Source organism: Episyrphus balteatus, chromosome 3 (assembly GCF_945859705.1).
Source record: "Episyrphus balteatus chromosome 3, idEpiBalt1.1, whole genome shotgun sequence".
NCBI lineage: Eukaryota > Metazoa > Arthropoda > Insecta > Diptera > Syrphidae > Episyrphus > Episyrphus balteatus.
Window position 1 is genome coordinate 118,114,566 of NC_079136.1, and position 288,358 is coordinate 118,402,923.

General features: G+C 29.7%; 1 protein-coding gene across 2 annotated transcripts; it reads left to right on the forward strand.

Annotated features, from left to right (window-relative positions):
- Positions 1-13,121: 13,121 nt before the first annotated feature.
- LOC129913608 (hemicentin-1) lies at positions 13,122-164,288 on the forward strand. Of its 2 annotated transcripts, none has more exons than XM_055992369.1 (19): positions 13,122-13,397; positions 87,530-87,656; positions 96,421-96,538; positions 106,757-106,850; positions 107,613-107,726; positions 117,233-117,436; positions 117,550-117,695; positions 121,809-121,953; positions 136,750-136,880; positions 140,308-140,467; positions 145,999-146,101; positions 149,669-149,780; positions 149,972-150,053; positions 150,261-150,402; positions 158,047-158,228; positions 158,666-158,850; positions 159,041-159,155; positions 161,372-161,463; positions 163,085-164,288. In XM_055992369.1, exons 1-19 carry the CDS (start codon positions 13,259-13,261, stop codon positions 163,892-163,894), a joined length of 3,201 nt encoding a protein of 1,066 aa, XP_055848344.1. In that variant the 5' UTR covers positions 13,122-13,258; the 3' UTR covers positions 163,895-164,288. The 2 variants fall into 2 exon arrangements, with proteins under 2 accessions (XP_055848344.1, XP_055848345.1); XM_055992370.1 differs by having other exon boundaries at positions 158,669-158,850.
- The last annotated feature ends 124,070 nt before the right edge of the window (positions 164,289-288,358 follow it).

Sequence of the window (288,358 nt, forward strand, 5' to 3'; positions counted from 1 at the left end):
AAAATTAGTTTTAAAATTTATGCATCAACCTTAAAGTCTCTTTTTTAAATTAGTACATTAGCTTAAGAACATTCATTCACATAAATTTCTTACAATCATCATTATTTTAACTTAAAACTTTTCCAATTTTACTGTTATACATCTCAAGAATACGTGACTAGCTAAAGGATAATATTCTTTAAAATAAAAAAAAAATGCTCCTCCTTACTGCCACAAAAATACCAGTCTGTCACCCATCTCAGGAAAAAAAAAACTTACATCAACAAAAAGGAAAAAAGTTTTACGAAAAGGACATCACTCCTGCTGTTGAGTGGTTTTTTTTTTTTGTGAAAAAAAAAAAAACTGTCACAGAAATTTCAATGACGGATCTCTCGGACAATGTTGTTCATCTAAATGCAAATAAATTTATCACTTTCATCATAGGCATTTCAAATATCCTGGAAAATGGGGTTTTCTATATATCAAGTTTTCAACATCCGTAAAATTCTTTCGTAGTAGATTTTTTTTTATTTTGTTTTTCTCTATTTTTTTTTTCTCTCTTTCTGTTTTTTTTTATTTTGTTTTGATGTTTACATTGTTTTTTTTTCAAACTTGTTTTTAAGAGAGAACTTTTCCCAATGAAACAATTTTTTAATTAAAATTGTTTCAAGAACTTCTAAATTGTGTCCTTTTAAAATTCACTTTGGGTTTGTTTGTTTATTTCTTTTTCATTTTTAATTTTATTTTGTTTTGTTTATTTTTTTTTAAGAAAAAGAAAATACCAAAATAATTAAAATAACATCAATTCTGACAGTGAGTTATTTATGGTTTGCTATTTATGTTTCTTAAAAAAAAAAATGTAAATAATTTTTGGAAGAAAAATAAGTGTAAGTTTAAAACTCCCGAAAGTAAAAATGTATAAATGTGGATAATAGGCTTAAATCAGTAAAATTGTTCAGTGTGAAATAAAAAAATCACCTTGGTTTACTTTGTTCATTAAATTCTTTAAAAAAAAAATAAACGAAAGAACTATAAATAAATCTTAATTTCTGGTAATGAATAATTAAAGATCAACAATTCTAACAAATTTCATCTTATTTTAGAATCTTGTTTGGAATATGAATATTTCATTTGATTGTATCAGAAAGTCTTAAAACTTTGAGAAATGAAGATTTTTAAAAACATAATTGTAATCAACTTTAAAATTTTGAAGTAGAACCTTATTGAAGAACTAAATTAACGATATTTTACATTTTTTTGTTCTTCTTTTTTCTTAACTAAATATAAAAATATAGAATAAAAATGGGTTGTTAATATTAAACTGATTATTATAAAAAGATAATTTGTTTTCGAGTGTTAAAAAAAAAATAATAATAATAAAATGCATGACCAAATCGCACAGTATTTCTATGATTTTAACTTTTTTATAAAAATTTATAAAAAATAAAACAAATAATTTTAATTTAAAAAAAAAATTATGAAATGTGCTTTTAAAATTAAGGAAGCATTTTTAAGAAAGTTTGACTTTCAAACGAATCATACCATTTGATTTCTTGTATAAGGAAATTATTTTGGAAAAATATTGAAAAAAAGTGTTAGAGTCGTTTTTTTTTTATAAGAAAAATCATTTCTGTATACATGTAGGTATAAAAATTAAAAAAAATTGCTATGCAAATTTTAATCGATACATAAAAAAATTTCAAAAATATTATCGACTCGTTTTAAACTAAATTTGATAAGAACTCAGAATACGATTTTCAACAATAATTTTTTTATATTAAAATAAAAAAAAAAAATAGTATTTTAAAAATTTTTTAACTTTAAAACTTCATAAAGGTTTCTTTCTAAATCGGTTCAAAATTGTAGACGATAGAATTATTGTTTCAATGGCTGAAGGTTGAATAATGCCCTTGTTGCTCCTAAATCCAGATTTTTATCAGTTGCTTAGCATACGTAAGGGGCCCCGAGGCAGAAACAACTTTTGAACTTTTGTAGCCCGTGGTATTTTTAGAATACAGTAAAAATAAATCAAAAAATTTAGTTTGGGTGAGGAAATCAAATTTTGTTTCCAAATTTCGTAGTTGTTGAAATCGATGCTGCCTTTCAGCACTGAAAATATTTTCATTGGAAAAATCGAAATAATATTAACGTTGCCAAAAAAGTGTTTGCTTTTACTTACCTGGGGTTCCATTAAAATTACAAGTTTTTAAGAATGAATCACATAATATATCGTAAATAAATTAGATTTAAAGAGATTAGAGATGAGTAGAGACGAAACTTTGGTGTAAATGGAAAACCTTCTAAAACATCGAGTTCTATAGTTTTTTTTAGTCTAAAAATATTATTTAGTGCCTTCAGATGACATTTGGAACAGAAGAAGTCGAACATTTTGATATTTTTTTACAAAAAAAAAAAAAATTTTAGTTTTTCAGTCTTTGCTGCACTTCTCTATGACTGCTTCGTTGACCTCTGCAAGGTATTACATCAAGAACAGCTTTGAGCTTACTTAAAATCATGTCATAGTTTCATGTCCAGGGGGGTTAGTGTGAGGATACGATTTTGATTTCATGGTTGAAGTTTTTGAGTTTTTGTTTTTAAAGATTATGAATAAAAGTTGGATTTTTAAAATGTTTAATTGAACTATATATCTTATAAGTATGTATTTGTTTTTGAAAAAAACTTTGACGCATCTTCTACCAACAGAACTTAAATTAAGTGAATTCTAATATTGCTTGGATAGTAGGTATAACAATAATGTATTTAAATTATTTTTCATGTTTTTTTTAAGTAAGAAAATTTTCATTTTCACTTTAGAAACTCACTCAATTAATTTTTCAACAAAAATTAAAATGATTTTAAAAAACATAAAGTTTGTTGCTCAGCTCTTTTGTTTAGACTTTGCCTGTTTAGCCTGCTTAGAAGCACTTATTTATCTATTTTTGAGTTTAATATTACAAAACGATTAATAGTTGTTTCATTTATTTTAACACAAGATATTATTATAAATGCCGTTTTTCTTATACATTTGTGCCACTTGTGTGCACAACAAGTAGAAACAAAAAGTGCCTATTAATATTGATGCTATATATAATTATAAAATAAGTCACTTTTTCTATTTTGGGTATACAATATTGTAATAGAATATGTTTCTGAAATATACATAAAACCCAGATTGTTTTACTGGTGTTTCAATTTTAACATAACTTAATGGTACATTTCGGAAATGAGGCTGAATAATTGACTACACTTTTTGCTTTGTTGACGTGATAACGTCTTATAAATCGATGAACCATGGCAGCCACCACAAAAAAGTGACGCCATTTTCTAACGTTCCACTCTCGCACTTTTCAATTCAAAATTAAGAATAAACTATTAGAGATACAAAAATCTTCTATAGCTTATTTGAAAGATAATAAATTACAGTTGAATATATTTGAAGGATTTTAAAAAATCCATCTTTTAATAGGGTAAATAGGGGCAAACCAAAATTGCAAAAAATTGGCTATTTTCTAAACACGACAATGTAAAGAAATGAATTTTTTTTTTATCGATAGATAAATTTATAACAAGGCTGGCAATGGTATTGAAAAAAATTCTTAAAAAATTCAAAATAAAGTTATAAATGGTTTTCTAAAACTAAAACATGAGATAGACCTTTGACAAAGTAGTGATAGGTAGGGGAAATTTTTTTTGACAATTTAAAAAACGTCATTCGAAAGATATTAAAAATAAACTGCACGACTGGGGTCGCACGTACTTGCTCTTATGCTTAAAGTAACTATAATGTTAAAGCTTTTTATTCAAGAAATTTAAAATTCGATATTTTGAAGAAATTTCATAAGTAGTATAAAAAAATTAAATCTGTTTTTATAATTAATAAAACTCCGTTTGCCATTTTATTTTATTTCTCGTATAAAAAGGTATTTTTAGAAAAAAAATTTTGAAAATTGTAGGAGCCGTTTTTAAAAAAAATAATTTTTTATATATAAAATTTTTTTAACATTTTTCAAAAAAAAAGTTGGTATGCCATTTTGAAGAAATAATTAATTTACACATAAAAACTAAATTTCAAAATTTTTCATTGATCCGTTTTCAAAAAATTGATTTTTCAAAAAAAAATTTTGAAATAGCTATTTTTTAAAAAACCAAAAATGCGTTTTTTGAAAATTTTCGAAAATTTTAATATTATCTTTACTAACACACTTTTGTATAAAAATTTTCATTTAAATCGGGTTAATTTTGTACGAGATATTCAGAAACGAAAAAACCGTTCTATGACAGGTACCGTTAATAACGGTACAAAAAATATTTTTTTTATTTAAAAAGTTGGCCCTTATGTGTAGTATTACACACAAAAATTTTAATCAAAATCGTTAGAGCCGTTTTTGAAAAAAATTAACTTTTCTATTTCCGTTATATGGCAGGTACCGTTAGTTTTGGTCATAAAAAAAAAATTTCAATTTCCCCTCTATGGAATCACCAAAAACTGCTAACTACCAAGTTTGAAGAAAATCACTTCACTCGTTTAGGCTGCAGCTCCAGATAGAGACAGACGGACAGACAGACAGTCAGACAGACAGACAGAATTGCCGGACCCACTTTTTTGGCATTCTCCATCATCGTAATGTCATGTAAAATTGTTATCTCGAGTTCGATTTTTTTTACGAATCCTAAACTTGCCCTATAGTACCTATATCGCAAGTAAAAATAGTTAGGGGTCCGATACGGATTTTTTCTTAAGTCTCTGCGTTACGAAATATGAATTTTTGAAAAACACCAACTTATTTTGGGGTATTTTTGGGTGAGTTTTTATTTTTTTTAAATTTTTTGTAGCATTCAAAAAATCTCAAGCTTATAGAATATGTAGTATAGAACTGTGCGCACACATGTGCAAAAAATTGATATTTCAAAATGGTTTTTTTGTCCCAAGTTTTTTTTACCTTTTTTAACTGTTTTTTATTTTTATATTTTTTTCTTCAACAGATAAATAAATGAAATTTATATTGTAGATAGATAATAGAGAAGACTATATCTGTGCCATTTCAATCAATTTTGTAGTTACAATTTCAAGATAACGGTAAAATAAAGTTCTACTTTTTAACAGATTATATCTTTTGATCCAGAGCAAATACAAATTTGATTTAACGTTATTGAGCATCCCGATGATGTTACCTCTCATTTGGTATATCACACATAACTGTACATTCACTAGACGCTACATAATGTTAAATTAAAAAACTTGCGAAATACCTCAAAACACCTGTGGAGATCTGTTGATCATGAACAGCCACCAGTGTGGGAAGTACCGTAATCTCAGTTTGGAATTTCGACATGGTTGGCATTAAAAAATTCTTAATTTTTTTCTAGGCATCACAGAAATAAGATTGAAACGTCATATGAAAGGTGAAATTATAAGCTTTTACATGATATAAGATTTTTTATAGGTTGTCTAAAAAATTGATTGATAACATAAAATTATATGTTTTTTTTGCTTTTTTTGATGAAAATTGATCGAGTTCAAAAAATTCTAGCTCTTTTTGTAGACGCCTAATAGAGCTAAAGCAATAAGCTTTCAGGTGGTTTAAAATTTATTATAGGTTGTTATATCAAAAAATGGATTTTTGGGTGATGGAAGTGATTTTTTCACTTATTTCATAAGAAATAATTGTTTTTAATAAATTATTTTAATACTTTTTGCGCATTGTAAAAATTTAAAAATGGTTTTATTATTTAGAAGAAATATTTGGCTTTTTAATGGTATTTCTTTTTTTGTAAGCTTTTAAAATAAAAAAATTAATACAATAAGGAAAGAAAAAAGGTAATTTTGGCTTTTTCTTGTAAATTATGATTGTTTGAAATAAATAAACGCTTCAATTGACTCATTTTAAACAAAAGCACACAACCTGTTCTCTTATGACGTTATCACGTAAAATAATCGTCCTTTTTTTACAGACAACCTCTTTTTACTTGCGATATAGGTACTATATATCAAGTTATGCATTCGTACAAAAAAAAAAAGTTGAGATAACATTTTTCCATGACATTACGATGGTAGACAATGCCAAAAAAGTGGGTCCCGGAAGTCCGTCTGTCTGTCTGTCTGTCTGTCTGTCTGTCTGTCGGTCTGTCTGTCAGTCAGTCTGTCTGTCAGTCTGTCTGTCTGTCTGTCTGTCTGTATAAGGAGCTACAGCCTAAACGGATGGACCGATTAATGTCAAACTTGGTATGTAGCGTTATTTGGCGACTCTCCAGAGGGGTTTTTGGAATTAATTTTTTTGGACCAAAAATAACGGTACTTGTCATATACCGATTTTAGTAAAATTGAAATATCTCAAAAACGGCTCTAACGATTTTGTTTAAAAAATTCAAATATTAGTTTTAAGCTAAGGTCTATCTTTCAATGAAAAAAATTTTTTTTTGAGAATCATTATTAACGGTACCTGCCATAGAACCGTTTTTTTTAAATCCGATTATCTCCGAAACTGCTTATTCGATTTCAACGAAACTTTTTGTGAAGAAGCATTTATATAATTTAAATATAAGCCAAAAATAAGATTTTGAAAAAATTTTTTTTTTTTTTTAAATCAAATTTTCGAAAACGGGACATTGAATTTTTTTGAAATTTTGTTTTTAGATGTTGATTAGTGATTTCTAAAGAATGGCATACCAATTTTATTTTAAAACTTTTTCTCCAAAAAATTATTTATAAAAAATTAGTTTTTTAAAAAACGGCTCTAACGATTTTGAAATTTTTTTTCTAAAAATGCATCTTAATATATCAATCAAAACTGCATACTTGTTTTGGAGGGCAATTTAATTTCAGATTTTATTAAATTTTTTTTTTTAAACGAATATTATTTTTTTTTTCCAAATTTCTATATAAAAAGTCTTAAAAATTTAAGCAACTTTAACTCTTAGAGCAAGTTCGTGCGACCCAGTCGTGCATTTTATTTTTTTTATTTTACTTGTTAATTTAAAATATTTAAAACGTTCCTCCTAAATTTTGCATGAAATACTGCACAACTTATTTTTATTTCATTGTTACTAATTTTTTGTTTAACTATTACCAGTAACGACTACTCATTACGAAAAATAATGTGTTCTCTGAAACGTGTACAAAAAAAATCAAATATACTTACTAAAAAATTACTCACTTAGCTGATTTCCGTTAATATCTCTTTGAAAACATTTCCAAGAAAACATAATTGGCTGTACTCAATTATTATTCGGTTGAAATTAGCAATCAGCAATCCAGATACTTGAAAAAAAAAAACAATTTTAAAAGCTTCCAGATAAATTATTTGAACTCAATATTTCTTCATTTCAGCAGAAGAGGTTAAGTAATTAGCGTAAAATGATTAAATTTTTGTAATAATTCAAACTCATTCAAGTTTGTATGAAGTGCTACTATTAAAACGTTGTTAACGACGTCAATTATATTGAAATGTTTTAAAATACAAAAAAATAACTCAGTAAAAGGATTCTATTTTATCTCATATAATAAAAACCTACACATTTTTTGGAAAAAAAATTCAAATAAAACTTTTTAGCTTTACAAGCGTATCACTATATTTGTTTACTCATGAATTTAATTCAAGTTTTGTTTTAAACTTATATGATACCAATGCTAACGCACACTTTTAAACAAAAAAAAAAAAAGAACAAAATAAACAACAATTTTATGTATGTATACACTTAACCCTTGCAAAAAAATGTTTTTCCTCCAACTTCGTTGTTATTTTGACCGAAAAAGTTTTCCACTTTCTCATTTTGAAAACAACATTTTGTGTTCAACCATCTCATCTCTCTCAGGCCATCATCTGCCACAGCTTGTCTGTCTAAAATGGAGACAGCAAAAATAACAGGAAGTAGGAATTCTCGAAAAAAAGGATATCCGTTTTCTCTACCAATTTTTCTTCCAAAAAAAAAAAAGAAAAAAAAAAACCAACATGACTCAGTCTTTTCTGAAAAAAAAAAAAAAATATATATATATATTGCAACCGACCGCACATTCTGAATGAACAACAACAAAAACAAAATTTATTCTATTCTCCAGCAAGATTATGAAAAAAAAAACTGCAATTTAACCCTGGCCTAGACTCATTTATATTTATAAAGACCTAATAGAGACCAAGGCCGGCCACTACCACCACCATCAACAACATCGGTAGTGATGGTATCAAATTTTTTTTTTCCTCTTCATTCATCCTTTTAGGACAGGAACCAACAACAAAAATGAAGAAAAATAACCAAAAGAAATGAGAATTTTTGTTCGTTCTTCCTCTCTCACCATTACGAAAAAAGGATTCATTATTTTGTTATTATATTTTGCAATGCTTATTCAACTTTTGAACAAAAAAAAAAAAATTGCTTTATATTAAATGAACAAGAGCATTTAAGGATCTCTCCTCTTTACTCTTCAAAGGAATAAGTATAACACAATAAACAAAAGGATTTTATTTATAATCCTTTTTTGATTCTTCCTTTTTTAAAGTTCAAGAGCTTCTTAATTTTCTCAAGTCACATGTCATAGGCATCAAAACAATGTCCTGGAAGGCATTTCTCATGAATTTTATATTTTTGTTTGATGGAATTCAAGAAATAGAGATATTTAAGGATGTTTCTTAGAAAGGATACTTTTTTCAAGGATATCCCAAGTTGAAATTACGTGATAATTTGGGAAGAAAATGGCCTAAAAGTTGAAAGGATCCTCATCCTGATCAATTACATTACAACAAACAAAAGGTTTCTGGGAAAATATTGTCTATGACAGACATGTTTTTGTGTAGGTATTCCACACCGGAAGAAGAGTGTAGGTATATATTTTATTTCCGGTGTGGAATATAATTTGCCATTAGAAATGAAGTCGAAGTAAGTTTATGGCAGTGAGACGACAAATGATACCGTGGAATGGTATATTCCCATTACTCTTGAAGGAAATGGTTTTTTTTTGTGTTTAACAAAATAAATAATAATATCCTTCTTGAAGAACTATACACCATCAGGATATTTTTTGTTTGCTATATAAACTTGTGGTGTATATGTATATTTTATTGGCAGTTTTTGTTGAAAGGAATGGGTGCGCCAGAAGAGAACATAAACAAGAAGTGAAGATTACTCGAATAACAAAAGAAACACGGGTGATAACTTATTTCTAGATTAGGAGTGTAATTTTCGGTGTGTGCATGTGTTTTGTAGTTTATTGTCTTTATTTCAGTTCACCAAAAGTATGATGTATATGTATGAACTGAACACACATGCGAGAATTAATAAATTTATTGTTTATTTTCTAAGTCACGTATAATATAATTTATCATGTAGAATAAATAAATATTTATTATGGACATAAACATGCCTTTTGGATATATGAAACCTGCGAGAGGTTATTAAATAAATACCACATACAAAAACAGAAAAACACATCATGTTATCCTTTTTTCATATTCATATATATATATAAGAAGAAAAAGGTCCTTTTGATATAATGATACATTTTCTGTACATTTGTGTTGAAATATTATCAACATTTTTGTTTGGTGGACTGGTGGGTGATGGTTCCATATGTGACACAGATGGTGATGTGTTAACATTTCTATTTCTGCAGATAAGTGGATGTTATATAGACTTAAGGAGAAATATCATCATTTTATAGGAATTGGTTGTTTTGCTTATAACAAGCATCAATTTGTAAAGATCATTATTCAAAGTGGTTATTTTTTCTTATCTCACTATAACATTGCTATAGGTATAATTTAATAATCAATCAGTTATCACTGAATGATCAACAATTTTTTTATTTTTTTTTTATTATAAATTGAACAAAATTATTAAATTTTATTTTTTTAAATTATCTACTAAAAAATCTTAAAAAATATTTAAAAAAAATCGTAAAAATGTTTTTTTTTTTGAATATTTTTTTCTAAAAAAAAGTTTTTAATTGACAAAATTAATCATACTGTTGAATTAATTTTTAAAATTAATATTTTAAAATTTTTTTTTATTAAAAAATTCAAATAAATTCTTCTCAAAAAGTCAGAAATAAATCTCGACTGAAAAGGTAAAGTATCTTTTGTCAATTTTGATAATTTTTCAGGAGAGCAAAAAAAAAAAACACATCAAAGCTGAATTTATTTCAAAAAGATATTTTTAATAGTTTTCCCCTCATAAGAAAAAATATGACTTAAGATAATTTGGCTTTCTATAAATTGTATTTTATATTAATTTCCAAAATCTTAAGTTGACATAAGATGATTTGTCTTTTCACACTCTTTCGGAATTTTTTTTAAATATTTTATCTAGTCATCTTAAGGATGAATTTTTGTTTCTGCTTGCACCCGCGAAAATATCTTAAGTCAACATAAGATAACACTGGTCGGCAAAAAAACAAAAAAAAAGTCGGGAGCAAGAACTCTGTAAGGTGATTACAATTAACCGATTTTTTTCATCACGTCCAGTTTTCGAACTCTGCTCATCACAATTTTAGCTATAAAGTCCCAAAAACTAATTTTAAATGAAATGTTTTTTGACATTTGATCTAAAAATATTATTTTTCTGTAATATTTTGCTATTTTTTCAACCGAATCAGGAGTCGGAAACTGAAATTTTCTTCAAATCTGCTCCAAAAACCATAAGTTACCTTAACCACCAAGATTTTGTGATATCATACCTTTCTATACCAAATATCTTTTAGAAAAAAATAATTTCGAAAATAAAAATAAACGTATTTAAGAGGATAAAATATGGCTTTTGAATATTGCATATGTAGTTTTGCGAAAAAAAATTTAACGGTGATGAAATTCAATGCCAAAAGTACCATAAAAACGCGTTTTTGACCTGTTAATATTTAAATACTTCGAAAACTTGAAGTGCCAGTAAAATTTTGACTTCAGATTCGGAATTAGCACACAAAAGTTCTTTAGAAAAGTATGGTTTGGTTCAAGCTCCATTTTCGTTGCCGACCAGTGTAATTAAAGACTTCACAATAATTAAAAAAGTCTTAACCCAATATAATCTTAAGTCTACTTAAGGTTTTGAATATGTGTCTTTTGAATATAAGATGAAATTGTTTTTGTGCATGAAAAAGCAAAGGGGTGAGATTGAAGGATGATACTGCGGTTCAACAAAAAAACGCGAAACATCTTAAGTCGTCTTAAGATACTTTACCTTTTCAGTGGAGAAATATTAGAAGTCCTAAAATAAGGTTTAAAATTATTCCACAATAAAATTTGGATCAGGATCAAAATTGCTTGACCCGTTTATGAGAAAAGTATAACTTTTCTAGTAATTGATGATATGGCAGGTTATGTCTTCAAAGTAGGTACCCACACCACAAATAAAAAGATAAGAAGAAAAAAAACGACAAAATTTCTACTTAAACAGTTCTAAAATAAATTTTCTACGTAAAGTTACAAAACAAATTATAAACATTAAATTATTCTCTATGGTTGAACGGAGTGTTACCATTGTCACCCTAGGGCAATTTATCCATTAATGGTTTTTCGATGAAAAAAAAATCGCTGAAAAAAACTTATAGGTTACTAAGTTACCAAAACTATAATAACGAATTTTCTCTTAGATTTCAAGTATTTTTTATATAAAAATTTGGTTAAAGTAGGTTTAGGTAAAAAAAATTAAAAAAAAAAAAACATCCATTTTTTTAAAGGAATAAAACAACAATTGAGATTGAGCTCCAAAAGAAGTATGCATTTTTAGAAAAAAAAAAATTTCAAAATCGTTACAGCCGTTTTTTTAATCAATTTTTTTTATAAATAATAATTTTTTGATAAGAAGTTTATAGATAAAACTGGTAGATATAACATCTTTTAGAAATCACAAATCAATATCAAACATGAAAATTTCAAAAAACTTTCAATATCCCATTTTCGAAAATTTGATTTTTTAAAAAAGGCCAACAATTATTTTTGTTTTTTAATTTTACTTGTAATTTTGTATAAAAAGTTTCGTTGAAATTGAATTATAAGTTTGGCAGAAAAACGGTTTTATGGCAGATAGCATTAACAAATTTATCGAAAACAATAAAATTAATAAAAAGATAGACCTTGCCTATACTAACTTTTGGATTTTTAACAAAGCCGTTTTCGAAAGAACTAAACTTTTCCAATATTTGTGTATGACATTTAGGTACCGTTATTTTTTTTTAATATTAATTCCAAAAACCCTACTGGGAATGTCAATCGGTCCATCCGTTTCGGCTGTAGCTCCTTATACAGACAAACTGATAGACCAGACGGACTTCCGGGACACACTTTTTTGTTTTCTTTTTTTATAGTAATATCATGTCTGATTGTTATCTCAACTTTTTTTTTTGTACGAATGCATTACTTGATATTATATAGTACCTTTATCGCAAGTAAAAATCGTATTTATAATTTGTTTATTTGTATTGGTGTTAGGTTTGTATTTGTATGCTTTTTGTTTTTCTTATATTTTTATAATAAGCAGCATTTACGTGGCTGATGAAATATTTTTAAATTTTCGATTCTTATTTGAAAGGATATTGTATTTCTGCTTATTGATTAGCACTGATGACAAGAAGTTGAACATTTTGTTCAGTTATTGTGTGCATGTGTTTATTTAATTGTAGTTAGGGTGTGATAGCATTTAGGCCAAAGTTGCAATGTACATTATTTGCACGTTATCGACATAAATGCACACTGTGGCGTATACGTGATCTTTTTTACTGTTTTTTTTTTTTTTTTTTTTTTTTAACATTATATACAAGAGTAGAGGAGGAGAATAAAACTAGAAAAAAATTTCGGTTAATGCGATTTGGCAATATTTTTAAATATTTATAATGCTAAATAGAATGAGGCCCGAAATGACGAAACGAAAATTAATAATAAATTTTATTATTTTTTTTTTGTATGTTTACTTACAAATTATTAATTTTTTAAATAACAGAATAAATAAAATTAAACTATTTTTATTATTATTCTAAATTGTTTTTATCTCATTTCAGATCTTATAAATACAAATAAAATAATAATCAAGATGTAATAATAAAAGGACATAAAAAAAACTTGAATATCACATATCTTCTTGCATTTTCTTGCAATATATCATCAAAATCAATACAAACAAACAAAAAATATCCATATCTAAAAAAAAAAAAAATAATATCAAAAATTGTGTTCAATATTTTTTTAATTTTAAAAATTATCTAATAGTGTTTTACCAATTAAAAAAAATATCTATAAAGTGTAAAAAAATATAAATTGAAAAAGTGAAAAGAAAAAAAAAAAGAAATTTACTCCCCATAATGAAATCTGATAAAATGCAATTCATCCTTTTCACAATGTGGGAAATATTAATGGCGCTTCTAGTCGTTCCATCGCTTGGTCGTCAACATTCATCATCTTTAGTTCATGGAGGAACTGTTGGTGGCAAGGATTCGCATGGTAAGTGATTTTTCTTAAACAAAAAAACAAAAAAAAAATTCTTCTTTATTTCTTCAAAGTTTCCTTTTTTTATATTTTTAATAAAAAAGAACTAAAACAGAAAAAAAAAACAACTCAGAATATCCTTTTAAGATACCTTTGACATGTATATCCATCTTTTCACAAGGAAATTGCATACATTGCCTGCCATTTGGCAACAATTCATCATCATCTGATTTTTTTTTTTTTTTATTACACTGTCTTTCTCTTAAACTAGAACATGAGAAATAAAAAAAAAAAAACTTCCCCTTGCTGTTTGCCAATTTAACAAAAAAAAAAAAAAGATATAAATTACAAGGAAGCAGAAGAAGGATGCACCAGCTTGTTGCTACTTTAGCAATTTTATGACAAGAAATTTTTATTAAACGCCATCAACGTCGAAATCATGTCGCGCGCGTTCATAGCTAGCAAAAAAAAAAACTTTTACAAAACTCTTTCTCACTCTTCTTATCCGTGGATAAGGATATTCTCATTTTTTTTTTTTTGTATTTTTCTGTCACTGTAGCAAAAACTTTATTCAGTGTTTTACATCAGGACTCGTAAGGATACAAAAAAAAAAAAAGAAAAATAAAACTAAATTTATGCCATCGTCCAAGAGAAAAAACGAGAAACCTTTTCATAATTTTTGCTCTAGATTTCATCATTTTTTTTTCTTACAAACTAAACCAACCCTGTGTTACAGAAAATAGCTCCTCAATTGAGAATTCTTGAAGTTTTCACTACAAAATATCAAAAAAAAAAAAAATTAAAAACAAGGAAGAAAATTTAGCTCCATATCTCAACTCAGAGTCTTTTCTTGTTTCTCTCGCGCAAGGATGCTTCGACATATATTTTTGGTGTTTCAGCGCGAAATATCCATCCGCATAGCTATTTTTTTTTTTTTTTTTGTATTTTTCCTATACTCTTCTACTTCTCAGCTCACAAAAAGCTGGTGTCCTTTTTTGGTGAAAAGGCGTCGGAATAGTTGCACAAGTAGGATAGATACTTTTCTATGCATTAAACTTGGCAGATGGTTTTTTTTTGCTTGTTCTATATCGTCTATCCTACATTTTAGTTGCATTATTGAGGACGAGGAGGGTCCTGTTTTTTTTTGTTCTCTTCCAAACCACTTTTCTTCGTTAAAGATATCCTTGAGAAAAAGAAGAATGAAGATGAAAATTGAGAGAAAACTCAAAAGGATACATTACAAAAATGTCTAAACAAGTTTGTCTTCCTGCAATCTTTTGTTAAAATCAACAACAACAACAAAAATACAACAAAAAAAAAATTAAACAGGAGAAAAAAAATCTATTGAATAAAGTTTTCAGCTGGCGTTGTTATCTTAAAGTCTCATTAAGGTCCTTGACAGTAAAAAAAAAAAAAATATATACACACTCCCTCGAACACGCACACAAAAAAAAAATACACAAAGGGTCTCAAGATAAGCCCCCAAACTTGTGTGCTAGCCAGCTACTTTAAACAATAAGTTAGTCCCCGACTGAAAAGTCTGTTGGAAATGTCAAAGCAATTATGCAAGTAGAACCCTCTAAAAAGATATCCTCTAAAAGGGCCGATATCCTTATATCCTTGGATAGCAAAAACTTTAGATTCAATAGTACGTAGTTGTTTTTCTCATTGTGCTGCAGCATCCTTTTCAACTAGGTTCAAATCTATACAGAAAACTTCGAACACGGATTCAAGCAATTTCTTCTAACCAAAGCGAGATTTTAAATCCTAGATAGATTCTGGCGGAAGAAAGAAAAAGGATTTTCTCCCTTAACGCTTTTGTTTTGAAGATCCCTTTTGAGTAGATGAAACACAAAAGACCATCATCATCAGTATTATAGCGCCAGTAGTAGTAGTATCTTTGCCTTTAGCTTTAGTGCTGGTTGTAGTTTTTTTTTGTATTTTATTTTGTTGGAGATAGAGAGATATCTATGGCGCGGTTTGGTTTAGTTTTTGGTTTGGGGTCAGTGTTTGAAATGGACTTTTCCTTTGCCACCATTAAGCTTAAGTGGAGCTTCTTTTAGCCTCTAGGGATGATGATGATGATGACAATCTGATATCCTTGTATATGTTTTTTTTTTTTTTTTCAAAAGCTTATACTGCAACTTCCGCTTTAGGGCTTTTGGGATTTGTTTTTTGTTGTTTTTTATATGAATGTTTTAAAGACCCTTTTGTTCTTTTGATATTGCTATATCGAAATAATTTTCTCTCAATGGGGGATATACCTTTATTATATTAAAGAAATAGGCTTTCGGGTATTATATAGCTCCTGTTTTCCCTCTCTCTTTCACTCTCTAGTTGATGATTGTTAAGAGTAATTTAATTTCAATTTATTTCATTTTATCATGAATGAAGAATCTATTCTCTTGTCAACGTGATGGGTTTTTTTTTTGAGGGGGTATAGATCTCGATGGGATTAAAATTTAACCTTTCTTGTGATTGAGTGGGTTGAAAATCGTCCTGGATGGTAGTTATTTGTTTTTTTTTTTTTTTTTTTTGTTGAAAGATTCAAATCTCTTTGATGACAATTTAAGTATGATGTAGAAATTGAAGGGTTTTCAAGTTAAATACAGTTTTGCTGTCTATTTAGAAAGGTCAAAGACAATTTTAATTTAATTTAAAATGCTGATAATTTTTGTCATTTTCAAAGTTTTAGAGTCGAATTTAGTCGGAAGAATGATCAAGTTAAATTTACATGTCAATCTGGTTAAATTATAAAATTTTTAAAACTCACTCCTGTAAAACATTAAATTTAACTGGGTTTAATCGACGAATAATTAAACTTAATAATTGTTTGAATGTGTTAAATATTCAACTAACTCAGTTGCCAGAATGTTTCAGTTCAATTTACAGGTTAATCTTGCAAGATAAATGAATTTTTCTAGCTTGATCCTGTAAAATATTTAACAACTTGAGTTAAACAAACTGTTAGATAAAAATAAATAAACAGTCATGTAAATGATTCGGTAAAATTGAGAAGAATTTTAGGCAAGATTCTAAAATTTTGTGTTGCAAAATTCTGATTCTGGCAAATTTTTCACTTAACCGAGTTTATTTGGCGGTAGTTAAAAAACAATTCAACAATTTTTTTAAATTAATTTCTCTAATTAAATGAATGCACATTCTAGATAAATAATGAAAATCATCAAATTATTCTTGTACAAGTAGCACACAGGTAACCATTATTCAATAGTCTTTAAATTAATACTCTTGTAAATTGGTTGATTACTTCAGTATACAAGACTGATTCTTGGTTTCAATCTAAGATTATAAGTGGTAAAATAGCAGATTCATGCAATAAAGATGAATGTTTTGTTAAAATAAACAGATTGCAAGGTTAAATGAACGATTTTCTTGGTTAAATTAACCTGTTGATCTGGTTGAAAGATGATTAACATTGGGGGGCATTTTGCTGATAGCCTTAGGCAAAGTCTTGAAGCATTTTCTTTTAATAAACAAACTGTTTTAGTTATTTTGGTAAAATCAATGGATTGCTCTGGTTAACAATTTATAACTTAATTGGTTAGATAGTGGAAGATAAAGTGACCAATCTTTTTTTCCAGCAAAATTGAATTGCAATCGTTTAACTTATTGACTAACTCATATTGATGGACTAAATATGATGGGTTAAAAAGTAAAATTAACGTGTCTATTAGGGTAGCCTTGTTAAATCAAAAAGTGATCTGATAGAATTAACAAATTACTTTATAATAATTACTGGGATACCCATATTAAATCAACAAATAAGGATTTTAATCTGTTTAAAGCTAATTGATTGATGTGTAAACGATTTCGGTATATTCATATTTTTTCTTATTAAGGTGCACTGAACCCGAATCTATTTTAACTGTACAGGTCCAGCTACTGAGGGAAGTGCAAGAAATTTGTAAAGGTCTTTAACATATTTTGCAATTACAAGTGAAACATTTCTTTTTGAAATTTGAGATTTAAATAATGACGCCCAACGTGGCACAAAATTGCCCAAATTTACAGCTTTTGCTTCTTTGGTAGGCTCTACTTTTACACAGAAAATGATTTTAATTGGTTGGCGCCATTTTTATTGTTTATTATTTCCTTTTTCTAATGGTTATTTATTATAGTTCCTTAAAGTTTGTCAAAAAACTATGAGATAATCTTGAGATCTGAAGCCTTATTATGAATCAGATTAGTAAATAAATTGATTGAAAATATTCATTGGGCGCCATTTTTAAAAGCCAAAAGTTGCTTCTAATACGTTATTGGGCATTTCAAACTCAGTTGATATATCATTGCATTGGTGTATTGAAGTCTTTAAGTTTTCACGATGATTTAAGGAAATTGAAACTTTGATACTTCTAGGTAGTCTACAAAATGGCGCCCAACGTTAAAAAAATAAAATATTTACTCGCTCTTGAATGGATTCCAATGAAACCACTCTCAATGGGATTTGACATTCCACCTAAAGTTCTAAAAGTTCAATCATAGAAATCCAAATCCATCAAATTTCTCTGTCCCCCAAAAAAACCTAAATCCTTCATTGAACACGAATAACAGAAGAAGAAGAAAAAAAAAAAAAAACAAATAAATCGCACTCATACAAAATCCACATGGCATATTCTCAAATAATAGAAAAGCCAAACAAACACCCCGCATAATAATCTGAACCCTAAGAAGTTGAATTGCAATCTGGAAATTGATAATAAAGCCCTACCGCCTCCACCAAACAATTCACACAACATTTTCAAGGCATGTGTTTCTTGTTGTTTCGACTTTGCCTACTTTACTTTTTGTGTTATTTGCAAAAGGCACCCTTCTTTTGTAACACGCATATAACACATGGAGAATTTTTCAAAAAAAAAAACAAAAAAAATCTATCTTATACCGATCTTGACAAAGGGCGTAATATTTTGTTCCTTTCAGAGATTGAAGGACAAAAATAAAACATGGAGGGTGTGATGATGTTGATGATGACGATGATAACACTTATTCCATTTTCAATGCCGAATATTCACCTTTTCAAATAAATACGACGTTGAGATAGAAAAAAAAGAATAAAAATACAAAAATATCTTTCAGATCTTTTATTTTGAAACCAGCCATAGGCCCCATTCAGTTTCACCCCAAAAACTTGTTGTAAAATAAAATAAAAAAAAAAAAATGTAAAAAAACTCAAAGCTATAGGCTTAACGACAGAGGCTCAGGGAGGCATTTAATTTTGCTTTGAAGGGTAACTCAGCATCACACGAGCAAAAGACCAACGCAAAAAAAAAAAATGAGAACGTTTATACTAGAGCACTTCAAGGATATAATATTGTGAAAGAACCTTGTACAGAAGCGAACATCAAGAACAAGAAAGTTGAAGTACCATGCGTTGAAGAAGATAAAAAATGGTGGCAAAAGGCAAAGCTTAAAATGGTCTCTGGGGAACTCTTATTTTACAAAATAAGAAGTGTGGGTGATTATTAAAATGACAACACAAACGTTGATGGCGATGTCTTTGGTTCTTTTCGTTATTTTTTTTTTTTTTCTTGAGATGTACATAGTACATACCTGCCAGTACTTAGTCTCGGTATTTTACTAAGGATCATTTCTATTGCTTTTTATGACTTGAAGAATTTGTTTTTAACTTTGCCCCAGAGAGGAGGGCGGCGGAAATGCTACTTTAGCTACAAAAATCTTCTTCTTTTGGCGCAGTTAAAATGTTTATCTAAAGTTTTATTGCATCCATAACGAGTCCAAAAGGATTGTTCAAATGATGGAAACTCATATTAAACTTTTAAGATCTTATGTTTGGCCTTGAATTTTTGTATTTTTCAAAGTATTATAATGGCAACAAAAAACAGCTTTTTAATATTTTAATGATTTTACAAGTCGTTGAACTGGTTGAACGTTGGGCGCCATTTTAAGTATTTACCATAATCATTTTTGTGGTAACAAAAAATTCCTTTGTGGAAAGCGCCATAATACTTTATGCATATATCGTTAAGCGTGAGATATTTAATTTGAATTTGTGCTTCACGTTGGGCGCCATTTTAAGAAAATAGAATTCTGCCAGAACTATTAGCAACTAGAATATATAAAAATTTTAATTCTTTTTACTTCAAAAAGTTGGAACTTTCAAAAATGACGCACAACATAATGATTCAAATAATGTATTCATTTGATTTAAACTAAAAATATTTTATACATGTTATAAAATCTAGTCTGTACAGAAAAAGGTTTTTTGAATTCCTGGTTCACGTTGGGCGCCATTTTGACAAAAATAGAATTCTATTAGGTAAAAAGCTACCCCTGGTTATGTACAAATACATTTTTTACAGATCTAGACGACGATCAATTATGAATGATGATAGAAGTTACCTATATCGCTTTTTTATGTTTGCCTAGGGTTCTATGCACTTTTGGTTCAATGCAGAGCAAGATTGAAAAAATTGAAGCTTTAAGGCTCGAGTTGGTGACGACTATGAATAAAAAGGGCTAAAGATATATTTCATTTTAATCTGATTACGGCAAAAACCAAAAGGAGGGTCATGTGTTTGACAAGAATGTGTATTATTTGTTCATCTGTTCCATCATAACTTCTAAACTACTTGTCCTACTTAAAATAAAATGCACGACTGGGGTCGCACGTACTTGCTCTTATGGTAAAAGTAACTCTTATGTTGAAGCTTTTTACCAAAAAAAAATTAGAAAAAATCTAAATTTTGTTATATTTAAGGAGTTTCATAAGTAGAGCAAAAAAATAAAATCTGTTTTTATAATTAATTAAACACCGATTTAAAGGAACTTTTACACAAAACCAAGTATGCAGTCTGATTTCTTGCATAAAAAGTAATTTTTAGAAAAAAAAAAATTCGAAAATCGTTAGAGTCGTTCTTTAAAAAAATAATTTTTTATATATAAAAATTTTATAACATTTTTCAAAAAAAAAGTTGGTATGCCATTTTTAAGAAAATATTATTCAACACATAATAACAAAAATTCGATGAAATTCATCAACCCGTTTTCAAAAAAACGATTTTTCAAAAAAAAATTTTGAAATATTTTTAAAAAATCCAAAAATGAGTTTTTTGAAAATTTGTTAAAATTTTTTAATTAAGTTTGTTTTAACGTTTCTGTATTTTGGTTGAAATCTGTTTTGTCGTTTACGAGATATTCATAAATCAAAAAAACCGTTCTATGACAGGTACCGTTAGTAACGGTTCAAAAAATATTTTTTTTATTTCAAAAGTTGGCTCTTATGTGTAATACTACACACAAAAATTTTGATCAAAATCGTTAGAGCCGTTTTTGAAAAATATTAACTTTTCTATTTCCGTTATATGACAGGTACCGTTAGTTTTGGTCCTAAAAAAAAATTTCAATTTCTCCTCTAGGGAATCACCCAAAACTGTTAACTACCAAGTTTGAAGAAAATAGCTCCAGTAGTTTAGGCTGTAGCTCGAGGTTCTTACAGACAGACAGACAGACAGACAGACAGACAGACAGACAGACAGACAGACAGACAGAATTGCCGGACCCACTTTTTTGGCATTCTCCATCATCGCAATGTCATGTAAAATTGTTATCTCGAGTTCGATTTTTTTTACGAATCCTAAACTTGCCCTATAGTACCTATATCGCAAGTAAAAAATGAGGTATTGTTGGAATTGTATTTCTTGTCCGCATGTTATATGACATTGCATAGTTTAGCAGCAATGCGTAAACATACATTCTCAATTCCTTAAATTGATAACAATAGCAATTTGCCTTATTTTCTCAAATACAGATCAAATATCAAACTTTTTAAACACATCATCTTGGTAACTTACCAAATAACCGACACTTCACAAACTTTTAACATTAAAGTGGTGAAAAGTTAATTCAGTTTGTTCTGTATAAAGAAAGGATTCAATATCATGTATATACATATTTTGTCGGAAAAAATTAACAGCTTTCCCCTTTTTAATATTCAAACAAAGGTATATATAATTATTTTTTGTTTCTTTTTTTTTTTTAAACAAATCCGACATTATTTGCACCCGCCTATTAACACGCGTTCTATACATAATTCATTTTTTGAAAGGGTATAAACTTGGTTTTCTATACCCTTACCCAAACTAATACCACTTCTACCAACCAACCTACACCACACCTCCTTTGGAAAAATTAGTCCTTATAAAATAATATAGTTTGAGTTTGAATTTACACCTATAAAAGTTACACACAATGTTCAAAAAGTTTCAACTTGATTTGGAATAATTAGAACAAAGAGGATGAGTGTGGAAATCAGGAGTATAGGAGGGAAGAAGAAGTTTTAGTAAGGAAGAATATTACAACGCTGCCGTCGCGTCGTGTCGATGGTTGCCATAGTGCGTGCTTATAAGTTATTTATACTTTTTTCCCCATCATCAACTTGATGGTTTTTTTTTCGAAAACTTTTTGTTTTTTTGTTGTTGTTGTTGTATTTGGCTTATAAACTTAAGGTAGTCAAACAGTAATAACATTGAAAGTTTATGAAAATTAAGAGTAGGATGGGTTGAAGTCGGATTAATGTGTTTTGTGTGTTAAGCTTTCCATTTAAAAAATTGATATTGGCATTGAAATAATCGAGACTGTCATTGGTTAATCGACTTAGTGAGAGGAAACTTTTTTAATTTAATGAACAGCTCATCACTTAAATTCATTTAGATTTAGTTTTAAGAACAGCTCATGATGAGTTTCCGCTGACATGGATTTGTTTGTGTTTTTGAAAAAACGTTTTAAAAAGACAGACAAAATACGTTCTTATTTCAGAAAAATTGGTTTTTGAAAAAAAAAACCCTAAATGCGAGTGAAAAGTTGAATTTATGAATAAATTTCTATTTGAAAAAATTGAACAATCCGTAAGTCTGCTTGAAACAATGGTTTTGGGTTTAAGACCACAGTTTTTGAATATTCTTCAATTTTTCTCAATAGAATCTTTGAACAATCCAGAAGTGATAACATTGAACATTCTATGTATGTTAAAAACGGATTTGGGATCTTAGACCAATTTTTTTGAATGTTTTTTTTTTTTTTTTTGAAAACTTTGAAAAATTTGAAAAAAATAAGAAAAACAATGCTCATACCCAAATTCAAGGAATCAAACGAGGGGTATACTGTTAATGGTTTTTGTACCCAGAGCACTCATTTTTTTTTTTAGATATAAAAACAGTAACAAACAATGATCATTCCAAAAGTATTTTTTGAAAAACTAAAATACGGGAATTTTCAGAAAAATAATTTTTCATTCCAGGTTTTAAAAGTTTTTAGCAATCTAGAAAAATCAGACACAAAGATTAATTGTTTTTGAAAGTCGATTTTTTAAAAAGCGAGTAAGGAACTGCGTCCAATATCATTTCTCGGGCCTTAGAACCTTGTTTTTGAGTATTTTTCAATAATGTGTTTGAACCAGGGTTTTAAGAAATCATTTGTTTTAATGCATTTGTTTTCCATTACAAGTTAAAAAAATATATTTATTGCAATAAAAATGTTTGCATTAAAAAAAAAAATATTTATTGCAACTGAAAAGAATTTGCATCAAAAATAAAATTTTGATTGCAAATAAAAATATTTTGACATAAAAAAAAATGTTCTGCGTTGAAAAAAATTCAATGCAAATGAATATTCTTTTTTTAATATTCTTCGAATTTCTTACAATTTTGACTATTTGACCATAATTAACTTAACTTTAAGCTATTTTAATATTATAGTATTGAACTTCATGTAAGGCAAAATATTCAAAATTGTAAGAAATTCGACGAATATTAAAACAAAAAAAAATATGTGTGCAATTCAATGAAACCTTAAAAATTATTTTTTTTGCATAAAATAAAAATCGAAAAAATGTACCTTTCATCACTTTTTAATCCATACCTTTTATATGACAACCTAATAAATTAAAAAATAATAAATTTCAAATCATCTAAAAGCTTATTATTTCACTTATTTTCACTGATGGCTGTTCTGATCATCATCGGCAACATATCTCCACAGGTGTTTTGAGGTATTTTTCAATTTTTTCAATTTAAGATTGTGTAACTTGTAGAGCACTTACCGTTATGTGTGATATATCAAATAAAAGGTTATGTAATCAGCATGCGTATTAAAGTTAAATCATACTTGTATGTGCACTAGATCAAAAGATATAACGTTTGTAAGAAAAGAATATCTTTTTACCGTTATCTCAGAATTTTGAATATGAAATTAATTTTAATTTTGTACAATTATAATCTATTTAATAACCTATCTATAGTACAAATTTCATTCATCTATCTATTAAAACAAAAAAATTATAACAAATTGAATGTTCGTGTCGCGTTTTCGTTTCATCTTGTTTCAAATCACTACGATACTAAAGAGGTTTTAACGAAAAAAAAAATAACAAAAATAATGAAAAATTATTAAAATTATTTTTATTTTAAGTGGAGTGATTGAATATAATTCAATATAAGTTCAAGTGACCTCAACTCCAAAAATTTTTTTATAAAGCGTTTCGCCCAGGTACGACAGTGGGCTCATCAGTTAGATCTGTTATTTTTTTTTTTTCGTTATTATATAAGCCTGACCACGGGCATACATTTTCTAAGTGTCTGAATTTAAACATATTCCCTTAGAATATTATAATTCACAGTATATTCATGCTGTGAGTTTTATATAGTGTCGGTAAACATCGACCAAAATAAGGCGTCTTAGTAAGGGTACGACAGATCTAACTGTCGTACCTGGGCGAAACGCTTTATAAAAAAATTTTTGGAGTTGAGGTCACTTGAACTTATATTGAACTAAAGAAGTTTTCACTTTAAAAAAAAAAAATATTTAACGCACACTTTTGCCTTTATTTTTTTCATTGCAGAAAACTTTTCATTTGCAATCCATATTTTTTTTAATGCAATTTTTTTTAAGTTGCAATTAATGTTAGTTTTTAAATTTCACATGCATTTTTTTCAATTGATAAATTACTCTGAACATTCAAAAAACTAGTGAATACCTTCCAAAATTATATACTTTGAAAACGAGGTTGAAATTCCAATTCAAAACAACTTTAAAAATCCTTTTGGTTTTGAAGTGTGAAAAATTCTGAGAAAACTAACATCAAAAACCCCATTTTGTTAATATTTTTTGTCTGAACAACTTTTAAAAAATCTGAAAAAATCGGAATAAGGTTACCAAAGAGCGATCTAAATAACTTTCCATACGTTGAAAAACAGACATCCAAAAATTTCCAATTTCATTTTTTTACAAGGAAAATCTTAAGGGTTTCCGCAATCATTTTAACAAGCTTATTAAAATTAAATTTTTGAAAAACGGATACAAATTTTAAAAGAAAAAAACTTAATGCGGCAGTAATCCCATTTTTGTAAAGATCTTGATCTTCTTAAAAGGGAAAGAACGTGTTACTTCAAAGGTAGCCCTTTTTTTTGGAAAAACCTTCGGTAGATATTTCATATAATTGCCAGGCACCAACTATTTAAATTCATCGTTCAAAGGCAAATTGCATTAAAACCTTAACTGTTTAGAACTGTTTTCTACAAAAAAAAAAATTTCCCTTCGTCTCCTTCGTCAACCAACAACACAAAAAAAAAAAAACATACAAAGCAACCCTCCCCAGCAAAATAACTTAATAAACCTAACAAAAACATAATTCAATTCCTTTTTATAAAACCGACCTTGTGGGGTTGTCTATGCGTTTTGTCATCATCATCATCAACACTTTATATATATATTTTTTTTTTTGTTAGCTTTTTCCAAAACTAAATTATTATTCCATCCACCCTCTCTCGCCGCCGTCTAACGGCCTTAATCTAATTTTTCGAGGATGAATATATCCATTTTTCTTGTTATTTTCCTCACATTGTTATATTCACACTATTTTCCATCCCCCTATCGCACTTCTTCTCCAACGAAGGGAAAAATATAAATTGTATGAACATTTACATAGAGAGAGAGGAGAACAACAAATATTTGCATCAGACCAAACGAAAAAAATTTCCATAAATTCAATTCTGTTCAAGAAAATTAGATTTTCCCCATGAGTGCCGGGGAAAAGGGAGTAAAAAAGAAGCCTGCAGCAAAAAAAAAAAGTCTTTCATCATCATCATCATTTTCCCCCAAATTTACAATTCCTTTTCCTTTTGGGCTGAAAATTAATAGACAAAACTCCTAATAAACTTAATTCAACTTTTCATTTCGATGTTATAGTAGGCAAACAAAAATTTGAGGGTGGTATTGATGGGGGAATAGGGGGTGGGGGGGGCAAAAGTAGAGTGATGGTAAATAGAGGGTTGTTGCTCTGATGGAAGTTTATTATTAAGTTTTTGATGCTTGATTTGGGGGTGCGTGTATGGTACTTTGTTTTATCGTTTTTTGTTTCTGTAAAAGGTTTTCCTTTTTTTTTTTGATGGCACACATACCTTAGCTTCAAGTTTAACAGCGTAGGTTAACGATGTGTATACTACGGTACGGTACGTTTAGGTATATATATTTTTAGAACCATATTATAATTTTTGTGCGTGAATCTACTTAACTCGAACACCGATACACCATCATGGCGGGTGTACACAAAATATGAGATTCGCTATAAAACTATGTGTGAAACATTTCACACACGCACCTGACTCTTGAGCGATCAATAAAGCTGCGAGAGTGGGAAGGAATAGTATTGACAGGGGGAAAAGGGAGGGGATGAATTTATGTGTCATTTCGGAGGATGGATACTAGACGTTTTATTTTATTGAACCTAAATATGTACAGTCGTAGCACTAAGAGATAAAATGTACCAGAAAGAGGAATTGCAGACAAGAGTTATCAGAATTTCGGCAAGGCTTTCCAAAGAAACTCTCATTTCTTAAGATTTTGATTCATAAGTGCAGGAGCTTTTACCCATCAATTTTAGGTCAAAAACTTCCGCCACCGTATTCTGCTTTTAATCATTCTACTCTTCTAGTGAGCAGATAGAAATTTCAATTGCTCTTCAATATACCTGCTCACTGCTCAATACTCAACCATTCATTCAGTTATTCATTCTTCTACTATTAATATTATCTTTGTTTTTCTGTGCTGCATTTGCAAAAAACATAAAAAAAAATCAAAGATGTTAGCTGCTATTTAAAGAGTTCTTAAATAGCAGTTATTAATAGCTGCTTTTTTGCACACCCCTATATTATCGAGATACAAACTGTGATTCAAAATGGCAGTTTTTCCTAATTTAAAATCGTCAAAAACCCAAACGGTTCAAATTATTGGAAAAACTGGAAAGCGTTATTATGTATGTTCTCTTATAACTTCTAAAGTACTAATCATAATTTGAAAAATGATATATCGTTGGAATCGTCTTGTTTTTTTTTTTTTTGCTTGTTATAGGTTATCGACTTTAATATTAATTTAAAAGTTTTTGAAGTGAAAACTTCTCTAGTATCGTAGTGATTTAAAACAAGATGAAACGAAAACGTGACACTTCAACTTGTTATAACTTTTTTGTTTTAATAGATAGATGAATGAAATTTGTACTGTAGATAGGTAATTAAATAAATTATAATTGTACAAAATTTCAAATAATTTCATATTCAAAATTCGGAGATAACGGTAAAAAGATGTTCTTTTCCAACACACGTTATATCTTTTGATCTAGTGCACATACAAATTTGGTTTAACTTTAATACGCATGCTGATAGCATAACCTTTTATTTGATATATCACACATAACGTTACGTGCTCTACAAGTTAATCTTAAATTGAAAAAAAAATTAAAAATACCTCAAAACACCTGTGGAGATCTGTTGGCGATGACCAGCTACCAGTGTAGGAAGTACCGTAATCTCAGTCTATAAATTCGACATGGTTGACTTTAAAAAATTCTAACTTCTCTTGTAGACATCTTTGAAATAAGATTTATGCATCATTATACAAGGTGAAACAATAAGCTTTCACATGGTATAAAATTTTTTATAGGTTGTTAAACAAAAAAATTGATTCAATAGCATGAGAACATAAAAATAAATGTTTTTTTTGCTTTTTGGATGAAATTTCATCGAGTTTAAAAAATTCTAGCTCTTTTTGTAGATGTCTCATAGACTTGATCAATGTATATAAGACAATAAGCTTTCAGATGATATAAAATTTATCTAGGTTGTTATATAAAAAACATGGATTTGAAGGTGATAGAATAAAAATAGGTAGATTTTTTCTATTTTTTTTTTTTTTGCAAGAAAAATGATTTTTTAAGGTTTCACTTCTACCACGTGTGAATTGCACACATGATTTTTTTTATTGTTATCTATTTAATGTTATTTTTGAACTTTTTCACTCTCAAGAGAAAGTGGTCTCTGCCTAGCCAAGGTAGGACATCGTCACATAAAGTGAACGACTGTATCTTTTGCTTGCTAATTTGAAGAATGGAAATGGATTCAATTTTCCCCTTGGCAGTGTTTTTTTTAAACTTGTTTCTGAGCTTAGAATGATTAAGTCAGCAAAAATTTTAGTAAATTTTGTCACATATGAACCTAATGCATTTTTTTCTTTATTGTGATGCAACTCTTGACTCTTTGGAATTGTATATCGGACTTCTAAAATATTGAAGAAATTCATAGATCCCCTTTTTATTCCTTTTTTATGCATATTTCTTTTTCGGAGATGGTCATCTAATAACTATTTATCAACCCTTGAGGCTAGTTGGTAGTTCATAAAAATAACCCCTGTTTGTACGGGGTACCCAATAAGAAAAAACCACAACAAGAGCCCCAAATCGGGGACAAATATTCATTCCCAATTTAAATTCCACACAATTTACAAATTTTTTAATGTTCTAAAAAAAAAAAAACGGGACAGTCGTGACTCCCTCTTTCCGGTTTATGTCACTCTAATTGTGAGGCAAAAAAATGTTGATACCAAAGTGTCACCGAGACACCTTTTACAATTAATTTAAAGCTTAACCACTTCACCCTGACATTATCTCATCATCCAACCATACCACCGTGTGACAAGACTCAAATTAGCAAAAAAGGATCATCGCGAGTCCCTCTGAAATAAATTTCTCACCTCACATTTCTTTTGGCTTTGCTGCCGCCACAATCGTGATGAGCAGCCAAGTTACAGATGCCACATAAAAAGGACAAATTTTCTTCAACATCTAAAATAATATTCTAGTCTAAAGGATGATATGGGGTTGGGGACCCTACCATAAAGTAAGAAAATTAATATAAGACACGCGCTTGTTATTTCATTTGCATGTTGACATTCTGACGTTTACACAAAACGAACGACGACGTGGCAATATCATGTCAAAGTCAAAATGTACATTTTCATGTTCTCAAATTTATTTCACAGTTCAACACTCTTACAACTGCTATCTCTCTCTCTCTCTCCCTCTCTCAAGAAACATAAATAAAATAAAAAACATCATTGAGTATGTATTTTGTCACACAATACAAATCACTTGAATCCTTCATCCTTTTGATATCAAATCAATACCTTACCTACCTCCTCCAGTAGGTACAAGGATTTATTTTGAGGTATGCATGTAGGTATTTTGTTTAATTTAAGGACCCTCATCATACAATCAAGGAGTTATGAAATACGAAATATCCTTTATCCTATCGTTTTATTACCCATCTCAAATTTACACACATACATGCACACATAGAAAATACAGAGGCACATTAATTCCATTCAATTAGACAAATTCCAAAGGAACATTCAAATTGAACGAATTTACCCCTTCCCGTTCTACCAAAAACGAAATAATGTCCTTACATGATATAATCACATAGAGAGCCATCAGTATCGGCATGTGTGTGTGTGGATGGGAAGTATAGTCAAGTGGCCATATCCTTGCTGAGAAGAACAAAATAAAAAAAAAAAATCTATATTGACTTCGACTTCTGAAGATGCCCTGAAAGTGGAAAAAAAAGGGAGCAAGGGACTTAAACGTCCTTCACGATTGATGGAGAAAAATTGGCTACAAAAAGAAATAAACAAAAAAAAAAACAGTCAAGATGCCACAAAAAAAAAAAAAATTGATAAACAAATGAACGAACAACATTCAAGCAAGGATCTTTTAAGGACACAAAAGAAAAAAATGCAAATATCTATCCAATATGCAAGGAGCTTCCATTTGTTGTTACCGAGGACGACTTTTGTGTGTTTTCTGTTCACAGTACCTTCACTGAATGCTTCTATTGTGTTGTGTGCGGTGTCGTATAATCATAGTCAACATCCTCGTCCTTTATTTATTTTTTTTTGTATTTTCTTTTTTTTTTTTATTGAATTTTCCAATTCAAATGCGATATATGGATGGAGGACTTTTACATCCTTTTTCTTCTACATAAATTTCACGCGATTTGAGGTGGCAATTGTGGGTGGGTGGGATTTTCATTTGACGATTTTTCTGTTTCTCTGTTTAACCAGAAGGTGGCATTGTGGTAGTGAGAATTGGTGGCACATAAATTCATGTGAAGTGAAGCAATTTATTTCGATATCCTTTTTATTTCTTTCACTTTTTTGTGTTTACACACCAAATAGAATTTCTTGGAGAATTTTAATAGAAACTCCACTGTGAGTCCTTTTTTTCCAACATCCTTCTGTTGCATTTCTTTTTTTTTTCTCCGTTGTATTTACATATATTATCTGTTTTGAAAAAAAAAAAAATATATATTTTCTCTTTTGTCATTCATCCTTTGGGGGCAGATGACAGGATAACATTGGTTTTGGGTTCTTTTTTTTATTATTTTTTTTTCTTTGTCCTTTTTTTTTTGTTTCTCCTTTTGATACGTCGAAGCAATAAAAATAAAGCTCAAGTCACCTTTTTTTTTTTCTTGCCACCACTTGACAATAGTGATAAGCAAGATGCCAGTCAAGATAATGATAAGCATGATCCTTTTAGTGGAACTTTCTCGCTCTGACACTTTTTGTATCTTTTTCTTTTCTCTTTGTTTGACAGGTGAATTTTTGGGGTATATTCAAAAATAAAGGAAATCTCTTATCAATGCTCTATGGGACGGGATTTGTGTCATTGAAGTAGTTTAAAAAGAGAATAACTGGCTTTAGATATTGATGGAAAGTTCAAGGAAGGGTAAATAGGCGACAAAATTATTTTTTGTTTCTTAGGAAGAATGGGTTATAATTATAAGGAATGCCAAAAACAGGTCACTATAATTCAGCCTGTCTGTCGTTTTACACCTCAAGCTGTTGCCATCACCACTATAGAGCGATTTTTTTTTCAAAGCTAGGACAGTCAACAGTTTTGGGTGATCCTTTAGAGAAGAAATTGAAATTGTATTTTAGGCCCAAAATGAACCGTGTCGTACTTAGTTTCAAAAATGTCTCCATTGGGTTTGATTAAAATTTTTTAAGCGTAATGTTGAACACAGTTTTAAAATTTAAGAAACCGAAAAAGTTTTTACTTAATATTTTATTTGTATGCTTTGAGAAATAATTAGGTATAGGAATTGAACATATGAAGAAGAACAAAAATATTTATGCGACTAAAATTGGATAGAAAAATGGACTTTCAAAATCTCCTGTTTTTTTTGTTTTTATGAACAATATCTTATACTTTTATCAATTCAACATCATTTACAGATTATACTTGTTTTACTTGTCTTTATACATTTTTTACAATTTTTTTTTTTTTTTTTCGAAAAAAATGTGAGTAGTAATTAAGAATAATAAATTAATAAACAAAAATTGAAAATAAAAACTCTGTGTACTACCTGGTGACGAAATGTACTTCTAAGTAGCGCCAGAATTTATTATTTGATTATTTTCTTCGGAATAAGTACAACAACAACAACTTTCAAGCAATTTTTAATTTAAAAAAAAAATACAATTTTAATTTTTTTTTAGTTTTTCAAAAAAAAAAAAATAATTTTTACAATGTCAAATTCAAAGACAGTGTTGCACTATGGCGTATACTTGTTATTAAACAATTTTATACCATGTGAAAGCTTATTATTTCACCTTTCATATGACGTATCAATCTCATTTCAAAGATGCTTACAAGAGAAGTTAGAATTTTTTAAAGCCAACCATGTCGAAATTCCAAATTGAGAATACGGTACTTCCCACACTGGTGGCTGTTCGGGGGGGGGGGCAACAGATCTCCACTGGTGTTTTGAGTTTTTTAGCAAGTTTCTTGAATAAACATTGTGTAGCTTGTAGTTAGTCTATCGTTATTCGTTATGTGTGACATACCAAATGAAAGGTAATTGTATCAGGAAGCTCATAAAAGTTTAATAAAATTTCTATCTGCTCTTGATCAAAAGTTATAATCTGTTGAATTCTAAAATTTTATTTTACCATTATCTCAAAATTGTGTTTACAAAAATTCGCACACATATTGTCGTGGTCATGGTCTATCATTACTCCATATACTTTATTCCTTTATCTATTTAAGAAAAAAGATAAAAATAAAAAACGATGACAATTGGTTAAAAACTGTCAAAAAACGTGTTTTTTAAAAACTTGTTTATTCCGTTTCCAATTGCACATGTATGCATAAGGTAAAAACCTACATGTCCTATTAAGCTAAAAATCAAAAACTATCCAAAAATCCTCCTAAAAAACAAGGTGTTTTTCAAAAATTCATATTTCAAAACGCAAAGTGTTGGAAAAAAATCCGTATCAGACTCCTGGTTTTTTTTGCCCTCATCTTTCACCTGTCACTTTTAAAATTGTCAAAAAAAATTTCCTTTACCCAAAATCATCATTTTGTCATAGCCCCAACACGTGTACAACGTTCAAACAAAACGTTGTAGTTTAGTTTCAAAATTTTTTAGAATTTTTTCTTTGATGCAGTTATTCTTAAATTAGTTTTATCTATCTATATATAATATAATTAACTCTCTACGATTTTGCGTTTAGATTTAAGCCCAAACTTCATCTTTCCGTTTTACCCCTGTTTACCCTATTAAATGACGGAATTTTTAAAAATCCTTCATTTGGATTAAGCTTTAGGTTATTATCATTCAAATAAGATATAGAAGATTTATAGTTTATAGTTTATTTTTAATTTTGAATTGACATTTTTTGCCGCACTGCGAAAGTGCGAGAGTGGAACGGGACAAAATGGCGTCACTTTTTTGTGGTGGCTGCCATGGTTCATCGATTTATAAGACGTTATCACGAAAAAAAAAAATATAATTAATTTGAATAAAAAAAAAAAAATTTATTTGTATTGGAAATAATTTCAATACACTATTTAATGAATGTTTCTAACTTAATTTTATTGATTTAAAAAAAAAAAAAAAAAAAAAAAAAAATAACAAGTTCATATTAAGTTTTGCCTATATACCTCTCAAGTAGCACAAAAGTCTAAGATACACCAAAATATTTGGTGTATTTTTTGCACTTTCGTGATATGCATTTTGAATATAAAAAATACACCATTTTCTCGTATAAAATAAACTCCGGTGGTTAAAAAAATATACCGATTTTGGTGTATAAATGGCACTAGTGGTATATTAAATGATCTGTTTTTGGTGAAAATTATCCCTTTGAAATTGAAAAATACACAATAAATCTATGGATAAAATACACCATTTAAATTATTCTGATTTAAAATTTAAACCAAAGTTTATTTTTTATCTCAAACAGTTTGATGAATTCTAATTCACACCATTTCTTATGAAATAAATGAAAATGAATTTTTATTCACTTTCATAATATAGCCATAAGAAACCAATGGTTAAATATGATTTTGTTTGCCAAATTTTAAAACGAAACACATTCTATCTACTAATTTTAGATGCTACCCCCTCTAAAAATCGAGCGCCTCAAAAATGTCAGTGAATTAATGATTTTTTTTTCGATTTTAAGAATCCATTTTTCAAAAATTATAATTTTTGTGTTGTTTTACATTTTTTTAAGAAAAGTTTTTTTATAATGAATCTAAAAAACTAAGAATGCGGGACTATTAGGTCGATAAATATACTATTTTAATAAAATAATTAATCGCTGTCTTCTATTTTTAAATGGCGTCCATTGAAAAATATGGCGTCTCCCACATATGCATTTTGGTGAATTTTATGTCCACAGGGTGTGCTTCCTACACCAAACAGAGTGTACAAAATAAACCGTTTTGGTTGATTTCAGAATCAAATAATTTTATGCACCATTAATGGTATATTATAAAAACAACTGAAAATCGGTGTATTTTTTGCACGGAATCTTAAAAAAATGTTGAAATTTTGTACAGAAAAGACAGTGGTATAATTTTTATACCACTAATTTTGAGAAATACACCATATTTTTTCAATTTTCTCAATTTTACACCAAAATTAATGAATTTACACCAATTTATACACAAGTGTGCTACTTGAGCTACATTATAACTATTCAAATTGTGTAATTGTGTAAAATTCAAATATCACAATCATAATCACTCAAATAACCAACTAAATACACATTATATTTTATTGTAATTTCATGCAACCTAATTATGTATTAAAAAAGAAAAAATTGATTTTATTTTGTCTGTTTGTGTTGTTGTGTGAGTGGGACTAATTAATGTTCAAAAACTAAAGTATAATTACTGTTGGATTAATTTCATATGAGAATATATTTATTTTTTATTGCTTTACACGCCAATAATTATAATCACATAAAAGTATTATTGTTAAATAATTGAAAATATATATTTATTTTTATAATGCCGTATAAAAACTGACTTTTTGATACGAACCATCGAGGTTTTGGATTTTTTTTTTTTCAAATTTTAAACACTAATTACAAAATTTACTTTTTTGAAGCTGTGAAGTTTAATATTCATTTAATGTTTAAATTATGCATTCATGGGTGAAAAGTTAAAAACATTGGGATTAAGTAGGAAAGTGTCAAAGGTCACCAAACAAAAGTCAAATAATTTGTTTAGGATCAAATGAGAAATTGATCCCTATTTTGTGTTACATTTGGGCCCAGATTTTTACTTGCAATATATGTATATCAAGTTATGCGTTCGTACAAAAAAAAAGTTGAGATAGCATTTTTCCATGACATTACGATGATAGATAATGCCAAAAAAGTGGGTGCCGGAAGTCTGCCTGCCTGTCTGTCTGAAAACGAAGCTACAGCCTAAACGGATGAACCAATTAATGTCAAACTTGGTATGTAGCATTATTTGGCGACTCTCCAGAGGGGTTTTTGGAATTATTTTTTTTTTTACCAAAAATAACGGTACTTGCCATATACCGATTTTAGTAAAATTAAAATTGCTCAAAACCGGCTCCAACGATTTTGTTTAAAAAATTCAAATGTAAGTTTAAAGACAATGTCTAACTTCTAATAAAAAAATTTTGTTTGAAAATCATTATATTTTTAATCCGATTATCTCCGAAAGTGCTTATTCGATTTCAACGAAACTTTTTGTGAAGAAGCATTTATATAATTTTAATATAAGCCAAAAACAAAATTTCAAAAAAAAATAATTTTTGGATTTTTAAAAAAAATTTGAAAATTTTTTTTTGAAAAATCAAATTTTCGAAAACGGTCAATGTCCAGTTTTTTAAAATTTAAAATTTTGATTTTAGATGTTGATTAGTTATTTCTACAAAGTGGCATACCAATTTTATTTTAAAACTTTTTTTTCAAAAAAATTATTTATAAAAAATTAGTTTTTAAAAAAACGGCTCTAACGATTTTGAAAATTTTTTTTTTTCTAAAAATGCATCTTAATATATCAATTAAAACTGCATACTTGTTTTGGAGGGCAATTTGATTTCAGATTTTATTTTACTTAAAAAAAAAACGAATTTTATTTTTTTTTTCCAAATTTCTATATAAAAAGTCTTATAAATTTAAGCAACTTGAACTCTAAGAGCAAGTTCGTGCGACCCAGTCGTGCATTTTATTTCTAACAAACTCATCAAAAAGCTAACACAACCATTGAAAAAAACTGCCTTACATCAAAGAAAGTAAACAACCGTGACTCAACCAACTCAGTTAAATATAAACATCACTTCAAAAGTCTTAAAAATAAATAAAATATACTTTCCTCTAAAAAACAAAGAATTAAATAATAGTTAAGGGCAAAGAACCCCTATCTCATTCTTCTTCCCATTTAAACAAAAAAAAACCCGACTTAAAGGGTGAACTGAGATTTTTTTTTTTAACTTTTCTCCATTTAATAAAGCTGGTACCGGTGGCAGGCGCGGGGAAATCGTATCCTGTTTGTCTTATCATGCTCCAGTTTCGTTTTCACTCATTTGTGAGTTTTTTTCTTTGTATGATTTTCTCATTTTTATATCTGTATGAGTGTTTAATGCAAAAAAAAAAAACAAAAAAAAAAAAGATGAAAAGAAGTTCATATCCCATCCATATGATGGGTTAAAATTTTAATGTTGTATCTTTTTTTCGGAATCTATGAAGCCTCTTTCCTTGCAGTTTTCTTTTTTCCCTCTCTTTGTGGCTTCTATATCAAAAAGGATAACATGACATAATTTGGTTAAAAGAGAACTGTTTTTTTTTTCTTTCTTTTTTTTTTTTGGTGGAAAGAAAGAGGGTATCTTCATTTATATAAATTCAGTGTGAGAACTCAATTAGCTTTTTCATGTTTCGGGGCAACTTTGACTTCACATCACACAAAATGGATCTACATAGTTCAACTCTAAAGGGTAAATAACATAACATAACAAAAAAAAAAAAAAAAACATCGCATGTTTTTTAGATTGAGAGAGAGAAAACAGAAGCCATCAAAAGATACCTACATATTCCTACATTTCACAAAAGACGGTTTAAAAAAAATTCAGATCGTATCTTTTTAATGGTGTGTTGAGAAAAAATGCTCCTTGTTTTAAAGGATATTTTATGTATTGCTTGTTTTTTTTTTTTTTTCTTTTCTTTTTATTTTTTTATATTTTTTGAGAAAATTAAAACATCCAAAGTAAAAATGGTTAACGGTTCATTGTGATTCTGATTTCTCTGACTATGTTTATAGGGTTTTCTTTATTTCCTTTTGATGTATGTATGTTTACATAAAAAGTTAAGAGCAAGTGTGGAAATCGGTGAAATGGAAAATCGTTTGAAAGTGTTTTCTTTTTTTTTTTGAAGTGTGAGAAGGGAAATGGAAATACCCCTATCAAGTCAATGAACCAGGAATGTTATTTCAATATTGAATGCTGTTGTAAAGGTATTTTTCAAGTGTGAATGTAATTTTGAGTGATATTTTTTGTCCAACTTTTATTTATGGTTTTTAAAAAAATAAGTTGTGTGATTTCCGCATTCTTCATAAAATTTAATTTAAAAAAGAAAGGGTTAGATGCTATCTACAAAACTAAAAAAAAAGAACACAAATCAATGAATTGGTATCAGAATTCTAGAAAACAACATCCAGAAATCCCTTAACTCTACAATTTCGCAATCCATTTTTGTGTTGACTTCAAATCGTTTAAAATATACTTTTCAGCCAATTTTGATCCAATTGTCATTTACAGATGGATTTTGGAAATAAAAATTGTTTAAATATATTAAGTAATTAAAAATAAACATTACCCAAATTAACCTACCCGTGACGTTGAAATGCAACTTTGGGTGAATGGCCTAAGGAAGAATTTTGTACTTAAAACTAGCGATGGGAACTATCGATTAAAAACTATCAAACTATCGATAGTTGTAAAATATTCATTCATTCGATAGTTTTAAATCATTCATTCATTCATTCATTCATTCATTCATTCATTCATTCATTCATTCATTCATTCATTCATTCATTCATTCATTCATTCATTCATTCATTCATTCATTCATTCATTCATTCATTCATTCATTCATTCATTCATTCATTCATTCATTCATTCATTCATTCATTCATTCATTCATTCATTCATTCATTCATTCATTCATTCATTCATTCATTCATTCATTCATTCATTCATTCATTCATTCATTCATTCATTCATTCATTCATTCATTCATTCATTCATTCATTCATTCATTCATTCATTCATTCATTCATTCATTCATTCATTCATTCATTCATTCATTCATTGAGTTACTATTTTCATTCGAATAGTTTTTTCATTCGAATAGTTTTTTTATTCGATAGTTTTATCATTCGAATAGTTTTTTCATTCGAATACTTTTTTTATTCGATAGTTTTATCATTCGAATAGTTTTTTTTTAAATAACTGAATATTTAGTAGTTTTTATTCGATAGTTTTCATTCGAATTAATAAATGAATGAATGAATGAAATATTCGATAGTTCAAATCATTCAGTTGCTAACTATCGATAGTTCAAATCATTCGAAAGGTCTCATCACTACTTAAAACGTCAAATACATAGCTATATTGCTTTTCTTAACGCACATTTGAGGCTTCTCTCTTTGTTAAGAATAATTATAAATCGGTAAATGTTGAGTACTCTGTGATCCATTTTCCTCTATATGAAAATTATTTTCTTAAAAAAGTTTGAGTACTTTATTTTGGTAGGTAAAAGAAACCAACTGACCTGCTTCAAACTGCCTTCAAATTAGGTAGTTAAGGGTTTTTGGTGATTCCCTAGAAGTCAAATTGAATTTTTTTTTTTAAACCAAAATTAATGGTTATTAAACATCTCTAACGATTTTGATTTAATAATTTGATTTGAAAATAAGCTCGTACTTTAAAACTAAAAACAAAAATATTTTTTGTGACGTTGCTAAACTTATTTGCCATAGAATCGTTTTCGTGATGCCTACATTTCTCGTCAACGCCACGACCGATTTCAGTAAAAAAAAATTTTTATAAAACCGTTTTATTAATGTTAAAATTAAAAAAAAAAATCAGAAAAAAGAATTTTTGAATTAAAAAAAATTCTTTTTTTTTTAATTAATGTTTAAAAAACAGCTCTAACGATTTTCAAAAAAATTTTTCCAAAAATTCTTTGATATACGAGAAATTAAATGGTATACTTCATTCGAAGCTCAAAACCTTTAAAGGGATGACTTTTTAAGTCTTGAACTTTTAACATAAGAGCAAGTATATGCAACTCAGTCAGGCATTTTATACAAATTCTCTATCGGCCATTTTATTTTCTTGCAAACCTGATTTCAGTTACACACATGTACAAACTAAACAAAAGTTTATACACTAGCTAAAATTTATTGTAATCTTTAAAAAAAATACCAAAAATATTCGTTTCATAACAAAAACATCAAAGTACCTTCAGATCCAATCAGGGCCAGAGAGAAAAAGTCTCCTAGGAAATAAAATAAAATCCGAAAAATATACACTCTTTTTTACTTGTTTATTAAAAGGTACATTGTTCGAAGGGTAAATTTTGATAAAACACAACACGAACATGAACTACAAGACTACCCTAAAACACCCTAGTTTGAACTAACAACAAACAAAAAAAAAATGGAAGTTTATAAATCGAAAACTATTTCTATCAAGTAGAGAGGCAGAAAGTACATTATACAGGGTGTCCCACAGTCACCGCCCCAAACGAAAACCATGGATTCCTGAGGTCATTTTAAGTCGAAAAACTTAAGAGGTAATTTTCTCGTTTTCGTCCCGTTTTCGAGTTACCACGGTTTTTATGATTTTTGTTCTCTTTTCCCTTATCTGGCTTTATCTTTGCCAAACTACGTTTGATTTGAAAATTGTTTTTTACAAGAAATTGAGAATTTATTACAGTTTTAGTTTGTCTCAAAACTGTTTTTTCTGCGGACAACCGTTTCTCCACAATTTTGCATAAAATACAATTTTCTTCGTTTTTAAGTTGTTTTTCACACTTTCATATCATTTAAGTCAAAAAAACACGTTAATGAGTATTAATTTTTTGTGCTTTTCATAAAAAAATAAGTTTTATTTCATAAAAAAGGCTACTAAAAGTAATTAAAAAAAAATAAACAAACTGAGTGAATTAAAAAAAAAAATAATTTTTAAATACAAAATTAATTTAAATGAATTAAAAACTTTTTCTGAGCTATTGTGGTTAAGAAAAGAACAAATAAATAAAGCTCAGAAAAAGTTTTAATTCATTTAAATAAATTTTGTATTTAAAAATTATTTTTTTTTAATTCACTCAGTTTGTTAATTTTTTTTTTAATTACTTTCAGTAGCCTTTTTTATGAAATAAAACTTATTTTTTTTTATGAAAATAAATTGGGCTTTAATAAAAAGCACAAAAAAGCAATACTCATTTCCGTGTTTTTTTGACTTAAATGATATGAAAGTGTAAAAAACAACCTTAAAAACGAAGAAAATTGTGTTTGATGCAAAATTGTGGAGAAACGGTTGTCCGCAGAAAAAAAAGTTTTGAGACAAACTTAAACTGCAATAAATTATTGATTGGTTGCAAAAAAAATCTTTCAAATCAAACGTAGTTTGGAAAAGATAAGGCTAGTTAAAGGACAAAAGAGAAAAAATCATAAAAACCGTGGTAACTCGAAAACGGGACGAAAACGAGAAAATTACCTCTTAAGTTTTTCGACTTAAAATGACCTCAGGAATCCATGGTTTTCGTTTGGGGCGGTGACTGTGGGACACCCTGTATTTGTGCCTTATATGAGGAAAGGATAATCATATCCTCTTCATTTTCCGTATCCTCATGTATTAGCTGTTTTTCTCCAGGGATCTATTTAAAATGTTCACTTGTTTTTGGGTTGGAATATAGGATGTGTTGGTGTTTGTTTAAAGGACATTCTCTAGAAATAATAAACTATATGAGGCTACACAAAAAAAAAAAAATAATAATAATAAAATAAACATCAAAAACGAAGACCGAAAAGTGAAATTTATACCATGAACATGATATTATCCTTTTCCTCGTTATACCGATGGACATGGGATTTGAAATACATACTCAATTCATACAACACACCAGCACAGAACAGGACACCCCAAAAACTATTCATTGTTGGACATCCGTTTTTGGGGTGTTGAAGTTTTCGTGTTTTGTATTCATTTTTTGGTCGTCCTTGTTTGGCATCGTCATCGTTATCGTCGTCATCGTGGTCGTAGTCATAGATCCACTCCGTAGAGGTATGTTGTGTTATAAAGTTCTATTCATGCTTTTGGGAACATTTGAAAATTTTCTTGTTTTCGGGTGTCTCATCCGGTTGGTGTGTAGTCAAAAAACCACTGCAGCATTGGGATAACAAAAACCCGTATATATAGCTCATGTATCATGTCTCTCTATGGATATCAGCTAGAACCGGAAGTTTGCCATAATGAACTCTCCCTTGAGAGAGAGAAAGAGACCTCTACACAAGCTATGTACATCCGAGTGTGGTGCATGTTAGTGATTTGTTATAAAAAAAAAAGTAAACACAAAGTCAACCAAACTGATTTCCTTTCATAAAGATTTAGAAAGGCGTATAAAAAGGGGAAGTGGTTTTTGTTGCAAAAGGCTTTTTTACTTTGGGGTACAATTTTCTATTTCACATTCAAATTGTATTTCTTGTTGAAAATTGAAAATTGCAAGATTTTATCCACAAAATGAGCATTTTATTCATTTGAAAATAATGTAAGATGCTAGTTTTTCTTTCTTTTGTCATTTCGAAGGAGCAAATGAAGAAAAGGATATTTTCTTGTAGATATTGATGTTTGTAATTCGATAGGACATTAGGGCCAAACAGACAAAAAGCCAAAAATCTTTTTTGTTAGACAATTGGGAAAAACAAGTTCATTGCTAATCGAGGGTTACCAATAGAACAGTAGTCAAGTAATTTTAGTTTAAACTTGTTTGACATGAGGTTTTTCAATAACATGGGTCTTAAAAGATTATTTTGAAATTTTGCCAAAAAGAGTTTAATAGGGTGTCCGGTTGATGTTTGGTTATATTATTTTTGATAATTGGCAATAAGTATTTGTTGTTTTGATAGATTTTTTGCTGTCTTAAGTTTTAAAATTAACTGATGAACACGGATTGATAGTGAATACCTTGATAAAAATATTAATTTAAAAAAAATGCATTTGAAACAAAAAAAAAACAAAATTTTATTGCAATTCAAAATTTTTTTATTAAAACAAAACATTAAAAAAAAATATTTATTGCATTAAAAAAAATGTTATTGCAACTAAAATATATTTTTATTGCAAATACAAAACAAAAGAAAAAAAAAATGAATGCAATATGTGTGCATTAACTATGTTTGACGTGATAACGTCTTATAAATCGATGAACCATGACAGCCACCACAAAAAAGTGACGCCATTTTTTCCCATTCCACTCTGGCACTTTCGCAGTGCGGCAAAAATTTCAATTAAAAATTAAAAATAAACTATTAGAGATACAAAAATCTTCTATAACCTATTTGAAAGATAATAACCTAAAGTTAAATACATTTGAAGGATTTAAAAAAAATTCCATCTTTTAATAGGGTAAATAGGGGTAAAACTAAATTTCAAAAAATTGGCTATTTTCTTAACGCGACAAAAGAGTTGAATTTTTTTTTTAATCAATAGATAAATTTATTGCAATACTGACAATTGTATTGAAAAAATTTTCAAAACCAAGCTTTTAATGGTTTGCTAAAACTAAAACATGAAATAGACCTTTGACAATGTAGCAATCATAGGTAGGGGAATTTTTTTTTGACAATTTGAAAAACGTCATTCGAAAGATAATAAAAAAAAAGTTAGTGGTCTGATATGGATTTTTTTTAAGTCTCTGCGTATCGAAATATGAATTTTTGAAAAACACCAACTTATTTTAAGGTATTTTTGGGAGAGTTTTTATTTTTTTAAATTTTTTTTAGCATTCAAAAAATCTCAAGCTTATAGAACATGTAGTATAGAACTGTGCGCATACATGTGCAAAAAAATTATATTTCAAAACGGTTTTTTTGTCCCAAGTTTTTTTGACCTTTTTTAACCGTTTTTTATTTTTATCTTTTTTTCTTTAACAGATAAATAAATGAAATTTTTATTGTAGATAGATAATAGACAGGACTATACCTATCTGTGCAAAATTTCAATCAATTTTGTAGTTACAATTTCAAGATAACGGTAAAATAAAGTTTTATTATTCAACAAGTTCTATCTTTTGATCTAAAGCAAATACAAATTTGATTTAACTTTATTGAGCATCCTAATGATGTTACCTTTCATTTGGTATATCACACATAACTGTACATTTACTACACGCTACACAATGTTAAATTAAAAAACTTGCGAAATACCTCAAAACACCTGTGGAGATCTGTTGATCATGAACAGCCACCAGTGTGGGAAGTACCGTAATCTCAGTTTGGAGTTCCGACATGGTTGGCTTTAAAAAATGCTAACTTTTTTTCTAGGCATCGCAGAAATAAGATTGAAACGTCATATGAAAGGTGAAATTATAAGCTTTTACATTATATAAAATTTTTTGTAGGTTGTCCCAAAAAAAAAAATTGATTGAGAACATAAAATTATATGTTTTTTTTTGCTTTTTTTAATGAAAATTGATCGAGTTCAAAAAATTTTAGCCCGTTTTTGTAGATGTCTAATAGACATAATCGATATATATATATTGAGCTGAAGCAATAAGCTTTCAGGTTTTTTTTTGTAATCTTTTAAAATAAAAAAAATTAATATAATAAAAAAAAAAGGTAATTTTGTTTAGCTTTTTCTTGTAAATTATGATTGTTTGAAATAAATAAACACTGCAATTGACTCATTTTAAACAAAAGCACACAACCTGTTTTCTTACGACGTTATCACGTTAAATCATCGTCCGTAAACCGGCTTTACAGACAACCTCTTTTTTTAGGTAATATTCGTAGGATTTCTTACAATTTTGGCTATTTGAACATTTATAAGCTATTTAAACTTGGTATAATATTTAAGGTATTACAATATTACAAAAAATATTTTTTTTTTAATGCAAAACATTGTTATTTGCTATAAATATTGTTTTAATGCAAATATTTATCAGCTGCAATACATTTTTTTTTTTGTAATGGAATAAAAATTAGATAAATAAATGACTTTTTACAATTCTGTTTGAGATAGATCATTTTTAATAGTGATGGGAACTATCGAATGATTTCAACTATCGAATAACTCATTCATTTATTCATTCGAATAAAAACTATCGAATAAACAATCGAATAAATTATCGGATAAAAACTATCGAATAAACTATAGAATAAAAAAAAAACCATTCGAATGAGAAAACTATCGTAAAAAAAAACTATTCGAATGAAAATAGTAACTAAATGAATGAATGGTTTAAAACTATCGAATGAATGAATATTTTAGAACTATCGATAGTTTAATAGTTTTTATTCGATAGTTCCCATCACTAATTTGTATACATTAAATTGTGAATAAGTTATTGCTTTGATTGCAGAAATTTCTTAAAGTACAGACGTTTTTCAATATTACCTATTTAATTTACAAAAATCCATGTCTATAATCTTTAAGTCTAAACAATTTGGAAAATGAACTCAATCCATATCTATAAACACCATCGATTAAGTAAAACACGCAAAAATAATCTGCATTAAAAGTGCCATTTTTTATGTCGACATTAGCATACATATAGCATCTTAAACATCTAAAAGAGCGAGCTCAAAATAAAAACATTTAACATTCTACGATAATGACCAAGAAAATGAAACACTTTATCCTTTTTAATAAAAAAAAAGAGGAAAAAATTTACCTATACATACACGCTTTTACAAATTTACCTTCTCCATCTTAACCAATCTACTACACACGACTTTATGGCTTTAACAAATAAGCAAATGAGCAAAAATCTAAGCGTTATAATGGTTGACTTTTATGTTTTCTTTTGTTCAACCTTATTTGTTCGTTTTGGTTAGGTATAGTATGAAGTTGGGTGTGATTATATGGGTAGGGTATATGTTGTATAAATTTTTATTTTCTTCTTCTTTGAGTGTAATTTACACGCAGGTTATTATGAATGGTTTTACATATACATAATAATATCCAGTTGTGGTGTGGTATGTAAAATTTGTCTGAAGAACATAATATTCTACTATAAAGCCACCATTTGATTAATTTGAAACAGCAGTAAGTAAATTATTAGAAAGGCAAAAATTAAGTAGAACTGAAAGGAAATGGTCTATGAAACAGTTTTTTTTTTTAGCTTTATTGCTTATTGTCAATTTTTAATGGTAAACATTTTTTTAAAGATTTCTTTTATGAACGAACGAGTTACAGAAAATACAGATACATATTGAATTAAATAGGAGCGTTTATTTTTTTAACTTCTGTAGAACTGTGAAGGAGCCAACACTAGATCCATACGACCATATTAATTTGAAAAAATTCTTTTTTTTGTTAAATGGCGCCCAACGTGAAAATGCTTTGATTTTATTTTAATTTTTTCTGAAGCAATAGAAAATTATTTTATGAAATGTCTTTATTTCAAGTTTATACCCAAAATGCAACCTTATTACCAAATTTCATTAGGTTTTCAAATCCATTTTTTTTAAATAAAAAAAAAACACCCTTTAAACCATGATATTCTTATGGACATTTTAGATTCTTAGTTCCTATCTCAAATTTAATATAATTTCTGATTTTCTGGTCAAAGACAAACCAATAATTTTTTGTTCCAGTTCCAATTTCTCAACGAGAAGTAGCCGAAGCAACGACTTCGAAATAAAACAAAATGGAACTGAATGTTTATGAAAATCAACAAGACAGTCAAAATTTTGCATTTTTCGACCTTCCAACTTTTATTTTTAGCAAGAAAAAATTCATGAAAGGTTTTTTAGCCTTGAAATCATACATTTGACGTTTACAGATACAACCATCCTTTACCTCTGTCTTTAAAACTAAAGAAATTTTAACTATATTGGCTGGCTTAAGGTATATTACATCTAACTTCTCAGCAAAACCTCATCACCATTCACTAATTTTTTACTGATATGAAATGAGTTTCCTGTAAAACAACTCTACAAAAGATATAAAATCCAAACGTTTTTTGAGTTCATAAATGTCACAAAGCCCTACCAGAACATATTGCAGTCATAAGTGCATTCAACTGAAATATCCTGCATGCGTGCATCGAAATAGGTGGGTGGTGTGTAGAAAATCTATACCTACCTACATAAACTGATAGAGGGAGAGAGAAATGGGTAGCGAAATCTAAATGAAACTTGGTATTAGCATATTGGTGGTGGCACAAATTCAAAAAGGACAAACGTTTGAAATTAGTGTTCCTCGATTTTACAAAATTCTATTCCTACCAAAGGGTACCTACATGAGCATTGTAATAGTGCAAGGTTTTGGGTTTAATTAATTAGAAATGAAAATCTTTGCTAGGAATAGGAATTTCATATTTAAAAAAAAAACTATTTGACTGTTCTAATTTTCATCATTTCTATTGAAATTAAAAAAAAAAAAAAAATTGAATTCACTCTGTTATAAAATGATGCCATAATTTGATTTCTACGAATAGTCATTATTAAGAGTTAGTGGAAAATTCAAATTATCATGAAAAATCATAAAAACTATGGTATATTTGAAAATTATCCACATTGATTGATTTATAAATGGCGCCCAACGTGAAATTAAACAATTTTTTCGAAATTTCTATTTTTGCTAAATTTTCTCTTACAAAAATGATAATGAAATATCATCGAAATTAAATTTTTAATTATTTGTTATTGACCAATTTCGAACTTGTCTATTCTGTATGGGTAAATGGCGCCCAAAGTAAAAAGTGGCGCCCAATGAAAAATCGGAGCCCAATATAAAACTAATCTATAAGGTTCAATGTATAATATACCAAGTAAAGTGATTTAATTTAACTATTTTTTGAACTAGTCTGGACAGGTAAATGGCGCCCAACGTAAGACTCTCAAAACTTTACTTACTTGGCTATATCGAACCTATTTTCCTTCCCAATTCGTATTCAAGCTTTAAAGAGATCTTAAATTCCTTCTAAATACTCCAATTTTTGTTCATCTTTCTTCAACACAATTTCGCCTGCAGTGATAGAAAAAACTTCAATTACCCTCTTCCCCATACACACAAAATCTCACTTTTCATAAAATATTCCCCGCAAAAAGCTATTGAATTTTTCACACTACCCAAAATCTGGGTCACCGAATTTTTTTCGCTACACCAACACCATCATAACGCATCAGCACTCATATCCATTTAATCTCTTTATCGAGTCCTGTCACATTCTATATCTCAAAGTTTTGAAGAACTTTCTACATCCTCGTAGTACACACATCAAATCGAATAGAAAAATTTCCGTTTTACAGTAAAAAAAAATAAAAAAGTACCTTCAACATCGTTTTCTTCCTAGCTCGATATTTTTTCATATCAGTTATCCTTTATACATATATATTTTTTTTTTCTTACTATGGATACAAATTTTGATCGTTTTGTATCAAATTTACTGTCACATGCAGTTTCAGTTTATAGGTTTTTTTTTTTCTTGGAATTTTTTTTTCCAATTTCACGCGCTCCTTCTCCCACATCGATGTTCTGCTTCAATTCAGGATCAAGTGAGGGAAAGCGATAGGCAAGAGGTGAAAAGCTTAAACAGGATATTACACAATTTTTATCTTCGATTTGTCTTTTCCTCATCCAGAAGTTGGAATGTGTTGTGTGCCTAAGACTTTCGGTCCAGGACTTATGTTCAGCTTTCTCGCAGCAAATCAGTTTCAAGGGATTTTCTTACTTTTGTATTATTTATATAATACGCAATTCCTTTGTGTTACGTGTGAAGAAAGACAAAAAAGGAAACGAAAATCCTTCAATCACTTTTGTTTTAATTTTCCAAACACGTCATTCGTGTCCTTAGTTTCAGTGTGAGTTACCTATGGGAAAAGAGGGGGGACGACAAAATAATGATGATGATGCGTGTGTGTGTGTGTGTGTGAATGGTGTTGTTTGAGTATAGTTTTGAAAGATGAATGAAGAACTTTTATATCCTTGGTAGAAGAAAAAAAAAAAAACTTTCTTTAACAACACAAATGCGTTTTACTTAAGTAATGATGTAAGACTCACAAAGGACTTGACTTGATAAAAGGACCAAAAACGTTTTGTGGTATAAATAACAAAAAAAAAAAAAAAGAAATACCGAAAACACTCAATCTTTTTGTAAAAAAAAAAAGAAGAAACAAAAAAATTGTAAATGAATTACTTGGGTTTTAGTGGTCAGAAAAAAAAAAAAAAAAAAAATGGAAGTACAAAGGACACACGATACGATACAGGATGATGAAGTGTTAGTTTCTTTAAGAAAAATATTTATTTGATATCGTCTCTCTTGAGAAGGAGAGGAAATTGGTTTTTAAGTTAAATGACTCTAGCACGTGTTTGACGACACACAAGAGTTTATTTTGAAAGAAAATTGGGGTAGAGTTACAAAAAGCTTATTATCATTTAGGTTAAGTTGTAATATGCATTTGAGTTAAGTGCGAGTTAAAATGTAAGAGAATTTCCTATTTGGACGAACAGAGGCAATAAAAGTTTCAAATTCGAAAAAATCAATTTAGGATAAAGTTTTTTTTTTTTGGGGGATTTTACAAGATTATCTTAAGTGAAAAAAAATTTTTTTTTATTTATGTCATCAATATTTTTGAAAACCTAATTTGGAAGAAATTGTTTTGGTCAATTTCACAACGGATTCGAAAGAGCATTTTCATTTATTGTGTCCAACGACGCAAACTAAATGTACAACTATAAAACTTCATTTATTTATTTTCAGTCCTCTTAACATCTTCATCTTGTATTTGACATTGGCATATGTAGACAGTTTGTGTTTATAAAAAAAAGAGGTTGCCTGTAAAGCCGGTTTACGGACGATGATTTTACGTGATAACGTCGTCAGAAAACATGTTGTGTGCAATTGTTTAAAATGAGTCAATTGAAGCGTTTACTTTTTTCAAACAATCATAATTTACAAGAAAAAAGCTAAAAAAAAAACACCTTTTTTTATTTTCCCATTATATTAATTTTTTTATTTTAAAAGCTTACAAAAAAAATTATGCAATTTAAAAGCTAAGTATTTCTTCTTAAGAATAAAACCATTTTTAAATTTTTACAATGTGCAAAAAGTATAAAAATAATTTATTGAAAACAATCATTTTCATAAAAAACATGAATTTTTATATTCTCACGTCATTAATTCAATTTTTTTCGATAACAACCTATACAAAATTTTATAATATCTGAAAGCTTATTGTCTTAGCTCAAAATATCGATCAGGTCTTTGAGACATCTACAAAAAGAGCTAGAATTTTTTGAACTCGATCAAATTTCATTAAAAAAAGCAAAAAAAAAAACATTTATTTTTATGTTCTCACGCTACGGAATCAATTTTTTTGTTTGACAACCTATAAAAAATTGTATAATATCTGAAAGCTTATTATTTCACCTTTCATATGACGTGACAATCTCATTTTAAAGATGCCTACAAGAGAAGTTAGAATTTTTTAAAGTCAACCATCTCGAATTTGGAGACTGAGATTACGGTAATTCCCACACTGGTGGCTGTTCGGGCGGCAACACATCTTCACTTGTGTTTTGAGGTTTTTCGCAAGATTCTTGATTTAACATTGTGTAGCTTGTAGTTAGTCTACCGTTATGTTTGATATACCAAATGAAAGGTAATTGTATTAGGATGCTCATAAAAAATTAATAAAATTTCTATCTGCTCTTGGTCAAAAGTTATAAATTGTTGAATTCTAAAATTTTATTTTACCGTTATCTCAAAATTGTGTTTACGAAAATGATTGAAACTTCGCACACATATAGTCGTAGTGATGGTCTATCATTACTCGATATACTTTATTCCTGTTTCTATTAAAGAAAAAAAGATAAAAATAAAAAACGATGAAAATCGGTTAAAAACGGTAAAAAAACGTGTTTTTAAAAACCTTGTTTCTTGCGTTATTCAGTCAAAACTCACTAAACGATTCCAAGCCCATGTATGCAAAAGGCCAAAAACTACATGTCCTATAAGTTTGAGATTTTTTTAACACTAAAAAAAAGCTAAAAATCAAAAATTACAGAAAAATACCCCTAAAAAACAAGGTGTTTTTCAAAAATTTATATTTCGAAACGCAGAGTGTTGGAAAAAAATCCGAATCAGATGTCTAATTTTTTTCCCCTCATCTTTCACCTGGCATCTTTAGAATTGTCAAGAAAAACTTCCTTCACCCAAAATCATCATTTTGTCATAGCCCCAACACGTGTACAACGTTCAAAGAAAACGTTATAGCTTAGTTTAAAAATTTTTTTTTAGAATTTTTCCTTAAATGCAGTTATTCTTAAATTGATCTCATCTATCTATAGCAAAAAAAATCAATTCTCTAAAACTTTGCGTTTAGATTTTAGCCCAAATTTCATCTTTCCCTTTTTACCCCTGTTTACCCTATTAAATGACGGAATTTTTAAAAATCCTTCATTTGGATTAGGCTTTAGATTATTATCTTTCAAATAAGCTATAGAAGATTTTTGTATCTCTGATAGTTTATTTTTAATTTTTAATTGAAATTTTTTGCCGCACTGCGTCACTTTTTTGTGGTGGCTGCCATGGTTCATCGATTTATAAGACGTTATCACGTCAAAAAAAAATTTGAAATGGCGCCCAACGCGAACATTTTTTTTAAGGAAGTTATCCCCATAATTGGCTGATTCTCACTCATTGATTATATTTTGTTATGTTTGGTGGCATAAAGTATACCATTACCATTCCGTTAAGCCGTTGGATATCTGAAAGTTAGTCTGAGCACAAAATCGCCATCACCTAAAATAATAAATTTCGACTGATCACTACAAAATAAATTGTCACAAAGTAATCCACAATTGTTATCTGATGTATTTAGTTGTTAAACGAATATCAAAAATTAAAAAAACAAAAAAAATATTACACATACACCAGAGTAACGGGATGGTACAAAACGAAATTTTAAAAGCGGGATTTTAAAAAAGCAGGATTTAAAAAACAGCATTTAAAAAAGCGGTAAATTAATGGCAGTAATTTAAAAAAACAGGATTATGAAAAACCGAACCCAACCCCTTCCTTCTTTGTACCTATCATCTATTTTATAACAAAGTCAATCATGTTTATTAGATTAAATAAAAATTAAATCCCAAAAAATCCGCCAAAATTGTGAAGTGATATATTTTTCCCAACTTTATAATTCCCTTTAAAATATATTTTTTTGTATTTTATTTTAAATGAGATGATTTTTAAAAACATTTTTTTCCAAGTAAATATTTTAGGTGCACAGGTTAGCATGACATTTGTGTTTTATTTATTTTATGTTCTTATTTTTTTATATTTTATAGATGTACCTATTTATGTTTTGTGAAAACAAATATAGATTTTCGTCTGTGCGAAAATAAATACTTCCAACTATGTAGATGAACAAAGGTTGTTAGTTAAAAGCAATCAATATTTTTTTGTCAAATAAATAAAAACCTCGCCATTTCACAAAAACTAACATGTGATAAAAATTGAATTTGTTTGTATTTCGTCAAAAATAATAAATTTCAAAATTAAGTTGGATACGAAATCCATTTAGGATTGTAAATATATCCACTTTATTCATTGAAATTGATTTATTAAAAAAAAATAGCGAATTTTATATTTTGAAATTAATAGCTATTTTTGTTTAATTTATTCCAATACGAAATATAAAAAAAAAAACAAGCAATAATTTTTTTGTTATGTTTTCGATTTCATTAAATTCAGTTCTGTAAAGTCATCGTGACGGATTGAAATTCTTGGTTTAAACTTATTCACGATACGACATTTTTATTGCGAGATCAGAGCCGGTTTCAAGACTTTGATATTGTTCCAGAATATGAAATAAATACGTCCAAAACAAAGCTTTCACTTGTTATCAACTTACTGCTAATTTATACCTTTGCTATTTTTTAATCTATCTATTAAAATAAAAAGGTATTCTCATTGTCAAAATGGAAATTTTGATGATATCCAAAAAAATTTAAAGAAAAATGAAGACATTAATTTATTGGTTTGATCAAAAAATGTGGTGATTTATTCAGATTACTTACTTACTTAAGCTAAAAAATTATTGACTTTTGACCCACTACGACTCATGATTTGGAATATTATTATTTATTATTAGAAATACCATAAAAAAAACATTGCCTAATGAATTATGTTTTTTTTTTATACTAAATCAAGTTTGGTGATCAGCTCTTTTGTTTTAAATAGACTTTACGTAAAAATTATTTTAAAATTAAAAAAAAAAATTATTTAGTTAATTTTTACATAGAGGACCTCACTTAATAATGCCATAAGACGATATAAAAATATTATTCAAGATTTCAAAAGTTGTGCACATATAAATTTAAAATAATTTTTGTACTAAAATAAATTAGAATAATATGTATACATAATAAATTTCACTCAAATTTTAACACAATATTTTCTTAGCTAACTTATTTAACACAAGTAAACGTATAATTTTTTAAGTAAACTATATTAACTTATAGAGAACATTTAGTTCCAAATTATTCACGCTCCATTAAATTTAAATTCACCATTTACAAAGGGAAATTTTAAATTTTTTATACGATTTGGAGACTTTACATAAAATGGACAGTGAATAAATTGAGGCTTAGTGAAATTGTTTAATATTAAAAAACATATTTAGTAAATTTAAAACGTTTAGACCTAAATTCATTTTGGTGTGATGTCAATATAATTTATCAGTCAAAAACACAACTCAAAAACGCAGGTCAAGTTGAAGTAAAAAAAAGCACAATAAAATTGAATAAGATAAATTGATATTCAAGTTTAAATAAAAGTTCTACAATGATAATAATATCCTGCAGCTGACAATCAATTTAGTATGAAAAGACATACTAGAACCCTTATCACAAAAAAAAGAGACTAATCCCAAAAACATATCGAAATGTAAAAAACTAAATCTTACATTGGTTATATAACCCACTTACTTTCCCATCCTATTCTAAAAAGAACAAGATAACTAAACCAAAACGAACAAGATGAAAAATAAAACCCTCACACCTACATACAAAATTTTTTTGTTTACACACATTTTTAGTCTCTGTCACATTACATTGCCATTTACATTCCAAAATAAAAAAGAAGAAAAAAAAAAAATGGTTTAACCCAGACAAAAAAAAAAGCAAACCAAACAAAAGAAAAAAAAATAAAACTTTAAAAAACGAGGTCAAAAAGGGACAACATATTAATATTAAAGAGACAGTGTTACACAAAGGTGATAGATCCTTTTTTTTTTTGTAGTCCATGTTTGTAAATTCAATGTGTGTGTCCCCAATTCTTTCTTTTTAAAATATAAATGAAAAAAAAAAATCTTTCCATCAACGTTACTGTTTTTGAGTAGAATTTGGGGGAAAGATCCTTTTTTTTATGTGACAAATAATAATAATTCCCAAAAAAAAAAAAAAACAAAACTCACATCCTTCGACCCATTTATTCTATAGTTTATTGGATGGATTTTTTTGTTGCTTCTTTCGTTCTGGTTCGTTTGTTCTTTCGTCCTTTTTATTCATAAATGAGCATGTTTGTCGCATCGAACAGATAATAAAGTATCTCCAGAAAAATGCTGGGAGGGATGTTCGTTCACGATAGTGAGATGGCGAATGTTGATGATGGCAAACGGGTGTCAGGGTGGGAGAATGTTATATAAAAAAATCCTTTAATAATGTCATGATGCATATGTTAAAGTTTTCGAATTGACTGATATTGCTGATTTTGATGATGGAGCAGAATAATAAAAAAAAAAAAAAAAACTAGAATGATGTGTATAACAACCAACCCCTGCTGCAGGGGTTAATAGTATACTTATATGTGTATACATCCTGTTTTGCTATGATATCAATATTTTTTTTTTTTTTTTATATTTTTGCTAGGAAATCGTTGGGCGGTTTAGCGGTGGTGGTGATATTTTTTTTTATTGTTCTCATAATAAAATCGAAATGATGTGTATGATGTTTTGATTGTGTCAGCGGTATATTTTTTTTTTCTTGAATTTTTGGTTGGGGGTGGATTGTAAAGTTCTTGCTGCTTATGTCTAGCCTGAAGGTATAAAATATAGAGATAACATTTTAGATGGAAGATACATCATTTACTTATTTATCGCCTGATTTTGACTTGACTTCAACAATTTGAAAGTACTCAAAAAAAAAAAAAAATAAATAAATGAAAGCCATCATTTTCTATCCTGAGGCAAAAACATAAAACATGAAACAGAAATAATATTTCCTTTTTAAAAAGTGTCCTTGGGGTTTTGTGTTATGTCGATAAATGGGTTTATCAGCCCTCTGGTGGGTTGTGGGAAAAAAAATAACATATTATTTAATCACCTCATTACCTTTTTTTTTTTGCATTTCTGTAGGATGTAGGTATATTGGAATCAATTTCAAATACCGTCATAAATCAATCAGAAAAAATTTCAAAGGAAGTACCTAAAAAGAGTAAATTTGGTGAAATTCTCCTTATTCGGATAAAAAGTCTACAACTTGGGGCGATCTCGGTAGGTATCTACACCATTTTTAAGTTTTTTTTTAACATAAACAAAATTTTAGATTATGTCAGAAAACAAAACCTTTAAAATACGCCGCCGGTGCACCGCGGTGTTCCAAAATTTCAATTTTATAAGTATTTCTGAAATTTTTGGCCTAAGTTTTTAAATTAAATGAAAAAGGTTATGCTAAACAAAAAATTATATTATATTCAGTTAAAGATGATGTTTTCAAATCTTTAAAACATAATTGGAAACCATATAACGGTAAATAATAAATTTTTACAAACAAAAATAAGTTTGTAAGAAATCTTTCAAAATTGTCCAAAAACTAGCATAAGCATTTTATTGAATATCGAACAGCGCACTTATGTTTAAAAAAAAAATCTAATCAAACACTTATATTGCCCACCATTTTGGAGCTATTTGAATAAAAGAATTTTGGCGGCTTTTTCGTATTCTCAATGCTTTTATCCCTTCAGTACCAAATTAAATGACTACCTATTAGTCAAAAAATGGCCGTGCAAATGATTTTTGACGCCAAAAATCACCACAATGTTGCGGTGTTCCGCCCGAGGTGGTGAGTGTTGCAATGATGTTGCGGGGGTGTTGTGGCCATATACTTACTGGGCTGTGTTGCGGTGGTGTTGCAGGGTGTTTTAAGGACATTGTAGGGATGTTGCGGGGGTGTTGTGGAGGTGTTGTGGCTGTATTTGCTGTCCTCAAAACGGCTGTGATGTGGTGGTTTTGTGGTGGTGTTGCAGGCGTGTTAAACGTTGTTGTAGGGGTGTTGTAGGGGTGTTGCGGGATGTTGTGGCGGTGTTGTGGCGGTGTTGTGACTATATTGATAGTCTTCAAAACGGCTGAGTTTCGGTGATTTTGCGATGGTGTGGCAGGCGTGTTTTACGATGTTGTATGGATGTTGCGGTTTGCGGAGGTGTTGTGGCTGTGTTTTGGCGCTTTGTGTGATGGTGTTTATTGCAGAGGTGTTGTGGCTATATTGGCAGTCTTCAAAGCGACTGTGTTTCGGCGGTTTTGTTATGGTGTTTCAGGGGTGTTGCAATGTGTTCAAGGGGTGTTGTGCCGGTGTTGTGTCTATATTGACAGTGTTCAAAACAGCGGAGTTTCGGTGATTTTGCGATGGTGTGGCAAGCGTGTTGTAGGATGTTGTATGGATGTTGCGGAGGTGTTGTGGCTGTGTTTTGGCGGTTTGTGTGATGGTGTTTATTGCAGAGGTGTTGTGGCTATATTGGCAGTCTTCAAAACGACTGTGTATCGGCGGTTTTGTGATGGTGTTGCAGGGGTGTTGCAATGTGTTCAAGGGGTGTTGTGCCGGTGTTGTGTCTATATTGGCAGTGTTCAAAACAGCGGAGTTTCGGTGATTTTGCGATGGTGTGGCAAGCGGGTTGTAGGATGTTGTATGGATGTTGCGGAGGTGTTGTGGCTGTGTTTTGGCGGTTTGTGTGATGGTGTTTATTGCAGAGGTGTTGTGGCTATATTGGCAGTCTTCAAAACGGCTGAGTTTCAGCGGTTTTGTGATGGTGTTTCAGGGGTGTTGCCATGTGTTCAAGGGGTGTTGTGCCGGTGTTGTGTCTATATTGGTAGTGTTCAAAACAGCTGAGTTTCGGTGATTTTGCGATGGTGTGGCAGGCGTGTTGTAGGATGTTGTATGGATGTTGCGGAGGTGTTGTGGCTGTGTTTTGGTGGTTTGTGTGATGGTGTTTAAGGGGTATTGCAGAGGTGTTGTGGCTATATTGGCAGTCTTCAAAACGACTGTGTTGCATTGCAACGGTCTATAGAATTTAATTTATTTTTTAAATTATCATTATCATTTTTACTAAGATTAGTGGGAGAAAAAAGGTTAGGTGATCTTTTGCCCTGACGCCAATGCTGCTTAACAGCGGCGGCAACAGCATGTGTTGAAGTTAATTTTAAGTGTGTTCTTAATCAAAAGACATTGCAAAATGAAAGTGGTTTCAACATTAAATCAAAGCTGACACCAATAATAAAATTAGCATATTTTGCGTTTTCCTCCTTGCTGGTGGCAACATAAACACAATCATTTTTTATTGATTCTTGTTTAGAGCCACAATGCAATAGAGCTTCATAACATAATGTGAAATAATTTTCAATATTGAAGAATATTTAAAATTCAAATTTACACTTCCTAGACTACGAAATAAAAAAAAAATAAATAAAAAAAAAACAGATTCTCTCTCAGTTTACAGTGTCGACGATTTAATGAGTTTTTGGAAAAGTCAAACCTCTTTTAATACTTAAAACTTTTGTGATGCATATTTTTTTCAGAATATTGTTCAATTCAATCTAATGACAAGCATTAAAATGAAAATTTATCCAAGCACAATTTTAGAATTCTAGCTAAAAAAAAAAAAATTTCATCTAAAAATTCTCTAAAATTTGTCTAAACTAAAAATAAAATTCATAAATAGTTCAAACAAAATATTTAATTAATTATTGTGAATACATAATCCTTCTTTCATCTCAAAATGGAATTTCAATAAATAAAAAAAAAAAAAACAAATCCTCTTTTACCAATATTTTAAATTAAAAAATCTAGTTCTTCAATTTATCAATAAAATTGTCATTTGATTTCAAAAATAAATTCCTTTTCTATGAAATATTTTTTTATCTCATAAATATTGTAAAATTGAATAATAATTATTTTCATGTAAACAAAATCAATATAGAAATACCTAATTCGAACCGAACATGCAGAAGTTTTGATTTAAAATGACATTAGTTAAAGGCAATTTGATTGTTTGAAGTACTGAAAGGACAGATATAGACAAATCTTTTCAAGTGAATATTAAAATTCCATACAAATATTGAATTTTGTATATCCAGAAATGGTATAGTACTTATGTACAATGGAATTCAAATCAAAAATCAAGGACATGGAATTTTGGGATTTGAATGGATTTTATATTTGCTTTTTGACAACTTGAAACTACCATATTTTATGGCTTCTATCGAATATCTAAATTTTTAAATAGAAACAATTTTTGTGTTTACACTAAAAATTTTATTTTAGATATTATTTTAACAAAAAATTATTTTTGTTAGAATATTCAATTTACCTATATGTATTTTTTTATAGAAAATTTAATTATTTTATTTTAATTAAAAACTTTATTTTTATAGCAAGTTTTAAAAGAACACAATAATAAAGTGTTTTCTTTAAGGAACGTTAAAGTAAAAATCTAAAATTCATCTAATCGACCAAAATAAAGGTTGAAATAGCTTCTTAAGTTAAAAATAAACACAAAACCCACTAAATCATTAATTAAATATCTTAACATTTCCAGAATTCTCATTTGTTGTTGTTGAACTTAAATTAATGAAAAAAAAAAAAAATACTTAATGCCTTCTTTTTCTCTAAAATTTCATACTCATAAGCCCAAGTGAGGTCTTTGCTAACGAGTTTTCTGCGGCCTTAATCCACTAATGACCTTCACTATAAATGGTTCAAAATATTTACCGCACAAAACTTTTCATTTTTTTTTTTTATTCTTCTTAAGATTAAAGTTAATTTTTCCCCAGATATAGCGGATACCTATACCACGGTCTTGGCATTAAGCCGGGTAATAGCTATAAAATTAAATCTGTCTCACCATCTGCCGCTTTTAGTGTTTTTTTACTTTTCTTTATTTTTTCTAACAATAAAAATAAACTTTACATTTTTTTTTGTACGTTTCTTTTCGTTACGCCCGGTTCAATTTGCCGTTTTTATTTTTGTTTCTCAAGGCAGTCAGAGTGAATTAAATTTCACCAGATATACCCTTACCCCTACTTACCATCAACCAATGGATAAAAAGTCCTTACAGCAATTAGTGTCGTCTAACCGCTTGCATACCGACTGCAAACTTCGTTGCTTCTTCCTTCGTTCCAGGAGAGTTAGGGGAGAACTCTTGGTGGTAGCCCCTGAAAGTTGCTGTACATAAGCCAATTGCACAATGAAAATTGCAAGAGAAAAGAGAGAAAAAAATAGGATAAAACTGCGACGAAAAAAGAATGCGCCTCCCCACCTCAAGAACTCTACACCAAAGCCAAACGTAATAAAAGTCATTTCTGTAACTTGAGGAGAAAATTAAATAAGAAAGCCCGGCAAATAGTCCTTGGAGCAATAAAAAGTCGTTCCTATTAAAGGTTTCCTAGGCAAATTACATTCTATGTGACTGTGACGTGGTGCAGCCGCCCTAACGTAGCCCCAAAAATGAATAAAAAAAAAAAAAAATAAAAAAAAGTAAAACAGAAGTTAAAGAAGGAATTCATCCATTTTTGTCTTTTGTTTTTTTTTTTTTTTTATTTTGTTGTCTGCTTCTCATGAAAAACTGTGTAAATCGAACAAAGAAAAGGACATGGCATTCCACTAGTTATTCAATTTTCCACCAGTCTACTTTTGCTTCCTTTTCTTTTGTTCCTATTTCATTTAGCCTTATCTCATTAAAGTTTGAAGAAGAAGTCAAGTAAAATGTTTTTTTTTTTTTATTTGTACTTTCTTCATTCATTTTGTAGTTCATGCAATTTGGATTATATTAGTGGAAAAGAAAGTTTTGCAGGACCTTTATATCCTTTTTTTTTTGTACGACCCGGATTGATGAGGGGGTTTCACAAACTAGATTCTAAGTGTGATTTACATACAATTGATTATTTTAACGTTTGTCCTTTTTTGTTTTGCCAGTAATTTTCGTTATTTTTTTTTTTTGTAATGTTAAGTTTAATGGGTAAATTGCGAATCTTCATTAATTTGTAATTCAACAAATCACAATATTGAAGCTTAACATAATCCTTTAAGTTTTTTTTCGTGTTGTTTGAAATTTAACTTGTAAATAAGAAATGGAGCAATTTTTAAATTGGACATAGAAAAAAAAAAGTAGATTGAATTGGATTGTGTTTAAGGATAAGAAGTAGTCTAGTTCTGTACACTGTTTCTAAGCTATTTAAATTGGCAATTTATTATGCATTTTCCTTGGAAGTCAACATTAAGGACAAAACACTAGGTACCTAATTGGTTCTAGAACGCTAGAATAAAAGCAATTCAAGTGAAAAATAGAATTATCAATGGATGTTTTGTTCTACTAATCCATTTTAAAAGACTGTGAACTGAGTAAAACGTTTTAAGATCGAAGGTCAAATAATTAAGTTTAACTTTTGAATGTATGTTATCTATACGAGGCTTTAGGTCGCAAAAAAGAGGTTGTCTGTAAAGCCGGTTTACGGACGATGATTTTACGTGATAAGATCGTAAAAAAACAGGTTGTGTGCTTTTAAAATGAGTCAATTGCAGCGTTTTTTTTTATTTCAAACAATCATAATTTACAAGAAAAAGCTAACAAAAATTACCTTTTTTCTTTTCTCATTATATTAATTTTTTTATTTTAAAAGCTTACAAAAAAAGTACAAAAAGTATTAAAATAATTTATTAAAAACAATCATTTCTTATGAAAAAAGTGAAAAAATCACTTCCATCACCCAAAAATTAATTTTTTTGATAAAACAACCCATAATAAATTTTATACCACCTGAAAGCTTATTGCTTCAGCTCAAAATAATATATCGATCATGTCTATTAGGCATCTACAAAAAGAGCTAGAATTTTTTGAAATCGAACAATTTTCATCAAAAAAGCAAAAAATACCTACATATAATTTTATGTTCTCACGCTATTGAATCAATTTTTTTTTAGACAACCTATAAAAAATTTTATATCATGTAAAAGCTTATAATTTCACCTTTCATATGACGTTTCAATCTTATTTCTGCCAACCATGTCGAAATTCCAAACTGAGATTACGGTACTTCCCACACTGGTGGCTGTTCATGATCAACAGATCTCCACACGTGTTTTGAGGTATTTCGCAAGTTTTTTAATTTAACATTGTGTAGCTAGTAGTAAATGTACAGTTATGTGTGATATACCAAATGAAAGGTAACATCATCAGGATGCTCAATAAAGTTAAATCAAATTTGTATTTGCGTTAGATCAAAAGATAGAACCTGTTGAATTATAAAACTTTATTTTACCGTTATCTCAAAATTGTGACTAAAAAATTGATTGAAATTGCACAGATATAGTCCTGTCTATTATCTATGTACAATATAAATTTCATTTATTTATCTGTTGAAGAAAAAAAGATAAAAATTAAAAACGGTTAAAAAAGGTCAGAAAACTTGGAACAAAAAAACTTGTTTTTCCCGTTCTTCGGTCAAAAACCATTTTGAAATACCAACTTTTTGCAGTCATGTTCTATAAGCTTGAGATTTTTTGAATGCTACAAAAAAATTAAAACTCACCCAAAAATACCCCAAAATAAGTACGTGTTTTTCAAAAATTCATTTTTCGAAACGCAGAGACTTAAAAAAAATCCGTATCAGACCCCTAACCTTTTTTTTATTATCTTTCGAATGACGTTTTTCAAATTGTCAAAAAAAAAATTTTACTACCTATAATCACTACTTTGTCAAAGGTCTACCTCATGCTTTAGTTTTAGAAAACCATTAATGGCTTGGTTGTGAAATTTTTAGAATTTTTTAAATACCATTTTCAGTCTTGCAATAAATGTATCTTTTGATTAAAAGAAAATTCAACTCTTTACATTGTTGCGTTTAGAAAATAGCCAATTTTTTGAAATTCTGTCTTACCCCTATTTACCTTATTAAAAGATGGAATTTTTTAAAATCCTTCAAATGTATTTAACTTTAGGTTATTATCTTTCAAATAAGATATAGAAGATTTTTATATCTCTAATAGTTTATTTTTAATTGAAATTTTTGCAGCACTGCGAAAGTGCGAGAGTGGAACGGGAGAAAATGGCGTCACTTTTTTGTGGTGGCTGCCATGGTTCATCGATTTATAAGACGTTATTACGTCAAAAACTGTAGCAAACTTATAATTTTTTTGTATATTGTTAGGATGCCAGAAGTATAAATTATACCTAATATAATGTAAGTGCAACAACAGTTGCACATAAAGTTGATGAGGAAAAATTATATCACAACAAAAACATTACTGTTAAAAAAGGAGCCAAGTTCTCATATTATGAAATTATGCTGTCACAAAAAGTACTGAGATGTAAAAGTGTACCAAGTTCTAAAGTTTGGGTTCAAATTCGTATCAATAAAATTTTGATTGTTCTCTTGACAATTTTTCTTTTAATTGCCGATTTTTAAAGTTATTTCAAAAATTGCCAAGTAAACAATCAAAATTTTATTGATACGAATTTGAACCCAAACTTTAGAACTTGGTACACTTTTACATCTCAGTACTTTTTGTGACAGCATAATTTCATAATATGAGAACTTGGCTCCTTTTTTAACAGTAATGTTTTTGTTGTGATTTCACTACTTTTTGCAAGGTATGGCTGTAGAATTGAAAATCTCTATATTTAATGAAAATTCAGTGAAAATGGGCGGTTGCCACGCCCCCTGGCTGAAATTCTCAAACTTTAAATTTTTTCCTTTGTATAAACTACCATCTCTACCATTCTACCAAATTTCAAGATTCTACGATAATCAGGAGTGCTCTATTATATTTAATGAAAATTCAGCGGAAATGGGCGGTTGCCACGCCCCCTGGCTGAAATTCTCAAATTTTAAATTTTTTCCTTTGTATAAACTACCAGCTCTACCATTCTACCAAATTTCAAGTTTCTACGATAATCAGAAGTGCTCTATAATATTTGATGATAATTCAGCGGAAATGGGCGGATGCCACGCCCCCTGAATTGAAAATCTCAAATTTTTCCCGTTGTATACACCACAAGCCCTATCACCGTGTAAAATTTCAAGTTTCTACGTTAACGGGAAGTTCTCCATAATTTTGATGATCTGTCAGTGAGTGAGTGAGTGAGTGAGTGAGTGAGTGAGTGAGTGAGTGAGTGAGTGAGTGAGTGAGTGAGTGAGTGAGTGAGTGAGTGAGTGAGTGAGTGAGTGAGTGAGTGAGTGAGTGAGTGAGTGAGTGAGTGAGTGAGTGAGTGAGTGAGTGAGTGAGTGAGTGAGTGAGTGAGTGAGTGAGTGAGTGAGTGAGTGAGTGAGTGAGTGAGTGAGTGAGTGAGTGAGTGAGTGAGTGAGTGAGTGAGTGAGTGAGTGAGTGAGTGAGTGAGTGAGTGAGTGAGTGAGTGAGTGAGTGAGTGAGTGAGTGAGTGAGTGAGTGAGTGAGTGAGTGAGTGAGTGAGTGAGTGAGTGAGTGAGTGAGTGAGTGAGTGAGTGAGTGAGTGAGTGAGTGAGTGAGTGAGTGAGTGAGTGAGTGAGTGAGTGAGTGAGTGAGTGAGTGAGTGAGTGAGTGAGTGAGTGAGTGAGTGAGTGAGTGAGTGAGTGAGTGAGTGAGTGAGTGAGTGAGTGAGTGAGTGAGTGAGTGAGTGAGTGAGTGAGTCAGTCAGTCAGTCAGTCAGTCAGTCAGTTACGGTTTTTGCGATTTTTGAAGCCCTATATCTCAGAAACTACTCATCGTAAAAGGCTGAAATTTTGTGAGGAGTTTGGTTTTGACAAGCTCAATAAATGTAGCGAGTTTGAAATTTCTAGCATCTTTGGTGTGGAAGTTAGAGGGGGGTCGAAAATGGCCTGAGTTGTTTCCTGTAAATAAGGGTGTAGTGCCAAAGTTGCTAGAGAACTTGGCTGGGCACTACCGTGCCCCTTGATATCCATCTGTACACATTTTCCCGTCCGTACAGATGATTTTTATGAAATTCTGAAAGTTGTTTTTTTTATTTATTTTGTTTGTTTTTATATCTCGCTTAGAAAGTGTACCTCCCATAAAAATTGTTCAAGTTATATCAAATTACTTGAAAACGACTCTAACAATTTTGATTAAACTTTGCAAACGTAGTATTCAAAGCAATTGCAATATAACTGCATTTTTAGTTTTTCTCAAAAAAGTCAAATAAGAAAAAAATAAATTTCTCAATTCGCCTGTATTTGTTACCTCAAAAGTTTCATTTGGTTGAACGGATTTCAATGATTTTTTTTTTTTTTTTTGTATTTAAAAATTGGTGCTTCCAGTGTAGCCCTATTTCTGACTATAACATTCACGAGAAAACAATAATGTAAGTTTCGAGACATAGAAGTCGTTTTTTATATATTTAATAAATATATTTTGATTTGTATACTTTTATTTGTATGGATATTGACGTATTAACCCCCAGGCATCCCGAGCTTTATCATAAATTATTCTCTTATTCTCGCATTTAAAACAAAAAACCTGAAATGAGTTTTGAAGTAATCGTTTTTTTTGTTGTCCTTTTTTTTTAAATCAAAAATTTATCTGGAGAAGTTTTAAAGCTGTGTTTTCACTTCACGCAAGTTTTCCATTTAATATCACCGTAAAACACCAAGTCACGCATGTTTGTATAAAGGTTTTCGGCTTAAAATTGTTACCCTCTTCAAATCCACCAAAATAAAGCTGAAATCCTCCAGCACATAACCTCAATTTTAATAAAAACTCTTCCCTAATATTTTCATATACGTTTTTGTTTTCATTCTTAAAAGCATTTTTTAGCATAAGTAAGCAAAATGTGACTTTTTTAAAACTCATCGACAATGCAATAACCCCTAAAAAAAAATTAAAAAGTCATCACAGATTCAGAATACCTACTTAAAAAACAAAAAGAACAGCTTTTAAAAAAATGTTACTTTTACCACCTTTTTCAACCACAAACAACATAACCATCACACTGGAAAAGCTGAATAAACAGCTTAAAGAAAAAGTAAAGAAAAAGACGACAAAAAAAAAAATATCTAAACCCTCTTAGCACATGCAGAACTTTTTCAATTTAACAAAGATTCAAAAATGTAAAAAAAAAAAATCTTTGAGTTTATTAATTCTTTCGATCGGAAACATACAGCCTGGTTATTTCAAAGAGGGTAACGATAAGGATTCTATTATTTACTCAAGTAATAGCGGAACAAATATCAAACCGAACAAAAAAAAAATCAATTTCCACAAAAGTTCTCCAAACTTTTCCTGCTTACGTTGTTGACACCCTCAAATTCATTCATGCCCCTGTTCTATTCCCGCTTACAAACGATTTAGACTTTTATACAGTTTTGAAAGGAAACACCAAAAAAATAGCAAAAAAAAGAGAACAAAATCAATTTGTTCTTTTCTAATCTGCCGGATAGGCAATTTATCATAAAATACATAATGAAGCCTTAATAACGTTGGATTATCCTTTGACCTAATGACTTTCTCCCCTTTTTTTTTTTGTGTGTTTAGTTGAACGTATTCAAAAGAGTAAAATGAAAGGAATATAAATCTCTATGATGAGAGGGTGGTGGGTGGATGTGCGCGCTATTAAAAAATGACGAACAAAACCTTAATAAAGGCTTACCAATACACAATCGAAAGGAAGTTTTTTTTTTTTTTTTTTGTAGGTACCTATTTTATATTTTGTAAAGGAAAAATGAGCGCTGCAGGCAATTATTATCCTTCAGTTCTTTTGATCCTGACCTGAATATTCCACCATTATCAGGCTTACAAAATACAAAAAAAAAAGAACGCAGGAAGAGATATAGTAGAGGTATATTAGTTTTCTGTAGAGGTAGAGATAAAAGAAAATGCTAACAATGGGCTTTCGAATGTACCTTTTTACCTACTTACCCAAAGAGACAGAGAGAGAGAGAGAGAGAGAAAGAGATTGTTGAGAGATATATTGCGAAAATCTAAGCGCGTATACATTGAAAGGACTTGAAAGGTCCTTGCTAATCTAACAATGTTCATTTTACTTTCTTTTTTCTTTATCCTCGACTAAGCAGTACCCGATAAGGTAAATTTGTTTTTAGTAAAATCTTCTATCCTGATTAAAAGTTACAATAAAGACGTAGATGAAGAAAAAGAAAGTAAAAAAAAAAAAAGGATTGACAAGGATCCTTTAATGAAATCAAAGTTAATTTTCTAATTTTGAAAAGGGTGTGTTTCTGGAATAATTGCTTATTCTGATGTAAAGGTGTGTTTCCTTCTGTATTTTATTTTTTTTTTTTTTTTATTTTTAATTTAACAATTTAACACGTTGATGAAATAATGACACTTTCAGTCGGGTTAGATTGTTAGGGTTCAAAGAGTCTTTTGAAAATTGAAGTAAAATAGTGTTGATAAAAAGGACAAAATTAAGTTACTTTGCAAAATAAGGTTTAATTATTATCCTTCCAGAACATCTAATTTAATTTTCGTTTTTCCTATGACATGATCAGTTGTTTGTCAGTTTTTATTAATTAAAATTTATATTCTTGTCTGTTATTTTTTGTAAAATTTTTTTTTTTTAATTTGAAATAGAATTCAAGCGAGCGGGACGTAGAGCTATCGGATTTATAGCCGATTTCGGCCATATTGGGATTCGGGAGTTCAGTAGCGCTTTATTTTAGGAGAGTTTACATCTCCTCAGAAATCAGACAATGATCCCTAATGACTCGATTTGTACTATTGTCGCTCCGAATTTCTGACAGTTTACCACGACGCGGCTGATCGGGGGGTTGGTGTTGGTGTCGAAATCTTGAAACCCGAAATACCGAAATCCCGAAAATCCAAAATTACGAAAACCCAGAATCCCGAAAGCCCAAAATCCCGCATGGGATCCCGTAATCCCTAAAAATGTGAAGTTAAGAAGTAAACACGTAAAAATCAATATAACTGTATAATTCCGTTAATATCACTTTGGATATAATTTCAAGTTATTATTGTGCTTTGATTGGATTAATTGGGAAAAGATCGTTGCACTAAAATCAAATTGTTTTAAGTTTTAATATTTGAGTAACCTATAATTGTATTTTTAAATTTTTATTAAGTTGGTGTTTTATTTTATATTTCAATTAAAGTTTTAGTGAAACACAATTTTGATGAGTTTTTTTTTAATAGTTTTGGTTTATTTTCGGGATTTTGGATTTTCGAGATTTTGGTTTTCCGGGGAATTTTGGGTTTTCGGTATTCTGCATTTTATGGATTCTAGGTTTTCGGAATTTTTGAATTTTCCAGATTCTGGGTTTTAATTATTTTTGGCGACTCTCCCCAGAGTTTTTTAGAATTAATTTCTTTTGACAAAAACTAACGGAGTCTGTCCTATGCCGACCAAAGGTTTTGTTTAGAAAATTCAAATGCTACTTTTTGAACAAGATCTATCTTTTAATATCATTTTTATCGATACTTGCCATAGAACAATTTTTTTAAGTATGATTATTTCCCGAGTAAAAATGGAATTCCACCGCAGCACTTTTTGACCGCCGCACAATGGGGCGAGATACCCCGAAAGCTGGAATTAATTCATCTGCGAAATTTAGTTGGCTGAATTATGTTTGTGACGTGATAAAATGTTATAAATCAATGAACCCGTGCTTTAAATATGAAAATCATGACTCTTCCTCAAGATCCACATGCCTTTAGCTATATGTAGTATAGATTGAAATTTCATCTTATTTCATATGACGCCAAGTCCAACTTAAGACATAATTTACTATAGTTTATTTAAAAGTTTATGTCCTAAAAGTGAATACTGAGAAAGGATATCAAAAAATTCAATCATTTAATAGGGTAAATTGGGGTAAAATGATATGGTAAACGAAAAATTAATTTCTAAACGGTTAGTCGTAGAAAGTTAATTTTTGTTCATCTGTTGGATAAATTTGTTGGAAGAATGGCTGAAGTGTTGAAAAATTTCTTTCAAAATTGAATGCAGAGTTATGAATGTTTTTTTTTTTTACAATCCAAGGAGTAGATTTTTGACAAAATGGTTATTAGAAATAGATGACGGATTTTTTTCACCAAAATTTGAACTTAGTATTCCAATAGAAATATACTAAAAAAATAGTTTCTCATACGGATTTTTTAAGGCCCTAATTTTTTAAATAATGTATTTTTGAAAAACAGCTATTTTATAGGGGTATTTTTGAGTTGTATTTTATTTTAAGAAATTCTTGAAAGCTTGCAATAAATCTGAAACTTATAGTACTTATATGTGCGATAGGTTTACGTACGTGTGCGAAAATTTCTATTTCTAAAATGATTTTTCACCGAATAAAGGTGAAAAATATTTATATTTATTTTGACCGTTTCATCAACGTTTTTTGTTTTTATTTTGATGGATGAAGTGAGATTTGTAGTACTATGCAATAGTTTCGCTAAATTTTAAAGTTTACTATTCAAGGAATAAAATCCCATGCTATTCTCATAAGAAACTACAGTTCCTTTTAAAAACGGGTTAGAATTAAGTCAGGAACTTTAATTAAGGAATATATTTTTATTTTTTTCAACCACATAAGATTATTTGAGCAACAAATTACATATATTTTAAAAATTAGAACCTTTATAATAAACCTGGATCAAAAAGTAAGCCTTTTAAAATATACTGAGGATGTACCTACTTTGAAAAACAAAAACAAAAAATGGAACACATGTGAGCACCCGTTCTTTTTAGAATCCCACAGATAATAAGTCAAGGTATATGAAAATACTAAAATCTCGATGTGGAAGTGTGTGGAAACTAACTTTAAGTTAAAGTTTTTAGAAAATAGCTTAATTTCCAACTAACAATTTTAAACACTTAACTTTTGATACAAAATAGAGCAAAATAATTCATTGATCTATATTTTTTTTTTTAAATAATAAAATATACAACTGACTCTTTCGATTCCATGTTTATTCATAATTATACTGTTATTTAAACAAAAATGGCAGCTAGTAAAATATTAAAGCTTTTTGTTAATTTTTTTACAACTCAACTAAAATACAACCAATGTGGCAACTTCAAGTGCTCGTTTTAGAGTGAGAAGTTATCCAGCAATATAAAATGAGTGTGGTTTTGATGCATCGGAATGTTATATAACGGGAAACTAACAAAAAACACTGATATCTTTTGTTTTATTTTTTGAATTGATTCCAACGTTGCCATATAGGTCGCCCCACTGTGAGCCGCACCTACGCTTCAGCACGTCCGCACTATGATCAAAAATTTCTAAACCGCCGCACCACCGCTGCAGCACGTCCGCACCGTTTCATTAAAAAAAAAGAAAAATATGAAAAAAAATCGCTGTAGTTTTTTTTTATTTTTCAAAATTCCAAAATTATGTATCATGGTGCGGCGAATTTTTCATACAAAATGAAATAGTGCGGACGTGCTGCAGTCGTGGTGCGGCGGTAGGTGCGGCGAATTTTTCATTATAAATGAAATAGTGCGGACGTGCTGCAGTCGTGGTGCGGCGGGAGGTGCAGCGAAAATTCCTGCAAACGGCGGCGGTTATGCGGCGCTCAAGATTTTTTTCTTTAAAAATTCAATTTCTTTGATTTCATCTTATTTCTTATACGTTACATTTTATAGTTTTAATATATGTTCCAACATACCTACATAAAAAAAAACAAAATTTTGAAAAAATTAATTTTTGAAATAAAAATAAAAATCGGAAATTGCTATTTTTTTTTGAAAAATCAAATTTTTGGCTTTTGTTCTATTTAATTTATTTTAAATTTAATTTTAAAATACTTCAACAAAGTAACTGCTTTTCAAGATCAAAGCCTTTCAAATAAACATTAATAGAATTCTTATAAAAGTCTTATAGAAACAATAATCCTTAGAATAATAAAATCTAACCTTGAGAGAATAAAAACCAAATTTGAGGTATCCTTGATATAAAAGGACTTACAAACCATTACTATCCTACAAAAAGAAAATAACAAAAAAAAAAAAAGAAAACAATTTATTCTTTTTCTTTTTACCACCAAAACTTCTCCAAGGATTTAATTTACTTATATTATTCTATTCTCGTTATTGGTTTTTTTTTTGTTTGTTCCTTTTTTTTTATCCATCATGTTTGTACAACAAGACCCATCACCATTGAAACGTCATAGTTCTAAAATAACTTTCACAAAAAGTGTTTTTCAATATATATTTATGTGTATAACTTGCCAATAACTATACCTTACTAGTCGTCCTTCCTTTCTCCAGAACAAATAAAAAAAAGTAAAAAAAAAACAGAAATTTCCTTTTTTACGATGTAGTACATTTTGTTTTTCTTTTTTTTTTGTTGAGGGGGTATTTGAGGTCTTTCGTAGGGTAAAAAGCTATAAATTACTAAAAGAATGAGCAATTGGAATGGGTAATAATCCTTGAGACACAAACCGACAACCTTCTTGCGCCAAAGTGTAAAGATTCAATTGGGAATCGATTATGTTTGGTCGTCGTTTTGCTTCCCTATAACAAAAAAAAAAGAAAATACAAAAAATATATATAAAAAAGAAAAAATAGAAAAAAATAGAGACTAGATAAAAACGAAGAAAACTGATTTCCCTCGTAAAGTTGGAATAAAAAATTACTCTTGTGATGGGAAAGCTTATAAGAATGAGATAGAAGGCGCTGGTTGGTTGTATAAAAGAATCTTTTGGAGGGTGCGAAAGCCAAAAAAAAAAAAGACAATCAATTGGATTTGGTGTAAGACCATTTCCGATGATAGCCACCACATAGCTTCTAAAAATACAACCAACAACAAAATCGTTGATCCTTCTTTTTTTTCTCAATGAAATCAGGAATCCAAAAAAAAAAAACTGAAATGTAATCTCAGTAATGGAGTATCGGGATGAATTGTGTAAAACAGATGTGACTTTCTGTCAATCGATTTGCTATTGGAACTTTATTCCCTCGAGAAAGAAAAAAGGACGAGGGGAAGTTCCATGCCATTGAAATCACATTTTCAAAAAAAAAAAAGTTCCAATTTTGTGTTTGATTTGTAAGACCCAAGAGTGTTTGTGACTTTTGTTCTTGCGTTTCGTGGGTGTTCATAAATTAATTCAATTATTTTTTTTTCTCTTTATTCTACTCTCGTCGATTTTCTTCAAAACACGATAAAGTTCTCTTTGTTTTTTTGCTTTGTGAAAAGTAATGCGCCATTTATTACGAAACCGACACCAATCCACCATTGAATCTTTGATGGTGGTGGCTACAATTTGGTGGTAGTGTTGGGTTCTACCCTATAAATTGCGTGGCAAAAATATTTGACTTACTCTTCCGTTTTGGGCAGTTTATTTTCAGAGAAAAGTTATTTATTTTCTCGTTGTTTTTGACGTTTTTGGAGGAGCTTCCGGTTACGGGTTGTAAATAAGATGTTTTTTTTTTCTCTCTAAGAAATAAATTATACAAGTTTGTTTAGATTTTTGAAAACAATGGATATTAGATGAAGTTGTGCGTGGTTGCGTGGGAATGTTTTTTTGTTTTGTTTTGATTTTTTACCGACTTCCAAAAAGAAGGAGCTATTCAATTCGTCTGTTTTTTTTTTTTTTTTGTTTAATTTCTACTTTGTACCTCTTTAATGTTATTGATTTTGAAATTCATTTTAGTAAAAAAAAAAAGCTTAAAGATTTAATTGTTGATATAAATAATATAGAAAAAAAGTCGGTTTACGGACGGTAATTTTACTTGATAACGTCATAAGAAAACAGGTTGTGTGATTTTGTAAAAAAAAAAAATATTTAAAAATTATTTTTTGTGGACTTTTTTGGAGAAAAAAATGTATAACAGACCAAATAATACCATCTCATAGTTAGAGTTAATTAAGCTAAGAATTTAGGCTTTACATATTAATATCGGTATGTTTTGTAGAAAAACGGAATAATTTTTTGAATCCAATCATAATTGAGGAGGTGATTTCCAAAACCAGCTATCTGACCTGAAGGTAGTTTTGAGTAAAATGCCAAAAACCTTTACTTCGTAATACAGAAGATATAGAGCAAAATAATCTTCTACAAATGTATTCTTTACGAAATTTTAATAAAATTAAAGTTTTCAAAATAAATATATCTTAAGTCTTTATATTGAAAATTTCTTATTAAAAAGTCGGTATATCTGCTTTTGGAAGTATATATTGAATTATATCTTCTTTTGGAAGTAAAACTATTAAAAAAAATCTTCTTTTGCAGGTAAAATCAGGATTTTTTTTTAAATTTTTTGTAAATAAACCTTTATCAATATCAGTATTTTAGTTTATAACAAGAAACAAAAAAAACATTTTTATATATGAAACTGAATTAAAATGCGTTTTTCAAAAAATTTTCAAAAAAAAAACCACAACGCCATTTCCATTATCTAAATTTTTGAGAAAAACTAAAAACACAGATTCTTAATATTATTTACTAAAACCCTTAAATACACAAACACCCGTATTCTGCTATTCGATTCACGTGAATCAAAAGATTTCCTTCCTTTACCACGTCAACATGGCTTTGAAAAAACGCTCAACTTCGAAAGCAAAACGTTGTTTTCGTCTGTTTTAGAAATTTTAAAGAAAAAAAATATTTAAGTTTAATTTTAACCCCCATTTAAACACTTCTTATTTTAGACATTTACGTGAATCGAATATCAGAATACGGGTAAAAATCTAATTAAAATCGTTAGACCGTTTAGGTCCTACCACGGTGTACAGATGGACGGACGGAACTAAGTAATGACGAAAAATACTTTATCATACGCCAAATTGATATTTTTTATACTGAAGAGGCCTTATTGGAAAGAACATTTTGCATAGGCCATTTTAGAAAAAACATTTGGTGTTCAATAGGCTATTTTGGAAATAAAGTCGTTTTTTGACATTCAATAACTATCTCTGTGTGCTGTTTAGAAAAATATTTTTGATTGAATCAGACGCGCTTTGAAAAGACCTAAAAAATGACATGCATATCTCATTTTCCCATTTTTTTCCGATAGCTGGTTTTGGAAATCAGCTCCTCAATTTACAAGAAAAAGCTGAACAAAATTATTTGTTTTTTTTTTTCTTTTCTTATAGTAGAGTAACTAAAGCAAATTATTAGGGAACCCGGTCGAACAGCTCTGATTTTGACGATTTTTTTTTTCAAACGTAGGTAATTAAAAATACTTTAAAGTCTATTTTTTTAAATTGCCGGTGTTGCCGTATTTCTAACATTCTGACCTCAAACACAAAAAAAATATTTTGAAAACAACAGCAACACCTACAATATTTTAAAATACATTTTTAAAAAGCCAGAAGCTCATTCTTATCTCTTAAATTTAAATCCACTAAATTTAATCAAGACTTTTTGAAAAAATGTTCCTCAAACTCAGAATTAAAAAAAAAAATGTTATTAGAAAAATTTAAAATGACTTTTTTCCAAACTTTTTCTAATAAAATATGAATTTATTTTAAAAAAATTTTTGGCCATAAATATTATCAGTTGAATTTCTAAGCAAAAAAGGTAAAATATATCATACTTTTGAAAAAAAAAATGAAAAATTACTTCAGTTTCAATGGTTTTTTTTTATTAAAACTGAATTTTTGCATTGAAATAATTAATTTTCTCAAAGACTGTGGTAAATAGGAACTTTAAATTTTTGCTATTTAACTTTCAACAGTAAGGGTTATTAAATGAATAAAAAATAATTTTATGTTTAGATGTTGAACTTTAAAAAAAAAAAATAAGTTACATTTTTTTTCAAAACTTTTATTAAAAAGAGTTCTTCGAAAATGAAATACTTTTTAATTTTTTTCATAAACCGTAATACATATTGACATTTCCTTTTATAATTTGAAATCATAATAAATGCGGCCAAAAAAATTTGAAAGTAAATACATTTTATATTACGACCAAGTTTAAAAAACGACATGTTAAAATTTTTTCAATAATTTTTTTTTTCAAAAATCTGAGTTCAATTACCATTCTTTCAAAAGCCGTTCATTCAATGAACTTAATTTTAATTTTTTTTTTTTGTGTTTGAAGTCAATTAATAAGAAAATTGCATCTATCACTTGAACTATGGAAGATTGTCCCTCACTCCCATATATTTGTTTTCCTTGAATTTCCTAGACAATCTTTAAGCATCAATTAATTTATGAAATTTAAGAAAAATTTTTGAAAAAAATTTGTTTTTGTTCACAAAAATCTTCAATTAAATTTAAAAAATCAAAACGGCAACACCGGCAATTTTTAATCTATAGACCTTTAACTATTTTTAATTACCGACGTTTGAAAAAAAAGATCATCAAAATCTAACAAAAAAAATATACAATCATATTTCATCAAAAATTAAAAAAAAAACCAAACTTTTTTTTCTTCCATCAACCTTAAATCCATTTTTTTATATGACAACCTTGAATAAATTTTATATTATCTGAAATTTTATTATTTCGGCTTTAATATTATGCCTCAATCATATCTGTACGAAGTCTTAAAACGATCAAAAAATTTGGGGCAAAAAAACTTGTTTTTCCCTTTAATTGGTCAACTATTATTTTAGAAATTAAATTTGGTATTGCCAATACCTTTATGTCCTTTAATTTTTTGAATGCTAAGAAAAATTCATAAAAATAAAAAACACTTTAAAATGAAAGAAAAGAAAAATGAAATAAATAAAATTAAATACATTATTTTTAAACAAGCATAACTTTGATAGCGAGAAACAAGAAAATGACCTTATACCCAAGTCTTTCAATTTAAAATTAGGAAACCAGGACCTCCTGTAGAATTTGCGGCAAGTTCATAATTTTAACTCAGTAAGTAATTAAATTTTAAACTTAAAATTTGAAAAATACAGACTTTTAATGACTTCTCATTAAGTTCGTATATTTTTGTTAAACCCCCTTAAGGCAACAGAAAAACTTTAATTTGATATCCTTTTCTCATTACCTTGTTTTTACGATGCAGCACGATTTTTCATTTTATTGTATTTATTTTTATTTTTTTTGCTTAAAATATTTATTCAACTTGACTGCACTGTGAGACTTGTATTCTGTGCTAAGAGCTTAAATGAGCACACCAGATGTTAACGAAACTCTGCAGTTCCAGAAGGCACACTACTCTTAAAACCCACCACGCCCGCTCTTCTGCTTGTTTTTTTCTTTTTTTAATTTTATCTTTTGATAAAACTTCACGACTTGTAACGAAGTTAAGGCATAGACTGCAGCTGAAAATAATGTCTATGGCAGAAAGTGTACACTCCTTCTATACCATTTTAGAGTGTACACCACATATGCTTCCTCAAGCACGTGCTTAACATTTTAAATGGGTATCAGACTTCCTTAGGTTTCCGCGTAGTGTAGTTATCTTTGTATGTGTAAGTATGTTATTTTTAATCCTTACTTTATATCATTGTGTGAAAGGGACACATGCCAATATAAGTTTACCTAACCACTTGGAAATTGTTTAAGATTTTTTTTTTTTGTTTTAACTAAATGTGTACAACTTTAAACTAACTGAATTACTCTTACGTCGTTACGTCACGCATTTTAACATTATTTAAATATATTTTACATCTTTAGAAGCTATATAATGCATTTATAAACTTAACAAGAAAATAATTCATAATTTTTCTCTCAAAAGAAGCTAAAATCAAGATTCTAGAGTCACTGTGGCGTATACGTAACCTTTATTTCTGTGATTTTTCTTGTATATCGTTTTTGGTGTTTATTTTGCTCGTTTTAAATTGATAAACATCCTGTTTAACAGGAGCTCCTTTTTTTTCAAACAGAATAAAAGCTTAAAGTTGAAAAATCAAGGTAATAGAAGAGTACAGCATTCTTTTATAAAAAAAAATCCTCAAAAAAAAAAAAAAGAAATCTTTTTAAAGCAATGCCAATTATCTTTTATTGCAAGAAATTCCATTTAAAACTTTCAATATGTCTGAAACAAAAACAAGCAAAGTCCTTCAGTAGTAAATACCTTCTTGACCAGCATAAACTTGATAGCAAAAAAAAAAAAAAGAAAGAAAAGAAGAAAAAAATCACATTTAAAATTGACTTTCAATTCTCAAGTGCAATCGATGGAAACCAATAAATCATTCAGCAATTCTAACATTTCCAAGTCTTACTTTGAAGGATTGAACAACAAAAAAACAAAAATTCAAACTGGTTGAAAACTGAAAACGAAAAGTATCTTTGGAATGAGAAAAAAAAAGAGTTTAGCTGTCATCGACGACGTCGTCGGTCTATCCTTGTTTCCAGTGTAGTTTGGTTGGTCTTCTATACAAGTATATAGTTTTAGAAATGAAGATGATGCTGGTTTTTAAGGTTCTCGGACTTGGTTGGTTGGTAGTAAATGATGGTGGCAAAAGATGTATGTAAACTTTGCGTTTAAAGGAGTTTGTCCTTGTTGAAGTCGTTTACACATTTTCAAGAATGCACACAAAACTAAATACATCTAGTTTGGTTGAACGATAGAAATGAATGTGAATACGATAGAGTGACAGAGCGAGAAAGGGAGAGAAAATTTTCATTAATTTTAATGCAAACACTTGAAGTTTAATGGATGGATGGAGAAAGGATAGGAAAGGATTGGACAGACATGGTAAAAGTCTTGTTTAACTTTCACAGTTTTTGGTTAAGTTTGCAGTTTTGCTCTACTTTTGTTTTGTTTTTTTTTTTTTTTTTGTGAGTTAGAACTTGAACACTTTACAGCGATATTTAAACGCCTGCTGGCGGTTGTTGTTTTTTACTTCTTGTAAAACTTATCGATCTTTTGCTTTTTAAATGAATTTGAATAATTATTATGTTTCATCAAAGTGAATTTTATCAATTTTGAAAAAGTTTTCATTTGGGACACTTTAACTTTATAGATTGGAGAGAAATATTCAAGAATTTTCAATGGGTGCATGATTTAATAGTCAATAAATTTTGAATTCCCACATTTTGCTTTAAGATATTTTTGGTACTCAATGAAAAAGTTTACAAAAGTGATTCTCTCATGCCAGTTGGGAATCGGCTCTAACAAAAAAAAAAATAATTTACCTTTTGTGTTCCCATAAAAAAAAATTAAGATTCAGGACTGAATCAGGAGTCACTATGGCGTATACGTAACCTTTTGTCTGTGATTTTAAGTGTTCATTTTTTAGTCCTATTAAACAAACCAATGGCACTTTTGTCAGATAAGTCACCATTATTTATTAGGCATTTTTGATGAAATATAATACAATACACGCTCCTGTGCGGATATAAGTTCAATGAAAGCTAAAATTTGAACAAGTGGTTGTCCATATGTCAATTTTCGCAAAAAAAAAATAATTGCAGCGCCATAATATCCACTATCAAAATATTTTGAATAAAAACAATTTTTGGTAAAATCACCTTGATACGCAGACAAAATTTAAACAAAATTGTTAAAGGCATTTTGAATATAATTGCAACACCTCGAAAATTTTATATAACTACTAAAACAGATTAAAAAAAATAAACCACTTCAACTCATTTCAAGCAAATCCTTTCATCCGTAAAAAACGGCAAAAATTTCAAAAAAAAATTTTAAAAAATTAAAATTTTTGATTTATACACAAATTTTTGAATGCAATATTTGAAAAGAATTAAAAACCAATAAAACTGCATTTAAAATTATGTGATAGGTGAAAGCAAATACTACGAAAACAGCTAATAATTTCAAAAACCGAAATAAAATATAAAAAAAATTATAACGGGAAATTTTGAATGTAATCTTTTAAAGGAACTATTTTCCAACCAGAATCAACAAACATTTTAAAAATAGATGATTTAATTCGAAAGAAAAAAATTTTATGTATGAGTTAAAAATTTCCCATGCAAATTTGTATGGGGAAAGTATGACCTTAGAGGCACGGGTTAATGACCTCCAAAAAATTTTTTTTTGCTAATTTCCCCTTATTTAGGCCCTAATCTTTAGATCTGGGGGGTGTCTCCCCCGAAAACATCACTTTGGGAAATAACGGACACCCTTATACACATGCAAAAACATGACTGAAAAATTCTAACTTCTCTTGTAGGCATCTTTGAAATAAATGATACGTCATATGAAAGGTGAAATAATAAGCTTTCACATTTTATACAATTTTGTATAGGTTGTCAAACAAGAAAATTGATTCCATAGCGTGAGAACATAAAAATAAATGTTTTTTTTGCTTTTTTTAATGAAATTTGATCGAGTTCAAAAAATTCTAGCTCTTTTTGTAGATGTCTCATAGACCTGAGCGAAGACAATAAGCTTTCAGATGGTATACAATTTTTTATAGGTTGTTAGGGGAAAAAATGGAATTAATGACGTGAGAAGATAAAAATTCATATATTTTTTACTTCTTTTGATGAAAATGATTGTTCTCAATAAATTATTTTTATACTTTTTGCGCATTGTAAGAATTGAAAAAAATGGTTCTATTCTTAAGAAGAAATACTTGGCTTTTAAATTGCATAATTTTTTTTGTAAGCTTTTAAAATAAAAAAATTAATATAATGAGAAAATAAAAAAAGTATTTTTTTTTTTAGCTTTTTCTTGTAAATTATGATTGTTTGAAATAAGTAAACGCTACAATTGACTCATTTTAAACAAAAGTACACAACCTGTTTTCTGACGACGGCTTTACAGACAACCTCTTTTTTTTTAATCTAGCAGGTTTTTGTTGGCACGTTAGCAAAAAATTTCTTAAACTCATTTAAAACCACCCATTAAAATCCTTGTCTAAAGTTTGAAATAATAAATTGAATCATCTGCTAAAACTGTTTTCTCTAACGTAGAGGCAAGATTCTTTCTTACCTTAAATATGATTTTTGGTACTAGGTTTATTACTTTCTTAAGTGGCACCCATTTTATTGAAGTAAAACCATATAGAACAAAATGGTACGCATACGACACAGTGTACGTACCAATTTGAAAATATCTTTAATATGTTGAATAAAGGTATCATAGATAAGAAGATACAACGGCTATATATAATTCAATTTTAAAGTTCAAGTAACTTCAACTCCAAAGCTTTTCGCCCAGGTACGACAGTGGGCTCATCAGTTAGATCTGTCGTTGGTTCCCTTACTAAGACGCTTATAAAACTCACAGCATGAATATATACAGGGTGTCCCGGGATGAGATAAGAAGACTTTGAGGGATGATTTTTGGGTATATTCTAAGAAAAAAATTATTTTACAATAACTCTCTATCTGCAAAGTTATACCATTTGGCGATGATTTAAGAAAACGCTTACTTTGGCATACCTATACTCATGTTAATGTTAATAAATCCATTAATACTTATGATAAAAACTTCATTAATATCTTGATTTTTAGAAGAAATGCTATTCTTCATACCTGTTGTATAGAAATATTAAAATCTTTTTTAGTTGCTCAGGTATTAATTTTTAAATAGAATTATTTTTTTTTTACCCATGATAATTTTTGACTTTGGGACTGATTTTCTTCGATAAATGTGTTATAAACATGGTGTTTTATAAATTTATTTTTATGAAGAAAACAATAATGAACAAAAATGTTGTTGACAAGTAGGAAAACCTGCACCAGGTAAAATCTCTAAAAAATGTGTTTTTTTTTTTTGCTTTAGTCAAAAATGGGTACGAATTAAAAATTTATCAATAAATAGTCGATAGAATCTATCAATAAATAGTCGTATCGAGAATTGGAATAAATATCTCCTTACCATATTGGTGAATTAAAAATTTGTCATTTTCGAAGATATTTCATAATCGCACATGTCGCACTAAGATAAAAAACAAACACTTTTATAGCACACGTAGTAATTTTACTTCAAAACCAATTGCCAAATATCCTTCACTTTAATATCCACCTAGATATTCTCATACTCATCAAAAATATTGCAAATAAAAAAGAAAAAAAAATTCCAACTCATTGTCAACGGTGTTAACATTTTGTTGTGTATATCCTTGTGTGGCCTATTGCCATAAATTTCCTTGTCATTCAAGTGAGTAATTGTAGACATTTAATGGAGAACCAGCCAAAAGGGAACGAAAACAAACAAAATACTAAAAAAAAAAAACAAAAAATGAACATGAAAATCGTGCAATTTATGACCTCGTTATGGATTTTCGCAGAAAAAAACGTCCTTGAACCGTTTTATATATATATTTTTTTTCTTTTTCTACTACAAAACGACTGTTTTTTTTTTTTTGTGGGTTTATTACGCAGAATTGTATACAAGCCTAAGAACATAGTTTTTGTTTTCTTCTTCTTTTTTTTTTTTATGAAGAACCAACCTTCTAAAGAGGTGTTGACATTGCTTGTTGCCTTTTACGCTAATACTTGACTTGTACTTAATTCACTTTCTGAGAGACATCCAGAGGTCCTTTTCCTTTTTGTTGTTTTTTTTCTTCTTTGTCAATTACTTTGTCCTTATTTTTTTTTTTTTTTTTTGTTATTTGTTCATCTCATTTATTCAGTCGTGCTTCCCTATATTTCGAAGATGACAATGATGAGTGTGTGTCAAGGGATGAACAACGGCAAAACTTGACCCGAATACACAAGGAGCTCAGGTGATAGAAAAGGTTACAGCGCAGCAGCTACATCAACTTCCTATTTTTTCAACATCATGTCTGTTGTAAATCATGTGTAGGTTATTTATACACACACACAAAAAAAACACCTGAGTGGGATATAAGTAATATGACATGTCCTTAAAAAAAAAAAACAAATATTCGTCCTTTCATTCAGCAAAGCTGACTTTGACCAATTTGAAATTTTTGAGAAAAAAAAAGGAGAATACAAAATTAGTTAAAACGTTGGAAACAAATGTCTTTTACTTCTTTTAAATGACCAACAATTTTTCTTCCTTAAATAACTCATAAGCTTAAAAAAAAAAAAACTCAAAGCTTAAAAGAAGAAAAAAAGTAACACTTAAGAGACCGATAAAATGTTCTGCTGACACTTTATGATATTTAAGAAGGTTTTAAAGAAAACTTCAAAAAAAGAGAGAGAATAAAAATTCTTTAACAGTTTCTTTGTGGCATTTTTACTTTGATTGTTTTAGTTCTTTTCTGCTTTGGTCTTAATTTTCTTCTTCAATTCTTTTGGCACAACTTGAAACAATGTCACAAAGTCAAATCAAAAACCAAACTCAATTGTCAGTATTTTCTTCATCTTTTCTTTTTTTTTTTTGCAAAAATGAACTGTGTCAGAATGTGACTCTTAATTCCACACGTTGCTTGTTGACTAAATGAAGGCAATAAGAAAAAGAACAATTTTCAATAAAAACACTTTCTTTACTTTGTTTTTCTTTCTTTATGTCTATTCATTTGGCACACAGTATCTAATTTAGTCACTCTTCTTGTTTCCATTTCATTTGTTAGACTCTTTCTTTCTCTGTTATAAAGTACATTTTTGGGTCGGTTCTGTAGTCATTGTCATCTTTTCAACAACTCAAAGTATCTATATAAGGAAGAAGGACATTCCTCTATATATGGTTATACTATTACTGCAAATGGTCTTCAACTGAGTATGTTCGTTTTATTTTGGCAACCATTGCCAGCCATTATATCGACTTTGGACAATGGTTCTTATGTATTTTTTTGTGGTATTTACTGGCACTGAAGTTAACCGTCAGTATGTGTAGCATCAAGGACACTATCACGACGACGACGACAATGTATGGCTATAATAGAAGAATTTATAGATTCTTTGTGAATACTTGTAAGTTTTTTTTCAAGGAGTATTAAGTGGGTATACATATCTTTTTCAAGTTGAAAAGCAAAAAAAAAAAAAAAAAAAAACACTTTGTTGTGGTCAGGTGTAACTATTGTTCCTTGAAATATCCAACAAAGAAAAAAGAAAACTCACATTTCTATTGAATAAACTCTCTGAAAATATATTGTAGGATTTTTTTTCTTCATGAATCTTTATCCCTTTTGTTTGTGTTTGCTTTATTTGATGAACAAGAAAAAAAAGTTGAACAAAAAAAATATAGCAATCAAGATGAAAGCATCTCAAGAAACAATAAAAGTAAGTCGAAAAAAATGATGTTTTTAGATAAATTCCGCTTTAGTTCTTCTCCAAAGAGGTGTATCGCAATTTTGAGATGAAATTTTTCATTTGTTTCGATTGTTTCAAAGCATTCCATCAGAATAAAGTAAGTACTTTTGGTTTTATTTACTTTTATTTATTTTTTTTTTTTTTTAATTTTCTCTATGGAAAAAATGTTTGCATTGGAAGTTAGGGACCACTCCTTTTTTCATGGAAATAATATTAATTCATTTTTTGTGCCGAATACCAAATTATTATCAGCTTCTCTACCGAATAATGTATATTATGAAAAATATTCAAAAATGACAAATTTTGAATGCACCGATTTTTTTCCAAGGCAAGGTTTTTCAGTGTGGCGTATGCGTAACATTTTTGTATTATTATTTTTTTTTTCTCGAGGTATTGCAATTATCTCCAAAATTACTGTAAAGATTTGTATATATATATTCGGTCTATATACATAATGGTTAAGGTGCGTTTTTAATTTTTCTCAACAAATTTGGAAAAAAAATATTTTTTTTTTCTTTTTGGCATTTTTTTCTCCAAATGATGTTCCATTTATCTTAAGATGTAGATATAATTTTGAAATGGGTAAATAGGAGTAAATCTCGCAACAATTCTCAAAAAAACAATAATTCGTATGGAACATTTAAGAACCTGAGAAAATGATCTTTTCGATAGGAACTACAAAAAATCTAATGAAGAGAAATAATTATTTTGGTTAGAAGGGTATTTTTTTCAAAATTGTGTTTTTTTTAATTAGAAAAAATCAGAATATCAAACCAATAAACGTTTTACATATAATGTACACTATGGAATAAAACAACTTAAAATCAACGAAAATAACTTTGATTTAACTATTTTTCGAAATAATTATGCGTTGAAGTGAAGACGATATTTTTAAAATTGAAAAAAATTAAATTAATGAATAAATTTTATTGAGGCTTAAATAGGTAACAAAAAATAAAGTGTTTTTTTTTTACAAAAATGGGTTGGGGTCAAAATTCTGCCGGGGTCAAAATTCTTTTGTCAAAATTCTGCTTTCAAAATTCTGCTTTACAAAATTCTGCTTTCAAAATTCTGCTTTTCAAAATTCTGTTTTTCAAAATTCTGTTTTTCAAAATTCTGCTTTTCATAATTCTGTTTTTCAAAATTCTGCAAAAAATTAAAAAAGGGTTTGGAAAATGTTAAAAAGCGCGCGCTTTTGAACATTTTCCAAACCCTTTTTTAATTTTTTGCAAAATTCTGTAAAATCATCTTCTTGAAAAATTATCTGTTTATTTGATTACTTATCTACATAATTTGCATTCTTTGAATGTATATTAATTTTTGTTTTATAAATGAATAAAATTGAAAATATTAAGAAAAGGTTTTGAATACTAAACATTTCAGAAAATAATTCAAAATTTTTTAATTTTTGTCAAATAAAGATGAATATTCAAAAATTTGAATAAGAAAAGGAATATCTTGTATCAAACAACATCGGTTGCAATAAGTTATAGATTTTATTTGAAAGAAAGTCAGTCTATGCATTTTAAAAAATATTTGCGACACTTAAACAAAAAAATTTAGGAAAGTGCCAATGTTGAATTACATTAATGAGGTGTATTTTTCTTTAGTCAGCGCATATGCTATAAAAAAAAAAAAACAGAATTGGCAGAATTTTTTTGTTCAACTATAATGCTGGCAGAATTTTGAAAAGCAGAATTTTAAAAAGCAGAATTTTGAAAAGCAGAATAGAAAAAAAGCAGAATTTTGAAAAACAGAATTTTCTTTAAAAAAGCAGAATTTTGAAAAGCAGAATTTTGAAGCCAGAATTTTGACCCGATCCCTACAAAAATTCTTAAAGTTAATAAAACTACCGACTTAGAATTGGTTTGGTATAATATTCAGGAGATAAAACATGAATGAAAAATTACACCGGCACACAAAAAAAAAAGTGTCATGAACCAGAAACCAGACCTATCTTTCTATATGTTTTTGGACCCGCTGAATCCGAATTTCAAGTCCGTTTGGCCCTGTCACCCTCCAGTTTTGAGTAATATGCAAAAAACTCAAAAAAAGGTACTTTTTGGGGTCTTTTTTACACTTTTCTCAAAACTGGAGGGTGACCGGGCAAAACGGACTTGAAATTCGGATTCAGCGGTCCCAAAAACATATAGAAAGATAGGTCTGGTTTCTGGTTCATACAACTTTTTTTTTTGTGTGCTAGCACTGTCGCGACATGTCGCTGTCATACCCGGCACACAAAAAAAAAAGTTTCATGTACCAGGAAGCAGACCTATCTTTCTATATGTTTTTGGGACCGCTGAATCCGATTTTCAAGTCCGTTTTGCCCGGTCACCCTTCAGTTTTGAGAAAAATGCAAAACAACTCCAAAAAAGTCATAAAAATTCAAACAAAATGCACTCACAGCTCAAAACTGGAGGGTGATGGGGCCAAACGGACTTCAAATTCGGATTCAGCGTGCCCAAAAACATATAGAAAGATAGGTCTGGTTTCTGGTTCATGACACTTTTTTTTTTTGTGTGCCGGTGTTATAGACCGAAAGGTAAATTTTTTCTTTCTTATATCAACGATGCATATTAATATTTTTTTTTATTAAAAGAAACCTACATTTATCATTTATTAAATTCCGCCCTTTAATTTATATAGTCCACCCTCTTCAATAAAAAATATTGAATATTCTGTTCCAAATAATATTTCATATTCACGACAAGAAAAATAATATTAATTTTTTATATCTAATAAAAAGCAAAAAATCCTAGATGAACTTAATTTAAATATTAGTTCTCTCCAATCTTCATTGAAAAATGTCTATTTGCCAAACAAAATCATCCAAATCATTCTTGAATTTCAAAGTCCTTAAAGAAAAAGCAAAAAAAAAAAACATATATAAATCGTTCCAATTAAATTTCACAACAAAACAAAAAGAATGAACAAAAAAATTGCACAAGAAAAACAGAAATCTCGGTTCTGCATCACTTCCACCTAAATGATTCCATTCTTCAACCGAGACACGTTTTTCTCTTTTTCCTATGAGATTTTAAAATAAGACAAAAAAATAAATTCAAAAAAATATGTGTAGAGTATAGAGAGGAGAGAAAAACTTTTCACAGATTTTTTGTTTTATTTCGATTTGTTTGTTGTATTTGTTTTCTATCAATTATTCTCTTCAAGGATTCTCTTTTCCTTCCATTTTTTTCTATTTCCATCCATTTCGGTTCAATTAAATGAATGATCTGCTATTACATAAATCCCAACTCGTAATTACGACGAGGATTGAACAAGACAAAAAAAAAATAAAAAAAAAAAAACAAAAGAAAATTATCCTTCTGCTTGAAGGAAAAAGGTTCCTTGTTAGTAATACGAGATATGTTTCCACTTGTTTCAAAAAAAAGTATCTACCTACACAAAAAAAAAATCGTCCTGGTGTTTTTTTTTTTTTTTTAAGTAGAAAAGATAGATGGCGTTCATAAGAGAAAGGATATCGATATCGATATTGCTATCGATATCAATAACAATAGCAATTTCTATTTTTTCTTTTTTTTTATTTACTTCAGCGCTATCGTTTTCTTTTGTCAATTTAAACAACAGAAGTGGAAAAGCATTTTATGTGGAAGTAATTTTTAAGGCGAAAAACGCGACCAGCCGGAAGGGAAAAGGAAAATCGATAAATTAAATTAAATACGATCTAATTAAGATAAACCAGAAAGTGTGGAAGATAATGGAAATGAACAAAAAAATAAAAGGAGAGACTTCATATATTTTTTTTTTTGTTGGTTTCATTCTGGTACTAAATTTGTCTACGAATATCCTTGCAGGCGTAACAAATTGGAGAAATTAAAATTCTTCTTTAGGCGACTTCAGACTTTTTTTTTCTCTTTCCAAAGGATTTATTTTTTTTTCGTGCATTTTTATTTATATGTATTTTTGTGTGTATTTGTATAATAATAATAATTTTCCAAGAGTGTTTTGCAAAAAGAAATTGTTTTTCTTAAGCAACTCAGTCGTGTGTGAATGAGGTTGTTTTTTTTTTTTTTTTTTTTTTTGTCTAACTTAGTTTCCGAGAACCGTCATGAGTGTCCTTAGCAGACACAACCATTATAATATAAAGGAACAAAAATATGTACGGTTTAATTTTTGAAGGCATCTCGTGAGGACTAAAAGGCTCTCTGTGTGTGTCTATGTTAAGTCGTTAAATAGAAAGGCGAACATGGCATATATTTAGCTAAAATGCTAAAAGGGATTAAATCGACGGTAACAGTTTTACCCATTAAGTCTCTGTGTGTACCTCTGTCTGTGTCATTCCTTCGTCATGGATATCATAAACTAAGAATGTTTAGATTATTATATTTTATGAAGATGAAGCATTTTTTATTCCGTTTTTGCCTCTTTGGTTGGACTTTGGACATAAAAATAATTGATAGACTTACCGGTTAGGAAAGGTTGCTTAAATATTTGATACCATTGAATTTTGTAAAGAGATTTTTTCGAGGCATAAATGTGAGGATTTAAAAAAAAATTAATTCACTTCTGAGGTACCTACATAATTTTCGTAGATACTCTATAATGCAAGTATTGGGCAGAAGGGTGCTTGAATAAAATCATGTGAACTGCATTCACTTTATTATTAATATAAGGTCCACATTTGAGTACAATAGCCACTATCTAATTTGTTTGTTAAAAGTTTTTTTGTAATAAAGTTTTTGTTTGCCAAAAATTCGTAGCTTCAATGTAATTCTAGGGCGATGGAATATAAATTAGCAATACAAATTCTAAACTTATGCATCTTGTGTATATATAAAATTTAATATGACAAATTAATAATTTTTTATTATATTAACCATGGTCCAACTCGTTTGATTGATTGCTCAAAAATATTTAATTACTCAGCAACGTTAAAACTTTTCAATAAAAAAAAAATTACACATACACCATAGTGACCCTTTAAGTTTAAGCTGAAATAATATTGGTCATTCAATTACTATTGTGTTTGAATGACCAATGCATAAATAAAATGCACGACTGCGTTGCACGAACTTGCTGTTATGTTAAAAGTTGCTTGGAATATTAAAGTATAGTAATATAAAATCAGGTATAAAGTTAAAAAAGCATCTCCTTGACCTCAAAACGAAATATGCCATTTATTTTTGTATAACAAAGAATTTCTTTTGAAATCGTTAAAGGCGGTTTTTTTAGTTTTCAATAGTTAAAAAAAATTGGTAGGTATGCTATAAAAATAAAGTTTCAATAAAATTATTTTTTTGAAAATTTTTTGTATAAAAATTTTCATAGAAATCGATCAATGAGAAAGTCAGATATCAAAAGAACGGTTCTATGGCAAGTAACGTCAAAATTAGGGTCAAAAAATATTTTTGTCAGGATGTCTTGGTTGGTCTTTATAAATAGCTATAGCCTAAACGGAACAGACTAAATTTTGGAATAACTTTTTGGTCCGAAAATAACGGTACTTATCATATATACCAATTATGGAAAAGTTTAATTTTCTCAAAAACGGCTCCTACGATTTTGATCAAAAATTCAATTCAAAATTCGGTACCTCCGATAGAACGTTTTTTTTTTTTTAATTTCTGACTATCTCCCATATAACTGCTTCTATTGCAACGATTTTTTTTTTTTTGCTAAGTATAAATCCTTGAGTATAAATCCAAATCAAAATTTTTAGAAATTTAATTTTTATTTAATTGCTACAAAATTGCATATCAAATTTATTTTTATTTTTTTTTTTTTTTAAATCTTAATAAAAGAAATTTAACTGCATTCTTTTTTTGGAGCTCAATTTGATTAAAAAGGTTGTTTTTTTGTTTTCATTTGAAGTACTAATTTTATTTATTTTTTTTTTTTTATATACATTTCAATAATTTTTTACATATATAAAAAGCCTTGAGTTCTTACAGCAAGTTCTTCTGAGCCAGTTTTGCATTTTATTTCTTTTTATATATATAAAATGTCTCAAACATCTTATATAAAATTTGTCTGACATTTTTTTTGAAATACATTTCAAAAGGTAAAACATTTTGCCGAAAGTTACTTACCCTTTGTAATCTTTAAATAATCCTTTAAGAACTGTCGTTTAGATTGTAACTGAAAACCACTTATCAACACTAATATAATCTTCAATCCTTCTTCAAAATTATTTGCCATATTAAATTTAATGAACATCAATTTTCTAAATTATCCCAAATGGAACTGGTTCCGCTCATATATTTCCAACTTAATTTTATCCTTGTACAACTCAACATTTTATAGCATTTAATACTTGGTCATATATAAATACATATGTAAGTGTATTATATATCTTTGATGTCATTCGAATACACATGATATCAAAAGACAATAAGCTTTAATTACTTTTTAAATTTAATGACCGATATGGTCATTGGGACATTTATTATCATCATCATCATTTTATTCCACCCCGCATAATCATCATCATCAAAGCATATAATAAATAATCTCATTATTACAATAGAAATAGATTTAAAGACGATCAATAGCAAAAAAGCCATAAAGTTACCCCCACATAATTAGTTCCATACAAATATAATTGCCTTAAGACAATTATTATATAGCTAAAAGGATATCTTTTATTCTTTTTTTATTTTTTAATGCGAATAAATTTGTATCAACAAAATGAAATAATCGTTATTATAGTAGACAAAAAAATCAACAACAATTACCGTCAAATTGCCATTAGAATAAGCAAAAAAGTGCTTAAATAGCACAGTTCGCAGCACAGGCAATGACAAAAGCAAAAAAAAATCTCATTAGTATGATTCTTCAAGGACCCAACTGGTGCGAACATTCTTAATTACAAACTTAAATGTTAGTTTAATCGGTGTTTTTTTTTTTCCTTCCACTAAACAGATTTTTTTTTTTTCGAAAACAATTTTCCTTCTAATTTGTTGATATTTTCTTTGTATTGATTTTGGATTTTTTCTTTCTTTTTATCTCTTTTCATGTGGTCCTTTGTGCAATCATTAAAATGGATTTACAAAAAAAAATCTACATATAGTCAAGACAAAGGATATTGAAGCAGTTGAAGGTAAATCAGTGACGCTTCCTTGCCCAATCGAGGCACCATTGCAGGATGTTTACATGGTTTTGTGGTTCCGGGACAACGCTGGTATACCACTTTACAGGTAAGTGTGTGTTGTGTTTTTTGTAACCATTATATTTTGTATATGTTGAAAGTTGCTTTGTTTTTTTTTTTTTTTTCATCATCAACAAGAAACCTTTTGTAATCAAAGGCTTTTAAGGTTTTTGTTTTTATTTTTTTTTTTGTTTTTAGACATCCTTATGTGTTTACCCTTTATGTACATGAATAACCTTGAATAAAAAACACAAAGTCAGGGCAGATTTTATTTATGGATATTTTTATTTTTTTTTAGCTTAGGATGAACTTTTTTAACTTCTACTGTATGAGAGTTTTTCCTTTGAGCCCAATCATTAATCGAGAAATATTAAGAAAAATTTTATCTGGAAATCGTGAACTAAACAACAGGTTCTTTTTTCAAATTAACGATTTTTTAACCATGCCTACTATCAAGTTTTGATAGTAGGCATAAACTTGAAAATGTGCTATTTGAATTAAAATTATTAAAGTTCGTTCGTTTTGCATTTCGAATCGAACAGTTCCAAAGAGTTCTAAGAATAACCAAACAAAAACGTTGTGTGATTCGTTTGCTTTTGTTTAGGGTTTATCCTTAAGTTTGACCAATTAAGACCATCATGTCCTTAAAGTACAGTGTAATGTATAGGGATAGGATTTTCATGCACTTGAAAACGAAAAATATGCGCTTAAAATATGCTCTTAAAAATAATAAATATGCACTTTAAATATGGATTTAAGGCCACGTGAATTTGTAAAATATCAATATTTCTTTAAAATAAAAAAAAAGATTTTACGTAACTTTTATGAAATCTGTATACGAAACCATTTCCGAGTTAAAAGATGTAACTTTTTGGAAATATTGGGGTTTTTTTTTTTTAATAAATAAAATTGCAGAAAATTTACTCTTAAATAATCCAATTTATCATTTGATCGTGTTTTTTATGAGTTTGGAATACGTTCGTTGGTTTGTCAGTTTTGCACAGAATTTGCTTACGTTTTCTAATTGACTTTCAGTCACTTTTAGTAAAAAATTTCAAGACTGTAATTTCGTTGTTTTTGCTAATTTTTGGGAAAATATGCACGAGAAACATGCATTCATTTCCAAAATATATCAAAATATGCAAAAAAAAAAAAATGCAAATAAATGCAAAATATCCACTAACAATTGATTGCCATTTTAAATGAAATCTCCTGATTCGTATACATAATTCGTTGCCATGCTTCCAAGGTGTTCCTAAAAAAACATACATTTGCATTTAAACCCGATCCCTAGTAATGTACAAGTCCTTCGATTGAATAATTTGCCCAGAATTATTTTACAAGTTAAAATAAATATCATTTTTATTTAATAACACTAGTAACTTTCAAATTAATTGTCTTCCTAACATCAGGCAATTGCATGTGAAAATGCAATTTTTTTTTTAAATTTTGTTTTAAAATTGTACGCGAATTTGTATTTCCTTTAATACCAGGGGGCTACCGGATTCAAATACCTCTGTCAAAATAGTAAAGACAAAAAAGTATTTTTGGCGTAACAGAAGATATTAAACAAAATTATGCTGGTTTTAGGATAGATATCTTTTCGAAATTTCAATCAGCAATACTAATTAAAGAAATGTTTTAGATCACTTACTAAGGATCTTACAATATTCGGCACTGATTTCGTCAGCTTTCAGGTATTTATCAGCGGTTTAAAATATAAAAAAAAATTCAGTTATATTTATTAGATTTTCTTAAATTGATTTCCGAAAGTTATTTTAAGTGACCTAAGCTTGCTTAAATGTTTTTCTTATCTATTTATCGGTTTAGTGAAAAAATATTTGGATTTTAAATCCATACAAAACTCTACAACACAGCTTAATTTGTAGCCTATCAATGCCTTATACCTATTTATTTTATCGAACGAATCAAAATAATCCTAATCCAGCATAGCGGTCGCTAAAAATATGACCACATCCCCAAATATGGGAAAATAGTTGGTTTGAAACAAAACCAAAACCAAAACATTTTTTCACTTTTCATTTTCGTTCATATTCTAAAACTTCGACATTTTGAAAATCATCTTACTCAAAAGAATTTGGTAGAAATTAATTACACGTATAAAATACGTTCAGGAACTGTATGAGTTTCAATATTAAAGACAGAAAGGTACACTTCTTATACTTTGTACGAGTATAAGAAGTGTACCTTTCTGTCTTTAATTTGGTAGAACATAACAATTTCTTGTTTAAGTTTTGAGTTGTTGGGTTGTAAGTCGTACGAGTTAGAATTTTTTTATCCGTTTGATAAATATATTAGCAGAATGACAAAAGTGTTGACAAAAATTTCAAAACTGAGTTATGAATGGTTTTTTCAAAAACTCTGGATACAAGGGATTGACCTTCAATAAAGTTATCCTAGAAAAAGGAAATTTTATACCTACAGAAATTTAGGTTAAATCAATGGCATATAAAGAAAAATGTTAGGACTCTAATACAGATTTTTCGAAACATAAATTTTTTGAAATTTTTTGATTTTCGAAACATGAATTTTTGAAAAACTACTTTTTATGTTTATTTTGGAATTTTTTTTTTTTTTTACTTTTATCAATTTTCAAAAGCTATCCCAAAAATTACTGGTTATAAAGTGAGATTAATTTACATAATTGTAAAGAACTTGGTTTTCTAAAATGGTTTTTCACGGAATAACATTAAAAATTATTTTGTTTTCTCCCAAATTTTTGACCATTCTCAGCCGTTTATGTATAGTATATCTTTTTATTTTGAGAGTAAAATATACGAAATAATATTGGTAACATAGAAAATAAACAAGTCTTTATTTGTGCAAAATTTCAATTATTTTTACTGTCGCATTTCTGAGATAATCGGAAAAGGATAACAATTTTTTTTTTGGCACATTATAAAATCACTCACAAATTTAACTAAACATGTACATTTTTCATATTTTTAGTTTATTTATAATAAGCTTAAAAGATGATATAAAATGTATATCAGATTGTAATGTAAAAACGTTGACAAAATGTTGTGCGAAGAAAAAAAGTTGATTTTGCTTTTTTTTTCAGGAGAGATTAGTGATTTCAAAACGTCATTAAATGTTTTAGGCAAGGGGTTAACCTTTTCACGAAAATCCAAAAATTATAATTTTTAAATTTTTTTACAGAAAAAGATAAGCATTTTCACTGTGCCTTCGTATCTGTAAACAAAAACTTGTTTCGAGACTTTGATCCGAAAATTAGTGCTTCCGAATGTAAAAAAATATTGTTTCAATTGGAAATATTTCATCAACCAGACCTCCAAGAAACTTTTGGTTTTCTTTCAGCTATGAGAAAGGCTTTAAGAGAACTCTCTTTTGATGTCTCACTCAATGGATTTGGAGGAATTTTTTAAAATATCCTTTTTTAGGAAAGGGGTTAACCTTGATTGCTTGCAGCACATAATTAAACAAAATATCAGACTTTCAGGTGGTATAATTTTTTAGTCAACTTTTGATTTAAAAAAAAATTGAGAAAGTAATAAAAGAGAAAAAAACACGTTATTTTGATTAATTTTTATTTTATTTACTTCAAAAATTGTTATATTCAGTTAAATAATTTTTTTCAATTTAATTCAATTCAGAAAAAAATGCATTTTTTCATCAATTTGAAAAATAAAATGATAATACCTAACGGCTTTACAAACAACCTTTGTTTTTGACTTACGCGAATGTCCTAATAAACTTTTACTGATTTGACTAATATACTGCATAATTTTTCTTACTAATTCTTCTTCAGCTTTCAATTTGTTTCTTGCTACCTAAAAAATGCTTCGATTACCGTAATTTTTTGTTTCTTTCGATTGAAATATTCATTAAATATCTTTAAAAAAAAAACCTCCCTTCAAAAACTCCTTGATTTACACATGCATAAAAATACCTCCCAGTATATTATCATTTGGAATAAATAAATCTTCAAGTTCCTATCTAGAGTACATATCCTGCAAAGAAATTATATGCATTTCATTAAAATCTAAATGCAAATCCTTAAATCTGTTGAATGTCTTTCCATTCATGGAGTATTTTTTTTTTTTTTTTTATAATTTTTGTTACTGTAACTCCTTCCAAACCAAGGATATTATTCTTCTTCGTAATCCAAATGCACTCAGAATTCTCGGTGTGTTACACATTTTCCCTAGAATAGAAATGAATTAATAAAAAAAAAAATAAGAAAAAAACTAAACTTAAACCTAAATCACAAACACACACACAAACAAACAAAGTTTATAGAAGTTCTTACGCATAGTCATTAACCTAGTTTCAAAGTTACTACATTCACCATTATACAGGTAGGGTAGGTAAATAAAAAGTCGTAAAAAACGTATAGAAGAGAGAGTCTAATGTAATCAGATTCACATAATGCAGCAGCATATGTCAAGAAGAATACAAACATGCATTAAAATTGTTGTTTTTTTTTTGCAGTTGTACCTATCATTGTTTATTGTTGTTGATATACACTATAAGCTTGACACACTTTGCATTGTTAATAATTGTTTTCTTAATTTCCCCATGCAAAGGTATGTTGTTTCTAGTTTAATTGTTTGCAAATGTTTTGTTGATCTTTTTTAAATAAAATACAATTGCATATAGGATTCAAGGAATTCTCAGGAAAGGACTTGGCATAATTCTATTTAAATTCTTTTCAATTCCTTTTTCTATTATGAAAGTTAAATTACTTAGAGTAAGATTTTTATAATATTCATTTTAACAATTTGAGAAAGGAATTTAGTATAAAAATAAAGTCAAATTGTGTGTGTTCGTAAAGTTAAGTAGGTTTGTCGTATTTAATGATTTTTTGCACATGGAATCCTTAAAACGTGAAGAAAGAAGATGTGGCAAAATACATAACTTGCTCCATTATATTGGTCTCAAAATGTAACTGATTTGTATATTTTTCAATCCTTATGAAAATGGAAAATTAGGGTATGGATATGGAGATCGTACGTCTCCGAAGTTATATGGAAACTACCTGACCCGGCGGACTTCGTTCCGCAATTTCTTGTATTTATTTCTAATTTTCGAATCTGTAATTGGTTAATTTTCAAATGAAAAAGAAGATCAAAACTTGAAAAGTTCATAAAATGAGTTTAAAAATGTTAACTTTTAAACATTTAGCAAAAGTGGTCTATGCAAAATATTCTTGCATGCGCATGATTAAAACCTATATTTCCTATAAGTTTGAGATTTTTTGCAGACTTTTAAAAATTCCAAAAAAAAAAATAAAAGACTACTCAAAAATGTCCCTAAAAATTAGGTTGTTTTTCAAAAAATTTTATTTCAAAATACAGGGCCTATGAAAAAAATCCGTTTTAGACCCCTAATTTTTTTTTTTAAATATCTTTCTCATAGTGTAACTCAAATTTCTGTGCAAAATTTTGTGTACCTCTAATTAGTCTTTTGTTGGAGGTCTATGACTGCAAAAAAAACCTTCACAACTTGGTTTTGAAATTTTTTAGAATTTTTTCAATACCTTTTTTAACTATTGAATAAATTTGTCTATCATTTAAAAAGAAGTCAACTCTTTACGACTTACCGTTTAGAAAATAGCCTCTTTTTTCAATGTCGTGTTACCCTATTTAACCTATAAAATCTTAAATTTTTTTGCCTTAAACCTTCTCCTCTTATGCCTCTTTGATTTAAAAATAAAATTAAATAAATAAGTCAGCCGGTGTGGCCGGTAAGCGAACGTACACAAAACCAAACTATAATATATAATAGATATCATGAGACCTTATAATGTATTTCAAAAGAGATAGTAGGTATACTACTTCCTATACTTATTTACTTACTTGGCTCCACAATCTATTGTGGATTTTGGCATCAACCTTTTTTTTTTTCAAAGGCTTTTCTAACCATCAGCTCTAGTAACTTTACTAACTCAAAGTAGGTAGTGGCATCCAATTATGCCGGAGTGACATTGAATGGGGAAAAAATAAAATTAAAAATTAAAAAACTTGGAAAAGTTTCAGGGACCAAAAAAGTATTACATTTTTTTTTTTAATTTTTTATATGAAAGAATTTACATTGAAAATTAAAAAAGGACAAAATGAGATTTTTTTTATTTTTATTTATTTATGGATTTATTCTTCTTTAAAATACCTCCGTTTGCTTACCCTCTTTGCAATTGAAACCAAAAAAATAAGCTAGAAAACAAGCTTTAGACCATGTCTTATAGAATATACATTAGGGTGGGTCAAAATATAATTTTTTGCATTTTCAAAAAGGCTCAGCGATCAAAAGGTGCTAAATGGTTCGGTTAGCTTATTAGTAAAATTTCATATCATTATTTTAAGCCTAAGTGCCTCCGGATTGTGGTTTCATTTTTGAAAAAAGCAGATTTTTGCCTAAAAACCACACATGCTTTGCTTAATTTATTATTATCTCATTTCTTATACAAGAAAATTCAGGAGGATGTGCCAAAAAGGTTAAGCGTGAAGTTGGGTCGGGACAAAAAAAAATGATTTAATTAGGAAAAAATATTATTAAAAATCAACGCTTATACCTACAACAATATGTTATACCTTTTAGTCAAGCCCAAAATCTCTTTTTTATTTTGCTTTAAATAAAGCTGTTTTATAAAATAGTTTTTGAAAAATTAATTTTCAAAATCAAAATTTTGAAAATTTTTTTTTTTTTTATTTGCGAACCAATTTTTTTTCAAAATTTTATTTGATTAAATACTATTTAAGTTTTCAAAATTCAATGCTCTTATTTGTTTGTAAGCAAAAACAGAAAACCGGATGCAAAAATGTTTTGTCGATTTTGAGAAATTAAAAAAAAACCAAAACTACATTTTTCTAAGACTTGTCAATTAATTTATGAAACACTATATCTTTCTTTTATTATTTTTAAGGGGATACCACGCCTCCTAGGTAGAAAATCGTTAGTTTGAATATGTTTCCTTTGCACTAACTATAATTCTACCAAGTTTCAAGATTCTAGGGTATTCAGAAGTATACTTTTTAATAATAATTGATATTAAATGTACCAAAATGGGCGGTTACCACGCCCCCTGAATGTAAAATCTCAATTTTTCGATTTTTTTCTTTGTATCTACCTACTTCAAGATCCATGACCATAACAAGTTTCTATGAAAACTAGAAGTTTGCCATAATTTTTATCATATGTTAGTTAGTGTGTGAGTGAGTAAATCAGCTACTCTTTTTGCGATTTTTAAAGGCCTTTTTCTCAGAAACTACTAATCCTACGTAGCTGAAAGTTTTTGAGGAGCTTGATTTGGACTATGTTAACAAATAAAATGAAATGTTTGACATTATTGAAACAAAAGTTAGAATGGTTCGAAAAAGGCCTAAGTTTTTTACTAAGGGTTTAGGACCAAAGTTCATAGAGAACTTGGCTGGGCAACCGGAGGCAGAAGATAAAGTCTGATTATAACCAAACTTTATATTATTGTTCTATTCACAGTTTGGCACCTTTTCATCACTGTGCCCGTAAAAAAATCAGCAAAAAAAATTTCTCCATACATTTGTGACCCAGCCTAATATACATATAACATTACAATTTTTTTTTTTTTCAGTTTAAAACTTTATATATATTTTTTAAGCGGTCCATTGTCTTTAACTAAACAGGTTGACCGCATTCTTTGATTGTGGGGAAAAAGTGAGAGCGTGAGGATAGAGCTGTTGGTTATACCTATTCATTTTTTTAATTAAGGTCTTTATTTTATATTATCTTTTTTAGTGTCAACTACACTGAAAGAAATAAAAATAAAAAACAAATTAGTCGCACACCGTACCACCTGAACCAACCTGCTATAAAAATATTGATCGCGATTTTTGTTCTAAAGCGAAGTTGAAAGAAAAATTAACTTTTCACTCAAATTTTAAGAAGTTTTTAGACGTAATATTCAAAGCAATTTCAATAAAACTGCATTTTTATATTTTCCAAAAAAAATCAAATCAAAAAAAAAGTTTTTTTTCATAAAAAAAAATTTGCACTAAATGTCGGCTCAACAAAATTTTTTTTAAATTTAGATATATAGAGGCAGCTCGTAAAATCTACAAAAACGCTAACATAAAAGTGCTTTGAACTGTAAGAGCAAAAATAAGACTTATTCTCATTATGTAACGGTCAAAATTTTCAAAAAAGTCGTATTTTTCTTTTTTCTTTTCTCGAAATTGTAGCTTTTCAAAACAAAATTTATTGCTTAAAAATTAGTTTTGTAGAGATTGTTTACTAATAATTTTGCCAAAAACCAAAAATGACGCAAGGTCCTTATTTTGTTTTTCGAAAACACATGTTTTTTTTTAAATTTCAATCAATTTCATTTCAATTGAATTTTAAAGTTCTAAATTAAATCTTTTCAAAACCAACAAAACACACCCACCTTTTTTTTCTTAAATTTGTCTTATTGGTCTTCTTTTCACTTATTTATTCATATTTAATTAATGACTGTGTCATTTTTTTAATGCCCATTCTTCTCTACCTAATGACCAAAAAAAAAATACCCATTTTAATGTTTTTGGCACCAAAATATAAATTTAAAAAAAAGACCAAAAAAATTATTACCAACAATTCTCACCTCAGCGCACGTTTCCAGATAAACCACCATTTTAATTCGTTCATCTGCAATAAATTTCGTCCTTTTAATACCTTTTTTTCTGTTGTCATGTACTATCATTATTAGAGATACATTTTTCTTGCAATAAAATACAAGCTTAACAGTAAAAAAAATAAAAACAAAAAAAAAAAAAAAACAAATTACACCTTTTTTTTTGGTATTTCAATTTTATTTTTTACAGTTTTGATGTTCGCGATAAACTCAACACCGAACAGCCACGACATTGGTCAGCGCCCGAGGTATTTGGATCTCGTGCCAAATTCCTTTTTGATACTTCGCCAGCATCGTTGGAAATAAAGGTAAGTCCTTTTTTTTGTTTTTTTTTTTTTTAATTTCCTTTAATGTGATTTCCTATCCCTTTTCTTTTTTATTGTTACAATATTGGTATTGGTATGACTCTGGGTGTACACATTAATGTTACACAAAAAAAAAAAAGACAAATTAGAAGAAAGGTAAATCCTTTTTTTTTTTGGGTGTCCTTTTTTTCGTAATATCCAAAAAGGATAACGATGACTAAGCTGAATATTATTGAAACAAAAAAATAGAAAAAAAAGGGTTGAGATAAAAATTTCACTGCATTAAAAAAAAATCCTTATCCAATATCACACCCCATCCCCCATAAAGGATATCCTCGATAAAGTTCTTCATCCTATTTGGCACGCGAACATTTTATTAAGTTTTCTAATTTACTGATGCAAACTTAATTGGCTTTAAGAGCGTGTGAGAAGTTTTTTTTTTTCTTTTGTCAAAGTGAGGCAAAAGAAAACTCCAGCATTACCTCCTCTCCTCTTGATTAGATAACCATTCACGTAAGGACATTTCGAATTGGTTGCCAAACAAAAGCAGAATGAGAAAAAGGACATTAGTATGCGTGGTGGAATATCAATGCATTTTCCCCAAAGGCTATCTTTCCATTGAAAATATATATTTCAAAACTTTATAGTTAGGTCTTATTGGACTATACCTGAATAAGCTTACACTATAAGCTTGTTACTTTCCTTGTATAGCAGTTATATAGAAAGGAAACCCATAAATATGTATTCTTTCTTGAAAGAAAACGTTTTCGTTTTGGGCTTATCCTTTTCTTCTGCGATGGTGTTTCTTCGTTTTTTGGATTGTTGCCACACAACTGTGTTGTATAGTGACGAGGACTAAAGGGAATAAAAAAAAATATATCTGACCCACCACCTGTGAGATATTGAATCGACCTTTTTCAATTTCCAAACTCTGTCCGTTTTCTCTATATTATCTGCACTGCATATATTCTTGTATCTATAGATATTCCTATATATTTGAGTATGCAGTGTTTTCTTAGAGGGAGAAAGTCTCGTTTTCGGACAGGATGGGATTTGAGAGAGACTTTGTTGTCTTCCCTAGGCGCAGCATCTTTGTTTGTATTTGTATAAGAAGCCTCTCTAAAGGGAATTCGTTATTATTCGTTGACCTAATCGAATTCATACATATTTAAGGAGGAATTTTGTACTATGCCTTGACATGGAAACAAGAGGGTATTTTTGGGGTGAAATATAATCGAGGTTATTTTAGTGACATTAATTTATATAGATACGAAGTTAATTTTGGTTTTTTTGCAGATTTGGGTCAATTTAAATCTGGATAGGCTGAGGACCCTATGGACCTATCTTTCTAAAAAGTTTTTCTTTTTTTTTTCAAGAAGTCTTAAGAATGATTTTAATAAGGTAGGTTTTCCCAAATGAGGGATTTGTGTCTTAATAGTTAATCAATGAGCTATAGAAAATTAAAAGGTAAAAAACTGACTTTGCCAAGTCATTAAACTGGGTGATCATTGCATTTTTTAAAAAAAAAAAAAAAAAAAAAACATAACGCAATATGATCGATATCTTATTTTTGGGGATAATAAAACGCATGATTCGTACACATGAATTTTTTTAAGCCAAATAAATTTTTGGCAAACTTATATTAAAAAATTTGGTAAATGTTAGGTAATTTCTGAAAAAAAAAAAAAATAAAATTTGTCTTTCAAAGACACCTTCACCTTCTTTAATGAATTTGAGCTCCATAAAAAGTATACAAAATATAAATAGAGTTGCATCCCATTTTTAACCCTCCGTCGGCACATGCATTCGAATTTATAAGGTCAAAAATAAAAGTGGTAACAAAAAAGTGTCTTTATAAAGGTGAAAATACATTTTTTTGAAATTGTGAATACAATATTCGAATTCCTCGGAAAATTCTACATCAATTTCATATATGACAATATATAAAATAGTGAGACCGAAAAAAGTTCTAGCGACAGGAAAAAAGTATAAACCAAATTCGCAAAAAAGAGGTGTGCCTACAGAGGGTTAAGTAATTTATTAACAAAAACACCATCAACGAAAATTTAAAAAAAAATCATAATGTTTTTTTTTTTTTTAATCGTTAAAATTGAGAATCATCAAAGATTGAAAAAAAAAAACAAAAAACAATTTTCCATGGGAAGTACCGTTCAAAATGAAATTCGATTAAAAACATTTCATTAAATAACATAGACTTTGTTGTAAAAAAAATACTACAATTTTTGTAGTGCAAATCGTAAGAGCAGAGTTCCATAAAAGTCTGATGTATCCAGTTTAAAAGTAACGAATTGACCTGAGGATCTAGTTGCAGTTTTCTTTAAAACTCGAAAACCTTCTTCAAAAAAAAAAAAAAATGTGGACACAAAAAGAAGTTATGTTTAACTCCTGGGGTCTGTTTGCCTTTTGTCCTAAAACTCGGAAACACATTTTCTTTTTAAGAAGAAGTTATGTAAGGGTATGATTGCATTTTACCTTAAAACTTGCATCTAGATTTTCTTGTAAAGGGAAAGTTTTTTATACGTTTTGAAAAAAAATTTAAATAAAACTAATTTAATTCTTGAATAAATTATAATACATTAAATTATAAAGCATGTCTTGGGCGAATAAAATTGTTCTTAAAACTCAAAATGATTATAATTTTGTATTAATTTTTTTTTTAAATAATCGCTCTGGAATTATAAGGTCTCAAGTAGCACACTGGTATAAATTGGTGTAAATTCATTAATTTTGGTGTAAAATTGAGGAAATTGAAAAAATATGGTGTATTTCTCAAAATTAGTGGTGTACAAATTATACCACTGTCTTTTCTGTACAAAATTTCAACATTTTTTTAAGATTCTGTGCAAAAAATACACCGATATTCAGTTGTTTTTATAATATACCCTTAATGGTGCATAAAATTATTCGATTCTGAAATCAACCAAAACGGTATATTTTGTACACTCTCTTTGGTGTAGGAAGTACACCCTGTGGACATAAAATTCACCAGAATGAATAAGTGGGAGACGCCATATTTTTCAATGGCGGCCGTTTAAAAAAAGAAGACAGCGATTAATTATTTTACTATAATAGTATATTTATCGACCTAATTATCCCGCATTCTTGGTTTTTTCGATTCAGTATATTATATTATAAAAGAACTCTTCAAAAAAAATGTAAAAACAACAAAAAAATTATATTATAAAAAAGTGATTTTTAAAATCGAAAAAAAAAAATCAATAATTCACTGAAATTTTTGAGGCGCTCGATTTTTGTAGGGGGTAGTATCTAAAATTAGTAGACAGAACGTGTTTCGTTTTTAAATTAGGCAAACAAATTCATATTTAAACATTAGTTTCTTATGGCAATATTATGAAAGTGAATAAGAATTCATTTTCATTTATTTCATAAGAAATGGTGTGAATTAGAATTCATCAATCTGTTTGGGGTAAAAAATAAACTTTGGTTCAAATTTTAAATCAGAATAACTTAAATGGTGCATTTTATCCATAGATTTATTGTGTATTTTTCAGTTTCAAAGGGATAGTTTTCACCAAAAACCAGATCATTTAATACACCACTAGTGCCATTTATACACCAAAAATCGGTATATTTTTTTAACCACCGGAGTTTTTTATATACCAGAAAATGGTGTATTTTTTATATTCAAAATGTATATCACGAAAGTGCAAAAAATACACCAAATATTTTGGTGCATTTTAGACTTTTGTGCTACTTGAGGTTGTAACTAAAAAAAATTAAAATTCTGATATTTTGATGGAAATTTGGTGAAATTCCGTACAAAATTGGAATCAAAATTAAATTCGTAGTGACAAAAATTTCAAACATCAAAATAATGCATATGAATATCGAATCCATAAAAGCTTAGGTGTCTTACTTTTGACATACGAAAATATTATTAACGTTATCTGCCATAAAACCATTTTTTTGATGTATGATTTTATCGAAAACGACGTAATTTATCTAGTTTCAACAAATATTTTTGTGCAAAATTGTTTTTTTTTAGCATTAATTTCAAGATTAAAAAAATTTAAAAAAAATATTTTTTGGTTTAAAAAAAAGATTTAAATTTTTTTATTTAAAAAAAAAAAAATATTTTGATCGAAGAGTTTTTTTTTTAACTTTCTTCTTATAATTCAATTAATATTTCCTTAATATCGACATACCCTTTTTTTTAGGGATTTTTAAATTTTTTTCTAAAATTATTTTAAAAAAACAATTTTTAAAAATGGCTCCAAAAAAAAAAAATTAAAATTCTTTGTTAGGTATGCAATTAATTTTTTGAAGGTCAATACCTACTAGTTGATGAATTTTTTTTTTTTTTTTATTTTAAATTTAATATTATTTTCAATTAATACATTTAATTTAAAAAAATTGGTTTAATATAGCTCTTTACGGGCTTGTCCATACAAAAAAAAAAATTTTGGGTTTTGTAGAACAGTTGAAAACTTGCCCAAACTCCCCCATCCTTCCCCTTGTTTGAGAAATCTTTTACTTTTTTTTTTAATTTATAAGGTTTATCAAAATTGAAAACAAAAAAAAAAAATAATAATCCAGTCAAATAAGGGTTTAACCTCGGAATGAATGTTAGTAGAAATTTTTTTTGCTCAATATCTTCCTTTTGCCATTCTATAACATATCTCAAAAGTCTAGAAAAATCTCATGTCCGCTTGTCGCGGTTTCAAGGTCAAATCGCGAAATGGAGATTTTCAAAATAAGCAAAAATAGGCTATGGTATTATATACACATATAATACATGATTTCAAGGTATTTTTTAATGCTGATTCCAAAAAATCTAAAATCAAGACAATCTGACGTCTCTGGAAAAAGTTATACCTGTTTTTCATCTGTCAACTCATATTATTATAACAGTTGCAAACTTACTGCCGAAAAACCCTTAAAAGTTATGCTAGATGAACCAAATTTTGCATGAAGATTTTAGAATCCATCATTATTAAAAATCAAAACAATCCATTACAAAAAATATATATACCTACGAAATAATGGTATTTTTTGAAGGAGGGGCAAATTTTAGGATATGCACTAAAGAAGCTTCTTGTTCATCTTAGGGATAAGTGGTAATAGGCTAATTTTTTCATTTTAATCTTTGTTTGGATATTCTTTAACTACCCTCAAAAATCTAAAAAAATCTCATGTCCGCAAGTCCTAATTTTGGAGGTTAAACTAAGTTAGGTGCAGACTTAAAAAAATTAGCAAGAAAAGTTTAAATTTGTATATGTATACCAACATAAGCGACATGATTTAAGGGTATTTTTTAACACTTATTCAAAAAAACTCACAATAAGTCAACCTGAACATCCCTGAAAAGTAATGCACCTTATTCATGTTGATCTGACACAAATATCTGAAGTGTTGTTTTTCAATTTTTTAAAATCTGCACCTTATCTTCAAACCAGGAAAATTAGGACTTGCGGACATGAGATTTTTTTATATTTTTGAGGGTAGTTAAAGAATATCCAAACAAAGATTAAAATGAAAAAATTAGCCTATTACCACTTATCCCAAAGATGAACAAGAAGCTTCTTTAGTGCATATCCTAAAATTTGCCCCTCCTTCAAAAAATACCATTATTTCGTAGGTATATATATTTTTTGTAATGGATTGTTTTGATTTTTAATAATGATGGATTCTAAAATCTTCATGCAAAATTTGGTTTTTTTTGCTAATTTTGAAAATCTCCATTTCGCGATTTGACCTTGAAATCGCGACAAGCGGACATGAGATTTTTCTAGATTTTTGAGATATGTTATAGAATGGCAAAAGGAAGATATTGAGCAAAAAAAATTTCTACTAACATTAATTCCGAGATTTACCCCTTTTTTCTCCTTATTTGACTGTATTATAAAATTTTCTGCAACAATAAAACAGAAAAAAATTGAATTTGAAATTTAAAAAAAAAATCCCAATAAATTGAAAAAATAATTATTTTTTTTTCGATCGAAAAAGCTTTTCTAACTTTAGGTATCCCAAGCCGTATGCTAAAAATATTTTTTCCTATTAAATTTTATATTGATTTTCTTAGCAAGTGCAGCCGTGCCTTGAAAAAAAAACTCCTTTAAAAAAAAAGATAAGATCGTTGTTTATACTTTTGTTATTTGCTTTTCTGTGTGTTGTTAAGGTTGGATAAGGATACTCTACTCTCTATATACAAATGTTTATTTAGGCTTCTTGTTTTTCTTTTTATTCCTTTTTTTTCTTCTTCTTGGTTAAGGGTTAGAGTTTGAAAGGTCTGCAGCACCTCGTTCATTTCCTCAAAGAAGTTGTTATTCGAAAACTTAATTTATCTCTTTTTTATTGGGTTTTATATTTTGTACATCAAAGAAACCAAACAAAAACATACCAAGAAAAAAAAAAAAAAAAAGATATACATAAGTTTGAAAGCAAAAGAAAAAAAAACAGGTGAAAGCTTATAAAATAAGGATAAATACAAAGAGTATATAGGTATAGAGATAGATAACCTCTGCTTTTCTTTAGGTATAAAACGTTAATCGATACGGAGATAGAGAAGCAACCTTTCAAAGAATTTGAATTGAGTGCAAAAGTTTGTTGTTTTGGATGTTTTTTTTGCTTCTTATTGTTGTTGTTGGCAAATCGAACAAGAAAATAAAGGATCTTTCTTGTTTAGGATGATTGGATTATGTCATTTAGATTAAAAGAGAAGAACAAACAAGAAGAACAACTAAATAATACAAGAAGGTTTTTCAGTTAAAGGAAATAATTTTCTAAGGGAATGAAAAAGTTCATTATTTTAAAAATTATGAAAAGCTTTGAAATTATTTTTATTTTAAAGTCTTATTGTAAACAAATTAAATAAGAAAAATTCTTATCTAAATTTGTCAGACATTGATTTCTATTCGCAATAACTGCATTTAAAAACTCGGATTCAAAACCTAAATTGAGAAGTAAGTACTGATATATATTCCAAATCATAGGTTTTTAACCTGAGAATAGAATAAAAATTAAAAAAAAACTATAATGTTAATTTCTTAAGAACGACACGATACGACTTTTTTTTTTTTAAACATTTTTCAATACATATAAAAAATATTCAAAAATTCGAATAACATATAGAAAATCAAACAAATTACACGTGGAGGTGTCGTCGTATGAAAAATGTTCCTACTAATTTTTTTCGACGTCAATTTTAGCGTCGTCAATTTTCAACTGATTTGAGTATTTTTAACCATTAAAGAAGACATTTTCATGTTTTAACGGATTTATTAAACATGTGATTTTGATAAAAAAAAAATTGAATAAAACAATAACTTTACAAAATCTGTTATTTTGTTATATTTATTATATTTAAACATCGATTTTAATCACATACTTGCACGAGAATATGATTTTTTTGTAAGTTATTGTAAAAAAAATGAAAAACTTCTTTCGGACAAAATCATATAACTGGCTATTCTTTTCTAGTTCGTAAAAATGATTCGAAACTTACTCAAATAATAAGTCAAAAATAATTAATCTCCAACAGCAAAATGAAATAAATAAAATGTATCATTGAGTCCTACGAATTTTCTCTTAAGAGTCCAAGGTGTTTAAAATTTTAAATTTTTAAATTAAAAAAAAAATAATAATAAAATATTTAAACAAAAACTTCGTTTTCCAAATGAATTTGAGCTCCAAGATAAAAATATATGCAATATAATTTCTCTTATTTATAGCATTTTTAGACAAATCAAAAACGTTAGATCATGATTTTTTTTTTTGACAAAAAATTAATATAGTTAGCGTAAATCAACACATGTTCTTAAACCCGAAATATATGTATGTAGGTATAAAAAATATTTCAAAACTTTTTTTAAAAACCAAAAATGAATTTAATGTTTAATAAGTAAAAAATTGAACACAAAATTCATTTTTGGTTAAAAAAAGGATTGAAATAAAAAATAAAATTAAAAAAAAAGGTTCTTTGCCAGGTACTTTTAGTGAAATTCGAAAAAAAAAAATCAAATAAAACGATACCTAGTAGGCCAGTCATTATGTCGGAAAAAAACGGCTTAGAAATGCAAAATGACCGAGAAAGCTAAATTTTGGATATGTTGTAGGGGATGCTTAAAAAAGCTTAACTTGAAGTTTTCGACCAAGATTTCCTATGCGCGATTTTACAAGGAGCTTTTACCATGTTCTACAATTCATGCATGCACATTTTTTGCGTATCATGTACCGTTTTCGAGATATCGATAAAAAAAGTCAAAAATTTACGATATGCGATTTGTTTTTTGACATTATCTATTTTTTTGGTGATGAATATTAAAAAAAAATTAGAATCAAATTTGTAGACCCTGTTCAGACCTACAATTTCGTATTTTTATTTTTTTTTGACAAAAATTACGAACTCCATCCGCCCGTTTAGTCCGCACGCACCGCAAAGCAAGCTGCTCATTCGTTGTGAAAAAAACAATCATTCATGTTTTTTTTTTAATGTAAAAAAAAAAAAAATATGAAATTGTAGGTCTGAACAGGGTCTACAAATTTGATTTCCATTTTTTTTTTTTTGATATTCATCACCAAAAAATAGATAGTGTCAAAAAACAAATCGCATATCGTATATTTTTGACTTTTTTGATCGATATCTCAAAAACGGTACATGATACGCAAAAAATGTGCATGCATGAATTGTAGAACATGGTAAAAGCTACAAAAAAGCTCCTTTCAAAATTTTCGTATCTCGAAGGATAGCCGAGTTATTGTCAAAAAAGTTATTGTGGAAAAAGCGCATATGGAATCTTGGTCGAAAACTTCAAGTTAAGCTTTTTTAAGCATCCCCTACAACATATCCAAAATTTAGCTTTCTCGGTCATTTTGTAATATAAGTAAAAAGTTGAAATAAATCAGAAATTATAATATGACAAGTCCGTCTGTCTGTATATAAGAAGCTACAGCGGAAACGGATGGATCGATTAACATTAAACCTGGTATGTAGCGTTTTTTGGTGATTCTACAGAGAGGTTTTTGGAATTAATATTTTTTTACCAAAAAAAACGATACGGTAGCAATTTTTCATAAGTCTAATTTTCTCAAAAATATAGCTCCAACGATTTTGTTTAAAAAATTCAAATGTAAGTTTCATACCTCCAGGATATATAGACATCTTTCAATGGAAAATTTTTATTTCAAAATCATTATTATTAACATTACCTGCGCTAGAACCCATTTTGTTTTAATCAGATTTTATGCCAAACTACTTATTCGATTTCAGTGGATTTTATACAAAACCATTTGCATTTATAATTTTAGTACCTATAAGCGAAACAAAAATTAAAAATTAAAAAAAAAAAAAATAGTTTTTGGATTTAAAAAAAAAATATTTGATTTTTTTGTTTGGAAAATCGAGTTTTCAAAAACGGGACATTGTTTTTTTTTTTTTATTTTTGGTTTAAGGTGTTAAATAATAATTTCTACTAAATAGCAAACCAACTTTATTTTAAAATCTTTTTTTTTTTCAAAAAATTTAGTTTAAAAAAAAAAAACTAGCTAACTTCTTAAAAAAAAAACGGTTCTGACGATTTTTAAATTTTTTTCTAAAAATGGGTTTTTTAAACGAAATTTTACTTCATTGTTTTTTGTTAGCTCAATTTCATTTAAAAATATGATTTTTTTTCATATTTAATTGCGAAGTTTGTATAAAAAAAGTCTTAAACATTTTATATTTTTCTAATTCTCTACCACCGTTATGTCATGCTTTATTTTTATCTTAACTTCTTTTTCCAACGAATAAATTAATTGATAAATGGTATCTGTATCGCTATATCACATAAAAAATTCGATAAACAAATAATTCCAATTTAATTTTTTCTTGTAGACTTCATAACCATCCACAACAGCAAATGCTGCTCCACGAAAAACATTCATCAAATTAACATTTATATTTTGAAAATCTTATGTTCCTAGGAAACTTGAGAATCTTTCAATTGAATTTTCAAGTACCTACCGAAACCAATTATAATCAGAATTGTTAATAAACATACCAATCGTAGGTACCTTCCAAACAACTCACCCGATAATTCCTTATTCCTTTTATTTTTTTCTTAAAAATTTTTTTACTCGTATATTGACATTTTAAACACGAGTAGGTATTTTTTTTTCAATTTTTATTACATATATTAAAAAAAAAAGTACAAAAAACACATATTCATCTCTTTTCTTTCTCTTATTTTCATGACACAAAAGGACATCAAACGTCACGATCAAGGAATTTACAGATGTCGCATTGATTTTCGTACAAGTCAAACACAGAGCTTCCGATTTAATTTATCCGTTATAAGTAAGTATCCTGATGATGTGCTTTAAATTAAATTCCTTTATATTTTTTTTTTGTTTATTCTCATCGTTGTCGTTGGCTTGAATATTGTCTCAGTGAAAGGATGCCTATGCACAAGAGTAGAAGGCAGTTGTCAGGCAACCGTAGATTTATTTTGTTCCTTGCCTGCTTCATTACTGGAAAATCGTCGTTAAAATCTATGTCCTCTCTCAGTTATTGGATGTTTATATACATTTTTCTCTACCATTCACCTTCATATCCACATCAACATGCCTTTTACCATATCCTTCGTTCCATATTAAAACCTTGTAGGTATAATAAGCTTAGAAAATTCTTAAAAGACCTTAAAAAATAATTCCTCTCTGTCGCTAAGGATACTCTACTCTACAGAATTCCTACCTCTGTAGAACTCGTGCAATCCTAAATCCTGAGACCGAGCCCAATGTAATTTTCTTGTTTTTTCGTCCTTGTTTTTTATTTCACTTTGCATACCTAACTCTACATGTGTAGAGAAACAGATTCATTCCATTTTTTTTTATTTGCACCACCAAAGTAAAGAAAAATCCTTCTCTTGAAATTTTTACCTTCTCATTTTATCCTTTTTTTTCTCCTTTTTTTTCAACTCTCTGCTGGTAACCTCAGTCAATTGACTGTGTAAATCTAGATAGAGTGTTTTAACGAGATTTTCTGTAAAAATAGGAGAATTAGAAAAAATAAAATTACACAAAATAAAAAATGAAAATAATGTTTATCTCTTCTTTTTAGTCCTTCCCGAGCAACCAATAATCCTTGATCGATGGGGTCGACAGCTGAATGGTACTCAGCTTGGGCCTAAACAAGAGGGTGACGATATTGTTATAACCTGCCGTGTTGTTGGAGGTAAGTTTGTTTTACTTTTGTTTCTTTTTTTTTTTTATATCCTTGTTTGTCCTGGGGATTTAATTTTATATACCTATATTTACATTATTTTTGCTGTGTGTTCATTCCTCTTTTTTAACTTTAGTAGAAAGTAATGAGGGTGGTGCTTTATGTTGTTAGAATAGAATTAAATTAAATTATTTGTTAGTTCATGTTAAGAGGGTATAGAAGAAAATTATTTTGTTTTATTTTATTTGTAGGTACACTTTTGTTTGTTTGTCAATTATTAGAGAAAAATTTAAAAAGATGGCGGAATTTTACAAGGAAAGTTTGAAAAAAAAGTAGATAAATGAGAGTATAATTTCGTTGTTGGTTTAGTTAAAAAAAAGAACTTATAAAGAGGTTAAACGTTCTTTGGAGTAAAGAGTGGAGAGTTATTTTTTAATAATTTTATAACAGGTGCTTAAGGAGTATTGTTGTGCTTAAAATTCGAATTAAACAAATTTTCATCAAAACAGACAAACAACCCACCCACCAAGGCAATATGTTAATTTTCTGCAGAAAAATTAAAGTGGGTTAATTGATCAAAAGTCATGAAGTGACTTTTAGATTCTATAGCTCTAAAACTGCATAGTTTATAAAAAAGTTTTCACTTAATTAGCAGATAAATTACACGATGTTACAAAAATATACGCGGGCGGAGACCTATTTTAAAAGTCCCTAACACCCCCAAAATCTGGAGTTAGGGGCAAAAAACGGTTTTTTTTACCTTCACCCATTGAAAAAAATCCAGCTTCGTCAAATTTCAATTTTCTCAAAAACTAAAAGACATAGAAACATTTAGTTTTTACTGTTCGATAAGAAATCAATTGAGGCAGTTTTCTGTGTGAGTAATTTTTTTTTATTAAAATTCACAGTCTGGACAAAAATAGTATAAAATGAGTTTTAAAAAATTTTTGTTTGCCTATTTTTAACTTTGAAATCGATTATTTCAAAAACTATTAGTTATAATGTATTGATTTAAAAATTACAATTAAATGTACAATTTTGCCTTTCGGAAATGGTATCACTTATTACTGTAAGGGTTGCCGTTGTTTTTTAATAATTTTTTTTTTATTTTGATAATTTTTTTTTTAGAAAACTGCCCCTCTCACTTGAACGGGGGGGGATAGACCCCCTCCTAGAGAAAAAAATGTTTGTAGTGAACTCCTCTACAAAAACCCGTTATCAAATCCTGGCGCCCAAGTTATCCTACTACGTGCCAAAACAACATTTTTGTTCTATACCTAAAAGTTCGAATTTCTGTATCTGGGTTGAAATCGTAAATTTTTTTTTCTAAGCCAATTTTGGTCTCGTGTCGAAAAAAATTTGAGGTTTTAATCAAAACCATCATTACGATGGTGGAGAAGTCTGAAAAAGTGGGTCTCGCAATTCTGTCCGTTCATATGTGCGTCTATCTGTACACATTTCCACAGCCTAAACGAGTGGACGGATTTTCTTCAAATTTGGAACAGATGGTTTTTATAGAATTCTGAAAGTTGTTTTTTTTTTTTTTGTTTTTTATATCTCGCTTAGATATAAATTTTCCATACAAATTTTTCAAGTTCTAACTAATTACTGGAAAACGGGTTTAACGATTTGGATTAAACTTTGCAAACGTAATATTCTAAGATCTATGCAATTAAAATAAAATCGCATTTTTATTTTTTCTCGGAAAAGTCAAATAACAAAAAAAATTTTTTCATTTAACAAAATTTTGCCCCAAAATGTCAGCTCTTCCCCAACATTTTTTACATTTAAATAGGGCTAGCTCTTAAAGTCCACATTTTAACTAATATAAAGGTGCTTTGAACTGCAAGAGCAAGCACGTGCGAACCAGTCTTGCATATTATTTCAGATTATTTTTTAAATTTTTTTAATTTCTAACTCCTTACTCAGAAGTATTAAAAATGTAGTTATGGTTTTTACGAGATTTTGGGCAGTAGGTATAGTCTGAACCAGTCTATTTGACACTTAAATGATTTGTCTAGGACAGTTTCAAAAAATTTCAAAGACATAATTGAAACATGAAGGAATTTTACAGTTTTCGTTTCTGAGCTTTGAGTATGTTGTATACATGGATCTTGAAAACAACAACCCATGCTACATAATTTTTTGCACTTACATATTTTTTTTTTTAATTTTCAGCCTTCGTTGAACTGTTTAAGTGGGAGAGAATTTTTTCTAAAATTTTATATTTTATTATAAAGATCTAAAAACTAGAGTATGGGATCTTTTCAATTCACTTTACTTGCTATAATGTAGGCATTACGTAATAAAGGATAGGTTTAGGGTTTATAAAATATTTAATGATAGAGAATGCAAAAAATCTATCTTAAACTATTTTAAACTGCAGCCCAAAACTACTGGAGCAATTTTCGGCGAAATTGAAATTTTATTTGTTTGACGGTAGGTACATACTTGCAAACTATAGCGTTAATAACTCAACCGATTGCAACGTTGTACATTAACCTAATATAAAACAAATATATTTTTTTTCGAAAAACCCATTTCTTGATTTTTTGTCAGATTTTCATTTTTACTTGCTCTATAGGGCAAGTATTGGTTTCGTGTCGAAAAAAAAAATTGAGGTTTTAATCAAAACCAACATTACGATGATGGAGAATTCCGAAAAAGTGGGTCTCGCAATTCCGTCCGTGCGTCTGTGCGTCTGTGCGGTTGTGAGTCCATCTGTACACATTTCCACAGCCTAAACGGGTGGACGGATTTTCTTCAAATTTGGTACAGATGATTTTTATGGAATTCTGAAATTTGTTTTTTTTTTTTTTTTTTATATCTCGTTTAGAACGTATACCACCCATACAAAAAAATACGATATTGCGAATTTCTCGAAAACGGCTCTAACGATTTTGATTAAACTTTGTATACGTAATATTTAAAGCAGTGGCAATAAAACTGCATTTTTATTTTTCTCAAAAAAGTCAAATAACAAAAAAAAATTTTTTTCATTTAACAAAATTTTGCCCTAAATGTCGGCTCTTCCCCAAATATCAATTTTGTTTTATTTTAGTGCCAGCTTTTAAAATCTACAAATAGACTAACATAAAATTGCTTTGAACTGCAAGAGCAAGTACGTGCGACCCCAGTCGTGCATTTTATTTTTTTTTTGCTTTTTGTTCAAAAGTCAGTTTTTTGCATAGTTTTTTTTTAACTTTGTTTTTATGGCAAAAAATTGTTTAACCCTCTACTGCATGAATTAATATTAGCGGACGAAAAAATTAAAAAATGGTTTACATGGGTTCTTTGGGTTATTTCAAAACGGTTTTCATTAAAAAAATTTGTTTAAATTAATTTGTTTAAAAAATTTGTTTATAAGCCAAATTTGGCTTCGTATGCATTAAGGGGTAAGAAATCTTACAAATTTTATTTATTCAGATTATGTAAAAAATACAATTTCCCTGTGCAGGGACGGGTTAGAATATTCCTGCAGCGCCTCCCCGCTTGTCGTAAAAGGCGACTAAAGGAGTAAATTTAACTAGGCCACAAACACCAAGGTGAACCTAGCGACACTTAACACCTGTAAGCTTTCCCAAAAGTGTGCATGCCAGTCCCTGGGTTGGCACGACTGGAGATCACCGGTGCTGTTAAAGATAGATCAAATACAAAACTGTAGCATGCACGCGTCGAAACAAAACAACAACAACAACAACGTTTCGCAAGATTTTGTGAACTGAAGCATTATGGAAGTACTCGTCCAAGGAAATGACACTACCCCGCCAGGCACTACCATTACTAATAGTACTGATCCTGGACCGAGCAGCAATGCTCGGGTCAGAGCTAGACGGATTCCGGGGGCTAGCAAAGTAATGCCACAGATTATAAAAAATCTGAGACTTGCGAGTTGGAACGTTGGGAGTATGACAGGTCGAATCTTCGAGGTGGAAGAGATGATGATAAGAAGGCGAGTAGACATCTTGTGTGTCCAAGAAACGAAATGGTGTAACACGGGAAATAGGGCCCGTTTCTTGGACACAAGGACAAAAAATTACAAGATGTTCTACTATGGAACGGAAAAGGGTAAGAACGGAATCGGAATCATCCTTGCAAAAGACCTCTTAGGCAGCATATTGTCCATTTCGAAATCCAGTGACCGTTTGATGTCCCTTAAATTGGTGATTAAAGGAAAGTTGTGGAATATTGTCACTGCATATGCTCCCCAAATTGGATGTGAGCAGGTGGAAAAAGATGCATTTTGGCTAGATTTTCACAACCTACCTCCCAAAGGAAGAGTTTTTGTTCGTGGGCGGAGATTTAAATGGACATGTCGGGAAAACAAACGAAGACTATGAAGATTGCCATGGAGGCCTCGGATACTTCATCAGGAACTCTCCTGGTGAAGACATCCTGAGCTCGTGCAAAACATATGGTCTTATCGTACTTAATACCATGTTCATCAAACAAAGCCGACACCTGGTCACTTACAGCAGTGGTGGAAATGAGACTCAGATTGATTACCATTTGGTATGTAGTTTCATGAAACCTCGGGTCAAGGATTGTAAAGTGATACTGGGAGAAGCGATCGCCCACCAACACCGTCTCCTACTGACAGAATTTTTTATGGAGACAGTGAACGACAACAAACAGACAAAGACTTTTGGGAAGATCAAATGGTATAATCTGGATAAGGAAAAAGGCGAAGCTTTTATTTCGAATATGCAAAACTATCTGTATAACAACACCAACATTTTTCGAAATGAAGAGAGTACAGCACAAAGTATGTGGGACCTCCTACAGCGAACTTGCATAGAAAAAGCCAAAACACTGTTAGGGGTTTCAAAAGGACACAACCAACAAGGCAAAGAAACATGGTGGTGGAATGATGAAGCTAAAGCAGTTGTAAGTAAAAAGAAAATGGCTTTCAAAGCTTGGTCGAAGTGCCCCTCTAATAATACAGAGCAAAAGTCAAGCCTCGAAGTGGAATACAGAAACTGCAAGAAAGAAGCGAAGAAGATATGTGCCCAAATTCAAGCCAAGAATACGGAAGACCTGTATCGGGAGCTAGATGAAATTTCTTCCCCAACTGCTGGTGCTATTCAAGAGCTACGACAAAACGTGAATAAGGGCGCAACCATCTTCAAAATAGCCGCTCAAAGAAGAAGAAATGCTAAGGAGATCTGTTCGCCAAAGTTTATTAACAATGCTCAAGGCCAACTACTTGTGGAAAATGACGAAATCCTCCACAGGTGGCGACAGTACTGTGACGAACTTCTAAATGAACAATTTCCAAGGCTACACTTTCCAATAGCTTCACCTAACTTAAGCGAAGTATCCGATGTCACAGTCGAAGAAGTTAGTGAGGCTGTAAAATACTCCAAAAAGGGAAAAGCTGTTGGGCCAGACGAAATACCCTCAGAGTTTTGGAAAAAGATGGGAGACATCGGGTCTAGATGGCTCATGGTTCTTGTTTCCAAGCTTATACGAGGTGATCGAATGCCTAATCAATGGAGGGAAAGTTACCTTCTTCCAATATACAAAGGAAAGGGTGATACTCGAAGCTGTGATAGTTACCGTTCGATTAAGCTGATGTCACACACCATGAAGATCGTTGAGCGAGTCTTGGGTAGCCGACTGCGAAAAATAATAAGGCTATCTGATGACCAGTGCGGGTTTGTTGCGGGTAAATCAACCACAGATGCAATCCAGAGTATAAGAATCATTATGGAAAAACATCGAGATTCCTTGGAGGATTTGCATGTGGTATTGGTTGATTTTGAAAAAGCATTCGATCGACAACCACGAGATCTGATATGGGTGGCCCTCAGACAACGAGGAGTTCCGGAAACCTATGTGCGGATAATTATGGACATGTATGATGGAGCAGTAACTAAAGTAAGATGTGCAGCTGGAGTCACCGAAGAATTCGAAATCACAGTAGGTGTACATCAGGGAAGCGTCTTGAGTCCTCTGCTCTTTATTACCGTTCTTGATTACCTGCTTGAAGGCAAAGTGACGGACCCAAAAGTGCATCAGTTATTCTTTGCTGACGATGGAGCCATCATAAGTGAAGACCCGATATCCCTGCAACGAGCACTTGATGTATGGGTGGATGTTCTAGAAGGTAGTGGGTACCGCATAAGCGCGAAAAAGACAGAATACCTATGCTGCCCATTTTCTGATCCACACAGGCCTATTCCTGACATTTATTTGAATGGTGTAGTGCTTCCCAAGTGTGAAAAGTTTAAATATCTGGGGTCTATGATAAATAACGAAGGTACTTGTGATGACGATATCAATCATCGCGTAAGCGTAGGGTGGATGAAGTGGCGGGAAAATTCTGCCATCTTCTGTGATCGAAAAATGCCCCCTAAGCTGAAAGGAAGACTCTACACCGCAGTTGTGCGTCCAACTCACATACGGTTCACAATGTTGGACAATGTACAAAAAGTATGAGAGTAAGTTAACGGCAGCTGAGATGAAGATGCTTCGTATGACAGCAGGAGTAACAAAGCTTGATAGAATTAGAAGTACGAAGATCCGAGGAAGCCTTCATGTTAAAAACACCATCTCCCAAAAAATTGAACACGACCGACTCAGTTGGTATTGCCATGTTCAAAGGAGAGATCCTGAGAACCCCGTCAAAAAAGCAATATCATACAACGTTCCAACACGAAATAGAAAGAAAGGTAGGCCTAAAAACTCCTGGTACAAGCAAATGCAAAACCACCAGCATTTAGTTGGCCTTAGAAATGGAACAATACAAAACCGGGAGGCTTGCCGCCGATTTTTGAGGTCAACCCGGCGAACCCCACAGGCGGATCACTAGTGTGAAGCAGTTACGTGGGATAGTTATGATCCCCTCGACATCGAGATCATAACAGCGCCGAGAAAAAGGAAGAAGAAGATGTAAAAAATACAATTAAAAACATCAAAAGATAAATATTTATCATTTAAAAACAAAATAAAGTAAAAAAAATACATTGTATTACAAAAGGTTACGAATTAATTCAAATTTGGCTCATTTTAAGACATGGAACCGAGAAAAGCAATTTGTTTTCGTCCGTTTTAAACATTTCTTCTGGTTCACATTCTTTCCACTGTCGAAGTTAGTTTTGCTCCAACATTTTCACCCACTCCCAGATCTTACAAAAACTATAAAGTAATAAAATTATTGAAAAATATTATTGGTGGCCCCCCTCCCCCTAAAATTTTAAAGGTTACGCCGCTGGAAATGGGGTTAACATGAGAAAAATGTCTCTAAAGGCGAAGGGGCTCCATTTCTGAAGCAAAACATAACTTCCAAGCAAAATAATGTAAAGAAACAAAATTTTCCAACAAAAAAATTTAACAAATTGTGTAGATTTACAACCCCTTAATGCATACGAAGCCAAATATGGCTTCCGTACTTTTTGCCCTCCCAAGACCAGGCCAATAATTTTTTTTCAACAAAAATTGGTTCATAGCATACACAATTAGACAATCGATCAAAAATAAATTTTTAATTCCACTTTACTTTCCAAACAAACGCAGTAATTAAAACTTAAAGTATGAATATATTCTACATTTTCGATTTCAATGCACACGACTGATCGACTCACCTGTGATCATAAAATACACCTTTATTTTGTGTCGGACACACGAAAAAACTATCTCTATGGGTTCTCAGAAATTTAAAGAAGAGGGTTGTATTTAATCTTTACCATTTTTTTGTGACAGAGAAGAGAAAAGTGCATACAAACAGGCAAAACCATATTTGGCTTCGTATGCAGTAGAGGGTTAAAAACATTTTTTTTTCTACAAAATTTTTGATGTATAATACAGATTAAGACCATTTAAATAAATATTTTTGTTAATTTAAAAATAATTGTTTTAATTTTTTTTTTTTTATTTTTTATGACGTTAAATTAAAACTATTCTTTTTTCATTTTTACGTGAAAAGCTTGAACATTTTAAGCAAGACGTCTGACCCAGTCACTTAAATACCTATAGCCTATTAAAAAAAAAAAACACTAAAAAAAAGTCGAATTGTTATTACATATTTATTTTGTTCGGGTTCTTTCTACAATCAATAAAAAAACACAACAGAAAAGCATATAAGTATTAATACATCATATTTTTTTCAAATTCCTATTCCGTTTTTTTTTTTTTACAATTCCTATATTTTTTTTTATTTAAATCATCCTAAAAAAGGAACCTAAAAATGTTTAATAAGAAAAATTACTTAAGGTCAATTGAAATTTCAAAAAGGGTTTTCTTCATATTTTCAATTATTATTTTTTTTCAGAAAAGTTCTAGGAAAAAAATTTGTTCTTGACCTGGTCAAAATCAATACCTTTGTCCTACTATATTCTGCAAAAGAAACAGCAAAATATTTTGATTAAATAAACAAAAAAAAAAAAAATATATTCAAATTAGGTTAAACGCAAAAACCTTTCATCGTCAATATATTTTGTTTGTCCTTGCCATCAGGACCAGTAACAAAACATCTTTTTTCTCTCAAGTAAAAGATACAAATTATATTCTTTTCTTCATCATCTTTTCTTTTCGTCATCATCGAACACAAAAACCCGACTTCCTCTCATGCATAATATTAAAAATGAAATCATGTAGAAATTATAATGTAAAAAAAAGGATATATCCCTTCCTCCCAAATACACATTTCTATCGACGAACGATTCATGTTCCAACATTATACATAAAGTTTTTCGTTTTTTTTTTTTTATGAAAAAATTTGCCTTCCACATCCTTATATTGTCTGTCGGTGGTGTTCCTTGGGGATATTAAAGAAGCTTCTTATCCCTTTTCATGTCCTTAGACACACTAAAACGTAAAATTTTCTCTTTCTTCTTTTTTTTCATATCGTTTTGTGTATAGTATGCTTAAAAGGATATAAGGAAAAAAAATCCTTATAAAGGCTACTTTGTGTTTGCGTATTTATAACTTTACTCGCCCTCTATATTCTTTTGAGGTTGCATAGGATCCTTTGGTATTGTTCCGACTTCTGGGGTTTATAACTACCCATATAGTGTTGGTTTGTGGGGGGTTCTTATACCTTGGGTGACATTTATTATGGAATTATCCTTCTTTGGTTATGATAATGTTTGCGCAAGGATATTATGAGGACATACAAGTATTGTTTCCTGCTTCTATAGGTCGTTTGGTTTGTAGGTCTTTGAGACAGAGATTCACAGAGAGAGAGAGAGAGAGACAATAGAAAAGACCATCTCTCCCCTTTGCTTATGGTCTTCTTTAAACAGCACACAATTGCTTTTGGCCCCCAACAACAAAAACCCAGAAGAAGAAAAGCGCAAGGCTAATCCGTTTATATCTTTCGGGGTTTTTATTGGAAAATATTATACTACTACATTCCATACAGACATTGTACAGATTTTATCTTCAGTCTGCTCCTTTTATTTTGTTGTTGTAGGTAGAATATCTCTTCTTCTTAGAATAATAATAATATCTAAATATTGTAATATCCTTTTTATATATATAATATCCCTTTTTCTGTGCATTCACATTTTACACAGGTCGACCTCAACCCCAAGTTCGGTGGCTGGTAAATGGTTTGCTGGTAGACAATCAATATGAACACAATTCCGGTGATGTAATAGAAAACCGACTTCTATGGCCATCGGTTCAGAGGACAGATTTAAATTCAGTATTTACATGTCAAGCATTAAATACACAATTGGATAAGCCAAAGGAGAAGAGTTTTCTACTCGATATGCATTGTAAGGATTTTCTTGTATTTATTTCTATGAAAATATTGGAAACAATAGGCTTTTCTAGGAATATGGAAAATGGAATTACCTATCTTATTTATTTTTTTATTTTTTTTTTACAGTAAAACCTTTGACGGTGAAAATTGTAGATCCTCCAGTTTCAATGGTTGCAGATAGACGTTATGAAGTTATGTGCGAAAGTTCGGGCTCAAGACCGAATGCAATAATAACCTGGTACAAAGGGAAGAGACAATTGCGAAGGACTAAGGTAAGTTGGATTTTAATTTTTTTTGGGTTAATTTTTGAAAAAGGTTATTCCCTTGTTTCAATTGTCAGAATTTTTTTTTTGATAACTTATTTGAAGGGTGTTAAAAATTAAAAGAAATAAATGAGAACAATTTTTCGGACGGGAAATTAAAACATTATAGCACGCGATATCCTGATTCGATTGTAATTTTTTTCTTTTAGTGCTTTAATGTTACAACATAATAAACTAACGTTATTGTTGTTGTAATGGTAAAAGTTGAAGTAGCGTGTTTTATGTGGTCTTGGCAGCTATATAAAGCAAATTGTTACAGATGACCTTTTGATAGCTTGTATATTATTTGGTGTAGGTATTAAGTTGTAAGCTAACGTGGCTATCAATTATAGAAAAGTGTTCAAAATTAAGGGATTTTGTTGTTGTTGTTTTTTTTTTCTTAGTAGCAAAGAATAGTGGTTCTATATTAAGCTTATCTATTAGGAAAAATCAGGAAACAAAAAAAAAATTTGGTAAACTATGTTGTTTAACGTTTAAGGTCAATGTACTTAATTAAATTAAATATTTGATATGACATTTGATGATTTAATTTGCAATTTATTATTGTTCCTATGTAGATCTATTTCTATATATCAACATTTTGAACATTTAGTGTTTCTAGTTTTATGTTCTGCAGTTTCAAACTAATAATTAATGTAAGGTTTCAAAAATAAGGGACTATGAACCTCTTGATTTATTTGCCCTTCTTTGAGGTCTGGTTGCTGAATTATTTGCAATCGAAATATTTTTGAAGTGAAAACTTCTTTAGTATCGTAATGTAAAAATTAATTGATTATATCTTTTTTGTTTTAGTAGATAGAAATTTATACTATTGATAGGTACCTATTCACAATCCTGAGATAACGGTTAAAAGATGTTTGTTTTTTTTTTCTAAACACGTTGTATCTTTGAATCTAGAGCACATACAAATTTGATTTAACTTTAATATGCATGCCACAATTATATTACTTTTTGATATATCACACATAACAGTACGTGCTCTACAAGTAACACAATCTTAAATTGAAAACTTATGATGACCAGCCACCAGTGTAGAAAGTACCGTAATATCAGTTTGAAATTTCGACATGGTTGGTTTTAAAAAATGGTAACTTTTTTTTTAGATGTCGTAAAAAAATGATTGGAGAACATTTTTAAAGCTTAAGTAATAACCTTTCATATGGTATAAAATTTACTATAGGTTTTCATTTAAAAAAAGGATTTAAAGGTGATGGAATAAAAACAAGTTAGATTTTTTCGATTTTTTTTTTTTTTTTTTATTTTTAAAGGTTTCACTTCTTCCACGTGTGAATTGCACACATGATTTTTTTTTTGCATTCGGAAGCTGATACTTAAAAGTCTTGAAACAAATTGTTGTTTACCGATACGAGTTCATAATAAACAGGCCTATCTATTTATTGAAAAAAAATTTAAAATTTATTTTCTTCGGATTTTCGTGAAAAAATCAAGGTTAACTCCTTGCCTAAAAAAAGAGCACTCGAATCCATCGAGTGAGACATCAAAAGAAAGGTCTTTTTAAGCTCTATTCATGGCCGAAAACCAAAAGTTTCTTTGAAGTCTGGTTCCTGAGATATTCTCAACCAAACATTTTTTTTTTCTTTCTTTTTCTTACATTCCCAAGCTAACATCTTTTGACCAAAGTCTCGAAACAGGTTTTTTATTTAAGATATTAGTTCATTATGAACAGGCTTATGCATTAACGAATCTTTACGTTAGATTTCATGTTTGCTGAGTTATAACACTTTAAGCTCGTTATTCCAAAAATCTAGGAAGTCTCAGAAAAATTATAACACATAGTGACAACTAAACCAAAAAAGATGAGAAATATAACTAGTATCAATATTTTATATCTGAATAGCTAATTTTTTTTCTGGTGAAATTCACTTTTATAATGTTTTTTTTTTTGGCATGGCTGGATGTGAACTTTATGAGAATTAAAAAAAAAAATTATATTCTTTCGGTTTGTGTAGTGAGTTTCTTTCATTAGAAACAGTGTAGTGCACTTATTGCATATTGGAATTTGGCGAGATTTAACTCTTCAAACATCAAAGTTGTGGGCGAGAATTAAAAATGGTGAGTAGTGATGGGAACTATCGAATGATTTGAACTATCGATAATTAGTAACTGAATGATTTGAACTATCGAATAGTTTATTCTTTCATTCATTTATTCATTAGAATAAAAACTATCGAATAAACTATTGAATAAACTATCGGATAAAAACTATCGAATAAAAAAAATAAAAAAAACTATTCAAATGAAACACTATTCAAATGAAAAAACTATCGAATAAAAAAAACTAGATATTTGAATGAGAAAACTATCGTATAAAAAAAAACTATTCGAAATGAAAAAACTATCGAATAAAAATAACTATCGAATAAAAATAACTATCGAATAAAAAACTATCGAATGAAAAAACTATTCGAATGAAAATAGTAACTAAATGAATGAATGATTTAAAACTATCGAATGAATGAATATTTTACAACTATCTATAGTTTAATAGTTTTTATTCGATAGTTCCCATCACTAATTAAGAGCCATCAATTGTCAGTTGAGAAGCTCTATTTTCCAACATAATTTCGATTGCACAATTCCCCATAACTCGGTCATAGGAGGAATTTTTTTTAAAATTTTGGTTAATTAAAATTTTTTTTTGAATACATCTTAACCCTCTACTGCATACGAAGCCAAATATGGTTTTGTCAGTTTGAAAGCACTTTTCTCTTCTCTGTCACAAAAAATGGTAAAGATTCAATACAATCCTCTTCTTTGTGTTTCTGAGAACCCATAGAGATAGTTTTTTCGTGTGTCCGACACAAAATATAGGTGTATTTTATGATCACAGGTGAGTCGATCAGTCGTGTGCATTGAAATCGAAAGTGTAGAATATATTCATACTTTAAGTGTTAATTACTGCTTTTCCTTGGAAAGTAAAGTGGAACTAAAAATTTATTTAGGATCGATTGTCTAATTGTGTATGCTATGAACCAATTTTTATTGAAAAAAAGTTATTGGCCTGGTCTTGGGAGGGCAAAAAGTAGGGAAGCCATATTTGGCTTCGTATGCATTCAGGGGTTGTAAATCTACACAATACGTAAAACTTTTTTGTTGGAAAATTTTGTTCCTTTACATTGTTATTTTGCTTGGAAGCTATGTTTTATTCAGAAATAGAGTCCCTTCGCTTTTAGAGACATTTTTCACATGTTAACCCCATTTCCGGCGGCGTAACCACACAAATTTCAGGGAAAGGGGGGCTCACCTATAATATTTTTCAATAATTTTATTACTTCTTAGCTTTTGTAAGTTCTGGGAGTGGGTGAAAATGTTGGAGCAAGACTTACTTCGACAGTGGAAAGAATGTGAACCAGAAAAAAATATATTTAACGGAAAAAACAAATTGCTTTTCTCGGTTCCATGGCTTAAAATGAGCCAAATTTGAATTAATTCTTAACTTTTTGTAATGCAATGTATTTATTTTACATTATTTTGTTTTTAAATGATAAATATTTATCTTTTGATATTTTTAATTGTATTCTTTACATAATCTGAATAAATAAAATTAGTAAAATTTCTTACCTCTTAATGCATACGAAGCCAAATTTGGCTTATAAACAAATTTTTTAAACAAATTAATTTAAAAAAAATTTTTTAATGAAAACCGTTTTGAAACAACCCAAAGAACCCATATAAAGCATTTTTTAATTTTTTCGTCCACTAATATTAATTCATGCAGTAGAGGGTTAATACAAGCAATTAAGTGAAGTACTTTATGGGGATTTAATTAAGTTCTTTTAAAAATCCTTAAATAAGTTTATTGAATCAATCAGTACCTACCTACATTGTAATTTTATTGTGGATTGAAAATGCATTTTTTTTTTACATTGTCTATGATGCTATTGAATACCTGGAAAAGTCACAATTTTCACAAATTTCGTTTGTTTTTTTCCATTACGATGCTGAATACATTTTTTTCCAAGAATTTAACCTTCCATAAAGAGATTCTTAAATATTTATTCAATAAGAAAAAAATGTTTGTTTTTTTTTTTTATTTTACAGGATGAAATTCTCAATAATACCACCCATTCTGAATTGAGCTTTGTGCCAACAACAGACGATGATGGAAAGTCTATAACATGTCGTTCCGAGAATCCCAATGTTAATGGATTATTCTTGGAAACTTTATGGAAGCTCAATGTTGTATGTAAGTATCGATTTTTTTTTATTTTCCTCGCATCTTGGTAACCCTTTTTATGATTTCAAAAAAAAAAAAAAAAAAAAAAATTTGTGACTTTTTTTTTAATCATCTAAAAATACAGTTCAGTTAATTTGACTCGACTGTGTATGTGTGTTTTTTTTTATCTCCACTCTATAATATTGTTTCAGCTCTGGATTAAACTGAGTTTTCAATATCAATTATAATTGAAAAAGCTTCGGTTCAAAAAAAATTAATTCATTTTTTTTTTGATATTTTTTTTTTTATATTATTGCAAAAAAGGAATTAAAAACATACCCCAAACATTCGGATTCAGATACAAAGACAACAAAACAAAACAAAAAAACAAAAATATTATTATTTAACTGAGCCTGCACTGTGTGTGATTCAAAACCAATCTCTTAATGAATTCATTTATGAATATTTTTTTTTTTTATTTTATACTGACTCATTTTTTTTTATTAATCTCCCTCTGTGCCATCCCTGCTGATATATAGTAGGTATATGTAGGAGAGCACATAAAATTTCATGCATGACAAAAGAGATAATCACGCACAAAGGACCTCGTCCTGTGTTGTCAACATCCTGCTTCTGCCTTTCATAATCTTTTATTCTCTCATTTATGTATTGATGAAAAAAAAAACTAAAAAAAAATATTCCTTATGGGAATGTTAAAATTGGCAATTTCGAATTGTCCTCACGACACGCAAAACAGGACGTCATAATGCATTTTGATCGTTATTCTTTTGAAAAATTCCAAACAGATAGGTGGGTGGGAGAGAGCTCAACCACGCACAGCAGGAAGGATGGCTTAAAATGGCGCCCGGGTAGAAAAAAAAGAAAATAAATAAAAAAAAGAAAATGTCGGATATGTGAATGCGTGTCATCTGCCTCGGAATTCGATTAAATATTAAAAAAAAAAGTAGAGAAAAAAAATGGGGGTACCTACTGCACCCACTACTCACACACATAAGGTTGTGCCTATGTGAATGTTTGTGTTTGGTGCGGTGCCTGTCATCCTGTCTTATTCTGCCAACATCATTCTGCTTTCTCTTGTACTTGTAATGATGTCCTTTGTACTTGTTGTATATCTTTTTTTTTTTTTAATACCTATAGATGTGGCATTAACAGAATTGAAATGTGTGTTAGTGTGTGTGTGTTTGGGTGAACACAACATTTTCTGCTACAAATATGTGGAACATGGAAACATGTCCCTGTCAGCGTCATGTGGATGCTCACATTTGCTTTATGATGTGATTGGAATTCCTGATGAAGGTTTTGTGAGTGAGTGTGTTTTTTTAATGAGTCCTTTTTGGCATTCAATAAACAAGATGTGTGCTTTGGGTAACAAAATGCTTGTCTGTATAAGATTTGAGGTATTTATTGAGTATTAGGTAGAGGTATTTGAAGTTTAGATTTAAGTTTTGTAATCTTGTATTTATTTATATCAAGAGTTTACCTAATCTTGAAACTATCTAGCTTATAAAAATAGATATTGCAATGTATTTTCATATTTGAACGACTTTTTCTGTGTTCAATTCGTTGACTAGATACTTACAGAGAAGTACTTTAAGATTTGTTTTCGATTAACTTATTATAAGAATCCTAGAGTTTTTGATAGATTTCGAAAAGAGTTCTGCAAATTTGAGAAAGTTAAGATCAAATAATCTTTTCTTTTTTTTAAATATTTCTTAATTTTATGAAATAAAGTTAAATTTAAAAGTTTTAATTAGAGAAGAAAAATAAAAAAAAAAAATCTAAACAAAACTCTACAGCAACTTTTTCGACAACTCCATAATTAAACAGTTATTAACAAATTAGAATTTCAATTTCGTAAAAATATCAAATCTTAAAAATAGAATGCACGTTGGTAAAAGTAGATTTTATCTTAAAAAAAAAAATTAGGTAAAATTATAATTTTATTTTACTAAGGTATTTCTGTTAATGTAAAATAATACATGAAATCTGTTTTTATATTAATGAAACACAGATTTAAATGATTTTGATCACAAAACAAAGTATGCCATCTGATTTTTGTATAAAAAGGAATTAAAAAAAAAAAAAATTAGAAAAAAATTTTGAAAATCGTTGGAGTGTTTTTTTTTTAAATTAATATCTATTACCTATATTATAAATTATTTAAGTTTGATTTTGTGTACGTTCGCTAACCGGCCACACCGGCTGACTTATTTTTTTTTTTTTTTTTAATCAAAGAGGCATAAGAGGAGAACGTTTAAGGCTTTGACTTTTTTTTTAAATGATAGACTTTTTTTTAAATGATAGACAAATTTATTCAATATTTAAAAAAGGTATTGAAAAAATTCAAAAAAATTTCAGAACCAAGTTGTGAAGGTTTTTTTTGCAGTCATAGACCTTCGACAAAAGACTAATTACAGGTACGCAAAATTTTGCACAGAAATGTAACACCATTAGAAAGATATAAAAAAAAATTAGGGGTCTAATACCGATTTTTTTCATAGGCCCTGTATTTTGAAATAAAAATTTTTGAAAAACAACCTTATATTTAGGGACATTTTTGAGTAGTCTTTTATTTTTTTGGAATTTTTAAAAGTCTGCAAAAAATCTCAAACTTATAGGAAATATTTGGCATAGGCCACTTTTGCTAAAAGTGAATATTTTTAAACTCATTTTATGAACTTTTCGAGTTTTGATCCTCTTTATCATTTGAAAATTACCTAACTACAGAGTCGAAAATTAGAAATAAATATAAGAAATGGCGAAACGAAGTCCGCCGGGTCAGCTAGTAAACAAATAAGAATTTCCATTTCGAAAAATATCTCTTATGGTAAAAGTAGCTCTTATCTTATCTCGAAATATGTACGTATTTCACAAATACGTTTTCAAAAATCGATTTTTCAAAACAATTTTTAAATATTTTTTAAAAATTTCAATACGTATAACGATTTATTAAAAGTTTTTGTAGAAAAAATCTCGTTAAAATCGTTAGTCCTGTACGAGATATTCAGAAACCAAAAAACGGTTTTATGGCAGGTTCCATCAAGAGTTTGGTTTTATTGGTAACATTGCACAAAAAAAAAACTTTTTTGGCATTCTCCATCGTTATGTCATGTCTGATTGTTATTTCGAGTTCGCTTGTTTTTCGAATCCTAAACTTGTATCGCTATAAATACAAAAGTTATTAATACTTTTTTTTGTTAAAAAATGCCCTTTTTGTCTATGTTTTTTATCTTTACTTATTTCTTAATATTTTTTTCAACCAAATCTTGAATTTTAAATGATTAGTGAACATTTTATAGCTTTGTCTTATAAGAGAAAATTCAAGATGTGCAATATTTTGTATTTCTAAGTCTCTTAATTTTGTAAAAAAGAATATTTGTTAACAAAAACGTATTAATAAATTTTTGTATTTATAGAAATACAAAAGAAATTTGTTTAGTTGAGTTGTAGAGAATTTTTATATGAAGAATCTTTCCTCGGAAGGTATTTACATACCTAATTTTGATAAAAAGTGCTCAAAACTTATAAACTTTATTTTTTTTTGTAGTTTTTTTTCCTTTTTTTGTTTGTAACTTTTTTAATATTCAGAATATCGAAGAAATGTTCTTAACATAAAAGACACGAACGAAATTTAACTGTCTACGTTTTTTGTATGCACAACTTTTATGTAGGATAAATGGAAATCGAGATATTTAACAAAAACTAAGATCCAAGATGGCGGCCGAAAGGTGAATTTCATGAGAGCGAAAAATCAGGATAAAAATATTCAGCCAATTCTCTATCAAATGAGCAAAAAAAAAATTGGGGTGGTACAAACTGCTGGGTCAAATTATAAATGCACTATATTAAAAGAAATTAAAGTTGAAATTACTTAGGTATCAAATATTTTCTATTACGAATAACCACTGTTTGCAAATTTTTACAGTTTTTCTTAGTTAAAGAAGCACCATCCTCGTGTAACTTTGGTTAAAAAATTTGAACTTTAACCTAAAAATTCATTCACTCGAGATCTAGAATTTATGTTTCAATATCTAGATATACTGAGCTGTGGCTAACTTGTTGAGCTAAATGTAAATGAATTCATCCAAGAATACCTTTAGTAATTATTTTTGTATTCTTAAAAAACAATTACAATATCTACAATAGAAAACATTATACCTAGATAGTTAGTGAAGCATTTTTAAAACCAAGACAACCATCCAGTTGTTGTCTAACAAAGAAAAGGAATTCAATCCTTTTTCATAAGACCCTTCCAGACCTCTAAACATTTACTATTTATCAAGAATTTTTAAAACGAAAGAATGAAAAATAGAAAACAAGAATTCATTTATTCTTTCATTGTCTTAAATTTCTGATTTTAACATTGCCAGCCACATTATTAATGTTTAGATGAAATATTAATTACCCATCTCTACCCAATGACCATTTTGAAGGAGGAGCAAAAAACCTTTCTTGTCGTCTTGCATTCAGTATAAAATTCATTCTCGAAAATATGCAATAGCTTCAGAAAATGCATATATAGAACAATTCCAGCTTTGCATCGTCAACGACTTCTGATTTTATACCGGGACAAGGACAGCATTCAGGAGTTAAAAATAAAAGATAGAAAAAGAACTAGAATACCGGATCGTTGAGACAAAAGACTGCAAACTACCATACCGACGAACGTAGTAGATGATGACGGCACAGGACGAACCGAACCGAACCGACTCCTTAGGCAAATGAAACTTAAATATTTCAGTTCTATTAAAAGCTACTCTCAGATACTTCCTGATGATGCCTTACGTCCTTTTTTACCACCAGTTTTTCATCATACCGCTGCTGCCGCCGCCGTTGCTGATGAAATCCATTAAATTAACAGCCACAATGAAATATACGTTAAAGGGCCTTTTGCCCATCCTCATCCTTTGGCCCTTTTTCCCTATTCTATAAATCATTCTCTAAAAAAATAAAGGAAGGTAGACAAAATCAAAAAAGAGGAGGCAAGTGAGGAAGTAACAGGCAGCAAAGGCTGCAAACTGCTATCCTGCTGTCAGTTGCAAGGCTTTTGTTTTACTCGCTCCCAGAACTGGCCGGCCCTTGGAATATGCAAGTAGAACAATGCGCGTTGTTCCTGCTTGCTTCTATTCATATAACTCTTTCTCTCTCTCTCTTTCAATAGAATTCTCTGCTCGGTTGGTTGGCGTTTGTCGGCTAACTGGTTTGGTAGCTTTTGATGGCATGGAATCTGTCGCTTGTAATTCAAGATTTCCTTTTTTGCATTTTAAAGCATACAGATAGGAATTGAGATAGAAAGAGAGAGAGAGAGAGTTGGGGTGTGTAAATGAGAAAGGGAACTCTATAAATAATAAACATGCTCGACAGGCGAGTCCTTTGTTTTTGAAATGTTTTCTCTTTTCATTGTGATGTCCCCCCATCCTCCAAAATGTAAATATACAACTGGTAAGGGAATTTTTTTGGCATGAACACTGAACAGCACGACATATACCTAGAAGATACATAACCTAGATGTGTATAAAAGCTCATGGGGGTTTTGAAAGGACCCGTCCTCATCCTTTTCGTATTGGACCGTGAAATTGTGCATGACAAGAAAATTTTTTTTAAACAAAATACATTTTTTTTTTCTTCGTTTGTGATTTGTTTGAGTACAAAGTGAATCAGAAAGTGACACATCGTTTGACAGTTTATTTATTTTTTTTTTTTTTTTTATGGAAAAAAATACTCGAAAACACAAATCAATAGAGGCTTAAACTTGTTAAAAGGTTTGGCAAATATTTGACAGATTTTCGAACACATCTTTTGGTGCCTTTGAAAATTTAGACTAACATGAAAAATGACAAACTTATGTGGCCTACCTATCAAAGCATTTTGAAATTATTAGCATTAGAGCTTTGTTGTCAAAGGGAATCGTGTACATAAAGTCTTTGTTTTTTTTTTTTTTTTTTTTTAATTTTATTTATATGAAATTTAACAGTTTCTAGGTATATTTTTATATTTTACCTTTTTTACTTTTCATATAATTTTTAATAATATTTGGCACAAAAGCATTTATATATTTTAATATAAGTAAAAAATAAAACTTTAAAAATTTTTATTTTTTGATAAAAAAAAAAATACCTGTTGAAATTTTTTTTTTTTAAATCCAAATTTCGAAAACAGGACATTGAATTTTTTTGAAATTTTCTTTTTTGATGTTGATTAGTAATTTCTTCAAAAGATTATCCAAATTTTATTTAATATTTTTTTTTTTGTCAAAAAATGATTTATAAAAAAATTAGTTTTTTAAAAATGCTTCTTAATAAAAAAAAATTAAATTGCATTATTTGTTTTGGAGGGCAATTTGATTTCAGATGTTGTGTTTATCCTTTGAAAAAACGAATATTAAGTGTTTATATAAATACCTACATATACCATAGAGTTAAAATTATTAAATTACAGTGTGCAAGTTTTTTCAAAAAAATTTTTGAGACAAGTGCACTGTTGACTGTTCCCCTCTATTTCGGACCTGAGAAATCGATTGGCATCATTAGTTTTTCTTTTTATCGGTAAGAATTCAAACAAATTTTTTTTCTGTAAATAATCTAAGTAATCTTTATACATAGGTACATCATTTTATTAATGAAATTCAAAAAAAAAAGGTCTTGAAAAAATTTTTTTTTTAGTTTAAAAAACAAAACGGCAACATCGGCAATTTTTAATTTTTTTTTTTTGTTTTATTAAGAACAGAAATTATCAAAATTGGATCTGTAATTTGCTTAAGTTACTCCACTAAAACATAATAAATCGATAACAATGCAAAAAAAAAAAAAATAAATTTCTTGAATTTTTTCAAAAAAAACTTGCTAAATTGTTAAATAAATTGCATATAATCCTTTTTATAGTTTTTCTAATAGTTCCTATGGCTATAACTGAACGAAATTGAAATCGGACCACATTGCAGCCACCAGCTTTCCAATACAAAAAAAAAAGTTATGAGGTAACAAACTTAAAAAAAAAAAAAAAAAAATACAGGCGAATTGAATACCTCCTCCTGGAAGTCGGTAAAAATTGTTTATTTGTCTTAAAACTGGTAGCAAATAACGTTTAAGCAGAAAAAAATAGCAATGTAAACAAGAAAAATGACTTTAAACTGGGCAAAATGCTTAAAATTATTGAAAAAAAAAATTCGTTCGAAGTCGTACCGATAAATCGAAAAACTAATGATGCCAATCGATTTCTCAGGTCCGAACTCCGAAGCGCTTTTGAAAAAACTTGCACATATGTAAAATAATTTTAAATTATGTAAAATAATTTTAAACTTCTAAAAGTACCTATACCTAATGTGTATCAAGGATTATTTTAGGAGCTTTGTGCACGTGCACATCCAAAATTAACCCCATTTCGACTTCAACACTGCGTCCAAACTAAGATGACGTCACAACTTTTTGCAGATTTGTCAAAACTGACTGAAATAAAAAAAAAAAAAAAAAAAAAATTTTTTTTGAAAAGTCACTCCTCATAAAATGGTTTTACCAGCAGAAAAAAACATTCACCATCCAGAATCCTTTAAATTATCCTGGTCATCATGTCATGTGTCGCGTTATTAAAATAATTTAACATGCCTACATACAAATCGATACATTTTTCATTTTAATTTGACTTTAATTAATCATTTTCGAATTATTTTACTGAGAAACACTGGTTGGCAATTTGTTCATCCATATTATTCTTGTGCAAGTTAAAATTAATAATTCATATCTGTAAAAAAAAATTATTAATAGAAATTATGTATTTACTCCATTCACATAAATTTGAAATATTTACAAAGACAGACAGACCGAAAATTTAATTACTAAAATACATACATACATTTTGAAAATATTTAAAAATTGTTATTTATAAATTATAATATACAGGGTGTCCCACAGTCACCGCCCCAAACGAAAACCATGGATTCCTGAGGTCATTTTAAGTCGAAAAACTTAAGAGGTAATTTTCTCGTTTTCGTCCCGTTTTCGAGTTACCACGGTTTTTATGATTTTTGTTCTCTTTTCCCTTATCTGGCTTTATCTTTGCCAAACTACGTTTGATTTGAAAAATTTTTTTACAACCAATCAAGAATTTATTACAGTTTTAGTTTGTCTCAAAACTTTTTTTTCTGCGGACAACCGTTTCTCCACAATTTTGCATCAAACACAATTTTCTTCGTTTTTTAAGTTGTTTTTTACACTTTCATATCATTTAAGTCAAAAAAACACGTTAATGAGTATTAATTTTTTGTGCTTTTTATTAAAGCCCAGTTTATTTTCATAAAAAAAATAAGTTTTATTTCATAAAAAAGGCTACTGAAATTAATTAAAAAAAATAAACAAACTGAGTGAATTAAAAAAAAAATAATTTTTAAATACAAAATTTATTTAAATGAATTAAAACTTTTTCTGAGCTTTATTTATTTGTTCTTTTCTTAACCACAATAGCTCAGAAAAAGTTTTAATTCGTTTAAATTAATTTTTTATTTAAAAATTATTTTTTTTTTTTAATTCACTCAGTTTGTTTATTTTTTTTTTAAATTACTTTCAGTAGCCTTTTTTATGAAATAAAACTTATTTTTTTTATAAAAATAAACTGGGCTTTAATAAAAAGCACAAAAAATTAATACTCATTAACGTGTTTTTTTGACTTAAATGATATGAAAGTGTAAAAAACAACTTAAAAAACGAAGAAAATTGGGTTTGATGCAAAATTGTGGAGAAACGGTTGTCAGCAGAAAAAAAGTTTTGAGACAAACTAAAACTGTAATAAATTCTTGATTGGTTGTAAAAAAAATTTTTCAAATCAAACGTAGTTTGGCAAAGATAAAGCTAGATAAGGGAAAAGAGAACAAAAATCATGAAAACCGTGGTAACTCGAAAACGGGACGAAAACGAGAAAATTACCTCTTAAGTTTTTCGACTTAAAATGATCTCAGGAATTCATGGTTTTCGTTTGGGGCGGTGACTGTGGGACACCCTGTATACAACATTTCGGTCAAATAAAATAAATAAAAAAAAATAAAAAAAGTGAAAATATTAAATTAAATAATTTACTTTTCAAAGCAAACCATTCAATCCCTATAAACTCGAAATGGTCTCCCTAATATCCCACTTAACACAATCCAGTTGTTAAACAAAATATGTATATAGGTACGTTATACTATGTATACCATGAAGGAAAGAATCAATCAAACCCAATCGAGATTAAAGCTCACCTTTTTCTTAAAGATCTAATAAAATAAAACAACGATAAGTCACATTTCGATAGAAATCTCAAAAAAAAAAAAAAAAACAAGTAAAAATTGTATGTCTGACAGAAAATCCAAACAATGAATGCCAAAACCAAAAACCATCAATTTGGCACGTAGAAAGTAGAATGTTTCACTCGAAAGGATATCATAAATCATTATCCTTGTTAGCTTAGCCACCACGCACTTTTCATGAAGAAAAAAAGAAAACCAACCAAAAATAATCCACTTTTGAATTTGGCACAGGCAAACCATCTCTCATCTCGATCTTTCAAAAACCTAAAGACACGTCGACGACAGGTTGTTGCTATGCAACAGTTGCCACACAAACCACCAGACCAAAAAAAAAAAAAAAATAATAATAAAAAAACCCTGATTTAGAAAATCTAAGTCATCATATTTAGTTAAGCCACCCTCAATACAAGCATCCTCATTATTGACGTTATATATAGGATATACAATTTCAAGCAAAAAGGATCTCTTATAATATACATCATACTCGTATATTGATGACATAAAAGCTATATTGGCGGCGGAATTATATAGATATAGGATATCAATCTATTAAACGGTGATGAAGATGATGATGGCAAAGAGAGTTGTGGAGGTGGTGAAAGACAAACGACCTTAAACTGAGAGAAGATACAAGGTTTTTTTTTTTCTTTTTTGGGTGTGTTTGTTTGAGATTCACATTGACATCGATTGCCTCGAACAAAATTTCAAATTAAGTGAAATTTAATCCTTGCACTTCCTCGAATATAGATGAAGACCACAGCAAACGATGTTGGCCCACCGAACCACACCGTGCGCCGCCACGCCATCACCACGCGCCGCTGCTGCTGTCAGGACGAAAAAGCCAAAAACAATCTCTCTCTGATGTGATGGTGCTGCTGTTGCTGCTGACTACTCTTGCCACTGCCGTCACCATCAATCTTATCTAAAAGTACACGCTTCACGTAGCATTAGCTAGCAAACGGGCATGTGTCATCCCACATCACGATTCCAAAAAAGAACAAGAATTTCACCAGTAATTTAAGGGATAGGCCTTGGTTCAAATGCAAAATGAAATATTCATTACTTTAATGTTTTTACGATCCACATTTAATCCGTTTTTTTTTTGTCTTTGTTCACATGTGAAATTACAATAGATAATTATTAGGAAACTTCATTCACATTATGGTACTAACACTAAGTCTGGTGTGGAACGTATCTTACTTTCAATTCACATGAGTAGATTACTTCCAAATAGATTTTTAATTACAACTGACTTCCAAAAGAGAGACAGAGAAAATCATTAATAATAAGAGCAATAATTTTCGTTCCACATGTCATCATTAATTGTTTTGAACAAACAACACAACTGGCCACATTACACATTTTTCCATTTGATTTTAATTTAAATTTTTTATAAATTTGTCTCGCTGTGGAACGTAGGTACATCCTTTCATTTCACGAAAGGTTCTTAGTTCTTGCATTCCACAATCCTTTGATCTAATTTTACAGGTTAAACTGGAGCAATTTATATACAAATAGTTATGGAATTCATTTGAATTTACTAAAATAAAAAGATGAAAATGAATTCCACAATTTTTTCATCTTCGTTGTAAAAAACAAAACTATTGTTCAACTATTGTTTTTATAATTAGAATTATAGACTTCAAAATGAGTTCCAGTCGCTAATTTAAATGATTTTTTTTGTGAAAATTTCATCACAATGAATGTGAAATTTATATATTCTTCCATTATATCGTGCATTAAGCATTTAAATATGAAACCACTTTTCACATTTATTTGAATTTCTTCTATTTTTTCATTTCACTTTGTGGAATGCATTTATTTCTTCACCAATACTTCTACCTATTTATTATCTTCAATAAATTAAAAGGGGCTTCTGTCATAACTGCGCTAAGATTTCTATCTTAATCTTAACACATTGTGTATTAAATAACTTTTTTTGTATAAATGAGTAGTTATATTTGGAAGTGGTATGCAGTCACATGTATTGAAAAAATTGATATTTTTTGAAAAGAAAGTGGTATACATTGTATACCACTTTCTTTTCAATAAATATCAATTTTTTCAATCAAAAACAACAATTTAAATGACTTGTATGTACAAATAAAAAAAAAGGAGTAACTAACCCATGACTGAAATTTTTTATTTGGAAAAGGGTTACGTATTGCAATTTAAAAGTCAACTTAATGGCTTTTTATTACATGGAGTTAAACCACTTTCAAATAATAATAACGACTCAAATGTTGGCAACCCTTTTTCACCCAGTGTTAACCCCTCCCCCACTACAAGTTTTTTTTTTTTTCATTTTATAAATATTTTTTAAACACCTTTTCAAAAATTACAGTAACTTTACATTATTACTCACATGCGAAAATAGTAGATAGTAAAATCACTATGGTGTATACGTACTTTTTTTATTACTTGTGATATGCATGGGTGATATATTGAAAGTTAAGGATTCGTAAAAAAAAAATCGAAAAATATCAATCAGACAAGATAATACAAAATGCAAAAAAAAGGTGGGTTTTGATATTCTGTCGGTCAAAAAAAAAAATTGAGTCATAAAAATTGAAGCTAGTTAAATGTAAGTTTCTTGCGAGATTTGTAGCTTGCTTTTTTTGAGTTATTGAAATTTCTGCTAAAATTAGTCTTAAGATAGACTTTGTCACTTTGTCATCAATAACAAATAAGCTTCCAAATTCGATTTAAAGTATTTAAGATTTACATACTTAAAAAATATTTGTGTATGATAAAAGTACTTAATACTTAACACCTAATAACATTAATTTTTTAAATCTAAATTGTAAATGCTTCAAAAACCAAAATTAAATATATCTAATTAAAAAAAACCATTTGAAATGAGATAGTTGTGGAACATGTTTTTAAGTGACTAAGTTTTTGGTAGTTTGAACAGAAGTTTATTATGTTTTTTTTTTATTGTAAAAAAAATTCCTTTGGGTAAATTTTATGTTTCTATAGAAATTTGTCGTTATTTTTAATTAATGTTTTATTTCATTGTAAAATATCAAAAGTGGAACTTTTGTGGAACGTGTTTTTTACAATTTCTTTTGCGGATATGGAAGTTTTTTCAATTTAATCCTAGTGAATACGAAATAAAGCGAAATAATACAAATTTTCAAATTTTTGTTATAGTAAAATAAAAAAAAAATTGTACTTACTCAAGTAGCACACTGGTGTATAAATTGGTGTATTTCCTTAATTTTGGTGTAAAATTGAGGAAATTGAAAAAATATGGTGTATTTCTCAAAATTAGTGGTGTACAAATTATACCACTGTCTTTTCTGTACAAAATTTCAACATTTTTTTAAGATTCTGTGCAAAAAATACACCGATATTCAGTTGTTTTTATAATATACCCTTAATGGTGCATAAAATTATCCGATTCTGAAATCAACCAAAACGGTATATTTTGTACACTCTCTTTGGTGTAGGAAGCACACCCTGTGGACATAAAATTCACCAGAATGAATAAGTGGGAGACGCCATATTTTTCAATGGCCGCCATTTAAAAAAAGGAGACAGCAAATAATTTTTTTACTATAATAGTATATTTATTGACCTAATTATCCCGCATTCTTGGTTTTTTGGATTAGGTATATGTATTATATTATAAAAGAACTCTTCTAAAAAAATGTAAAAACAAAAACAAAATTATAATTTTTGAAAAAAATTGATTTTTAAAATCGAACAAAAAAATCATTAATTCACTGACATTTTTGAGGCGCTTGAATTTTAGAGGGGGAAGTATCTAAAATTAGTAGACAGAATGTGTTTCTTTTTTAAATTAGGCAAACAAATTCATATTTATGGCAATATTATGAAAGTGAACAAAAGTTCATTTTCATTTATTTCATAAGAAATGGTGTGAATCAAACTGTTTGAGGTAAAAAATAAACTTTGGTTCAAATTTTAAATCAGAATAATTTAAATGGTGTATTTTATCCAAAGATTTATTGTGTATTTTTCAATTTCAAAGGGATAGTTTTCACCAAAAACCAGATCATTTAATATACCACTAGCGCCATTTATACACAAAAATCGGTATATTTTTTTAACCACCGGAGTTTATTATATACGAGAAAATGGTGTATTTTTTACATTGAAAATGTATATCACGAAAGTGCAAAAAATACACCAAATATTTTGGTGTATTTTAGACTTTTGTGCTACTTGAGTAGGTAGTTCCAATTTTTAAATTTGGATCGAATGCATTCCACAACATTAATTTACCATGTATCTATTTTGTAAGTACGAAAGAGTCAGATAGAAAATAGTTTATGAGTCATAACTACTACTACCATTCATGCAATAATAAACGAATAAGTTCTACAGTAGATATGTATCAGACTATATTAAATCAGTTAATGCAATATAAAAATTACAAAAATATCCCACTTCTGATTTGTTTATTCTGTCCAATAACTACTCTTTTGGCAATATTCACCTAAGAATCAAATATTTGTGTTAAATGGAGCTCTCCACTCGGTCGCTGATATATTTCCACCATATACCATCGACCGTGGATGTGGTTCTGTGAGATATCAACTGGCTGGCCATGGGATAATCGCTGCCTCCGAAAGTCGTCTGACTTTCAGAGAGAGAGACAGCATATCACCAGTCACTATACCATCACCATTCACCAAACCAAACCATCATCATCCTCATCATAATGTACGTATAGAACTAAACCATCGACTTCCAAAATCGAATCAAATAACCCAAAACGTAGCACACAATCTATATGGTTAAAGCTGAAGGTATTACGTTCGAGGCTATAATTTAGGTCCATATACTTGATTCGTAGTAGTTAAACTTGGGGCTTTTCTGAGGTTTCTGATGGTCCAAACAATATTTTCCCATGCCAATTTGCCAGCGGATAACTTGACCATAAAGGTCCTCTCGCTTCTCGCTGCTGATGCTTGATGCTGCTTGTGCATATTCTGTCTGTCCTTGGGGTTTGAATTTCGGGGGGCGGATGGGTTTCTAATGACAAAATCATTGGCAGCCTTAGTTGCTGCTGCTGCTTTTTGAACACACACACACATTCGATGTCGCTAGCTATTCTGAAAGTCCAGCTGAATAGTTTTAGGTCATGCTCTAAACGTTGCCGCTAATGCTGATGTTGATATCTCCTGATGTCCATTATACCTATATCCTCTTTATATGCTTTGACTTGTGGCTATCTCGTGAATATCTATCTAGGTATCTATCCATAAAGCCTCTGCGGCAAGTCTGCCAAACCCGACACCGGAAGTTATATATATGGCGAATAGCATTTAGAATTTTAATGAGATTTTATTTACGGCCGCCGTCGTCGTTCGCTTTTGCTGTATGTGATATGATGTTGGTGTAATGGATTTTCTCTTTTTTGGAAAGTTTCTGTTTCTCTCGTGTGTCCTTGCAGCAAAATTTTTTTTTTTTCATTTCGACAAAATTTATGACTTAATCGAGAGAAAGATAGAGAGATGACTGTGTTTTTTTTTTCTTCTTTGTTTTTATTTCTTTTGCAGATCCACCGCTTGTAACGCTTAGGTTGGGTTCCACACTATCGCCAGATGATATTAAAGAGGGAGACGATGTGTATTTTGAGTGTCACGTTCAATCGAATCCGCAATGGCGGAAATTGCTGTGGCTGCATAATGTAAGTAATGTTATTTATGTTAATTTATATGACGTGTATCGTTGTTGGCCATGAATATTATTACAAGCGATTAAGTTTTTGTACTAAAACAACAACAACAACAACTATTCATTTACAAATAAGTACTGATTGTTTTATGGTATGAAGAGAGGGAGCAGGGTTAGGAAGTTTTGTTTCCAGAAAATAGCAATATTCGAAGGACATTTAAGGATTGAAGGCTGAACACAAGGACCTAGTCCAATGTTATCAAAACGGTTTTTTGGTATTTTCCATCAATTTAAAACCTACATACAAGAAGAGGGGTTTGAAATTTCAAGAACCTGGAAGACCCAAATATTAAAGATTATTATATTATGGAGCCTATTGTAGGCTGTTTTTTTTTTTTTTTTTTTTATTTTTTAAGAATAGGAAACAATTTACCTGAAGTTTGTAGACCGAAAAAGACCCTAAATGTATAAATTGGTTAAACAAAAATGACCTTGATTTTTAAATAAAAATAATTTTAATTTCCTGAGTCAATGATGATAATGAGTGAATTTTTATCGGAAACGACAACTCCCAGAACAAAAGAAAATGTCTTAAGCATTTTGGACTATGTGTTAATTTGCATTGGGTTTCAATTTTAATACAAAAGAAGACATACATTTTCATATAGAAAAAAGAAGTAACAAATTTAAGGAAACATAAATCAAGACCCAAAAAAAAAAATTAATTATCATACCGAAAAACAACCTTTCTCAACAAGTCAGAGCTTAAATCTTTGAATGAAACTACAAGAATTTTAAAAGATCCAAGAAAAAAATTTATACATTCGAAGACCCTTTGTTATTATAGCAATTGATTCAACAATTAGAAAATGAATGAAAATGAATAATTTTAATTTCATGTGTTAATGAAGACCATGAATTTTTAGGACCTCAAATCGGGAAATTTAATCTAAGATGAAAAAAATTGATTTTAAATGATTGAAAAAATAAGAAACAGTTTTTAAAAAAAATATTTATCACAAACTCCCAGACCCAAAGAAAATGTCTTAAGCATTTTGGACCCTAAGTGAATTTACATTAGGTTTAAATTTTCATACAAAAGAAGACATTATTATTAATATCGAATGATTATTAGCGGATTAAAGGAAATATTTACCAAGATCCAAAAAAAAAAAAAATTATGCATTTTGAGACCCTGACTTGAATTCAAGTGTGGATTAATTTTCATACAAAGAATCAACTTTTCTTAAACACTTTATATCCTTGATAGTTTTAATTACAAGGAGCCTGTTCATTTGAGCTAGGACTTTAAGACACTCAAGAACAACATTAAACATTTTCAGACCCTAACTAAATAGAATTGTAATTAGAAGAAGGCGGGGGCTTAAAATTTAACTTACTTAACTGTTATGGTTTGTTAAAATTTAAGGAAGCTGAAATAAATGATTATAATCACGATTATCACTCTGGAAAATGAATTATTATAATAATTATTGAGACCCCAAATAACAAAATATTAGGTAAATGTTTTAAAAAAAGGCTCTTCGAGAAAAAAATTTTCCATAAATGTTAGATTTAAGAAAAAATATGAAAGGAATTTTTGGGAAATCAAAGATAATTTAACTTTTGAGACCCCACGGTTGAAAAGAAATTATAGATTATTTCATTAATTTTTTCATGAATTCATATTTTGTGACTCAAAACTCAACAAGTAAATTAACAAAACAAATTTAAGACCCTAAATTGGCTTCAATCAAAGAGGAAAAACATTTAATTTCCAACAAAAAAAGGGAAAGAGTGAATGAAGTACCAACACTTTAAAAAAAATGTTAGCATGTATTTCAATTTCAAGACCTTCGAATTATGACCTTGAGACCTTAAAAGCTTGAAACTTTTCCTATTTCTTTTTCCATGTTTTAAATTAAAATAAAATTTTAATAAAATTACTGGAAGGAAAGCTTTCAATTATAAGCAAATTTAAGTCGAGTAACTAATTAAAGGTCACAGGTATTTCGATTGAATACCTACTTTTTAAAACTTTAATGTCAACACTCTAATTGACACTCTAAATGACTAATCTTATCTCTAGACCCAATATTGAATTAACGTTAAGATGAAAAATCTTCAATTGAAATTGGATAAAGAAACGATGTTTATTGAAGTAGGTATTTAAAAGAAATTTAAGTTAAAAAATCCCAAGGAGAAATGGTTTCAGAATTCATGATACATCTATCCTATTACTCTTATCAAGGCAGCTCATTCAAAGCATCCATTATCCCATTATTTCGCTTGAAAGCAGTTTCATAGCAAATTTACTTTTTAATGTCTATTTGTTTTGCGTCGTTATCACCTTTAATAAAAATTTACAGCACAAATTTTTCTTCATTTCTGTTAAAGAACCAAAACCAAAAAAAAAAAAAAAAGAAAAACAAAATCAAAACTGTTTTCCACAGAAATGAGTAAGTAGGAGTTTCCTTAATAAACTTCCTTCAAATTACCATAACCTGCAAAGGACGAATGACGAAGTGCGAGAACAAGGAGTCTGTTTAGGTGTATAGTATAGAGGTAGGAATAGCGGTACCTATATAGAAAGGTGTATAGCCTTACTTTATGTAAATAACCCGTAACCACATAGCAAAACCGTTTCCCGTTGCGTTAACATGCTATGCTCATGTTACATTCATTCAAAGCACATCCGCATTGCCGAGTGTTAATCATAAAAATACCCAAAGAATAAAATGTACATTTTTATGGGACAACATTTTTCTCCTTTTAGTATATCCTTCCGACAACGACGACCGACTACCGACAATGCCAACGACGACGACGAGAATGACGACTTAGTAGGTTACCTCTATCTACTCTATAACTATACAACACTCTCTCTCACTTACAACAAACTTACATTATACACGAAGGGTTGTTGGCTTTGGTTGTTGGTTGTTGGCTTTGGCTTCGTTTTTATTTTATTATGCTGCTTTTCTCGTCCTGTGACTGTGACATAACAAAAAAAAAAAAAAACATACTTTTATTCACATGTCCCTATTATAGCTCATATAAAATGTGTTGGTAGGGTAAGGGTTTTCTACTTACATACCCTGGCTTGTGTCACCAAAACTAAGTGAACCTAGGTATGGAATGAAAGGAGCTTCAAAGCACATATTCCCATTTGTATAACTTTTATAATTAGATGCTATGGGATTGTGTGTTATGTGATTCTTTTAGAATGAACATTGTCACATTCAGGATTTTTATCTCTTTAATTATTAAGAATGTTAGAAAAAAATTAATGGAAAAAAAAAAAGAATCTTACAAAAGATGTGTAATTAATAGGAACAAATTGTGTTTTTTTGTAAAAAAGATTTTGTCCTTTTTGGAGGAAATTAAAAAAAAAGTTTAATAAGCTAATTTTTAAAACTGTTCTTTTTCATACATTTTAGGGTATCCATTTGGAGCACAACACATCAGCTCGAGTCATTCGTTCAAATCAAAGTCTTGTCCTGCAGAAAATTACCAAACATTACGCCGGAAACTATGCTTGCAGTGCGATTAATGATGAAGGTGAAACGGTCAGCAATCATTTACCACTTCGAGTCAAATGTAAGTATATTTATTACAAATAATTGTTTTTACTTTTATAATAACGAAGAAAAAATAATAAAACTAATAAAAATATTATTTTTATTTTATTTTTTAATTTTAAAGACTTATTTTTTAAACTTCATTATTAAAAGTAGGTAATTATGTCCAATTAGCTTCAATTTTAGACATAAGAATGCATACTATGAGTAAAATTTTAGCGGAAAAAAAAAACTGAAACTGATGATACTCAGATAAAATTAAATTTGATATGAGAGATTTATTTAAACAAAAATAAAAGAATCCATAAAGTAGAGCTGGGCTAGGTTGTGATTTTTCAATCACAGGCATAACTGTGACTGTGATTTTAACTAAGCATGGTTTTTCAAGGGAAATCCCATGATTTTCTATAGCCTGAACATACAGGCGCAACCAAATCATTAAGGATTTATCGAAACTATCCTTCACTCAAGTGGCAAACATATTATTTAATCGATGTGAAAACCATTTATTTACATAACTGATAACCCGTGATTTTTTTTTTTTGACGTAATTTTATCACAGTGATCCGGGATCCTATTGAATGACGGATTTAACCGTCGAAACCAGCATTATACCAAAATTTTCTCCAATTTTATTTAGGTAATTCGGATGTTGTTAGTTAGATTCATCCTCTCTGCCAATTTTTGTTACATTTTTTAATATATGGGTTGAGACAAGAAAACGTATGGCCAAGGGTTGTCTATATTTCCCAATTTTTAAAAAAATTGACTTAATTTGAAAAAAAAAAAAAATAAATTGCACGACTGGGGTCGCACGTACTTGCTCTTATGCTTAAAGTAACAATAATGTTAAAGCTTTTTATTCAAGAAATTTAAAATTTCATAAGTAGTATAAAAAAATTAAATTTGTTTTTATAATTAATTAAACTCCGTTTTAAATTATCTTAAAAAAAAAAAAAATAAGCCATTTTATTTCTTGTATAAAAAAATATTTTTAGAAAAAAATTTTCGAAAATTGTAGGAGCCGTTTTTTAAAAAAATAATTTTTTATATATTAAATTTTTTTAACATTTTTTTAAAAAAAAGTTGGTATGCCATTTTGAAGAAATAATTAATTTACACATTAAATCTGAATTTCAAAATTTTTCATTGATCCGTTTTCAAAAAATTGATTTTTCAAAAAAAAATTTTGAAATATTTTTTAAAAAACCAAAAATGCGGTTTTTGAAGATTTTCTAAAATTTTATTATTATCTTTACTTACACACTTTTGTATAAAATTTTTTATTTAAATCGGGTTAATGTTGTACGAGATATTCAGAAACTAAAAAAACCGTTATATGACAGGTACCGTTAATAACGGTACAAAAAATATTTTTTTTATTTGAAAAGTTGGCTCTTATGTGTAGTACTACACACAAAAATTTTAATCAAAATCGTTAGAGCCGTTTTTGAAAAAAATTAACTTTTCTATTTCCGTTATATGGCAGGTACCGTTAGTTTTGGTCATAAAAAAAAATTTCAATTTCCCCTCTAGGGAATCACCAAAAACTGCTAACTACCAAGTTTGAAGAAAATCACTTCACTCGTTTAGGCTGCAGCTCCAGATAGAGACAGACACACAGACAGACAGACAGAATTGCCGGACCCACTTTTTTGGCATTCTCCATCATCGTAATGTCATGTAAAATTGTTATCTCGAGTTCGATTTTTTTTACGAATCCTAAACTTGCTCTATAGTACCTATATCGCAAGTAAAAAACAAATGTTGTTAAAAAATAATGGTAACTTCTTCAATATACCTTTTTACTAAGCCAAAAACCTATTATATTTTGTTCGTTTTTAAATAAACTGTTTTATAAAACAGTTTTTGAAAAACTATTTTTCAAAATCAAAGTTTTGATAAAAAAATTGAAAAAAAAATACGAACTGTATACATTTTTTAAAAACTTTATGTGATTGAGTACTAACTTAGTTTTCGAAATTGAATGCTCTAATTTTTGTATTGCTTCGAAAAACATCTTTATTTAAAAACTACATAAAGGACTAGGTTTTTGACTTAAAAAAAAAGGAACAACAAGTAACTGCAGTACACCTACCTTTGATTTAAAATTTTTTTATCAAATAGCAAGGTATGTCATTTTTTTTTAGACAATCACAAATCCTCGCTAAATGGGGGGGGGGGGGGGGGGGGGTAGAGTGCCTCTTCCATACGATTTTTTTTTTAACTAAACCCAAACTACATGCTCTCTCTTTTCGAAACATTCCTCCTGAATCGCACTGTAGGGTGTATAGTATATATAAGTTCCTAACATAAAAAAAAAAAAAAAATCGAAAAAAATCTTAAACTTGTTTTCAAAAAATTGATTAAAAAAAAATTATACATACTTTTAATAGATCCAACAATATGTTTTCTGAACATTTTGATATTTCGGGTTTTGTGTGCTTTAATCTACCTACCAAATGTTCATTGAAATCTGCTTAGTCGTTTGGGAGAGATTCAGAAATATAAAACGGTTCTATGGCAACTAAAATGAAAAACGATCTTATTTGTATGTAATAATGCCAAATAAAACTCTATTTTTGAATTTTGAAAAAAAATTTAACCGTTATTAAAAGTACTTGCACTTGCCATAGAATCTTTAATTTCTTAATTTCTCCCAACTGATCAACTGCTTTCGTTTTTTTTTTAGAATGAAATAGATAAAATTAAGAAAGTCACTGTGGTGTATGCGTAACTTTTTTGTATGTATGAAATCTTAGCGCAATTTTTTTTTTGTTTATTTTATTTAATTTATTAATTTTATTTCAACTAATATTAAAATGCAAATATAACTAAATCACATTACAAATATTTGTATTAAGATTGTTTCATAAAAAAATTGCTCATACACCACAGTGACTTTTCTCAAATATAAACACTGACTGAATAGTATAACCATCTGATTTTTTTTTGACCATTTACTAACTGAAAATTAAACGTTTGTAAGGTCTTAATTTCGACTATGGGGCTAATACAGAGTTGGATAATTTATTTTCTCTTTCATAAGCAAAAAAAACACCTTAAATCATAAAAAATTTTAAAATTTAAAAAATTGAATTTGATGATTGACGTTGTATTTTGAATATTTTCTAAACAACGTAGGGTGAACAATTTTTAAAACAATTTTTGGGGAATTGGAATTTTTCAGTATAAAATTATTATTTTTTTTTTAATATTCCCGATTGACGATGATTTTTGGTATGTATCTAGAACTCAAGGTGGACAATCGATTAAAAATATATCAAGCTATTTAAAAATTTGACCGTTTTAGACGATTTTTGGTCTGAACAAATTTTGAAGTTTGGACAAAAAAGTTAACAAATTGGATTAGACTAGTGTAGCTTAAAAATTTTGAGTTCGCAGTTTTGGCTTCAGCGGAGCTCCAAAGATCTCCATTTTCTATAAATGCGTAAATAATATCATGGTTTATTTTTTCATTTCATTTGTTTTATTTTCAATGTTAATGATATACAATATACCATACCTACATAACATATCGCTGGCTGAGAATTATAAGGGTGTATTTCATACAAAATAAAAAAAATGAGTTTTATACACCAAAATTTTCGTAATTTCAACGGCTTTTAGATAAAATTTAAAAAAAAATTTAAAAAAAATTTATGGCGACGGCACAGGTAAAAAAGACATACAACTTTCATGATTTCACATACATGTATTAATATAATAAGGTTCTATGTTATTCAAATTGCAACATAGAACCTTTTTACTGATTTTTTCAAACGAAAAAATACATTGATTTAAGTTACATAGAACTTTTTTACGCAAATTTTTCAAATTGAAATCTTATGGAAATGATTTTTTTTCTAACTAAAGTAAAAATAAAAGATCTTTTGATGTTTTTACTGGTATTGAACAACAGGGATGGAGTCGGCTAACTTGATAGTCAATAAACGACAGTCAAAAACGACGTTTTTGCTCCATAATTCATCGTTTTTGACTATCAACCATCGACTATCAAGTTAGCAGACGGGCTTTTGCTTAGCAACAAAGAATTTTTGTATCTCGTTCTGTACTCTTTAAACCAAAAAATTTGTACTATCCAACCTTAACTTTTGCAATAATTCATAACCTAGATATTCTTACATCATACTTAAATTAAAATAATGTTCTTTGTGTGCCAAGAATTGGAAGTGATTTTTTGAAAACTTTTTTTTCATAATCGAGGTTGGGAATTTCATAGTTCGTATTAATAAACCAAAAGTTAAAGAAAAACACTTAGATTCCTTAACTTTAAATAAAAGAAGTCACCTTAGTACCCAAAAAAAAAACAAAAAATTAACTAATTTTTAGTGGTATTTGGAAAATTCAGTATTTTTTTTTTCAAAGGTCAAGATTTTACTCTACTAACCGTAGTGAACTCTTCGTTATTCATCTTTACAATTATATTAGTTTATTTCTATTAAAAGTTTCATCGAATAAAACTTTTTTCTAACTTGAAGCAAATTTACTTACGTTATACATGGAGACAAATAACCAACTTAGAATCAAGATGATACTCCTCTAAAATCCAATCCTCTTAAATTAATAAGATTTCTAAAAAAATAAGTAAAATTTGTTTAACCATTTTTAAAATCAAAGTGAACTTCATTTTAATAAAAATTTTCTTCTTAAGAAAATTTAAGTGTAGATACCTGCTAAGATTGAAATGATTTTTCATTAATTTTATGTACTTATTAAAATAAAAAGATTAAACAAACTTTTTGGCATACATTTTGTACCGTAGATGATTGTTTTAAGACGACTGTCTTTCTGGCAAAAAAGCATGCAAAAATCCGATTGATTTAATACAAATTCTAAATGATTTTAGCATGTCTTTTTTCTGTGTACCTAATTCAACAAAAGTAGGAATTGTTGTTTTCTATAAATGGAACAACGTGATTTGTGGTATTTTGTTCTGTTATTTAAAATAGATTTTGACTGTTTTGTGCAAAACTTGAATAAAATTAAATTAAATCAAAGCATATTTCACGATGAAGTCACTTTTTTCATATAAAATGAATTTATTACATGTAAGCTCTTTATAACTATAAGGTTCTATGTTGAACATAGAACCTTTTTCAAATTTGTTTACAAATTTTTTCATAAAAAGGTTCTATGTCATTTTTTAAAAATGCTCAAAGAATCCTTTTTTGTGGTGAAATTAATGTTTTTTTTCATGGTTTTATGATTTTTTTAGGGTCCTTTATAAGATTGCATCAATACTTTACTGCTATGCAACTATTTTATCCAAAAACCAGCCTTAAAAAACTTTGAGATCGATTTTCTCAAAACTAAGGTGAGTTGACATACAACCCTATAATTCTCAGCCAGCGATATATCTAAAAAGGTATTTAAAAAATAGTTTTTCTCTCACTGTCACAGTGACAAGTGAGTTTTCCCTTATCCCCACTTAAACAAAAAACGTGACACAAAACAAGTTTAACCTTCCGTCAAGCTAATAATAATATAAAATTGTATCTTTTTTTTTCTGTTTTATTTTCATTCCAGACACTCCAATCTGTAAGCACTTAGATCGTGTCGCTCTAATTGGTGCTTCAAAAGACGAGACAGTTGAAGTGATATGTGAGATACAAGCTGATCCACCACCCAGGTAAGAATACACACACACAAACGACTCGCACCAAAAATAGTTTTTGTATCTTTTACCTTTTACCATATATTTCCATTTCAAATGCACAATGTTTTTAGGTATCCTGCATCAAACGTAATATCTATCTATATATAAAACACAAAGAGGCACTTAAATGTCATTAAATTGGAAACAACATGAAGAGTTTTATGTTTGTTAACATTTTGCACAAATCCATTTTATATAGAAAACTGATGTTTCTGTCTGTTCACTCTCGGGTTGAAATTTCAAATCATTAAATATTTATACATATAGATAGGTTTCTTGTCTGGGTTTTCAAAGCCATCAGAAATGAGCTTATTTTCAAATAATTTACGAATAAAGGTATGTGTGTTTGGCGTTGGGCGCCATTTTAATTCCATATGGTTTTATATGTAAAATACCAATTGGAATGGCCAAAAAAGTATCCAAGTGCACACCATTTAACACCTCTCATAGCTCTTCATTTTGTATATGTATCTAAAAATTCCCAAGTTAAGAGTATCAGATAGCAAAAACAACTCAATTCTGTATAAATTACCATCGGAATTGCAAAGCTCGTCGAATCAGTATCTACGGTCGGTCCTTTTGCACAAATTCCACCAATGCATGAGTGCAGAGTATAAGGATGTTATAACAGCATTAACACTTGAGATCATGTACTTCGATTAGGTTCTCCTAGAGAACACAAGTGAACACACAGAGAAAAGCCAGCCATCAAGTTACCTATAGAGTAGAAGAAGACTCAGAGGTATGCTGTGGAGGATATAGGTATTTGCGTATCTATACCTTTTAGAATTTGGAGTGCACTTTGTTAAATTAAAGGAAACAGTTTGCATTAATTTACCTTAAATGAAATTGGCAAATTCTTGTGTGTGTGTGTGTTTCCTCTCGCTCTTTTCTTTGGTCTTTTCGGCCACATATATTCCAAAAAACCTTCTCTTTTAACGTGTGTAAGAATTTTACCTTACCCCTCTCTTGGCTTTGGTCTATCTCCCTTCTCATTGTAATTGAGACAAATGGTACTTTGGAAAATCCTAGACTTTTGAGAACATTTTCCATTTGTAATATCTTCGTATGGTGGGGTTAGAAAAGGATATTATATGGGGAAAAAGGACCTTTTAAGTGCATTAAATCAAGGTATAAATTTAATTTAGATTAAAGTCCTTTATAGTTCCATTTGTGTCTTCTTGTGGTTGAATTAATGTCTTCGATGTGTTTTTTGGGTGAAGACTTTGGCTATAGGTGTAATACTTAAGAAGACATAGAGGAAATATTATTTTGAATAAAGTTTTGCAGAGAATATACATATTTTGAGCAAAGATATAAGGTCCTTAAGGGGTATAAGAATTAATTTTATTACTACTATTCCTTAGTCTCTTTTGGTTAGTTTTGTATGGAATTATTCAAATTCAACTGTTTTTGTGATTATTTTTGATGTTAAATCAACTTTGATTTCAAAGACAAGGCTTTTGGACTTGTTATTAGCTTTGATTGGTTATAATGGTTGTTACACAATTTGTATATTATTATTTTAAGGAATTTAAGGATAGGCTTTTGAATATTCTTGTTAAAGGTGTTTATTTTGAAAATAATTTAATTAAATTAAATTGGATTAGAAAGCAGTAAAACATCAATATGTCTCTCCTATCTTTAATCTTTCCACTGATATACAATTTTGTGGTGTAAGTTCTTATGTTTAAAAGATTTTTTAAGTTTTATTTTGACAATAGAGCTTAAATAGAACTTAAATAGAACTTGAATAGACCTAATTTTATACACACAAATCAATTGCAAACTAGATTTCATCTATTAATAAAGTTTAAATAAACCTCAGTTTAGCAGAATTTAACTCGGATTAAAATCATTTAAAACTTTTTTGGTTTTTTTCTGAAAGACCTTAGTTTTTATTCAAAATTTAATTGGAAACCAGACCTCATAGAGACTTTTGGTTTTCATCTCTTCAATAAATATTGAATTGACCCTATTTTTAGTCTGAATTTTCAGTTGGAAACCAAACCTAAGATCAATCTTCTGTTTTAAACGGTTGCTAACGGTTTCTTGAGTTCACCTTACATTAGATATTAAATTCAGTTGAAAACCACACTTAAAAGAAGATTTTGGTTTCATCTGTTGATTGAGATTGAATAGACCCTACTTTTGATGTGAAATTTAATTAAAAACCAACTCTCAGATAAAATTTCTTTTATGAAAAGTTACCAGATCTTGAGTAGACCTTACTTTCGCTATGAGATTCTGTTGGAAACTAGGCCTTTGGTTTAAATTTATTAATAGAAATCAAATAGACCCTACTTCTTATGTTTAAATTAGTTTAAAATGTTACTAGAACTTGAGTAGACCTTACTTTTGATATAAAATTCTGTTGGAAACCAGACTTTAAAGAGACTTTATGCTTAAATCTGTTAACAGAAATTAAATAGACCCTACTTTATTTAAAAAAAATTAGTTGGAAATCAGACTTTCAGCTTTAAAGTGTTACTGAACTGAAATTCAGTTGAAAACCACACCTTAGAGAGACTTTGGGTTTCCATTTGTAATTAAAAATTGAATAGATTTTGCTTTTAATGTGAAATTTAGTTGAAAACCAAACGTGATATCAACTTTACGTTTTTAACTTTTACAAGAGCTTGAATAGACCTTACTTTTACTATGAAATTTTGTTGGATATCAGACCTCAAAGAGGCTTTTACATCTGTCAATAGAAACTGAATAGACCTTAATTATAATTCAATATTTAGTTGTAAATTAAACCTCAGAACATTTTTCTGATTTAAAGTGTTTCTAGAGCTTTAGTAGACCGTAATGATGATATGAAATTCTATTGGAAACTAGTCTTCAAAGAGAAATTCCTTTGGAAACTTAATCTAAAAGAGACTTTGGGTTTTAATTTTATAATAGAAATTGAATAGACCCTACTTTAAATGAGAAAATTTGTTGGAAACCAATCTTTAGATCAACTTTTTGCTTTGAACTGCTACTAGAGCTTGAGTAGACCTTATTTTTAATATGAAATTTTGTAAGAAATCAGGCTTCAAAGAGACTTTAGCTTTTCATCTAACAATAGAAACTAAATAGACCCTACTTTTAATGTGAAATTTAGTTGGAAAAAATATATCATATCAACTTTTTTTTTAACTTGATACTATAGCTTCAGTAGACCTTACTTTTGCTTTAAAATTTAGTTGCAAACTAGGCCTGAAAGAGAATTTGGGATTAAATCTGTTAATAGAAATTGAATAGACCTTAGTTATGATGTGAAATTTTTTCATCAAATAGAGCTTTTGGATTTATCACTTAAAAGAACTTAAATAGACCTTTGTTTGATGTTGGTTACAAAATTATAGACCACACAGTTCTAGATTTAGTTTTTTGACCAAAAAAATAAAAAATTAAGAAAATCAAACCTTGTCATTTTTCTTAATTGTTCAAGCAACTGATATCGTCCATTTTGAATATCCCAAAATGTCTAAAAAAATTTGAACACTCTTTTAACTTCTAATTAACAATTGAATTTTTTTCTTCTTACAGATCATTCCGATGGAAGTTCAACAATTCAGGTGAAACCCTCGATGTCGGAAGTGAACGTTTCAGTGTCAATGGTAGTCGTAGCATCCTCAAATACACTCCAGTTACAGATCAGGTTCGTTAATATAAAACCCTCAAGCCTAAACATTACACCATCATAATACCCATATATAAAGTCCTAAAGGACCATATATATATAGTCCTTGAAAAACACAAACAAAACAAAACCATACAAACAAGACCAAACCAAACCTAACCAACTCAATTTGCAATCCCTCTCAATTATTATTATTGTTGTTGTTGCAGGACTATGGCACCCTATCCTGCTGGGCAGCCAATGAAGTTGGTACACAGCACCAGCCATGTTTGTTTCAGGTCGTCCTTGCGGGTAAGTTTAATTCATATGACTGACTAAGTCCCCACACAAATATAAATGCTAATTATTCTGTTTTATTGCTTTGTGTGTTTATATATTCTCTTCCTCTTTTTTTTTTTTTTTTTGTATTTCTTGTTCGTTTTATTATTTATCCTGGGTTTGCTGCCCCATCATGATGCTCTCTCGCACTCTCTATTCATTGGGACAAAACGCCAAAAGGTCTACCAAGTGCCGTCAGCAATTGTACTGTGTACAATCGTACCGAACTCAGTGTGGACATCCAATGCTTGCCTGGCTATGATGGTGGTCTACCGCAAATATTTGTCCTGGAAATGTTCTCCAGTCGAACAGGAGGCACAAGGTAAATATGCTGATTTTCATGAGGAGTTTCAATTCAGTGAGAGAGAAAGAGAGAGTGAGGGAACAGAGTCTCAGGATCGCCAGTGTCCCAGTGTCCATTTAGATTGCCGACCGCATGTGCCATGTGCAGCACTTAACCTATGAAAATAGTACAATCGAGACAAAATTGGTCACACAGAGAAAAGACACAGTGTGTTTCTAGAGGATATCTCCATAGGTATACAGAATTGAGGTCTTTTGTGCAAAGAGTGAAAGAGGGGGGCGGGGGGGGGGTCTCTAGGAATATACAATATTCAGTTGTGGCTGCTAAAATGTTATCTATGTAGGTCCAGCAGTCAGTGTCAGTATGTGGTATGGTCAACCATGTTCATTGTATGCAATTCGACCAAAGATCAAAAAAAATAACTCGGAAATGTCCTGAAAGCTGGAAATTTCAAAAACACGAGACAAGAGGAAGAAATAGCATTTACCTCATTTCTCAATTCTCAGGGCGTATTAAAATGCAAATATAACGAAGCGATTAAGGAGTCTTTTCGTCTTATGTGAAATTCCCACCCACACAAATACAAACAAGCTTGCTTCTTATAGAAAAGCAATGCATTTGAATGCAATCAGGCAAACAGTAAATTTGTGTGATTTTCGATATCCTTGTTTTTTTTTTTGCTGTAAAATCTCAAAATCTCTGGCAAAAAAATAAAAATGAATTGAATCCTCTTGAGCCCACAATTGAAAAGTTCATTGAATATTTTTTTTTTTTTTTTTTTATTATTTTCTTCATCTTGATGGGAATTCACTTTTATTTTCTCTCGTATTTTGTTGTGTATGAATGTGTGTGTGTATATTGCTTACAAATTCGTAGTCCTTTGTACGATTGGCAGAGGGATAAAACCTATATAGAAGGATTTCCTAGGTTAGATTTATGCAAATCGAAATGTTTTCATCGCCATTGTGTTGTCAACTTCAGAGAGATGTTTTTGCTGTTGTTGTTGGTTTGGTATAAGATATTGTCAGCTAGATTTTTGTATACCGTAGAAAAGGGTTTGATCAGATTCGGAATGTGAACCGAAATGAAAAAAAAAAAAAAAAAAAAAAAGAATTGGAATTACAATAAAATATAAAATCTGCATAAATTTTTACGACAATAATTTCTACTCTCTGACTTTTGGGAGGAAACTTTTATTTATTTTTTTTTTTTTGTTGGAAAATGTAAAATATTCTAGGATTTTGAAATTCGTTGCATGTTTTTTTTTTATAATGGTATATGGGAGATTGAAAAAGGAATTTTTTTTTTTTTGGAAAATTTTAGAATTCTGGATTTCTATGATTTAAGGATTTTAATATTTTATTGATAATCCAGATGAAAGGTTAAATGGAAGATAAAACCGAATTTTTTTTTTGGTTACATTTTAAATTAATATGTAAAAATGATTTTATAATACATAAATATTTACCAATAAAAACAAGTTTTTTTTAGTTACAATAGATTAAAAAAAAAAAACAAATCTAGCAGCTGATAAGAATGTCAGCAAGGACGGTCTTAGTTATTAAAAATATCGTTTATACGTCTCCAAATATTGCAATCTTGTGTCAAATTTAAATGGCTCGTTTCGGTTTAAAAGTAAGCCATAACAAACAAATTTAAACTGTTTGAAGGATTTTGCAAAAAAAAAAAAGTTACACATACACCACAGTGACCCTCCTAGTTTCCCAATAAAATAAATTTAATCGCTGAAATAAATAGAAAAACAGTTCATTAGTTCACTGTTTTTCTAATTTTTTTTAATTTAACTATAAAATTATTCGTTTTAAAAAAAAATAATATACCTAAGGAAAATATAGCGTGACCTTTTTATGCGAATAATAACATTTTGGTCATCAACGTAGGTATATCTCGCTAAAGTCTCAGTTATAATATTTTTTATCATTTTTAATGATAGGTACCTATGTACATACTTTTTTTTCTGTATATTTTGTGATAACTTAAGCAAAGCCTAATTTTTCAATGGCTAATGTTTCGTCGCCCGAGAATCACAAGATCGCATCTGCTTAATACTTTTGAGCCATAAAAAAAAAAAAAAAAACAAAAACCCTTAAGGGTATTAATGAAGTGAAAGTAATTTTTATTTGGCTGTTTTGGCCATATTTGTATTCCTTCAACTTGAGGAAAGTTTGAATCAGGGTTGTAAAAAATCATTTTAATGCATTTGTTTTCCATTACAAATTAAAAAAAATCTGCAAATAAAAAGAAATTGCGTTAAGAACAAAATATTTATTATAACTAAAAAAATGTTTTGCATTAAAATAAAAATTTATTGCAAATACAAAATTTTCTGAATTTAAAAAAAAAAAAAAAATTCAATGCAAAATGTTTACATTAAATATTTTTTTTTTTATTACTCGTTGAATATCTTACAATTTAGACTATTTGACTACACATTAGTTATTTGAACTATAGCATTGAACCTAATGTAAGGCCATGTAGCAAAATTCGTAAGAAATTCGACGAATATTGAAAAAAAAACAAATATTTAATGCACACATTATGCTTTAATATCATGGACACAACGCCAAAACCACGAATCTGCAAAATTGTAGTTTTGAGAAAAACGGCTTCAAAGTTTTGGAAATGCATGCAATCTTATGGGAACTCGTGCTACGGAAATTGATATTTTAGGCTTTTAGGCAACAAATGGATGATTGGGGCCGAAGCAGTGGATAGAGGGACCGATAACAAGTTAAATGACGCATTAAAGTGAAAATGTCCAAAAATGCAGATTCGAGGTTTTGGCTATGTGCCGACGATATTTACTTGCGATATGCATGGGTACTCGTACTATATTATCAAAATATGCATTCGTACAGAAAAAAAGTTGAGATAGCAATTTTCCATGACATTACGATGATAGAGAATGCCAAAGAAGTGGGTCCCGAAAGTCCGTCTGTCTGTAAACGAAGTTACAGCCTAAACGGATGGACCGACTAATGTCAAACTTGGTATGTAGCGTTATTGGGCGACTCTCCAGATGAGTTTTTGGAATTATTTTTTTTTTACCGATTTTAGAAAAGTTGAAATTTCTTGAAAACGGCTCCAATGATTTTGTTTAAAAATTCAAATGTAAGTTTTAAGACAAGGGGTATCTTCTAATGAACTTTTTTTTTGAAAATCATTATTAACGGTACCTGCCAGAGAACCATTATTTTTTTCGATTTTAACAAAATTGAAAAAAGTTTTGTAAAAAAGCATAAATATGTAAACCAAAAATAAAATTTTGAAGAAATCAATTTATGGATTTTTGTAAAAAAATTTTGAAATTATTTTTTTAAAAACCAAATTTTTGAAAACCGGAGTAAAGTTTTCTTAAAAAAAACTAAGATCTTATATTTTTCTTTTAAAATTTAGTTCAATTTTGATTGTACAAAAAAAAAACAGAAATGTTCATTTTATTTAATCAAAGTAATAGTTTTATTAATTTATATCTTAACTTATTTCTTAACTTATATGTACAAAGTCTTTTATGTTCTTTGATTATTTCATTTTTTGCTTGAAATCTAATTCTTAGATCATGATGCTTTGACTAGTTAAACAAGAGTGCAAACAATAGGCAAAAGCTCTTGTGAATCTCGAAGCAAAAAAAAAAACAATACATGGTTTGAAAAAAACAAAATTTGGCAACGTCACTGCATAGCAACAAAACAAGTTGTCATAGCAACCTTGATCGCTTGAACAATTTGTTTGAAAGGTGCAAACTTATGTTGGCTGGTGTGATGCAGTTGCTTTATATTCACCAACAATTTTACTCAAGAGTACAATTTTCGTACACCCAGAGAAAAAACGCATAGTAATTTTTAGTCCGTTCTACATTGAATCAATGGTGAAAAATATATTCATTAATTTTCTAAAAAATCGTCCTGTGCTTAACTTACAGTTTGTCACATCAATTTTTATAAGTGAGATGGCACAGTGGTAAAGCACAAGCTTGTCAACGCAGGTATAGCAGGTTCGATCCCCAGCGGATGCCAGTTTTACTTTTTTTATTTTTTTAATGTATGAACAACTTTGATTTAATGTGTGAACAACTTTGATTTAATGTGTGAACAACTTTGATTTAAAGTGTGCTACTTTGATTCAATCATTTTCCACTTTAGGCTAAAAATGTAGTGATTTTCCATTGATTCAAAGTGGTTTAGATTGATTTTACGTTGTTTTTTGGCTCAGTGTACTTAAAAGCATGTAAGCATGTTTATAGAGACATGTTGCAGAGTAAGGAGTTTTCAGGCAACATGTATTCGTAACTCCCTGCATTGAATATTTTTTAAATTTTGGTTTTAGATGTGAATTGGTAATTTCTTAAAAATGGAATCCAAATTTGATTTTATTTTTTTTTTCAAAAAACAATTTATAAGAAAATATTAAAAATGAAACAGCTCCAACGATTTTGAAAATTTTTCTTCTAAAAATGCCAAGAAAAAAAAAATTAAAAATTAAGAAAAACATCCAAAAATGGTATAAAAAGCCTTTTTTCAAAATTTAACTTTTTTTGAAAACTTTTAATTTTTGCTTGGTTTATCTTAAATTTAAACGATATTTATCAATAAAATGTTCAAATAAACTCAAAAGAATTTGATTTTGCTCATAAAAAAGTTCAAAGAAGTAAGTCATTTAGACCTGCAGAAATATGGTGTTTTACTTCATCTCAAAAATTCAAACCCTCACAACAGAAAAACTGCTTGATGAATAAGTCTGAAACTTTGCATATTATTTTCAGGTATATTAAACTTCAATAATTAAGCCTCAGTTCAATCTTATCACCCATAGAAATTAAATAGCGGTAAATTTTCTAAAAAACCGTAAAAATGCCTATTTTGATATAGTCTAAGATCCCGCCATAGGACGACCTACCCTCATCGTTATACCAGTTGAGGGTTATATTTTCTGAAAGCTAGTGTCTAAGGAAATAAATTGCACATGGGTTGCCTAGCGATATCCTGTCAAGGCATAGGGTTGCCAGGCCTTAAAGTTCATTTTTGCAAATTTTTGAATACGCGACCCTGCTTATATGGCAAGCCAAAGAGTTATAAAAAAAATATAATGTCATAGGAAATTTAATTTAAAAATTTTAATTTTCAGGATTTTTTAAAATTTGAAGTTTTAGTAGGGTAAACAAAGGTGAATTTAGAAAAAGGGCAAAAATCTATTTTCTAAACAAAACGTGATAGAAATAAAATTGAAATTGGAATCGATAGATATTATAAATATATGAAATATACAAATAAAAAATGTAAAAAATCTACAACTCGAGATATAGCCTTTTTAGAGTCATGACACTCAAATTCGATATTTGAGAAATAATTCACCAAAAATCGGAATGAAAGGTTTTTAAATAATTTTTATTTGATAAGTTAGAAAAAATAAAATAACTTGACACGTATCTGTCAAATTTTTAGTTTAACTTACCGTTTTTGCGGACGGATTTTTTTAAAAAGTACTTGTTTTCGTAATTCAACATATTAAAGGAGAAAATGCCGTCATAGGACGACCTATCCACTTCCTTATACCAGTTGAAAGCTATATTTTCCTAAGGGTAGTGCCTAAAGAAACAGTTTGAACATGGGTTGCCGGGTGACATCCTGTCAAGGCATAGGGTTGCCACGCTTTAAAGTTCATTTTTTGAGTTTTTTCGACAACACCACCCTGCTTATATGGTGTTAGAGGTGTAAAAAAAATTATGTTAGAGAAAATTACATTAAAAAATTTTTATTTTCAGGATTTTTAGAAATTTGACACATAAAAAGGGGAAACTGAGGTAAATTTGAAAAAAGGTCAAAAAGCTATTTCCTTAACAATAAGTGGTAAAAAAAAGATTGATACTGGAATCGATAGATATTGTGAAGTTATAAAAGTCACACATACAAACCAAAAATGTAAAAAATCTGCTACTCGAGATATAGACGTTTTAAAGTCAAAACCGTGAAATTCGATGTTTGAGAAATAATTCACCAAAAATCAGCACGAAAGGTATTTGAAACAATATTTATGTTATTAGAGAGAAAAAACAAAATAACTTGACACGTATCTGCCAAATTTTTCATTTGACCACCTTTTTGGCGCCTGTGTATTTTAGAAGATTTTTACAATTCCATTCACCGAAAGAAGGAGCTGAATTGTTAAATCTGTAATTCTTCTAAAATACACAGGCGCCAAAAAGTTAGTCAAATGAAAAATTTGGCAGATACCTGTCAAGTTATTTCATTTTTTCCCTCTAATAACATAAATATTGTTTCAAATACCTTTCGTGCTGATTTTTGGTGAATTATTTCTCAAATATCGAATTTGAGTGTCATGTCTCTAAAAAGACTATATCTCGAGTTGTAGATTTTCTACATTTTTTATTTGTATGTGTGGCTTACATATATTTATAATATCTATCGATTCCAATTTCAATTTTATTTCTATCACGTTTTGTTTAGAAAATAGATTTTTGCCCTTTTTCTAAATTCACCTTTGTTTACCCTACTAAAACTTCAAATTTTAAAAAATCCTGAAAATTGAAATTTTTAAATTAAATTTCCTATGACATTATATTTTTTTTATAACTCTTTGGCTTGCCATATAAGCAGGGTCGCGTATTCAAAAATTTGCAAAAATGAACTTTAAGGCCTGGCAACCCTATGCCTTGAGAGGATATCGCTAGGCAACCCATGTGCAATTTATTTCCTTAGACACTAGCTTTCAGAAAATATAACCCTCAACTGGTATACGATGAGGGTAGGTCATCCTATGGCGAGATCTCCTACTAATAGCTTTTCTAAATTAATCTATGTAAAAAATAAGAAAACAATTTGTTTAACAAAGCAAACTTAATTTATTTGTAGAAAATTGAATGAAGTTTTTAAATGTGTCCTGGAATATTCTGTCTAGTGATCCGTTTTTGACATATTGATAGTCAAAGTCAAAAGTATGGTTTTTGGTTTGATGACTTATATTGCAGTTAAAAAAAAACGTAGAAGTTTGAAACAAAATGAATCTTAAAGCCAAATAAATAGCCTTTTTAAAAATAATAATCATTTTTTCAGAAAAAATTTTCCCACTTTCTTAAGAGAAAAGTAATAACAAACAAAAATTGGAAAATTCAATTTTAAAGTTCAAGTGACCTCAACTCCAAATTTATAAAGCGTTTCGCCCAGGTACGACAGTGGGCTCATCAGTTAGATCTGTCGTACCTGGGCGAAACGCTTTATAAATTTGGAGTTGAGGTCACTTGAACTTTAAAATTGAATTATATTCAATCGCTCCACTTAAAATAGAAATAATTTAAATAATTTTTATTATTTTTGTTATTTTTTTCTTCGTTAAAAATTGGAAAATTTTTGTTTTTTAACAGTTTCAACGAATAGTTGAATAGAGCTTTTACACGCTTTTTATTTTGTCATGATGCGATCATTTTTTACTGAGATACAGCCTATGCAGTTCTGCATAAATTTTGTAATTCAAAAATAAAACAATAAAATAAAAATATTTATAACCAGGTTATAGTGACAATGCATACAATGGACATAAACATATCATCCACCCATCAGCATGAATATAAAAACTCTTTATTTTCTTAAAAAATTATTTTATTTTTTACTCCTTTTTATTTTGTAGACTAAACCTCACCAATCCCGAAGAGCCACAATTTATATTGGAAAGTCTGGATACCCTTACCACAATGATGACCACAGAAAATAATTCAATGAAAATACGAATATATTCCTTCAATCAAAAAGGTCGATCTCCTGCCTACTATCTTACTGATTTTGTAATTGGCTCAGCAGGACACAAGTCAGGTGAGTTGTTGTAAACTTTTTCGAATATGGAGTATAAAAAATTTAATACCCCACGCATGATGGAATGGCAGGATGATAATTTCATATATCCTCTCTCACGGAAATACAAACAAATAAGTTGATTAAATCATCTTTTCCTTCCTCTGGTGTTTATATTCAAAAGATATACACAAAATGGGATATATTTCCAAAAGGATATATGACTCCATCTCATGTTCAAATTTAATTCAGGATTGAATACCTATAATAAATCCTTACACCTGTTTTTTTTTACTTTCATTCTTAATGATACCAACACCGTCATTGCCACCATCGCAACGTTGACAACAACACCAACAACAACAACGATATGATCTATTTACATGATTTATGAATCCACCTTTCATGAAACATGGGATATATCCACGTATTATTTGAATCCTTGTATTGCATAATAGAAGATGATATATCCTTTTCAATGTCGCCGGTAATTGTTGGTTGTGTGCTCACCTTTATTGTCATCAGTCTGGCTATTGCAATGCGAATATTCCTGGTGACGTTTTTGAATAATCTACGAAGGAATCGACAACATGGAACAAAAGGATCAACATCCGGGGGTGTACAATCGGGTGATGGATATAAGGTAAATTGCATGACAATCAATTTTATTGCTATACTGTGTGTGTGTGTGTGTATGTGTGTGAATTGAAATGATGAAACGTTTTATATTAATTTTTCTTCTTCTTTTGATCCTGTTCTGTTTTTATGTTATTACATATTTTTTTCTTCCTTTTTTTTTTTTCATTTATCCATCATCTATATTTTTTTTTCAGAAGAGTGGTAATTTAGAAAAACCACGTTGGCAGCATACGGATATAAAAACGAAATCCTCGTCAGATGATTTGATTGAGGATGAACGAGATCCCGATGTTATTCCATCACAGTTTGGTAAGTACAAAAATATTGAATGTTATAAGGGTCTGGATACTGTAATAGGTTTTATATAGAGAATCAATGATTTATGTTGTCTTTCAATGACAATAAGGAGGTGTTCAAAGAGATTAATTGAATATTATTGCAAAGCAATTGGTTACTTAGCTCTGATATATCTTGGAAATCACTTTCATTGGGTCGAGGTTAAGTATAGGTAATCGAAAAATAAGTATATTTTTTGATAAATAGGCTTTATATTAAGCTGGAAAGAGGCTTACTAGGTTCAAGAGACTATTTAAAGAGTGGCAGGTAGAGAATTGGTTGAGTAATAGAACGAAAAGTAGCTTAAAAGTGCTATGGATAAAAAACATATTATTCGCTCAGTCAGAACTTGTTTCATTGTTCAAAAGACTAAAAATGCACGTTTTTTAATTTATTGTCGCAATAAGTTCTTAAATTTAAAACAGCAAATCTTACACTTTAGTTTAACATATTTTTTAGAAAAAAAAAAATAAAAATTCCATAGTTTTTTTCAATGTGTTCAATCTTTGTATGAAGAATATTTATATCGGAGTACTGAAAAAGCAATTTGAAACTCAAAATCACCTATCTTAAGACTTTAGACAAAACATTTTTGAAACTGATGTGTACTTGTCAATCCTAAGGAATATTGTTTAAAAAAATTTTGAAATTTTTTGTTTCTTCGTCGAAACGTGAAAAAAAAATTGTCGTTAAAAGTTCCAAAAAGCCAATAAAACGTGAATTATGTCAATGAATTTAAATAAAAAGGTTCAATTTGTTAAGAAAAACAACAATTTTTCGAGTGAAAGGGTATTTTTTTTTTTGACTTATTACAAAAAAAAAAAAACACCCTTTCAACTAAAATTTTTTTATGAAAACTCTTGAAACTAAGTATACACGATTGCAAGATCTTCCAATATTGGCCGATTTTTCCCAACAAATTTTTACCAATTCTCTATCAACCATGTAAACATCCAATTTTTTTTGTCAAAATTGACAGAAACAAAATTGGCAGCCAATATTTTGCTATAAAAAAACTGGCTGACTTCTTGCAATCAATCGACTAATTTGTCATTGGATGGTGTTCCAATTAAAAACATTGTCCAATTTCAAATTGGGAGATAATTTTGTATTCGTTATGAGAAATACAATTAAAAAAGTAATTCTGTTTTTTTTTTTTTCAAGAAATAACTTGAAAACGACAAAATATTTTCGCATCCGGTTTCCTGTTTTTGAATAAGAACTAATGAGAGAATTGAATTATTTGTTGTTTTTTAATTTTTTTTCAAAATTTTGAAGTTGAAAATTAATTTTTCAAGCATTATTTTTTAAAAAAGCCTTCTATAAAAATAATATAGGATAAATATATTGGTAAATAAAATTTTTATAATTTTTTTTCAATCTAAACGGAGAGTGGAATATATACCCTCTTCCATACCATTTTTTCCTGTCACAATTCAACTTCTAAAAAAGTTTCATATTCTCCGTCATCTATCAAGAAAATTGTCTTCCAATGAGTCTACCAAATTTTTGATCTCTCTATAAACAGACAATTTTTAATTGGATGAACAAGAAATCAGCTGATTTTCTTCGAATGCGACGTTTTTTCCAGATTTCATTAGGGTGGCTCATCAATTTTTTTTTTGCAATCAAGAAAACAGCCTTCAATTAGATACCTTACATTATTATAACTTAGTTTTTGCAATTTTCTCTACGAATAAAAACAAAAAAAAAAAAAACACCCTTCAACATGAAAAAAGTGTAGGTATTTATTATAAATAAATTACATAAGGGTAACTTTTATACCATTGATTTTATCGGACTTATAGCGGATTTTCTTTATATCCTAAGAAAAAAACACCCTTTCTAAAATAAAATATTTCTATAGACAGTTTAGATTTGGTTTCTGTTAGGTATAAATGAAAAATTCAATGGGGTACAATTTTTGTCCAGTTTGTGTGGTACTAGTTTTGGATTTCATCTTTTATGCAAAAAAAAAAAAAAAAAAAAAACACCCTATACGTCAAAATAATTTTGAAAGTACCGTGTATTGCATCCTCGAGAAATTTTCTTAAAATTGTACATTTATTTGAACTTCATTAGGTATCTGTTATAAACAACCTAACAACATTAAAATAAAACTATATCTTTTAATGTAAAACAAATAAGGTAATTGACTTAATTTGAGCAATATTTTTTTATTCCATTAGTTGGCAGTGGAGGAGGAGGGAATAGCTCAAATGGACTTACAGATCTGCATTTTACCACACCACCGATGTCAAAATGGTCACCAAATGCAAACGTAAGTATTTATGAATAAATTATGTATATCTATTCTAAGTAGATTTGTGTTTCAAGAGAAAATCTAAAAAATTACAGAGAACTTTCCAAAAATTAAAAACGAAACTTTGGTTCAATTGCTTAAATTGATATGTTCTTGTAGAATTTATACACAAGCCATCAAAATTTGATTTAAAAAGTTTTTCCAAGAAAATGGCAGCAACCAACCATTTTATCTCTAACTACCTTTTCATCATTTAAATTTACTCTCCAATTAACTTATACAAAAATCAAATAAGCAAATAAGCATATATCTCTCCAACTCTCTGTTTGATTTTTTTTTATAATACCTAATAAAAAAAAAAAAAAAACACCATTGTAATCGCTTTGCAATACCATGAATTTTTTTCGGTCTACCGGACTACCAGCTTGTAAGTTAATTTCATCATCAAATCCAATTTTCTAAAAGTCATTTATGGGATCAGCTGTGCTGATAAAATAAACCTTAAAAAATTGATTTGTTTCTTTTTCCTTAAAAAAAAAAAAAAAATAAACACACCTTTCCTAGTAAAAGAGGGTTCACATCAGAATGATGGTTAGAAAATAAACAAAAAAAAAAAAAAGGAAGAGAAAAACCAATTACAAAGTGAAAAACAAAAAAAAAAAAACAAAACGAAATCAATTTGAAATTGTTTTAATAGAGAGAAGTCATAAAAGGGTTGCCATAAAGCCTTTTCATATTTTTTTTTTTTTTCATTTTTGATTTACATTTACACTGAGGGAAAAAACGCAACGTAAAATGTAAAATGTTCAACGTTGATTTAATGTTGAAAAAATTAACATGAAACTTCTTCAAAATAAAATTGAAACAACGTTAGAAATTTTTTTTATTTTTGTCGGACTTCAGCTTTTGTTGCATTTTATCACTCTAATTTTCAACAGTGGTAAAGCATTCGCCTAGTAACCCAAGAGTTGTAGTTCGATCCCCAGCGGCTGCCCATTTTTTCTATTTTTTTAATAAATTGATGCTTTTTTTTAAACTTGTAACAACTTTGATTTAAAGATGTTTTATAACGGTAAATCACTTTAAACTAACGATGTTCGATTTTTGATTTTAAAATTTTCGTCTTCAATGCAAAATCATTCGGAAAAATAGTAGAATCAACGTGTTTTTCGTTGATTTTAAGTTGTTTTTTCCCTCAGTGTACCAAAATTAGTCACTATGGCGTATACGTATCATTTTTTCTTTATACAAAATTTGTACAAGCTTTTTAAATAGTACAACTCTATTGGTAGTTTAAAACTCTTCTTTACTGAACTTGCATCAATATTCCATTTTTACAGAGAAAAAACAATAAAGTCACTACGGTGTATGAGTAACCTCTTTTTCTTCAAAATAAAAAAAAATCAATATTTCGATCTAACTTTTTTTGTGCGAGCTAAAATTCAATATGGCAACTCTTTTCCACTTTACTGATTTTTTTTCACCCACTCCAGCTTATTTACAGAGAAAAAAAGGGAAAAATACAACTTTATTTCCTTTTTTTTTTCTGAAAATCATCATCAATTCAATATGAATTTTTATTTTCATTTTTATTTCTTCCTTTTTCTTTCTCATTTTTGTTTTTTTTTTTTTACTGTAGCATCGTCCCTATGACACACTTTTACACCAGGGAACAACAACAGCATCATCAACATCGACCAATGGCCCACCAGGTGTTCCGGTCACGTATAATCAAATAAACTCACGCCCTCATCTGATGTCCTCATCAGTAATATCACCGACTTCCATTGTTGGCGGCGGTGGATCCGGAGGTGGATTGGGTGTTGGGACAAGCAGCCTTACTGGCGTATCCCCCAACGGTCTTGGAATGATAATAGCGTCACCGACTTCTTCCGCAGCGTCAACAGCCACATTGCCAGCGACAAGCACGAGCTTAACGAATGTTATGCCAAATGTCCTGGCAGCCACTTGTAGTCCTGTAGGAGGTGCAGGAGGAGGAATTTCTGGTGGAAGTACGATGCCGTCCCTAATTGGAGGCACACTCCCCTCATCTGGCAGTGGTCCTGGCTGCGTTGTTGGTAGCGGTGGTAGTTTCCTTTCAAATACGAATAGTCTTAGCCGAGCAATGCTCCATCAACAACAGCAGCAGCATCAGCACCAACAACAACAACAGCACCATCATCATCATAGTTTAGGACGTAATAGTAACCTACAGCCACAGTTCCATCAGTTGACATCGTTGACGGGGGCTTCCTCATCCCTGCAGCAGCAGCCGCCACAACTGTCGGCAAAGATGATGGCAATGCCACCACTGCCTGGAGGGTTAGTCAGCAGCAGTAGTGGAATTGTGAGTGGATGCAGTTCGTCCAGTGATCTGGAGGATAACATCAATATAAATGCGATTAAGGATTGTCTGATGACACAACGAGTTCCGGAAAGCTGTGTCTGAGTAGCTTTTGGCACAGTTAACCAACTACGACGACGACGACGACGACAACAAGGACAACAGCAACGTCTACAACAACAACAACTACCAGAACGGCTACGACGACGACTATGTGAAGCCAGTCTAAAGGGTGATATGCGCATTTTGTGGATTTTGTTTAATTTTTAATGTGTGTCCTTTTTGGGAATTGGAGTGGATTTTAAAAGGATTTTACATTACATAAAAAATGTGCTTTGATCATAAAATGGCATCGTTACCGTTTGTATAAAGGCGTGGTTGGATAAGAGTTTGTTATTGTTTTGATTGATGTTGGGATTCAGTCAGTATGTAGATAGATTTTTTGTTTTGGTTATTTTTTAGCTTCTTTTTTTTAATGAAAATTGTGTTTTATATTGAAATTCCAATGTGTTCGTTTTTTTTTTTTGTATACTTTATTGGAAATTAATTAAAAAAAAAAAAAAAAAAACAAATTGTAATTGGTATTATGAGAATTAGCGAAAAGGTGATTATTTGTAAAACGTATTTTGTGATTTGAATATCTTGAAAGGTCATCGACTTTAAATTTAACTATTTTTTCTGAAAATCCATTTCTCTTTTTTAAAAACTAATAACAAATTGTTAAAATAAACTTTTAAAGGCCCAATTTTATTCACTCTCCATTCAATTTAAAGTCGTTGTTTTAAAATTTGTATATTTTTAATGCCGATTTTAAAAATATAATGGAAAGTGAATAAATGGAGCCTAAGTGAAATTTGTTGTGGAACTTATCATTTATTTAGTCGTGCTGTTAGGATTAGACCATTTGACCATTAATTTTTGTTCGGAATAATATTATGTCAATCATTTTCTGAGTTAAATTTAGTTTTAACTTAGCTTTCGAATCATCTTGGTAGAATTAGATTCATTTTAACTTAAATTAGTAAATTAGGTACATGTGGTACACTTGGGTAATGTGGTATAGGCAGGTTTCTTAAAAAACTAAGCATGCCATCACTTTAATTTTTGAACCAGTGAGTGAAGTGACAGTGTAAAGAGAAGCAGGCGTGTTTAAAAAATGTCAAATATATCAAATTAACTGGACGAAAAATGGAAAGTTCAAAATTGTATGCAGTCGAGTTCTTTTTTCAGTTGAAAAGAAAATGCTTGTGCCTGGGCAATTTTTGTGTTTTTTCGGCGAGATTTAATTTTTTCGAAACAAAGTATAAAGTTATAATTGCAATAATTAAAATTTTTGTTCATCTACCTATTAAGTTTTGGCTAATGTGGTATATTTGTCTAAGGCTATTGTGGTATAGTATACCAAATTGCCCTACTAGCAATTTTGCTTCTTTAATGCTTTACAGAAGCAAAATTAGCATCTGTTAAGCTTTATAAAACCAAAATAGACATTACCCACATATAAAATTTATATCTGTTCTTTTGCCATAGTTTCATTTTGAAAAATGCACAAGAGGGAATTCCGATAATGACGAGGAACAATTTAATGATTTTCCACCTTTAATTGGTGCTATTTTGCATTGACGCTTCAACTTTCACAATAAATAGTGGAAGGATGATGAAACTGTTAGTTAAACAGTTTTATTATGCTATTCGATTCACTTGAATTGAAAGATTCTTTTCATTTATCAAGTTTAACTGGCTTTGAAAAACCTCTTTCTTTCAATTGAAAGTGTGCAATATTTGTTTTTTTTTTTTTTCTTCATTCAAATAAGTAAAAATTATTATTTCGTCACTCAATGCCAAGAACGTTCTTTAGTCCATTATTTATTATTTTATTTATTTTACTATATAATTACTTATTTCAAATAAAAATTAATTTAAAGATTTATTTTTTTGTTCATTCAAAATAATGTAAAAAATATTATATTGGTAAAGTGGTATAGTATACCACATTAGTCGACAGGGTGTACCATTTTAAACAATTACAATTAGCTGAAAAGGGGGAATGTTTACGTAGACATCAACAAAATCTGGGAGCTAATCGTTCACTAAATTTCTGGTGAGGTAAAAAAAAAAACAAACATGTATACTAGGGTGGGTCAAAAAAATCGAAATATTTTTTTTTTTTAATTTGGTACTCCGAGTTAGTAATGGTTAGATTAATTAAAAAGTTATCAAGACCTTTTTTGTGGAGCAATAAATTTCCTAAAAGAAAAGGTCTTGCGCATTTGATTATTATAATTTTTCAATTTGTTACAAAATTAAGGACAAAAAACGAATTCTTAAAGATTTTCTCGATTTTTTGGCCTCAAATATCTATTAAACGGTTAGATAAACGAAAAAAGTGTATAAGGCCTTTTTTGTAGAGCGTTCAATTTCTTACAAGAATATGAAAAGAAATTTGCTAAAAAGTCAATTAATAAGAAAATGATTTTTTTTTTTAGTAGAAGCTTGATGTAAAAATGGAAAATTGAAAAGCGGAGGACCTTCCCATTAATATAAAGAGCTCATTTTTGGTGTGTATATTCTAGAGGTGTTTAGCAATCAATTTTTAGAAGTACCAAATCAAAAAAAAGAATTTCGATTTTTTTGACCCACCCTAACTTAATCTAAAACTATTGATTTTCATAAAAATAAAATAACTACCATTGTTTTTATCGAGAATCAAAAACCTGATTTATAATATTCTTCTGAAATTCACTTTTTGTCCTCCATCTAGGATTAAAAGCTTTAGTCATGAGTCATTGCTCCATCAGTGTTGATCTACATATCTGTTTTAATGAGAAAAATGGTTTCTTTAAAGAAATATCCACAACCACTAACCTTGTTGACTTTGTTTAAAAGTCATTATTTGCTTTAGAACAAGTTCAAGAGATAGACGTTAACGCTTTCGATTTTATTAAAGTATTTGACAAAATTTTTCATACTATAATTCGGTTCAAACTCATGTTATGTACCATGCTTCATTTATCGATTTCTTTTAGGAGATTATTTGTCCAAGTCTATTCCAAGTCGCATTCCACAAGGTAGTCACATAGGTCCTCTTTTGTTTTTTTTTTTTTATGTTTATTTTTAGTCATATTGTTGATTTTAATGTAATATTTTCTTAAAAGCTATGACTAAGAAATTTGTGCCGAATGATTTTAGAAATTCAGAAGTAATTTCCTCACCTGAGGTCTGCCTTAATGGGATGTTCATCGTAGGACATGTGCCACAATATTATTTGTTTAACTGGTGAAATAATTCCAATTCTAATCAAAATCAAGAACTTCCAAAAATGATACATAAAAAAGCTCTTCAAAATCGCCCGAATTTAAGGTATCGAAGTTATAACCACGCACAATGTAAATATTTATTTGAGGATTATATTAAAATCAAGTCGTCAAATATCTGAAGGCAATAATCACCTTTTCGACAATTCTCAATAAAAAAAGAATAATTTATAAAATAAATAAGAATAAAAAAAAAAATATAAAAATAAAAAAAAAAAAAAGTAGGATACATTTTTACTACACGAAAAAGACTTTACAGAAGAAAAAAAAAAAAAACTATAGAAATTTCAAATATAAAATAAATAAAAAAAAAACCTAAAAAAAATTAAATCAAATTCTATTAAAACAAAAAATTGTAAACAAAAAATATATATTGAAATTGTGTACGTATATTAATAATTTTGTATTGTAAAATTTATTACTAATTTAAAAAAAAAAATTGAGTTAAAATTGTATATAAATCATATCAAACGAATAATAAATAAAACAAAATATTATAATAAATATTAAAAACCAGAAATCATGTATTACGAACTAAATTTAATAAATAAACAAAAAAAAAAGATTTACTATAAAAATTGAAAAAAAAAAAAATTAATAGCTAAAATTGGATTGAGATTGATATTCATATAACAAGAAATGAAATGAAAAAATAAAAAAAAAACCTACTTATCTTACGTCTTGTGATACAATTTTCTTGTATCATAACATCATGTTATCTATGATGTTTGCGCAATTTTTTTACATTGCATATATTGTTAAGGGATAACAAAAATATATAGAAATTGTGTGTAAAAAAAAAATAATAAAGAAAACAAACCAAAAGATAATAATTGCCACTTTTGATTGGTGTCTAACTAATGTTTTAAAATTAAATTTTAAAAGAAAAAAAAAAAACTTAAAAAATCTATATAAAAAAATAATTACTAGATATTAAAAAAAAAAAAAAAAATACATATGATAGTTGTTTCTTCATAAAATAAAAAAAAATCTAAGAAAAAAAATATTTATATTAAATTTATTTAGATAAATTTTAATTTTTGTTATGTAAATATATTTTTAGAAGATTGACAAAAACAAAAATTAATAAAAAAAAAATTGAAATCGAACGAAAATGTGGTGAATAAAATATAATAAAAAAAAAAACAATAACTATAAAAATAAAATATTGTTTTATTTTTCTTTTAGAGAAATAAAGCAGAAGAGATGAAACCATACAAAAATAAATAAATTAGAAATTTAAGCGAGTAAGATATTTTACCGGTATGTATTGTATTTATGCATGCATGAAATCGATTTTTTTTTACGTTTGGAACCAGATATTTTCGGATCAAAGTCTCGAAACAAGATTTAGTTTACAGATACGAGTTCGCAATGAACAGGCCTATCTATTTATGCAAAAAAAATAAAAATATATTTTTTTCGGATTTTCGTGAAAAAATCAAGGTTAACCCCTTGTCCGAAAAAATTGAATTTAAAAAAAATCTCTCCAAATCCATCGAGTGAGACATCAAAAGAAAGGTCTCTTTAAGTTCTATTCTTAGCTGAAAACCAAAAGTTTCTTCGTTGTCTGGTTGCTGAATTATTTGCTATCAAAATATTTTTTTTTTTTTGAAGTGAAAACTTCTTTAGTATCGTAGTGATTTGAAACAAAATGAAACGAAAACGCGACACGACTTCAACTTGTTATAACTTTTTTGTTTTAATAGATAGATGAATGAAATTTGTACTGTAGATAGGTAATTAAATAATATATTATTGTACAAAATTTCAATTAATTTCATATTCAAAATTCGGAGATAACGGTAAAAAGATGTTCTATTCGAACACACGTTATATATTTTGATCTAGTGCACATACAAATTTGATTTAACTTTAATACGCATGCTGCTAACATAACCTTTTATTTGATATATCACACATAACGTTACGTGCTCTACAAGTTACACAATCTTAAATTGAAAAAAATTTAAAAATACCTCTAAACACCTGTGGAGATCTGTTGGCGATGACCAGCTACCAGTGTAGGAAGTACCGTAATCTCAGTCTGGAAATTCGACATGGTTGACTTTAAAAAATTCTAACTTCTCTTTTAGACATCTTTGAAATAAGATTTATACATCATTATACAAGGTGAAACAATAAGCTTTCACATGGTATACAATTTTTTATAGGTTGTCAAACAAAAAAATTGATTTAAAGCATGAGAACATAAAAATAAATGTTTTTTTTGCTTTTTAGATGAAATTTCATCGAGTTAAAAAAATTCTAGCTCTTTTTGTAGATGTCTCATAGACCTGATCGATATATATATTTTGAGCTAAGACAATAAGCTTTCAGATGGTGTAAAAATTTGTATAGGTTGTTTGGGAAAAAATGGATTTAATAGCGTGAAAAGATAAAAATACGTGTTTTTTTGCTTTTTTTGATGGAAATTGATCGAGTTCAAAAAATTCTAGCTCTTTTTGTAGATGTCTCATAGAACTGATCGATATATATATTTTGAGCTTAGACAATAAGATGATATAAGATTTATATAGGTTGTCATATAAAAAACATGGATTTGAAGGTGATAGAATAAAAATAGGGAGATTTTTTCTATTTTTTTATTTTTGCAAGAAAAATGATTTTTTAAGGTTTCACTTCTACCACGTGTGAATTGCACACATGATTTTTTTTTTTTATTTCGGAATCTGATTTTTTCGGATCAAAGTCTCGAAACAAGATTTAGTTTACAGATACGAGTTCGCAATGAACAGGCCTATCTATTTATGCAAAAAATATAAAAATATATTTTTTTCGGATTTTCGTGAAAAAATCAAGGTTAACCCCTTGCCCGAAAAAATTGAATTTAAAAAAAATCTCTCCAAATCCATCGAGTGAGACATCAAAAGAAAGGTCTCTTTAAGTTCTATTCATAGCAGAAAACCAAAAGTTTCTTGGAAATCTAGCTCCTGAGTTATTTGCAAACAAAGTTGTAGTTTTTTTCAAAAGATGTTCCATAAATTAAAAAAATAAATTTGACCAAAATTAACTTTCTATTTTCATAAGGCTATAAGAGAAAAAACATTTATTGGGGCAAAGTAACTTTTAAACTCCATATACTAGTCACATCCAATTATGCTCGTTGTAACTTTTGACTATTAAAATTGCCAGCATTAACAAAAACCCTATTACCCTTATATCTAAGTATTTTCCACCCCTTTCAGCCCTCATACGAGAAAACTCATTATAAATCTCCGCAAAAACCCCAAAATTTCCACTTTAATTACATCATAGCTATATATGAATTTGTGCTCTTTGTGCTGGTTGGCTTGGCTGCCCTTTTACCCAGTTTACCACACGTTATAATGTCATCTACCTCTTCTATATAACACCCACAATATTTGGGGGCGTATAAATGTCATTGTGTGGAGTTGAAAAACATTTATTATACAGTTGTATCTTTTTTAGTATTATAGAAGCTGGGAGAAGAACATTATGTATATATAAAAGATCTACAGCTGTACGTGTAACCCTAAGTGTTTTATTGAGATTAATGACTTGTGTGGCAAACATCTTGAGAGAGCGTGAAAGTGAGTTATATGCTTGGGTGCACATTTTAAGGATTTTTTTTTGAATGCGGGTTGCCCTTTAATTTTCACAAATATATTACGACAGTGTGGTGGCAAAATGTGTTATCATCGCTAAACTCTCTCATATAATAGCCAAGCATGCATTTCATTATTATAGGAGCTCTTTAGGAGCAAAAGAGCTTATATACCTATGTGAAAGTTTTAAGCCAGATTAAGTTAAATTATGGGTGGTTTTTGGTAAGTGTGACATCCTTTGAGCGGAATATAGAGTCTTGATATAGTTGATATAGAAGAAACCGGTTTTGGCGTCGGGGAGTAATATGACTTTCGTTTGAGTGATAATGAGGTCAGTTTATGGATAAACTGAAGAAATAAGGTCGAATAATGTCACACAATTAATTGGGGTGCGCCGTGTGGATGAAGATTTAAGAGACTAGGTCAGTCATAAAGCAACCATGAAGTAGGGAAATCATGTGTGAGTATAAAAAAGGTCTACTATCGAATTGGAATGATGAGATACTCGTACATGTATATTTATAGGAACGTGAGATGGAAAAAAGTCTATAAAAAGTTAATTATATTTTTTAAAACTGGGCACACGCAAGGACGCAAGTAGTAAATAATCAAACTAATCCAACGAACAAGATGCCAATTAATTTTCATTTTAATTGCCTTAAAACCAAAGTGTTTTCAATTTATTTTAAAAGGAATAGTTCTCTAAAACTTTTGGATCTAGGTCTGGAAACTTGGTTTACAATGAGCTGGACTATAGGGGAAGGTGGCCTAAAATGGCCCCCCTAAGGAAAATGTCCTATATCTCGAAAAACAGTAGCATTCAAACTTAAATGCTATATACTTTTCAAAGTTTAATGTATTACTCTCACATTTATTTCATTTGCGAGTTGAAAAAGTTCCAAAAAGTATTTAATTTTTTTAATTTTCAAGACGTCTACAAATTTCACTGATCAAATTTACCCGGGTAAAATGGCACACTGTCCAAACATACGTGATTTTAAATGCAAAATTGAATCAAAGGGCTTCTTTTCCATTTTCTTGGAACAAGTGGTGCTTAATCCCCCCAGATCTTTCAACGAATCATTCAAAACCCAGTTCATGTTGGTTGCTCGTCTCTTTTTTGTAGTTTTTGCAACTTTGAGTGTTTTGGAAGCCTTTTTCTAGGTTTTTGACGGAATCAAGGGCTTTCCTCAGTCCAGGACTTCCTCTCTGTACATCGTTCATAAATAGCAACTATTTTCACTTTAAAAAAATGAAAATGTGAAAAAAAAATTTAAAATGACATGAGAAATAGGTATGCCATTTAACCCGAGCACTAAGCAGGCCTTTTTGCCCATTTTGAGTTTTTTCAATTTAATTTTTACACCAAAAAATTTAAAATCGTTTTAAACCAACTTATTTCAGTTATTTAATAAGAAATACTTCATGCGTACACACATTAACTTCTTTTTCCAAAATACAATGTTTTTTATACTTTTTTTTGCAAAAAAAATTTCACAAAATTTTAACGAGTGTAGGTACTTTTTGATGTGGATAGAGACAGTTTGACCTGTCAAATTTCAAATAATGGCTTGAAGTTCCTGAAATTTCGTATATGTTGGTTTTGCCAGATAAACTAAAGAATCGCGTTCATAAAACTTTATAATTATTTTCGATTCTACGATTTCTAGCAAGGGGGGAATTTTACCTTGGGGTGCCATTTTAGGCCACTTTCCCCTACATTTGGGCAAACAAATCTATTTTTTAAAGGTTTTCGAGAAAAAATCATTCACACTTGCCTAAAAATAATGCACTTTCAAAAAAGTCCTCCAAATGAGTCGAGTGACACTCATCAAAAGAAAGGCCTCTATAAGCTCTTTTCATAACACTGGCCAACAATTTTCAACTTTTTGAAATTTTCCACAAAGATTTATATCAAATTTTATAGATTTGGGTTCAGTTAGCTCAAAAATAATATTGAAATATTTAATTTTTCATATTTGGGGAAATATTCATACTAATTTTAAAGTTTTTCTTATTTTGAGCGTTTATTAAAATTTTCCAAAAAAAATTTATATTAAACTCAATGTATTTGCGAGGTCAATAAACCTAAATATCACATTAATTTTTTTCTAGGAGCTCTATTTTTTGAAATATTTTAGTTTTCCACATTTTTTAGGGTTATTTTGTACTTATTTTAAAATTATGATTATTTTAACTGTTTTTTTTTTTCACATTTTCCAGAAATTTTCTTACCGAACCTAATGCATTTGGGTTCATGAAGCCTAAAAATCGGGACTGGTTGCTTTGTAGGAGCTCTATTTTTTTTTTAGATATTTTAATTTTTCACATTTTTGGGGTAATTTCATACTACTTTTTTTTAGATTTTATTATTAAAAGCGTTCTTAAAGTATTGCTGGAAAAATTTGTTTCGGTTCAGTTAGTAAAATAAAAATACAAAAAAAAAAATTTTAAATAAAAAAATTTAACAAAAAAAAAAAATTGTATGAATTTCTTCGCCTTTTCATGTATGAATAATTTAAAAACTAGGGCTGCTACAGAAAAACTAATGTTATTTTTGGAATCAGCACCCTAAATTTGGTAAGAATTAATAAACAACGGTCTGGAAAATTTTTGTGTGTTGGGCAGTGTAATTGAAGTGGGGAGTGCTCTAAATGCGTTAAGAAAGTTTCTAGTCAAAACGATGCAGATTTTAGTGTGGTTGATAACAATAATGCAAGACGAAGGTTATTATTGACCAGAAAAAGTTCTAACAGTGCGTAAAACGAATATCATGAATCGAGCCAGTTCGATTGAGCTTGAACTGCAGTTGCTTGAGGAAAAAAAGGCTTTTGGACGAAAAATGTCTTGAAGAGAAGAAGCATTTACTCCAAACCGACGCGCGCCACTTTTGAAAACTGACGCGCGTCACTTTTAAAACTGACGTGAGTCACTTTTAAAACTGACACGCGTCACTTTTAAAACTGATGCGCGTCACTTTTAAAACTGACGTGCGTCACTTTTGAAACTGGCGTGCGTCACTTTTGAAACTGACATGCGTCACTTTTAAAACTGATGCGCGTCACTTTTAAATAGGTGACGTTTTCAAAAGGTAACGCTTATAAAGTCTTAAATTAGTTTTATGAAAATCATCAAATGAAATTTGCATGTGAAATTGGTTGCTTTTAATTAAACTCCATGGATTTATTAATTAACTTATTAACAAAACACAAACAAAAATGTACAGAAAGAATACATTTAAAAAAATCAGATCTTTATTTTCATCAATAAATCCCAACAGACTTTAGATATGTACCCACACATATACAATGATTCTATCATACCTAACCATGAACCCAAAATGAACAAGTCACACACTAATCACAGAGAATATCCTTTGAAATGTCTCACAACAAAATGAATCGGATTATGGCTGTCAAGAGTGCTTCTAACGCAATATCTTAACATTTCCATTAATTACTATACTCTCTGTCATTTCCTTATAACGACAACGAACGAAAAAGTCCTTAGGGTTACTTTTTTTTTTTTGATTTTTTCCTCCTCTGCCTTATTTTTTTGGTATCTCATATAAATTATAAATCCCACTCATTTGCAAGCTCTCTTCCTTCAATCTCAAACAAAACGATTCAGAAAGATGTTTTTCAACCACAAAATTCTGTAATTCTAATCCAATTATTACTTTTTGATTAAAATTACACCCAGGACTTTGACTTTATGTTCATGTGTGTTTTTGTGTGTGTGTGTGTGTGTGCGTGTGTGTAGTGTAATGATACCTAGATACCTAGGGTTTTTTAATCTTTCGTTTCGACAGAAAAGTCCCAATGTCGCACAGGATTGAAATAATACTTAACATAATAATTTATGTAATATCCTGGAGTGGAAGAGTGTTGTACTGTAGGCACTTTGGAATGGAAGGATCAGATCTATTATATTTCGCCTGCTTATTTCCTTATTTCAAAGTCTCATATATCAACCTCTCTAATCCTCCACCTACTAGTGGTGATTTCCAGGAAAGATTATGATTTAAAATGTTTCACAGGGGCAAATTGACAGGATTATATGGTGTGTGGTGTGGTTTTGATTATAATTTTTGGAATTTGAATTTATTTCAATTAATTTTCTATGTGAGTGTGTGTTTTTTTTTTTTTAATTTGAAGCAAACCTCAAAGGATGTTAGAGGAAATGTTTTTTTTTTATTTTTTGATGATTTATAATTTGGTTGAATTTGAATAAGTCTTTTTAGTCAATAAGCTGATAATCATCATTTAGGCGTCATGTATATTAGCCTGGAAATATTATACACTGTGCATTCATGGGTGTAATTAAAATATGGTGCCTATTATGGAAATTGGGAATCATTTTTGAATTATTTCGAGGAAATCAGAATGAGGTTTTCAAAGGTTAGAATTATCAGAGAAGTAGATAAATGTTATATCATCAAATATTAGAGATCAAAAGAAAATGTTTTTCATTTTGACAGCCAGATTGTGAACTAAACTTAAATTATTATTGATTGAATTTAAGACGAAAAATAAAGGTCTATTCATGCTTAATTAACATATGGAAGGAAACCAAAATTTTCAATGAGGTTTGGTTGGCAGTTGAAATTCATACCAAAAATTAGGTCTATCGAAGTTCTATTAACAAATGAAAACCAAACGTTTTCTTGAGGACCGGTTGTCTATTGGAATTCGGATCGAAAGTAAGGTCTATTCAAGATATATTAAGATGACAATGAAACATTTCCTTTGAGAGCTATCCTTGTTCAGTGGCGTACGTTTAGTCGCCGGGGCCCCGGGACAAGACTAAATTTTGGGGCACCTTTGATATTTGGGGGCCCCTTAGATACAAAAAAAAGTACGTATTTTTTTTTTTTTTTTTTTTTTTTTTTTTCACTTCAGATTCTTTGATGTAGTAAGCTTAGAACAAGCTTTTAACTACAATCAATCACGTATACACCATACATTTTTTTTTTGTATTTCTGATTTATTTTTAGGTTTATTTGAATGTTTTAATATGTTCGTAATCCACTTTGCTATACTTACTTAAAATGTCTATCATAAAAGTAGTAAATACTTGTACTAGGGGCCCCAAAATTAAATATTTAGAGACCCCTAAAATACATTTTTTTTTAGCTCAGAATTGATAGTTCTTGGGGCCTCTGTTCTGAAGCAATATGTACACATTTGATTTTCCATCATCAAACATAGTTTATTTCTTTTGGGGCCCCTGAAATATTATTTTTGGGGCCTCAAAATTAAGTGCTTAGAGGCCCCTAAAATATAATATAATTTTTTTGGAGCCAAGAATTAAAAGGTATTGGGGAATCTGTTCTGAAGTAATATTCGGAATGACAATAATAAATGTTTTTATTTTGGGCCCTGATGTATTTATGTTGGGGCCCCTGAATTGATATTTAATTTTCCATTTGATTGTTTTGAACCACTGAAGTAATAGCTTTTGAGCATCCTCAAATAATATTTGTCATGCCATCAAAAAATTTGATGAATATTTTTGGCAGAGGCGGCGCTAGACCAAAATGAGGCGTGTGCTAGAGTAAATTTTCGGGGCCCCTGAGAAAATGAATTTGGACTATTATTTTGAAAAAAAGTATCAAGTTCAAAATTCTAATAACAAGCTTAAGACAAAACGTTTCATTTCAATGTAAGCCCTATTCCTTTGGGAGGTGGCAAAGTACTACTAGTAGTTTACTAGCGATTTCCAAGACAGTATATGATAGTACTAGATTAACCAAAATATCTACTATTAGAAGACTACCACTTCCAATGGAACAGGGCTGTAGATGAAAAACAAAATGCACGACTCGATCTCACGAACTTTTTCTTAAGTTTCAGATTGCTTTAATTTTTAAAACTTTTTATATAAATAAGATTTTTTGTTAAATGTTCTAAAACGTAGGTACATATAAAAAAAAAATAATTCGTTCTTCAAATCCAACAAAAAAACAGCATCTAGAATGAATTTCAGCAATTTGATTTCTTTTATTAGGGCGCGTTTTTAGAAAAAATCAAAATCGTTAGAAATCGCTATAAACATTTTTCGGAAAAAAACTATTTTAAGTAAAATTGATATGAAATTTTGCAGAAATTTTTAATCTACATTCCAAATTTCAGAAAAATTAAATGCGAAATTTTCTAAAATTTGACAATTCAAATAGAAATCAAACTTTCTTCATCAAAATAAAAACTAACTCTTGATTGCTTTTTTGATTAAATTGTACTTTTCTAAAATTGGTACAATATAATATAGCTATTTATTTTAATGTAGAAATTCTTGTTTTCGTCAGTTTCATTTTTAGAATATAAAAATATCAATTGAATTACCAATTGGAAAAGGGGAATAAATCCATCTCATCTTATTGTTAGCAAAACGCAAATAACTGCACAACTTCTTTATTTGATGGTTCTAAGAATGCGGTTAGGCTAGTCTCACGTTAGTCTTAAAATTTGAAAATTTACACTTTTCAAACAACCTGTAATATAGCTGAGTGCCATTGCTATACTAAAATAAAAAATTAAAATTTATCAGTAGGAAGAAGGAAATAAGGCCGGGATTTGTTTCTTTCTTTAAACTATTGTTTTTTTTTAAATCACTTTTATATGTATATGATTTCTATGGAGTTTGGTAATAACAACATATGTCCAAAATCGTCGTTTTGAGATAAATGCATTTTAAAGTTTGAGAAATGCCCCCAAATCCAATTTTATTTAATGCAAGTATATTGGGATGCAATTATTTTTGAAATTATCAAGGGGCACGGAAGTGCCCAGCCAAGTTCTCTAGCAACTTTGGCACTACACCCTTATTTACAGGAAACCACTCAGGCCATTTTCGACCCCCCTCTAACTTCCACACCAAAGATGCTAGAAATTTCAAACTCGCTACATTTGTTGAGCTGGTCACAACCAAACACCTCGCAAAATTTCAGCCTTCAACGATGAGTAGTTTCTGAGATATAGGGCTTTAAAAATCGCAAAACCCGTAACTGACTCACTGACTCACTGATTCACTGACTCACTGACAGATCATCAAAATTATGGAGAACTTCCCGATATCGTAGAAACTTGAAATTTTACACGGTGATAGGACTTGTGGTGTATACAAAGGAAAAAATCGAAAACTTGAGATTTTCAATTCAGGGGGCGTGGCATCCGCCCATTTCCGCTGAATTTTCATAAAATATTATAGAGCACTTCTGATTATCGTAGAACCTTGAAATTTGGTAGAATGTCGATAGATAAATGTCGATAGATAAATGTCTATAGATAAATGTGGATAGATAAATGTCGATAGATAAATGTCGATAGATAAATGTTGATAGATAAATGTCGATAGATAAATGTGGACAAATAAATGTCGATAGATAAATGTGGATAGATATATGTGGATAGATAAATGTGGATAGATAAATGTCGATAGATAAATGTCGATAGATAAATGTCGATAGATAAATGTGGATAGATAAATGTCGATAGATAAATGTCGATAGATAAATGTCGATAGATAAATGTCGATAGATAAATGTCGACAGATAAATGTCGATAGATAAATGTGGATAGATATATGTAGACAGATAAATGTCGAAAGATAAATGTGGATAGATAAATGTCGATAGATAAATGTCGATAGATAAATGGCGACAGATAAATGTCGATAGATAAATGTGGATAGATAAATGTCGATAGATAAATGTGGATAGATAAATGTCGATAGATAAATGTCGATAGATAAATGTCGATAGATAAATGTCAATAGATAAATGTGGACAGATAAATGTCGATAGATAAATGTGGATAGATATATGTGGACAGATAAATGTCGATAGATAAATGTTGATAGATAAATGTGGATCGATAAATTTCGATAGGTAAATGTGTATAAATATATGTGGATAGATAAATGTGGATAGATAAATGTGGATAGAATAAATTTCGATAGATAAATGTCGATAGATAAATGTGGACAGATAAATGTCGATAGATAAATGTGGACAGATATATGTGGATAGATAAATGTGGATAGATAAATGTGGATAGATAAATGTCGATAGATAAATGTCGATAGATAAATGTCAATAGATAAATGTGGACAGATAAATGTCGATAGATAAATGTGGATAGATATATGTGGACAGATAAATGTCGATAGATAAATGTTGATAGATAAATGTGGATCGATAAATTTCGATAGGTAAATGTGTATAGATATATGTGGATAGATAAATGTGGACAGATAAATGTCGATAGATAAATGTGGACAGATATATGTGGATAGATAAATGTGGATAGATAAATGTGGATAGATAAATGTCGATAGATAAATGTCGATAGATAAATGTCAATAGATAAATGTGGACAGATAAATGTCGATAGATAAATGTGGATAGATATATGTGGACAGATAAATGTCGATAGATAAATGTTGATAGATAAACGTGGATCGATAAATTTCGATAGGTAAATGTGTATAGATATATGTGGATAGATAAATGTGGACAGATAAATATCGATAGATAAATGTGGAAAGATATATGTGGATAGATAAATGTGGATAGATAAATGTGGATAGATAAATGTCGATAGATAAATGTCGATAGATAAATGTCAATAGATAAATGTGGACAGATAAATGTCGATAGATAAATGTGGATAGATATATGTGGACAGATAAATGTCGATAGATAAATGTGTATAGATATATGTGGATAGATAAATGTGGATAGATAAATGTGGATAGAATAAATTTCGATAGATAAATGTCGATAGATAAATGTCGACAGATAAATGTCGATAGATAAATGTGGATAGATAAATGTCGATAGATAAATGTGGATAGATAAATGTCGATAGATAAATGTCGATAGATAAATGTCGATAGATAAATGTCAATAGATAAATGTGGACAGATAAATGTCGATAGATAAATGTGGATAGATATATGTGGACAGATAAATGTCGATAGATAAATGTTGATAGATAAATGTGGATCGATAAATTTCGATAGGTAAATGTGTATAGATATATGTGGATAGATAAATGTGGATAGATAAATGTGGATAGAATAAATTTCGATAGATAAATGTCGATAGATAAATGTGGACAGATAAATGTCGATAGATAAATGTGGACAGATATATGTGGATAGATAAATGTGGATAGATAAATGTGGATAGATAAATGTCGATTGATAAATGTCGATAGATAAATGTCGATAGATAAATGTCGATAGATAAATGTGGATAGATAAATGTGGATAGATAAATGTCGATAGATAAATGTCGATAGATAAATGTCGATTGATAAATGTGGATATATAAATGTGGATAGATATATGTGGATAGATAAATGTCGATAGATAAATGTCTATAGTTAAATGTGGATAGATAAATGTCGATAGATAAATGTCGATAGATAAATGTCGACAGATAAATGTCGATAGATAAATGTGGATATATATACGTGGATAGATAAATGTGGATAGATAAATGTGTATAGATAAATTTGGATAGATATATGTGGATAGATAAATGTCGATAGATAAATGTGGATAGATCAATTTTCATAAAATATTATAGAGCACTTCTGATTATCGTAGAACCTTGAAATTTGGTAGAATAGAGCTGGTTGTTTATTCAAATTAAAAAATTTAAAATTTGAGAATTTCAGCCAGGGGGCGTGGCAACTGCCTATTTCCGGTGAATTTTCATCAAATATTATAGAGCATTTCTAACTTTCGTATAACATTAAAATTTGGTAGAACGGTAGACCTGGGAGTTTATACAAAAGAAAAAATTTAAAATTTGACAATTTTAACGAAGAAAAAAATAACAAAAATAATAAAAATTATTTAAATTATTTCTATTTTAAGTGGAGCGATTGAATATAATTCAATTTTAAAGTTCAAGTGACCTCAACTCCAAATTTATAAAGCGTTTCGCCCAGGTACGACAGTGGGCTCATCAGTTAGGGTACGACAGATCTAACTGATGAGCCCACTGTCGTACCTGGGCGAAACGCTTTATAAATTTGGAGTTGAGGTCACTTGAACTTTAAAATTGAATTTGACAATTTTAGACAAGGGTCGTGGTAACCGCCCATTTTCTCTGAGCAATACCTTGCAAAAAGTAGTGAAATCACAACAATTACTGTTAAAAAAAGAGCCAAGTTCTCCTATGTTGAAGTTATGCTAGCACAAAAAGTACTGAAATGTAAAAGTGTACCAAGTTCTAAAGCTTGGCTTTAAATTTGTATACATAAAATGTTGATTTTTTACTTGGCAATTTTTCAAATAGCTTTAAAAATCGGTAATTTAAAGAAAAATTGTCAAGAGAACAATCAACATTTTATTAAAGAATTTTTTTAAGGGAAGTAAAGTTTACCCATTCTTAACCTTTACAAAAACTTATTTCATACAATTTTAAATACCTATACAAAATTGAAAAATAGAAAAAAGAAGAAAAAAAAAAACAGTTTTTATCACTGAGATTTTGTATTTTAAATTTAATTGGGAATTTTAAAAGCAAAATTTTATATAATCCAAGTTGCTGGGCAAACTAATTATCTGCTTCAGTTGAGAAAAAAAAAACAATAATCTTAAATTGTTTAATTTATTTTTTCTTTCCTTTTTTTGCAAAAAGTGGCCAATGTACTATGCTTCGACTCATCTCGATGGAATTATGGAAATCGAGTGGAAACAAGCCAATTTCAATTATTTGATTGTTTTGAATAAAGAGAAGAGACATGGTTTTTCGGATTTTATTATATCTGAGACATTTTCATTTAGCGACCGCGGGGCCCCTCTAAGAGCGGGGCCGTGTGCGGGGGCACACTCCGCACACCCCTTCCGCCGCCTCTGATTTTTGGGATCCTTAGTAATAGATTTTGGGGCCACCAAATTAATATTTGATTGCCTCTCAACTAACGGGGTTCCTGAAAAATTATTTGTTGGGACCCTTCATATAATATTTTTGGATCCCCAAAGTCAAATTTTTTGGGACTCCTAAAGTAATATTTAGTAATCCATCAACAAATGTAGTTTAATTTAAAAAACAATTTTTTTTCAATTTCATTTTTTTTTTGACATCCTGAAGTAAAGGCTTTTGGGGCCCCTGGCCTGAATTTGTTTGCTTTTTTGGGGCCCCTAACGTATTGACTTGAAGTAATATTTAGTATGTCATTAACAAAGCTTTTTTTGCTTTTTTGGGTTGCAACAAATATTTTTTGGGGCCCTAAGATAAAATTATAATTTTTCTTTTAAAAAAGCAGTTCATTTTTTTGGGGCCCCTGGGGTAACCTTTTTTTAAATCAATATATTGTGTGGCTACCAATGCAATATACATTACACTAAATGACATAATTTGTCTTTCTTGTACTTCATAACTCAATTTATGCTAACAGTTTCCTTCTCTGCATTGTCTCTAGTGGGGGCCCTAGGGTCGGTAGGGGCCCCGGGGCACCGCCCCGCTTGCCCCAAGTAATTGTACGCCTCTGTCCTTGTTATATCAAATATAATATTTCTTTGATGTTTGGTTACCATATTAGCCCAGAAATCAGATCTATTTAATTCTATTAACAAATGAAAATCAAAAGATTCTTTGAGGACTAGTTTCCGATTGAAACTCAGATAGAATGTAAGGTTTATTCAAGATCTATTAATAGGTGACAAACAAGAGTTTCCTTGAGGTCTCTAAGTGAGTGCTATCTTAGCTCTATTACTTTTTTAGCCCAAAAACAATACAAAATTCGACCAAAAGTTAGGTCTATTTTAGCTCTTAAACAGGTCAAATCTAAAAATTTCTTTGGGGTATGTGTACCTACTCCATCAAATTAAGACCCAATTCAGGTCTATTTAATTTCTGTTAGCAGATAAAAATCTTAACTTTCCTTATTGTCTGCTTATAGAAAGAAATTAAGACCAAAAGTGAGGTCTATTTAAGTTCTATTAACAAATGAAAATCAAAAGATTCTTTGAGGACTGGTCTCCGTTTATTCAAGACAAATAATAGTTTCCTTGAGGTCTGTAAGCGCTTGATTTTTATACCAAAATTGAGTGCTTTCTTAGCTCTATTACTGTTAAGGCCCAAAATAATAATAAAATTGACCAAAGGTGAGGTCTATTTTAGCTCTTTACCAGGTACAAACTAAAAATTTCTTTGAGGTCTGACTACTACATCAAATAAAGACCCAATTCAGGTCTATTTATTTTTTATTAGCAGATAAAAACCTTAACTTTTCTTAGTGTTTGGTTATGTAAAGAAATTAAGACCAAAAGTGAGGTCTATTTAAGTTCTATTAATAGAGTTTCCGTGAAGTCTGTCTGATTGTTAAAACTCAAAAAAAGTCTTCAAGTCTCGTTGCCGATAAAAATTATGACCAGACGTAAGTAGGCACTTTTATAGAGTAAAAACTAAAAATTTCTTTTCGTTCTGGTTGCCAATTGAAATTTAGACCTAAGTAAGGTCTATTTAATTTTTTTTTTTTAGAAGAAAACCTAAAATTTCTTTGAGGTCTAGTTACCAAATGAATTTTAGACCAAAAATAAGGTCTATTTTAGTTCTGTTAATAAATAAAAATCAAAAGATTGAAATTCCGATCGAAAGTAAGGTCTATTCAAGATTCATTAATAGGTGACAACCAAGATTTTCTTTTAGGATTGTAAATGCTTGATTTTTACACAAAAAGTGAGTGCTGTCTAAACTCAATTTACATTTGAACCTCAAAACGAATTTGACTAAAAGTGAGGTCTATTTTAGCTCTTTTAACAGGTGAAAGTAAAAATTTTTTTTGATTGATTAAAATTCAAACCGAAATCTAGGTCTATTCCAGATCTATTAACAGGAGACAATCAAACGTTTCCTTAAAGTCTGCTTGCTTTTGATGTTTGAACTAAATGTGACTTCTATTTTAGCTCTATTAATATTGTTAAAGTCCAAAACGGTTTTTTAAATCCGATTGACCATTAAAATTTTGACAAAAGAGAGGTCTATTTAAGCTCTTTTAAAAGTTGAAAACTAAAAATTTAATTGAGGTTTTGTTGCCAATTGAAATTTAATTCTATTTGTAGTTGAAAACCTAAAGTTTCTTCAATGTCTGGTTACCGATTGAAATTTAGACCAAAAATGAGGTCTATTTAAGTTCTATTAACAGTTCGAAATTCAATTTCTAGTTTTTGTTATACCATGTTGAACAAGTCAATTTTATTCAAAGAGATTTTACTCCCCAAAAGGACCTTTTTAAATTATTCACCCTCGGAATTTCGATATTTTCTCTCAAAAACACATAATTTTTCATAAACTTTGTTCAAATTAATTAATTTTATGTTCGCTTTAAACATAAAGGTCACTTTTTAAAGCTCATCAAATTAATTATATTTTTTCTACCAAACCTTATCCAAAAAAATGATTTTCAACCCTTTTCAGTTTCATCAAAATTCATTTCAAGCCCAAAAACGACAAAAACGAGACAACAATAAACCTCCTTTAATCCTTTACATAACCTCTTGTTTTTAAAACATCAACTAACATTTTGATAATAAATATGGACTTGGGCTTTAGAAAAGTTGATGATGGCTATGAGAATATTGGGAATTGACTCGTTCTGGGTGTATTACTCGTATAAAAGACAAAATGAGAGACACCAGGATTAAAGATAAAATATTTTCAGTGAGAGTAAAAGTTTAGTTAACTTTTTTTGCCAGAAAAAAGCCATTTGACCCTCAAAAAGCCACAAAAACCAAACCATTAGGTTTTATGAGGACAGAACGCAAAAAAAAAAAAAACAAACAACTCATATGCCGACCTTCAAAGTTTTGACAACGACGACGACGGACGGATGGAACAAAAATTATACTTTTGTCATGTTGTATTGTGTCGAGTTAATAGGGGTTAGAGGACAATTCATTGGGGGACAACTATAGCAATGGGTATAATGAAATATTTCAAAAGTAATTTACTTTAGTGGCAACTATATATAATATGTTGTATATTAATCTCTTTCTCTTAACTTTATGAGTGGACATTTTATCATTTCGGTTTATGATAAAACTTGAAAAACTTTTTGCCAAATAAGGAATATATTTTAGAGTTAAGGTTGTTTAATATTTTTTTTTTTTGCTGAGGAATTTTTGAAATTTAATTTGTGTAAAGGAAAATACTGTCCCGAGACAAATTAAGGTTTCCACCCACTAAATTGTATTCAATTTCACAAACTATTTTTCAGTCCCAAAAATTATAATTAAAGAGCATATAATTATTTTTCATTTCCCTTAAATTGAAACCTTCAAGATTGGCAATGCAACCAGTTGATTTTGATGCAAGAGGCTTTCGAAAAAATTCTTAATCAAATAGCACTGCACGTACAGTTTTTTAAATGATTCCCAAAACTTTAAACGCTTTTTTCTCGAAACGATCTTTTGAAAGTTTTTGAGGAATTTATTTCTTATGTCGTAAATTTAATTTATTTCTTTTGTCAGGTAAATCGTCAAAGGAATAAGGATCAGTACAGTAATTCCACTTTAAAATATATATTTTATTGAACCAAAAGCGATTCATTCTTTGGGAAGTCGCCATTTTGGCACCAAAAAAAACCAAAATTTTGACTATTCCATCGATCATTACCTGTATTCATTCATGGGAAATAATAATAAATTGCTCAAAAAAAAAAGAGGTGGTTGTCATGTTGTTTACGATTTCTGTCAAAAGTCAAATACAAAGTTGTAGATAGTGAAAAGATCACAACTTTAACTCAAATCAAAAATAGTGAGAAAATGCAAAAATACGATTTTTTTGTTTTTATTTTTATCTTTTACAAAAATAGTTGAATGATAACAAAACTTGATTTAAATTTTTGTAATATACTACTTTTTTAGCAAGTTTAGTGTTTTTTTTTTTACGAAAAATATTATTTTTGATAAAATTAAACTTGAAAAAAATAGTCTATTTTTCAAAAAAGTTACTTAATATTTTTTTAATTTTTGAAAAGTTTGATGTTTGGATTGAAGATTTTTATTTAAACGATGTAGAAAAACTATACGCCTATTTCAAAAAATATTGGTAAGAATTGAAAAAAATAAAAAAACAAAAAATAATTTTTTTAAGACGGTTTTTCTGTCAATGACAGTAATATTGACCAGCTGTAGAAACTGTATTATCAATGGGCATGGTAGTGCCCAGACAAGTTTTGTAGCAACTTTGGCACTATACCCTTATTTACAGGAAACAAGTCAGGCCATTTTTAAAAATAGTGAGTTGTAAAAGTGTACCAAGTTCTAAAGTTTGGTTTTAAATTGGTAGTAATTAAATTTTGATTATCATCTTGGCAATTCTTCAAATAACTTTACAAATCGGTAATTAAAAGAAAAATCAAAAAAACAATCAAAATTTAGGTGCTACAAATTTAAAGTCAAAATTTAGAACGTGGTACACTTTTATATCTCAGTACTTCTTTTATCAGAATAATTTCAACATAGGAGAACTTGGATTTTTTTTACCAGTTATGTTTTTCGATATCTCCGATATCTTTATATTCGATATCTTCAAAAATTTGTACGTTAGAGCAATAATTCTTGGGTCGAATGACAGAGTATGTTCGTTAACGTATGGTTTGATATTAGATTCGAATTCCAGAAGGTCAAAGAACATACAGTATAATTTGATTTGTATGGAAAAAACGTTATTATAAAAATCGTTTTTATTTGTTTTTTTTTTTTTTCAATTTTTTCTAATATTTTCTGAAAAAAAGTGTAGTTTTTTTAAATGTCTCAGATAAAAACACGGCATCCCAAACTTTTCAAAAATCAAAAATTTTGTCGGTATCTTTTTTGATTGAAAAAAATTGCTATATTTATTTTTTTTTAATTGAATACCTACTTCAAAAATAAAAAAAAAAAAAAGAGTGTGTGTACACATGTACACGCGACTGAAGTTATACTTCTCATTCAGTTTTATGTAAATGAATTTCATTTGATATTTTTAATTTCTATTATTAAGTAATTAATCCCCACTTATTTTTTTTGCATTTTTATCAAGTGAACAATAAATTAATTCTTTCATCCTCCTTGCGTCCATGTAGTTTTCAATTTATTCTGTGAAATTTACACATGTTGTGCGGTTCAGAACGTACGGTATACGCTTAACGACTTTTTTCAAAATTCCGAGAAAATCGGTTTTGAAAGTTGGGGTACATTTTTTTTTCGAAAAATCCCCGAATCTTTAAACGCTCCTGGAAGCTAAACCGCTTTAGAGCAATTTTTTAGAGTGATGCCAAATGATAGCTTGTGTCATGGGCCTACGCTTTGCACATTATCAGATTTTTAAAAAATCGCCTTCCATGTTAAACCACCACATCATGCCTTTTTTTTCAGAATCGCGCCTATTTTTTTTACTTTTAAGTTCTCCCGGTTTGAGAAAGCGTGGACCTACAGGAATGGGAGTTGTACCCAAATGTAGGTTAAGGTCCCCGCTATCTTTTGGCATCAAAAATTTTATTCATTTTCTTCAAAATTCCACGATATAGGCGTTGGAAGTTGGGAGCGCGAAAAAACTTCTGGGAGCTGAATGCTTTGATCTAGAGACAGTGGAGTGGTGCCATATGAAAGCTTATATTCTCAGCTACCCGATTGTGATATAATCCGGTTTTTCGATTTTTTTCAAAATTCCGAGAAAATCGCGTTTGAAAGTTGGGGTAAAATCTTTTTTCGAAAAATCCCCGAATCTTTGAACGCTCCTGGAAGCTAAACCGCTTGAGAGCAATTTTTGGGAGTGATGCCAAATGATAGCTTGTGTCATGGGCCTACGCTTTGCACATTGTCAGATTTTTAAAAAATCGCCTTCCATGTTAAACCGCCACATCATGCCTATTTTTTCAGAATCGTGCCTATTTTTTTTTTTACTTTTAAGTTCTCCCGGTTTGAGAACGCCTGGACCTACAGGGATGGGAATTGTACCCAAATGTAGGTTAAGGTCCCCGCTACCTTTTGGCATCAAAAAATTTTATTTTCATTTTCTTCAAAATTCCGCGATATAGTCGTTGGAACGCTTTGATCTAGAGACAGGGGAGTGGTGTCATATGAAAGCTTATATTCTCAGCTAGCCGATAGTGGTATAATCCGGTTTTTCGATTTTTTTCAAAATTCCGAGAAAATCGCGTTTGAAAGTTGGGGTACATTTTTTTTTCGAAAAATCCCCGAATCTTTGAACGCTCCTGGAAATTAAACCGCTTGAGAGCAATTTTTGGGAGTGATGTCAAATGATAGCTTGTGTCATGGGCCTACGCTTTGCACATTATCAGATTTTTAAAAAATCGCGTTCCATGTTAAACCGCCACATCATGCCTATTTTTTCAGAATCGAGCCTATTTTTTTTTCACGTTTAAGTTCTCCCGGTTTGAGAACGCGTAGACCTACAGGAATGAGAGTTGTACCCAAATGTAGGTTAGAGTCCCCGCTACCTTTTGGCATCAAAAAATTTTTTTTCATTTTTTTCAAAATTCCGAGAAATAGGCGTTGGAAGTTGGGGCGCTCACTTTCAGCTCAGCTCACTTTCAGCTCAGCTCAAATGAGCTAAGCTATGGTACCTAGCTCAAATTTGAGCTGAGCTGTGAGCTGAGCTGAAATGTGAGCTTTTTGCAACCCTGGCAACTTGCCACATGGAAATTTCCACATGCAACTTGCCACATGCAACTTGCCACATGTAACTTGCCACACGCAACTTGCCACACGCAACTTGCCACATGCAACTTGCTACACGCAACTTGCCACATACAACTTGCCACATACGACTTGCCACATGCAACTTGCCACATGAAACATGTAACTTGCAACGTGTTGTGTGTTTTATGTTTGCCGTACTGCGGCGTACTACATTTTTAAATACTAAAGTACTGCCTACTCTAAAGGTGAAACGACAGCCCTGCTACCCAGGGTGATCGCGTCATAATCCCTTTGACATTCTTGTCAAAAAGTAAATTTTCATACCCACCCTCCCATAAGAAGTATAACTTCAAAAAAAATATTTTGCTACAAAAAAAATGGCTAAAAAAAATAAGTTTTAACAAATTTTGTTAAAAAAGAAGATGAAATTATAATTATAAACAAAAATAATCGTACTTTTGTATTTTGATCACTATCTATCTTTCTAATATATAAAAATCTCCTGTCGCAGTGTTTGTTACAAAACTCCTCCGAAACGGCTGGACCTATTTTTATGAAATTTTGTACGCATATCGGGTAGGCCTGAGAATAGGCCAACGTCTATTTTTCATACACGTAAATGGTAAGGGTGGTCCAACAGACAACTTGGCAAAAAGTTTGCTTTTGGGATAAGAACCAAGTACAAAAAAAGTCTATAAAAAAAGTTGGGTGGAAGGGTGTTTTTTTTGGAAGAGACAGTAAAATCTGTAATTGGTCCCAAAATGCCAATGATTCATTTTATTTATGGTTATGATGACAAATTAAACATTTATAAATAAGTTCTTACACGTTTTACGCGAATCATTGGCTTTTTGGGACCAATAGCAGATTTTACTGTCTCTTCGAAAAAAACACCCTTTCACCAAAATTTTTTTTCTGAAAACTCTTTATTCTTGCTTTCTATCCCAAAATCAATGTTTTTAACAAATTTCATTAGGGTGACCCATATTTTTTGTTTTCACTCAAAAAAACACCCTGTTAAACATGATATTTTTATAGACACTTAAGATTCTTGTTTCTTATATTAAAAGTAACATAATTGCTAAATTTCAATAGGGTACCACTAATATTACTCTAGTATTACACACTTTTTAAAATATTCCCATATTTTCTTTACTTCAAAAACAAAAAAACACCCTTTCACATAAAAAAAATGTATAGGCTTACATTATTCGTAATTCCCATTGGAAAGAGAACATATTTAATGAATTTCGTAAGGGTAACATTTATACCATTGATTTTATCGAACTTATCGCGGATTTTTCCCTATTTCCCAAAAAAACACCCTTTAACCTAAAATGTTTGTATATACTTTTTGGGTTCTTGGTTTCTGTTATAAATGAAACATTTTTACCAAATTGCATTGGTGTAACAATTTTTTCGTAGTTTTTGTGGTATTAATTCCGAATTTCATCATTTCTTGAAAAAAAAAACAATCTTTCACTCAAAATAATTTTGTACACTTTATAGATTCTTAATTCTTATACAAACCAAAACACTTACACCAAGTTTCAAAAATAATTAAAATTTAAGTCAGCTGTTATGATACCTTCCTCACACACAACTTAACCTATCAAAAAAACACCCTTTCACCAAAAATAATTTTAAGAACTTTGTGAATCCCTTGTCCCAGCTTTATCTTAAACCTTAATCCCGAATTTCATCAGTGTAGCATGTTTTTTCCATGGGTTCGGTTATATTTTACCTGTTGAAGTCAAAAAACAAGCACCCTTGTTTTCAATCGGCTATAACTTCTCTTATTTTTATGTCATTATATTCAGCATCAAAAAATACCTTGAAAACATGTGTCATATGATGATATTCAACAAACAATTTTTTTCAGTATATTTTTGACCTTCAACCCCTCCCTCTTGTCCGCGAAAAAACACCCTTCCACCCAACTTTTTTTTTACAGACTTTTTTTGTACTTGGTTCTTATCCCAAAAGCAAACTTTTTCCCAAGTTTCATGAGTGTAACAATGTTTTTTTCTTTTAAATGCCTATTTTACCTGTACTAGTATTAGAAAAGTTTCACACACAACAGAGTCAAAAATTTGAAATAAATGCTAGAAAAGGTAGATCTTGTAGATCTTTTTATTAACTACAACTTAGCTATTTGTATTTTTTCGATAGGAGATCTTCTTTTAACAGAAGTAATAAACATCACAAAAAAAAAAAGAAGTTGTGTGACACTCTGCCTTATTCCACCATTTTTTTTTTTTTTGTCCTTTTTTTTTTCCTTTTCATAGACCATTTAGGCTAAATTTTACAACCACCTATTTGCTGCTAATATTTTTTTTCAAAAATGTATTGGCACTGATCGACAAGTACTAGGAGTAATTGTTACTAAGTATTTTCAATTTGTTTCACTTTGTATATATTCAGTTGCCAGGCTTCTGTGTCAGATAGTTTTCTTCATAGAAAAAAATCAAATTTTCCACAGTTTTGCAATCTATTTTATTGGAAATGTGTTTCCTTATAATCAATTATAATTGTAAATTTATTTGACACAAATCTCCATAGTATAGCATGCTCTAACAAATCACTATGATTTTAGTCAACCTCTTGTAAAACTCTATATAGTTAACAATAACATCATTTTAACATGACAAGTCCTTTTCACAAAACGTGTAAATTTCAGTTTTGAATTCAATTATTCCGGTTTTATTGTGTTATGTAGGGTTGCCAGATATATTTTGACGAAACTAGTAATCGATATGTAAAATCCCGGACTTTCCCGGACAAATAAGGACACAAAAAAGAGTACAAAACTAGGACAAAAGGAATGCATAATTTTATAAAAACAAAAAAAAAGCGGAACAATCTTTTAAAAATTTAACTGAAAATCGCATTTTTAACCCTTGTTCCCGTAGCATTTTTTTCTTATTTTTTTAACAAAAAAAAAATAAAAGTACAAATTTTAGCTAATATTACAAAAGTTGGAATGTAGTTACAGTAAAAAAAATTTAAAATTCCATTAAAATCCAATTGCTCAAAATTTTAAACGATTTAGAGCCAATTTTTCAATCTTCTAATAAAAGGTCAGTTAACTGTTCGACGAATAAAGTTATTAGGCTCATAAACAATCAGATAAAAACATTGTTTTTTTCAATCAAGAATAATTTATTCTACAGAATAACAAAAAAAAATTGTCAAATTCAAAAATATTTAAAATTAAACGTCATTTTTATTCATGATTGTTTTTGTTTTCTTGTGTTCCACTATTTTTTTTTTTTCAAAATTCTTTCAAAACAGCTTTGACAAAATATTTTTGTTGAGTTTATTCCTTAGAATAATTTTTATTCGTCTCTGAAAGAAGCAGATAGTTTTATTCTAAGGAATAAGCTATATCTGCTTGTTGAAAAATTGATTTTGTCTCTATCCTTAGGAATAAGTACTAAATGACTGTTTAACTGACTATTGAAAAATTGGCCCTTAGTTAAATGCTAATAGAGTTTTTAGAAAGTTACTATTTAAGTTAAGAAATTGTCTTTTTGACTTAGCAACTTACTTAAGAGGCCTTATATTTTTCTTAATCATTTAAAATGTTGCACATTGAGTCTTACAATAAGGTACCTACTGTAATAAATAATAAAATTTAAATAAATTATTAAAATAAATTTTTGTTGGTCAGAGAATTCACTAACCAGTAACTCATACGCACATTTTTGAGTTTTGATTATATTGGAACAGAACACAAAAAAGAATTGAGCAGATAATAGACCAAAATAAAAACGCCTCGCTTTTAATGAACTCGATTCGTTTTTTGAATAAGGAATGAATTAAGAGTAGCATACAAAAAGTGAGATTTTTAAAGTCTTCAAAAGAGTACAATCCCGGACAATTGATAGAAACTATCCCGGACGTCCCCCACACAGCCAAAAAAGAGTACATGTCCGGGAAAACCCGGACGCATGGCAACCCTAGTGTTATGTGTAATAAGACTCTAACATGGGTTAGAAATTTATGGATACAAGACAGATAATTATTACTGATGGATAGCTATGATGTATGAGATAAGTTTATAAGAATTCTTAAAATGTTTAATTTATATTAATTTTCTACCAACAGAAACATGAACAAGTTTCTCTATAATATCCTAAAGGACCAAACTGGGAAATACACCCATTTTCAAAGTGTATACAAATTGTTCAATTATTCCTTCATCATTTGATATAATTCATGATTATTATAATGAATGCATCGATTCAATTGATGGTGTGTTCCTTATACCGGGATATATGTAGGCATAATATTGCAAGGAAATGAAAATCATTGATTTTGATGATGAGGACAAACATTTAATTTAAAATGAAGGACTCTCTTCGTTTATCTCACTCTCTCTCTGACTGAAGTGAATGGGTCTCTTGAAGCATCTCAATTCGATTGGAAATTGTCTTGATTAGGGAGTCAAGTCTTGAAAATTACATAATATTATCTATATCTTTAGTCATCGTCATCATCGACATTTAGTAGTGTTGCATAAATTCACTATAGGTAACCTACCAAAACCTACTTCAAGGCTATGCCAATAACTATTTGGTGAAGCTATAAGATTAGAATTTGTGTATAGCTTCCTAAAAGGCAATAATTTGTGTTCTGAATTCCTGGAATACCATGAACATCTACTCTATACTCTGTATGCGCCAAGAGGTATAATTAAAATTTGGATCAAGGATTCTATAAGGATTTATTGTTTATTATCAATTTTGATTCAGATTATCCATATTTGAGTTGCGATTTAATCTTTGAATGCTTGAATATCACTCAATAGTTTAACTATGCATGGGTCACAAATTTAATAGCTTCATAGAGGTATTATTGAGTGTTCAGAATTAGGTGGTCACAAGTAGGAGTTAAAATAATTAAAAGTTACTATTATTTTAATCAAAATATCGACTTCAAAATGACGAACATATATAGAAAATTGTCTTAGGTATAAGAAAACTTTATTTTAGTTCAACCAAAAATTAAAAATACAATTTTGCTTAGCTTTGTAATTTATTTTCTAATCTTTGCTTTCAAACATAGTTGGCAACCATATGATGCCATTTTTTGGTGAAAATTAAAATTAAAATTATCTAAGTGGGGACCAAGGATTGACAGGTGAATTAAATAATAAATTAAAGACGAACCCGATTACTCTCGAAATTAAAAGTTGGTACCATAAGAGCATTCGAAAATATAAAAAAAATATGATGAATTAGTAAAAGTGTAGGTGGACACAAAAGGGTTGCCAGCAGCATACAAATAAGTTGCAAAAACAAAAAAAAAAAAACAAAAAATTAAACAGAAGTTTGTAAGAAAAGGCTGAAAATTGATACAACAGAAAATCCTGAAGTTCATTAATTTACAGAAGCATAGAGTTGCCAGAGTCATCAAACTAGAATTTAAAAAATGTTATTTTAAATAAATCTTATAATAAGATACAAAATCAAAACGTCAACATATTTTCAAAAAAATAGGGCTGCCATAAGTCATGCAAAATCAAAAATTGAAAAGAACATACAAATAGGGTTACTAGAGTCATTAAACTATAATAATTGTTCAAGCTCATTCAAAAAAGAAACCTGACGAGGCATGGCGGTTAAAATTGATATAGTTAAAAAAAGCATACCTACAGTAAGATTGTTGCCAGATGTCATTAAAATTCCAAACATTGAAATAATATTTCAATATTTCGCTAAGATAGAAAACTGAAAACTAATACCATTACATATCCACATAGCCATGATCATTATGGTACAAATTCATAAGAATACAATAATGAAATGAAACACATAAAACGAGGTAGGGTTACAAAATTAGATTAAACCCTTGTTTTCAGAAGTCTGAATGAATTACCCTTTGAAGAAAAAAGCAGACAGAAACAAAGGCGAGACGAAGAATTGCCAGAACATAATTATACATAGATCTTTGAAAGTATTTTAACTAGAAAAAAAGCTGAAATTTGAACAGATAGTTCTTGTCATTACCGTTAAGAAAAATTATTTCAAAGAAGCATTAACGAAACCAGTAGGGTTGCCAGGGAAACAAAATATTCTTTTTTATTTCATTCAAATTTGAAATCTATTGTTAATGCAGGATTTTGTTTAAGGGTTTGATACTTTATGTTTTAAACAAACTCTTGTATATATTATTAAGACATGATCATGTTAGTTTTAAGATCTATATCGACTTACTTTTTGTTAGGTTCAAATCTAAAGATTCATTTAACAAAAATGTTTATCCTGTTGTTGGGACCCCAAAAGTCTCTGATAAAAAGAATGTGCCCAAACAAAAATTTTAGGTAAGTATTGTTGCTCGAATTTCACCTCAAACCAAAATCCCTTATAATTCTTTGGTTCAGTTTCAATTTAATAACCTCTTCAACTAAGTTATCTTAAAAGTTTTCATACACTGAAAATAATAAATTTCGTAAAAGTACGAAAATAGTTTCATACACTACATTTTCGTTGGCCCAACGAAACTTTCGTTGGCTCAACGAAAATATGTAATTTTTCGTAATATGAAAACCTTCATCACTTAATGAAAATGCTTCATACAGTTTTTCTCCCTTTTTAGAGCCCAAAAATCGATTTTAATGATAAGATTCATTATTTAACGAAAAATTTCATTCTCATTTTATCGAAAAAAAAAAAAATGTAATTACGTAGACTTTTCGTAACTTATGAAATTCAACATCAACTAACGAATATTTTCATCAGTTTATGAAAATTCTTCATAGATTAATAAAATTTTACATCGGTTTATGAAAAAATACATCAGTTAACGAAAATAAATCGTTGCATTACGAAAAAAAAAAAACGTAGGCCAACAAAAAATGTATACATAGAACGCTGTTTTTTCGTTCCTTGTGTGCATTTCTCGAAGGCACAGTTTATATTGAACTCGGAAAATGCAAAGACCTATCACGCGGAATAAATAAAAAAATGTGTGCTGAAGTCCAGGAAGATTGGATATCCGATGAGATAGCAGGTAAGTACCATTGGAATATTGCTTCCTATATTTTGTAAAAAAAAATTTTTGTCTCTTGAAATACCAATTGTTACTTTTTTTTATTTTTCTCTTTCTGTTTTTCTTTCAGATTCCAAAGATGTCATCCCAATGACCAGCTGGAACACCTCAAAAGCCGATCATCCAGCATCCAAGATCCAACCATTCCTGATCGGCATAGGAGATGACATCAAATCCTTGATAGAATTCCTCATATACTTCGACGATATAAAATAGTCATTTATCTCCAAAATTTTCAGTGTATTTAATTTAATTTTTTTATTCAATGTATATTTCATTTATGATAATTAAAAATTTAAATTCAAAATAACAAATTTTTTTTTTATGGTAAGAAATTTTCTCTCCGCTCCACTTTTGTATGAATTATTTTAGGTTTTTATTCCAAAATTTAGGCAAGAAAAATGGACGAAAAATTTCGTAGGCTTACGAAAAGTTTCGTAAGCTAATGAATATTTTTCGTAATTTGATTAAAATATTCATAAAATTTACGAAAAAATTCGTTAGCTTACGAAAAATATCATCGCAGTTTAATTAAATTTTACGTTAATTGATCAAAAAATTTCGTAAAGTAATGAAAAAATTCATTAATTCTCGATCAAAAATTTGTATGAAAAATTTCATTAAAATACGAAAGTTTTCGTTAGTTGATGAAGTTCTTCATTAACGTATGAAAGCCATTTCGTTGAGCCAATTAAATTTTTCACCGGCTGAAAATTAATTAAACTTTCGTTGGCTCAACGAATTTTTTCGTTGTATTTACGTAAGGATTTGGTTCAGTGTAAAAAACGAAAATTGTTTTTGCATATTGTATTTTCAGCTTAAGCAAAATCTTACCCAATTTTCTATCAAGTTGGGACATTAAAAATCTATGATAATTCCTATTCATATTATGCACACATATTTTTTTTTTTTTTTTTAAACGATTTTGTACTTTAGTCAATTGTCATCTAAATTATAAAATTTTTGCTAGCTTTTAAACTTTTTTTAATTTATTAATTTATTTAAGACCCATTAAGACATTTGGTATATATTTATATTTCCACCTCAAAAGTTGATTTTCTAAAGAAAATCAAAGTATTTTAAAATAAGACCTTTACTCTAAAGACAGTTTCAAATTGAGGTCTCAAACCACAATTATATTAAATTTCTAAGAATATTTAATGTACTCGTACCTGTAATAAACTGAAGCAATAAACCTGCACACATTTACCGGTCATTATGAGTACGAGCATTATCTACTTTTGTCGTCATGAATAATTTAAGACCTCTTTAACATGATCAGATTACACTACGAGACCTCTCGTAGCACATAAAACGCATATATTCAAGAAAATGTCCTTTTTTCTTTCTATAAAAAATACCTTGCGGATAGGTTAAATAAAACCAAACAAAACATTTCAAATGCTCATACAATTCATTATGAAAACTCCTGTCAAGACCTGTCATCTTTTATATCTTACCCCTTACATCAGTGTCGAAGGAAGAAATTATGAATATTTATTCAATTTTCCTTTTGAATTTTATCCTTCTTCGTCACCTCAACTCAGAACAAAAACAACAACAACAAAAAACATCAATGAAAAAACAAACACAAATATTTTATGCTTTTCTGACATTATGACTATTATAGCCCAACAAAAAGTAAGTTAATTATTTGCTACCATTTGTCTTCTTAACAAGCTCCTTACCAGGTCAGTCCATATAAATTTGTCCTAAGAAAATATTTGCATTAGTTTAGAAGGAGGTTTGTTCGTTATATTTTATAATATATGTTTAGTTATAGGTACATTATGCTGCTTGCTGGCTGTGACGATGAAGGCGGAAGGGCACATAAATTTGATTAATGAAAGTGAAGCAAAATAAACACAACACAGCTCAAGCGTCAAATTCCATCATCTAGCCCGCACTCTTTCTCAAAAGGACCTTCGTTCCTTTTCATATTTTCTATCCATAGAGTCAATAAAAAATGAAAAAAAAAAAAAAAAAAAAAAAAAAAAAAAACAACACGTGTCTGTTTTCAAGGAGAGACCCAGACAAGACAAAAAATAAAAAATAAAGGCCAAGAAAACGAACCAACAAATCTTAAGGCAAACAATCGCTCTTGTTCTTAGTTTCTTGTATGATAAGGATTCCTTGCCAGGATATTATATTTTTTTAGTGAATAAATTAAGAAAAAAAAAAAAAAACATCCTTATGATGTATTATTATAGATATATTTTAGACCCTGTATGTACTATTTATGTTGGAAAATTATTAAGTTTGTAGTAGAAAGTAAAAGCAACCGTGTGGGATAATAATGCTTCTCTTGTCGCATGTAAATCGTTTGGATTTAAATTTTATTAAGGGTAAACCCAACGCACCTTAGGGGACGTGTGTCCTTGAAAAAGAGACAAAAAAGGTGTACAATGTGCCATTTCAAAACACACACTCACATATTTTTAAGGTATGTTTGAACATAAATAATAATATTTTTATGTTGCGGTGTTACATGGAGAAGTTATTATTTTTGAGGGCTTTAAAGGACTTGTTTCAAGGTTTTGCAAAAATTGATTTTCTTTGCTGGATTTTATGGTAGCTTTTAAAATATTTTTGAGATCTCATAAATTTTGTTGCGTGTGCCTTGAATTATAAAAAAAGCCTTTTGAACTCTGAACATTCTTATCCATGAATGAAATCAGGGGCGGACTGGCCCACCGGGCAACCGGGATTTTTCCCGGTAGGCCCTCGGATAAGAAGAAAATTTTTAAAATCACTTGAAATTCTATTTTGTAAAAGAAAACTTTCTCATAAAATGCTCGGTTGCTAATCAATATAAACATATTGTAGCCTCGTATAAATCTTTCGAGGTCCACATGATTATTTTTGCGGCCCTTTTATTAAATGTAGGCCCCCTATAGATCTTTGAAGGCCCACCGAACTTTGTTTGTGGCCCTTTAGTCAATGTAGGCCCTCTTTCAATCTTTCAAGGTTCACAGAATAATGCTTGTGGCCCTTTTAGTAAATGTAGGGGGCCTCCTATTGATCTTCCGAGGTCCACAGAATTATGTTTGTGGACCTTTTATTAAATGTAGGCCCCCTATAGATCTTTGGAGGACCACCGAACTTTGTTTGTGGCCCTTTAGTCAATGTAGGCCTCCTTTCGATCTTTCAAGGTTCACAGAATTATGGTTGTGGCCCTTTTAGTAAATGTAGGGGGTCTCCTATTGATCTTCCGAGGTCCACAGAATTATGTTTGTGGCCCTTTTATTAAATGTAGGCCCCCTATGGATCTTTGAAGGTCCACCGAATTTTGTTTGTGGCCCTTTAGTCAATGTAAGCCTCCTATTTATCTTTCGAGGTCCAAAGAATAACTTTTGTGGCCCTTTAGTCAATGTAGGCCTCCTATGAATCTTTTACAATAATAATATAACTTCTCTTATTTTAATTTTAATTTTAAAGGATGCACATATCGATAGAAAATTTATTTATCTTCAAAACATTACTTGGTAAAAATTTTCAAATTCAGCTTGGTTTTCAAGTTATAAAGATAAAGATAGACAAAAACCCAAAAGGTAACAAAAAGGGCCGAAAATATTGATAGTCACAAAATCCATAGATTTTGAAGAAAAGTATTTTGTTATCTTTTCCAAAAAACGTACTACACATGCAAAATTTAAAACGATGAGGATTCGAAGGATTTTGATTTTTTCTTTCAGTAAGAAATTTTTTTGTCAAAAATTTACTTTTAAAATCTTTTTATACATTGCTCTTAAACATCTGGAGTGACCCAAAAAAATATTTTAGTGTTTGTTGCTTATTTATTCAGCTATCAGGGCCGGTTTTTCTGTTCAGATTGGTCGTTTATTACTCAAGATATTGCCCGAACTATGCTGGGAAAAAACAACGACAAAAAACTGAGAAATTATGTCTCGAAAACGTATCCGTTGTAATTTCTTCTAAAGTAATTTCCGAGACCCTTAGGTCAAAGCACGTAAGAAAATAAAATGCACTACTGCGTCGCACTTACTTGCTCTTGTAGTTAAAAGTATCTTTATCTTAAATATCTATTGGAAATTTAAGATTTTGTTAAGTTCCGAGAAAAAAAAAATAAAAAAAAATACAAAGTTAAAAAATTAAATTTAAAATAGAAACTTTTTTTAAATTTTGTTTTGCATTTTACACTTTAAAATGACAAGAAATACCTATCTGTAAATTTTTATTTAAATTGGCTTATGCTTTGATGAAATATAGAAACCTAAAAAATATGACAATTTTTGCAAAAACGACAACGCCATATTTCCGTTTTCCGAATTTTTTGAGAAAAACTAAAAATACAGTTTTGTTAGTATCCAAAAGACTATTACGTACACAAAATTTCGAGAGCCGTTTTCGAGAAAATTGCGATACCTCCAAAACGGTATATTGAAAAAAAAAAAAACGGGTCTTTGGAACTAGGTAAAAATCATCTGTACCAAGTTTCAAGGAAATCCATCTTCCATCTACCCGTTTACGCCCTAGCTCGTAGGACAGACCGACGACGGACGGCATGATGAAACCCACTTTTTTGATCTTCTCCATCATGGTAATGTTGGTTTTGATTAAAACCTCAATTTTTTTCTACACGAAACCATCACTTGCCCTATAGAGCAAGTAAAAATAGTGCGATTGAGTGTCCATTTTGGCTGTAAACCAGTGCAATTAGAAGTGTTATAGTTTCAAAAGTTTGTGAAATATATTAAATAAAATACACTACTGGGGTCCCACGCACTTGCCCTTATGCCGAAAGTAACTCTGATGTTAAAGAATTTTACTGAACAAAATTAGGGAAAATTAAAATTTGATATTTTTAAGGAATTCTATAAGTAGTCAAAATAAATAAAATCTGTTTTTGTAATTAAAAGATCATTTAAAACGGTGTTTATTAAATGATCTTTTACACAAAACTAAGTACCTATGCTATTTCATATCTTCCATGAAAAGGAACCTTCAGAAAAAAATTTCGAAAATCGTTAAAGCCGTTTTATAAAAAAATAATTTTTTATATATAAAATTTTTCTAACATTTTTCAAAAAATATAGTTAATCCAGTCAAATAAGGGTTTAACCTCGGAATGAATGTTAGTAGAATTTTTTTTTGGACAATATCTTCCTTTTGCCATTCTATAACATATCTCAAAAGTCTAGAAAAATCTCATGTCCGCTTGTCGCGATTTCAAGGTCAAATCGCGAAATGGAGATTTTCAAAATTAGCAGAAATAGGCTATGGTATTATATACACATATGAATACACTTTTTTAAAATCTGCACCTTATTTTTAAACCAAGAAAATTAAGACTTGCGGACATGAGATTTTTTTAGATTTTTGAGGGTAGTTAAAGAATATCCAAACAAAGATTAAAATGAAAAAATTAGCCTGTTAGCACTTATTCCAAAGATGAACAAGAATCTTCTTTAGTGCATATCCTAAAATTTGCCCCTCCATCAAAAAATACCATTATTTCGTAGGTATATATATTTTTTGTAATGGATTGTTTTGATTTTTAATAATGATGAATTCTAAAATCTTCATGCAAAATTTGGTTCATCTACCATAACTTTTAAGGGTTTTTCGGCAGTAAGTTTGCAACTGTTATAATAATATGAGTTGACAGATGAAAAACCGGTGTAACTTTTTCCAGAGACGTCAGATTGTCTTGATTTTAGATTTTTTGGAATCAGCATTAAAAAATACCTGGAAATCATGTATCATATGTGAATATAATACCATAGCCTATTTTCGCTAATTTTGAAAATCTCCATTTCGCGATTTGACCTTGAAATCGCGACAAGCGAACATGAGATTTTTCTAGACTTTTGAGATATGTTATAGTATGGCAAAAGGAAGATATTGAGCAAAAAAAATTTCTACTAACATTCATTCCGAGATTTACCCCTTTTTTCTCCCTATTTTACTGTATTAAGTTGGTATGCCATTTATAAGAAATAAAAAACGAAATTTCGATAAAATTTATCAACCCGTTTTGAAAAAATCGATTTTTCAAAAGACAGGTAGGTACCGTTAGTTTTGGCCCTAAAAAAATTTCAATTTGTCCTCCAGGAAATCACGTAAAACTATTAACTACCAAGTTTGAAAAAAATCGCTCCATTAGTTTAGGCTATAACTTGTGGTACTTAAAGACGGACAGACAGACCAGAATAGCGGGACCCACTTTTTTAGCATACTCTATCATCTTAATGTCATGTCTGATTGTTATCTCAATTCCGATTAAGGATTAACTTGCCCTATAGTGCTATAGTACCAATATCGCAAATAAAAATGTCAATTTGTCCCCACCTTTCGAGACAAACCGGGACCAGTTATAAAATTGAATGGCCACGGAATTCGTTAGAACATCATTTTTAGATAATTTTATTGTGAATAAAACTGTCTTTGGCCATTTTTGGTTAAAATGAGTAAAAATGGAGCTATTAAATATAAATGGTACAAACCTCTTTTCCAAGATGGCGGCTGCTTTTGACATCCTACCATCCCAAAAAATTGACTTTTATGATAAGGACATTCATCCAAATACATTCCACGAAAAAAATTTAGTCCTGCGAAAAATGCGATTTGATTTAGGTACTAATTTACCTGGGCTATAATATCATTCTAAAACGTTGTGTTGAGATCAAATAATAATAATAACATTCCACATTAGTCAAACAAATTAAGATAAAGGTTTTTTCGATTTGTATTTGTATTTTTGGAAGAGGTGGACAATTATGAAAAGTGACATTCGATATATTGATATATAAAGGCCTTATATTAGATATATAAAGAATACATATTTTCTTTTGACTAAACTGAAAGTAACACCCACTTAACGTTTTAAAATGAATGTTATATAACTTAGCCCTGTAAATTTTTGAAGTTATACTTCTTATGGGAGGGTGAGTATGAAAATTTATTTTTTGACAAGAATGTCAAAGGGATTATGACGCGATCACTCTTGGTAGCAGGGCTGTCGTTTCACCTTTAGAGTAGGCAGTACTTTAGTATTTAAAAATGCAGTACGCCGCAGTACGGCAAACATAAAACACACAACACGTTGCAAGTTACATGTTTCATGTGGCAAGTTGCATGTGGCAAGTTGCATGTGGCAAGTTGTATGTGGCAAGTTGTATGTGGCAAGTTGCATGTGGTAATTTCCAAAAGCTCACATTTCAGCTCAGCTCACAGCTCAGCTCAAATTTGAGCTAGCTCACTTTTGAGCTAGGTACCATAGCTCAGCTCATTTGAGCTAAGCTGAAAGTGGGCTGAGCTGAAAGTGAGCGCCCCCAACTTCCAACGTCTATATCTCGGAATTTTGAAGAAAATGAAAAAAAAAATTTTGATGCCAAAAGGTAGCGGGGACTCTAACCTACATTTGGGTACAACTCTCATCCCTGTAGGTCTACGCGTTCTCAAACCGGGAGAACTTAAAAGTAAAAAAAAAAATAGGCACGATTCTGAAAAAATAGGCATGATGTGGCGGTTTAACATGGAAGGCGATTTTTTAAAAATCTGATAATGTGCAAAGCGTAGGCCCATGAAACAAGCTATCATTTGGCATCACTCCCAAAAATTGCTCTCAAACGGTTTAGCTTCCAGGAGCGTTCAAAGATTCGGGGATTTTTCGAAAAAAAAATTTACCCCAACTTTCAAACGCAATTTTCTCGGAATTTTGAAAAAAGTCGAAAAACCGGATTGTACCGGAATTTTTTTTTATGATAAAAAAAGAAATATTTTACTAAAAAAATAGAAATATATTTACTATTAAAAAAACCAAGAGAAAAGATCACGAAAAATTATCTGTCTTATTTATAAAAAAAAAGAGTGTGTGTACACATGTACACCCGACTGAAGTTATACTTCTCATTCAGTATATGTAAATGAATTTCATTTGATATTTTTAATTTCTATTATTAAATTAATTAATCCACACTTCGTTTTTTTTACATTTTTATCAAGTGAACAATAAATTAATTCTTTCATCATCCTTGCGTCCATGTAGTTTTCAATTTATTCTGTGAAATTTACACATGTTGTGCGGTTCAGAACGTACGGTATACGCTTAACGAAACTAAATGGGCACGTTCAAACACCTATCGGATAGGCTATCTGGGATACCCGTATCTGGAATATCTTTTTGAACAAAGAGGTATCCAGATAGATTGCCCAAGCAGCTACTAAAAAAATATGTAAATATTGAGAAGAGGAAACTTTTTCTTTTGAGCAAATTACATTTTTTTTATTGTTGAATAGTACTTGAACAATCGCTTTGACTTTATTTCTTGCAATTTTTGAAGTTATACTTCTTATGGGAGGGTGGGTATGAAAATTTACTTTTTGACAAGAATGTCAAAGGGATTATGACGCGATCACCCTGGGTAGCAGGGCTGTCGTTTCACCTTTAGAGTAGGCAATACTTTAGTATTTAAAAATGCAGTACGCCGCAGTACGGCAAACATAAAACACACAACAGGTTGCAAGTTACATGTTTCATGTGGCAAGTTGCATGTGGCAAGTCGTATGTGGCAAGTTGCATGTGGCAAGTTGCATGTGGCAAGTTGTATGTGGCAAGTTGCGTGTGGCAAGTTGCATGTTTCAAGTTGCGTTTGGCAAGTTGCATGTGGAAAGTTACATGTGGCAAGTTGCATGTGGCAAGTTGCATGTGGCAAGTTGCATGTGGTAATTTCCATGTGGCAAGTTGCCAGGGTTGCAAAAAGCTCACATTTCAGCTCAGCTCACAGCTCAACTCAAATTTGAGCTAGGTACCATAGCTTAGCTCATTTGAGCTGAGCTGACTTCCAACGCCTATACAGGGTGTCCCAAAAGTAATGGATCAAACGAAATATGCTGATAGGCCAACGTCAGGGCTCTCAGAATTTGGTAACTTGTTCATCCCAAATCCTTACGGTTTTCGATTTAATGCATTTTTTGTAAATGTTCGAAAAATCCCGACTTTGCAACAGTATTTTGGTTCCTCCGCTCATAATTGATTTTTGTTTTTTACAATTCTTTCACTAAAACATTGCCTAATAATAAGAAATAATTAATTAATCAAAATATTTTTTATTTCATATGCCATTTTGCTGCAAATAAATTAACAGTTCCATGTTTTATAAAAACTCAATTTCTTACTTTTTTTTCACAGCAACATCCTGAAAAAAATTTGTATGGTGTAACAATGGTTTATTATTTTGAAAACTTGCCGTGTTATTGCAGTTTTCAAAAATGCATAAAAGTTTCCAAAGTTGTTATTAGAACGAAAGATATTACAATTTAAAAGCAACAAAACAGGGCTTTTTAGAGAAAAATAACAAAGAAAAATAAACTCATTTTCTCGACTGTTGTTTGTTTATTTCTTTTTGAATAAAAGCCCCGATTTTTGTTTGTATTTTGCTCTGAAAACCTCTTTTTTTGCATTAAAATTGTAATATCTTTAGTTCTAATTACAACTTTGGAAACTTTTATGCATTTTTGAATACTGCAATAACACGGCAAGTTTTCAAAATAATAAACCATTGTTACACCATACAAATTTTTTTCAGGATGTTGCTGTGAAATAAAAGTAAGAAATTCAGTTTTTATAAAACATGGAACTGTTAATTTATTTGCAGCAAAATGGCATATGAAATAAAAAAATATTTTGATTAATTAATTATTTCTTGTTATTAGGCAATGTTTTAGTGAAAGAATTGTAAAAAACAAAAATCAATTATGAGCGGAGGAGGCAAAATACTGTTGCAAAGTCGGGATTTTTCGAAATTTCACAAAAACTGCATTAAATCGAAAACCTTAAGGATTTGGGATGAACAAGTTACCAAATTCTGAAAGCCCTAACGTTGGCCTATCAGCATATTTCGTTTGATCCATTACTTTTGGGACACCCTGTATATCGGAATTTTGAAAAAAATGAAAATAAAATTTTTTGATGCCAAAAGGTAGCGGGGACTTTAACCTACATTTGGGTACAATTCCCATCCCTGTAGGTCCACGCGTTCTCAAACCTGGAGAACTTAAAAGTAAAAAAAAAACTAGGCACGATTCTGAAAAAATAGGCATGATGTGGCGGTTTAACATGGAAGGCGATTTTTTAAAAATCTGACAGTGTGCAAAGCGTAGGCCCATGACACAAGCTATCATTTGGCATCACTCCCAAAAATTGCTCTCAAGCGGTTTAGCTTCCAGGAGCGTTCAAAGATTTGGGGATTTTTCGAAAAAAAATTTTACCCCAACTTTCAAACGCGATTTTCTCGGAATTTTGAAGTAAATCGAAAAACCGGATTATACCACTATCGGCTAGCTGAGAATATAAGCTTTCATATGGCACCACTCCACTGTCTCTAGATCAAAGCATTCAGCTCCCAAAAGTTTTTTCGCGCCCCCAACTTCCAACGCCTATATCGCGGAATTTTGAAGAAAATGAAAATAAAATTTTTGATGCCAAAAGATAGCGGGGACTCTAACCTACATTTGGGTACAACTCCCATTCCTGCAGGTCCACGCGTTCTCAAACCGGGAGAACTTAAAAGTAAAAAAAAATAGGCGCGATTCTGAAAAAAAAGGCATGATGTGGTGGTTTAACATGGAAGGCGATTTTTTAAAAATCTGATAATGTGCAAAGCGTAGGCCCATGACACAAGCTATCATTTGGCATCACTCCCAAAAATTGCTCTAAAGCGGTTTAGCTTCCAGGAGCGTTTAAAGATTCGGGGATTTTTCGAAAAAAAAAATGTACCCCAACTTTCAAAACCGATTTTCTCGGAATTTTGAAAAAAGTCGAAAAACCGGATTGTACCGGAATTTTTTTTTATGATAAAAAAAGAAATATTTTACTAAAAAAATAGAAATATATTTACTATCAAAAACACCAAGAGAAAAGATCACGAAAAATTATCTGTCTTATTTATAAAAATATCTATGTGTTAAAATAATTCCATCAATAACTAGAACCAAACATCTTAAGCTATGGTGTTATATAAAAGTTCAAAATATCTTCATATTTCATTATACTTTCCAAATAAAAATCAATGTATCCTCTCACCCATCACAGCTCAGCTCAGCTCACTTTACCTTAGCTCACCCAACAGCTCAGCTCAGCTCACCGACAGCTTAGCTCACCAAACAGCTCAGCTCAACCATTAGCTCAGCTCACTTTCAGCTTAGCTCAAATGAGCTAAGCTATGGTACATAGCTCAAAAGTGAGCTAGCTCAAAATTTGAGCTGAGCTGCGAGCTGAGCTCAGCTCACTTTTGAGCTTTGTAGCAACCCTGCAAGTTGCATATTGCTACTACTAGTGCTGAAGCACACACAATCCTCATAAAATTACCATATAGCATATTTTATGCGCAATTTGTTTACTTTCGTTAAGCATATACCGTACGTTCTGAACCGCACAACATGAGTAAATTTCACAGAATAAATTGAAAACTACATGGACGCAAGAAGGATGAAAGTATTAATTTATTGTTCACTTGATAAAAATGTAAAAAACGAAGTGTGGATTAATTAATTTAATAATAGAAATTAAAAATTAGAAAGAGCCGAACAACAATAATCATACTTGAAGGAGCTAGTAAAAATGCTAAGTCTATTCATTTGCATGTTCATAAACACGTGGGTGAGGTAGCGCAGTGCGTAGTGTACTGGCTTCTGAACTCGCTTGGTCTAGGTTCAATACTCAAGTGTGACGGAAGAAGTTTTTCAAATCAAAGGAAAAAAATTACTAGACCAAGCACCACACACAAAATGGAATAAAAGGAGTCTGATGATCGGATTGGCATCCGTGAAAAGTACTGTAACTCTAGCCATAAAACACTTGGTGGTAGCACCTTCAAGATGTTGTTGTTGTTCAAAGATTATAATAGAAATTAAAAATATCAAATGAAATTCATTTATATATACTGAATGAGAAGTATAACTTCAGTCGCGTGTACATGTGTACACACACTCTTTTTTTTATTTTGTAGCTGAATAATCGCCCGAAAAGTAATCAAAATAAAAAAAAAGCCAAATGTATATCAGCTGATCACTCGGATACCTGAGGTATACCATAAATTCTGGGATACCTTCAGATTATTTTTTGACAGAAAATGGTTCGTTTCCTTGCTAATTTTTAACATTGTTTACAACAACAAAAAGCTATCCGATAGCTTTATGTTAGCTCTTTGAACGTGCCCAATGAATTGCGCATAAAATGTGCGTTATGGTAATTTTATGAGAATTGTGTGTGCTTCAGCACTAGTAGCAGCAATATGGAACTTGCAGGGTTGCTACAAAGCTCAAAAGTGAGCTGAGCTCAGCTCACAGCTCAGCTCAAATTTTGAGCTAGCTGACTTTTGAGCTATGTACCATAGCTCAGCTCATTTGAGCTGAGCTGAAAGTGAGCTTAGCTGATGGTTGAGTTGAGCTGTTGGGTGAGCTAAAGTAAAGTGAGCTGAGCTGAGCTGTGATGGGTGAGAGGATACATTGATTTTTATTTGGAAAGTATAATGAAATATGAAGATATTTTAAACTTTTATAAAACACCATAGCTCAAGATGTTTGGCTCTAGTTATTATTGGAATTATTTTAACACATGGATATTTTTATAAATAAAACAGATAATTTTTCGTGATCTTTCTCTTGGTTTTTTTAACCCTAGAAAGATAATCATAATATACGTCTCAGAGACGTATGATTCTAAAAAAGATTTTTGGTCTTATGTTAACACTTTTTGTCATATTTATATTTATTTAACTCATTACTTAGATTATTTTAAAGAAGTGATATAATAAATCAAATCAATTTAACAAAAACCCAGAAGTTTGAATTGAATTAGATAAAACAGTTCTTTACACGCCATACGTCTTACAGACGTAGATTATCTTTCTAGGGTTAATAGTAAATATATTTCTATTTTTTTAGTAAAATATTTCTTTTTTAATCATAAAAAAAATCAGGTACAATCCGGTTTTACGACTTTTTTCAAAATTCCGAGAAAATCGCGTTTAAAAGTTGAGGTAAATTTTTTTTTCGAAAAATCCCCGAATCTTTGAACGCTCCTGGAAGCTAAACCGCTTGAGAGCAATTTTTGGGAGTGGTGCCAAATGAAAGCTTGTGTCATGGGCCTACGCTTTGCACATTATCAGATTTTTAAAAAATCACCTTCCATGTTAAACCGCCACATCATGCCTTTTTTTTTTTAGAATCGTGTCTACTTTTTTTTAACTTTTAAGTTCTCCCGGTTTGAGAACGCGTGTACCTACAGGGATGGGAGTTGTACCCAAATGTAGGCTAGAGTCCCCGCTACCTTTTGGCATCAAAAATTTTATTTTCATTTTCTTCAAAATTCCGCGATATAGGCGTTGGAACACTTTGATTTAGAGAGAGGGGAGTGGTGCCATATGAAATGAATGAATCCGGTTTTTCGATTTTTTTTTCAAAATTCCGAGAAAATCGTGTTTGAAAGTTGGGGTAAATTTTTTTTCGAAAAATCCCCGAATCTTTGAACGCTCCTGAAAGCTAAACCGCTTGAGAGCAATTTTTGGGAGTGATGCCAAATGATAGCTTGTGTCATGGGCCTACGCTTTGCACATTGTCAGATTTTAAAAAAATCGCCTTGCATGTTAAACCGACACATCATGCCTATTTTTTCAGAATCGGGCTTAACTTTTTTTTTACCTTTAAGTTCTCCTGGTTTGAGAACGCGTGTACCTACAGGGATGGAAGTTGTACCCAAATGTAGGTTAGAGTTCCCGCTACCTTTTGGCATCAAAAATTTTTTTTTCATTTTCTTCAAAATTCCGAGATATAGGCGTTGGAAGTTGGGGCGCTCACTTTCAGCTCAGCTCAAATGAGCTAAGCTATGGTACCTAGCTCAAATTTGAGCTGAGCTGTGAGCTGAGCTGAAATGTTAGCTTTTTGCAACCCTGGCAACTTGCCACATGTAACTTGCCACATGCAACTTGCCACATGCAACTTGCCACACGCAACTTGCCACATACGACTTGCCACATGCAACTTGCCACATGCAACTTGCCACATGCGACTTGCCACATACAACTTGCCACATGCAACTTGCCACATGAAACATGTAACTTGCAACGTGTTGTGTGTTTTATGTTTGCCGTACTGCGGCGTACTGCATTTTAAAATACTAAAGTACTGCGTACTCTAAAGGTGAAACGACAGCCCTGCTACCCAGGATGATCGCGTCATAATCCCTTTGACATTCTTGTCAAAAAGTACATTTTCATACCCACCCTCCTATAAGAAGTATAACTTCAAAAATATCCATGTGTTAAAATAATTCCATTAATAACTAGAACCAAACATTTTAAGCTATGGTGTTTTATAAAAGTTTAAAATATCTTCATATTTCATTATACTTTCCAAATAAAAATCAATGTATCCTCTCACCCATCACAGCTCAGCTCAGCTCACTTTACCTTAGCTCACCCAACAGCTCAGCTCACCGACAGCTCAGCTCACCCAACAGCTCAGCTCACTTTCAGCTCAGCTCAAATGAGCTGAGCTATGGTACATAGCTCAAAAGTGAGCTAGCTCAAAATTTGAGCTGAGCAGTGAGCTGAGCTCAGCTAACTTTTGAGCTTTGTAGCAACCCTGCAAGTTCCATATTGCTACTACTAGTGCTGAAGCACACACAATTCTCATAAAATTACCATATCGCACATTTTATGCGCAATTCATTTACCTACTTTCGTTAACCATATACCGTACGTTCTGAACCGCACAACATGAGTAAATTTCACAGAATAAATTGAAAACTACATGGACGCAAGGAGGATGAAAAAATTAAATTATTGTTCACTTGATAAAAATGTAAAAAACTAAGTGTGGATTAATTACTTCATAATAGAAATTAAAAATATCAAATGAAATTCATTTACATATACTGAATGAGAAGTATAACTTCAGTCGCGTGTACATGTGTACACACACTCTTTTTTTTTATTTTCAATCACTCAAATAAATTGATCCGCCTGTCACGTAAAAACGTGAAAAAACTTAATATCAAGAAAAAGTTTCTGCATATCAACTTTTCTTTTTAAAAATTTTAAATGTGAATTATGTATTTGTGGCCCTTTTCCTTAAAGTCCCGGGAGGCCCTTTGACCCCCAGTCCGCCCCTGAATGAAATTAAACTTTAACGTATATGAATTCTGGCAATAAATAGTCTGCATAGATTCAACAAAGATTTTGGGGTGATGTGGTGTAAAAGAGCGATTTTTAAATAGCAGTGATAGCAGTGAGAAACACATTAGAAAAGCAGGTATTAATAGCTGCTATTTAATCACTCTTTTAATAGCAGTTAACGCTTCAAATTATTATATATGAAGAACAGAAATGCTCATAAAAAAGCAGTGACATTTTAAAGAGTCGAGAACATTTTCTGAAAAAGAGCAGTGAAGTACAAAAAACAAAGCAGTTTTACATATAAAAGTATATTGAAATCTTTAAGAGCGTAGAACATTTTTATACTATTCTCCCTGTACACTTGATCGCTTGATTGGGTTGGATTTTTGTAACACCGAGGACTGAGCAGTGAACAGCCTTGTTGAGGAGCAATCACAACTGTTCAGTGCTCAGTGGAAGAGCAGTGTGATTGAAAGCAGCTATCGCAATAGCAGCTTCAGCTTTAACTTTGAGTTTGTGGTTCTGAAGATATTTGTCCCAGCAAATGATTTATAACTAAGCACTTAATGTGTTTATAATTCACAGTATGTTTCTTCAAAAAAAAAAAAAAAATAAATAGAGGTTTTTAGAAAATAGGTTGTGTGCTTTTGTTTAAAATGAGTCAATTGAAGCGTTTACTTTTTTCAGACAATCATAATTTACATGAAAAAACTAAAAAAAAATATAAAAATAATTTATTGAAAAAAATCATTTTCATCAAAAAAAGCAAAGAAAACATGAATTTTTATCTTCTCACGTCATTAATTCCATTTTGTTCCCAAACAACCTATACAAAATTTTATACCATCTGAAAGATTATTGTCTTAGCTCAAAATATATATATCGATCAGGTCTATGAGACATCTACAAAAAGAGATAAAATTTTTTGAACTCGATCAAATTTCATTAAAAAAAAGCAACATTTATTTTTATGTTATCAGGCTATGTAATCAATTTGTTTGTTTGACAACCTATAAAATATACCATGTGAAAGCTTATTATTTCACCTTTCATATGACGTATCAATCTCGTTTCAAAGATGCCTACAAGAGAAGTTAGAATTTTTTAAAGTCAACCATGTCGAATTTTCAGACTGAGATTACGGTACTTCCCACACTGGTGGCTGTTCATGATCAACAGATCTCCACTGGTGTTTTGAAGTTTTTCGCAAGTTTCTTGATTTAACATTGTGTAGCTTGTAGTTAGTCTACCGTTATGTGTGATATACCAAATGAAAGATAATTGTATCAGGATGCTCATAAAAGTTTAATAAAATTTCTATCTGCTCTTTGTCAAAAGTTATAACCTGTTGAATTTGAAAATTTTATTTTACCGTTATCTCAAAATTGTGGTTACGAAAATAATTGAAACTTCGCACACATATAGTCGTAGTCATGGTCTATCATTACTCCGTATACTTTATTCTTGTATCTATTAAAGAAAAAAAGATAAAAATAAAAAACGATGAAAATCGGTAAAAAACGGTAAAAAAACGTGTTTTTTAAAAACTTGTTTCTTCCGTTATTCAGTCAAAACTCACTAAACGATTACAAGTTTTTGCACATATATGCATTAGGCCAAAACCTACATGCTCTATAAGTTTGAGATAAAAATCAAAAATTACCCAAAAATACCCCTAAAAAACAAATTGTTTTTCAAAAATTCATATTTTGAAACGCAGAGTGTTGGAAAAAAATCCGTATCAGACGCCTAATTTTTTTTTCCCTCATCTTTCACCTGGCATCTTTTGTCAAACAAAATTTCCTTTACCCAAAATCATCATTTTGTTTGTACAACGTTCAAACAAAACGTTATAGATTAGTTTCTAAATTTTTTAGAATTTTTCCTTAAATGCAGTTGTGCTTAATTAATCTCATCTATCTATAGCAAAAAAATCAATTCTCTACGACTTCGCGTTTAGATTTTAGCTCAAATTTCATCTTTCCGTTTTACCCCTGTTTACCCTATTAAATGACGGAATTTTTTAAAAATCCTTCATTTGGATTAAGCTTTAGGTTATTATCTTTCAAATAAACTATAGAAGATTTTTGTATCTCTAATAGTTTATTTTTAATTTTAAATTGAAATTTTTTGCCGCACTGCGAAAGTGCGAGAGTGTAACGTTAGAAAATTGCGTCACTTTTTTGTGGTGGCTGCTATGGTTCATCGATTTATAAGACGTAAAAAAAAAAAAAAATTATTTGCCATACCTATAACAAAAATAAAAATAAAAATTGAAATAAAAATTATTTCACAACTTGATTTCAATCAATCCTCTAAATTTCACTAATACCGACACGTTTTATAAAGTTCAGTAATGCCAACATACTCAATTTACATTTAAATGAAATCAATGTTGTTAAATTTGATTAAAAACAGATCCTCTTGGTAATGCCTGTCACAAAATATTTCACCGTCAAAATATTCCTCAATTATAAATTTTGCAAATCAGACAAAATGTCTGTCCTTTTAAAATCGAAATATATCTACCGCAGACACACACTCATACACACATATGTAGATCCTCATTTAAAATGACAGATTCCATATTTTGTCATAAAATGTTTTGTGCGTAAATTTGCACAAAATAATTGTTAGGCCATTTGTAAAACGGTCGATATGGTTGGTGGTGCGGTGCGGTGGTAATGTTGCCTAGACAGTAATTTCTAAACCAATATTCACGGAGGACTCTTGCTGCTGCTGCACAATCAAGTGTCACATTGAATAGCAATACACAAAACACACCTATGTAAGGACATCAATAACGCCGCTCTTCCAACCCAAAACACTATACCAGATACCACCACCGAGAGCTACCGCGGTAACCATCAGTCGCATAAATCAATTCATAAATAAAACGAAATATTTGTGCGGTAATTTCATGTGATGTCCTTTTAAGCCGCATTATAAACCCCTCATGATGGTATGCTTGCTCTCTTGTGCAAGTTTGCTATATGCAAACATCCAAGGACGAGGCAAGAATGATTGTTTTATTTGGATATATACCGACGCCGTAGCGGTACCGGATTTTTCGTATATAGCTATTCCAGAGATAAAATAATAGGTGGCTTATTTATTTCAATGGGTATTTTGGAGTTTCTCTCAGGCAAATTCAACAAAAATTAATACAAAACCACCCGCCCCTAACAATAGTGCCAGCTTTGAATATTGAATATTCAGCGCAAATTGTATGAGATTTGGTTATTGGTTTTCTGAACTAATAACAAAGCATTTGGTGTCTATGTGGCCACTGAAAGTACTGAAAATAAGGATACATATTAATGTAATTTTCTTCTGTTGCCAACAAATATCAGTACCTACTGGTGAACTTATTTTATATTAAATATTCTATATGGAGCCTTGGTTACACAAAATTCTAGCATGTCGAAATTCTGGTGATTTATAAATTTATTATGAACAAAAAAATTCTTTTAATTCGCTTGTTAAACAAAATGCACCTTATTAATAATTATTAATCCTATTTAGTACTTTTAAAGTTGTTTTGTTGTTTAGATGTTGTAAATATTTTGCAAAATGCAAGAGCAAAATTTAAAAAAAACCAGAATTACAAAATTTTAAAAGCAAACATTTTGTAAAGCAGAATTTTGAAAAAAAAAAAAAATTTTGATTCCAACCCATTTATAAATCAAAAACAAAATAAAGTTATTATTTTTAGATTCCATAGATATTTAAAAATTGATATTGAGAGCTTTTTGTATTTTTAATCAATTTTTTAATTTGATTTTTTGTTTAGGTAATTAACAGGCTTCCATTCTTGGTCGAGGATATATAAATTAGCATGTATTTTGTACTGCCTTAATTTTAAAATGTTCGCTTTTTACGTAATATGTTCAATTTTAAGAATAGGCTTTGTCAATTTATCAAAACATCAAAACAAGAATCTTTGAAGACATTATCGAAAGTTTTGTTTTACTTAATTATTTGTTAAAATTAATTCTAATAAAAGAATTATGGTTTTTTTTCTGATTTGCAAAACTTTATTTAGTGGCTATTTGAAGTATTTTATTGCATATTTCTGTAAAAAATTGAGAAAAATTAGGAAAAAACGCAATGATCACAAAAAATCGTTGAAATCGATTGGAGTTTGTATATATCTTTATAAATATAAGTTTTAAATACATAATATACATATAATAAATATAATGATACATAAAACCTCTTAAAAATAGATCATAAAGTCTTAGTACTAATCAAATTGTATAAACATGTTATTTTCCATAATATTTCATCAAAGTTTAAGACATACATAAATATCTTTAGAGTTTCAATATTTTGAATGAGAAAAGTGTACAGAAATGGCTTTTTAATTTTTGCATAGGACCAAAATAATTCATTTTTTTGGACCAAAAATAACGGTACTTATCATAAACCGATTTTAGTAAAGTTGAAATTGCTCAAAAACGGCTCCAACGATTTTGTTTGAAAAATTCAAATGTAAGTTTTAAGACAAGGTCTATCTTTTAATGAAATTTTTTTTTTTTTTGAAAATCATTATTAACGGTACCTGCCATAGAACCGTTTTTGTAAAATCCGATATTCTCCGAAACGGCTTATTCGATTTCAACGAACATTTTTGTGAAGAAGCAATTATATAACTCAAATATAAGCCAAAAATAAAATTTTTTTGAAAAATAAATTTTTTTTTTTTTAAATTTTGTTTTTAGATGTTGATTAGTGATTTCTACAAAATGGCATACCAATTTTATTTTAAAACTTTTTTTCCAAAAAATTATTTATAAAAAATTAGTTTTTTTAAAAAACGGCTCTAACGATTATGATTTTTTTTTTCTAAAAATGCACCTATACAGGGTGTTGAGAATATTCCATAAATAACCGAGATAAAATATATTTTCTTAAGAAATCCGACTTTTTTATTAGGTAATTTTTCCATATTATTTAAGTTTTTGTATTCTGAAAGGTTCTGAAAGGGCACAAAACTTAAATAATGTGGAAAAATTTCCTAATAAAAAAGTCGGATTTCTTAAGAAAATATATTTTATATCGGTTATTTATGGAATATTCTCAACAATGTTATACCATTTTGAAAAGAGAATTGAACACACCAACTTTTAAAGTAACTTACCGAAACATCGTAGAGCTTTTTTTAGTACTTAGTTGGGCAAAAAAGTAATATTTGCTTTAAAACTGATGCAGCTGAGTTATAATTTTTGAATGCATTTGGTAGCAGGGTTATTGAAGGTTCCGTAACAAAAGAAAAAAAAAATGAGAAAAGTTAAGATTTGTAGTCACGGCACATGAAAAACCGTCACAGGGTGACCATTTTTTCGACTTTTTTTCAAATGCGCACAACTCCCAAAATATATGGCTGCGATTTTTTTTATTATTTTTCTGATAACTGTCACCACCTACCCTATCTACCGTTTTCGTTTTGACGTTAACTTTTGGGACACCCTGTATACAAGTGTCCCACCAGTGGCGATAGAATGCATCATAATAATATTTAATTAGTTAGAAGTTGCTGACACTGATCTTACAAATTTGCTATTTTCTTAATTGCCTACCTTAAAATATTTGGATCTTATTCTGATTTTTTTTTTTTGTCCCTTAAAATTGTATTCGGGATCCTAAGCAAAATATATCTCTGAATCCAACATTTCTTGATTTCTATGGTTGAATTTTTTTTTTTAAATTTCTTGATGTTGTTTATTAACTGAACCTGCCTTATTACCAAAATAGAAAATTTACCTGTCTCATATTTCTTATTTATTTTAGCAAGTCATCTGAGAATACTTGTTTAAGCCGGGAAATAAATGACAAAAATGCAGTTAGTATAAATTCAAGGTGATGTTAAAAAATTTATAGAAACAATATAAAACAAAATATCATGTGTGCAATGGTAGAAAAGCTAAAAAGCTAAAAAAATTTCCTAAATAATAAAGCCATACTTAAATTTTAAGAATGCGCAAAAAGCATAAAAATAATTTATTCAAAACATAATTTTTTATGAAAAAAGCCAAAAAAAACCATTAAATATGTTTTTTTTTTTATGATAACTTATACTAAATTTTATATCAAAAAAATCAATACTTTTTCTCTTTTAACGCTATTAAATCAATTTTTTTTTTAAATGATAACTTACCTATATAAATTGTATATCATCTGAAAGCTTATTATTTCAGTTCAAAATATTTATATCGACCATGTTTATGCAACATCTACAAAAAGAGCTAATTTTTTTGAACCAAATCACTTTTCATCAAAAAAATCAATCTTTTTTCTCTTCTAACACCATTAAATATATTTTTTTAAATAACAACCAATGATAAATTTTAAATCAGCTGAAAGCTTATTATCACCTTTTATATGACGCCTCAATCATATTTCTACGATGCCTACACAAAAAGTAAGAACTTTTTAAAGCCAACTATGTCGAAATTTCAATCTGAGATTACGGTACTTCCTACACTGGTGGCTAGTCATCGGCAACAGATCTCCACAGGTGTTTCTAGGTATTTTGCAAACTTTTTCAATTTAAGATTGTGTAACTTTTAGAGTACGTATCGTTATGCGTGATATATTAAATGAATGGTAATATTATCAGCATTCGTATTAAAGTTAAATCAAATTTGTATATGTGCTCTAGATCAAAAGATATATAACGTATTTAGAAAAAGAACATCTTTTCACCGGTATTTCGGTATTTCATTCATCTATCTATTAAAAGAAAAAAAGTTATAATCAATTGATTTTTCCTGTCGCTATTTCGTTTCATCGTGTTTCAAATCACAACGATGCTAAAGAAGTTTTCACTTCAAAAATTTTGGACAAAGTTTCATTTTTTATTAACAGCTTCTTCAGTTTTCCGTTACCCATATCTCACCTTATTTTTTCTGCTACCACCTTATAATATCGAGAGTAATAGAAACTAACTAACTTATTTCCATAAACCAAGCTTATTAGCTGCTGTTGCATAAATTTTCAATGATAAAACCGCAACAATACAAAAACATGTAAGAGCAAGAGAGCCCTCTGCGCTACAACTCTACCAACAACAACTATATAAAAGGTGGCAGCTACTCGAAGCTCGTAACTTGCAGCGCTTAACAATATTGTTTCACTATTATTAACGACCATCCATATACTATGAATAAACCATTTCAATTAGATCAACTTGTATAATTAGACGAAATAATTTAATAATGCTTATCGGCGTGGTACCGGCTTGATGCAGCAGTTGCAGTAGCATGGTTTTGTGTTGGAGCAACGATTTTCCCGATCAGCCAAAGAGATATACTGGCATATTCCACCCTGGTATTTAACCTCATTAAACTGCGACATACAAAAACTCAAAGGGATGAGCATGAAGGAGGAGCGAGGGGCTTGAATATTATAGTGGAAGGTGGCAAACTATATGTAGCGAAAGTTTATCACAAAAACGTTTATACCCGCACGCTGCGCTGCTTGCTGCAAACCCTCTGGAGTAGTTAAAGAGTAGGGATAGAAGAGGTAGAGAGTATACAGAGCTTTGCAGTACCAACAAACACCAAACTATGTGTATGCCTTTCTCCAAATTGGGCTCCCAGAGAAAGGCACAAAGGATAATATGGATGCTGATGCTCTCTGTTGTTTCTATATGGCGCATGAAAGGCTCTGAATAGTTGATGCCATACAGAGTTATGCTAACGCATGCAAATGCACTTTGACTGCTTTTTATGCTGCGGAGTTTAATTTTATTCAATTACTCACACCATCTGTGTGATGCGAATCATGATGGAGATATAGAAGGGTTTAAGCTGGGTGTTTAAAAGGGACAGAAGGGGGCTTTTCGGGTGTGGGTGGTAAATAGGAGTGGTTGATATTCGTTTGTGCCACTTCGGTGGTTGTTATTGAAATTTACGCACATTTTGCACAATTTAGTCCGATGACGACGGTGTGGTATTTTGGAAAATCAACACTGTGGGGTCTCAAAGTGGGGTTTGGGGTCAAAATTCCGAAAACCGAAATTACGAAAACCCAAAATCCCAAAAATCCAAAATCACGAAAACCAAGAATCCCGAAAATTTAGAACCCCGAAAACTCAGAATCCTGAAAATCCAAAATCCTGAAAAACCAAAATCCCAAAAACTCAGAAACCCGAATACCGAAAAATTATATAAAATGAAAAATTTGGATTTACGGGACTCAGGATTTTGGATTTTCGGGGTTCTGGGTTTTCCTGATTCTGGGTTTTCAAGATTATGGGTCTTCTGGATCGTGGGTTTTCGGGATTATGGTTTTCCTGGATTCAAAATTTCGGGATTGTGTCCGTCTCCCCTCAAAGGGGAATATTGACATAACGAAGTCTTTTAATATTGACTTCAGGAAATACCAAAATTGGTTTCATAAGAATTTATATTCACTTATCTTCAGTTTTTACCTTATTTTACTTACTGTTAAAGAGACCTCACTGTCAAATAAACTGCATACTAACGGATAAAGCCTCATTTAAGTTTTTGTTATTGGCATTTAGGTTTGCCTTCACCAAAGCAATTACAGCTTCTGTTCCGTTTCGAGGTCAATCCCCCAAAAACGGTGTGTGGTATAGAGAGTTTGATGGAGGCTAAAGCCCAATTCAACCAAAAACCATCACACACATACCCACACACATCATACCTAACACATTTTGAAGGACATAATTTGTGCGTTGTGGTACTGTGTAATAATAAAAGAGAAGGTTGTACATGTACATATATGGGCAAATAGTTGCATGCAAACGAGAGAGGCTATATATATTTTCAAACTCAAATTTCCTTAATTAGAAGAGGAATAGATTTTATCAATTTCCTAGCATACACTACAACACATATAACTGTTACTCATTGACCATAAAAAAGAAGACCGGGATTGAAATAAATTAGGTTATCATTAGTAATTGTTTTTGTTCGATTTTTTTTTTTTTTAATTTTCAGGCTTTTGTGTTTTGTTTTAATGAATTTTTTTAGGTTTCACATAGTTTTGGTTGGGTTTGCAGAAATAGCAGAAATTTGTGTTAAAATTGGTTTTTGACTGTATGAAAATGCATTAAATAGGATCTCATTGAGAATTTAATTGGTGTAAAATATGAACGTAGGCATGTTATTAGTCAAATCTAGGTTTTGAAGGTAATATTAAGGAATTAGTTTAGCCCAGTGGCGTACGTTGATTCGTCGGGGCCCCGGGGCAAGACTAAATTTTGGGGCCCCTTTGATATTTGTGGGCCCCTTTAATGTTTTAATATGTTCGTAATGCACTTTGCTATACTTACATAAAACTTCAATCTTAAAAGAAGTAAATACTTGTACTAGGAGCCCCCAAAATTAAATATTTAGAGACCCCTAAAATAAATTTTTTTTTAGCTTAGAATTGGTAGTTCTTGGGGCCTCTGTTCTGAAGTAATGTGTACACATTTGATTTTCCATCATCAAACATAGTTTATTTCTTTTGGGGCCCCTGAAAAATTATTTTTGGGGCCTCAAAATTAAGAGCTTAGAGGCCCCTAAAATATAATATAATTTTTTTGGAGCCAAGAATTAATAGGTATTGGGGCCTCTGTTCTGATGTAATATTCGGAATGCCACCAATAACGTAATGTTTTTATTTTGGGCCCTGATGCATTTATGTTGGGACCCCTAAATTGATATTTAATTTTCCATTTGATTGTTTTGAACCACTGAAGTAATAGCTTTTTAGTATCCTCAAATAATATTTGTCATGTCATTAGAAAATTTGATGAATATTTTTGGGCTCCTTAGTAATAGATTTTGGGGCCCTCAAATTAATATTTGATTGGGGCTCCTAAAGTAATATTTAGTAATCCATCAACAAATATAATTTAATTTAAAAAACAATGCTTTTTAATTTTTTTTTTTTTTTTAAGTCCATTTAGGGCCCCTGCAGAACCCTGGCTTGAAGTTGTTTTTTTGCTGTTTTGGGGCCCCTAATGTATTATTTGTGGTTGCAAAGATTTTTCAAGTTATATTTTTTGGGATCCTAAGATAAAATTATAATTTTTCTTTTAAAAAAGCAGTTTATTTTTTTTTGGGCCCCTGGGGTAACCTTTTTATCAAATCAATATATATTTTGTGGCTGCCAATGAATTATACATTACACTGAATGACATAATTTGTCTCCCTTGTATCCGAAGTCATTCAAATACATTTTAATTTACTTCGTTACTCAATTTATGCTAACAGTTTCCTTTTCTGCATTGTCTCCGGTGGGGGCCCTGAGTGCGGTCGGGGGCCCGGGTGCGTCGCCCCGCTTGCCCCAAGGGATTGTACGCCCCTGGTTTAGCCACAACAATGTCATGTTTACTAAAAATGCATTGAGTATATAATTATGCCAAAAACTTTAACTCTATAAATAAACGCATTCAATTTATGATTGATTTGATAGCAAGGTTTCAATAAAGCGAAGAAGAAATAATTTAGGTAGGTCTACAAACACCAGGTTTTAGGTTTCGTTACTGGCCGTGTGACCAATACGAAAAAGCTTGTTTTGATCAAAAACGAATCTAACGATTTCGATTGAAAAAAAAATAAGATCCTAATTTTTTTAATAATAATGTACCTTCCATAGAAATGTTTTTTATGATTCTTGACTTTCTCCTAAATGACTTAACTGATTTCTACGAAATTTTTAAATTTATAAAAATTTCAAATTAATTTTTTAAATTTATAAAAATTTCAAATTAATTTTTTAAATTTATAAAAATTTCAAATTAAATTTTTTTGTTGACTAAGGTGCTTAATCTTAAAAAATCTTTTTTGTCGGTGGCAATGGCGGATCCAGGGTTTTCTAAAAAAAGATATTTTAGTGCATTCAGAGCACATCGAAATCGAAAATTTTGAAATTTCAGTAATCTACAGGGTTGTAAAAAATCATTTAATTTTTAATGCATTTTTGCTCTCCATTACAATTTTTTAAAAAAGTATTTATTGAAAATAACAAAAATGTATTTATTGAAACTGAAAAATATTTGCATTAAAAAAATATTTTTATTGCAACTGAAAAATATTTGCATTGAAAAAAAAAAAATTCAATGCAAAATGTGTGCATTAAATATTATTTTTTATTACTCGTCGAATTTCTTACAAATTTGACTTTTTCAATATTATCTATACCTAGTTTAAAAAGTTTTTACGTGGTCAAATAGCCAAAATTGTAAGAATATCAATGGGCATTTAAAACAAATATTTAATGCACACATTTTGCATTGAATTATTTTTTCAATGCAGATTATTTTTAAATACATATATAAAAATATAAAATAATAAAATATTTTTATTTGCAATAAAAATTTTGTTTTCAAGCAAATTTTTTTCATTTGCAATAACATTTTTTTTAATGCAAAACACTTTTGGCTGCAATAAATATTTGCAAATATTTTTCAGTTGCAATAAATATTTTTTTTTTTCAATGCAAATTTTTTTTATTGCCATAAATATTTTTTAATTTCAAATGCATTATTTTTAATTTGATATTTTTACAACCCTGATCTACGCAAACACAGTTTTTAAAACTGCAAAAAAAATTTATTTTAAGTGTTTTGAAATCATTTTTCACACCCTACATTTAAGAAAACTGAAGCATCGAACCAGATAACTCCATATTTCTTAAAATTGAAAAAAAAAAAAAATACAAAAACTCGATAAACTTCGAAAATTATACGGAGAATAGGTACTGATTTATTTTGTACAGATAACATAGACAAATATTGATGAATTTAAAAAAAAAAATAAATATTTATTTTATTCGGTTCAAGCTAAGATTTAAAATTTCATTTTTTATTTGGAGTTAAATTGAAAGCCATTTTAAGAGATTCTTAAATTTAAAAATTTGTTTTGAACATTGAAGTTAGAAGTTACGTTAAAATAAAACTTTTTCACATGCGTTAATCTTTCATTTGCCTCCTTCTCCCCGAAAAACACAAGACTGAGTTATATGCAGCATTGATCCAGTAACTCTTGATGGGAAAGCAAGGCCTACAATTTTATTATGGCTTTCATCTAAAAATTAGGCTATTCAAATCAGTAAGACTAGTACTTGAAATATTTTTAAGCTCAAAAGCATACAATTTATGGAGTAACTTGCACTTTTTCCGGATTGTCATCCAGTACAAAATCTTTGAAAATTTGTTTCAAATTTTGTTTATCTACATTCTTGTCTTGACGTTTTTGAGCCCAAAAGAGTAAATTGGAAGCTAATTACTTCTCTAAAGGTCAATAATAAAAAAAAGTTTGAGACCATAGCTGAAAAGAACTTAAGTATTTTGGTACTTCAGTACTTTCAAGTTCCAGTACCTAGTACACTGTAGGTTTTTTTTTTCAATTCCTCGCAAGAGATAGTACCTACCCCTAAGAAAAAATCTTTTTATTTTTAAGTGGGGGAGGCTTGGAATCGAACCTAGACCTAGTATCGTTTTTGGTTAAGTTCTTCAGGAACCCGGAACTTAGAAATGAATAAAATAATAAAAAATATTTTCAATGCCTTTCCATTTATTTCCATTCTGATGTTTGGACACAATAATAGATGAAGTGGGTGAAATATTGAGCAATTAAATAATTAAATAGTGAAAGAACGGCCAGTTGCCACAACCACAATGACCATAGCTTTCAAAAGAAATTGAATTTGAATGAAACGTTTTACTTTCTATTCTATGGAAATTGTCTTTCACCATTCTAATATTATATTTCGTTTTTGAGGTAACTGAAAACCAATCAGTGTGGCCTCCAGTATTTTCTCAGAAATGTATCCCTGAATTTAGTAGAGAAGCATATTGTCATGGCAGCAATATTAATTTTTGAACAAATTGATTCCATTGAAAAGGATCTAAGAGCTAATTATTTAATATATTAAATTTTTGTTCATTTTTTCTAGTCTATTTAATTAATATCGGATTGATTTTTTAATTTTCTTTTCCATCTATCTGCAGTTTTGTTTTATGTAATAACTTATGCAAGTTAAAAAAAATAATATATATAACCATACAAATTTTATTATGAACTTTCATTTTTTGTAATTTAATTTTTTTTTTATTTCAAATTTATTTAGTTTTATGGAACCCCACACACACAAAAACACCCTTAAAAAATCATATAGATACATAATGTATGTGAAAAGTTTAGAAATTAATCCTATTTTTCGTCGAAAAATAAAATTGGGAATCCAATTTTTAAGAGGGAATGATTTTTTATATTCTTTTTTTTTTTTTTTTTAATATGACATCGATTGTAATGTGTCAACCCTCATTTCGTAAAATAGATCCATGACGTTTTGTGTTTTTTTTTTATTTTTTATTTTTTTTTTTTGTCTTTGGTTTCAGTTGATTGAAAAGGTTTTTAAGCTCGAATTCACGTTCGGGTAGTAAATTTATTTTATTTGAAAATGAGATTATATGACATATACACTCTATTGTGGGTTAAGATAATATAATATAATTTGGTTTCCATAGAGTTATAAAAAGTTTTATGGATAAGAATGGTTTAAAAAAAAATTTTAATTTGTAATAGTGTCAAATCAAGTTATATTCGGTTGGTGTTTTAAAAATTTGTTTCAGTGCGAAAAATTAAACATACATTTTTATCTACATAAGTACTAGCTAAATACAATTATTTTAATTTTAATTTACTTCTTGTGCCCCAAATGAATTAAATTTAAAATTTGAAAAAAAAAAATAATATTATTTTTGTAAAAAAAGATTGCGTATACGCCCGAGTGAATTAAAAATTAGAAAACAGGGGTGGAATCTGCTAAGTTGATAGTTGATTTACACCTTTTTGATTGTCACATGTGACCATCACCTATACTTTGCTCTGAGTAAATTGATCACCAAAACCCTACAAGCGCAGAAATTTCGATGAGTATTCGACTCACTCGCTGTAGACGAGATTCGAATCCTACCGGTGTGTTTCGGACGCGTTTTGGACGCGTTTTGGAAGCGTTTTGGACGCGTTTAAGACGCGTTTTGGACGCGTTTCGGAAGCTGTTTAGACGCGTTTTGGACGCGTTTTGGAAGCGTTTTGGACGCGTTTCGGGAGCGTTTCGGACGCGTTTTGGACGCGTTTTGGACGCGTTTAGACGAGTTTCGGACGCGTTTCGGACGCGATTTGGAAAACTGCCCTTCAGCCTAAACGGAAAGGTAGACCTTCGATATTGAAAACATTAAAATGGAAAATATCTAATTGCTGAAACCTTCAGTAACAAGGCCTCAGTTTTAGTTTTTGTCGTCATTTTGGGTCAAACTTAAATTTGATCAGTATTGAATCCTATTTTCAATAAGAACAGTCAAAAATATAAGCACAACATTTTTAATAATGTTCGTCTATTAAAAAGCAAAGAAAATCACCAGTGTAACAATAAATGTATGTCTCATATCGGGTCACATTTATCAATATAGAATGACAGCTGTCAACATGACATTGACACACATAAGCACTCGTAACTTTGTTTTTTTATTTTCACCTTCATCTTCTGTGTGTATGTGCATTAAGACTCAGTCATATAGAAAATCTTTTAAATACTTACACAAAGTGTTAACTGTCAAATACAACTAGATATATACGTTCAGACATCTAGCTACCTAAATGACAGCTGTCACGAATAAATTTGTCAATTTTTAAACAATAAAGCAACGAATCCAATACACCGTGTGTGTTTGGTATAGGTAAATAAGGTAAAAGCTCTGAATAAAATTGAAACAAAAAAAAACTCCAAATTGACATTTTTCTACTTCGAACAGGTTTGAAAAAAAAAAAAAAAAAAAATAAAATCACATTGTGAACAAAGAGCATTGCCATACTTTGGATTTTGGAATTGTCTGTTTTTTTTTTGTTAAGAATCTAAATCTAAGCTGTCAAGGGTAATTTACAACAGCAAACCATTTGGTTTGCTTCTCAATTTCACTCACTTTAGGTTTGTTTTAGGGTGAATTTTCTAGAAATCTCATTCCTTGTTTCTCTCTTTTGAACTGGGTAAAAAAGCCTTTAACTTTCAACCTCTCACAGCAACTTTATCGGGGGAAGGGGAGGAGAAATTTAGCTCCTTCCTTTAGAATTCATTGCTTTAACGGCACATTAATGGAACGTTTGCATGACAATCGTGAATGAATTTATTTTTCGAGTCTGGGGTTCGAATTGGAGGCGAGCATTGACATGGACACAAAAGGACATGGTAGACAACTCAATTTGGTTAGTTTTCTGATTTCTTTTGCTTGTTTTCGATTAAGCTTTATATTGGGGGTGATCATAGCATTGGAGTAGGGTGTTATATTTTATGATTTGAATTATATATTAATCCTATATAATTCGTGTAAAAGTGTTTGAATCCAAAGGAATATAGCTTTTTTTTTCAATAAGTAGAAATTGTTTGATTTATTGTTTTTGGTGTTAATGAATGACCCTAGTGTTCTGATTATGAACCTACAAAGTAAGATTAAAACATCAATAGCTAGTATAAATTACGATTATGTTTCTCAAAAGTCATCTTGACAGAGAACATTTTAGAGGTCTCAAACTAAATATTTCAGATCGCCAATTTTTGACCAGGAAACAACTATTGAGACCTCCCTTTTAAAAGAGTTTTTGAAAGTTTGTTTAGTTTTTTTGCAATGAGTAGGTACTTATGACCCTAATCAATTTTCAACAAGGCCAAATTTTTTAAACCTTTTTTTTGAAAGAATTTTTTTTTTTAAGTTTATTTCATTTTTAAGCCAACGGTACCTGCGCAAAAAAAAAAGGTGACGTCTTCTAAAACAGAGCACATATATATACATATATGTATGTAATTTAGAAGTCTTACTTCTAAGCATTCAAATTTTCTAGTGAGTTTCTAGGTTTTTAAAGGTTAGAGATCAGAAGCGTACATAATTCAACTTATATTTGGAAAACCCGTTTAAATTTAAAAACGTGGACATTTTGAAATTAAAAAAAAATATTTCAGAGGTCTCAATCTTATATTACGAGGTCATTAAATCACATAGATAATATTCATATTTAAATATTCCGTCTTCTTAAAAATGTTTGGAGAAATTTGTGTCGATCAAATTATTGACAATTTGAGGGTCAAGAGAATCTGATTTAATGATCAGGGTCTCTAACTGATTATCTAAATATTCATTTGCTATTGTTTGGATGAGTTTGTCCCCAAATTAAACAAATTTAATGAATTAGATCTTGCTTCATCTTGTATAGTAAAAACTTAGCCTCTCCAATGAAAGGAAACAAATAAGAGGTCTGAATTTCAATGTTTGGGGTCTCAGCAAACTTGATTTATAAATGAAAAGGGAATACTTTTGGAAAAGTTTTTGAAGCAAGAAGAATGTGATGGGATGAAATGTATGTCGAGCACATTTGATTTTACTTAGGGTCTTAACCCTTAATTATAGTGGTGGGTCCAGGGGACCCACATCAACTTTTAAAAAGTTAATAAAAACCGTTGAAAATGAATTTTCTCTTTTTTTTTTTTATTTTTTTATTTTTTTTTAAATTGTTATCTTTTGATGCTTAAAAACAAAATTTATAAAAAAATTCAATTTTGTATTTTATTTTATCATTTCAAAACACCACAAATTTTCACCACTATAGTTAAGGGTTAAACAAACAAACCGCTAAAATTTTGAGCACCTATGTTGTTAATAATGCTTGGAAAGAAAGATTTCAAAAAATGGTTGAATTTTATCTCTTTATTAAGTTGATTTAAATATAATAAAATAAAAAACTATAAGGGGTCTCAATTTGCAATTTTTTTTACTTTATATTTATAAAAGCCAATGTTGGCTATCCAAAATATATTTTTCGATTTAAAAAAAAAATTATTCAGTTTGAATAACATTCATTACATGCAACGGTTTACAAAAGGCTTTAACCACTTAACCGCCAATTTTTGTATGCCAACAACATATTAAATATTTAAAAAAAAATATAACATCCAAAGTGAGATAAAATTTACACATTTTATGTATACATATAAAACTTCACACCCCAAAAACATCCTGTTTCTGGGTGCATCCCAATTCCAATTTCAATGCCAAGTAAAATATATTCCAAAATTATAACCTACCGCATCCATTAAAGGTAAAGAGTAGTGTTTTATAGTAGTTGTATAGGAAGTTATAGGAGTTTTGCTAGCATCATCATCATGGTCATTATGTGTGCACTTAATGTTTTCAAGTGACAGAGTCGATGGTAGATATTAAAATTCATGCAACTTTTAAATGTTACAGAATTCCCATTTAAGGTAAAAAAGTGTAAGGATGTGGATTAATATTATGAGCCCTATAGCAGTTTTTGGTTATGGGGTGTGCGGTTTTTGTGTGGATTTTTTTTAGTAAAGGAAGAGTCATTAACGATGTAATGCACATGGTTGGGGTTATATGGTAATCGGCTAGATATATGAAAAAAAAGTACTTAAATTCAATTAAATGTATTTAAAGGTACAATTTTTAATGTGGGGTTAAAGTAGCTTATAGAATTTGGTAATTCATTCATATTGATTTGTACGTTTAAGCTGAAAATGTTAAATCTATTTAGTCTTAAATTTGTGACTCAAACTTGCTACAAAAATCTGCAATCAACTGCGATAAAAAAATGGAACTCAAATCTGCGACCAAAATCTGGGAATAAAATTTAATACAAAAATCTGTGACAGAAATCTGGGACTAAAATTTAAGATAAAAATCTGCAACAGAAATCTGGGGCTTAATCTGCGACAAAAATCTGCGACTCAAATCTGCGACAAAAAACTGGGACTAAAATTTAATACAAAAATCTGTGACAGAAATCTGGGACTAAAATTTAAGATAAAAATCTGCAACAGAAATCTGGGGCTTAATCTGCGACAAAAATCTGCGACTCAAATCTGCGACAAAAAACTGGGACTAAAATTTAAGACAAACATCTGTGACAGAAATCTGGGGCTTAATCTGCGACAAAAATCTGCTATTCAAATCTGCGACCAAAATCTGGGACTAAAATTGAAGACAAAAATCTATGACAGAAATCTGGGGCTTAATGTGCTACAAAAATCTGCGACAGAAAACTGGGACTTAAATTTAAGACAAAAATCTGTGATAGAAATCTAGGATTTAATCTGCGACCAAAATCTGGGACTAAAATTTAAAACAAAATCTGTGACAGGAATCTGGGGCTTAGCTCAAATCAGCAACAAAAATCTGCGACAAAAATTTAAGACAAAAATCTGCGACCCAAATCTGGGACTAAAATTTAAGATAAAAATCTGTGACAGAAATCTGGGGCTTAATCTGCGACAAAAATCTGCGACTCAAATCTGCAACAAAAAACTGGGACTAAAATTTAAGATAAAAATCTGTGACAGAAATCTGGGGCTTAATCTGCGACAAAAATCTGTGACTCAAATCTGCGACCAAAATCTGGGACTAAAATTGAAGACAAAAATCTGTGACAGAAATCTGGGATTTAATCTGCGACAAAAATCTTTGACTCAAATCTGCGACCAAAATCTGGGACTAGAATTTAGGATAATAATCTGTGACAGAAATCTGGGGCTTAATCTGCGACAAAAATCTGTGACTCAAATCTGCGACCAAAATCTTGTACTAAAATTGAAGACAAAAATCTGTGACAGAAATCTGGGGCTTAATCTGCGACAAAAATCTGCGATTCAAATCTGCGACCAAAATCTGGGACTAAAATTGAAGACAAAAATCTATGACAGAAATCTGGGGCTTAATGTGCTACAAAAATCTTCGACAGAAAACTGGGACTTAAATTTAAGACAAAAATCTGTGATAGAAATCTAGGATTTAATCTGCGACCAAAATCTGGGACTAAAATTTAAAACAAAATCTGTGACAGGAATCTGGGGCTTAGCTCAAATCAGCAACACAAATCTGCGACAAAAATTTAAGACAAAAATCTGCGACCCAAATCTGGGACTAAAATTTAAGATAAAAATCTGTGACAGAAATCTGGGGCTTAATCTGCGACAAAAATCTGCGACTCAAATCTGCGACCCAAATCAGGGAATGAAATTTAATACAAAAATCTGTGACAGAAATCTGGGATTTAATCTGCGACAAAAATCTGTTACAGAAATCAAGGACTAAAATTTAAGGCAAACATATGTGACAGAAATCTGGGGCTTAATCTGCGACAAAAATCTGTGACTCAAATCTGCGACCAAAATCTGGGACTAAAATTGAAGACAAAAATCTGTGACAGAAATCTGGGATTTAATCTGCGACAAAAATCTTTGACTCAAATCTGCGACCAAAATCTGGGACTAAAATTTAGGATAATAATCTGTGACAGAAATCTGGGGCTTAATCTGCGACAAAAATCTGTGACTCAAATCTGCGACCAAAATCTTGTACTAAAATTGAAGACAAAAATCTGTGACAGAAATCTGGGGCTTAATCTGCGACAAAAATCTGCGATTCAAATCTGCGACCAAAATCTGGGACTAAAATTGAAGACAAAAATCTATGACAGAAATCTGGGGCTTAATGTGCTACAAAAATCTGCGACAGAAAACTGGGACTTAAATTTAAGACAAAAATCTGTGATAGAAATCTAGGATTTAATCTGCGACCAAAATCTGGGACTAAAATTTAAAACAAAATCTGTGACAGGAATCTGGGGCTTAGCTCAAATCAGCAACACAAATCTGCGACAAAAATTTAAGACAAAAATCTGCGACCCAAATCTGGGACTAAAATTTAAGATAAAAATCTGTGACAGAAATCTGGGGCTTAATCTGCGACTCAAATCTGCGACAAAAAACTGGGACTAAATTTTAGATAGGTACAAATCTGCGACCCAAATCTGGGACTAAAATTTAAGATACAAATCTGTGACAGAAATCTGGCTTAGCTCAAATCAGCAACAAAAATCTGCGACAAAAATTTAAGATAAAAATCTGTGACAGAAATCTGGGGCTTAATCTGCGACAAAAATGTGTGACTCAAATCTGCGACCAAAATCTGGGACTAGAATTTAAGACAAAAATCTATGACAGAAATCTGGGACTTAATCTGCGACCAAAATCTGGGACTAAAATCTGCTACTCAAATTAATGACTTAAATTTTCGGAAAAAATCTGTGACTGAAATTTGTGACTTGTATGATCTCTGTGATGTTTCGGTAGTCCCAAATCCCTTCGGAATTTTAACAACACTAAGTGTGTAATATTTGTAATAATTTTATAAAAGAACAACGAGTTATATAAAGGCTTAAATCGACCATAAAATTTACACTCAGTGACATGAAAAATTCAAGCTTCCTCTAATAAATCCTTGTGCATTCATTTCGAGAATAATCACGGTACCCCAACTACAATTTTGAGTTCATTATTTATACAAACTTTGCACCTATTTTGCACCTCATCTGCACAATAGTTTTATTTTTTCCATTTCCCTTAAAACATATTATATAAAATCTCTTTCCCTCTCTCCTTCTATCTCACTCACTCTCTTGGACACATTCATATTCAAAAATGCAAATCAACGTGATGCAATCTGGAACATTTCGCACAAATAGCACTTTGTGTTGCCCTAAAAACATCAAATAATCACGGGAATATGTGAAACTTTACAGCTCTGCTCGCTAGCTGCGCCCGCTGCTGCTCCTGTGTCGTTTTCGATGTTGGCCAAAAGGATATTTCTCTATCTAGAGAAAAAAAAGTAAAAAAAAAAAAAAAAAAAATACACAAAAAACCACAACCAAGGATGGACCGTTTACATTTTACAGTTCAAAACTCGACACGGAAGGGCCAGTCCGCCATTGCCAATATACTAACAGAACAAGATGCAAATAAACAAAAGCGTTGCCGAAAAATGCAAATACTGCTCGTATAACCTCGTAGGGATACATAAAAGGGGGAAGGATTCTCTGGGAAAAAAAATCTGTGCAAAGCAAAAGCTGCATTAGTTTTGTCCCCAGGTACTGTACCATCCCAATCCTCGATCCCGGTTTTAAAAACAAGGATTTTTCCTTTTTGTAGGTTTATCAAGGTGTAGGGGAGGTGTAGGAGCTGATGTGCCGTTGGTTTTGTGTTGGCTTGCTACACTAAATCATCAGCGCGTTTATTTTGCAAAATGAGAGTCAGTACAGGAGGACAAAAAAATAAAAAGCAGAGAATAACAAAAAATAAAGCCGAAGAGTGTTAGCACAAGTATAAAAACTCATACGGGATTTCTAAATGCAAATAGAAAAATATTTGCTGTTGGTAAATATTGTGTAGTTTTTTATTTTTTTTTTTTTATATATTATTTTTATCTTCATCATAATACACCACCAACATCACCCAGAACCAAACACACACACACATCAATCTATATAGAAAATACAATATCATCAGCGTCAGCCATATAGAAATGTATGGTTTTTTTGTGGGTTTAATTTTTTTTTTTTTTTTTTTTTTGAAGTAAGGTATCCTTGAATCCTTGTTGGTTGTGTTGTGTGAATGATGGCTGAAATAGTGTTTTGCATTTTGATATTCAATCCTCTGATGCAATCTAATTTGATTAGAATGATGGGTGAATTGTGTGAAAACGTTGGTGTTAGTGAAATAAATGATGTTTTTGTGTGCATGATGTTGATTATAAATTGTGCTATCCTATATGAATGACTTAATGGGTTTTGTTTTTCAAGTTTACAGCAAATGTACTCTTGTACACATTTGTTTCTAAATAATATTTTTAAACAACTTACTAGACACAATTGAAACTATGGAAAGTTGTTAAATGATGATAATGGTAACCTTGATATTTTTAATTGATTTTATTTAAATTCTGTGCCGTAACTTCGGGACACATTCCACCGAAAAAAAGTTGGTTTACAGACTACATATAATAATTTTAAATGATAACGTCATCACAAAACAAATTGTAAGGTTTAAATGCAAAAAATGATTATTTAAAAACTATTTGTAAGCAAAAATAAAAAAAAAATATTGATTCTCTTGGAACTCGCCCCCTTGGATCTCTGGTTCAAAATATAAGCACTTTAACAACCTGATCTGCTAACTCTGCTTGGGTTGAATTTGATATCAAAAGACTTGGCCTTTAAGATGAAATTGTAATCTATACCACACTGCTAATGGGAAGTGGAACGTTAGTAGGAGTAATTATTTTCTATAATGTTAAATAGTTTCTTATATGAAAAAAATTCAAAAGAAGGTGTTTTAAATTTGATTTTATAAAAAAAAAATGTATTTAAAAAAAAAAATTAAAACACATTTAAAAAAAAATAATAGGGGAGAGGGGGGCAAAATGTAACACTTTTTACTAAAACCGATGGTCCTCCTACAAATTTGAAGATAATTCAACCAGACCTTTTTTAAATTAAAGACTCATGTTTTAGATCCATCACAAAAATTTAGCACAACCTAATGGTAATGTTGAAGAATAATGAAAAAATCGTGTTGTTTCAACCCCGTATACGGGGCAAAGTGTAACACATACCGGGGTAGGTTGTACCAAGAACTAAAAACAAAAGAAATAATACCTTTATTTTTTTAAACAATTTATTTTCAATGAATAATAATAAAAACAAACCTCAGTCATGAAAATTTGGTGCAAATTTAAAGAAAGTGGAGAAATTCCAAGATTTCTGGAGAAATTTTGATTAAAGCCATTTGAATTCATAAATTGTTTTATAAGCTTTTCAAACTCAAGTAAGGGTTCAAAAATGTGTATTCAATTCCAAAAAAGATACAAATTCAATTATAAACATTCATAACCAGTGTTGTTGATTATATTAGGTAAACAATTTTTCAATAGGTAAGAAAAAAAAGTGGGGTAAGTCCAAAAAATCGCTACGCTGAACGTAAAAGAAGATATTTTTTCCCCGAAAGTTGGGCAAATATTCTCCGAACATGCCAAGGTTTGAACTCTGGTACTAACTCAAAAAATTATTTTATATTAGTTGATAACAAACAGCCGTTGTTGTTATGCAAAATAAATAATAATAAAATTAAAAAAAATTACAATTCACTTGTAAAAAGTAAAATACAGTCGATAAATAAAAATAAAACGAATTTTCATCTGAGTCACAGTTTATGCATACACCACATAACATATACAAGTAATTAGAGCCAAAACATAGATGCAATGCAGATTTCAGATTCTTGTAGGAAATTGAACGCTCTACAAAAAAGGCCTTATACACTTTTTTCGTTTATCTAACCGTTGAATAGATATTTGAGGTAAAAAAATCGAGAAAATCTTTAAAAATTCGTTTTTTGGTCTTAATTTTGTAACAAACTGAAAAATTATAATCATCAAACGCGCAAGACATATTCTTGTTGGAAATTAATTGCTCCACAAAAAAGGTCTTGTTAACTTTTTTCATTAATCTAACCATTCTAAAGATATTCGAGGTCAAAGTTAAAAAAAATTATGAAAACATTTTATATTTTAAAAAATTTTCCAGTTCACTGAAAATTTAATATTTTCAATTTAGCAAGACGTAATCTTGTAGGAGCTTAAACGTTCTACAAAAAATTCCTTGGCATCAAATTGATTGCTTTAACCGTTTAGAAGATATTCGTATCCAAATCGCAATGCATACGGGTCATAAGAAAACTATTGAAATGAGTGAGCATTGGTTTGGATACGAATATCTTCTAAACGGTTAAAGCAATCAATTTCATTCCAAGAAATTTTTTGTAGAACGTTTAAGCCCCTACAAGAATATATCTTGCTAATTTGAAAATTATGAAGTTTCAGTGAATTGGAATTTTTTTTTTAAATATAAAAAGTTTTTATATTTTTTTTTAACTTTGACCTCTAATATCTTTAGAATGGTTAGATTAATGAAAAAAGTTAACAAGACCTTTTTTGTGGAGCAGTCAATTTCCAACAAGAATATGTCTTGCGCGTTTGATGATTATAATTTTTCAGTTTGTTACAAAATTAAGACCAAGAAACGATTTTTTAAAGATTTTCTCGATTTTTTTACCTCAAATATCTATTCAACGGTTAGATAAACGAAAAAAGTGTATAAGGCCTTTTTTGTAGAGCGTTCAATTTCCTACAAGAATCTGAAAAGAAATTTGCTAAAAAGTCAATTAATAAAAAAAATATTTTTTTTTAGTAGAAGCTTGATGTAAAAATGGAAAATTGCAAAGCGGAGGACCTTCCCATTAATATAAAGAGCTCATATTTGGTGTGTATATTCTAGAGGGGTCTAGCAATCGATTTTTCGGAGTACCAAATCAAAAAAAAAAAATTTCGATTTTTTTGACCCACCCTAAGATGCATATTACAAAAAAACACTTAACACTATGTCTTTTTCGGGTAAGGAGTCAGACCAAAAATAAAATTTAAAAAAAAAAGTTACAAACCTGCTTTTTTGGGCACCACTTGTGTAACTTCTCACCCTGCCGTCAAATCTTCAACTGAAGAAAATGTGCAGGTAGATATGGAAAAATTGAGCATTTTTCTCTTTCACGCATTTCTTAATATTGAAAGGAACACAGTTTTTTTTTAGCTGTTAATTCCTACACCTGTTACTTTTAACCCAACTCTCAACTAGTTTGCTAATATGGAGAATCCGTTTTCCAAAAAATTTTTCAGAAATAAAACAAAAATTGAAAAATTGAAAACAAAAAAATGTGTTTATCAAAAAAAAAGAGGGAAACATGGCCTAACAGCTCTCATTTTCATGACTTTTAAATGTCTGTTACTACGTACCTCTTTCTCAAATTAAAACTAACACTTTTTTTTTTTCAAAAAATGCCTAAAATTTTGTGTTAAAGTAAACTCTATCAACAGATAAATAGGGTTTTTGAAGGTATGTAATAGCAGTGGTGTAGCGTGGGTGGGGGGGGGGGGGGGGGACCAGGGGGAACAAAGGCCCCGGGCGGCACTTTGTAAGGGGGCGGAAAAATTCGAAATATCGAAATATTTAAGGTGTGTTTTGGAATTTTTACATACCGTTTTGCAATCAATGGAACAAGCTTTACAAAATTCCATATAATGGAGGAGGTAATTGAAACTAAAAATTTTTGTCGAATTTTTTGTGTTTAAAGAATCTTAATAAATAAATTGTTAAAAATGAATATGAACTAGCGCAGTGTCTTTGACTTTCTGGAAATGATCGCTAATATTGATTACGGCCCGTAGTTAGTTTTTGGAAAAGAGGTGATATTAATATATGAGTTATGCTCTAAAAAGGTTCATTTTGCGGCTGCTGTTCATATGAATTTGTTTAGCTCTGGTGAAAAAATCTAAATGCACCAGAAAAAAAAAAAAAAAATTGCCCCGGGCGGCAAAAAACAACGCTACGCCACTGTGTAATATATTAGTGATCAACTTTGCATCACTTAGGTGGTTCTAAGAAATTATCTTCAAAATATGTGAACCCAATGGCAACATCTACAACACAAAGATTTACATATATAAAAAGCTGTTAGTTTATTATCTTAAATTATTTAAAACGAAGTGGTTATTAAAACAAATGGTTTAGAAAAAAATGTTTTCGATTTCAGAATTTTGAAAAAAAAAAATAGGCAATTTTTTTTGTACCTATCTTTTAATTTATGAAATTTAAACAAAAATTAAAAAATAAATTGTGTGTTTACATAAAAACTAATAAGTATTTATGTTAGTTTTTACTAAACTAAGTTCGGGCGTCAACTCTTTTGTTTAGATTTCTCATATGGAGAAGTTTTATCGCCAATTTAATTTCATATTATAGATTTTATTGCTTTAATGGCTTCACTATATCTAATATCGTCCCTCACGAACTGACATATCTACTTTTAGTTTTGTGTACCTACTTCTTTTAATGACATCTTGGAAATTATTTTTTTTTTTGCATCACCAGTTTTAGTTTCCATGAAATAATTTTTTTGTTTTAGTTTCATTTGATTCAAAATTTCTTTGATACCAAAGATTGTATTTGTTGTTAGAAAGTAGTTTTGTTAAATTTCTAAGAAAACACACAAAATCAACAATCAACAACAACAAAAATTGTATATTTATTTATAGATATTAACAATGTCAGAACAAAAACAAAATAAACAACGAAACTTTTCTATGTACATATATTTATTTTATTTCCTGGTTCTATTTGATTCGAAAGAACGACAACGATAAAATATCACCCTCCCCCCATTTTTTATGTACAAAAGAGAGTGAAGATTGTCATTCATTTCTCCCCAAACGCAAATCTAATTTCATTTAGCCACTTTAACAAATTGTTTTGTGTTATTCGGGCATGTGATTATTTTTTTCTATTCATTTTTTATTGTATCTGTTCTTATGTACATATACAAATGTATGTCAAAGAATTGAAAAATAAAGGAAAGAGAAATTTTTTCTTCTATAGAATATCCAAGTTGGTAGGTAGTAGTATAGAAATGGCTTTTTTTCTGGGGCTCCTGGATAAATATTAAAAGAGAAAATTTTTATATTTTTATGACAGTAAACAGAAAAAAAAAAACAAGAAACAATATTATAACGGAAGTAGCCCCAAAGTAATAAAATTAAATTATGCATTTTTGAATGAATTTTGCTTGTATAGGTAAATAATACAAACAAAAATTTTGTGTTTATTGTATGCTTTTTTTTTTTTCATCTTTTGTTGAAAAAGAAATTCTTTGAATTGAAATCTAAATGTTTTTATTTGAATTTATTTATCAGAAATTTTTTTTTATTATTTATTCAAGAAAGGTAACATTTTCAAAAAAAAAAATAGACAAGGAATTTAATTTGATTTGAATGTGGAACGTGGAACATTTCCAAATAAAATTTCTATGACGAATATTTTTTGACTTGTTAAACTAAAAGGGGAATTAATGAATTGTTAGTCTAAATGTTTATTTAGTAGTTTTCAAAGCATAGAGTTTAAATCACAAATTTTGGCGGGGGATAGGGAAAAGGGTAGATACCTCTTGGATTTTTTTCGAAAATCTGATTCATAGACTTGTTCACTGTGAAAAAATCCGAAATCACAAACCGAAAAATTTTGTGCTTCGATTTTTTTATGATTGCAAATAATTCAGCAACCAGACCTCGAAGAAACTTTTGGTTTTCAGCTTTGAATAGAGCTAAAAGAGGCCTTTGTTTTGATATCTCACTCGATGGATTTGGAGATATTTTTTTTAAAATGCTCTTTTTTCAGGCAAGGGGTTAACCTTGATTTTTTCTCGAAAATCCGAAAAAAATAAATTTTTAATTTTTTTCCATAAAAAGATAGCCCTGTTCATTGTGAACTCGAATGTGTAAACCAAAACTTGTTTCGATACTTTGATCTCAAAACATTTTCTTCCGAATGTCACAAAAAAAAAAACAAAATATTTCAATTGCAAATAACTTTTTTAGAATGAATACCAAAATTTCCTATGAAATCTATTTGCTGAGTCCTATGTTTTTTTTTCTTATATAAATAAATCAGATTAATTTTAATGAAAATCAACATCATCGGTCTGAACTTTTTAATCTGGAACTTTTATTCGTTGTAAACTCCAATGACAATTCAGATAAAATACAATATTCAACTTTTTCGATTCAGTTAATGTCAATCCTCTCATCATTTAATCTGAATGTCTGATCACAATCATCTGTCTGACTTTCTGGAAGACAGAACAAAGCAAAACTTTTTTTTGCAAACAAATTGTGACAATCATGAGCCATTAAGTAATTGCACAAATAATGACGCAGACAGCAACAGTTATCTAGCTATCTCAATTTAAAGGATAATCTTTAATGATGAAACAAAAAATAAAACTGAAGGTCCTTCACACATAAATACTTAAGCTATATTTACTTAATCTTTGGTTAAACAATAAATTTAATGAATTTGAATACAAACATCGTTATGGTATCAATTGGAAACTCTGTCCAAATAACAATTATTTTTGTAACGTTTGTTGACAAATACACAATATAACATAGATGGCGCTGTAGGCATTCATTCATTCTACCACACAACAAAATTATTGTTTCTTCATCGTTCAAAAAACAATTAAACCCTCTTCGCTATCGTTTTGAAAATTGAAATTTCCACGAAATGAAATTGCTTTTGATGATATTCCTTTTCAATACATGCTTTTAACATGGCGATGCAAGAAAAAGAGATGAAAGAGGTCGGTCCTTCAGAGTAATTATAGTTGACAGCCATCCAAATATTTACCACACCATACATTCCGCACAAAAGCGACACACGCAGAGAAAAGACAGACAAACACCAGTCATTCACATTGCTGCCACAACCAAAACGAGAAGGACCCTGCCGCAACAGCTACCAACACTGTGCAGCGAATAAAGCGTGATTTTATTTGTACTTATATGCTGCTCTTGGGTATCAAAGATGTTAAAGGACCAAACAATTGCGTAGTATATAGTGATTACTTGCATCCTTTTAAAACTCATCAAACTTAGGATGAGTAAGAGAGAGAGATAGAGAATTCTCTTGATGAATTCACCAAAATGTTGTATACTAGTTTGTTTCATGATGTGCTGGTTTATTTCCGTTTGAGCTTAGAGACTGACTAGTACACATTTTCATCGTTCTAGGATGCTATAGGATGCGGATATGACAAAACACAGCTCATGAGCATATACAAATTCTGTGAATGACAAGGCGGTACCTTCTACTGACAGAGTGATGCGCTCACACAAACCATTTCGAAAATTGAACTGAATTACAAAAAGCTTTATGTTGTGTCGGAAGAAGATTAGGTTCTCTTAGAATATAAAAGCAGACACTGTGTGGCGCTGTTTTCTTTATACAACTCCAAAGGATATTCTGCTTTTTCAACTATTCGATGATAATAGCTGTGGAATTAAAAAAAAAAATGTGTGTTAGCTGAAATTTTGTCATTGAATTTGGAGTTTTTGATTTCGATTTACAATACCCTAAAGTAAATGAAGCGACAGAATTGTAGGGAACTTTTTAATCAACCGTTTTCAAGGATAAAATTTTCAGCAGCCGAATCTTATTTCGAAGAAGCACCCGAAATCACAGTGAAAAATGAAAATTCCAGGAAAGCAAAAGCGATTTACATTTTGTTTAGTGAATTTTTTAATTTCATAACTTTACGTTTTCGTTCAACACAACCACGAATGAACGAATTTCATCAATTTCTATTTTTCGTAGTTTTCTACAATAATTGGGTATAGCTGTTAAAAATGTTCATCGCTATTGCAGACTTCCTTTATTATACCAAATAAAAATCTATTTTTCAAAGCAAAATGTGAAAAATGGAAGACAGTCGCAAATCCGAAATTCTGAATCCAGAAAACCCCGAAAATCCAAAATACAGAAAACCCAGACTCCCAAAAATTCAGAATCTTGAAAACCCAGAATCCCGGCAAGCAAGGATATTGAAAATCAAAAAACCCGAAAAAGCACAATCCCAAAAACCCAAAATCCGGAAAACTCTTAGTTCAGAAAAATCAAAATCTCGGAAATAAAACAGAAAAATTAAAAAAACTATTTCATAATTTTATTTTCAGAAAAAAGAATCTCCAAAATCCAGGAGTCCAAAAATCAAAAACCCCGAGAAACAACAATCCCAAAAACCCAAAATCCCGAAAATAAAACAGAAAAACTAGAAACTCTTTTAAAATTGTCTGTTCAATAAAACTTTAACCGAAAAAAAAGTCATATACAGGGTGTCCGGGAAGGAATAGATAAGCTTGAAATGGCTTATATCTATGGAATGGCTTATATTGTTTATGATTAACCACTGTGTCGCACGAACTTGCTCTTAGAGTTAAAGATGCTTAAATTTTTAAGACTTTTTATATAGAAATTTGGAATAAAAAATAAAATTCGTTTAAAAAAAAAATAAAATAAAATCTGAAATTAAATTGCCCTCCGAAACAAGTATGCAGTTTTGATTGATATATCTTTGCCGCCGGGTACAAAGGAGTTAGGTCATAAATGATAGTTTGCCAGAAAATGCGAAGTTAGGCTAATCGATGAATTTTTGAGCATTGATTCTCTTATTTTTATATTAAAGAGTTGTTCTAAATTTATTTTTTTGATACCAAATAAAAGAGAAAAAAGAGGTTATTCTTATTTCATCGAAACCTGAAAAGTGCAATTTTGTCACTTAACCCCTTTGTACCCGGCGGCAAAGATATTAAGATGCATTTTTAGAAAAAAAATTTTCAAATTCGTTAGAGCCGTTTTTTAAAAAAAACTAATTTTTTATAAATAATTTTTTGGAAAAAAAGTTTTAAAATAAAATTGGTATGCCATTCTGTAGAAATCACTAATCAACATCTAAAAACAAAATTTCAAAAAAATTCAATGTCCCGTTTTCGAAAATTTGATTTTTCAAAAAAAAATTTTCAAATTTTTTTTAAAAATCCAAAAATTATTTTTTTCAAAATTTTATTTTTGGCTTATATTTAAATTATATGTATAAATGCTTCACAAAAAGTTTCGTTGAAATCGAATAAGCAGTTTCGGAGATAATCGGATTTGAAAAAAAAAAAAAAACGGTTCTATGGCAGGTACCGTTAATAATGATTTTCAAAAAAAAAATTTTCATTTAAAGATAGACCTTAGCTTAAAACTAACATTTGAATTTTTTAAACAAAATCGTTAGAGCCGTTTTTGAGATATTTCAATTTTACTAAAATCGGTATATGACAAGTACCGTTATTTTTGGTCCAAAAAAATTAATTCCAAAAATCCCTGTGGAGAGTCGCCAAAATATCTACATACCAAGTTTGACATTAATCGGTCCATCCGTTTAGGCTGTAGCTCCTTATATAGACAGACAGACAGACTAACAGACAGACTGACAGAGAGACTGACAGACAGACTGACGGACTTCCGGGACCCACTTTTTTGGCATTATCTACCATCGTAATGTCATGGAAAAATGTTATCTCAACTTTTTTTTTTCGTACGAATGCATAACTTGATATATAGTACCTATATCGCAAGTAAAAATGGTAGAGTAGTCAAACAAAATGGAATTTAAAATGAAAATTGGTCCATTATTTCATCATTTTAATCATAAGAGTGCAACTCAAAAAAAAAAAAAAAACTTTTAAAATCAAGAGGCACGGTAGTGCCCAGCCAAGTTCTCTAGCAACTTTGGCACTACACCCTTATTTACAGGAAACAACTCAGGCCATTTTCGACCCCCCTCTAACTTCCACACCAAAGATGCTAGAAATTTCAAACTCGCTACATTTATTGAGCTTGTCAAAACAAAACTCCTCACAAAATTTCAGCCTTTTACGATGAGTAGTTTCTGAGATATAGGGCTTCAAAAATCGCAAAAACCGTAACTAACGAGCTTACGCTCGAACCTCAAGCAGGCTAGTTTTCCCAGCTACCAGCTAGGGTTTGAGCAAACTAAGAGAGGCCCACCCCTATGAATATATGGAAGAATTAACTAAATGAATACAACCATATCGGGGATATACGCTAAACGGTCGGCAGAAGTCACGACTGCCGGCTTAGGCTTTGCTTCGCGGTCTCAATACCGAGAGGAGGAGTCGCCAGTGACAACATTTTTTCATATTAACTTTTACTTTTTATCTCACCTGCTTATATCTTTTCTTTTATCTTTTTCTTTTTTCCTTTTTTGTTTTGTTTTCTTTTCTTTTTCTTTATTTTCTTTCAGAATTAAAACATATAAGCAGAGAAACGAATTTTTAACTGATAGTATCATGGAAAATACTAAGAAACTTCAGCTAACTGAGGAGGAGGAGAATTTACTTCTCGATCCATTCTCAAACCTAGACATGGAGGACGGAGCCAGCGCGATAGACGTCGATGATAGCGCCAGCATGATATCATCCGTTGCGAGCTCCAACTTCTCTAACTCGTCAAGGCGGAGAAGAATCTCTACCTGTAAGAGAACAATCCGGAGGTTAGGAAAGCTGGACTGGGACCAGATGTCCGAGGATGACAGAATGAGGCTGCACAATGCTCGTGCCTTTATGGACAGGGAGGGCTTGGGAAAAGCTAAACTTATCCCAAACCCCCCCTCTTCAGAAATTCCGAGTAGTAAGACCTTGATGGGACCACCTGCCCCCCATGTTTCAAAACAAGGGAAAGGGGACTTCCCATCTACGTCGGGTGCTACTGCCTTGATAGCAAACGAGCAATCGTCTGGAAAGGACACTACCGACCTGATCGTGAGGACACACGTCGTTGCGTCTGACAACTCATCAACCAAAAAGGTCGTATCATCTGGTGGTGCGAGTGATAAAGTAGATGGAAAAGGCACAAATGTCGAGGGGATGGATAAAATGGGGTGCAAGGATAACTTGGTGGGCCGTAGCCCACAGGTTACCCAAAACACCACCATCGATTCCGTAACCGTAAACCGTATGACCAAAGGCCAAAAGAAAAAAACGGACTTGATCACGCGGACACACGTCGTTGTGCCTAGCCTTTCATCTGCTGAATCAGTCCTACCGCCTGGTGGTACGACTGGTCTGGTCGGTGAGTTAGACAACACTGTCGAGGGAAAGGGCAAAGTGGGGTGCGAAGCTAACTTGGTGGGCCGTAGCCCACAGGATAACCGAAACACTACCACCGAACCCGACCCCGCAAACCAATCGATCAATTCGACGTTCCAGAGCCTAGCTACGGTCATACGCAAAAAGACCAGGGCTAGACCGATCGATGAAAGCGAGATTCGCCGCCGTCAGAATCGAAACGCTGAGAAGATTGTCCGTCGCTTTGCTAAGAGGACTCCCGAGTCCCTCACGGCAAAAAGAAGGAAAATTCCTCCTTTTGCAGTGCCAAAAATTGATGGCACCCCACTTAAGATTTCGGATAAAGCGAAATATCTCGGAGTGATCTTGGATAAGAAACTTAACTGGGGTCCAAACATTCAAGAAAGATATAAGAAAGCCACGTTTGCACTTTACTCATGCAATCGAATTCTTGGCAGAAACTGGGGACCAAATCCTAAAATAATCATGTGGATGTATACCGCCATTGTCAGACCCATTCTGACTTATGGCAGCTTAGTCTGGTGGCAAGCTCTGGAGAAATCCACGAACTTGAAGACCCTAACCAAAGTACAGAGAACAGCATGCATTAGCACTACGGGGGTGATGAGGTCCACTCCAACCGCAGGGCTGGAAGCAATCCTTAATCTCACTCCCTTAGATCTATTTGTACAAGAATTAGCAGCAAACAGCGCTTTACGACTCAGTCAAACAAACATTTGGAATACTAGTCAAAACGGCCACACTACGATCCTTTCTAACTACGTTGGCAACAACGTAAGTACAGATTACATGACCCCTTACTTAGACTTCAACAAGTCTTTTAATGTCAGTTTCCCAAACAGACAAGATTGGGAAAACAGTGTACCTTTCTCAAATGAGTCGACTATCGCCATCTTTACTGATGGTTCGAAAATGAATACTGGGGTTGGTGCAGGTTTTTACTCAGAAAACCTTAACCTTGCCAGTTCTTTCAGGCTCCCCGATCACAGCAGTGTCTTCCAAGCCGAGATATTGGCAGTGAAAAATGCTGCTAAACAAATATCCATGTTGGCGATATCACCTGCTGACATCACCTTTTTCATTGATAGCCAAGCGTTAATAAAAGCGATTTCTGCCACCTTAATCAAGTCAAAGCTTGTTTCTTGCTGTCGCGAAGAGCTTAGGGTTCTTGGTATGCAGCATAATGTAAGACTCTGCTGGGTTCCCGGCCACAGTGATGTGTTCGGCAACGAAAAAGCGGATGAGCTTGCAAGGGAGGGCTCAGTTCTTGATCCCTCTCTCATAGACCATAACATCAGAATCCCACAATGTGAAATAAAACGAAATATTGTCAACAATATTTCACAAAAAACAAATGAAAGATGGAACCTCCTAGAATCCTGCGGTCACACCAGGAAACTATGGCCGAACTTCGACGAGAAAAAATCAAACAAGATCTTACTACTTAGTAAACCTTCCTTAAGATCCCTAATAGGCATCTTAACGGGACATAACCTACTAGGATACCACAAAAAGAAAATGGGGCTTAGTACGGATGATCTATGCAGAGGCTGCGGCAATGAGGACGAACAGGAAAACACTGTTCACTTCCTCTGTCACTGCCCAGCACTCTGTCGCACTAGGAAAAAATTCTTAGGAAACTACTTCTTTAATGAATTAGAAGAACTTTCGGAACTTTCAGGCAATAGCCTACTGAACTTTGTAAAGTCCTCCAAATGGCTCGAACAACCATAGCATTCATAGGTTATCACTTTTTCATGAAGTTACAATACTTCAGGGTATCACAAGGGATCTACATTGATCTAAGTGTGACGGTAACAAGATCAACTGTCAGCCCATTTAACCTAACCTAACCTAACTGACTGACTGACTCACTCACTGACAGATCATCAAAATTATGGAGAACTTCCCGTTAACGTAGAAACTTGAAATTTTACACGGTGATAGGGCTTGTGGTGTATACAAAGGGAAAAATCGAAAATTTGAGATTTTCAATTCAGGGGGCGTGGCATCCACCCATTTCCGCTGAATTATCATCAAATATTATAGAGCACTTCTGATTATCGTAGAATCTTGAAATTTGGTAGAATGGTAGAGCTGGTAGTTTATACAAAGGAAAAAATTTAAATTTTGAGAATTTCAGCCAGGGGGCGTGGCATCCGCCCATTTCCGCTGAATTTTCATTAAATATAATAGAGCACTTCTAATTATCGTAGAATCTTCAAATTTGGTAGAATGGTAGAGATGGTAATTTATACAAAGGAAAAAATTTTAAATTTGAGAATTTCAGCCAGGGGGCGTGGCAACCGCCCATTTCCACTGAATTTTCATTAAATATAATAGAGCACTTCTGATTATCGTAGAATCTTGAAATTTGGTAGAATGGTAGAGATGGTAGTTTATACAAAGAAAAAATTTTAAGTTTGAGAATTTCAGCCAGGGGGCGTGACAACCACCCATTTTCACTGAATTTTCATCAAATATAGAGATTTTCAATTCTACAGCCATACCTTGCAAAAAGTAGTGAAATCACAACAAAAACATTACTGTTAAAAAAGTAGCCAAGTTCTCCTATGTTGAAATTATGCTGGCACAAAAAGTACTGAGATGTAAAAGTGTACCAAGTTCTAAAGTTTGGGTTCAAATTCGTATCAATAAAATTTTGATTGTTTACTTGGCAATTTTTGAAATAACTTTAAAAATCGGTAATTAAAAGAAAAATTGCCAAGTAAACAATCAAAATTTTATTGATACGAATTTGAACCCAAACTTTAGAACTTGGTACACTTTTACATCTCAGTACTTTTTGTGCCAGCATAATTTCAACATAGGAGAACTTGGCTACTTTTTTAACAGTAATGTTTTTGTTGTGATTAATATTTAATTGATCAAAATGACTCTTGAAGTTTGTATTCTGTTGTCTAGAATTAAAGAATTTTTAAAACAATATTATTCAACATCTTTTGTTTTAAATTAAATACTTTTCTTTTATTAACCTCACCAAAATATACTTAAGTGACTCTTGATGTTATTAAAAATAATTTAAATAACTTTTCTCTCGTTTACCACCAAGTAGGTACCTATCTTCATTTTTTATTTGTTTCAACAAACCACGCATTATGCGTTCAATGTGGGGTGGGTGGTATCTTCACTGTGTGTTTAAAATTAACTTAAAAATAAATTCTTTGAATTAATTTTTAAATAAGCGTTTACAATGTTAACACAAAACTCATGAAGTTAACAAGATTCCGTTATAATTTCCTGCTTACCCAAATACAAATAATTAATTCCATCCTTAATCGTGGGTGTATTAATGAAAACTCGCTAGCAAACATGCATATTAAAAAAAAAAAAAAACACGAATGATGTAAAATTGTAAAACGCACCTTTTTCATTCATTCACAAATTGCACAACATTCATATACAAAAATGCCCACATACTCGTATATACACTACCTGTATCCTTATTATCCTTCATACAGAATGGCAGCACGATGGTTGTTGTATATTGCCCGACAACACTATGATTCAGCAGCAAGGATAAAAGAATCATAGCACGCGATAGCAATCTTAAAAAAATATAAAAAAAAACTAAAGGGAACACTCGCCACGTCTATGACGTCGTCGTGTGGTCATTTAGTGTAGAAACATATTCCCATCATGAGTTTGAAAGCGAGTCCTTGCGAAAATATTTCCTAGAGAATGTACATAGCTCTGAATGAAAAAGTAGAGCTTTTTTTGTTTGCCATATTTTTGCATACGAAGAAACGTAAAGTATTTACAATTCTAGCACACAGGTTAGCCCAAAGGGGTCTCTAGATAGATGGATAATGACGGAACCCATGCGGTTTGTTTGTATTTTCACTGACGCTAACGGTTTGTCATTATTTTTTTTTTTACCCATTCGGTCCATGTTTGTCCTGACAAATTAACGATTTACCTTTTGCTGTTTGCTTTTAGACTAGTTGATGATTATTATTTTTTTTTTTTTTTATTTCTGTTGCTTTTTGAGGATTTTAGGAACAAAAATTTAAATACAACAAAAAATTGAGAACAAGGATTATTCAACACATAGTCAAGCCACACACATGTGTCTGAATGTCTTCCAAACCGATATATTCCAGCAACAAATTAATTAATTCTATGGCTGACAGGAGGACGGCTTTGATTTATTGACTGCGGCGGAAGTAGTTTCTTGGCAGTTGCTTTAATCGCTTTTTAAGTGCTGACCTGGTGAGGAAGTTATAGGCTTTTAGGTGAACCTTTGCACTAAAAAAGAGAGTTTGGTTTAATTAACCTGTCAGACTGTGGCTCATTGGATACAAAAAAGTAGAAAACTTCCACCATGTTGCTGATTGACTAACTTTATACCGACAGCTGACATTTATTGGTAAAAAAAAAAACTTTGAATGAATATGGTCGACAAAAAATGCATTTTTATCAGAATTAAAAGTAGGTACTCATAATATTATGAAGTTTTTTTTTTTTTGCGTAATATAAAAATTTCCGTTTAAAAATTCTCAACAGGACCCTTATTATTTTTATTTTTATTCAACGCAGTGCGTGCGATGCAACACTTCAGAGTTCACAGGCATTTCCTATACTTACTCTACAGCAGCCGTCACTCTTCTTGATGAAAAGTTGAAAAGTTTTCAATGAAATTCCAGGTTAAGTACTTGACAAATAAATTAAAAAAAAAAAAAATAAAACAGCTTTTCCCTGTTTTGTAAGGGTTTTATTTTTTTTTTTTTTATTTTTTTTTATTTTTACATTTTGAGGAGAAGAAAAACCACTCTTTCGTATTGTTATTGTTTCGTGCAGTGTGTAAACGGTATAAGCTCTACAATTCTTCTTCAGCCAGAAAATTACTGACCTCCTTCGCGGGACAGTTATAATTTAAGTCTTTAAAGTTTTTATTTTTTTAAATATTTTTTTTATAGGATAGTTGTGTTGTTTTTTATAAGTTCTATGGGATAGAAAGCGATCATATTTGGTGCAGAAAGTTAATATTCGCAGCAGATTAATTTTTGTTTAGCTTTAAAATATTTGTATAATATGGATTTATGCTCCTCATATTGAATTAGAATTTAGTTCAAATTTAATTAAAAATGAATTGAACTAGAATTGAATTAGAATTGAATAAAAATTGAATTAGAATTGAATTTGAATTGAGATAGAATTGAATTAGAATTGAATTAGAATTGAATTAGAATTGGATTTTTATTCCTTTCTTCGTGACCTATAGCCTACACAGAAAAACAAGTTAGAATTGAATTAGAATCAGAATTGAATTAGAATTGAATTAGAATTGAGATAGAATTGAATTAGAATTGAACTAGAATTGAATTAGAATTGAATTGGAATTGAGATAGAATTGAATTAGAATTGAATTAGAATTGAATTAGAATTGAATTAGAATTGAATAAAAATTGAATTAGAATTGAATTAGAATTGAGATAGAATTGAATTAGAATTGAATTAGAATTGAATTAGAATTGAATTAGAATTGAACTAGAATTAAATTAGAATTGAATTCAAATTTTATTTGAGTTGAAATTTTATTTATCTGAATTTGAATTGAAATTTCATTGACACTGAATTGAAATTGGATTGATTGAAAAGAAAAGAGAAGTAAAGTACATACTTTGGTGAAATTTAAATATCCCAAAGTGAAATTACAAAATATGTATACGCCTTCACTTCTCATGTTTTTGTTAGTGAAGTAAAAAGAGATCCAACATCGATTAAAATATGACTTGAAAGGGCTTCAACCGTAGACAACAAATATAATTTTGTCGATTGTTGTCAAAAAACATCACCGGAAAAGTGTTTGTTTTTTTTTCAGGCAGCAAAACTTTTTTCATATTAAAAAGTATTTTCGATTTTTTTCTACCTCCACTCCCAATTTTAATTCTCATTGCCATACACTGAATTGTATCCTATTTTATGTATATCTTGCTAAGACAATCTAGAATATATTTAAACAGAATTTTGAAATTAAAAAAAAAAAAAAAAAGATCAATAAATTCATCTCCGGGATGAAATTTGTAAAAGAAAACAAAAGAGCTGAGCAGAAAACTTTATACCGAGCAAAAAATTCTTTTTTTTTTTTTATTTGTGTATTGTTGAAACAAAAATAATTGAGAATAAATATTTATTAATGAATAATGAAGAATTTTAGATTTGATGTTGATGCTCTGGAAAAATTAATTCTCGTTTCATTGGAAGAATAAAAATGTTTTTTCTGTTTATATTTGTTGTGAATTAGTTTAATTTGCTTTAGAGTGGCTTTTGCTATTAAAAAATTACAATTTATTGATAATCACGATAAGTGAAAATATGAGCAATTAGAGTGCTTAAAAATTAAAACTGATTTAAGGTGAAAAAAAGAACAAGTGGAAAAATCAATATAATATTTAAAAAAAAATACAGAATTAAATAATTAAAGCGGCTTTGCTAATGCATTTTTCACGAAACAAACTTTTATAACAATCAAATAAATTATGAAAAAAAAAACAATAACAAAAATTGGATAATACCTACTCATTTTTTTGTGCATTAATTAATACCAAAAAATATTTTTCATCCATTTTTGTATAAATAAAAGTGTTTTATTGTTTTTAATCCAAAAGTACGGGTCAAATGTATGGACTTAACGAAAAAAAAAAACTTCTATTTTTAATCATTAATTAAATCCATTTAAAATGCTCGTACTCATGTGTACACAATTAAAACAAATTAAATCGTGTAGAAATATAGAAGATTATTAATTGAGGCATAAAATTGAATACATGAGATGATAATTAGGCAAATTTTATATTATTATTCTCCTGTAAACAATAATCTTTTATTTAGTTTTTATATATTTTTTTTTGTTCGTTTACTGTTATTTGCATATTTTAAAAATATTATTTTATTATTTGAATTTGATTCAAAAATATTAAAAAATAAAATAAACAAAACAGGAATTTAAATACTACATCTATCCAATCATTAAAAATCAAATAAAAATAAATATCAGTTTGATTTTTTTTATTTTTAAGTTGTTTAAATTTTCATTAAAAATAAAAGATTCTGAAAATTGCAATTATAAGGAAAATCCACTGTAATTCGAATTTTCTTCTTTTATTTGTTCTCTCTCTTTCTCTTTTAGAATGTTGAATTAAAATTATTGTTTAATACATTTTTATTGCCTTTTATTGCGTGAGTTGAAAACTGATTTTTAATTGATTGATTTTTTAATGAGAAAGCTGCATAATAAATATAAAATCAATCGAAAGTCATCACTGGATTGTACATGATTGTAAATTCATTGGTTGGTTTGAAGAGACAGAGAAACATGTAGGCATTGCCAAAGTAATTATAAACTCTCGTATATATATAAGTATACGTTCGGGTGGTGGAAATTTTGTGTCCTTAACCGGAAATCGGAAGCTCATTTTGGTTAATTGCATGATCATTCGCAGGAAAGTCATCATTTTGCTTGCATTTTAATCGAATTATAAAATTTATTCAACAAGGCGTGCAACCGTGAGGTGACACACAATCACACCACACACATATACGACCAAACACAACGCCAACGCCATCAAGTAATTATACTTCCCCCATTGAATAATTTACATGTTCTAGCAATTTCTCATATTTATGCTAATTGGAAGTGAAATTGCTATGTAAATGTGTCAGAAATTAAGGGTCGTTTGTACAATGGTGAACTCAACGCACGAACCACGAATCTCTCTTTGCATTTGTATAGTTTTTTTTTTTTTTGGGTTTTTTGGGAAGAAAGAATAATAAAAAAAAATAAATTGCACGACTGGGGTCGCACGTACTTGCTCTTATGCTTAAAGTAACTATAATGTTAAAGCTTTTCATTCAAGAAATTTAAAATTTGATATTTTGAAGAAATTTCATAAGTAGTATAAAAAAATTAAATCTGTTTTTATAATTAATTAAACTCCGTTTTAAATTATCTTAAAAAAAATAAAAAATATGCCATTTTATTTCTTGTATAAAAAGGTATTTTTAGAAAAAAATTTTCGAAAATTGTAGGAGCCGTTTTTTAAAAAAATAATTTTTTATATATAAAAATTTTTTTTACATTTTTCAAAAAAAAAGTTGGTATGCCATTTTGAAGAAATAATTAATTTACACATAAAAACTAAATTTCAAAATTTTTCATTGATTCGTTTTCAAAAAATTGATTTTTCAAAAAAAAATTTTGAAATATTTTTAAAAAAACCAAAAATGCGTTTTTTGAAAATTTTCTAAAATTTTAATATTATCTTTACTTACACACTTTTGTATAAAAATTTTCATTTAAATCGGGTTAATGTTGTACGAGATATTCAGAAACGAAAAAAACCGTTCTATGACAGGTACCGTTAATAACGGTACAAAAAATATTTTTTTTATTTAAAAAGTTGGCTATTATGTGTAGTACTACACACAAAAATTTTAATCAAAATCGTTAGAGCCGTTTTTGAAAAAAATTAACTTTTCTATTTCCGTTATATGGCAGGTACCGTTAGTTTTGGTCATAAAAAAAAAATTTCAATTTCCCCTCTAGGGAATCACTAAAAACTGCTAACCACCAAGTTTGAAGAAAATCACTTCACTCGTTTAGGCTGCAGCTCCAGATAGAGACAGACACACAGACAGACAGACAGAATTGCCGGACCCACTTTTTTGGCATTCTCCATCATCGTAATGTCATGTAAAATTGTTATCTCGAGTTCGATTTTTTTTACGAATCCTAAACTTGCCCTATAGTACCTATATCGCAAGTAAAAATAAAAGATATGAATATTTTTGAGTATGAGATGTATCATTGTACCTAATTATTATTATGTTTAACATAGTAAAAAAAATCTTATGAATTTTAAAAGGTTTACGGTTATATGGTGAAAGTCATCATTTGTTATTACAGTTGGATTGAATCGCTCATTTCCTAAATTTCCTAAAAATTTAAAATAACAAAAAAATATTATTCTAGCCATAATTTCACACAGAATATCTAAGAAATTTAATAAATCAATCAAAAGTAATTAAAAAAATATATATATAGCTGGTTGGTATAAACTGGTATAATTTTGTTTTAAGACTATCAATTGGAAAGAGATTTTATAACAACATTAACAAAAATTATTGATTGATAATTGGTATAAACTGCTATAATTTCGTTTTAATCGTTTTAGACCATGCACTGGCAAGAAATTCGCTCATAATATATAATATAACAAATTAATCACTTTATACTTGGAATTGTTGCCAGAGAATTATAGAATTCGCTGATTGGTATAATATATCGTACAATTTTACTTCCTTCAATTTTTTTTTGTATGACTTAAGACTCCAACAAAAATATAAAACATGATATCATTTTCTAAAATTTGCTTTTAGTTGTCGGTTTCCAAATAGATAAGTGAATTTATTATTGGTATAAACTGGTATAATTTTGTTTTAAGACTATTCATTAGTAACTTGTTAACGACATTTATACAAATTTTTTAACTCACATAATTTTATGAGAGACATGTTATTGGTACAAAGAAAAAAAAATTTTTCTAATTGGTATAATTTTTCATTTCTCCTCTAATTAGTATAAAATGGTATATTTTCAACGTTTGAATCGCTGAAATCTTAATAGTTGCTACACTTTAAAAATACAAAATTCGTGAATTCGTACGTAAAATTCACTGATTGGTATAAACTGTTACATAATTTCGTTTTAATTGTTTAAAACCATCCCAGGTAAGAAATTTGCTTCAACTATTTATAAAATTAATTGCATTAACATTATTTTCGTGTGAAATGTGAGACCCAAAGAAATATAAAATGTTTAGCTTAATGGTATAGTACCTAATGGTATAATTTTTTATTCTTCAATTTCCTTATATAGTTTCAGATTTCAATATAAATATAAAAGATGATAGTTTTTAAAGGTTTAAAGTGTGAATTTAGTTTTAAAAAAAATATTCTTCTAAATGTTCTGCTAATTGGTATAAAATGGCAATACACTTGCTTAAGAAATTAAAAAAATAAATTCCTTAATATGACATTCTTAGTTATTGGTACCTTCTTAGGGATGTGAGTTCACTTATTGGTATAAACTGGTATAATTTCGTAATTTTCTTATAATATTCCAGTTTGCAGCAGCATTTCATTGTAATCCCTAGAAAATGGTGTTTCTATCAAAACATGATACTCTTGTCACCAAAAAAACTTTACTCACAAGTCAATTGATAGCTTAAGCTCTTTTCACATTTCTTATTTCCATTTTTTAAGTAAAAAATGTTCGAGGGGGATTATTTCAAGCTCGCATGCAAAACGAAGCAAGCATATAAATGACAAAATACCCAAGCACTCTGCTATCTTAACCATTTTTCCCCAAGTCACCATTTCAATTCATTTGTGTAATTGTTTTCCACCCTTTGTGCTTGTTACCACAAAGACATGACATTCCTTACACCAACTTTTACACACACACACAAAAACATTTCACTCGTTGCATCACCATCATCATCTAGAAGAGAATCACCAAAGGACTTGACTGTGATTGAGATGATGCTGCAAGAATGATCTAAAAGGACTGACGTTTTGTGTTTGTGTGCATGTAACTCTAGATTCGGGGAGCCACTTACACTTTACCATATCTGTGATGGAAATTAATTCATCATGTCTGGAACTTTTGAAGTCTCTGTGTGATGATGTACGCTCGCTGCGCTTCTTCCTCTTCTATACAATCTATCTTTCTATATTTCTTTATAAAAATTAAAAAAAAAAAAAAATGTTATATATTATATTCCTGTTGCTTTGGGGTTTTATATGTATATATTTTGTGTGTGTTTGTGTAAGTGTTGGCTAATGGAAGTTTTGAGTTTTGCTTGCATTTTTCTGAGAATTGAGAGTGCTTTAAAATAAAAATGAAGAAAAACGAAAAATAAAGGATAGAGAAAAAGATATAAAATATAGAAGAGAAGAAGAATAATCTTCATTATAAGTCTTAAGGATATAGTTTTTGGTGAATCAACTTTTGAGTTATCATAAAGAATAATTTAAAAGTGTAGATAGAAATGTTTTTCTTGTGAAACCTTTTAACTTAAATGAGTTTTTAATATGAAACCACAAAGATTTACATTTAAAATTTATTTTATAATTTTTGTTTGAAAAAAAGGGAATCTTTTTCGGAAAATATTTCATATAATTTTAAGAAATCAAAAGTTTTCTTATTACCAAAGGGTCAACAATTCAATATTAAATAATTATTCCCAAATTGCTCCATAACTTTTTAAACAAATTTTTATCACTTTTAAATGAGTATTATAAAATCATCTATAATACATCTGCCATTTTCATTATTTTTAAATAAAAAAAACTTAATTTATGTCGAACACAAAATCAAAGTAATAAACATAATGACGGTGAAAGTAAGTACCTACTATTCGGTGGTAGAAATGGCGCCCAACGGGTGGTTTGAAAAATAATTTCCTTTCTGCTTTTCCTTATAGTCATAATAATAAATATAATATTTTTCTGCTTCGTTGGAATAAAGAACAAAAAAAAAAGAACGTAAAATAAAAATGTACATTTTTGTGTGGATTTTATTATTCATTTTCTTGTTTTTAAACTTGATTAATGGCTTTTTGAGTTTCATGAAATTTTATACATTATTACTTCTTATTCTTTGTTTTTTTTTTTTTTTTTTAATGTAAAATTCGTATTTTTGTTGATAAATAACCATCTGGACTTAAGTACACACCTTTTTACTTTGTATTTTAAAAAAGGAGGAAGAAGATTTCAATGCAATAAAAAAAAGTAATGAAAACATTCATTAAAAATGTATTTTTGTCGGACATAGCCATTTTTTAAAATACAAAAAAAAAAAAAACAAAATGATTTAGAACAAAACTCTTCCCTAGGGTAGAATTTTCAATTCTTAACATAAATTAGAAGGTTGGTTCCTTCCAAGCTTATAACTTTAAAATAAAGTTGTATTGGGCAACAGGATACAAAATCTGTTAGTACAGGTTCAAAAAATTCATATTTTTGGCAGCCATCTTTTAATTAAGTCTTTCTTTTTTGGACACCAAGTGCCGTTATACTTTTCGTATAGATTTGAGCCCAGAAAACTCGAAAATCTTATTTAAAAAAATATTTATGGATAGGTTTTCGAGATATGATTTTTAAAATTTGTTTGACGTTCTTTGTTCCAGCATTCTTTGTTCTTGAGCTATATCTTGAGTAATAAACGACTGCCTGAAAGCTGAGTAGGTAAATAAGCAAAAAACACTTGGACAACTTTAGTGCAATGTATTAAAACATTTTGAAAAAGGAATTTTTAAAGGAAATTTTTGCAAAAAAAACTTTATAATTAAAATAAAAAATCAAAATCTTTCGAGTCCTCATAGTTTAAAATTTTTCATGTGAAGTACACTTTCTGACAAAGATAAAAAGATAATTTTCTTCAAAATCTATGGATAAATTATATATAAAAGATATGACCATTTTTGTAACGATCAATATTTTCGACTTTTTCTGTTACTTTTTGAGTTTTTGTCTATAACTTGAAAAGTAAGTCGATTTTGAAAATTTTTATTAAGTAATTTTTTGTAGATAATTAAATTTCTTATCGATATGTGTCTTTAATAAAAAATTAAAATTAAAATATTGTTAAAAACTTAAGAAAAACTTTTCAAAAATGAGAAAAAAAAACGAAATTTTTGGTCTATTTTATCCTTTGAGCATTTATAGATCTTGAACATGTAAATGAGAAAAGAAGATACTTTCTATTTCAACATAATGGCCATTTAAATTGAATATTCGGACTTCTCAATGCAGTCATTTAGAAGATACATCATTTTAGCACAATAATATAAGTTTGAAATGTCCAACATTATTATTTTCTCTTAGATAAATTATCCGAGTATAAAGTGTGTTTTTTTCCCTCACACATCACATAAAGATTTTTATATTTTTAAATTTCATACCCGAAACCACACACTGAAATAAAATTGCACACATAAAATTAAGTTGTTATTACTTTGAAAAGATTATTTATATTCCAGACAATGCAATCTAAAAATCTGCAGACTAAATGATTTAAGAGCCTTCTCATAGGAATAAAGTAAGTTATATGGTATCCAAACAAAAAATGGAAAAATTAAAAAAAAAAAAAACATCACTTTAATACACAGAGGATAAATAAACTTTTCACAACAAGAGAAGGAACAAAAATATGTATTTGCAGGGCAAAAAAACACAAAAGCACAATAAGGAAACCACTTTTATAAATCATCGGCAATGGCCTTTCATAACACTGACTTATGTCTTCTCGTAAATATAGTGAGTTTTAGTTGTTTTTTGGTTGTTGTTGTTTTTTTCCTTGTTGTACATTGTACTATATTTTCAAAAATACTCCTCATAGTGATATTTTAAAAATATAAACCGTAACAAACACGCTTTTCCTAGGCAATAAACTATTTTCGCTTTGAAAGTGTTTACTTTTTTCCCAGAATAGAACTTTATCTATTCAGGGAGTTAGTATTACACAAAATTAATGTGATTTAACATTAAGCACTTAAAACATTTTGCTGATTATTTTCAAGCTATTAAAAGTGTCCTCAGATATGAACTAGTCATAAGCTTAGAATAGGAAGTAGGAGTCTATGTATCAAAATAAACTATGTCTATAAAAATAGACTATGTCTACGAAAATAGACTCTGTCCATAAAAATAGACTCTGTCTATGAAAATAGACTCTGTACATAAAAATAAACTCTAAAAAAGACTCTGTCTGTAAAAAAGGCTCCATCCATAAAAATGGACTTTTATTCTAAAAATAGACTCTGTTTATGAAAATAGACTTTGTCTGTAAAAATCTGTTCATAAACATAGACTCTTTTTAGTAAAATAGACTCTGTCTGCAAGTAGACTTTGCCTATAAAAATAGAATCTTTTTATAAATACAGATCATTTTTAGAAAAATAAACTCTGACTGAAATAATATACTCTGTCCATAATAATATACGTTTGCCTATAAGAATAGACTCTATCTGTTAAAATAGATTCTGTCTATAAAAATAGATACTGTTTACTAAAATAGACACTGTCTTTAAAAATAGACTTTGTTTGTATAAATAGACTCTATCTGTGAAAAATAGAGTTTTTCTATAAAAATCTTTCTTTAAAAAGAGGCTCTGTCTATAAAAATAGACTCTGGCTATAAAAATAGACTCTGTTTGTAAAACTAGACTCTTTTTAAAAAAATAGACCCTGCATATAAAAAAATACCTTGTCTATAAAAATAGACCCTTCCTTTAAAAATAGACTCTGTCTTTAAAAATAGACTCTGTCTATAAAAATAGACTCTGTCTATAAAAATAGACTCTGTCTATAAAAATAGACTCTGTCTATAAAAATTGACTCTGTCTATAAAAAATAGACTCTGTCTATAAAAATAGACTCTGTCTATAAAAATAGACTCTGTCTATAAAAATATACTCTGTCTATAAAAATAGACTCTGTCTACAAAAATAGACTCTGGCTATAAAAATAGACTCTGTTTGTAAAACTACACTCTTTATAGAAATAGACCCTGTATATAAAAAAAATCTTGTCTATAAAAATAGATCCTTCCTTTAAAAATAGACTCTTCCTTCAAAAATAGACTCTGTCTATAAAAATAGACTCTGTCTATAAAAATAGACTCTGTCTATAAATAATAGACTCTGTCTATAAAAATAGACTCTGTCTATAAAAATAGACTCTGTCTATAAAAATAGACTCTGTCTTCGAAAATAGACTCTGTCTTTAAAAATAGACTCTGTCTATAAAAATAGACTCTGTCTATAGAAAATAGACTCTGTCTTCGAAAATAGACTTTTTTTATAGAAATAGACTCTGTACCTATACAAAAATAGCCTCTGTTTATGAAAATAGCCTCTTTCTGTTAAAATAGACCTTATCTATAAAAATAGACCCTGTCTGTAAAAAAAAACGCTATCTGTGGAAAATAGAGTTTTTCTATAAAAATAGACTCTTTCTTTAAAAATAGACTCTATCTATTAAAAAACACTTTAGACATTTCAAAATTTCACTAGGACTTTTTTAAGTATGTTCTTTTGAAAGTAGAGCAACGCAAGTCTATACGTCCTAGTTTCTTTTGTCTTTTGAAACCAAGATAAGAACTATGAATTGAATACAATTTTTTTTTTTTAAGAATAAAATCCCCAAGCGATTTTCAAAATTTATCTTCATTCACTTAAGTTTGTGTTGTAACCAGAACTCAACTTCAGCATAAATTAATCATAATCTCCCTGATGATGACTTCCAAATACTTCTACACTTTTCCCCCAAACCAAACCTACTTTTCAGATTAACACAAACATTTTCGAATAGCAAATATTTTTGTCCACACAACAAAATAATTACCACTCACTCACTTGTCTCTATACCACATTCAGCCCCCCCCACCTCCACTTCTAGGCATTTTCTTTACCTCTCTGATGTTTTTACCCAGAAATCTGATCCTTTTGTCATCCAGTCAGATTGTCTTTCACGTGTCATCTCCTCAGGAATACTTATGGCTCCTTCTTTTGAGCTCACTTCTTCGGAGGATTGTGTTATTCTAGCAGGCAGTAAGGTAGCAAGGTAACGGTAACCTGCTACCAAGTAGCAGCAACCAACAACAACAATAATATATTTAAACAAAAAGTACATTCAAGCTCTTCCATCTTCCATCGTTGTTCAGTTCAGTCGTCGTCGTTGTCATTTTCTTCTTATATTCTATCCGAGTTTCCCATCCATCTGTATCTTCTGATATGACTTTTGTGTATGATGGCAACATGAAGACCATTAAAATTAATTCTCATTGTGGTGTCTCTTGCATTCAAATTCAAACGAGTCCAATGGGAATCGGATCCATTTGTATCCTTTTGTGATTTCGATGGCAACAACAAAGCAAAACAAAAACAACAACAATAGAGCAGCACAACACAGAACACCAACAAAACTGCCAGCCAACTGGCAGAGGTCTATAAAGGTATGAGATGAGTGGAAGTTTTGAAGAGATGTATATCTGTGGAAAAGGAGAACCCTGTGGCATTCAGATTTTGTTGGCTATTGTTCAAGTTATGGCAAGCCATAGTGTTTGCCACAATTATGGCTTTGACAATTGAATATCTAGGACTTTTGGGGTTGTTGGTAGGTAGGTATTATTACACCTCTCTCTCTGTCTTGGTCTTTCTCTCTCTCTTTCCTTTTCTGTCTATCATCGTTACTCCTTGTTCATTTTTTGTATAAATTTTCGTTCAGGTCTTCTTATAGTGTTGAAGTTGGTAAAAAGGGATTCGGTGACACAAGAAGATTAAGTGACTCAATGATGTTCCTATGGGAGAGCTTGAGAAGCTTTGAAAGTTAAACCCTAATTGGATGGGTTCGAGGTTAAATGCCAACTTTAGCAAATGAAAATTGAAAAACTCATCTTTACTTGAGAAAGAAAGAATTAAAGATTTTTTAATATAAGGCTTAGAAGCAAATTTTTATTTTAAATGAGTGGCTTAAGAAGCTTAAAAATGATTCATGCCTTTTTAATGCTAATATACCTAGTTAAAACTGAAACATAATGCACTTTTTTTATGTCAATCTGACATGAAAATCTAGGTAATGTGCCTGATTTGATTTGAAAAATTTGAAAATTGGACATTTGATTTTTGCGATTTTTAAAGAGCAGTGAGCAGCTATTCAAAGCTGCTATTTAATCACTCTTTATTTTTGATTAATATAGGTATCGTAAACATTTTTTTTTATTTTTCAAAGTCTCAAACTCTTTTTAGGGTATTTTAGGGTATAGAATAATTAGTATTGTGTATATTATATTTGTTTTTCAAAAATTTAAAAAACTATTTTTGTCTAATGTTTTGAATTGGATTTGATTTATTTGAAAGGTCCTTATAAAAATGAACTTTTTTTTTTTTTTAATTTTCATATTTAAATTTAACATTTAAGTGTTCGATAAGAATTTGTTTGCTATTATCGTAAAAATTGTTTCTTTACTGTAAAATCTTCATTTTTGATTAGGTTTTGATAAAATTTAATTTTAATTTAAATTTTTGTGGCGGTGTTTTTTTTTTTTTTAATTTTTAAAGACTTCCTTCCAAAAAGGAGGAGGTATTCAATTCGTCTATATTTTGAAGTGAAAACTTCTTTAGTATCGTAGTGATTTGAAACAAGATGAAACGAAAACGCGACACGACTTCAACTTGTTATAACTTTTTTATTTTAATAGATAGATGAATGAAATTAAATAAATTATAACTGTACAAAATTTCAATTAATTTAGTATTCAAAATTCGGAGATAACGGTAAAAAAATGTTCTTTTCCAACACACGTTATATCTTTTGATCTAGTGCACATACAAATTTGATTTAACTTTAATACGCATGCTGATAACATAACCTTTTATTTGATATGTCACACATAACGTTACGTGCTCTACAAGTTACACAATCTTAAATTGAAAAAATTGAAACATACCTCAAAACACCTGTAGAGATCTGTTTACGGTGACCAGCTACCAGTGTAGGAAGTACCGTAATCTCAGTCTGGAAATTGGACATGGTTGACTTTAAAAATTCTAACTTCTCTTGTAGACATCTTTAAAATAAGATTTATGCATCATTATACAAGGTGAAACAATAAGCTTTTACATGGTATAAAATTTTGTATAGGTTGTCAAACAAAAAAATTGATTTAATAGCATGAGAACATAAAAATAAAGGTTTTTTTTTGCTTTTTGGATGAAATTTCATCGAGTTTAAAAAATTCTAGCTCTTTTTGTAGATGTCTCATAGACCTGATCGATATATATATATTTTGAGCTAAGACAACAAGCTTTCAGATGATATAAAATTTATATAGGTTGTCATATAAAAACATGGATTTGAATGTGATAGAATAAAAATTGGTAGATTTGTTCTATTTTATTTTTTTTTCAAGAAAAATTATTTTTTAAGGTTTCACTTCTACCACGTGTTAATTGCACACGTGATTTTTTTTTTTATGTTTGTTACCTCATAACTTTGGACTGAGTGAGCCAATTTTGATAATTCTTTTTCCCATTTCAATTTCGTTCAGTTCTGGCTATAGAAACTATGAGGAAAACCATAAAACCCAGTTGTGATCTATGGATGTCGTTTTTGTTTTTTTTTTTTTGATAAAAATGATTATTTCTCCTTGAAATATCTTTGAAACGTTTTAGATATTAATACGTTTTATAGGATCAGAAAATCAACCCATTTTATTTTTTTGGTAATAAAATTTTCAAAAGTGCGGTAAATGAGCGTTTACTTGAATCTTTTTTTTTAGTTTATATCTCTAGTTTTTCGTTGTTTTTAGCGATTTTCTTGGGTTGGCTACAGAAATTTAAATGTTCAACCTGGAACAATTTCTAAAATTTTGTTGTTCAAAAAAGGGGTAATTTTTGAAAATGAAAAAAACATCAGGAATTACTTCGTGCATTTTCGAGTTAAAATGCATTCTTTAAAACACAAAATTTCACTCAGAATACTTATATGGTTAAATATTCGAATTCAAAATTATTTTTTTGGAAAATAAAATTAAGAAAAGTTTTGAAAAAAAAAAAAAATCGAAAGTACCTAATATCTTTAAAAATATAAATTTTACCACCTCAATTTTTTGGGAAAATGGTAACAACACTTTTAACTTTCGAAACATTGATTTTTGATTTGTAAAGAAATTTTATTAGTTTTAGGAACAACTTTAAAATTATTCAACAATTTTTGAAAAAAGGGGTTTTAGGTCATTTTTAAAAATTTTTCAAAAAAATAAAACATTCCTGAAAAAATTACGAACAGCCTAAATAACAATTTAAAAAAAGAGGTTAACACTCTAAAAAACGTCCCAAGAGAAGAATTTCAAATTTTGATTTTTTGTTAAATATTTGTGACAAATTGTTTTTTTTTTTTTTTCTTAAAACTATTTTTAAATAATTATTGCTGATTTATGGTGAATTATTACTCAAACATCTAAGTCTTTAAAATACATATAACGTCTTTTTTTAAGTTTCAGTTGCCTCTAAACTAAATTTAACTTAATTTTATTTTATTTTAGTTTTTGTTTCTGCACTTAACACATTAACAGCAAATGTCTCCTCTAAAAGGGATACATTATTCATTTTCTAAAAATGTAGTTTTTTTTTGTCTCTTTTATTTTCAAAGAGTATGTTAATTTTCATAAGTGCATCTTGGGAGTTTATACAACCCGAATACTAAACATTCCTCTTTTAACCGTAATAGGAATGAAAAGTTAACGAATTTAATTTTGAAATAGCAAATTGCACTCCAGATAATTTCCGCGGGAAAACTTCTCGGTTTCCGGAAACAAAAATTAATATTTCAATATAAAGTTTTTTTTTTGGAATTTATGTAGGTATGTGATTTGATTTTTGTAGATCATAGAAAGGAAAGGTGAGTTTTTTGTTGACAATACTTTGAGAAAGTATATATTTATTTTATTTTTAGGAAATTGCATATATGTACATTCTGGGTACATTGAAAAAATATGTCACAGCTTGAAATAGTTCAAGTTTTCTCAATCCTCAAGAGTGTTTAAATTTTCATCTGTACATAGTCAATGAGCTGTACTCCTTAACTTCCCTTTTCTCATCCTCCAGCAGTAAAATATTGAGTTATCCTTTGAATTTAAAAATATTCTCTAATTTTCAAAAGCATTTGTTTTTCAAGCTCAAATAGTCATCAATTGTGCATTTAGAGAACAATTCAAACATTAAAAAACAGCAAGTGAGTACTGGTACCTACCTCAAAAACAAACACAGACCTTAATAGCCTCCCATACCTACTGCGGTGAGTGTTGTAGAGAAATTCCTCTTGAGAGAGTATTGTAGGTGCACTCTTGAAGAGTTTCTTCTTCTCCCAAACAAGCAAACAAAATGAATGAAAATAATAATAAAAATGAATAAAAAGAAAAAAAAAAGAAACCGGATGTCATTTTTGTTGACATATCATTTAGTTTGGTTTTCATTTTGATGGTTGACTTGGCTCTTTTGTACCCGACCAACCGACGATAAGAGTTTGTTAAGCACTCATTGTCGTTCTAGTTTTTTTTTGTCATCCAACATCATCATCATAATAATAAATATACATTCTTTTTTTTTCTTTCTTTTATTTAGTATAAACAAATAAAGAAAACTGGGAGAGAGACGGTGAATGAAAGCATATATAAAAAAAAAACCTTTGGCAATCATTTGTTTTAATTTCCCGGAAATGATGTTTCGAAACGATTGTTGACTAAAGCCTCAAAGTGTTCAATCAATATAAATGAACCCGCACATATAAAATACAAACATATACACACTCTAACACACACTCAAACACATAATACACACACACACACACACACATGATGGCAATGGATTGATAGAGAGATGCGAAAAAGGACCAATTTGCAGATATTTTCAATTTCCTGAGGCCAGTTCTTCAATTCTGGGCACGAAGGTCAATATCCGGTCTTTGTGTGATATAAAAAATTTATTTCCGGTTTGAAGAGAAGAGAGAACAAAAAAATAAAAAAAAAAAAAATCAGTCAACGGATGCTTGAACAAATGACACAGTTTTATGAACGGAAGTTAAATTCTATACCATATAATATGTGAGGGGTTCTATGGTGTTAGTATTGAAAAGTAGATACCTAAACTGTTTTTTTTTTTTTTTTTGATCAGAAATTTAAGAAAGAAAATGGGGGAATTTTTGAATTTAAAAAAATATTTAATTATTTTATTGAAAGTGATGAAAATATGGGAGGACTTAAGGAAAGAAGGAAAGTAAAAGTTTAAAGCATCAGAGGTTTTTTGGCATTTTCTAACAGCAATATTTCAAAAACTAAGGCCAATACAAATTTTTTGACTTCAAATTCTAGCACATCAAAAACCTATAAAAAAAGTATATTTTGGTTCTTGTGGCCAAAAACCTTGTTGACCAGTGTAATTTTGTTTTTGAAAGAAAATACTGTTCTTTATTATCGCATCAAATAAAAAAATTATCATTTTTAGTTTTATAATATTTAATTTTTGAACAATTAATTTTTTTCGCAGGTACGTACACGTACATATTAATTCGTGACTTTCTTTTTCCTCCATAACCTGAGTTGCCATTTCATTGCTGTCTTAATAGAAACATAACTATAGTAAAATTATTTCAAATGTTAGCTTACAAAAATTTAGAAACGACTTCCATAGTACAGGTAAAATCGGCATTAAAAAAAAAAAATTGTTACACTCATGAAACTTGGCAAAAAGTTTGCTTTTGGGATAAGAACCAAGTATTAAAAAAATCTCTAAAAAAAATTTTGGTGAAAGGGTGTTTTTTCGAAGAGACATTAAAATCTGCTATTGGTCCCAAAAAGCCAATGATTCACGTAAAACGTGTAAGAACTTATTTATAAATGTTTAATTTGTCATCAAAACCATAAATAAAATTAATCATTGGATTTTTGGGACCAATTACAGATTTTACTGTATCTTTGAAAAAAACACAATTTCACCAAAATTTTTTTTATGAAAACTCTTTATTCTTGCTTTCTATCCCAAAATCAATGTTTTTATGAAATTTCACCAGGGTGACCCATCATTTTTGTTTTCACTAAAAAAAAAACACCCTTTTAATCATGATATTTTTATAGACACATAAGATTCTTGTTTCTTATCTTAAAAGTAACATAGTTGCTAAATTTCACTAATATTACTCTTGTATTACACACTTTTTCAAATATACCCATATTTTCTTTACTTCTAAAAAAAACACCCTTTCACATAAAAAAATTTAATAGACCTACATTATTCGTAGTTCCCATGGGAAAAAGAACATATTTAATGTATTTCGTAAGGGTACCATTTATACCATTGATTTTATCGGACTTATCACGGATTTTTCCCTATTTCCAAAAAAAACACCCTTTAACCTAAAATATTTGTATAGACTGTTCGGGTTCTTGGTTTCGGTAATAAATGAAACATTTTTACCAATTTTCATTGGTTTAATAATTTTTTCCTAGTTTTTGTGGTACTAATTCCGAATTTTATCATTTCTGAAAAAAAAAACACCCTTTCACTCAAGATAATTTTGTACACTTTATAGATTCTTAATTCTTATACCAACCAAAACATTTTCACCAAGTTTTAAAAATTAATAAAATTTAAGTCAGCTGTTATGATACCTTCCTCACACACAACTTAACCCATAAAAAAAAACACCCTTTCACCAAAAATAATTTTAAGAACTTTATGAATCCTTTGTCCCTGCTTTATCAAAAACCTTCATCCCGAATTTTATCAGTGTATCATGTTTTTCACATGGGTTTCGGTTATATTTTACTTGTCGAAGTCAAAAAACAAGAACCCTTGTTTTTAATCGGCAATAACTTTTCTTAGAGCAATCGTATTGACTTTATTTTGATGCCATTACATTTAGCATTAAAAAAAAGAGTGTGTGTACACATGTACACGCGACTGAAGTTATACTTCTCATTCAGTATTATGTAAATGAATTTCATTTGATATTTTTAATTTCTATTATTAAGTAATTAATCCACACTTAGTTTTTTTACATTTTTATCAAGTGAACAATAAATTAATTCTTTCATCCTCCTTGCGTCCATGTATTTTCAATTTATTCTGTGAAATTTACTCATGTTGTGCGGTTCAGAACGTACGGTATATGGTTAACGAAAGTAAATAAATTGCGCATAAAATGTGCGATATGGTAATTTTATGAGAATTGTGTGTGCTTCAGCACTAGTAGTAGCAATATGGAACTTGAACAAAGCTCAAAAGTTAGCTGAGCTCAGCTCACAGCTCAGCTCAAATTTTGAGCTAGCTCACTTTTGAGCTATGTACCATAGCTCAGCTCATTTGAGCTGAGCTGAAAGTGAGCTGAGCTGATGGTTGAGCTGAGCTGATGGTTGAGCTGAGCTGTTGGGTGAGCTAAGCTAAAGTGAGCTGAGCTGAGCTGTAATGGGTGAGAGATACATTGATTTTTATTTGGAAAGTATAATGAAATATGAACATATTTAAAACTTTTATAAAAAACAATAGCTTAAGATGTTTGGTTCTAGTTATTAATGGAATTATTTTAACACATGGATATTTTTATAAATAAAACAGATAATTTTTCGTGATCTTTTTTCTTGGTTTTTTTAATAGTAAATATATTTCTATTTTTTTTTTATCATAAAAAAAAATTCCGGTACAATCCGGTTTTTCGACTTTTTTCAAAATTCCGAGAAAATCACGTTTGAAAGTTGGGGTAAATTTTTTTTTCGAAAAATCCCCGAATCTTTGAACGCTCCTGGAAGCTAAACCGCTTGAGAGCTATTTTTGGGAGTGATGCCAAATGATAGCTTGTGTCATGGGCCTACGCTTTGCACATTATCAGATTTTTAAAAAATCCCCTTCCATGTTAAACCGCCACATCATGCCTATTTTATCAGAATCGTGCCTATTTTTTTTTTACTTTTAAGTCCTCCCGGTTTGAGAACGCGTGGACCTACAGGGATGGGAGTTGTACCCAAATGTAGGTTAGAGTCCCCGCTACCTTTTGGCACCAAAAATTTTATTTTCATTTTCTTCAAAAATTCCGAGATATAGGCATTGGAAGTTGGGGGCGCTCACTTTCAGCTCATCTCACTTTCAGCTTAGCTCAAATGACCTGAGCTATGGTACCTAGCTCAAAAGTGAGCTAGCTCAAATTTGAGCTGAGCTGTGAGCTGAGCTAAAATGTGAGCTTTTTGCAACCCTGGCAACTTGCCACATGGAAATTACCACATGCAACTTGCCACATGCAGCTTGCCACATGCAACTTGCCACACGCAACTTGCCACATACAACTTGCCACATGCAACTTGCCACATGCAACTTGCCACATACAACTTGCCACATGCATTTTGCCACATGAAACATGTAACTTGCAACGTGTTGTGTGTTTTATGTTTGCCGTACTGCGGCGTACTGCATTTTTAAATACTAAAGTACTGCCTACTCAAAAGGTGAAACGACAGCCCTGCTACCCAGGGTGATCGCGTCATAATCCCTTTGACATTCTTGTCAAAAAGTAAATTTTCATACTCACCCTCCCATAAGAAGTATAACTTCAAAAATACTTTGAAAACATGTGTCATATGATGATATTCGACAACTGCACCCCCTCCCTCTTGTGAGCGAAAAAACACCCTTCCACCCAACTTTTTTTATAGACTTTTTTTTTGTACTTGGTTCTAATCCCAAAAGCAAACTTTTTGACAAGTTTCATGAGTGTAACAATTTTTTTTTTATTTCTTGATTTTATGTACTATTTTACCTGGATTTTAGTGAAAATTGGCACAAAAATTTTTTTTGTGTTCATTTCTCAAAAACGTAATTTTTTTACTTATTCCAATTTGCCTTAAAAACGACTTAATTTAAAATATGTATAATGAATATTTTTCTAGTATTTCTTTCTATAAAGTAACGTAACACAAACAAACTACATTAAAATTTATTTTTTTCTATACTTTATACTCATAAAACATGATAGGAAGGCTTTTATAATAATTAAGAAATAAACTTTTAAGATACAAAAGTTACAGATTTTTGAGTCAAAATCGTATTTTTCAAATTTAAATAAAATCTTATTGAAAAATGTTTGTCAAAAAACAGTGTGTCAAGTGCGGACGTGGTGCGGCACACAGTGGTCTCTTTCTGCTTTTTGGCGTCAAAATTCATTTGACGAAATGTCATGAAATTTGGTACACTGAAGGATATTAGTATAAGAAATACGAAAAAGCTGCCAACTTTTTTTTAGTTCAAAATGGCGACTCCAAGATGGCGGAAAGAATAAGCGTTAAAATAGAATTTTCGTTTTCAAACCAGAATATAATTTGGCTATATTCATATCAAAAAGGTGTTGGATCTTAGATTAAGAATTTATAGATTCATATTCCATAAAAAAAAATTAAAAATTTCGAAAACAAATCCAAAAAGTTCCAAATTAGTAAAACATACTTTTACACCTCTTATTTCATGGAATTATTTTTTAAATTAGCACAATTTTGACATCTCTTCTATTTAAATTTCATAAAAATTTGAATATTTTGGGGTTATATGGCTGCCAACTATGTTTTTAATTAAATGTTGGAAAACATGATTAAATGAAAAATTTCAAAGTTCAAAAAAAAAAAAAACAGAATCAATATTTTGAGTAAACCAAAATATTATACTTTTCTAATAGATTTTAAAATTTCTTAATTCAAATCTGCAGTCGAAAAAAATCTATGTGCGGTGGTGCCACGGAATTCCGTTTTTACTCGGGGAGGAAAAAAAAACTAAGAAAATAGTTTAAAGTTTTAAATTTAAGAGAAACGTTTCTTTTAAGATCAAAAAATCTCCTAAATCCACTACCTTTAAACTAAAACAAAACAATCAATTTATTATACAGCTTTTTTTCTAAAAAATTTAATTAATAACAAAACAAACTCAAATAACATTGACTGACTGAAAACCTGCAAAGTCTTTCTTTCCATTGTGCAGTTGAATAAACCAATTTTCTCCCCTTTTATTGACTTAAAAGTGCTTCCTTATCCTTCAATCGAAAATCCTTAAAACCACAAAGTTGTATATATCAGCAAATATTATCTATATACCCACAAATTCTATTTTTCAATTGTTTTTTTGTAGTTTGTTTGTTTGTATGTTATGGACAAAGCATAAAACACTAAAAGCACGAAAAACTTTCATTAGTCAAATTGATAGCTGATGATGGCAATACAACCAAAACGAAAAGGTAGAAAATTTTAAAACGATTACCAAATGGCATGCTGTTGACGTATGGAGTTGATTTGTGTTTTGGTCTACTCCTCCTCCGTACCGCAGATATTGTTATTAATTCTACAAATTTGCAACAAAATTTTATACACAAAAAGCATTTTTTTTTTGCTAAATAACTCTTCTGGTTTTTTTTGGGGGGAATTTGTATACCTACCTGCTATTTGTTTATTAAGCTTTTATTTTTTATTGCTCATAATCAACCTCCAGACTTTCAGGCTAGATTGAGGGGGCTTGAGTTTATTTTAACTTTTTTTTATTTTAATTTTTTTTTTTTTTTTATTATAGTTGCAAACTCCCTATTTGCCATCAAGCCAACCTCAAGTTGCATGCCATTTTGAGGATAATTTCATTTACTTTATTATTACTCTTGGAAGCTTTATGATTTGAGTATGAGAATTTGGAACTGAATTTATTTACATGAGGAGAGGAAGAAAAAGAAAAGGTATAAATTTGTTGGGCTGTCAGTCAGCCACTTGACTGCAAATTTGGATGAAACACGAATGGTTATTTTTTTTTTTTCAAAATTCGAAACATGTCATAATAGGTTAGGGACAAGATATTCTCTCTTATTCAGGAATCTATAAAAAGAGGGGAGTAGGAAAATTTTTATTGAAATTGATTGCAAAAAATTTTGTTTTTCACAGAAAATGACGCGTGCCAAGAAGTCACAATCTTATGCTATGTATTTCAACGCTAGTCACGCAAAAGAATTTGAGTCCACTGTGAAAAATAAAAATGAAAAAAAAATAAGTTCAACTAACGAATTTTTATTATATTAGGTAGTATCGTGACTGAAGTTTTGGTGTGGATTAGAATTTGTGGTCATAAATTAACTCACCGATGGAATGAAGCGATATTGTTTGGAATGCGAAACAAATTTTTCTTGTTTAAAAAGTTTAAATTGTTTTCTATAATTTAACACTGGCTGGAATTGGCCAAGCAAAGTTATGCAAAAAACATGTTAAAAAGTAATCTCGAGCAGAGTTGTAAAAATATCAATTGAAATTAAAAAAAAATATTTACTGCAACTGTAAAAAAAATTTGCATAAAAAAAATTGTATTGCAACTGAAAAATATTTGCACTGAAAATAAAATTTGTTTTGCTTGCAATAAAAAAAAAAAATTTTATTACAAATAAAAAATTTTCTGCATTAAATAATTTTTTTAAATTTTCGTCGGATTTCTTGCAATTTTGACTATTTGACCATACATCAGCTATGTCAACTATAACATTTATGTTAAAGTCAAAATTGTGAGAAATTCAACGAATTTAATGCACACATTTGGCATTTAATTTTTTTTTTTTTTTACAATGCAGAAATTTTTTTATTTGCAATAAAAATTTTATTTTCAATGCATTTTTCAGTTCCAATAAAAATTTTTTTCTTAATGCAAAATATTTTTAGATGCAATAAAATTTTATAATTTTTTATTGCTATTTTCCAGTTGCAAAACATTTTTTTAGTTTTTTTTTTTTATTTGTAATGGAAAACAAATGCATTAAAAAAATGATTTTTACAACCTTGATCCTGATAGAAATTGAATTTTTAATGAAAAAAGCATTTCTTGGCCACAGTACCACCACGCACCGCCGCGCCGCGGCGCCGCCGCAGTTGTGATGCACAAAAAAAAGAAGAAATTAATAGGTGTGGCTGTGCTCCGATGCGGTGGTGATGCGGCGGTGTTGCGGCGGTGGTTCAGCGGTTGTAATGCGGAGGAATATAAATTTTTTTCATAATGGTGCGGATGTGGTGCGACGGAATAGAAAATTTTGATCATTGTGCGGCTGTGGTGCGGCAGTTGTTAGGCTGTCAAAGCTGTGCGGTGGTGCTGCGGCGGTGGTTCGGTGGAATTTTATTTTTACTCGGGATGATTTAAAATTATAGTATCTACAATCCTACTCAAAATAATTATTATCGCACATAACTTAACTTTTGTAGTGAATCTAAATACAATACAAAATAAATCTAAAAATTTCGTTATGCCTGAAACCTTGCAACCGCATTTGAATCAATATTTTTGTGCCACAATTTTTTTTTTGTTCTATATTTTTCAAATCCGATTAATGCTTCTGCCAAATGCAATGCCAGTGTATATACTAAAACGTAGCATTAAAGGTATGTTGTAGGTGGAACTATACCTGAAAGTAAAAAGAAGGGCTTAGAGAACTTATTTTTTTTTATTCAAACTGCAATCTAGGAACTTGCACTCAGCAGCAGATTTAAAATGACTCCCGAAAAATAATAATAAAAAAAAAAGAAAGTTTCCATGCACGTATAATGTATGTGTGGGTGAATCCATTTTCTCTAAGCCTTCTACACCTAAATCGTTTCGTTTTCCCCCAAAAAGTAATGCAGATTCAACGAAAGTATACGATGAAAAAAAAAAAGAAAAGAAAAATAGAAAAAAAAAATCTAATGCAAAAGGTGAGAACATCAGCAAAAGAAGAGAAGAAGAAAGAATAGAAATTGATGGCAAACATTGCAAGGATACGGCATTAAATTACCATAATCGTAGTTTTTAAATCATCGTTATACACTCCTTTCTTGTTTTTTTTTTTTTTTTTCATTCAAATTCACTCAAGATAGAGTTTCCTCTTAAAAATATAAGAAATAAAAAGTTTAGTTGGAAAATATTGAAAAAAAAGAAACATTGAAAATCCGAGATTGTTTTTGAGTGAAGCAAATTAAGGAACAAAAAGGACATAAAAAAAGAACGTAAATACTGGAAAGGACGTTTCATGATAATCCACTACGTTATCATTCTTCCAAGTTCATTATACTTGGATTTCAACCAAAGTTAATATTGAGCTTGGAAATGCTTATTATTATGCGCACTTGGCAACCCTAACACCCACGCGTTAACGGAGTACTTTCTTCGTCAAGCCATAGGAAAACCAAAAGAAAATGGATTCACTTCTATTTTTTTTTTTACAGTTGGAAGTTCTATTTTATTTTTGTAGTTTTTTTTTTTGTAAGATATTCGTTAGACTGTGCTGACGGATGTGAGTTACGAAAAAAAAAAATAGAAAGAAATAACGGTGAAAGATACACATCACGCGGCGTCCTTATGGCAAAGGGACAAAGTGGAGTGAGACAGAGAGAGAATGCTAGAGAGAGATAAATTGTGGGCGCACACAGAAGGAGGCTTAAAAAGACAGATGAAGACGTGGCACGATTTCCATGTAAATTACCTTCGTTAAAATGCATAGTAGGTTTGGTAGAGTAGACTTCGTCAGGTGTTTTTGACGAGAATGATGGTGATGAAGTGATTTTTTTGTTCTTGCTTTTTATTTTTAATTTTTTCTGTTTTAGTTTTTTTTTTTTTCCTTGAAACTTAAACACTATGAAAGAAGGTCAGTGTTATTTTTGTTTCTTGAAATTAAATTTTGGTTGAAAAAATAGGCTTTGAATGTATGAAATGTTTTAAGGAAGTTAAAATATTATGTAACTTAGTGAGATTTATTTGATTATTTTGATTTTGGTTTATTTATTATTAAATAAAAAAAAAAAAAAAACCTCAAAATGTATAAGGAGCTACATCCTTAACGGATGGGCAGCTCCACTTAAAACTTGACATGTAGCATTTTTTGGAAACTCTTCAGAGGGGTTTTTGGAATTAATTTTTTGGACCAAAAATAACCTCTACCGATTTCGGAAAAGTTTAATTTTCTCCAAAACGGCTCCAACGAATTTGTTTAAAAAATTCAAATGTTAGACCTTGCTTAAAAGGTCTATCTTTTCAAGGAACAACGGCGTATACAAGGGGGGGGGGGGGTCACGGGGTCATGACCCCCTCAAGAACTCAGAACTTAAAAAAGAGTTTGTTATGTGATACTGAAATCTTTTGAGTAAGATTATTTTCAAAATGTTGAAGTTTTAGAACATGAACGAAAATTAAAAGTAAAAAAAATTTTTGGTATTCAAACAAACTATTTTATCATATTATTTTGGGAATGTGGTCATATTTTTAGCGAACGCTATGCTGGATTAGGTTTATTTTGATTCGTTCGATAATATTAGTTGAGCTGTGCTGTAGAGTTTTGTATGGAAACAAAATCCGGATAAGTATTATATTCAAAGCTTTTTAAAAGAAATTGAATCTGGTAGGTACACAAAAATAATATCTTAAGGGCAAGACACTGCTTACCAGCAAATAAAAGAAGCAGCCATATCTTCTATTTTTTTATATGATGAAGTGAATAAAATATGTTTTAAATAGGGAAGCTTTCTGTGGCCTTGCTGTGTGGAGGTCAATTCTGTTGATAAAATTCGTCATCGGCAAAATGTTAAAGAAGGATATCATTTCTCAAATCTTTTTAGTTTTTTGCAATGTTCCAGTTCAATACATTCGTCTGATAAAATTTGGTGAATTTTGTTTGCTTACAGAATATAACAGTATTTTGTACATCCTAAATTTGCTAGATCTGTTGCATTTTTTGAAACAACTATGGATTTGTTAATCATCAATGGCCAGCCAATTATAGAAGCAATGTAAGCAACCTTATCTAAGGCAATTTAAATATTATTATTAAATATCACTTAGGCTTAGGGCTAATTTTTTGAATAGTTAGATAAACCTAAGTTAGATAAGTTAGAGCTTATTCCTAGAAATAAAAGTTTTTTTTTATAGTGACATTTATTCTTCTGATAGTCGATCTGACGATTGAAAAAGCAGGGCTTAATCTAATAAATACAACTGAATGTTTTTTATATTGTAAACCGCTATATATATATTTATATATTTTCAAATATATTTTCAAATGCAATTTTTTTTTACAAAACTTTGCGATGCGTTTGCCTGAGGTTAGGAAGACTTTTAATTCAAAAGTTAAAAACTGTTATTAAGTAAAAACGATTTTTATTTTAACTTTCTGGGCTAGCGGAAAACAATGAACAGTTGTTTTAAGGCAAATTATTCAATCGAAGTACTCGTACAGTACATTTTATTTTTAGGAGAGGATAGCCTCAATTGGTCAAAATTAAAGCCTAGTACGCTGCTGATAAGAAACGAAAAATCCCATACAAAAATGAAACAACGAAATGGTAACCCGAAAATTTCGTTCAACTTTTCGTTCTGTAGTACGCTGTTCGGCACAACGAAATTGAAAGTCTAAACTTCTTTTTCGCACACAAACAATTGCCGGGGACATTCATTGTGTGTGGAAAAATGACATTTTGAGTTTTTTTGTTTGTTTTTGTTGTTCATTTTGTCATTGCATGTCTTTCTGAGATGCGTGTTTGCTTTTTTTTCATTTATGTTTTGCAATTTTTGAGTATTTTTCGGTCCAGTTTTCGCAAGCATTTCGTTGTCCTCATGGAGACCGACGAAAAATTTCGTTTCACATCAGCAGCGTTCTAGGCTTTAAGGCTTAACGCTAAACTTAAACGAATCTCATAACGTTTTTGTTTGGTTACTTTTAGAACTACATTCGGAACTTTTCGATTCGAAATGCAAGACGCACAAATTTTAATATTTAATAATTCAAAAAGCCCATTTTCAGGTTTATGCCTGCTATCAAAACTTTTGAAAAAAAAAAAAAAAAAAAAAATTGGCATGACCCCCCCCCAAGAAGCAAACCTGTATACGCCCCTGTCAAGGAAAAAATTCATTTCGAAAACAAAACTACTTATTCTATTTCAACGAATTTTGGTAAACAAAAGCATTAATATAATTTTAATATAAATTAGAAAAAAAAATAATTTTTGATTTTTTTTTTTTTGAAAAATCAAATTTTCGAAAACGGGACATTGATCTTTTTTTTTAATTTTAGTTTTAAATTTTGGTTTTTTTTTTCAAAATGGCATACCAATTTTATTTTAGTTTTTTTTTCAAAAAATTATTTTAAAAAAATTTCTTTTTTTTAGAAAACGACTAAATCCGTTTTTGAAATTTATTTTTCTAAAAATGCTTCTTAATAAAAGAAATCAAATTGTATAGGTTCTTGTTTTGCAGCTCAATTTATTTTCAGACGTTGATTTTAACCTTTGAAAAACGAATTTTTTTTTCATATAAATTTCCTAAATTTCTCTAAACATTTTAGCAACTTCAACTCTAGAGCAAGTTCATGTCCAGTCGTGCATTTTATTTTATCTGACAGTGACAGAATCCAAAATCAGAAAAGTTCTTACCACAAGCTGCATGGAGAAATATTTTTTTAAAATGGAGTCACACAGGGCTGCATACTGTCAACAGATTTGTTTATTATTGATAAGAAATAGACATTCAATCTAAAATGTCAAAATGTCTAAGTTAAGTCAATATTTTTCTGAATCTTAATTAAATGAAAAAGAATGTATAAATTTATTATCACCATTGGGTGTCACTTATCAAAATAATAACTAATAACAGTCTCAAATGCAGTTCCATATAAAACAATCAGTCTCGAGAACATATTATTTATTTGTTTCACAAAAATAATTCCTTTGAATAATATTCAATGACATAAAATAACAAACAGACACATTCTCTTATCCAAAGTCCTTGTTCTCAGTTATATTTAATGATGTCCTTAATTTGTTGTGGGGAAAAAGAAAACAAACAGAAAAAAAGTTTTTCAACTTATTACATAATTAAGTTTTCTTTTCTTCTATGATGACTTCTTTTATTTTTTTTTTTTGTTCTAACAACTAAATAATAAAACACAAGAAAAAAAAAACAAACCTTTTTTTTTTGTTGTTGTTTTTTTTTTTTGGAAGTTTCATTCTTTTAAGGACATTATAACACATTAACAACTGGTTTGGGTTTTGTTTCTTCGTCTCTTCTTGTTACTTGTGGATGGTAATTATGGTTTTACTTAAGTGGACACGTGTTTTGAACAACCACAAACTTGTCTTGTACGACGATACGATGACGACGCACGACGACGAGTATGAGAGTAGAAAAGTTACTGATGGAATGTTCTTCAAGATAAAACATTTTTTCTTTGTTGTTATAACCTTGAGAAAATACGACTTTGTTGTCGGGAATTGCACATGGGAGAAGAATGAATTCCTTAGCAAAGTAAGAAGTTAATAGAAAGAAAACTAATGTCCTTGGATAGGAATTATTAATAAATTGAACAAAAGTTTTTGATATGTTAACAAGAAAGCTGTAAGAAAAATTTCATATTGTATGATTATGATTACAAGAAAAAAAGGACACATCATTTGATTACTGTTTCTTACTGGATGTCATAATTTGGGAGTCATAATTGATTAGGGAAGAGCTTATTCATCCCTTTTTGTAATTATTAAGGTCTCAACGAAAAAAATTGTCAAAAATTCGGAAAGTTCACTTGAATTAAAAGAAAAAAATGTCCTTCAGATTATGTTTCTGTATTGGACACAATTCTTCAAAAAAAAAAAAAAAAAAAAAAACTGGTAGTTTCTTTCAAGATGAATAATTTTTCCTGCATAAAAGCAGCAAAACAGTAGTATTAGCCCAATATTTCGAAGGCAAACCATTCCAGAGTATCAGGTAAACCATCAGAGTATCACAAACCATAATCTCCTGAGTCGAGCAAGGAAAACAAAAAAATCTAGATCTTAACCCTTAAGTGATGTGGTGGGTCCAGGGGACCAACGCCTTTTTTAAAAATTAAAAAATTACACTTGTGACTGAATTTTAAAGTGCAAATTTTATTTTGAAAACTAATTTTCCCATTTTTTTTTTTATTTTTTAACTGGTTTGGAAAATGTTTTATTTGAAAGTTTTTAAAGAAATTTGTAAAAAAAATTAAATTTTGTTTTATCATTTAAAAACACCTGGGTCCACTGGCCTCACGACCTTAGAAACGTCAGTAAATTTCACCACATCAGTTAAGGGTTAAAATGATTACACGGATGAATATTCTCACTGATTTCTTTTCGATACGAAAAAAACAATGCGATAAAGCCATAAAGCCGGTTTACGGACGATGATTTTACGTGATAACGTCGTAAGAAAACAGGTTGTGTGCTTTTAAAATGAGTCAATTGAAGCGTTTATTTATTTCAAATAATCATAATTTACCAAGAAAAATCTAACAAAAATTACCCTTTTTCTTTTCTCATTATATTAATTTTTTTTATTTTAAAAGCTTACAAAAAAAATTCTACCATTAAAAAGCCAAATATTTCTTTTAAATAATATTTAAATAATATCATAATAAAACCATTTTTTAATTTTTACAATGCGCAAAAAGTATTAAAATAATTTATTAAAAACAATCATTTCTTATGAAAAAAGTGAAAAAATCACTTCCATCACCCAAAAATCCATTTTTTTGATATAACAACCTATAATAAATTTTAGACCACCTGAAAGCTTATTGGTTCAGCTCAATATATATATATCGATTATGTCTATTAGACATCTACAAAAACGGGCTAGAATTTTTTGAACTCGATCAATTTTCATCAAAAACAGCAAAAAAAAACATATAATTTTATCTTTTCACGCTATTGAATCAATTTTTTACAATACAACCTATAAAAATTGTATATCATGTGAAAGCTCTTTATTTCATCTTTCATATGACGTTTCAATCTTATTTCTGCGATGCCTAGAAAAAAAGTTAAAAATTTTTAAAGCCAACCATGTCGAAATTCCAAACTGAGATTACGGTACTTCACGCACTGGTGGCTGTTCATGATCAACAGATTATTTTACCGTGATCTCAAAATTGTGACTACAAAATTGATTGAAATTGCACAGATATATAGTCCTTTCTATTATAATATCTACAATATAAATTTCATTTATTTATCTGTTGAAGAAAAAAAGATAAAAATAAAAAACGGTTAAAAAAGGTCAAGAAACTTGGGACAAAAAAACTTGTTTTTCTAGTTATTCGGTCAAAAACCATATTGAAATACCAATTTTTTGCACATGTATGCGCACAGTCATAGACTACATGTTCTTTAAGCTTGAGATTTTTTGAATGCTACAAAAAATTTAAAAACATAAAAACTCACCCAAAAATACCCCAAAATAAGTAGGTGTTTTTCAAAAATTCATATTTCGAAACGCAGAGACTTAAAAAAAAATCCGTATCAGACCCCTAACTTTTTTTTTATTATCTTTTGAATGACGTTTTTCAAATTGTCAAAAAAAAATTCCCCTACCTAAAATCACTACTTTGTCAAAGGTCTACCTCATGTTTTAGTTTAAAAAAAAAAAAACATTTATAGTTTAGTTTTGAAATTTTTAAAAATTTTTTCAATACCATTGTCAGTCTTGCAATAAATTTAAAAAAAAATTCAACTCTTTACATTGTCGCGGTTAGAAAATAGCCAATTTTTGGAAATTTTGTTTTACCCCTATTAACCCTATTAAAAGATGGAATTTTTTAAAATCCTTCAAATGTATTTAACTTTAGGTTATTATCTTTCAAATAAGCTATAGAAGATTTTTGTATCTCTAATAGTTTATTTTTAATTTTGAATTGAAATTTTTGCCGCACTGCGAAAGTGTGAGAGTGGAACGTTAGAAAATGGCGTCACTTTTTTGTGGTGGCTGCCATGGTTCATCGATTTATAAGACGTTATCACGTTAAAAAAAAATTAGTTAGTCCAGTAACGAAAACTTGGTAGGGGTAATTTTCAGGTATAACATTCTCTAACCACGACCGTTAGCTTTCGACAGAAAAGAGGAACGACTGTTCTACTTTTTGGCACTTCTTGAAATGTAGGTATGCATATAAAAAATCATGTTTCACTAAATTACAGATTAAAATTTTTATTTTAATCTCAAATATATCTAACATAATAACTGAATTTTAGTAGAGCATCAATATTTTTACCAAATTTTTTATTGCAAAAAAAAAAAACAAATTTTCACTTCACCTCAAAAAAACACCCTTTCAAATGAAAAAAAAAAAATTTTTTTTATTCGTAATTTTCTTGGCAAGCACAATATTTTTAATAAAACTCCGAAAGGCATCTACCATTTATACCATTGGTTTTTTGAGACTTATAATAAAAAAAAAAATATTCATGCCACTAAAATATTTGTAAAGACAAACCTATTTATCAAATTTTTCATTGGTACCTATTATTTCTGATTTTCATCGTTTTTTAAAAACACCCTTCCACTCAAGACTATTTTGTAGACTCTGTAGGCTTCTAGTTCCCAAAGTAAAGGAAATCTTTTCTACAAATTTAAAAAGTAAACTTAATTTATGTTATGAAAACTTTCTCACACATAACTTAAACTCTGAAAAAAAACACCCTTTAACTAAAAATATTTCTTAAGGATTTTTTTTTGTGGATCCCTTGTGTCCCTTTCATTTAAAATACTCATCCTAATTTTCATCAGTGTATTATATTTTTCACATATTTTTTACCTGTTGTCGGTGTACCCCAAGGTTCCGTACTGTCTTCTAGTCTCTTTTTTAGCTTGAAAATGATATTTTTAAAACATTTAATCCACACAGCTGTGTTGCTCAGTTTTTCAAATTCGTTTCCTGAGCCACGCCATCTGTTCTTCAGATATGGATCTTGACCGGTTTAATATGATAAGACTATTAAAAATTATGTGTATAACGGAAAATAAGAAATCTCGAGGAATTTAATGCTTCAAAAACAATGCTAGCATGCTTCGGTTCTTGGTATGTGCATTACAAACCTTTTTCCTTCATTCTTATGTCCTTCTTAATCCCTACGCATTTTCCTTAATCTTTTACTGTCTTTAAAATATTGAGGAAAGATAAAAACCCTGACTGAGTTAATATTTTTAAAAATGCGTCTGGCACTACTTCTTCTGTGCAATCCGAATTGATAATAATCAAAATAACTGTAGACCAATATTTTATTTACACTATGTCAATTTCAAGTATCAATTCGTCCAATTTAACTTTCTAGACGTATCAATATTGCGTTCCCATCATGTTTCTAACGCTTTAATGTCACTATTACATAACTACATTAGGTAAACTTTTTTTTTTGTACAAAAATTAAAACTTCATTTCTCAGTTAATAGCGTCTTCAGAAAATGCCAAAAAAAAAAAAAGTTATAAACTTTCTATATTCAATTTCTCAAGAGAATCTAACAATCAGCATTCCGATTTACCGCACCAAACTAACTGAAAACCAATGAATCATTCTCAACTGACACAATTTCGTGTTTGTTTTCTACTTTCTCCTCCTGGAATCTCTCAACTTCTGTCGATAAGTAAAAGCGTAAGAAGAAGCACAACATCAGGGGAGAACCTAAAATGTAATTTTTCACCTCAGTCATTCAATTCTCGAAAACGCGGACCTAGCACAAGACTATCCCAAAAATTAGACGTTCACAACCAAGAAGCCATTACCGAACAAACATGACTTTGGTAAAATGCACTTAAAGTTTCACTGTCTTTACAGGAGCATCTTCTTCTTTTGCTGGCTTTTGCTGAGGGGAGCTGTAAAGTCGTAGTTTGAAAACATGGTTGCTGTCAGCAAGAGAAAGGACATTTTTCTCGTCCTTTGAACGGTGATGGGTGGCGAATAGAGGGGGTGTGTTTTTTCTCGTGTAAAATTGAGAATTCTACCATTAATTTGGAGAGATGATAAACAGAAGTTGGACACTTGTTTGACTTTTGACTATTGACATGGTAGTTGAGTGAATTTTCAAAAAAAAAAAAATAAAAAAAAATGGAAAATATAAAAGAAAAGAACTTTTTGAAGCAATGATGAAGGCAAGTCTCAAAGTTTATGTTTTAACGGGGGGTTGGAGCATACTTTGACCAAAGAGTTCATCATTGGGAACAATCTTTTTTGGAATTCAGAATTCAAGAAGTTGTTTTAAACTTTTTGAAAGTTTATTTTTCTTTTTTTTTTTTGAAAAAATTTTGTGAATCAACAAATGAATTGATTTTTTTTTTTAAAGAAGAAGATAAATTAATCAAATTCATTCCAACCACTTTGTGGGAATAAAAAAAAACTTCTGTGAGAATCATTTAAATAAACTACCAAGAAGCTCATAATAAAATCTTTTCTCTCCTCAAAGGACTTGCAGAAGAAAAAGAAGACAATAAGACATACCCAAAGTATTCAATGTTTATTGTTGCATACTACAACTTGCTTTAAGTCTCCATAAATTTTCTCTTTATTTGTAGTTTTTTTTTTTTTCTTTTATAGGACAATCCTTGAATCCTTTTTTTTTTCTTATTTTGGTTTGTTTGTTTGTGAGTTGGAAAAGAATACATAAATTTGCAATATTCCTGTGCCAAAGCAAGTGTACAATGACAATAAAATAAAAGGAGACTATGAAAAATAGAAAACAACAACAAACAGACTTTCTCCAATTTAAGAATACAATAATCACACCTGACCCAAGAAAAGGAGAATTATTGTCCATCACCCAGTTTAATTTGATGGGTTTTCTGCACTCTTTCGTCAAAGGATAGTCATGAAAAAGGATTTATATTTGTTTTTCTTGTTTTTTTTTTTTTTTTTTTTTTGCTATAATATTATTCAGTGTTTGAGGATTTTAAGATGAAACAAAAATATATAAATTTGGAGTGGGAGAGGCAGAGAATCCTCTTATCTGATTTTATTTATTGGAGTAAGAGGTTAGGTTAGGGTATAGAACTACAGAAGAAGACTTGAAAACTTAAGGGGGGAAATCCCTCGGGACGACAGCTTTTTCAATAATTTTTTTTGGAAAACTGAAAGCATTTATAGAAATTTGGGAAAGTATGTGATATTATTGACATTATAAAGTATTGATACAATTTTTTTGAAGTACAAAAAAAAAAACAAAATGGCGGCTCTACAGCTCTTTAAAGTTGACGCCTCGAGTTTGCGCCGTGCAATGTCCAGGTCCAGAAAATTTTATTTATAATCAAAAAAGAAATTTTTTTCCAATAAAATATATTTATACGCATTGCATGAACCTAAATTTAGTAAAAAAAAAGTGTAAAATAAAAATTAGAGACCAAAAAAACGAAAAAACACAATGTTTTTTTATAAACAAATTGTTAAAAAAAATATTTATTGTAAAAATTTTGTTGAACTTTTGAACTTTTAGGTTCATGCAATGGCCAATAATTTAAAGAGTAATCTGCAATTTATTTCAAGTCGATAGCTTCATTAGTTTTTGAGTTACGTTTCACGGCGCGGAAATAAGCGCGTTTTGAGGAAAAAGCGTTTAGAGTTTTCTTTTTCGTACTGAGGTAGGTTCAATGGGCATGGGTTTCGGGACTATCTTGGGCATTTGAGGCTTTCAGACCACTGAAAATAGTTTCTTCGGTTGATAAATGAATTTATTAGGCAAAAAAAAATCAATGCAAAAATAAAAATTTCCAGAGGGATTTCCCCCCTTAAAAGGGATGAGACAAAAAGGCAGTTTGAACTGTCGACAGTCAACACTGGAATTGGAATTAAGAGGAGTAAAAACAAAGCAAAAAAAAAAAAATATTCTACAAGATGGAAATCGTTTGGTGAAAGTGTTTGTTGGAAGTCTCACTTTATGACAAAATATTTTCTGCAGGGCTATTAGTGGAGTAACAGCTCTGATTTTGACGATTTTTTTTTTTCAAACGTAGGTAATTAAAATAACTTTAAAGTCTATAGATTAAAATTAAAATTACCTAAATTTTTTTTGAACAAAACCATTTTTTTTTTTGCCTAAATTTCATAAAACAAATGATACCAAAAGATTCTCTAGGTAATTTAGAGAAAACAATATAAGTAAGTAAGTAAGTAAGTAAGTAAGCGATAAATGCAATTTTCTCACAAACTGACTTCAAACACAAAAAATATATTTTTAACACTACGGCAACACCTACAATATTTACAGACACATTTTTAAAAAGCCAGAACCTCATTTCTATCTGTTAAATTTAAATCCACTATATTTAATCAAGGGTTTTTGAAATATTGGTCCTCAACTTAAAATTTTTGAAAAAAAAAACGTTATTAAAAAATTTTAAATGGCTTTTTTTCAAACTTTTCCCTTGTAAATACATTATCAGTTGAATTCAGAAGAGGAATATATTACATTATATTACATATGTTACAGATTTGAAAAAAAAAATATAAAACAACTTCAATTTAATTGGATTTTTTTGATAAGAACTGAATTTTTGCATTGAAATAATTGATTTTCTCAAAGACTTTGGCAAATAAGAACTTTAAACTTTTGCTATTTAACTTTCAACAATTAGGGCTATTAAAGGAATAAAAAATAACTTTATATTTAAATGTTGAACTTTACAAAAAAAAAAAAAAAAAAAAACAAATTAAATTTTTTTCAAAACTTGTATTAAAAAAAGTTCTTCGAAAATGAAATAGATATAGGTCGTTTCAAATCAAAAGTCTCATGGAAAATTGAGCAAAAATAAAAAAACTCATTCGCTTACTGGAAGGAAGCATTTATGAGGCAGCTGAACTTTTTCTAAAATTACCATAAAATAATGAAGAACAGTTCTTGTTATCCCTATTTTAATTAATTCATCCGTCTGTGAGATTCACTGGGTTAGCCTCAGAAAGCGGAGGCAAGTCTCCCGGGCTTGCATCACTCCATATCCGTGGACAATACAAAAAAACATACAATTATTTAATAATTTATCATTTGAAGGCAGTTGGGATAACTTTGCCGAAAATATTGTTATAGGACTAGGTGAAGATGGACCAGAAATGTCCAGTTTATATGATAGCAATTCATAACTTAAAATTCTATTCACATCTTTTCATTTGTAAAATTGGGCAGAAAATATCTTATTTTTATTTTTCAATTATTTTGGAGTCGTCACCATAGAGATCATTAATAAACAAATTCAGATTTTTCGTTTGCTTATTTTTTTCTCTAGCATTTCTTTCATTCAAACAAGCATGATTTGTTGTTATTTTTGAGTTGATTTGTCGCAATGAGCCAATAAAATTGAGTTTTTTGTTTATTTGTTCTCATTTTTATTGGAAGGGAGAAAATAAACTCTGAGTCAGGACTTTTGATTTGAAACGACCTATACTTTTTAATTTTTTTCATAAACAGTAATACATATTTAGATTTCCTTTTATAATTTCAAATCATAAAAAATGTGGCAAAAAAAAAAAATTTGAAAAATAAATGCATTTTATATTACCTACGAAAAATTTTTAAAAACGACATGTTAAAGTTTTTTCAATAATTTTTTTTTTTTTTTCAAAAATCTGAGTTTAATTACCATTTTTTCAAAAACTCTTTCCTCAATTTACTTAATTTTAATTTTACAAATATTAATAAGCTTCTAGCTTTTTAAAAATGTATATTTAAAAATTATAGGTGTTGCCGTTGTGTTCAAATATTTTTTTTTTTGTGTTTGAAGTCAATTAATAAGAAAATTGCATCTATGGCTTAAACAATGGAAGATTGTCCCTCACTCACTTATATTTTTTTTTTCCTTTAATTTTCTAGACAATCTTTTGACATTAATTAATTTATCAAATTTAAGCAAAAATTCAGCTCATTGCGGTATGTTTAAAGTAGGGCAAAATTAATATTGATGCTAAAAATGCAGATAAATTAACTAACGAGAATAAAATAAAAAATAGATCCTACGATTTTGAGACTTGGAAGTCTTTCTTTTAATGAAAAAACTTTTGTTTCAAAAAATTGTTATTAACCCTCTGAAGGCCCACAACTTGATATGTGGACCACGAACATAAAATTGTATCAAGTATTAAAAAAAGCAAACCATTTGTTTGGCAGCTATTATAATTTTAATTGGAATGTGTATGAAATTTCATTATTATTATTATTAAAGTATAACAACATAAATCTTCAGCGGAAACCAAAATGGTGCTATGTCCTTAACAGATCCTATGGAGTTACAATAATTTTGCTTTCCCAGGCGATATGTATGTTGTATGCATGCCACTGTTTTTTTCTGTTATTGGCACGGGTTTTTTACGTCAAATAGTAAAAAATGTTTTTAAAAACAAAATCTTATGTGTCTCGAACTCCTTTCAATCACTTGCAATTCAAAAAGGAGCGATCTTGTTTTTGTAAATTGTAAAAAAACCGACTTAAAGTGAAAAGATTCCGTCTTAACTCTATGCATACGTCTAAATATTATAAAGTTTTCTTAAAAAAATTAAATCATTTTAAATTAATGCGGAAATCGTATTAATTATTGGGAGTTGAAACAACTTAAACAAATTTTAAGTTTCAGTTTATCATACCAATTTTCAACTGTGAGATAGCTTAGTGGTAAACAATTTTATTTGAGGACATAACATTTTAAAGAGTTTGTTTTTATTAGCCTTGAATATTAGCTCTTTGAACCCCAAATATTGAATTTGCTCATAACTTGACAGCAGCTCCGCCTACCAGGTCCAACTATAAAACAAAACCTGTCTCGAATGAACCTTATCAAACGCAAGAAATTTCATAAAAGTCTATACAGCCATTCGAACTCAAAATATAGAATTTAACTATAACTTGACAACAGAGTGAAGTCTTTGGAACTCCAAATATGAAATTTGTCTATACATACTTCGGCAACAGCGCCACCCACCGGGTCCAATTTATGAAACAAAACATGTTTCAAATGAATTTTATCCGACACAAAAAATTTCACAAAATATTTCACAGAGAAAAATAGACCACATAAAATAGAACAAAAACAATAAGATTTCTCTATGGTTTTCATCCAAGAAGGAAACCTTATTAACACAATCGGGTTTTCCTTATTGTTTTCAAATCTGCAAAAAAATAAAAAAAACGATGACCAGGCTGGGAATCGAACTGGAGACTTTAAATCATTAGTCGCACACCTTACCACCTGAACCAACCTGCCATGAAAATATTGATCGCGATTTTTGTTCAAGTGCTAACTTGCAAAAAAAAATCAACTTTTCAGTCAAATTTTAATAAGATTTTCTCTATAAAAATAATAAGAAATCTCCTTAAAAAAACCTTATTAATCGTTGATTTTAATAAGATTTCCTTATGAAATGTATGGACGGTAAAACAATATGGCAATCTGTTAGTTTTTAGCGGGTCATATTTTTCTCTGTGTTGTCCAATCGTTCGTTCAAAATATGCAATTTTCCTAGAATTTGACAATAGTGCCAACTACTGGGTCCAATCATGAAACAAAAATTGTCTCGAATGAACCTTGTCTTAACACAAAATTTCACAAAAATCTGTCCAGTAATTCGACCCCACCTATGGAATTTGCTTATAACTTGAAAACAGCGCCACCTACCGGATCAAATTATAAAACAAAACTTGTAACGGATAGATCTTATCACATACACAAAATTTCACAAAAATCTGTCCAGTTATTCGACCCCAAATATGGAATTTGCCTATAACTTTACAGCAGCGCCACCTACCGGGTCTAATTATAAAACAAAACCTGTCTCGGATGGACCTTTTCACATACATTTCATACAACATTTCAGAAAAATCTGTCTACTCGTTTAGAAGGAGTAGGGTCACAAACAAACACACAGGAGCAATATACATATATAATAGATACAAACCATAACTCTGATTGGTTTGCACAAATATTTTTAATTTATTTAACGTAATTGTATTGCCTTTCGCGTAGTATTTCTGACAAATGTGGATTTAATGTCACAAGACGAATAATTATTTATTTCACTCAAAATCAGGCTTTTTAAATTATTTTGAAAGCTTTACAAATTAAGCTTAGTTAATTTAAAAAGGGAGAGTGTTTTTTTACTCGTACAAATTGACAGCTATGTAAAGATGCGAGAAAAGGTATTATCTTTTTTTGATACAAACCATCTACATATTAATACCTTTCAAACAAAAAAAAAATTACCAAAATCGGACCACCCAAACGCGAGTTTATCGGCCACACACACTAAACGAACTCATTTTTATATATAAGATATATGAAACTCACGTAGAATTTTCCGAAGAATTCGAATATTTTATTCAGAATTCTTAAAAAAATATATTTTAACCATTATAATGATAAAACGGTGTTACAAAAATGAGGTTTTAAAATATACGCGGGCGGAGACCTATCACGTTTTGTAGAGCTAGTCGCACTGATTCCGAAACGAAATTTAAAAAGTCCCTAACACCCCCAAAATCTGGAGTTAGGGGCAAAAAACGGTTTTTTGGACCTTCATTCTAGCTTCGTAAAATTTTTACCCATTTTTGATTTTTTTTATAATTTCTGATAGAAGATCATTATATCTTTTCAAAAATGTATAAAACATGTAATTCAGTTAAACCACCTAGAATGTATAAGCTGTCAAAGTTCAAAAATTCCATTTTTTTTGTAATTTTCCCAACTTTGACATCAATTTAAAGTATGTATATTAGGGTGGGTCAAAAAAATTGAAATTCTTTTTTTTCGATTTGACACCTCCAGAATATACACACCAAATATGAGCTCTTAATATTAATGGGAAGGTCCTCCGCTTCGCAATTTTCCATTTTTACATCAAGCTTCTACTAAAAAAAAATCATTTTTTTTTTAAATCGACTTTTTAGCAAATTTCTTTACATATTCTTGTAGGAAATTGAACGCTCTACAAAAAAGGCCATAAACACATTTTTCGTTTATCTAACCGTTTAATAAATATTTGAGGTCCAAAAATCAAGAAAATCTTTAAGAGTTCGATTTTTGTTTTTAATTTTGTAGCAAATTGAAAAATTATAATAATCAAACGCGCAAGATATATTCTTGTAGGAAACAGATTGCTCCACAAAAAAGGTCTTAATATGTTTTTTCATTAATCTAACCATTCTAAGGATATTCAAGGTCAAAGTTAAAATAAATTATTATAAAAAAATTTTTTACTTTTAAAAATTTTCCAGTTCACTAAAAATTTATTATTTAATTTGACGTCGAATATCTTTAGAATGGTTAGATTAATGAAAAAAGTTATTAAGACCTTTTTTGTGGAACAATCTATTTCCTACAAGGATATGTCTTGCGCGTTTGATGATTATAATTTTTCAATTTGTTACAAAATTTAGAACAAAAAACGAATTTTTAAAGATTTTCTTGATTTTTGGACCTCAAATATCTATTAAACGGTTAGATAAACGAAAAATGTGTATATGGCCTTTTTTGTAGAGCGCTCAATTTCCTACAAGAATATGTAAAGAAATTTGCTAAAAAGTCAATTTAAAAAAAAAAATGATATTTTTTTAGTAGAAGCTTGATGTAAAAATGGAAAATTGCGAAGCGAGGACCTTCCCATTAATATTAAGAGCTCATATTTGGTGTGTATATTCTAGAGGTGTCTAGCAATCGATTTTTCGGAGTACCAAATCAAAAAAAAAAAAGAATTTCGATTTTTTTGACCCACCCTAATGTAGGTATATGCTTTCAAAACAACATGCTGTTTTAAAAATATATTCTTAAATAATATTCATTTCCAAATAAAAAAGTAATTTTTTATATAATTATTTATAGAATTTTTTCTTCAAACTAGTCTTATCTGTAGCCTTAGACCCATTGAATTTTTATATTGTTTTGGTTAACGTAGAATAACCAATAGAATAAGTTAAAAAAAATTAGAGGTAATA

Excerpts from the sequence above, each read along its gene's own strand:
- LOC129913608 (XM_055992369.1), top strand. The coding sequence starts at position 13,259 with ATGAAATCTGATAAAATGCAATTCATCCTTTTCACAATGTGGGAAATA. Across the intron at positions 158,851-159,040 it reads AATCGGGTGATGGATATAAG|AAGAGTGGTAATTTAGAAAA; the intron begins GTAAATTGCATG and ends TTTTTTTTTCAG. Across the intron at positions 159,156-161,371 it reads TGTTATTCCATCACAGTTTG|TTGGCAGTGGAGGAGGAGGG; the intron begins GTAAGTACAAAA and ends TTATTCCATTAG.